The 266,898-nt window shown below is 32.1% G+C and overlaps 1 protein-coding gene across 1 annotated transcript; it reads right to left on the bottom strand.

Moving 5' to 3' along the window:
- Positions 1–25,590: 25,590 nt before the first annotated feature.
- Positions 25,591–230,587, bottom strand: LOC126885528 (uncharacterized). Its single transcript, XM_050652109.1, has 7 exons — positions 230,434–230,587; positions 189,475–189,686; positions 163,817–163,921; positions 144,326–144,505; positions 81,274–81,554; positions 38,362–38,525; positions 25,591–34,138 (listed from the first exon to the last, which is right to left on the bottom strand). Exons 1-7 carry the CDS (start codon positions 230,585–230,587, stop codon positions 33,942–33,944), a joined length of 1,293 nt encoding a protein of 430 aa, XP_050508066.1. The 3' UTR covers positions 25,591–33,941.
- Positions 230,588–266,898: the final 36,311 nt, after the last annotated feature.

Raw genomic sequence — 266,898 nt, 5'->3', positions numbered from 1 at the left:
ACCCAAAAAACCCCCACATACCAAATTTCATGTTGTTATCTCATACCTGTCCAGAAATATTCAATAATAAATAAAAAAAAAGTTTAACTTTCCCACGCTCTCTCTCGGTTATTATAAACTTTGTACTAAGGTAAGTTAGCTTAAATCGGCCTATTTTAACCTCAGGAACTTGAGGTTAAGCTATGGCCCATTCTTTACTAAACACCCTGTATTTATACTGACTATTGAAAAATTTATTTTTCCTCAATTGATTTATGAATGTTGGCAATATTAAACATTACTCAAAAATAATCTTCTTCTCTTCTTGTTATGCTTTCTTCTTTAGTGGAGGTTAGCGATTACGCTGCAAATCTGTCTCTGTCCAAAGTGACTCTAAACAAAGATGTTGAATCAAGGCCGGTCCAGTCTCTCTAAATAATAATCCATTAAAAGATATGAAAGCGCTGACATGAAACATTTATTATAAAATGTGTATATACACGAAGAACGATGGCTAGTAGACATCAAAGCAAAAATGGGGAGAAACTGGCACCAAATAGCACAAAACTGGGAAGAATGGAGAACTCATGAGAGGCCTTTGTCCAGAACTGGATGCAGACAGGTTGAAAAAGAAGAAGAAGAAAGAAGAAGATGTAAACAAAATCACCAAATTTGTCCAATGTTTATATTTTTTTTAGCGAATGGTTATTGGAAATATAATGGTAGGTGAGCAATGTATGCTAAATTTGCAGTCACTCGAGCGTCATGGGGACCTATTGGGTTGTGATTATTAGGTCCTAAAACCAAAAAAAGTTAAGTAAAACTTTCCATTTTACTAGGGACTTTCCATTTTTTAATTTAATTTTCCATTTCCAACAATGGTTTTTCCGATTATAGTGCCATCTATCCATAACTCGAAAAAATGTCTCAAATAAAAAGTGCCTATTTTTACGTAAAGAATCCAAATCTGCAATAAAAATTTCAGGGTCCTACTTAAGATTTTAAAGTAACCCCCCACCCCACCTCCGTGGGGGGTCGTGTTTAGTACCATTCGATAGATTTTTCAAAAACATTTTGAAAGTGTATTTTGCAGTTTTTCGATCTGATGTTCATTTTGCGAAATATCGCGGGGTTTGTATTTAAAATTTTAAATATACCCCCCTCTCCGTGGGGTGTCCTGTTTGGTATCATTCGATAGATTTTTGAAATATTGAAGACAAATTTTTTACTTTTTCGATCAGACTTTCATTTCGCGAAATATTTGCTTTTTTTGTGAATCTTTTTGACTCACTCATTTCCTTACGCCCAGTTCAAATCGTCAGATTTTTGAAATATACAATCTTTTGCATTTACTTAACTTATCTTATCTTAATCTGGCAATTTCGAGTATTTTTAAGGATAGATTTTTTTTCGGGCCCCCCTTAACGAACTTCCCTGTGTTAAGAGCCAATATATGGTAGAGGTACATCTGCAGGTTACCACGTTTCTCCACATATGATAATCTGACTCACTCGAGTACCTGCAAAAATCCCCGCTTGGGCTCCCCTACCATAATAAAAAATTATAATTCAGTTTACTACAGATTAAAATATATGCAGTAAATTGTTCTTTAAATTTAAATAAATGTAAATGGTTGACGAAACATAATTGTCAGTGATCTATAAATACGAAGCTGGCCTATAATTGGTGAACTATAACCAAAGATATGTCAACAATAGTTCAGGCTAGGGATATGCCACTCAGTGCATCGGGGAGTAACGCCAATATCAAGTACAGTGGTCTAGCTTTCTTTGTCGTCGTGCGAGTGTGAGCGTATCTACCAAGAGGTGGGAGTAGTGGAACGAGAGTGACACAGAGGTGGGAGCCATCATATGCTAGAGAGAGAAAGCTAAGCGCCGGTAGAGAGAGATAGATAGACCACCGTCCCGAACTGCTCCGCGTTACGCTATTTTTCGGACCTGGCCTAATCTATTGTGTTATTATATCTATGACTATAACACCATAAAAGGGAACTAAAATAAAAGCAAATAGCTCATAAAGTGTTTATTGATATCCGCACATAAACTACCAGAAAATAAAGTAAGATAGAATATATTTTACTTCCTCATCACACAAACTCTTCTAATTTATCCTAATATTTCAACAATCCAATTACCTCCAACTCTTAAATACCTTTCAGTCCTCTAAATATTTCAGTATAACCTTAAAGACCCCTTGTTTCAGCAGCATATTTTTAATCGCCTACCCTTGTCAACCCCTCATATGCAAGGGGATGATAATTTACTCTAGATCATTAATGACGTTATTATATTATGATGAAATGGGGGAAATGCGAGGACGAAGCGAGAAGTCAATCTAGTTATATTCTCAGATGATGACATCCGACTCGTATAATATGTTTGCTTTGAATATATGAATAAGAATTATCAGGGGGACAAGGAAAAGACAATATTATATCTCGTCGTTATTTTGGAATTATCGGTTAATAAATCATTATACGTGCATTCAGGTGACTTCTTTTTCCTCTTTCATCATGTTTTCTTGTTTTTTTTTCCTTAGTCCTCTTCGAATAAAATTATATACACTTGCTAAACAATTGAAGAGCCGCTTTTAGAAGGATGTGCAAGGTATTATATATGTAGGCTTACCATAATTTCAAAGAGCCAAACCAAAAGGCTCATTTTCGTTTTGCTTTTCGCTTAATTTGTATTTTTAATATTGGAAATGCAATGCAAAAAGAGATAAGGTACAATTAATATAAAAAACACTAAACATTTCTCCAGTTTTATTATTCGCTCAGGCTGGTTTCATATTTTTCACTAGTATCCACATTCTTCAGAATATTTTTGTCATGCTTTTCATAAAATTCACTGCATGACATGTTCAAGTTAAATTTGCACGTAAGCAAGGCTTTCACAACGCATTCTTCCATCCTCTCCCGATCGTCAGACCATTTATTTTTAATCAATGAAAAATTATTACGGTTAAGCCGGTCAGGGCCGTATTTACAGGGGGGCTTGAGGGGCTATAGCCCGAAGCGACAGATTTTAAAAGGCGGCAATTTTTAGCACGAACTTTTTGGCGGCGACGGCGATCTCAAAAAATTGCGAATTTTAAAGTTTTACTAACATTTATTTCCCTCCTTTAATGGGTACATCGTCTGTCCCGTCCGCGGCAAAATTCGAGTTTAAAAGATGAATCGTGAATGTCTATGCAATGCGTATCGCGTATGGGTGTTGCCACTAGCGCTTCTGTCACTGTCAGGCAAATCAAAACTAAACTGAACCTAAACCTGAACAGTCCCACTTCACACTCACAGGAGGCATTGCGTGTTTTTGTTTTTGCTGTTGTTGTATTCTGTACCAGTGCAGTGTACCCTTGTGAAAAGTAAAGGTTCAGAATATATTTTATTAGATTAGAACGTTCAAAAGTAAAAAGGTAAGTCCAAAATTTATTTACTTTTTCACTGTCTCATCTGATTTTGTTTAGGTATCTGTCTCGTATTTTGATCTGAATTAGCAAACAAAATAACTCGCTAGTATGATTATGAACTGTATGAAGTGTATAGTTTGCACACAAGTGTACAACTCACTAACCAAATATGTGTCAGGAATACGTAATGATTTTGACATATACGAAAACTCAGCTCTGGTTAATTCTGTGGTGTGTGAGTATGAAGACACCTCCAAAAGAAGGAAGAAAATGAAACTCCAAGCTGGAGAGTCCCGAGAAAATGAAGTAGTTCTCAGTGGTAGAACAAAGTTCAAAAATGACACTTATCTTATCATTCTTGACAGGCTTCTGACAGAGATGACGAAGCGAAAGGAAATATACGACGAGCTGTTTGCACGGTTTGAGCTTCTTTCTTCAGGGGTTGGCTGGGAATGTGGACAAATCACTATAAGTGCCAAAAAGCTCTGCAACGAATACACTAAAGATTTCCCAGATTTTGAAACATTTGCTAACGAATGTGTCCACTTTTTTGGTTTTGTCAAAAGTGTTGACAAAGAGCCACCAAAAACATTTGTTGAGCTTCTGCAGTTGGTCTACAACACAGGGTTACAAGAGTTGTACCCATACATGGACATCGCACTCAGGCTCTTTCTCACTACACCAGCGTCAAACTGCTCTGCAGAGAGATCGTTTTCCGTGCTGAAAAGAATTAACAATTACCTCCGATCATCACAGACACACGAACGCCTCAATGAGATGGCAGTATTGACGATCGAAAGAGAAATTACGAAGTCACTTAACTTCGACGATGTGATTGACTCGTTTGCCCAATGTAAATCACGGAGGAAGAATCTGTAATTTAATAAAACAGTTTTCAACCAAATGAATTGTTTAATTTAATTTTAAAATGTATAGGTACTTTGTTGTTTTGTAAGTAAGTAAGAACTATGCTATGAGATTCACTAAAATTATGCATCATCTGTTTCTGTTGTACATGCTCATATACCTAAAGTTGTTATTTTAATTAAATTACGAATTAGCAAAATAACGTATTTTTTATTAAGTATATCATACCGTACATTACATTATGAATCAAAATAAATAGGTAGATGCAATATTGATACTTTTAGATGTACCCCAGAATTATAAAGCTGATATTGCACTACGTATTAATGCTAGAAAATCATGAATGAGGACTTCCTGGAAGTCCAATTCATCCGGGATGGAGAGAGTATAATTTTGCATTATTTAGCGTTTTCTATGTTTACGTTAAAAAGGCGGCAAAATCAAGATAGCCCGTAGGCGGCAAAATCGTAAATCCGGCCCTGAAGCTGGTTAGAGTTAAGGAATACCGGTTAAAAGGAAACAGTAGTGATCAACAGGTAGCGAAAACGCGTTCCAAGATTGCGGCTGTAATTTTGAATATTTTTTCGAGATATTTGGCACACGTATTCGTAATATAATAAAGAATGGCGGTACAGAGCCCAATTTGAAAAATATATTAATATGTGGAAATTACTCTGTAATTAAATACAATATTAAAAAAACGAGCCTGTACCGCCATTAAGAAGAACAAAAAAATACACTTTGTTCAAATAAACTTTTTTATCCGATGCCTAGATTTTGTGTCATTTTGGAACTACTAAAATTTTTTATTTCATTAGTAGTTCCAAAATGACACAAAATCTACTCATCGGATAAAAAATTTATTTGAAGAAAGTGTATTTTTTGTTCTTCTTAATGGCGGTACAGGCTCGTTTTTTTAATATTGTATTTAATTACATAGTAATTTCCACATATTATTATTTTTTTCAAATTGGGCTCTGTACCGCCATTCTTTATTATATTACGAATACGTGTGCCAAATATCTCGAAAAAATATTCAAAATTACAGCCGCAATCTTGGAACGCGTTTTAGCTACCTGTTGATCGCTACTGTATCACCTTAAACATAGCAAACTCCACAATTTTTTTTAAGTTTGGCACCTCAATGCCTGTTGTGAAAATGGGTGAATAGTTGGACCCATTTCTTGGAGTAACTAGCTTCATTAGAATTTTAGCAGAAGCCTTTTGGTAGTAACACCTTATCAAATAACTTATCAATCATTATTTGGGTTTTCGATTGAGGTTTTTGCATTTAGTACAGCCGTATATGTGAAACAATTGTGCATTTAATGAAAGAAGTATATAATGTGGACCATATATACTGCACATATTATAAAGGTTCAAATTTAGATATGAGGCCATCTCAGATTTTGCCTTTTACAAAAATGGCGGGGATTCAAAATGGCAACTATACATTGTGACTAATAGCACGATGACTTTTGAACGAGACTTCAGATTTAAACCAAATTTGGTACATAGGTTCTCTTTTTGATGTGTAAGATCGAGGTCTTGAACCGGAAGCATCGGTTTACCAGAAGTTATGTTTTTCCTGGTTTTTAAGTAAAAATATGCTGTTCTTTTTTCAATTCTTTCACCACGTATGTATTAATTTTTCAAAAAGTTAATACCACCATTGAAAAGAGCGTAAAAATATTTTTTAGGAAATATTTTTAACTTTTTAGTTATGTTAATTACCATTTAATAAATACAAAACGTATCTTCGCATGTACCTATATGCGGCAGATTCGTGCAAATACCGGGTGTCCACTTATATTTTCCCCCATTTTAACTGCCTATAACTTCTAAACGGCTCAAGATAGAAATATGCGGTTTTCGCTGAAATGTTTTATTTTAGTAAAAGTTTGGTCTGAATGGATTGAATTTTTTATATCCCTTTAAAATACGAAAAGAAAAATGGCGGATTTTTTAAAAAAACGTTGTTGACTTTTTTTAAATGGAACACCCAGTATATTTTTTGTAAATTGAAAGAAAGGTCATTCACCTATCCAGCGATATAAAGTTTTTCAAAATCGGTTGTCAAATCACTGAGTAATTAATTTTTAAAATGAGAGGTGCAACGTGGATATCACATATCTAAATAACATAACTAAGCAAATTGATATTATGTATGTGATTTCCATATTGCATCTCTCATTTTAAAAATTAATTGCTCAGTCATTTGACAACCGATTTTAAAAATTTTTATATCGTTAGATAGGTAAATGACCGTTTTTTCAAGTTTTCGGGTAAATGACCATTTGTTATATCACTTTTAAATAAAAAATGGTGGACTTTGAATAAAAAAACGTTGACTTTTTTTATTGAAACACCCAGTATATTTTTGTAGCTTGAAAAAACGGTCATTTACCTATCCAGCGAAATAAAATTTTTAAAAATCGGTTGTCAAATGACTGAGAAAATAATTTTTAAAATGAGAGATGCAATGTGGAAATCACATATAATATCATTTTGCTTAGTTATGTTATTTAGGTATGTGATATCCACGTTGCACCGCTCATCTTAAAAATTAATTACTCAGTGATTTGCTAACCGATTTTGACAAACTTTATATCGCTAGATAGGTGAATGACCTTTCTTCCAATTTACAGAAAAATATACTGGGTGTTCCATTAAAAAAAAGTTAACAACGTTTTTTTCAAAAATCCGCCATTTTTCTTTTCGTATTTGAAAGCGATATGAAAAAATCAATCCATTCAGACAAAACTTTTACTAAAATGAAACATTTCAGCGAAAACCGCATATTTCTATCTTTAACCGTTCAGAAGTTATAGGCAGTTAAAATGGGGGAAAATATAACTGGACACCCGGTATTATAAGAATTATTGTGCATTTAATGGTAGAAGCATATAATTTGGACAACATATACTGCACATATAAAGGTTCAAATTTAGACACGAGGCCATCTTAGTTTTTGTTCCTTTTACAAAAATGGCGGGCATTCAAAATGGCGACGATACATATGTGACTAATAACACGGTAACTTTTGAACGAAACGTCACATTTCAAACAAATTTGGTATATAGGTTCTTTTTTTGATGAATAATATCGACGTCTTGAACCGAAAGAATCGGTTTACCAGAATTTGTGTTTTTACTGTTTTTTTATGTAAAAATATGTTGTTCCTTTTTCATTTCTTTCGCCCTGTATATATAAATTTTTTAAAAAGGTAATAACGCCATTGAAAAGAGTGTAAATATATTTTTTAGGAAATGTTTTAAACTTTTCAGTTGTGTTAATTACCATTTAATAAATGCATAGCGTATATTCACATGTACCTATGGGCGGCAGATTCATTTTGAATGCCCGCCATTTTTGTAAAGGACTAAATCTGAGATGACCTCATATCTAAATTTGAATCTTTGTATGTGTAGTATGTGTGGTTCAAATTATATACCTCTACCATTAAATGAACAATAATTCTTATATTATAATTTGCACGAATCTGCCGCACATAGGTACCTACATATGAAGATACATTACGCATGTATTAAATGGTAATTAATATAACCAAAGAGTTCAAAATATTTCCTAAAAAATATTTTTACGCTCTTTTCAACGCCGGTATCACCTTTTTGAAAAATTAATATAACAGGGTGAAAGAATTGAAAAAGAAACAACATATTTTTACATAAAAAAAAACAGTAAAAACACAAATTCTGGTAAACCGATTCTTCCGGTTCAAGACTTCGATATTATTTATCAAAAAAAGAACCTATATACCAAATTTGGTTGAAATCTGACATCTCGTTCAAAAGTTATCGTGCTATTAGTCACATATGTATAGTCGCCATTTTGCATGCCCGCCATTTTTGTAAAATGAACAAAAACTGAGGTGGCCTCGTATCTAAATTTAAACCTCTATATGTGTAGTATATGTGGTCCAAATTATATGATTCTACCATTAAATGCACAATAATTCTTATAATATTTGCACGAATCTGCTGCATATAGGTACATGTGAAGATACGTTTTGCACTTAATAAATGGTAATTAACATAAATAAAAAGTTAAAAATACTTCCTGAGAAATATTTTTACGCTCTTTTTAATGGCCGTATTAACTATTTGAACAATTAATACATACAGGGTGAAATAATTGAAAAAAAACAACATATTTTTACATAAAAACCAGGAAAAACACAACTTCTGGTAAACTGATTCTTCCGGTTCAAGACCTCGATCTTATACAGTAAAAAAAGAACCTATATACCAAATTTGGTTGAAATCTGAAGTCTCGTTCAAAAGTTATCGTGCTATTAGTCACATATGTATAGTCGTCATTTTGAATCCCCGCCATTTTTGTAAAAGTCAAAATCTGAGAAGGCCTTCTATCTAATTTTGAACCTTTATATATGTAGTATATGTGGTCCAAATTATATGCTTCTATCATTAAATGCACAATTCTTATAATATTTTACCAATCTGCCGCATAAATTTTATTTATATTTCCTGCTGCTTTTTCGATTTCATTCCAGTTAAGCTCATTTTTCAAGCAGATCCACTCAAAATCTTCAGCTACGTCGAAGCTCTTTTCCCATAATTTTAAATAGGAAATGCAGCGCTCATAAAAGGCGTGAACGTCACTCATGAAGTTTTCGACCTTTAAGGAATCTTCCATTTTTGTTAGGAGTTGTTCAGCTGCTTTTGGAAGAAATTTGTTTTTCATCCTGTCTTGAAGATTAGTTTATAACTTTCCGTCAACTCCGTTTACGTCGTTTCCGTTAACGTCAACTCCATACATATATCGCAATTGAGTTAATCTTCTCCATTGACTAAATGCTTTTGTTGAATACATTTTTACCTGTCCGATCACAAACAAAAAGTAAAGTGCTCCGATTTCTATTGTGAAGAACTGTCGCAATGCGAGAGGGCAGCTCACTTGATCAAGAAAATAAGATTCCAGGCCTTCATATAGCTGTAGGATCCTTTCCACAGCTAGTAATAAAGACAGAAATCTTGCATTTCCATGTTTAACTAATTTGTTGTACTCGATGTCAGCTGCCTCACAAAACTCTTTTAAGTTTTGTAACGCGTACGGTATATTTACAAAAATATTTGTATATTTTTACAACGATAGCCTCTATTTCGGCTCTAAGACCATAAATTGCATGTTGGATTGTATTGTGATCGATGTGTGCTCTGCAACTAATACCTATTATGTTAACGCCGAGACATTCCATGAACCTGGAATAAATAATGTTGTTGGTGTTTCTTCTGTTTACCTCTCCGAAATTCATATTACAGTTATCACCACAGCAAGCAGCCACCCTGTTTTATATTTCGTGATTTTTGCTAAGATTTCAGACGTTTCTCCGGCGACAGATCCAAAATCGGGTAGCTTTACAGATATACCTCCCTCAGGTGCAAAGTACCTAAAAACTATCAGTGTCAATTTAACATCATGACTGTTTGATTTATTGTTTGAAATGCTCAAAAATTTTCATTCTTTTAGATCGTTGTGTAGTTCATCTCTTGCCATCGCGCATCGGTGCGATCAGTCTAGTGATGATCGCTTCGCACTTTGTACCGCAGACTATAATTTTGGCTCAAACAGCTTCGATATTAATTTTGAGGAGCAATCAGATGTTTCAAAACCTATATCTTGCATTGCTCTATCTATGGAATGCAAAAGTAATTTCTTTAGCAGCAATGGAAAGTTAATTTACGGCTTAGGCCTTTTTGAAAAACGATGTTATGGTAGATGAGCTTGCAATGGCACTTTTGCTGGCCTCGTGTTTCTAGCACTTCAGATGATCCTTGAATACTGGGCGGGGTGTCGGTGTTGTTTAAGTTTGACCGGGACGCTAATGCAAATCGGCCGGTACGCCGAGACAGGGATCTCAAACCGGTACCGTCCCGGTCAAACCGGGACGTATGGTAAGCCTATACAGTGATGAGCGAGCTAATAACCGGCAAAATAGCACAAAAGATGGAAAACGTATTAAATTGTGAGATAAAAAGAAATAAAACCAGTAGAGTTGTTAAATTTAGCGACAGTAACATATAAATTGGCATCATATTGAGTGTTTCCCATCTTTAGACGTAACAGAGGAGTAGGTCAAACAAAAACTATCACTGTGACAGTGGCATTTCTCAAGCTCGTCCGATACGTCTAAAGGTGGGAAACAATAAATATAATGTCAATCTATAAGTAACCATCGCTAAATTTAACACCCCTAGGTTCATCTCTTTTTATCTCACAACTTAATATGTTTTCCATCTTTTGCGTTATTTTACCGGTTTAGTGCGCTCATCACTGTATATGTAACAAATACCTAAAATTGGCATTGAGGATCCTCCTACATCGTTGCTATTAGGGATGGCGGTTTTTGACAAAACGCCGGTTTTCGGTCATACCGGTTTTTTGCTTACGGTTTAACCTGGCGGTTATAACCGGCCAAAAAAACCGGTTTTTCCAAAAACAGTTTTCGGTTTTTTTAATCCAATAGGTTACAATGTTACATTTACAATGCACTTTAGTTTGCGATACTCCACTCGAGTCGATACTCGATATCAATATGATCAAAATTAGTACTATCGAAAGAACATCAATATAAATAAAACACAACTTTAATAAACCATTGTATTCTATTAATTATTATATATTTATTATTTTATTATTATTTTATATTAATTGATTATTATTAAATATAATATAGCGTAAGATTAATATATACATATTGCAATAATATACAATTTGAATTTAACCCAACCATTTCAACTTATAAATAATTTCCCAGACTCTTTCAAATGGGATTTAAAAAAAATAATATCAACATAAGTATTTTACTTAAAAATAAATTGGATAATGCAATTTATCTTTTATTTTTACTACCATCAAAAAAAAATGTATCATGTATTTCTTTTAACACGTTTGTATGTTTGTATAACAGGTAGATTTTAACTCATTTAATACTTCCTGTATGGGTGCAACGTTTTGAAAACGTAGGGAAATCCTTGGAGATTCGTATTCGTAATCGGTAATTCGATATTCATAGTCAGAACATTATTTTTGGTAATCAGAAAAAGTCATTCACCCACTTTCAATGTCAAGAGTCAAGTGTGAAAAATAGATGATGTTTGCGTCTACTTCAACCAGATCACTTCTTATGTAAATATTGTGATTACAAATACCTTTTCAACGAAATATTATAATAAAATTTAATTGTTTCTGTCTGATGTAAGTTTGCACTTTCAGTGTGCTTCTGTATTTATAAAATAAAATTTGAATTATGGTTTTGTTTGGAATAATTACTTGAGAATAATAATTATGATTGGGATTAAAAATAATACCTAACCTAATCCTAATCACCGTAAAAACCTAATAACCGGTTTTTACTTTAAAAAGAAAAAACCGGTTATAACCGGGACAAAAAAAAACAACCGGTAAAACCGGTTATTGCGAAGTAAAAAAACCGGTTTTAGGTTAAAACCGGTAGGTTTTTCCCATCCCTAGTTGCTATGTGTTCTCGGTTTTACTTTACGGTGTCGAGTCCTGGACTGTGAAAAAAATTGATCTAATTCGCCTTGGGCTATCGAAATGTGGTGCTATAGAAGAATTTTAAAAGTTTCTTGGGTGGAGAATATTCAAAACTCCTCAATATTAGAACGTCTTAGCAAGACAACTGAGATTATAAAAAGCATCAAGAAGAGAAAGCTGGAGTATTTCGGACATGTAATGAGGGGTCCCAAATATAGGTTGCTGCAAAATATTATGCAAGGAAAAATAGCAGGCAAACGCAATCAGGACGAAGAAGAACCTCATGCTTAAAGAACTTGCGAGATTGTTATGGGGTTGACACAATCATACTATTTAAGGTGGCAGTGAATAAAATTAAGATAGCTATGATGGTAAGCAGCGTTCTGAAAAAACATGGTACATCAAGAAGAAGAAACAATCGAAGTTCATAATTTTAATTTTCGTAATTTTGTCTTAAAACCTATATACAGGATGGTGCAAATGAAAAGAGTAAATTCGTTATTTCGTAAACAGGAAACTTTACGGAAAAATCCCGAAACAAATCAATTTTTATTTTTAAATTATGATATTTTGGCATATACGGCGTACTAGTGACGTCATCCATCTGAGCGTGATGATGTAATCGATGATTTTCTTAAATGGGAATAGGTCCGAAGGACCCACCTTGCCAGGATAAGGGTTAAAGCGGCCCTATCTATAAGCTGAGCCGGGCTAAGTTGGAGCTTGCTGTATCTATTCGTCCAACCAGGCATTAAAGAACTAGGAATTAACAGAAAAATTATTAGCATGATAGAACTAACACTAAGAAGAACTGAATTCCAAGTAAAAGTAAGTAACGAAATATCAGATAGTTTCCTAGTAAATGAAGGAGTAACGCAAGGTGACCCACTTTTATCTATTCTGTTTAGTCTCCTGGAAAACATGCTGTGGGAAGTCAATATAAATGGAAAAGGAATTATATATCACAAAAAATATCAATGCTTGGCGTGTTCTTCTTATAAAGCGTGTCTACTTAAGTTGGAAACATATGGGAAACTTTTTTATTATTAATTTTACGAAAAAAATTATTCTTCATAAAAAGTTCTGCATGCTCTAAAACCTAATATTTAATCATCAGATATCAAATTTTATCAATATTTTACGAGGTATGTCAAAAAATATGAATTTCGTTCAAGGGTAAAGTACCTTTATTTCTCTGAATATCGAATATTCTTATTATGAAAAGTTATTTGTAGTTAAAAAATGTTATGCAGTTACATGCTTCTAATTGAGAAAAAAATATTTTACAAATTTTTCTCACATTTATGAATACCCAACATCTCTTACATACTCTTTTATTACTCATTTTTCGAAAAAAAATTATACTTTATAAAACGCTCAGCATAGTCTAGATTCTAAAATTCAACCATGATATATCAATTTTTATTAATTTTATGCGACGTGCGTCAAAAAATATGAATTTCGCTCATGAGTATAGTACCTTTTTATTTCACAATATTTCAATTAAAAGGATGTAACTGCATATTGAAACATAGTTTTTAATTCTAAACAACATTTGTAATAACAATTTTCAATATTGTGAAAAATAAAGGTACTTTACTCCTGAGTGAAATTCATATTTTTTGACATACCTCGTATAAAATTAATAAAATGTGATATCTGATGGTTGCATTTTAGGTGTGAGGACATACAGAGCTTTTTATAAAGAATACTTTTTTTTTTCGTAAAACTAATAATAAAAGAGTTATCATATTATATGTAATAAATAAAAACGAAGTTAAGTATCCATAAATTTGAGAAAAATTTGGCAAATATTTTTTTTTCGATTAGAAGCATGCAATTGCATATTTCGCACACCTAGTTCAATAGTGCCACAAGTGCAAAACACAATATTCTCGAGAAATGAGCAAAACGTTCTGTAGTAAACGCGTTATGCCCTGTAAATAATTAATTTTGAGAGTGACTGGCTTCAAAATTACAATATAGGTAGTAAATTATACATTTATTGGCTGGATCTTATTACAATTTATTAAAAATAAAACGTTATTATTATTTTGATAGTTATGGCGATATTGCATTGTGAAGAAAGTCATTTATAAAACAATACCTAGGAGATACGGCGGCAATGTAATGAAAATATCAATTGATTTTTGCAGTTGTGGCCGTATTGAATTATATCGGTTGTATTGTGGCAGTGTATATTATCGCCACATCTCTCTTGATTTTTGCAGTTGTGGCCGTATTGAACGTATTGAATTACATCGGTTATATTGTGGCAGTGTATATTATCGCCACATTTCCCAGTTATGGCCATATTGCATTATCAAAACCTCCAAAAACCCTACAGTGAAATACCGAATAACTTACTTTATACTTATCCAAAACAATATTTTAGTTCAGGCTGTATTGCATTAGATGGGCCATTATATAGGCAATATTTTACAGCCTTAACCCAAAATTCGAATTTTTTGCAGTTGTGGCACAATTGAACTAGGTGTGCGATTTGATCTTAGTTTTTAATAACAAACAACTCTCCATAATAAGAATTTTCGATATTGAGAGAAATAAGGTATTTTACTCTTGAACGAAATTCACATTTTTGACATAGGTACCTCGTATAATATTGATAAAATTTGATATCTGATGATTGAATCATAGGTTCTAGAGTATGCAAAATTTTTTATAAAAAATAACTTTTTTTCGTAAAATTAATAATAAAAAAGTTTCCCATATGTTTCCAAATTAAGTAGACACGCTGTATAGCAATACATAGTAGCAAGAAGCAAACAGGAAGTGATACGTGTAACTAAAGAATTAGAAGAAAAAGCCATAAAAAAGGACTACATTAATGACATAAAAACGAAATACATGACTTGCATAGCCCAAGAATATGTATACATAGACCAGGGTATTTAGCACTAACAATACCGGAATAAATCGATTTTTAAATAGGTACAGCACCTAGAGACTTACAACTTTTTGCATTGTGTTCAGGATAATGTCAAGAAAAAAGTTTACTATAGAAAGATGGGTGGAAATGAATAGTTGCATTTTAAAGTGCATAAAATTCATTCAAGGGTGCATAAACATGTCAAAATAGGCATATTAAGGGTCGGCTTTTGTCACTGGGGTGGTTTTTGGGGTAGCTGAATACGACTACGCCATCAAAACCGACCCCCGGAGCACCTGGTGCCCAAGATTGGTGCTATGGACGTCATCTTCTGGAGTTTCGAAGGTTATCGGCACTTAATGCTTGCAAATAGATTACTAACCGGTTTTTGGGGTCACTAAATACGAATTCGCCATCAGAAGTTATAACCGGACCACTTGGTGCCCAAGGTCACTGCTAAGGCATGTTATCTTCTGAAATTTGAAGGTCTAACGCACTGGGGTCGGTTCTGATGCCGTATTCTTTTTCAGCAACCACAAAAACCCTTGAGTAATTTGTTTGCATCAATTTAGTGCCAAAACCCCTCGAAATTCCAGGTGACGTGCCTTAGCAGTGAACCTGAGCACCAGGTGCTCCAGTGAACCTTGGCAACATTAAAATTTTCAGTTTTTCACATATTTTTTTGAGGGTTAAAAATGGCCAATTTCGCATTTTTTTAATTTTTAATCGCTTATATGTCAAAATCTATCAACTTAAGAGAAATATCACTAAAGACCTTTTCTGTTTGGAATGATCCAAAAAACCTAAAAAACTTTGTTTCATGCAATAAAAATAATTTTAGGAAAAAACCAAAAAGAAACGTTTAAAAAATTTTTGACCCACTTTTGGTCCTGGCAACATGCAAATTTGTTAAAAGGGGTCCTTTTTGAGTAAGATTGTGCAAAAAATCCGAATCGGAATATTTTTCCTAGCGGATGCGCAGTGGCTTTCTGGACTAGTTAGAGATATCGAAAAAAGGTGTTTGAACAAGTTGTTCCAAATATTATTTTAAGCCCACGTACCAAATTTCATCACAAAATTCGCACTTTTAGTTTTTTCATTACTTGTAGTCAGGATCCTAAAATTGGAGGAAGGCAAAACAGTGTGACATGTGTAAAAAATTTATGACCTCCTCTGACCAGCCGCCACTGCTGAGTGAACTCTTACCTAGTCTAGTATTCTCTCTTCGCGTCTATTTAAAATTTAAGAGGTTTAATGATTTAATTCTCTCTAGAGATAAGAAATTTTATCTTAAATAAATTTGTATTATGTGAAATAAAATCTAAATGTTCTGCAAACGCAAAAACACAAAAGGGTATTCTCATTGCCTTACTCGTATAAACATTAATTCGAATACTGTATCACTTCCTGTTTTAACAGCAGTTTTCAATTAACTCCGATTTGAAGGTAAAAATCTAATTAAACACTCTGGAAACGTTCTTCTCGCATTCGTTTTTCTTTTTATCTTTTTTTTTTATTCAGACCGGGCGGAAAAAAGGCCACTCAACCATTATCCGTTTCTCAACAGCTTAACAAACATCAATTATTTTCCATTTCTGGCGAGTGCTTTGAGATAGACTTTTCGAATCGGAAAACTGTGTTTTCCAGCAACAAACTCAGCGAAAACAAACCTATATTTTAATACCCGGCTTTCATTTATCTCAGCAGAAACAGACAGCAACGAGTGAATGACGGATCCGGGACAAACGACACGACACTCGAGAAAAGTACAAATACAAATGAGAGACACAGAGTTGGATTCCGATTTTTTCTAAAATAATACATAAGATATAATTTAGTACAAATTACAGGGAAAGTCCCAGTGATTGGCTGTATAACATAGATAAATATCTTACATAGAAGCAAAAACTTCGGTTTGTACAATGGTACAAAAATAAAAAACCGCTAAACGCCGAAAGAATGAGTGGCGCATACAATATTTCAGCTACAAAAGGGATGATATGAATATTACGTATATTTACTAAAAATATACGTCCAAAATAAGTACGGAAGTGGATAAACTGACTATTTCTAAACAACTTCTATTCTAGGGAGGGTTTTTTTTAATAAGTCAATACTTTTTAGTTATTTGCGAGTGAATATGTTCATTTCTCAACAAAAAAAATGTTTTTAGACGGTTTTTCGAAAATAACTCAAAAAGTAAGTATTTTATTAAAAAAAAAACATTCTTAACAAAAATATTGCCTGTAAAAAAGTGAAAAAAATTGTGTACGTATGAGGTCTCTAGACCTTATAGAAGCAGAGTTATAGCTAATTAAAAAGAGGTTCATATTCGTCAAATTCCAAATAGAATATTTCAACGTGAAATAACCAAAAAATGAAGCACTTTTTAGGGTTGGGGAAAACTCATTACAAATTTTTTAAAAAGATTTATTTCTGTTTATTTTTAAGTTCCTTACATCAAATGTAAGCAAGTTACGCTCAAAATAAAGTTGGTCCTATTTGCTTTGGCAAAAAAAATCGGGAAAATCACCCCCTAATTAGCATCTTAAATGAAATTAATCGTTACCGCGTCATAAGTTGTTACTTATGATTTATATGACCTGTAAGTTTCACCGCTTCAAAAAGCCTACTTTTGAAAAAATTTGGTTATAAAGTAAAATTTTTAAAATTTTAAATTTTGAAAAGAAAAAGTATTTTTTCAAAATACCTTAAAAATTATTAGTGATACCAAATAAACTCAAATAATAATAAAAGTCGGCTTTGCTTTTCTGAATATTTTGGATTCTTTTGTTTTTCTATAAGACAAAAATTGGTTAAGATTTATTATTGTTCCTAAATTTGCATACACTCGTTCAAGCCATTTCAACTACCGCCCTTTCAAAAATAAGTACTTTGAACCGATGAAACTTGCAGATCATAAAAACAATACATACACGAGTAAAGCAACTTATGAAGTGGTAACGATTAAGTTAATTTGAGATGCTAATAAGGGGGTAATTTTCCATATTTTTTTACCAAAAAAAAAGGATCCACGTAAAGCTTTTTTAAACACTTTAAAAAAGTTGTAATGAGTTTTCTCCAAAAAGTGCTCCATTTTTTGGTTATTTCACGTTAAAATATTCGATTTGGAATTTGACGAATATGAACCTATTATTCATTAGCTATAACTCTGCTTCTACTAGGTCTAGGTCTAGAGACCTAATACATACACCATTTTTTCACTTTTTTACAGGCTATATTTTTGATAAGAATTTTTTTTTTCAATAAAATACTTACTTTTTGGAAAAACGTGGTTCTCTTGTTGAAGAATGAACATATTTACTCAAAAATAATCCGAAAAGTGTTGTCTTGGTGAAAAAACTCGATAGAACAATTAGGCATCATATTTGGTTTCTTGGTCAAGAATAGAAACTTGGTTTTATCCAAGTTTATATTTAAGCCATAATATAAGCTTGTCGTTGAATAGTCAATAATATTCAACTAAATATTATCATGACGTCATCATATCCTTGCGTATCCTACACACACTGGAGAAAGTGCAAAAATAAAACTATAAATTATCTAAATATAACGTTTATTGATTTTGATACATACATAATATGAGCCAGACATATTCAAAACTAAAAACCATATATTAGTACAATTATACATTCATATACAACTTATATTATTAATCAACTTAGCCTAAGTTAAATTTAATTAAGAAGTCATTTGGTTTAAGATGAGCACACTGCTGTTGATAGAAATAGTACAAGAATCGGCAACGTGACAGATATTTGCAAAAATGTCTCGTTAATAAGACAAATACATACTTAAATAGACTTAGTAATTTTTTTTTATTATAGTAGAGACAAATGTGTTTAAAAATTCATAATTTCTAAAAACAATTTGACATCAACGATTTTAAATAAATATTACATTTTAATAGTGACAAAATGTATATAAATTTCAGATGAAATTTATGTTGCTTTTCCATTTTTTCCCATAGACCTAATTCGATGTTTTTAACTTGATCATTAGTAAAAATAACATTTTCTGTGTCAAATAACATATAACTTACTTTGACACTTTTCTACCTTTTCCGTATTTCAGTTGCATTATTTAAGAGATGATTAGTCCGATGTGTTCAACTAATTCAAGTCCAATAATTTGAGTAACAAATTTTTGGTTATTCCTGCCTAATTTAAGCGAAACCCAGCTTAATGCTGCAGACAAAGAAACTAAGAAATTTATTAACACCTTGGCTGCATTTAGAGATACAGTCGAACCCGCTTATTGGAATAGCCTTCGTGCCAAGCAAAAATATTGTTATAACCGGGATATTCTAATATCCGATCTTTGGTGGCTAGCCGAAATAAATGTACCGAATATACGTAATGATAGTACATACTATGTTAATATGTATATGTATATGGTTTTAGGTCTTTTTATGTCAATAATGAAGTATTGTAACTATTAGGTACTTATTTATTAAAAACCAAATTGCATTATATAATGTGTATGCATACAGGAATTAGTATGAAATGTACCTATACAATATATAGATGTGTAAATATTTTCTTATTAAAATACATATAAAAGAGTTACAGTCGGAAAAATGAAAAAATACCCATGAACGAACATATAAAACACGTTGTATTTTCCTGTCACCGTGTCACAAAGAAAATTGTCCAGTGCAAGTACATGTAACAATAATTATTACATGTACTTGCGCTGGCCAATTTTTTGTGTGACACGGTGACAGGAAAATACAGCGTGTTTTATATGTTCGTTCATGGGTATTCTTTGATTTTTCCTACTGTACTTATTTTGTCTTGAAAAATAATAGGTAATTTGTACTTGTTTTTTTGTTACATAAACTACTAATCAGTTGTTGCTCTAAATTATAAAAATAAGAAAAATTTCCATTGGATTGACCCTCCAGAAAACTTCTTACCTACGAGCGGTTAGGATAGCCGATTAGCTGTTTCTAAAAATTTTTTTATAACAGGCAAATGGGTGGCAATATGTAAAGAAGTTTGCAGACAAATGAAATTATTTTATGACCTGTGTCGGAGAAAGATTGAATTCGTACCCATAACAAAGTAATAAAGTAATAAAGTTTATTACCTGACAAACCTTAAAAATATATTAAACAGCACTTATAGGCCTTCGAGGCCTTTGTTGACAATCCATAATACCAGACATAATTTAAATTTTTAGGAAATTGTGGGTAAAAATTTATTCGTTGACATGAAGAATATTCTATAAAGCGGTACGATCTTACTAAATCATATTCCAATAAACGGATAAATTTATTAAGGAGTAAATAGAAACGTTTCGCGACCTCGAATTTTTATTCCATAAACCGGGATATTCCTATAAGCGGTACTCTAATAAGCGGATTCGACTGTATTTAGAAACTTACGTCGAGTGCGTTACGAGGCATATTATGTCCCGTTTACCCTATTTGTCACCATACGATGCAGCCAACAGTTAATCTAATACGAGGTCTTTTTATCTCGTAACGCAGCCAACGTGTTAAAGAGGCTTAAGTATAGTCGGTTCGCTAAACTCAGACACAACTGGTTAGTGATTTTAGTAGGTAATTTTTTTTGTTTTTGGCAAATTTTGACAAAAACAAACAAATTACTAACTATTTAGTCATAATTATTAACTATTTAGTAATTTTCTTTTGCCAATTTTACCAAATTGGCAATATTACTTACTAAAATCACTAGCCAGTTGTGTCTGAGTTTAGCGAATCGACTATACCTAGATTAGTCTATGGATATTAAGATTTCTTAAAAGACACACTCATCTCAATAGTCACATTACAAAGACATTAATGCCTGGTTGCACCAAGAGATCTTAGCTTAATACGTGCTTTAAGCTCCGCTTACGAAAAATACGCGTTGCAACATTAAGTCCTGGACCAATTTTTAGCTTGGTACAATGGATTGCCATGTGGATTGCTTAGATAAGAATTTAAAATTATGATGAAACGTAAGTGAGACTCAAAGCGGCCTTTAATAGCTTAGCTAACCTGAAGCTTAAGAATTGTTGTGCAACCGGGCATAATTCCCTGTGGTGGAACTAATGTTTTTCAGAATATTATGTTCACACTGATCATAGTTATGAATCGTCAAATAGAACATATAGGTACCAATAAGTTATTTAAAGAAGGTTGAAACTGCATTTAAAATAAGACAAGACAGTGTAAGACCGTCTTAAAGTTTAGAAGAGATGAAGCACCAGATTTGCTTATGCAGCCAGATTCTGAAATGTGAGATTCTTTGAAGGTTATAAAACTATTTATGAGGAAAAATAATAATTGTATCACAATTTTAAGAAAAGAAATAGAAATTATTAGGTATTTGTTAATTCCATTCCTAAAAGCACTTATGTCAATGCTGCTACACTGTTAGACATACTTATTACTTCTTCATAACACATGTTAATTCTTCATGACAACGCTATACACGTTGATCTGAACGCTGAACGCTATACAGCGTTCAGCTCAGGGCATAATTGTGCTCTTAGGATGTTGCATCGTAATTCGTTCCAATGCTTCCGAACTTGTCATCACTGTATTGTCATACTTTTATCATACTTTAGCAGAAAATTATCATAGACCAATACGGTTATGGGGATTAGGTAGCTTTAAGAGAGGAAGTGAAAAAAAAAGAAGAGAGATTAAAAGCTGTTAAGCAGGCATACACTGTACGTTGGTCTTAAAAGTAATTTTGTGCAGGAAGAATTCAATATTTTGGAAAATGATTGTGTCATTATTCTGGAACTCTCTAGTTTACCTGTGTTATTATGATATTTATAATTATTTAAGATTTATTATAATCGGTAGAAGAAGTATCGGCCGACCGCGCAAAAGATGGAGTAACAACCTTCGATTGAGGTATCAATCAGCCAATGAACAACCAGAATTGCTTATAAAGAGGAAGAAGAAGGAGAAGAAGATTATGATATTACTTATGATCAAGATTGTATTTTCATTTAATATTATAGTTATACAAGCTAAAAAACAAAGTGGCAGTGGAAGTAAATGTGATAATGAACTCTGAAACAAGATTTGTCTTATTTTAATAAACTTTTGATTTCGATTTTTTATTAAAAATTAATTACAAACAAAATCATTATACTATGTAGTTACATTTGCGATTCTCATACTGTATGTACATACATACTTATGATTCCACCATAATAATCCATAATAAAATTATCAGAATGTTAATCGTTTTGATTAAATTGACATACTTGTTAGATTTTTCTCGAGTTATATACTGGAATATTGTATTAGTGGGGACCATAAGTATATTAAATTATAAATGGAAAGAGACATTTTTTTATATTTTTTTTAACTTTTTTTTTCATAGAAATATCCATTGACTTTGCACTAACGTCTAAGGTTTGTACCTATGTTATATTTACAAAAGAAACTGTCTTAAGATTGATTTTTACAAAGAACTTTTTGGTATGGACATTCACGTTTCTATATGGTTGAATTCTTTTGTGAAAATTCGAAAGATTTTTTTAATAGAGCTTAGTATAACTTATTAGTTAATTTTTGTATTATCTTCAACATACACAGGTTAAATTGGCTAAATTTATTATCAAATTCATTTATGACACACAGACAATTTTTTTAAATAGTTAAAGATTTGGCAAGCAATTTTTATACAAAAATTTCGGAGAAAAATAGTCCAGGAACCGAAGCTTTTCACCTCGCAATTCTTACAGAATGGATCGATTTGCTTGAAAATTTAAGAATAAGTAGTAGATAGTCCAAGGATCAAAATCTAAATCATGCAGAAAGGCGCTTTTACCATGGAGGTGGTTGCCACCCCATCTCGGGGGTAGAAATTTTTTATTATATTTTGACCGCAAAAGTTGATAAAAACATTCATTCTAAGCAAAAAATTTTCGATTTATTCGGTATCGAAAGTGTTAGTTTTATATCTAAAAAATCAATGTTTTTCGATGGTATACTCATTTACGGTTCACTCAATTTTTGCCGTAGAAAAATTTTTTTCAAACTAAGTTCTTGGGAATTAAATGACCTAAAATTTCATATTGAAATATTTTTTCGTAGTTCTGACGCTAATCTTACTATTTTGAAGAGAATGGTATTTTTTACCAAATTACAAAAATTCATTATTCGCTTTAAACTTCAGTTTTTTATATACTAATCATTTTAAGCTAGTCAAACTTCTAGAATATATTAATAATACACAAGTAAAGAAGAATGAATAAGGCCAATGACTAAAAACACCTCTAACTTACACTATTATGCTTCCAATTGGATTCCTCCTCTTTTTTGTTTAAATATATTTATTTTTTAGCCATAACTTTTTTATTTTTTATCTTAGAAAGTTTGTTAAAAAATAATTTTGTAGGCTTTTACAAGGTCTGTAAGACTATTGATATTAAATCCTTTTAAAACCCTCAGCCACAAAATGAGGTGACTTTGAATGGGTTGGTAAAGATGGTTTTTGCATGTTCTTACAAATTTTAATTGTCAATAGCTCACTCAATTTTTGCCGTAGAAAAAAATTTTGCAAACCAAGTTCTTGGGAATTAAATAGTCTACAATTTCACATTGAAATATTTTTTGTATCTCTGATGCTGATCTTTCTATTCTGAAGAAAGGGGCAATTTTACCAAACTACAAAAACTGGTTATTCGCTTTTAACTCCATTTTTTTAAAAACTAATCATTCTAAGCCTATCAAACTTCTAGAACCTATTAATAATACATAAATAAAGAAGACCAAATTGGGTCAATGTCTAATTTTAATTAGGGTGGTCTTTAGGGGGTTGTTTCCGATCACTTTTTGCTGAAACAAATAGGGACTGACATTCTTTTCATTATAAATCACTTAATTTTTGAGATAGAGACTTATTTTTTTTATATATATATATTAGAGTTTGAACAAGTTATCCTCGAAAAATGCATTTTTTCCCTTTTTTGACTTTGAAACTACAATATTTAGCATTTGACGAAGAAGAGCTAACATATAATAAAGTATAGCTCGATTACTATTGGTCCTAAAGAAAATTAAAAAAAAAAACGGTTTTGTTTATTTTTTCAAGTGCTACATTTTTGTTACGTAAAGTTATTTTGATAAAACGAAAACTTTTTAAGTTATTAGCAGAATACTGATTAAAAACATTGATTTTTTCAATATAAAACTAACACTTTCGATAGCGAATAAATCGAAAACTATTAATTTTATCAAAAAAATGTATATAACGTTTTTTGCTTATAATGGATGTTTTTACCAACTTTTACGGTCAAAATATAATAAAAAATTTAAAAAATCTCCACCCCGAGATGGGGTGGCAACCATCCCCATGGTAAAAGCGCCTTTTGGCATCATATAGATTTTGATCCTTGGACTATCCACTACTTATTCTCAAATTTTCAAGCAAATCGATCCATTCTGTAAAAATTGCGAGGTTTTGTCCTATTTTAAGTTTCATTACTTGGACTAAAATTATTCTCTGTATACCTACAAGAAATTAAATTCTAGAACATTTCTCTCGACAAAATAACCCCAATGGGTTAGCAGAAACTGAAAGGGAAATATAATATAAAAATAATCTAATCAATATACTATAACCCCGGTATAACTCTCTGTAGTACTTATAACACCCTAAAATAAAATAAAAATTTTAAATTTGAATTATGTCGTTTATTAAATCATTTTCTGGGTAAATTTTAAAACACGCTTAGTTTCATCACAAAAGTATTCAACCACGTTTTAAAAAACTAAGTCAAAATTACTATTTTCACTTATGTAAAAAAGCAATTTTATCTTTTATACTTGTTAAAATAATTTAGTCCAGTTAAAAAAGGACCAAAAAAAAATGTAAACTGTTTAATAAGCTTGATCGCCAGAATGTCTTAATTACTGGACTAAATTTTCGTTAGTTTTCTAGCAAAAATTATATCGAAAGGCGTTTGTAGTACTGAATGCATTAAAAACTGGTCGAAAATTTTGACCAACGGCCATGTTATGTCTAGCTAATCATAGGTTGAACAAGATCGAACAAGAGCATATTTTAAAATTATGTTTAGCATATGACAAGGTCTGGGAAATAAGGAATATTCAATTTCAAATAACATAATGCCTAAATAGTGGCCTTAAAATCAACCAGAACAAAACAAAATATATGCAGGTAAGTAAAAACACAGAAATAAGGCAGCCACAAAATATAACAATAGGAGAATACAACATTGAAGGGGTAAAAAACTTTACATACTTGGGATCCCTAGTCACATCTGATAATAACGTAGCAGAGGAAGTGAAGAGGCGAATATTTATTGCCAATAAAAGTTACCATGGCTTAATTCGGTAACTAAGATCAGACAACGTCGCAAGGAAAACAAAATGCCAAATATACAAAACCTTAATAAGACCGGTACTCACATACGGCTCAGAAACCTGGACACTCACTAAAAGAGAGGAAACATTGCTAGCCACCTTTGAAAGAAAAATCTTGCGACACATATATAAGGGCACAAAAGAAAATGGAATTTGGCGAAGAAGGTACAACTTTGAACTATACTTTGAAATATACCAGGATCCGGATATCATAACATTCATTAAAATAGGAAGGCTGCGTTGGATGGGATATTTAGAAAGAATGGAAGAAGGCGAAATACCAAACAAAATATTCAAACAGATGCCAGTAGGAAAAAGAACAAGAGGAAGACCGAAGCTGAGATACTTAGAACAAATAGAAAATGATATAAAAACCTTAAAAATAAAAAAACTGGAGAAAAAAAAAGCACGAAACAGATCAGAGTGGAGAAAAATCCTGGAACAGGCCAAGACCCAGAAAGGGCTGTCGAGCCAATGATGATGATGATGATGATAATGCCTAAACAATCTAAGAAATAAATGTTGAAATGTGCTAACCGGGAATTATATGTAAGAGACCAATGGAGAACTGCATAGAGGATCCGGGTCGACAAGAATTTCGAGAAAAGGTTTAACAGATTGCACTGGAAACCCTATTGCGAACGTATCAATTATAATTATATGCAGTAGGATAGACAACACTTTTACACAGTCTGGGGACTATAAGGAACTCAGGCCTGCGATAATCAACAATTTAGGAGATGAAATAAATTCTTCTGTATCTTTTTTTAAATCTGGCCTGCAAGAAATCCCTAAACCCCACGCAAGATAGGTAATGGATTTTATTTATTATTTTTATTTTTAGTTACAGAATACACTTTTGGTGCAGCTTAGTGTCAGCAAATATTGACGGAAAGGTCTCACGACAAGTTTTGAAGACATCATAGTATCTCTCTTGAGTTAAGAAGAGAACGGAGTTGTTGACCGCAGAAGGATCTGATTGTTGTTTACCCACATATTTAGACAGCGTTTTTTAGGAAGTAAGAATACAGCATATTTTAGGAAGTATAATACTAGAAAACATGACAACGCTTGCATTAAAACAATGCAAACGCAAAAGTTGAGGTATGGGTGTAGACCTGGGGGAGATGTGTTATACATCTTGCAGATGACCAGGATGACCCGGATTATTTAGAGAATACACTTTTGGTGCAGCTTAGTGTCAGAGCAGATATTGACAGAAAGGTCTCACGACAAGTTTTGAAGACATCATAGTGTCTCTCTTGAGTTAAGAAGAGAACGGAGTTGTTGAACGCAGAAGGATCTGATTGTTGTTTACCCATATATTTAGACAGCGTGTTTTAGGAAGTATGAATACAGCATATTTTAGGAAGTAATACTACAAAACATGACAACGCTTGCATTAAAACAATGCAAAGGCAAATGTAGATGTATGGGTGTAGACCTGGGGATGTGTTATACATCTTGCGGATGACCAGGATGACCAGGATGACCCGGATTATTTAGAGAATACACTTTTAGTGCAGCTTAGTGTCAAAGCAGATATTAACAGAAAGGTCTCACGACAAGTTTTGAAGACATCATAGTGTCTCTCTTGAGTTAAGAAGAGAACGGAGTTGTTGACCGCAGAAGCATCTGATTGTTGTTTACCCATATATTTAGACAGCGTGTTTTAGGAAGTATGAATACAGCATATTTTAGGAAGTATAATACTAGAAAACAAGACAACGCTTGCATTAAAATAATGCAAACGCAAATGTAGAGGTATGGGTGTAGACCTGGGGGAGATGTGTTATACATCTTGCGGATGACCAGGTCATCATAGCGATTAATAAAGATGATCTAGAATATATGACTAAGAAACTTCAAATCAAATATAGAAAGTGGCGGTTGGAGATAAATACCGCAAAAACTAAGTATCTGGGCCCGGATAGCTCAGGAGGTAGGATGTCTGACTTCCACGCAGGTAAGCTGGGGTTCGAATCCCAGCGCCGCCGGCGAGAACATCTAGACATTTTTAAAATGTCTATAGGCCCAAGGTCGACTCAGCCTAAATAAAAATAAGTACCTTGGGTTAAACTAGGGGTAATAATAGGCGATTAAAGCGTAGCACCGGTCCTGTTACCTTTCTTGTATACCGTAGGCCCTAGATATAGCAGACTACCCTGCTATAACCCCAAAGCCGCGTTAGCGGTATAAAACGGGAGACTATTTATTAAACTAAGTATCTACTAATATGATCCGAGACGACGAAAATTAAATCAGAAGAAAATGACACACTTATGCGCTGTGGCCAATACAGATGCCTTGGACGGGTTTCGACTCGACAAGCAAAGATGTTCAACAAATTAAATGAAGAATAATGAAACCTAGAAGACGATGGTTTGTTTGAATAGTACCTATATTCTGGAGTCAAGATATAGGGAAAAAAGGAAATATAACATATATGAAACTCTTAATAAAAATAGGCTATTATACGGAACAGAAACTTAGAGAATAACAAAAGAAAGCTGGAGATAATCGAAATGTACGTCTTTAGGACATCATTTGTTGTATTCCGCAGAGAGATAATTCGTAATGATGAGATAAAATCAGCAACTGGGATTAAAGGCTGAATAACGACAGATGTGAAAAAAAAGCAAATGATAAAATATGGTAGTGATATATCCAGAGAATCGAAACTACAAAACTACCGGGCAAAAGGAATAACTAAAACAATGAGCGCAAGAGACCTTAGAGAGGGCCAATGGAATGGCATGGAAATGAGGCATCTCGCAACATCGCAGGTATGAATAATAATTCAATAAATGAATAATTAATTAAATGTTAATAAAAAATTAATGATATATTCCAAAATAAAGAAAATAGCGGAATAGGTTTTAAAAATGGTTCAGTATGGTTATGAAAATAGCTCCCAGTAAATACATGAATAACAATAATAAATAACAATAGCTGAAAATAGCCATATGACAATATGGTCACCTACTTTCGCTAACAAAGAAAATATATGATGAAAATGTTTACAAAGGCGATCTAAACATATTGTATCGGAAAGTACTTTTAACGCCAAGAGATATATTTTGAAAAACTACAATGCATGAGAATAGAAATCAGTTTAAAAAATTACTGCTACATATATACACACACTATATCTGTATGAAATACCCTAATAAAAATTAACCTTTTTAATAAATTATCAAAGTACCTTCCAAAATGTGCGTACTCAAACGTTATTTTAATTTTTTAAGTATTAGATTTAGTACGACTTAATGAAGAGGGATTAAGTTTTAATTTTAACAATAAAATTTATCTAAAATATTTAGCATTAACCTATAATGTAAAAATGACTAAAAGTTTAGCAAATTATTTAATTAGATTTTACTCTGCTGCATGCAGAGATATTTTAGCATAATTTCAATTATTTTGTTATTGTTGTAGAGAATAAGTGACAAAGTCTGAAATACCTACCATTATTCAATATACCAATATTATTGGTATATTCAAAAAGTATGCTGTTTTAGTTTAAGTGAACGTGGTAAAGAAACAGTGTACCTACTGACATCAGCATAGCAAAGTAAATGATTTATGCCAATAATTTAAGAGACAAATACTCTTTGCATTTTTATGGCTTAAAAATTTCATTTGATTAACATGGTTCGTGCTATAATTTTTATGATATTCGACGTGAAATATTATAAAAGCAATACGTCGATCACCTTGCTTCGACTTTTCATTAAACATAAACTTGGACCACGGTTTCGCAGGCGTTCTTCATAGAATCGATATCTCAGTTTGTTCCAGAGTACACTGTCATCTAAAAGTTGGCTAAAATTCCCGAATGTGTTCGAAAATTTTGACACATTGTTGGAAATAATATTGTTCATGTAATTTATAGTGAAGTTGAAGCATTAAAGATTTTATTGACAAAAATATCTCTTTGCATTGTACTTTATCAATGGTGAAAAAACGAGACCCTTATCGAGTGATTAAAACAAGTGTTGAGAGGAAGCTAACTGCATCCTCTATCCTTTATCCATCCTAAGAATGTGGTAACGTCATGGTATTCGACGTATGGTTTCTAGCAATTCTCCTCTCCCCTGCGCGTGATGTTCTGCCTCAGAAGGAGAATAACCGGTGGTGCTCTTTATTTGGTCTAACCATCAGAGTGGCGATCTTTCTGGGGTTATTTCACCATCTACTTGCCTTCAACCACTAATTTCTCCATGCCTTTATTTCTTCTAGCTATGTGTCTAAAATATCTTAATATATTTTGGTTGATGATTCTGGTAAGCATGGTGTTGATATCGAGTATTTTTAATATCGAGATATTTGTGCGGTGTGCTGTCACCTACATTTCAAAGGCCATTATATGTCGTGAGTCGGACTTTTCATGGTCCAAGTTTCTGCAGCATACGTAGCGATACGGAAGATAAGCGCACGTAAGAGGAGCAGTTTCAGGTTCTTCTTGGCCTCCACTATTGTTTAGGATAATAGAACATGAGTAATTGAAACTGTTTGCCACTTCATACCTGCTACGTTTCGTATTTCCGGTTGGATGTTTCCAGTTCGATCGATGATCATCATCACCTTGCTCTTCTGTGAATTAATTTTAAGTCCATATTCACGTCCAACAATATCTAGTCTGTTCATAATGTATTTAAGCTCATGTGTTGATGATAGTAGGTAGGTACTATAGTGTCGTCAGAAGAACCTATAGCGGTGCGTCAAAGAAGTATAAAGGATTCAGAACCACAACGAAAAACATGAGAATTTTAAATGATATAAGCCACTATTTCTTTGCAAGATGTGACAAATAAAAAAAAATAAATTTTTTTATATATTTTATGGCCCATTACGGTGTTAAAATTACATTATCACAAATCCTTCAAATTAATATATCTGTTTTGCTATGCATATTTCTGTTGAATCCGTAGAATGTTAATCATATTCATACATTTATCACTTACTCTATACATTGAATATAAAAATGCTATCTTTTTTTTAAGTCTATATTATATGGCAGTTAAAATTAGTACATAATAATAGACATGCTTTATAAATTCTAGATATTTTTTGAAAAATATAAGATTGAATACACAGTTTAGGTCTATAAATTAAAATTTAACATTAAAATGGAAAGATCTATAACTTGCTTTACAAGATGACCTATCAAGAATTTTACGCGGAAAATATAAAAAATATTTTCGAAGATAAAAAGGAAATCACTTTTATATATATTCTTTTTAGCAAAACATGAAAAAAAAGTGTTCTCAAATTGTTATAAATTGTTAAAACATAGAGAAATGCGCTGATCCAACCAATCAGCCATCTTTCACTTGGCCAAGAAACGTAAGAGCTCCCAATACTCCATAAGAAGGGAAGGCAATAGGAAAAAAGGTTTATTTCTTCTATTATTCTTTACTCAAATTTCATCACCTTTTTCTTCGTCGAGTGTGTTTGGGGACCTCAATTTCTTAAAGTATATAAAGCAAAAAATGAAGATAATAAAAAGTGGTTTAAAATATAGCAAAACTGAATAAATGATGAAAATGTAATAGATTTAGGAATGCCTAGGGAACCTAGGAAAAATACACATTATATCTAATTCCTTGATCACAATAAGACAAAATAAATAAAATAAATAGAAGAAATTAACAAATACACGTATGTGAAAAAACGTTTATAGCTTACATACAGTGCGGTGGAATAAGTGTTGCCCCCCCTGTTACTGTTAACTTGTTTATTTCAAGAATATAAGCAAAACGCTCGGACAGGTCGATTTTTAAACTAACCATAGTATACATAGCATCAACGTTTCGAACTTTACGCTATCCCTCTTCAGGTGACAGCCATAACTTTGACTTTTTTAAATGGGAAAGTACATTATGTGACACCTCATTTAAAAGCTCTTAAAATACTGAGTTCAAAATGTATAATACTTTAATCCTGTTTCAGAGCGTAGGCGCAAAATTTCGGCCGAATTCTTTCTAAATGCAATCATTTTTTTTCGAATCCTGAAAAAACTAATAAATATTTTTGAAAAATTTAAACGCAGAATGAAATATTACAGTATTCTCGATGGTCCAAAGTCCCTGAGAACTCCTATAATGTTTATTTTAATAAGTCACAGTGGTGGAAAAAAGAGAAAATTTAGTGTGATCTTTAATTTCAAATATATCATTCAAAATAAACTTTTTGTTTATTCTAAGGGACTGTCAGCCCTTGGTAATAATCTATTCTTTCATTCTGCGTTTAAATTTTTCAAAAATACGTATTAGTTTTCTCAGAATTCGAAAAAAATAAATGCGTTTAAAAAGAGTTCGACCGAAATTTTGGGCCTGCGATCTCAAAAAGGATTAAAGTGTTATACATTTTTGAAATCAACATTTTAAAAGCTGTTAAATGAGGTGTCACATGATGTACTTTACTATTTAAAAAAATCAAAATTATGCCTGTCACCTGAAGAGGGATCGCGTAAAGTTCGAAACGTTGATGCTATGATATACTATGATTAGTTTAAAAATCGACCTATCCGAGCGTTTTGCTTATGTTTTTAAAATAAACAAGTTAACAGGGGGGGGGGGTAACACTTATTCCACCGCACTGTATAAAATGTATAAATACTCCTTTAAATTCACGCGCTTAAGAAAATATTACATTATATTAGATTTTGAGTACATTGAACAAGAGCTCAAGCATAGATTTTTAGAATATTCATAGATTTATTTAGAATTGCAGGCTGTCTGAGATTAATGGTTCTGACAATAATTACAACTGTTAAATGGTTAAATATTACATACTTAGGATCCTTAGTTCCGTCTGATAACAACATTGCAGAAGAAGTGAAGAGACGAATATTCATTGTCAATACATGTTACCATAGCTTTATTAGACAATTATTAAGATCAGACGTCGCGAGAAAAAAACAAAATGTCAAATATACAAAATCTTAATAAGACCGGTACTGGCATATAGTTCAGAAACCTGGACACTCTCTAAAAGCGAAGAAAGATTATTAGCCATTGTTGAAAGAACATTCTTGCGACACATATACAAACGCATATTAGAAAATGGAATTAAGCGAAGAAGATTAAACTTGGAACTTTAAAAAATATACGAGGTTTCGGACATTGGAACATTCATTAAAATAGAATGGCTGCATTGGAAAGAGATGTAAAAATAATGGAAGAAGGCGAAATAACAGACATAATAAGCAAACGAATGCCCGTAGGAAACTGAACAAAAGAAAGAACGAAGCTAAGATACATAGAACAAAATAGAATATGATATAACAATCTTAAAAATAATAGAATTGGAGAAAAAATAAGAAACAAATCAGAATGGAGCAGAATTCTGGAACAGTCCAAGACTCAAGAATCTTTGTCGAGCCAGTGATGACAATAATGTTTTAGGACTGTATTAAATATATAAGCTTTTTATAATTTATTAATACATATTTATAAACTGTGTGTTCAATCTTCATATTTTATAATTAATGAAAAATGATCAAAAAGTAACTTTATTCTTTTCTACATTTTTTTAGAAATTATAAATATTTAAAAAATTTACACAAAATGTCCCCTTCACCGCTTCTTTGCTGGAACATGGCGTTAAAAAGTACGTATAATTATTTTAAATTATACTAACTGAAATATTTAAATTTTATGGAAATGTAAATTACATTCTACCTGAACTAAAAGAAAGTAAAAAAAATGTTTTGACGATTTATAAGATCAAGAAAGAATCTTGGCTCATATTGGTTTAAGTAAATTCTAGTCATCCTAGCTAAAGTGTCTTTAATATTCCGCTCATCATATGCTAATTACCCCCATTGGTATATTCCTTTGTTACAATTTAATATTATTGCGAATGCCTCTGCATGTACTAAGTTGCCAATTTTTTTGACATGTTTTTGTTACAGGTGGTACAAAATTGAAGCAGAAAAAAGATTAGCATTATTGGTTAAATGCTTCGATTACCCGAACTCGATTACTTTGTTATTAGGTTTTCTGTTTTTATACATATATAAGGATTGGATTTGAGACCTAAATGATCGGCACTGTAACAGAACAGAATTATATTGTATTCTTATAGGCGAATGCTCTTTGTTTCGTGGACAGAGCCTAGAAAAATGTAAAAATTCTTATACGAATGGCAAGGAAGGGAAAACTGGGAACGAATAATAATAAATTTTATCACCTTTGTTGAATTAAAAAGACGGATGTGTGGGATTCTTCACCTGATACTCGCGGTCAATCAGTTAAAGGTAAACTTCATGGTCAAAAGATCTCTTAGATGTGGTATGGGACAAATCGCTTAGATATTGGTAGACTATTCGTCAACAGATAATTCGATCACAAACACATGGGAGATAACGTAATACGAAAAATATAATATAATAGATAATAAAAAGTTAATATATTAAGAATGAGTTAATTGTTCTTATCATAGATAAAAATTGTTAAAAATTTCTACATGTTATAGGTATGCTAAGTATAAAAAGCACAATAGGGATATTTTGTGTAAAATATTTACTGATTTTCTATCAATAAGTTTGATTTCAATACAAAAGAATTTTGTCTGGAAACTGGTAACAAAAAAGCGAATTAGATTCGTTCAGCAAACAGTCGATTGTCCTTCTTATCATTAATTATTATCTTTAAAAATACTTATAATATTGATGTGTATTCAAGATCGCATATTTCGCCGTTTACCAAAACCACCCAACTCGCGCGTCTCCAGCCGAAAGCCCAAAGCCAGAGTCTTGAAAGTCCAAAACGTGGTATCGTTGCGAAACACCAAGTGTTCATTCACAAAAAGACACATTCAACATGGCGAAAAAGATCTTAATTACCAGTTAAAGTACTGTTTGTTGCATGATCTAGCTGATCCGCACCATTTCGTCTCCACCAACGGCGGGCACAGTCTTCCTCCCCTCCTGGCGTGTTTGGTGACCTCTCGGCGACGTTGCATTTCGCCTATGCCGCAGGACTTGCTGCAGGCACTCCAAGGGGACCATTGCGATACTCGGCAGTCACGTGGTGGACCTGAAATAAAACGCAATATAATCAATCAAAGTTTTGAATAAAGAATATTAGCTGATATTTGTTTGTAATTATCAATTATTTCCCTCCTAAAGGTAATTTTTATTAACTTTTGTGTTGGTACTGCTTGAACCATTTACCACAAACATGAGGAAAAAACAAGAAGACAAATACATAATAACAAGCTTTTTGATAAGATACCTACATTCTACATTATTACAATTTCATGAAGCATTCTAGTGGTTTAAGGCTGGTAAAATATAACATCGCAGACAGCGTGAGGAGCTGACCCTCACACTGTAATAAAACACTGAAAAATGTCCACTGTTTCTCGGCGAATACATCGAGGGTTCTAGGAATACCACTCAGCTCTGCCAGCCAATCCTACTCTAGCGTTCTCGAAGAGTGTGTGGTTATGTTGCGTAATTATTGGGTGTGTGGCGTACAATGCGTGGAAAAATGCCCGAACAAAAATCATGATACAATAACACAAGATATGATATGGAGCGTTCCTAATTTCGTCCAGGTCGCGCATGACGTCACGTTGTGAGTAGATCCTTTAAATTTCGAATGCATTGCCATTATGATTTGGAGATTTTAGCTTCTAATATCAGTTGTGAAACTTTCTAGAAGCGCTGTTTTCTTTAATATGATTAAATATAATTATTGAGAACATATTTTAATAATAAAAATCAATCAGAAACATGATTTTTTTATTATTAGGCAACATACGCCTAATTATACAGTGTGAAAAGCACTTGTAGAATAAAATGATTTCTGTCCTTGTTTCGAAAAATTATAAAAAAACTCTGATACTCGTCGATTTTTAAATAAATATCTGCACTTTTTAAACACAAATTTAAATTTACAGGGTGATTCATAAAAGTCACACAGAGTCCATAAGCTTTATTTTTAATAGAACACCCTGTATATTTTTATATTTTTAAAAGCTGCTTAACAACCTGATTTCAACTAACTATATCATGTAGGGTGAATTATGAACAATACAGGATGCAATTTTGAAATTATTAACTATGGAATCCACTTATGGAATAAAATTGTTTGTGTCCTTATTTTAAAAATTATAAAAAATGCCGGAACAGGTCAACTTTTAAATTTAAATGGGCGCTTTACAAACATATATTTAAATTTACAGGGTGATTTACGCAAGTACAGCATAGTCCATGATCTTTAGTTTTAATAGATCACCCTGTATATTTTTATGTGTGTAAATGCTACTTTATAACTTCATCTCAAAAAAATGTATTATTCGGGTCCATTATGAATAATACAAGGAGAAATTTTGGAAAGGTGAAATTTTTAAATTATTCATAAATTTCGTCAAGACATTATAGATACAAAAATGTGACGGCACAGTGCTCAAACGTTTTCTTTTAGGTTCTACTATTTAAGTTATAGGGTCCCGTCGTGCCTAAAATGATTAAGAAATTTCACCTATAGCGGCTCTTAGTCTACATGCACTGACGATGAAATAAAGGTAACAATAAAATTGTAATGTGTTAAAAGATAAAAAAAGTTAAAGCTGCAATAGTCATGAAGCCCATCAGTTATATTTTTTTATTACTTAAGTTCTCTTATTCATTAATTATATTTATGATCATACCTCCTAAGGACTATTCAAATCTAACTATAAATATAATATTTTTGATAAAAGTGTAACAAAATATAAGTACAATTCACCTTAAACACAAAAATAAACAGTGTTTACTATACAACACTGAATATAATGCTGATCTACTCACAGAGTGACGTAGCTACGTTGGCCCCGCCTACCTGCTCCATGTCATATCTTCTGTTATTGTATCATGAACAAAAATTGTGGACCTTCAAGTATGAGGTTTGGATCGACATACTAATAGCAACTCGATATTCGGAAAATATGGGAATATGGATGGATTACAACGACAACGAAAATTGCAACGGAAACGTATTAGAAAGTATTAGTAATAAACAAAAGGAAGTGTTATCGGAAACTGAAAAAAAGAAGTCGAGATTTGTGTACTAACGGAAACGAACAAAAAAGGTAAAGGTAACGAAAAAGTCGGTAGCTCTACGCAAATTTACAGCGGTGAACCAAAGAGTAATAGAGCCAAACGAGGTGTAGCTGTACTCATTCACAATAATTAGTAAAATTTATGTCAAAGTGGCACGAGGGAAACAAGTCGATAATAATTTTAGAGATCGAGGGTAATTCGCTGAGATTATTTCATACATAAAACTGCCTTTTTAAATCATTTTAACTAATATTTTATTAATATCTTCAGCTGAATATTTTAGTCTTATCGTCAGTGGGGGTACAACGGCCTCCCTAATTCAGATGGAATTACTTAAGTTTTTTTTATGTATTTTGACCCGTAGAACACGAATTTTTTGGGTAACAGTTGAGAGGAGAACAAGGGAAGAATGGAAGAGGGAGACTACGAAGGAAGTGGTTTGATGCCGTCCGGACTGACCTAGAAGAAACGGGTACAAGAGACTGAAGAGGACAAGTACAGGACCGCAAAAAGTGAAAGAAATTAGTCAAGACTATCGAAACCAAGGGCTTCTAAGGCCTGTAGGGCTGTTATATATATAACAGTTGATCCGGATGTCGATAAGATTGTTATAAACCAAGAACTTGAGGAATAACATAACAGGGATTTTTCGCAAAACAAAACTTTTTTTTGTATTTTTTGGGTCATTTTAAGCAAAAAATGTGTTTACAAGTTTTTTCGTAGAATGCATAGTTTTCGACATAAACGCGGTTGAACTTTCAAAAAATCGAAAAATTGCAATTTTTGAACCCGAATAACTTTTGATTGAAAAATAAAATAGTAATTCTGCTTACCGCATTTGAAAGTTCAAGTCAAATTCTATCGGTGTTGACTACTTTCATCGCTAAAAATTAATTTTTTATTGTTAAACAAAGGTATAAACCCATAGTTATTGAATGATGTTTTCAATGCTTTTTTCATTTGAAATCGAACGATTGGCGCGCATACAGACAATTTCTACGTAGATTACGTACATTAAAACGCATGCATTGGGCACGGGGAACACTATGTGTTTATGGCTTTATTTAACAAATAAAAACTTAATTTTTAGCAATGCAAATAATCAAAAAAGATAGAATTTGACTTTAACTTTCAAATGCAATAAGCAGAATTGCTATTTTATTTTTTAATCAAAAGTGATTCGGGTTCAAAAATTGCACTTTTTCGATTTTTTTAAAGTTCAACCGCGTTTATGTCGAAAACTATGCATCCTACGAAAAAACTTGTAAAGAGCATTCTTTGCTAAAAATCACCCAAAAAATGAAAGATGACATTACTACAGAGGGCCGAAAGTCCCTCCCACCCCTGTAATAAATTACACGGTACCCCCTTTCGGAAGGTAAACTAAAAGAGACAATTTAGTGTGATTGAGAATTGCAAATATTTTCAACGTATTTCAATGTATTTAACAGAAAATTTATTCTAAGGGACTTTCAGCCCTCGGTAATAACGTAATATTTCATTCCGCGTTTAAATTTTTCAAAAATACTTATCATTTTTCTCACGATTCGAAAAAAAAATGAATACATTTAAAACACATTGAAAATTTTGACAGGCAACATTTTGCGCCTTTCCTCTTAAACAACTTTTTTTCGAATTTCTTACTAAAAACGAGTAATTGGACTTCCTCGCGCTAATGCCCCACCCTGATAACAATATGTATAAAATTAACACTGATGCAGCGAAAACTGTCCTGTTTGGGTTGTAATAGGGCTGCGAAATTATGTATAGTAGGTACAGTAAGTAATTTGTCTTCCCTTTGCCTTTATAATAATTTGTCTTAATCTACTCTTCTTATAAAGCAGTTCTTATAATATTGCTACTAAGAATTTATCATCTGTTCATAGTCACTGTCTCAAGTTGTCTGAGTTTTTAAAGATAATCATTTATTCCTGTCTTTTGGTATCAAAGAAAGTTGCGATTATAATATTTGTTGGGAAGAAGTCAAATTCATGTATAATTAAAATATTCCCGAAGCTTTAAACAAAAAACATTGCACATTTTCCTTCCCGGACCAAAGCGCCTCCTTCCATGTTCATTATTGTCATTCGCGAAACAAGAAAATCCCGCTCACAGCCATCTGACATAACATCCTTTGTTATCTCGACGGAAAACAACAAAATGAAACTCATTTACCGCAATTGTAGATAAATAAAAGGTTGCGAAACTTACGGAATTTCTTCGGGTAACTTTTCTTAACTTTGTGGTATTTCTTGTGCTTCTTATCCTTATGTGCCAGATACGAGTCCGCTATGCTATTCATGATGGCGTTTTTGTTTCCTCGAGGTACGACGGCCGGAATCGCCGCCGATGTTACTGTATCGTCTCGTTGGCTTCTGAAACAAATACAAAAATTAACTAATTAAAACGAATTAAAAAAAAAATAATAAACGAATAAAACAGAAAATACACGATGAAAAGTATGTTGTTATGACAAGCTTTTTTTGCTAATCTTTTATTTATTCATTCACTCTTTTTACTCTCTACCCCAAATATAAACTGATGGCTTTAAAAATGATGGCTGATGTTTAAAATTGTATAATGGGATCAGTTATCATTTATATCACTTTAGAGGGCACTATGAGAAGAATATTCTTGTAATCAACTATATTAAATGGGAAATAAGCTACAATTTAACGAAAAAAAAAAATGATTTTATTAACGTTTCGACGTCCAAATCGGATTTCGTTTTCAAAATACAAAATATTAATAAATTAAACAAAAATGTTGTTGCTTAGTAAAAAATTCTTCTAATAATTTATTTAATCTGATTCATTTATATCGGCAATTCAGACATATATACATTCATTTATAGTACAATCCTGAGCCTTCGATAGTAAAACTTAAACACAAACCTGAACCACGTTAACCATCCTGAACCTGTATATTGGTTCAGGATTGTTTTCCTTTTATAACTGACATATATTTTTAAACTTACAATATAAATAATTTTTTTAAACTAGTGGTGTCATCAGCGGACAAAACTGATTAACTTTCAATTCAATATGCCATTTGGAATCCGAGAGAAACCTGTTTGTAGTATGGTTCAGCATTGTATCTTTTAGTTCAGACATTTGCCACTTTGGCGCTGGAAACAATTTCTCGAATATACATGATCTTTATGTATATATCACAATTAATACCATCCTGATCCATACCATGTGGCAACATTGCTTTGTCGTTATTTTGTGTAAAGATTCGGCGAATTCTATTTTTAGCCTGACAGATTTGTTAATAGGTATATATTATATTCTTTAGTTTTGTAACTTTGCAACAGTCGTTTGTTTTGGTTCAGGAACGTCGCTGTGTGCGCTCGATTTAAAAGTGAATATGAATAATAAAGGACGTTGTAAATTGATGGTTGATATGTGTTTATAAGTTAGGTAAAGTTAAGTTATACAGAAGGGATTAAAATAAATTCTCACTTTGAGAAAAAGGGTTTAAGGATTAAATGTATATTAAATTTCTAGAGAAAACATAACAGAAAATTTAAATCTTATTTAACAAAACAAAAACAACTTTGACATTTATTAATGTCAAAGGAACAAAATTGGGAACAAAAAAAATTGAAGAAAATTGCTCCATGGGAAGCCGAGAAAATGCATTTTTGTTTAACGTATACCGATTTTGAACATTGACATTCCATTTTCTCCAACCTGATGTTTTATTGAAATTTTGGTATTTTTGGTATTTTTCACTCGTAATACCGATAGTTTTTATTATTATAATATATGTTATGAGTCTTTTGACGATATGAAAATTTGTGCGGAGAAAGAGAACCGAAATAGAAAGGTGATGATTCGAAAATTTACCATCCTATTATGTATATCTTCGCCGTACATGCCGGTCAACTACATACCGGTTGTATCTCAGGAACCACTCATTGCAATTAAACAGTTTTTCTTTTAAAAGAAGCGTCCTGCCGCTTTCTTTCCAAGACCGTTTTCATAATTTAATTTAATTTAATATTTTCCGAGATATTATATTTGTTTATAAGGCAAAAAATTGTTTATAATTTTAAAATATTCCTAAGGCCGCTCAAATAGTCCAATTTCAATTCTGTAAAGTACATTAGATAGGTATAGTGCCATTTTATACAAGAATCATAGTTATTCTTATGCATCATAATTATTGTGGTTATTATGGCGACCCTAAATATTTAATTAACAATTTAATTGTTGCTAAACTGTTTATTAAATTTCCATCGGCTTCTGGAAATAAAATCGATACCAAAAGAGCTTTTATATCACTAAGTTGTTTAATTATTCATAAATAATTACTAACCTAAAATTTTAGTTGAAAATTAAAAATTTTGTTGAAAAAAACCCGCATTTTCCGAAAAAAAATTTTGTCGAAGTAAATCGAGAAAAATCTGTCTCTATGCAGAATTTCATTAGGGTGAATTTTTATTTGGGTGTTTTTGGTGTAAAGTTAAAATCTTTGGAGTTGTAGTGCAAAGATTGAAAATACACGATTTTCGGGCGCCATTTTGTTTATAGAAAAGTAGCACACTATCTGTGGACTTTGCGTACCTATATTATTAATATATAGGATCATAAGATTCGATTCCAGCAATAAAATTGCTGGTAAATAACTTTTCCCAAAAATTGCTTATTCTCCGATAATCTGCCCAGACTATTCTTGCAGTTCTCAAATTTAAGTATTCTACTAAGAAAGAGCCATCCACAAATATGTGAAGAATTGGTTGACAGCAAGCAGCGTGAGAACGATTCGTTAATACTTGAAGAAGTGGTTGATAGAGCGGATCACGCGAATAACGTTTCTTCAATATCATTTAAAAAAACCGGTTGAAAGAGAGAAGCGCGAGAAGGACGAATCCCTAATAATACAGAAACTCTTAAATTTTGATAGTAAACATCAAGTGGAGAAGGAAAGTGAAAAGGGGCAACAGACAAGCAGCAGTTCTGTAGCTAAAAGGATATCATCTCTTGCTCTAGAAGAGAAGGTAATAACTCAATTAAATTACGATCATGATCATCATTCAACCCGGATCTATCCACTGTTGGATATAGGTCTCCCTCAGTATTTTCCATGCATTTCTGTTTTGTGCTGTTTGCATCCAATTTTTGTCGATCCGTTTTATTTCTTCAGACCATCTGGTTGGCGGACGACCTCTACTTCGATATGCTTCTTGTCTTGGTCTCCAGTGTATTATTTGCTGTGTCCATCTGTTATCCGACATTCTAGTTATGTGTCCAGCCCAGTTCCACTTTAGTATGGTATCCGTCACTCCTCTTCTCCGTCTTATCTCCCTGTTCGTAATTCGATTCCTACGAGAAATGCCTAACATTGAGGCTCCATTCCATGGCTTTAAATTACGATATAAGCAGTATAATATGGCATACAAAACAATTTGGTACTTTACGCTTTCCTAAACTCCAATAATTATCAAACTAACAATCTGTGAGAAAGCCTATAACGTAAGGAAAGAAGCAGAATTGATTTTAATCCATTAGACATGACATACCCTGGTAAGTTTGTTTTGTCGTTTACGGCTCGTAAGACGGTTTTTTGTGTCCAACAAAACAAACCAAACTCAGCTACATGTATAAAAAGCCTATCTGACAAGTCGTAAATGACGAAATAACTTGGACACAAGATTTTGTGTCTAATAAGTTAAAATCAACTATGATTATTTTTTTAATGTTACTTTACTTAAATCTTTCCTATTTCTTTTAATGTGTTTGATTCATTGTACATTTTTTTAGCCATTTGTTGAAAAAACGTTGAGGAAAAATTACAAAGATCCAAGGGATTTTTGCTTCTATTGCGAAAAAGATGTACAATCTCATTTTGCTAGACATATTTCTTAATGGCACTCAAAAGAAATTGAGGTAGTTAAATATTATGCCATAAAGTTAATTTGAAAGAGAGACGATTGGCTTTGTCAAACTTAAGAAGGTAAATTTTATCGGAAATCGGGCAGACGCCGCATTAAGACCTGTTAAAGGACAAACCTTACTGATAAGTCGTCAAGTGCAGATAAATATCTACCGTGCAAGTATTGTTTGGGATACTATAAGAAAAAATGTTTACTTAGGCATACCAAAATTTGTCCGTCTAATAATTATGATAAGGATAATAATAGAAGACGAACGACCCAAAGCGACGGACAAACTACTTTGTTTCTACACCATTTTCTTAAACATGACGATTTATTAAAATCAAAAAAATTTTTCAGGATGCACGCAGATGACATAAATATTATTGCCAAAAAAGATCCCTTAATTTGTCAGTATACATATTCGTACATAAAAGGCCGTCAAAGTAAAGGCAATATGGATTTGGTAAGAAAGAATATGCGAAGACTTGCAAAACTCTTACACTTTGCAAGACTACAAAATCCAGAGATTAAGAAACTTATAGGTATTCTTCGCCTAAAGCATTTTCAACTAATAATTTCTGGAGTTAATAAACTGTCAAAATATAATCCAGAAACAGAAAATTATGAGTCACCAACGTTGGCCATAAATTTTGGGACATTTATAAAAAAATCCACTAGGAAGAATTTCCTGTAGCTGGCTGTATACCATTGAGTATATACCATTGAGTTGCCTGTCAGCTCTTGTAACACAATGACCTAATTTGTTACCTTTGACCCACTTACAACCTGTGGGAGTCATATGTTTGGGCCATATATATGGAGGGCCATATCCTTAGGGATTATATCCATCCTTTGGAATTTGCTATGTTAGCATTTTGATGTGACTTTTAGTCCATTTTTGAAAGGCTTTGACCTTCGTATTTTTTGGTTGGCTCACCATGTTCTTGCAACACTGATGATGCTCTTTTTAGAGCGAAAACGTTCTGTTCGATGTTTGTAGCCCTATAGGGCTTTTTAAAATAATATACCTTTTACCAAGACCAAAGTTTTTTATTAAATTTTATTTATAAAGAAAATCTTGCGACTTAGCAGATATTAATCTTGTTCAGATTGAGGACACACGCGATGAGAGAAAAGACCTTAAAATATTGAAAAATCTTATAGAATCCCAATGGTGCAATTAAGTGTCTGCACAAGCATGTACCAATTTCAATCAGAATAAATGGAACAAGGAAGAACTTTTGCCGCTTACTAACGACCTCAAGAAACTTAACTTTTTTTTGCAAACAACTGCAGAAGAATTATTTGACAAATTAAAATCAGATGAGTATGATTTTAAGACCTATAATTCATTAAAAGACACACTGTATGCGCAAGTCATTCTTCTTAACAGACGAAGACCAGCAGAGGTGGCTCAGCTAAAGATCAAAACGTTTAAATGGATTAATTTAGGGGGTGAAAATGATACCGAATTCGAAAAATGTTTAACTCAAGCTGAAAAATGTTTATTAAAAACTTACAGTCGTTTTGTTATAAGAGGTAAGCGTGGAAGAGGAGTACCCATGTTGTTATCACTATCAATGAAAATTCATTTCGATTATATTTTACACTGTAGAAATAACTTTGTAATTGAAAGTGACTTTGTATTTCACACCACTGGAAGAGGATTTGTTGATGGAACTAAAATTATTCATAAATATGCCAAGAAATGCCAGTTGGAGAGACCTGCGAGTATAACAGCAACAAAACTTCGAAAGCATTTGGCCACCATTACTCAACTTCTCCAATTTTACAATAATGATATGGAGCAATTAAGCAAATTCATGGGACACACATTACAAACGCATTGCAATTATTATCCTTTGTCTGAAAAAGTATAACAAACTGCTAAAATTTCTAAACTTTTACTTTTAATGATGGAAGGAGCTGAAAAATACAAAGGTAAAACTTTAGACGAAATTGACATTAACTTACCTCCTCTCTCTGACGCGCAAGGTGAAGAAATGGAAAATATATATTGGATGATAATCTAAACGCCGATTACCAGATTCCATCTACTTCAGCTAACTTAGATAATAATAAAGAACCACCAAAAAAAGGGCCATTTAAAAAAGAAAATCTTTATTGATAGGAGACAACCATGGACAAAGCAACAAAAAAGCATTATCGCAGAATATTTTTCCGACCATATTAAAAACAGAAAGCCTCCCGTTAAGGTAGAAGTGCATCAACTTATATGAGTCTCGAGGTATTTATAGAAATAAAATGCACAAGTATCAAAGCTGTCGTTTATAATATATGTATAAAGGAAAACTTAAATATTAAACACTATTTTTCAAATATTTTTTAGTTGATGTTTAATTTTTTTTCACTATTTTGAAAGACATTATTTTTTTTATTTTTGATCTGTATCACATTATTTTTACGCTTGCAGGCAATTGAAATTGCCATTACTTAAGCTATAATAAATAATAAAATCAAGTAATGTACAAATGTACCTACCTACTTTTGATAATAAATTATTGTACCGAATACTTTCCTGATTTATTCCTTTTTTGTTAATTTGCATAAATTGCTGTCAACATAGGTACGTCATATTTTTGACATTCATTATAAGAACTGGAACCTGGAACGTATAGTTTATAGTAATATGATGCCATCGCTGTTAATTCGGTGGGACATAATATCGTTTTGCAATATTATGATGGGTTCGCCTTCTTTATGATATTCATTATGTGGGACCGATCTTTTGCAGTAATGTGATACCTTCGCCGACAAGTTTGTTACTGTTTAAAACCCTTTTTTAATTAATGAGTTTTATATTAGGTATTATTTTTAAATACTATGTAACGTTACTGTGCAATCCACTATGTATTTCATTTTTGCATTTTTAAACATTTGTTGTTGTTGAGATACAATCAAAACTTACGCCAACGAGTTTATCATTGTGTTTGATAAAAGAGGTTGCTTTAATTTCTTATATATAATATTTTAGTACAATCAGTTTAATAGTTTGTTTTTGAGATATTTATAATTTGTAATTTTTTAAAGCCTGGATGTTTATTATTTTGAAAAATAAACTAACTAACTAAATAACTGCTGTCATTACTCCACAGGCGAGTGTTCTTGTAATCTGAGATCCCAATCCCAGGGACCACCATTATAAGAGACTAACATTATAAGAGTTATATTCAATTTATTCTTCTCCGGAAAATAAATAAACAGAAGGGTTTGTCTATTTGTTCACTTAATGAACAATACAAATAATTTACTAGATAAATTGTAACTCTCCAAAAAGGTGTAAACTTATGCATATGTAAAAGATAATTCTTGCTTTTCTTTTGTTAATTTTTATTTTGACTACTTACTGAAGCCATACGAAAATTTCCTTAAGAATCCCATTTCACTTAAAACTGGCAACATCTATTAGGCTCAGGTTTGTATATATACACATATGTTTGGGTTCAGAATTGACTGAAATAACAAGGGGATCAGGATTATGTCAATATTATGTAAAATCCCTATTTATATATCTTTAAAAATATTAAAAATTTCTTTTGTATATATACATTTTTGAAATCCCCGCTAGAATTAATGAATATAAGCGTGCCGTGGGCAACTCTAAATACTCTAGATATAGGAGGTTCAGGATTGTACGGTTTTCCAGATGGTTCAGGTATGATATAAAGATGTATATATATATATATATATATATATATATATATATATATATATATATATATTTATATATATATATATATATATATATATATATATATATATATATATATATATATATATATATATATATATATATATATATATATATATATATATATTATGCAATTTAAAGTAGAAGAGTTTAAAATGATATTGTCAATATTTATGAGTTGCGTTTTTGGGACGACTCTACTGAAAGATAGTTCATTCGACTACATGAAATCAACCCCAACTCAAGAATATTCGCCACAAAAAATCTTAACATATGATCTGTCTTCAAAAAGACAACCACATGCAACGGTGACAGTAAAATTCTCGCGTTAGAGATTCCATAGTCAATCACGAGCGAAAACCAGGAAAAAACCTCGTGATACTATCCCGACATCTTTAGTATTTTATGACATATTTTAGTATTATTTATATTACTATACAGTGCGTCCATAAAGTAACGCATAAATTCATTATTTCGTAAACCGGAGACTTTCAGCAAAAATCCCGAAACAGATCGATTTTTAATTTTAAATTACGATTTTTTGGCATACATATCATACCAGTGACGTCATCCATCTGGGCGTGATGACGTAATCGATGATTTTTTTAAATAAGAATAGGGGTCATGTAATAGCTCATTTGAAAGGGTATGTAATTGTCTATTCAATAATATAAACATTAATATAATTATTTATACAGGGTGTCCAAAAAATGTTTTTTTAAATTAAATTAATTGGTGCAAAAAGATGAATGTATGTAATTTGTTTAATTCTAAATATATTTTATTGGTGCCAGAAAACATTAAAATGTTTTATTTAAACAATAAACATTGATTTTCGCTTAAGCGTAATGTTAAACTTCCAAGAGGCAGGTGGGTGGCAGCTCTAACATTGAATTTAAGCGAAAAGCAATATTTATTATTTGTCAAATAAACATGTATTCCTGTTATCTGACAAAAGTAAAACGAATTTTGAATTAAATAAGTTACATACATTCTTCTTTTTGTCTCAATTAATTTAATTAAAAAAATCTTTTCGGACACTCTGTATAAATAATTATGTTACTGTTTGTATAACTAAATATAGAATTAAATACCCTTTCAAATGAGCTATCACATGACCTCTATTCTCATTTAAAAAAATCATCGATTACGTTATCAAGCCCAGATGGATGACGTCACTAGTATGATATATATGCCAAAAAATTGTAATTTAAAAATAAAAATCGACCTGTTTCGGAATTTTTCCTTAAAGTCGCCGGTTTACGAGATAATGAATTTATGCGTTACTTTATGGACGTACTGTATATTAAAGTCAGAATTTGGTATTAGCTTTGAGAGTAAACTAAATGTAAGACCAAATACTTACGATGTCGGGATAGTATCAGGAGGGTTTTTCCTGGTTTTCCCTCCTGATTTATTATGGAATCTCTAACGCGAGAATTTTACTGTCACCGTTGCATGTGGTTGTCTTTTTAAAGACAAATCATACGCTAAGATTTTTTTGGTGACGGATATTCTTGAGTTGGGGTTCATTTCATGTAGTCGAATGAACTATCTTTTAGTAAAGTCGTTCCAAAAACGCAACTCATAAATATTGGCAATATCATTTAAAGTCTTCTACTTTAAAATGTATAATATATGTCTGAATTGCCTATATAAATGAGTCAGAATAAATACAATATAAGAAGAATTTTTAACTAAGCAACAACATTTCTGTTTAATTTATTAATATTTTTTATTTTGACAACGACATACGATTTGGACGCCTAAACGTTAATAAAATCATTTTTTTTTTTGTTTAAATTGTGGCTTGTTTCAAATTTAGAATAGTTGAAACGTAATAGGTTTTTTCTACGACCGTTTAATAATATGCTCATTATTCGCTATTTTTTCATAGATAATAGCACTCATTACTGTACCCGTGAGTAATAGTTCATTACTCACGGGCTGAAGTTACTCACGGGTCATTACTCACGGGCTGAAGTTAGATTCAAGTGGCGCATGCCACTTTTAATATTAATCGTATACAGTTGAACCCGCTTATTGGAATAGCCTTTGTGCCAATCAAAACTATTCCAATAACCGGGATATTCTAATAACCGGTCATTGGTAGCTAGTAGAAACGTTTCGGGACCTTAAGTTTTTATTCCTTAAACCGGGATATTCCTTTAAGAGGTATTCTAATAAGCGGGTTTGACTGTATAAACTGCAAATAAAATTACTTAAAACTTGTTTATTTAATACAACAATTATTGTAATTTATATAAATAATTAACTTCTAAATATTTTTAAATGAATTTTAACTGTAACAATGTCAGTATATTTTTTACGTTTATAGATTGTTTACTAAAAATTTTGACGTTTATCATTTATTTTAGTGACAGTGACATTGGCGCATTTTGTTTGTGTTAACTGGAATTTATAACTAATATTGTGTTTACTTTTCAAGTTATATTGTGTTAAATATGTTATAACATAATATTATATATAGTTATATTATTATATTAAATATAGTTAAATGTAAATACACATAACTATATGAAATATGTCCACCGACAATAGCAATTTATTAGATTCGCTGACAGTAGGTACAAATTTACGCTTATAATTTTTCAGAAACGAATAAAACTTGGATTGACTATTTCTTGTTGTATTTTTACAATAAATAAGAATTTGGTAATAGTAGGCAACCAATTATTCAGCCTAGGGGTACGCAGCATTTAGATATTTTTCTAAATTATTATAATTTAAATCTCGCATAGTTGATAATTATATTTTTTACTAATTAAAATAAAAAAAGGTCGTAGAAAAAGTATAGTATTCTACTTGCATGTAATGGCTATTACTCACTCTGATGAATTACGACACTCGCCTACGGCTCGTGTCACAAACTTCATCATCGTGAGTAATAGCCATCATTACATGCTCGTTGAATAATATACTATTTTACTCTTTTATCAGGAGCTTTCCAAAGTTTTCCAAAGTTAAATGTATGAACTTGAATGTAATGTTTCTCGATTACACGTTAAGCGTTATAAGCCACCAAAACATTATCGTCGAAATAGTCTAGTGGTTACGACGCTAAATTTGTGATCGGGCAATCCGAGTACAAATCCCAACCGCCCCAATATTATTTTTAAATAAAATAGTCGAGGAAATGAAGCCTTTTGGCTCGCAATTTTTTCGTCTAGCATGGATTTACTTGAAATTTTCACAGAAGGTAGGGAATAGCCCAAGAATCATTTTCTATATCATGCGGTTGTACGCTAAAACCTTGGGGGGTGGTTGCCACCCCATCTCGGGGGTGGGAATTTTTTATTACACTTTAACCATGTAAATCGATGTAAAAACTAATTATAAGAAAAAATGTTTGTTACATTTTCTTCGTAAAACTAATATTTTTCGAGTTATTCGCGCTTGAAAGTAACAGTTTTTCGTCAAAAAAACCGACTGCTTTACAGAGTTTTTTGAGAATACTCCGAAAAATATGCATTTAATCAAAAAAACTGCAGATATCAAAATTGTACCTTTTAGTAACACAAACTAAATTCTTTTTCCAATACCAAATCAGATTTTCCAAATCTTTAAGACCAATACAAACCGAGATACGGTGTGTTAAAGTTAGCTTTTTTCGTTAAATGCATAATTTGAAATATTCAAAGCCAAATAACGGGAAGAATTTGCATTTTTCGAAGAAAACTTAAATTATCTTTTTTCAAGTATACAACTAAATCTTTCAAAGGATAATAATAAAAAATTTCTAACATGAAAATAGAGCGACTTATGATCAAAAAAATGTCGGTACCTGCTTTTCTCTACGAAAAATTCGGTGAAAATAACCCCCTAACTACCCTCCTAATTAAAAACTGCTCTTCACCTTTCTGTAATTCCTTGTATATTTGTATTGTCAATATACTCAAGAAGTTTGACCCATTTAAAAGGCCTAATTTTAGAAAAATTGGAGTTTAAAAAAAATGATTTTTTTGCAATTTCGTATTTTTCACCTTTTAATTCAAAATATCTCCGAAAATGCTGGAGATACGAAAAAAATTATAGATTACTAAATTAAAGAGTTTTTAATAACTAAAATTATATTGTGCATATATTTTCATTACAGGTAATAGTAAGCGAGATATAGCTATTTAAATCCTCTTTTTACGAGCAAACACCGCCTTATTCGAACCCTTTAAACCCGCCCCAATTAAAAAGTAAGGGATCTAATGGAATTTAATTTACACATTCTTAGAGTTATTTAAAAATCCTACAAAATTGTTTTCGAAAAACCTTTTATCGCCAAAAATGAAGGAGCTTTGTTTATAAAACAAATTTTTTTTTTCGAAATATTCGAATAGTCCGATTATGGAACATTTTCAAGGCATGTACCGGGTGTCCACTTATATTTTCCCCCATTTTAACTGCCTATAACTTCTAAACGGCTCAAGACAGAAATATGCGGTTTTCGCTGAAATGTTTTATTTTAGTAAAAGTTTTGTCTGAATTGACTGAATTTTTTATATCGCTTTCAAATACGAAAAGAAAAATGGCGGATTTTTGAAAAAAGCGTTATTGACTTTTTTTTAATGGAACACCCAGTATATTTTTTTAAATAGAGGTCATTCACCTATCCAGCGATATAAAGTTTTTTTTTAAATCGGTTGTCAAATCACTGAGTAATTAATTTTTAAAATGACAGGTGCAACGTGGATATCACATACCTAAATAACATAACTAAGCAAATTGATATTATGTTATGTGATTTCCACATTGCATCTCCCATTTTAAAAATTAATTGCTCAGTCATTTAACCACCGATTTTTAAAAAATCTATATCGTTGGATAGGGAAATGACCGTTTTTTCAAGTTTTTAGGTAAATGAGCATTTTTTATGTCGCTTTTAAATAAAAAATGGCGGATTTTGAAAAAAAAACTTTGTTGACTTTTTTTATTGAAACACTCAGTATAATTTTTTGTAGCTTGAATAAACGGTCATTTACCTAGCTAGCGATATTAAATTTTTTAAAATCGGTTATCAAATGACTGAGCAAATAATTTTTAAAATGAAAGATGCAATGTGGAAATCGCATAACATAATTAAATATCATTTTGCTTAGTTATGTTATTTAGGTATGTGATATCCACGTTACACCGCTCATTTTAAAAATTAATTACTCAGTGATTTGACAACGGATTTTGAAAAACTTTATAGCGCTGGATAGGTGAATGACCTTTCTTTCAATTTACAAAAGAATATACTGGGTGTTCCATTAAAAAAAAGTCAACAACGTTTTTTTCAAAAATCCGCCATTTTTCTTTTCGTATTTGAAAGCGATATAAAAAATTCAATCCATTCAGACAAAACTTTTACTAAAATAAAACATTTCATCGAAAACCGCATATTTCTATCTTAAGCCGTTTAGAAGTTATAGGCAGTTAAAATGGGGGAAAATATAAGTGGACACCCGGTATAATACCACAGATCTGGTTCGTATACTGAAAGACGACTTAAAAACTATCTGTATTTGTACTTCTACATATTTGTAAATTCGTATTTTTGTGCAAATAAATGTTTTTGTAATTCATTAATTCTACTATTTTTCTGTATAGATCTATTAAATTATCTACTTATAAAAATTGTAATGTTCTTAACAGTGGTTTTTAAGGGTTGAAATATTATGATATTATATCCTAAAGCATAAAACAATCATTATTTTTGCCAATCAAAACCAAATTTTACCCATATTAAAGTTTACAACGTTTTTATATAATTTTTGACAATAAGGGTAGTTTACACCCCTAAAAATAATCGACGCCCTTGAGCATATTATAAAATATAAAGTACAGGGTGAGATGATCCTAATCCCAAATTTTTATGTAAATCGACGCAAGCCGAAATTATTCTTTTAGGATAAGTGATTTTTTATATATAGCTCCAAGAAGGGTGGTTAAGGGTTGAAATATTATGATAGTATATCTTAAAGCATAAAACACTTATTATGTAACTAATTAGAAACAAATGTTGACAATATTAAAGTTTAAAATGTTATTTTATAATTTTTTACAATTAGGGGTAGTTTTCACCCTTAAAAAACCAAAAGCGTACAACGGCTCAATATAGAAAATTAACTAGAGGGTGAAATGAGCCTAATCCTAAATTTTTGTACAAATCGATGCTGGACGAAAAAATTGCGAGGTTTTGCCATTTTTTCAGCTTCATTTCCTCGACTAAAATTGTTTTTGTGTCCCTTGGATGTACAGTGTACAGGGTCATTAACTATATTTTGACCCCACTGTAAACTGCTTTATTTACAGAATTAGAAAAAAATGTAAAATACAAAAGTTATTCGATTTTTAAAATACGATTTTTTGGCATATATAACATACTAGTGACGTCATCCATCTGGGCGTGATGACGTAATCGGCTATTTTTTAAATGAGAATAGGGGTCTTGTGCTAGCTCATTTGAAAGGTTATTTCACTCTCTATTCAGTAATATAAACAATAAGATAATTATTTATACAGGGTGTCCAAAAAAATTTTGAATTAAATTAATTGACACAAAAAGAAGAATGTATGTAATTTATTTAATTTAAAATACATTTTACTGCTGTAAGAAAACAGAAATAAAAGTTTATAGCACAAATAAACATTGATTTTTGCTTAAATTCAATGTTAAAACTGCCAAGAGGCAGATGGGTGGCAGCTTGAACATTGAATTTAACTGAAAAGTAATGTTTATTTGTTCAATAATCATTTATTTCTGTTTTCTGACAGCAGTAGAATGTATTTTGTATTAACCTTTAACTACCCGCGCATCAAGTTATGACATAACTACACGCGTGGCATACTTTATACGCCACAAGAAAATACACAATAACAGCGGATTTGTTTATTTTTTTTTTTGAAAAAATAAACTTAGTTGTTTGTTATAAACCTTATTTGGCATCAGTGAATACTTGGAGTTCCTTCTCAGTAAGCCAATTGGGATTTATAACTGGAATTATGGAATAACTGGATTCCATGATAAATAAAATTGCTAATTAAAAATTTTTTTAAATGTGATTTTTTACGGGAGAAAAAGTATTGTTTATAAAGAAAAATATAGTTTGTGCTATAATGACTAAAAAACAATTGAAATATGTACTTATATTACTACTTATATTAATATAATCGTGGGGCATATTGTGCACCACCGGAAACAACAACTAATAAACTGTAAATTACGATCTTCCCAGAACGCCGATTATAACGAAACTAAAACCAAATTGTAAAGCACATTATAGTGATAGGTTAGAGACATAAACAAGGTCAAAAATTAAATTTTTAAATATATTTGCAGTAGAATTCTTATATCTGGCGTACAAAGTACGCCAGCGCGTGTAGTTAAAAGTTAAATAAATTACATAGGTACATTCTTCTTTTTGTGTCAATTAATTTAATTAAAAAAATATTTCTGGACACCCTGTATAATTAATGATGTTAATGTTTATATTACTGAATAGGGAATTGAATAACCTTTCAAATGAGCTAGCACTCGATCCCTATTCCCATTTAAAAAAATAGTCGATTACGTCATCACGCCCAAATGGATGACGTCACTAGTACAGTTATATTAAAAAAAAGGGTACAAGTATTAGAAAGAGAAGTTAACGTCATCCTATTTGTGTAAAACCGGCTGGGATTTTTGGAGGTTATCAAATGTCACAGGTTATTAAAAATATAAATCATTGGCGTTGAGCATTAATTAGGCGGAACCATTTATTCAACAATTATATAAAGAACAATTTTAATGACTGTTACAAATAGAATTTAGTATTTGGTGATAGAACCGTCTGCTTCTATAACTTTATTTAGTCTATTTAGCATACTTTGAATTATATTAGATATCATATTTGGATCAAGATCTTCCCAGCACTCTAAGATTGTATCCCACAATTGATCTGAATTTTGTGGCATAAAATTTCTTTTATATATTTTTTTAACAATTATGCCCCAAATGTTTTCAATTGGATTTATATCTGGACTGTGCGCAGGCCATGGCAATACTTCCAGGTTTTGCGTTTGAAACCAATTCCTTACGGCATGGGCAGTGTGGACTGAACAATTATCTTGTTGATATATAAAAGTATTATTAGGATACAATTGCTCAATAGAAGGGAGCATTACGTGTTCCAAAACGTTAATGTAATTGTCGGCAGTAAATCTTCCCTCTAATCGCCAACAAACACCAGGTCCATGTATACTAATCCAACCCCATACATTTACAGAAAAACGTCCAGATTTATTATGAGAGTGAATATATCGTTCTTCAAACCTAGTATTGGCTGGACGATAAACACGGATTTGACCGTTATAGGTCGACTGAAAAGTCTTTTCATCAGTAAAAATGACGTTGTTCCAAAATTGTGGGTTGCGGTAAATATAGTTTAGTGCAAATATTACTCTTGCTTGCCGATGTTCAACAGTTACTAATGGTTTTTTAGCAGCTGATCGGTTTTTTAATTCAGATTCATTGATCCTTCTGCTTACAGTAGGTTGGGCACCAGGAAATCCCGTATGAATCCTTGAATCCTTCGACGTCGCAAATGGATTATCTCTTAAGAATTGAACTAAAACAGCATCTTATTGAGGAGTGGATACTTTGGAACGCCCTGAACCAACTTTTCTTTTTAATGATTGTTGTTGGACCCATCGTTGCTTAATTCTAAAGATTGTTTTCAAATTTCTATTATAGAAATTTGCTAGCGCACGAATTGACCATCCTTCTTCCATTTTCGTAATTATTTGAGCCTTTTCAATCTCACTTAAATGACGAGGCATATTAATTTTTTATTGTACGTAACGTTAAACCTTCTATCAAATTAAACCACGTCTATGAGTTGCATTTTTGATCACTTATGACATTTGATAACCTCCAAAAATCCCAGCCGGTTGTACACAAATAGGATGACGTTAACTTCCCTTTCTAATACTTGTACCCTTTTTTTTTGAATATAACTGTACGATATACAGGGTGTCCCGAAAAGATTGGTCATAAATTATACCACACATTCTGGGGCCAAAAATAGTTCGATTGAACCTAACTTACCTTAGTACAAATGTGCTCATAAAAAAAGTTACAGCCCTTTGAAGTTACAAAATGAAAATCGATTTTTTTCAATATATCGAAAACTATTAGAGATTTTTTATTGAAAATGGACGTGTATCATTCTTATGACAGGAACATCTTAAAAGAAAATTATAGTGAAATTTGTCCACCCCATAAAAATTTTATGGGGGTTTTGTTCCCTTTAACCCCCCCAAACTTTTGTGTACGTTTCAAATAATTCATTATTGTGGTACCATTAGTTAAACACATTTTTAAAACTTTTTTGCCTCTTGTTATTTTTTCGATAAGAGAGTTTTTATCGGGATGCGGCTTCTTTTATAATATGTTTACATAAAAAATTTATGGGGGTTTTGTTCCTTTAAACCCCCCAAATGTTTGTGCACGTTACAATTAAGCTATTATTATGGTACCATTCGTTAAACACAGTGTTTTTAAAACTTTTTTGCCTTTTAGTCTTTTTTTGATATGTCACCTTTTATCGAGATGTGGCTTCTTTTTCAAAATATACCTAAAAATGTAAATTATAAATAAATTTTCAGATTATTAACAGGACTGTATAATCGTACTTAACCATATACAAATACGTGGTGGATTCGACAAATATTCAAAATATCTCAATAAACACTGGCTTATCGAAAAATGACTAAGAGGAAAAAAGTTTCAAAAACATTGTGTTTAACTAATGATGCCACAATAATAATTTAATTGGAACGTACACAAAAGTTTGGGGGGGGTTTAAGGGAACAAAACCCCCATAAAATTTTAATGGGGGGCACAAATTTCATTTTAATTTTTTTTTTAAGATGATGCTGCCATAATAATACCACATGTTCATTTCCAATAAAAAATGTCTAATAGTTTTCGATATATGAAAAAAAATCGATTTTAATTTTGTAAATTCAAAGGGCTGTAACTTTTTTTGTGTGGACTATTGTATATAGGTAAGTGAGGTTAAATCAACCTATTTTTGACCCTAGAATCTGTGGTATAATTTATGACCAATCTTTTCGGGACACCCTATATATTATATCAAAAAATTATAATTTAAAAATGGAATAACTTTTGTATTTTACGTTTTTTTTCTAATTCTGTAAATAAAGCAGCTTACAGGGGGGTCAAAATATAATTAATAACCCTGTACACTAGATTTTTTTTTCTGTTAGGAATATATTGAAAAAAAATATTGGATGGCTAGCAAAAGAACTCGGATTGCCCTAACACAAGTTTAGCGTCATAACCACTAGACCATTACGGCCATAATGGTTCAGTGGATTATAAATTATATAGATTATCTAAATCTAGAATTTTATAGATATAATATTATCTAAACTCTCTCTCCTATGGCGCTACAGCCCAAATCGGGCCCTTGCCTCCCTCAGCATGCGCCTCCAACTATTTCTGTCTCTGGTTGCTCTCCTCCAGTTGTTCACCCTCAATATATATTGTACCTTAGTTTTGATAAAGAAGATTTATTTAATGCCTTGGATAAAATTATTTCTGATCTTGAAATAATAAAAGAACTCTCTGACGAACACAACTTAAAACTTAATTCCACCAAATCAAAACTATTATGTATCGCAAATGAAGTTCAACGTCAACTTGTAAAAAACAATTCAAATATAAAAAATCGATGATGTTAGTTTACTATTCACAGCCTCAGCTAGAAAATTTGACGATATTTGACGAAAATCTAAGATTTCAGGAACATGTCAAAAACATTAACAAAAAAGCTTTTTAATCATTGAAACTCATTTTTATGAATCGTCACATTTTAAGTAAGGACTTAAAAAAGCTTCTTTGTGAGAGCCTTGTCCTGTCTCATTACTCTTATGGTGATTTTATTTTATACCATGCTAATTGGAGGCGGAGAAGAATAGGATACAGAAAAAGCAAAACTCCTGTTGTATATTGATTTACGGGATTAGAAAATATGACCACATTTCACATAAAATAAAAGAATGCGGTTGGCTTAATATGAAAAATAGAAGCACACCATATCATCTAGGTAACTTTATTCACAAGTTACTTCTGATGCCAAACACCTCCACTATCCTTAAACAAAAGCTCGTCCGAAGAAAGGAAATTCATATGCGAGTCGTGAGATTGAAAGACATTTTCACAATGCCACAACATAGATCGGCTTGGTTCCAAAGGAGTTTTACCCACAACGCAGTAAAGCTGTATAATTCAATTCCTCATAATATTAAAATATATTCAAGTACCCGATTCAAGCATAAATTTTGTTTATATCTTTTTGATAAGCAATAATATTGCTTAAAAATTACGTTGAGCATTAAGCTGCATGGACATTCTATCATAGCATATGTCACTGCTTCACTCCCTGCTCGCCAGATGTGACCTAACCGTCTAACTCTATACTGCTTTATTTTGGTCACGATATCTTCTTTCAGTACTTTCCTAATCTCTGCATTTGTTCGGCTTCTATAATGATTTTGCTCGATGTGACCTAACCGTCTAACTCTATACTGCTTTATTTTGGTCACGATATCTTCTTTCAGTACTTTCCTAATCTCTGCATTTGTTCGGCTTCTATAATGATTTTGCTCTGTTCTGATTGGTCCCAGTATGGTTCTCATGATCTTTCTCTCCACTAGTCTTAAGCTATCTTCATCTTTTTTAGTCATCACCATTATTTCTGCCGCGTAGAATAATATTGGTCTAATTATTGTGTTATATATTCTCATCTTGGTCTTCATAATCAGTATTTTACTTTTTTTTTTTTTTAACATCCTATTTATTTACAATCTGTAATAATGATTACAATAAGTAAATTGTTTAACAATTAAAAGAGACTTGCAGGAGACTGTCCAGTGACAATAACCTATAAAATCATAATTTTAGTACTTAACAAAATTATTTGTGACTAATAAATAAAACCCTATAAATAAAACTCTATAATAAATAAAATATTTTTGAAAATTTAAAATTTAAAATTTAAAATCTTGTAGTAGATCGCTTGGAGTGTGGCGCTTTAACCTTCTGTTTGCCTGGAGTCTCATTAGGTTCTTCGCTAGCCTGTTGGGGTGGTTTTGTAGTCGGATGTCGTATTTTTGGGCGTAACTGGCAATTTCTTCTTTGACAGTCTTCATTTGGAGATCACGATTGATGTGTTCATTGGGCATGTACCACGGTGCATTTGTGATAATGCGCAAGGTTTTCGATTGGAATCTCTCCAGGATGTCGATATTGGATCTCGACGCAGATCCCCACAGTTGGATACCATAGCTCCATATTGGCTTAATAACTGCCTTGTATACTAAAATTTTATTGTACAAACTCAGTTGTGACCTTTTTCCTATCAGCCAGTACATTTTATTGAGTTTCAGACCCAACTGTTTTCTTTTCGTGAATATGTGTTTCTTCCACGTTAATCTGCGGTCCAAGTGCATACCTAGGTATTTTACGTCATCCTTTTGTTGTAGTACTTGATTATTTATTGAGACGGTTGGGCACGTATCTTTTCGATTAGTGAACGTTATATGTACTGACTTGCTTTCGTTTACTTTAATTCGCCATGTTTGTAACCACATATTTATACTGTCGAGATTTGTCTGGAGCAGTTGCGAGGCGATGTACGGGTTTGAGTGAGCTGCAATGATTGCTGTGTCATCTGCATATGTGGCTGTGATGATGTTTTGGCTTGTAGGAAGATCTGCTGTGTAGAGTAGGTAGAGAACTGGTCCAAGGACACTACCCTGAGGTACTCCAGCGTTGATCGGATATAAGTTAGTGCACTGATCTTTAACTTTTACGAGGAAATGGCGGTCGGAGAGATAGGACTTGAGGATTAGAAAGTAGTTGAGAGGAAGGACTTTTCTTATTTTGTATAGCAAGCCAGTGTGCCAGACTTTATCAAAAGCCTGCGAGACATCCAAAAAGGCTGCAGAGCAGTATTGCTTCTCTTCTAAGGCTTTGTTTATGGAATTGCAGACTCGATGAATTTGCTCGGTGGTAGCATGTTGTTGTCTAAATCCAAACTGGTGGTTGGGTATTAGCTGCTTTTCCACGAGGATTGGCTGTAATCTGTCTAGTAAGAGTTTTTCAAAAACCTTTGACATCACTGAAAGTAGACTGATAGGTCTATAGGACTTAACTTCTTCTACAGGCTTGCCTGGTTTGGGTATTAAGATGATTTGTGCCACTTTCCACAAAAGGGGATAGTAACCAGTTCTTAAGATTGCGTTAAAAATCTGTGTCAAATATTGCACGCCTTTCTTGGGAAGTTCTTTTAAAATTCTTGCAGTGATTAAGTCGAACCCTGGGGACTTTTTCGGATTCATATCTGTTTGGATTTTGTTGAAAACTTGTTTGGCTGTGAATTTCTCCAACGGTGCTTCTAGTTGGTATGGATATTCTAAATACAATTGAATATTATCTTCTGCATCAGAGTTGTTGTTTTGGACTTCTAAGTAATATTTTATTTGCAAAATAAGCTTTATTGGCTGCCAATATTTTTTCTTTTATTTCTGGCATTTTCATTTATTTATTTACCGGTTTTGCTTACTGTCACTCTCAGGTATTTGAAATGTCGACATCTTCAAACTATGAATTCCCTATTTTGGGTTTTCCCTTTATTTGTGTTTTCCCTAGTCTTAATATTTTTGTTATTTCTTGATTTACTCTGAGTACCATTCTTTCCCCTTTGTCTTTTATTTCTTCTAACATTTCTTTTATTATGTTTCTATTCTTTGCAATAATAACAATATCGTCTGAGTAGGCGATTATTTTTCCACCCCTTGTTCTTAGGTTCTTTTAATTTTTCCAGGGCTATCATTAATTCTTGTCTCTTAATCGAATCAAATACCTGTTTGAAGTCGAGAAACAGTAGGGGAGACCGGGGTTGGTTGTCATAGATTCGCCTATTACATTTTTTTTTTTGAGATTAGTATTACTTGTTTTGAAAGGTGCGCATTACCGTAAGATAAAGTGAACATTACTTCAATATTAACTTTTTTTCTAGATCTCTAGATGTATTCCAACATACTCAAATAAAATAATAAGAGTAGCTCTACAACCTATGTTAATTTACCCCGTGACTGGGGCAAATTGTCATAGCCCTTGGGGTAGGTTGGTATATAAGTATAAAACATAACTACACTTGAAAAAGATGCAAAGGAACAGTAATCAGTAATAAGAAGGTATATAAAATAATACAAGCCGAAAAAGTATAGGTAAATGTATTTAATAAGAAGGTTTAAATTCAAACAACTTTAATTTTTTCAATTAATAAAATAATTAGAAATCTGTATTTAGAAATACTGTTAGTATTTATCACAATCGCAGTTTTGACATCTATATGGTAGAATATTGCCATCAGTGTATTTGAAGTGTGGTGAAAAGTTGCATTCGATGCATTCAATCCATTGTTCTCCAGGGCGACTATTGCAAAGTGGCTCAATGCAAACTAGATAGAAAACATTATCCTGGTCTGAGTCTTCATCTGAAGGTACTGTTAATGGACGCTTCTTCTTTATTTTTCTCTTGAATAAATCTTTTTTGGCATTATCAACCGTCGTTTTAGAAGAAGTGTAAGCAGAGTTTCTTGCGATTCTTTTCTCTTTTCTAGCAGTAACTGCTGCCTTCTTCTCCTGTGCTACCTTTTTCCTCTTCTAAAGCTTTTTTGATTGTTGTGTCTGTGAGAATTGCAGTAGAACGTCTTTTTCTTTCTCCTTCGGTATTTGTTTTTCTGTCGCCAGCTTTAAGAAATTAAGTTTTAAGTTTATTAGTAAATTGTTGCTGGAAATATGAGCACGTACAGCTCTTTTCATAACGTCAGCAGGTGTTTTTCCTCGCTCTGTTTTTCTTTTATAGGTTCGCATGGTTACATCTGCAAATAATTAAATAACATAATTAGATAATACTTTTCTTAAAATCAATCGATTTCCTAGTGATATACGGGACAAGTTGGCACAACGTGACAATCTGCCCCATTCATAAAATGCCAACCAACCCCGATGACGGTTTTTCAACTAAAATGGCTAACACGTGTTTACGAATTCATAAACTATAGATTTGTTTACGTCAGATTAAAGAGCTATCAATATACTTTCACACCATCATCATAGAAATTAACTTAAATGTTTCTACTAGATTGTATTAAAAAAAGTGTACGACAACAAAAAATTACTCACCAAATGTAAAATCACAAATCAGCACTATATTCACAGGATAACGTTACAAATTTGACTGAAAGTATGGTAACATAAGCGCAAACGGTTTGTGCATCCACAGGCCGACGCAGTATGTTTTACTGTGAACGGCGCGTAATTTAAATGCACAATGTCAACGTACCCCATATGACAACCAACCCCGGTCTCCTTTTTAATTATAGTTTGTATTCATTTATTTTTCCGTTATTTGTTGAAGTTATACTTCTTTACCGGCGATAGAGGGTGATTTTTTTTATGTTAAAACCTATCAGCCCGGCGCATGCGCATTATAACTTTGTTCTGATTGAATGTTCAAATGACATGTCAAAAATTATCCGATATGGCAGCTGTGGTTTAGAGGTAAAGGTAAAGGTAAACAAATGTATAATATATTAGTTTTATTGTTGTGAGGACAGAAACAAAAAAGTTTATAATATTGTAGTGACTTTTAAATAGTTTTTAAAAGCAACAGGTACGTAATAATTGTTAATGTATCATGGGTATAAACCTACCTATTTGATCTGCCAAAATACATAGTATGTAAAACTTTTATTTATATAATTTGATTACCATCAAAATTTCTATCGATATTCACCTAATATATTGTTTTTTTACTCTATGTTTTGTTGTATTTTTTCAATTCTAAATCATTTCAATTCAAAATTAAAATAATTTGATCAATTTTCAAAATATCAAAATATCGCAAGTTTAATCCGTTTAGTTAGTCGATCTTCGTAAATAATGACACATAGTGTCAGTGGCTAAGTGGAGAAGGCGAATGAATTCCAATACCAACCGCTCTTATCAGCGCTGGTTCGAGTCCCAATAGAAACTTTCTTTTTTGTTTTTTTTAATACATTTTATGATTGTAAGTATATTTATTATATACTTGTATTTTCAGAAAATACGTATTTAGTTAAAAAAATTTTCGACAATTAATGTTCAGACATCATTTGTGGCTTGTTTAATGTGTTTGTGTGTGTTTTATTCTTTTATTATTTTAATTTTTGGCACTGTTCTAATAAAAATGTTTGAGAAGTAGTAAGTATAATTTAGTTTAATATTTAAACAAAATATAAATAAAAAGTATATTAATTTCGTTTAAATCATATAATAGAAGTATAACTTCTTACGTGCGTACAAAGTACACACACATTCTTTTTTTATTGTGTGTTTAGCATCTATTCTTGATCTACCTTCTGTGAATCCACATTGGTATTGTCTCCAATATTGTCTCCAATAGAGTGAGACAATATTTTTATTATTGAAGTCAATATTTACCTAATGTGTTGTGCTTACTAATGTTATTCCTCTATAATTTTCACAAATTTATTGGTCTCCCTTTTTATGTATTGTTATTACCTCTTATATTTCCACTGGCATCTCCTCTTCTTTGCATATATTTTTCCATAGTGATAGTATTTTTCCCTCAGCTGCCTTTCTGCATATTTTATAATTTCAATGTTAATTTCGTCTTTACCTGGAGCTTTTTCATTTTTGCTCCTCTGTATTACTTCCTCGAGTTCATCTATTGCTGGCTCTTTTGAGATTTTTGTGTGTATTCCGTCTACTCAGTCCACCATTTCCTCTTCCACATGCATTTCTTTCCCACTGTATTCCTCGGTCAAGGGTTCTCTGTAGTGACCTGCCGATACCTATTTATATTCATTGTACTCTACTATGACCATTCAATCTTTATTTCTTATTCCGTTTGGTTTACCTTTGTATTTCTTGGTTTGTAAGATCCGTATTAGAATCAAGATTATATTAATATATAGTATGTTTGTTGAGGTCAGTTTTCTGGATTGGGGCTTAATTAATTTAAAAAAATGTAAAATAGTTATGTAGGTAATCCAAATCCCTTTCAAATTATCGTTCATCTAAACCCACGACACTTTTAAAAACCTGTAAAAGGTTGCAATACCCAGCAAAAGGTTGAAGTGTTTTTCCATAAAAAAGCATACAAATTTCTTTGCAAAAAAATACAAAGCTATTAGCACTGCGTCGTTATTAAAGAGGATATATATTTTCTCGTTCAGTGCTCTTCTTCTTAATTGCTTTGGTATCTATTTGTTGCAATTAATATCACTCTCTTGAAGAATGGATGATGCAATGCGATATGTTGTATTAGTATTGGATTTATTTTATATAACATTCAGCAAAGAAACATCTGTATTACATTTTTTTCCTATTTCATTATATTTCCTTATACCATCTGGGTCACATATCCTTCCCCTTTTTTATCCAAATAATAATATAGAAAAAAATGAATGGGAAAATTCTTGTTAAACGAAGAGATATCTCGTCTTCGTGCAAGTGGCGCATTTTTTCGTAATAAAGGCTGGCATCATAAAATGGTTTCCAGAACCGTCGGAAGAGATAGGGTGGAAAAGTTGAGATAATAAAAATAATTCACTTAATATCGTGATAAAATCTTTATGGGGAAATTATGCATAACAATAAAATTCATCACGGCTTTCATTCTTTAGGAAAATTTATGAAAGCCCATTCTGGGTGTTGTCGTGTCATCATGAAAATATAATGAAGAGGATACTGTAAGATTTAAGCAAATTTTATGTGATAAAAACATGATTTTTCATAAATGAACAAACTCTTACGTCGTTGCATAGAGACCATACAGTTCGCATCCAAGGTCTCCATACCCCTTCTATTTTAGCAATATAACTTCCTATATATATATATATATATATATATATATATATATATATATATATATATATATATATATATATATATATATATATATATATATAGACAAGGCGAAAACGGCGGGTTCGAAGGGAAAAATATTCCCATGAGATTTTTTTGCATTATCACATTCGTGAGACATCCCAGAATAAGGTTCAAGAAGTCGCCCACGTGAAAAGTGGGCCAATTTTTTTTTAACAATTTTTTTTTAATCAAATTGCAAGAATCAATATTTTTGGCCCGAACAATTTTTTCTTTAATTTTTTGGACCATTCTGAACAAAAAAGATCTCTTATAATTTTTCTCTAAAGTTGATCGTTTTCGACTTATAAGCAATTTAAAATTGAAAAAAACGAAAAATGACGATTTTCAAGGCTTAATAACTCGGTTAAAAGTTATTATTATGAAAGTCAATATATGACTAAATCAAAGTTTAAAGCCCCCCCTACAAGATCCTGAACAAATTTTTGTCATTATTTTATTACTAAGCTGTTATTTTTAAATAAAAATAATAAGCGCCATGCATGTGTGCGGCCACTGTAAATGCTGAGTGCGAGAGAGAAGCCATTCCAGCAGTCCAATTGTGCATCTTGCTCGCACTCACATTTACAACCGCGTCAATACGATCTAACCGCTCATTGTTTTTAATTAAAAATAACAGCTTAGTAGTAAATTAATGACACAGATTTCTTCAGGATCATGTAGCGGAGACTTTAAACTTTGATTTAGTCGCTTTCTGACTTTCATAATAATAATTTTTAACTGAGTTATTAAGTCTTAAAAATGGCCATTTTCGCGTTTTTCAAATTTTAAATTGCTTATAACTCGAAAAAGATCAACTTTAGAGAAAAATTATAAGAGACCTTCTTTGTCCAGAATGGCCCAAAAAACCTAAAAAAAAAATAGTGCGGGCCAAAAATATCGATTTTTGCAATTTGATTAAAAAAAATTGTTAAAAAAAAATTGGCCCACTTTTCACGTGGGCGACTTCTTGAACCTTATTCTGGGACGTCTCACGAATGTGATTATGCAAAAATATCTCATGGGAATATTTTTCCCAACGAACCCGCCGTTTCCGCCTTGTCTAATAACTAATTAACAATTTTCTGAATAAATAATACGGATATAATATATTATTATTTTTATCACATTTCATTTAGTACATTCTTTCACGGTTTTTACAGAACCTCTTGGATTGACATGAAATTTGGCATACGCATAGTTAATATGTCAAAGAAAAAAGTGATATGTGCCGATGTGTGCTTTTACCCTGAGGGTGATTTTCACCCTCTCTTGGGGGTGAAAAAATATGTGTCCAAAATAAGACCGGAAATGGATAAACTGGCTAATTTTAAGTAACTTTTGTTCTATAGAGCTTTTTCAACAAAATAACCACGTTTTTAGACGGTTTTTGCGCAAATAACTCAAAAAGTAAGTATTATGTGAAAAAAAATATTCTTAGCAAAAATACAGCCTGTAAAAAGTAAAAAAAAAATGAGGTCTCTGGACCTGCGTAACCAGAGTTATAGCCAATGAAAAATAGGTTCATATTCGCCAAATTTCAAATTGAATATTTCAATGTGAAATATCCAAAAAATGAAGCACTTTTTGGGGAAAACCCATTATAACTTTTTTAAAGTGTTTAAAGTAGGCTTTATTTCTGTTTTTATAACAAGTTTCTAGCAACAAATGTTAGCAAGTTACGCTCAAAATAAAGATGGTTCCTTTTGATTTGACAAAAAAAAATCGGGAAGGTCATCCCCTAATTAGCAACTTAAATGGAATTAATCGTTACCGCTTCACAAATTATTTTACTTATGTTGTGTTTATATGATCTGTAAGTTTCATCGGTAAAATTTTTAATTTTGAAAAAAAAAAGTTTTTTTCAAAATAACTTAAAAATTGTCAGAGATACCAAAAATCTCAAAAAATAAGCATTGCTTTTCTGAATATCTTTAATTTCTTGGTTTTTATGTAAGACAAAAATTGATTAAGATTTAGTGTTTCTAAATTTGCATACACTCTTGATCAGTGACTCGTTCAAGCCCTTTTAACTACAGCCCTTTCAAAAATAAGGACTTGGAACCGATGAAACTTACAGATCATATAAACAATACATACACGTGTAAGAAACTTGTGAAGTGGTAACGATTAAGTTAATTTGAGATACTAATTAGGAGGTGATTCCTGATTTTTGTACCTAAAAAAAGGGATTAACTTTATTTTGAGCATAACTTGTTTACTTTTGATGTTAGAATTTTTTTTATAAAACAAAAATGAAGCTTTTTTAAACAGTTTAAATAAGTTACTCTTTATGAAAAAACTCTATAGAACAAAAGTTACTTAAAATTAGTCAATTTATCCATTTCCGGAATTACTTTGTACGTATATTTTTTCAACCCGAGAAGGGGTGAAACTCACCCCCAGGGCAAAAGCACACCTCGGCACAATATATTTTTTCTTTGGCTTGTTAGCTATGTGTATGCCAAATTTTATGTCAATCTAAGCGGTTCTTTAAAATGTAGAGGTTTTGCAATATTTTACCGTTAAAGAACGTATTAATTGGCGTAAATTAAAAATGACGAACGGGTGTTTTTCTTCTCTGGCATAAGCCATAACACCTTTGTACCATACCCAAAAAAAAACTAGTATATTATTGCTTTGTACATAGTTACTTATTACTTTTTGTTGGATTTTCTCTGTTTTTCACTTTCCCTTTTTTGTGGTTCATTTTAGTTGCGGTGTTCTTCTATTATAATTTTCCTCAAATATTTGAAATATATTGGGTTATTTTAGTTTTAGGGTTTCTAAGTCCTTACGACTTATACCCTATTCCTATATCCCCAACTCATTATTTGTGAAACAGTGAACATTTCTCAGTGTTAGTGGACCTAATAGACTGGGAGGTAGTGTCAAGTCTGACCGGAGCATTTTAGCATGGCTGTTTTTTATTTAGTTAGGTGTTCCAAAGCTTATTAACAAATGATGTGTCAGCTGGCCCAAAACCAAGGCTTTTAGGCGAGAATAGATAAAATATGAAAGTTGATGGAGAAACCCTGCAACTTATATGTCAAATATTTATCTCCGTGTCTTACATCCATAATGGCCTAGTGGTTAGAATACCTGGCTTTTAACCAGACGAGTCAGGTTTGATTTAGGGTGTCGGAAATCCTTCGCGTTTTTAAAATTGACATTTTGATTTGAAAAATAATACCAATACGTTTTTCAATTTAAAAATCTTTTAGTAATATTTTTAATATTTTCAATATTATTAATGTTGCTATTAGGATTGAAAAACTTCATCTTTCAACTGCCAGATTACGCTAGTCACCTACTCTATTTGTTTCAATTGCAATGTGTGGGAAAATCTCTCGGTGCTGGTCAGTTAGGATATGGAGAACTAGCCTGCGCTCTCTCCGATGAGATTCCAATAAGAATCGAAAATCGCGATTCAGAGAGCTGGATTGCACTCGGTATTCTAACTGAAAAGTAAGATTGTTTTGCCTTCGCATTGCAACTGAATAAAAATGGTATATATTTTTATTGAAAAAAATTGTTTTTATAATACTTTTACTATATTATTGTGTCGTATAAATAATAAAAGCGTGGTGTTATAAAAACAATTAGGTATCTTTGAAATCGAAATGTCAATTTTAAAAACAAAAATGATTTCCGACGCCGGCAATCGAACCTGACTCGACTGGGTGAAAACCAAGTATTTTAACCACCAGCCATTATGGATGTAAGGCACGGATATAAATATTTAACATATATAAGTTGTAGGGTTTTTCCACCTACTTTCATATTTTATCTTCTCTTGCGTAAAAGCCACGAAGTCGCGCCAGCTGACAGACATTTTGTTATCAAATAAGTACTACCTACCAAAATAAATTCAGAGAATCCGTGCTAAATTCACCGTAAAAATTTGACACTACCTCCCAGACTATAACGTAAATGTGCATTACTTAGTAAATAATAGTTATTTTCCTAACTAGTGCGGAAAGTGATACTTTCCCGTACGAGACTGCCGTTGACCCGAACGACGCGATAGCGGAGTTCGGGCAAGCAGTCGAGTGCGGGGAAGACACTTTCCGCATGAGTTAGGAACAATATTTTTTCTAGGGCCGTACGTTTCGAAAAAAGCCACAAAAAATAGAGTCATATCAATTTTTATTTAGAAGTGAAAATACATAAATTAATTCTTTGACAAGGTTGTCAAAACCAAAACTTTCAAAATAATGGGTTACGACGACGACGATGTTGGTTTTCATGACGACGATTCAAAACCATTGTAATTGTCTACTGATTTGACTTTTAAATATTATGTCAAAATCATTTTTTTTTCATCGATTTATTGCGTTAATTTCATTAAAACATGAACACAATAAAATAAATTTGAAATAAATTAGTAAATAATATCTAAATATTAGTTTATTGCATGTATTATAGTATATTATAAGGCCATATTAGAAGGTATTCTACTTTCCCGCACGGCGTGCGGGAAAGTGCAACTTTCGGAAAAGAAATGCGTGAGGGAAAGTGGCTGTTTTAGCAGGGCCGTAGAAAAAATTTATCTACTCTGTCATATTATGTATAAATTTTAGTTTGTGAAAACTGTCATTATAGATAGCGTGAAGGGTTTAAAGTGTGCGTGAAGTAATAATGTATTTTAAATGGGACTTTTTCGCACTGTTTTTGACACACTTTCATATTATCAAATATCCTTAACGTTCGCGTTGTCATGGTGATGACATAATGAGCAATAAATTACAACAAAATTTTTGACAGTTTTGTGGTTTTAAAGAAGTTAGAATTTTTAAATGTCAAAGTTCTAAAAATTGTAGAATAGAAATGAATTCCAATGACGAAGTGTTACAGTTTTTTTATTTGTTTATCGTAGATAAAATATTGTATGAAACTGTGCGTGAAGTACTTGTATCTACTCTATGTCATATTATTATGTATAAGTTTTTAGTTTGTAAAAACTGTCATTATAGATAGTAGTGCGTGAAGGTTTTAAAGTGTGCGTGAAGTAACAATTTATTTTAAATGGGATTTACTTTTTCGCACACTTTCAATGGGTTTTTTGGCACACTTTCATATAATCAAATATCCTTATTGATGACAATATGATCAATGACTTACAACAACATTTTTGACAGTTTTGTTGTTTGAAAGTAGTTAGGATTTTTAAATGTCAAAGTTCTAAAAATTGTAGAATAGAAATGAATTCCAGTGACGAAGAGTTACAGTTTTTTTTATCGTTTTTTTTTTGTTTATCGTAGATAAAATATTGTATGAAACTGTGCGTGAAGTACTTTTTGCGAACTTACGCGATGTATAGCACTCGCTCCGTTGTCGCTCGTGCTCTAAAAATCGCGTGCGTTCTCAAAAAGCATACTTCACGAACTGTTTCATAAATATCTATTTGCGAACTTACGCGATGTATAGTACTCGCTCCGTTGTCGCTCGTGCTCTAAAAATCGCGTGCGTTCGCAAAAAGCATACTTCACGAACTGTTTCATAAATAACTATTTTAAAGTTGTTTCTCTTAGTTTCCAATATTGTGTAATAAATTCCCTTTCTCCCCATCTCCTTCTTTATGTTTTAGTTGAGATCGAAATCTATGTATACCAACAGGACTTTCATAATAGACTTTTTTCTATTCTCATACTATAATAAATATATCAATTATGATGTCACTACCTGTATCATAATGAACTTCATTATGATACAGATTTTCATTAAGATACAGATTTTTAACCAATAGAATCGCGATCTGGCATTCGCGATAAAGGTGGTATGGTTTGTTCAACAGTAAATGGTTTGAGTTCAATTAGTGCGGTCGTAAATATTATTAAATTTATCTGACCTGGCCCATTGTTAAGACCCACCCGGAGCGATAAGCCACCGAGGTAGACAGAGTTGGTCTTTTGCAATTAACACTGACTAGACGGTACTCCCATAATAAAGCCTAAAATAAATTTTACCTGAAACCGGGCCTTTTATACTATTATCGGTTAATCCGGCCTGTTTATAGTGGTAACTAGTTGAATTTAACCATTTACTGTTTAACATACCATACACGCGCAGTGACCAATGGCGAGTCAAATACATACGCTTTGACAGTTCTCAATATGTAAACAAACCGTCAAACTGACAAACTACTGAATTTTTTTGTGTTACAAAATTAATAAATTTGAATATATTTTTTTGTTGTAAATGATCATAGAAAAAATTGTGTATACAACTTGCATTTAATTATCATTATGAAGCTCGTACTCTATACGAAATTCGCCGCATGCGGCTCATTTGGTAACCCTCATACTCGCTTCATAATAACTATCATTAAATGTTAGCATTTTGATGTGACTTTTAGTCCATTTTTGAAAGGCTTGGACCTTCGTATTTTTTGGTTGGCTCACCATGTTCTTGCAACACTGATGATGCTCTTTTTAGAGCGAAAACGTTTTGTTCGATGTTTGTAGCCCTATAGGGCTTTTTAAAATAATATACCTTTTACCAAGACCAAACTTTTTTATTAAATTTTACTTATCATTAAATGCTCGTTGCATAATATACTATTAAGGCTAAGAAGTCATCCAATTGGTGTGCAATGTTTCGAGAACTTATGCTAGGATCTTCAATTGCTGTTAATTAATTAATTTTATTTTTATGTTCAAAATGTATTGGGGTGTTTTACAATGATAAATCAAGGTCTCAGTATTTTCATACATTCTTAACATTCGCTGAATTTTGTATCACTCAGAATCAGCCGATTACGAAATCTTACGTTGACTAACACACTGACCGTGTGCTAAATTTTTACTCTTAAAGAACTTTTACAGGAATATAATTAGATTTGATTCGCCATATTAAAGACTCTTTATTGTTAATCATCAACTAATATTCTTTATTCAGTATTCAATGAACCGTGTTCTAAAGACTCTGCCTTCTAGAGCTTCAAACTCTGAACGAAGATCTTTAAGTGCAGAAATCGTAATATTTTGTTCAGATACAAGAAGACTTATATTGACTCGTTACTGTTACATGATTGATTAGTGGGGTAAAGCTCCGTAGGTCCCTTGTAATAACAGATAGCAATAAAAGGTAATAACAAAAATTGTAGCCAACTTTGAGATTCATATTACAAAATTAGTTAGAATGTTACAGGGTGTTCGATAACATAGTGGCATACCAAACTTATGTTTTTTTTTAATGGAACACCCTCTATTTTATTTTATATTCGAGATTCTGTTAACTTCTTCATCACAAAAATATAAAGGTTTGGTATGTTATACAGGGTATTTACAAAGTTATAAACAATTTAATGCGAAAATCGTAACAAGTTCAACTCCCTCTATAAATAAAAATAAGCACTAAGCACAACGGCAATGGTTTAATAATAGATATTTTATTATTAATGTCAAAATTTTTAAAAATGGTTGATATTGGTAATTTTCTTTATATCTAATACAGGGTAAGTTAGAACGCAAGTACATTATTTTCTCATTAATTTTAAATGGAACACCCTGTATTTTATATCACTATTGAAAAGTACCATTACCATAATTTAATTTGTATACAACATATCTTATGTCTAAATTTATTAGTTTTCGAGACATTTTTATTTTCAACGGACCAGTATCGTGGCCACCCAGATTACCAGAATTTAATAAACTGGATTTCTTTTTTTGGGGTTACTTTAAGAATGAAGGTTATAAAATACCTCCAACAACAAGACATGAGATGAAAAATAGAATACAAAGTGTATTTTGAAGTGTTAATTTACAAATGCTTCGTAGTGTAAGTTACTCATTCAATGACCGTTTTTAAGCATGCATAAATGTCATAGGAGGTCATTTTGAACAACTTATGTAATTAAATATTTAAAATATTTTATTAAAAGTAGCTTTTAATTTTTTCAAAAATGTTGTATTTTGTGTTTATGTTTTTTTGGAAAATTTTTTACTGATAAAATATTTTTCGTTCTTTATTTGTTACATTGTTAAATTTACATACAAAAGCAGTTTTTAATTTTTTTCACAAAATGTTGTATTTTTTGTTTGTGTGTTTTTTTCTGTAAAGAGTAGAACTAATAAATTATTTTTCTTTCGTTATTTGTTACACTTACATACAAAAGTAGTTTTTAATTGTTTCAAAAATGTTGTGGTTGTGTGTTTTTTTGGAAAATTTATTACCTATAATAAATTACTTTTCTCTCTTTCTTTGCTACATTGTCATATTTATTATATCAGATTGATAATCAGTAATCGGAAATTGTCAGTTTTAGACAATTAAGTCACGGCTTACTAAAAATTTGGAACGATTTAGACCAGTAATTAATCATTTGCCATGAAAAATGAAAATATCTCAAACACTAATTTATAATTTAGACATAGGGAATGTTATATAAATATTAAAGTACGGTAATGGTACTTTTCGACTGTGATATAAAATACAGGATGTGCCATTTAAAATTACATACTGAGAAAATAATGTACCTGCGTTTTGACTCACCATGTATTCAATATAAAGAAAATTAGCAATATAAATCATTTATGAAAATTTTTTCAATAAATAAAAAATATTGCATCAATAATTCATTGCTTCTGTGCTTATTTTTATTTATACTGAGTTGAACTTGTTACGATTTTCATATAAAATTGGTTATAACTTTGTAAATATCATGCACAACATAACAAACTTTTATATTGAAGAATCTCAGATGCAGAATCCACCAATTTAATAAGAATTAAAAATGGTAGATAGTATTTTAAAACTGAGATTTTTCATGTCGGAAAGTTCTTACTGGTACATCCTTAATCTGCGACTTTTTCAATTAATAAGACAGCAGACGACGAATATAGAAAACGAAAGGGAAACGATCACATTTCGCTTTCATTCGTCTAGGAAAAACGGACAGCAGAGGAACTTTCACTACTCAAATCCGAGTAAAGGAAATAAAAATAAATGATGGTTTTGCTTGTTTTCGATTCAGAGGGTTGCACACCAGCTAGACAGGCTGTTTATACCATTTCAGGCGTCCTCAGTAGCTTTCGGTAGTGTGCCTTCCTCTGGACCGAAAAACAGCTCCACCATCATTTTAAAGGGAATCTGAAAAATAATTCAAATTTCCCATCAGACGCAATACAGCGACATCTACTAAAAAATTGAAGAACCTCAGATGCAGAATCCACCAATTTAATAAGAATTAAAAATGGTAGATAGTATTTTAAAACTGAGATTTTTCATGTTGAAAGTTCTTGCTGGTACATCCTTAATCTGCGACTTTTTCAATTAATAAGACAGCAGACGACGAATATAGAAAACGAAAGGGAAACGATCACATTTCGCTTTCATTCGTCTAGGAAAAACGGACAGCAGAGGAACTTTCAGTACTCAAATCCGAGTGAAGGAAATAAAAATAAATGATGGTTTGGCTTGTTTTCGATTCAGAGGGTTTCACACCAGCTAGACAGGCTGTTTCTACCATTTCAGGCGTCCTCAGTAGCTTTCGGTAGTGTGCCTTCCTCTGGACCGAAAAACAGCTCCACCATCATTTTAAAGGGAATCTGAAAAATAATTCAAATTTCCCATCAGACGCAATACAGCGACATCTACTAACAAATTGAAGAATCTCAGATGCAGAATCCACCAATTTAATAAGAATTAAAAATGGTAGATAGTATTTTAAAACTGAGATTTTTCATGTTGAAAGTTCTTACTGGTACATCCTTAATCTGCGACTTTTTCAATTAATAAGACAGCAGACGACGAATATAGAAAACGAAAGGGAAACGATCACATTTCGCTTTCATTCGTCTAGGAAAAACGGACAGCAGAGGAACTTTCAGTACTCAAATCCGAGTAAAGGAAATAAAAATAAATGATGGTTTTGCTTGTTTTCGATTCAGAGGGTTTCACACCAGCTAGACAGGCTGTTTCTACCATTTCAGGCGTCCTCAGTAGCTTTCGGTAGTGTGCCTTCCTCTGGACCGAAAAACAGCTCCACCATCATTTTAAAGGGAATCTGAAAAATAATTCAAATTTCCCATCAGACGCAATACAGCGACATCTACTAACAAATTGAAGAATCTCAGATGCAGAATCCACCAATTTAATAAGAATTAAAAATGGTAGATTTTTAAACTTTTATGGTAAACTTTTATATTTTTGTAATGGAGAAGTTAAGAAGATTTCGAATGTTAATAAAATATAAGGTGTTCCATTTAAAAAAACAAAAGGTTGGTCTGTCACTATGTTATCAAACACCCTGTAACATTCTAATTAATTTTGAAATGAGAAGCTTAAAGTTGGTTACAATTTTTGTTATTAACTTTTATTGCTATCTATTACTATAACGGATCTACGGAGCTTTACGCCAATAATCAATCACCCTGTATATTTATTTTAATCAAATCTATGGTGAACTTGTACGGAAACATACCACAATGACAACGTAAAACTCCTAATTTTGAATGGTACACTTATATTTATTCATATAAGTCGGAAAAGCAACCTCTTAGAACGGATATGCTGGATCTACTTAAAGAATTAATTTCTGAGCACTCAAAACATCGCCATTTTAAGTCTTGATTTTAAAAGAAGGGCAAAATATCAAATAAATTATTTTAAAAAGGTCCTCAAACTGTTTTCTTGTGACATGTTTAATTTAAATATTTTATTTATATGGGACACGAGATTTTGATTTATTTATAATATTTTTTGAAAACAATTTTCACATTGGAAACCGAAACCTCGCATATTTGTTAAATATTTTACATTTCATAAACTTCTGATACTTTAATTGTGTTTTAGTGATTATTTTTTAGTATAATAATTAAGTAAATAAATTTTTATAATTAAGTTTTTTTATAATTTAGTTTAATAATTAAATAATTTGGTGACTTAAAAGCCTTCATGGTTTAGATTATAGTTTCAGAAGCTGGTGAAAATTGAACTAATATTTTAGCAACAATTCAATTGTTAATTGATAAATTACGGTCGCAATAATATCCAAAATAATAATGATACACTGATGAAACTTTGAAATCTTATAGAGATGAGATGCCTATTTAATTTTTTGTCGACAAAATATAAATTTTTTATTTTTTCGCATAATCTTTAAATGTTTAAAAAATAGTTATAAACAAATTAACGTTTCTCAGAAAGTTTTTATTATATTCTAATTTTAAAAAATAGTTGAAATGCGTATTTCAAATATCTTGAAAATGAATGCTTTAAAACTTTTTTGCAACCTTTTGCAAAAAAGTTATGAAAGAGCAAAGTAAATATACGATTACAACGTTGTTTATAATTTTTTTTAATTCTTTCAAAGCGTAAAAGTGAGTTTAAAGTACAAGATAATTATTCACAAAAACTATCGATTATTAGTTTAATGGTTATATTTTAATTAAAGATTATAAATATATTTTTTTGTAATTTACACGCACGAAAGTAGACTAATACAGTATTGTAGCTAAAATTTTCACTCGAAACGACGACCGCCGCGCGACGTACACTTAATAAATAAAATTATAGTATTATGTATGCTGCGTGTCAGTCGCTTCGAGTGAACATTTTATCTCCGGCTCTGTATCCAGCCTACTTTCGCGCTAAAAATTACAAAAAAAGTATTTTTAATCTTTGATTAAAATATAACCATTGAACTAATATTTGATATTTTTTGTGAGTAATTAGATTGTACCACAGACTCACTTTTAAGCATTGAAACAATTAAAACAAATTATAAACAACGGATCAATCGTATATTTAATTTGCTGTTTCATAACTTTTTTGCAAATGGTTGGAAACAATTCCTAAAGCATTCATTTTCAAGACCTTTGAGATACGCATTTTAAGTATTTTTTAAAATTAGAATATAATAAACAATTTCTGAAAAATGTTAATTTGTTTATAACAATATTTTTTAAGCATTTAAAGATTATGCAAAAAAATGAAAAATTTATATTCTGTCGACAAAATATTAAATAGGCATAACATCTTTATAATCTTTCTAAGTTTGATCAATGTCTCATGATTATTTTGGTTGTTATTGCGACTGTAAATTGTTAATTAACAATTGAATTGTTGCTAAAATATTCGTTTAATTTTCACCAGCTTCTGCAGTTATAATCTATACCAAGAAAGCTTTTATTTCACCAAGTTATTTAATTATTGATAAATAATTACTTGCCCAAAAAATTTATTTGAAAATTCGAGATTTTGTTGGGAAAACCCACATTTTCCGAGGAAAATTTTCGTCGGAGCAAATCGGGAAAAACATGCCTCTATGTAGAATTAAATTGGGGTGAATTCTTATTTAAGTGTTTTTGGTGTAAACTTAAAATCTTCGAAGTTATAGACCAATAATTGAAAAAAACACGATTTGGGGGCGCCATTCTGTTAATAAAAAAAGTAGCACACTATTTGCGGACTTTACATACCTATTGTTGTTCTGAAGCTATTTTCTTGTGGCATTTTTACAATTTTAACTATTTAGAATGGGAAATAAGCCACAATATTATTAAAAAATGATTTTTATTAACGTTTCGACGCCCAAATCGGGTGCCGTTGTCAAAATACATAGTATTTTGTATTTTGACAACGGCACCCGATTTGGGCGTCGAAACGTTAATAAAAATCATTTTTTAATAATATTGTGGCTTATTTCCCATTCTAAATAGTTAAAATTACATACCTATATTATTAATATTATATAGGATCATAATATTCGATTCCAGCAATAACATTGCTGATAAATAACCTTTATTTGTACTTTACTAATTAGACCAGCGTATTATAACTATTTTTTTTTCAAAATTTAAATATTATGCAAAAAACGAAAAATTTATATTTTGTCGATAAAATATTAAATTAGCATCTCATCTTTATAATCTTTATAAGTTTGATCAATGTATCATGATTATTTTGGTTATTATGGCGATCGTAAATTGTTAATTAACAATTGAATTGTTGCTAAAATATTCGTTTAATTTTTACCGGCTTCTGGAATTACAATCTATACCAAGAAAGCTTTGATGTCACTAAGTTATTTAATTATTGATTAATAATTACTTACCTAAAACTTTATTTAAAAATTAGAGTTTTTGTTGGGAAGTCCCGCATTTTCCGAGGAAAATTTTCGTCGAAGCAAATCGGGAAAAACATATCTCTATGCAGAATTTAATTGCGGTGAATTTTTATTTGAGTGTTTTTGTTGTAAAGTTAAAATCTTCGGAGTTATAGAGCAATAATTGAAAAAAATACGATTTGTCAGCACCATTTTGTTTATAAAAAAAGTAGCACACTCTCTGCGGACTTTGCATACTTATATTAATAATACATAGGATCTTATAATCCGATTTCAGCAATAAAATTGCTGGTAAATAACTTTTCCATGAATTTTGCTAATTAGCCCACAGTAATAGTTTGAAATTCAAACTTTGTTATGTAAGATCGTCATCATCAAGGAGGTCAAAGTATCGGTTTATTTGTATGTACCACAATTAACGCGTATGAATAGAAATGCTCATTATAATTTGTGTACTTTCAGATTATTAGCTTAGTTATAGAAATTATAATGACTATTCATATAATGATTCGTCGGCTTCGTCATTAATTACACCCAGTGAATCGGGAAAACATTGAGGATGCTAGGAAAATCATATTTTCCACTGATTTATAGAGAATTGATTAAAAATTTTACTGCCACACTAAAATTTTTTGACACGTCTTATAGATCAAAGAGTTGCCAATAAAGTTACTCTTGCATATGTTGGTATTTCAAGTTTAGATCCAGTAACAAACAGATCGCAGAACACTAATTTCGTTTGTCAATGCGGGGATGCCACCACCTCCTGAGCGCGTCAAATAGAAGATGGCAATTTCGATTTACCCTGATTACAATGTGAGTTACAGAATGCCAATCCAAACACGAAAATGACGCGATAGATATCAAACATTCCGATTTCGGGTAATTACGATTCGACTTGGTCATTTCTATTCGATTTGTTAAAAGTTACAGAATAGAAATAAAGGATAGAAATAGAAAAATCCAAAAAACCTCAAATTTTGACCTTTGACCTCGAATAACTTTTGTAGCATACATGCGATCGATGGGGATTTTTAAAACTTTATTTGTCATGGTAAACTCCTGCTCTTTGCCAATATTTGGCTTTCCTGAAATTTTTGTTATTTTAAATGTCTATATTGGCCGGAGTAATACTAGAAACCAATAAATAATTGATGGATTCGACCGTTACTTGATGGAAGTTCATTTTATCTCACAATAAAACACTGAAAAACGTTTGTTTTTCTATACTTCCACAAAATTTATTACAACTATGTTATTACTACAGCTGTTTCGGCAAAGTGCCTTTCTCAAGTGATATATTTAACAATGTCTTTGCCTTTTTAAGTCTTTAACTGAAGAGGTTGAGGAGTGGGGAGCTGTTTGTCTCGAGTTGGTCATTCAGAATTATATCTGTATTTTTCAATTTATTAATTTCCATTGATTCTAAAAGTGATAGCTTAAGGCCTTTATTTTGAATATGTAGAATTTGAAACTCTTCATTGAAAGAATGATTATGATCTAGAAGGTGAAGTGCGTATGTAGAAGTGTCTGTTTTTCTATTGTTGAAAGCCCTTTTGTGTTCTGCTATCCGTTTGTCAAAAGTTCTGCCAGTTTGACCGATGTAAGTTTTCGGACAGTCACCACAAGTTAGTTTGTACACACCACTCTGTAGTTGCTTTCTCTTTCGGCTTTTATTGTTTTTAATATGTTTGCTTAAGTTGTTGTTAGTTCTGAAAGCTGGTGTTATTCCTTTCTTTTTTATGTATCTGGCTATTTTTGTTGTTATTTTGCCAGTATATGTGAGAGAGCAGAAGGTACTGGGTTCTTTCTGTGGTGGTGGATACACTAATTTCAAGGCTTTCTTATGGAGTTTTTGGTTTAAAATGTTGTTAACTGTTTGTTCGTTATAGCCATTGTTTACTGCTATTTGTCTAATGATATTTAGTTCTGTCTCGAAGTTATTTTTTGTCATAGGAATTTCTGTCAGTCTATGTATCATGCTATGGTAGGCTGCTAATTTGTGTTGTGTAGGATGGGATGATGAATTGTGTATAGTTGTGTCAGTATGGGTAGGTTTATGATATACGGAGAACTCATGTTTGTTGTGTAGTCTGGTAATCGTTACATCTAGAAAGTTTATGGAATTATTCTGTTCTGTTTTTATTGTGAACTCAATATTACTATGAAGTGAATTAATGTATGATAGAAATTGGTCCAGTTGTCTGTTAGTTCCTGCAAAGCAGACTAGTATGTCATCCACGTATCTCCACCAATATAAGAACTGTTTAAATAAGGGGTGTTTAGAAATTGTTGTTTCAAGTTGGTTCATAAATATATCTGATAGTAATGGGCTTAGAGGATTACCCATAATAAGTCCTGCACTGTTGTTTGTGTAAATTTGATTATTGAATTCAAAATAGTCTTGATTTATGCAAATTTCAAGAAGGTGTAAAATTTCAGATGCAATGATCGGATTTGTACTATTATGTTCTAAAAGGTTTTTAACTAAAACAAAAGTTTCTGTAGGAGGAACACTAGGAAAAAGATTTTTTACGTCAAATGAAATTAGTCTGGAGTTGTTGGGCAATTGAAAATGTTGTATTTTATTAACTAGTTCTAGTGTATTTTTTACGGTGAATTTAGGTGAAAATTTAGTGTATTCTGTAATAATATCTGACAGTTTTTTTGAAAGTTTATATGACGGAGCTGTATAAAAAGAAACTACAGGTCTTATTGGGTGGTCAGGTTTGTGTAGTTTAATAAAAGAGTATAATTTAGGGGGTTGTAAAATTCAAAATCAATACTAAATCCAACAGAACAGAAATACCTTAATATTATACTCTTTATACAACCCCCTAAATTATACTCTTTTATTAAACTACACAAACCTGACCACCCAATAAGACCTGTAGATTCTTTTTATACAGCTCCGTCATATAAACTTTCAAAAAAACTGTCAGATATTATTACAGAATACACTAAATTTTCACCTAAATTCACCGTAAAAAATACACTAGAACTAGTTAAAAAAATACAACATTTTCAATTGCCTAACAACTCCAGACTAATTTCATTTGACGTAAAAAATCTTTTTCCTAGTGTTCCTCCTACAGAAACTTTTGTTTTAGTTAAAAACCTTTTAGAACATAATAGTACAAATCCGATCATTGCATCTGAAATTTTACACCTTCTTGAAATTTGCATAAATCAAGACTATTTTGAATTCAATAATCAAATTTACACAAACAACAGTGCAGGACTTATTATGGGTAATCCTCTAAGCCCATTACTATCAGATATATTTATGAACCAACTTGAAACAACAATTTCTAAACACCCCTTATTTAAACAGTTCTTATATTTTTGGAGATACGTGGATGACATACTAGTCTGCTTTACAGGAACTAACAGACAACTTGACCAATTTTTATCATACATTAATTCACTTCCTAGTAATATTGAGTCCACAATAGAAACAGAACAGAATAATTCCATAAACTTTCTAGATGTAACGATTACCAGACTACACAACAAACATGAGTTCTCCGTATATCATAAACCTACCCATACTGACACAACTATACACAATTCATCATCCCATCCTACACAACACAAATTAGCAGCCTACCATAGCATGATACATAGACTGACAGAAATTCCTATGACAAAAAATAACTTCGAGACAGAACTAAATATCATTAGACAAATAGCAGTAAACAATGGCTATAACGAACAAACAGTTAACAACATTTTAAACCAAAAACTCCATAAGAAAGCCATGAAATTAGTGTATCCACCACCACAGAAAGAACCCAGTACCTTCTTCTCTCTCACATATACTGGCAAAATAACAACAAAAATAGCCAGATACATAAAAAGAAAGGAATAACACCAGCTTTCAGAACTAACAACAACTTAAGCAAACATATTAAAAACAATAAAAGCCGAAAGAGAAAGCAACTACAGAGTGGTGTGTACAAACTAACTTGTGGTGACTGTCCGAAAACTTACATCGGTCAAACTGGCAGAACTTTTGACAAACGGATAGCAGAACACAAAAGGGCTTTCAACAATAGAAAAACAGACACTTCTACATACGCACTTCACCTTCTAGATCATAATCATTCTTTCAATGAAGAGTTTCAAATTCTACATATTCAAAATAAAGGCCTTAAGCTATCACTTTTAGAATCAATGGAAATTAATAAATTGAAAAATACAGATATAATTCTGAATGACCAACTCGAGACAAACAGCTCCCCACTCCTCAACCTCTTCAGTTAAAGACTTAAAAAGGCAAACACATTGTAAAATATATCACTTGAGAAAGGCACTTTGCCGAAACAGCTGTAATAATAACATAGTTGTAATAAATTTTGTGGAAGTATAGAAAAACAAACGTTTTTCAGTGTTTTATTGTGAGAAACCAATAACTTAAAAGTAAAAAAATACATAAAATCTTACATCGTGTTTGACATCCTGTCATCCACCGTATAATAATTATTTCTCATTGGCGTCGTGGAATAGGGCGTTGAAAGTGCAAACTGTTTCAGAGGTCTAGGTCTTGGTTTTTGTCTCGGATGTGGCTCTTGTTCTTCTCGTTCTTCTTCGATAGCTGTTTGAATATCGTTGTTGCCATTGAAGATACTGATAGAGTTGTGTGGCAAATGTTCCATTTTCAAAACTTCGTATTGGTGTTCGTCTTCTTCGTGATGGAATACTTCACTTAATTCGTATTCTTTTATCTGAAACAAAGATTGAGATATTTAGACTTTATGAAATGGTTTTTTTACAAAAGATGTCTGCTAGGGACGTACATATATAGGTAAAAATAAATATTTAGTGCCGAGAACTTATTTCTTTTAAGATTGACAGTCTTTGGTATGTCTTTATAGCAATTTACGAATGTATTTTCTGGTATTAAATCAAGGAAATATTAAAATGTGTCTTTATCTTATGAATGCACTATCTTCAGGAACATAACTTTCTTAACGCATATTGTCGTATTATTTCCTTCTGTAAACCTAACGAACACCGTTGTTATTATTATCGACTACCCTTAGTATGTTTTTTTTATTGTTACAAACGCCATCTGTTTATTTCAAACTATAAACACTAAGCATTTTTGTTGAACAGAATTTGAAACATTAAGAGTGATCGCCCAGTGGCTATAACTCTATTGGTTGAATGTTTCTGGATATACATTGGTATGACTTATATCTACATATTTACTTCACTACTTAATCTAAGCTTATTCTAAACTTTTACTTGTTGTCTATTGTCTATAGGGTAAATCCAGTGGACTACGAATATTTAGTCTGTTGTTTTGTACACTGTTGTCAAGGAGACCGATTACAAGATTGTTGGAGTGCACTTCAAGACGCTTTAGGTATTTATCACTACACTGCGCGTTCACTTGTTTCACTGTAGGAATTTTTAGATCACTGTAGATGACCTGGTTTGAGATAAACCAAGGGGCAGTCGCTATAGTTCTTAATGTCTTTGACTGGAATCGTTCTAGGATCGCAATGTTGCTGTCAGATGATGTACCCCAGAGTTGTACGCCGTATGTCCAAATAGGCTTTATGATGGAACTGTAGATCAGGAGTTTATTTTTTAATGGTAGAGGTGAGTTACTTCCAAGTAGCCAGTAGTGTTTTTTAAGTACAATTCCTAGTTGTTTACGTTTATTCCAGATATGTGTTTTCCAAGTTAGCCTTGTATCTAGATGTAATCCCAAGTACTTGGCACTATCTTTTTTAGTTAGTCTATCTTTTTTAGTTAATTAGGTGGTTGTTGTAATATATTGATGGTGTGTCACCGTGGCATTTTGTAAAAGTTACATTGGTTGATTTTTCGTCGTTTATTTTTATTCTCCATCTACAAGCCCACTTATATGTTTTGTATAATCTTGCTTGTAATGTGCGAGTCGCAATTTCGGGATTTTTGTCTTTCACCATAATTGCAGTGTTATCTGCAAATGTAGCTGTTAGGTGATGGTCATCTGTTGAAAAGCCAGCTGTAAACAAAGTGTAAAGTATGGGACCAAGTATACTTCCTTGGGGCACACCAGCTTTTATAGGATGAATATCTGTTATAAAGTCATCATATCTTATTTGGAAGTGCCTTTCTTCAAGATAAGATTTGAGCAAGATATAGAGTGGATGAGATAGGTTTTTCTTTAGTTTATAAAGCAATCCGGGGTGTCAAACCTTGTCGAAAGCTTGACTTATGTCCAGGAATACAGCATTGCAGTAGCTCTTTTCCTGAAATGTAGTTTGTATCATATCAACGAGGGGGGTAGAGGGGGCTCCTTAGCTGTGGTGAAAGCAACCTCTCTAAGAGAAGGAACTCGGAAATCAAACCCTGGTCCTCCAAGGGGGGGTTAAGGCATCGGGCTAACTCCTCGGTACTTGTAAAAAAATGACTGAAGTGGGGTAGAGAGGACTCCTTAGCTGTAGAGAAAGCAACCTCTCTAAGAGAAGGAACTCTGAAATCAAACCCTGGTCCTCCAAGTTGGGGGTTAAGGCATCGGGCTAACTCCTCGATACTTGTAAAAACAAGCAAATGTTAAACGACCCAATAATCACACTCGGATGAATGGACGGATCACTCGGCAACGAAAAAAGCGACGAAAAAGGACTATGAATTTTGGAACGTGGAACGTTCAAAGCCTCTCAAATAAAATGGATGAGGGAAATCAGAGAAAGAGGCTTGAACGAAGACATGTGCTACGATCGAGAGCAATGGCGATTGGGAATCGGAAGACGTCGTAGAACGTTATGAACCGATTATATATATATATATATATATATATATATATATATATATATATATATATATATATATATATATATATCATATCAACGACTCTGTGCACTTATTCAATGGTCGTCGAGTGTTTAAGGCGAAATCCAAATTGATGCGATGGGACTAGTTTGTGTTCATCTATTTCTATTAATAATCGTTCTTTTATAATTTTCTCTGCAATTTTAGACATAACAGGTAACAAGCTTATTGGTCTGTATGATTTTATCTCTTTAGCAGGTTTTCCTGGTTTTTGTATTAGTATAATGTCTGCTAACTTCCATTGTGCTGGAAAATATCCTAGCTTTATAGTCGCATTTATTAGTTGTGTTATCATTGTAATCCCTTTTTTTGGTAGTTGTTTGATTATCTCGCCAGTAAGGAGATCATGTCCAGGTGCTTTTTTGGTACGAATTTCGTATTTAATAATTTCTGCTACTTCTTTGGGTGTTGTTAGTTTGGGAGGTGGAGACATTTGATATATACTACCTAAAAATTCATGTATTCTTTCATCGATATTATTCGCATCTGCAGGTAAAGGCTGAAATACTTCTTCGAAATAGTTTGCAAATGCTTTTGCCTTATCCTGGTTTGTTCGTAACCATTTGTTATCATGCCTGATAGGCGGGATTTGTTATTTTGGATTTTTCAGATTTTTTGTGGCCTTCCTTAAAGAATAGTCGGAATCCGCAGTTGGTGTTAAATTTTGCATATAACTTTGAAAATATTTATTTTTAAGATTTTGTATTAATTCTTTTAGTTGTCGACATTTTCGATTGTAGTTGGTTTTGTCATCTGGGTGTCTCGTTATTTGCCACCTTTTTCTAAGCCTCCGCTTTTCTAGTATTTCATTTCTAATGATTTGTGGGCATTGTCTTCGGTGCCTTTTGTTTTTAGTCTCATGGGGCGTAGCTTCCCATGCTGCTTGTTGAACCAACTTAGTAAAATATTCAACTGCTAATTCAATATGATTTGGTATTTTCAGTGGTATTTGTAGATTTATATTTTGATCTAGTATTGATTTAAAATATTCCCAGTCAGTTTTTTTGGAGATCAGATGCGGTGTCGCCTCCTTTTCTTGAGGTAAACCTTAGTATGTAGCATTTAATTTTTTTTTGTAAAATATTGGCTTCTTGAATCAACCAATACATTCGAAATATCGATTTAAAATTTACATTTTAGTCCATGTGGTGAAACCGCTGCCGTCTGAAAAAATTTCTGATTCGGTTTCTTTGTGGATTCCTATTCAAAAATGTCTCGTTTAAACAAATCTGAAGGGTGCCGGGCGAAATTTTTGGGCAGAAATTGTTTAAACAATTTTTGAAGTTATTCTTCTTTAGGCGCGATGCGATTGAGAGTAAAATTTCATAAATCTGCGCGCATGCGCACACAGACAGTAATAGTTCGTTGCTAATCTTTCAAGATAGTTATGTATGTATCTGTATCAGCGCAAATAAGTCATTAATAGAATATATTAATGTTTTTAGTAAATGTACTATTTATTATAATTTTTGGATTTGTCTTTCTCTGTAGTAAGATAATAAAATATTATGTAGGTATAACATTTTTATATGTCTATTTGTCACCGTGTTGTGTAATTATATCCGAAACTTACGTGTCATTTAAAGAAGCTCGGTGGCGTAGTTGGTAGAGCGTTGGGTCAGTGATTGGAAGGTCGCACCGGTCTCGGGTTCCAATCCTGGATGATTTATATATATTTTTTTAATTTTTGGTTGTTTTAATAAATATTTTTTGAAAGTGGTAGATAAGAAAGTTAGTTTAATATTTAAATAAAATACAAATAACCTGTTAAGTATATTTACTTCGTTGAAATTATATAATAGAAGAATAACTTACGTGCGTACAAAGTACACACACATTTTTTTTTAAACAAATACAAAAGATCACCTTTTTGCCCTGGAATATATTTTTTAGGTTTTTTGGGTTATTTTTAATCAGAAAGGTGTCTCGTGATTTTTCTCAAAACTGCGTAGTTTTCGAGTTATGGGCGATTTAAAATCTAAAAAATCCGAAAATACGCATTTTTGAGGCTTAAAAACTTACATATATTTAGAATTAGTCCAGGGCGCATCTGTTTTGAGATGGACGTTGAGAGGTCACTCAAATTTTTTTGCAGAAATTGCTTGAAAATAAATCAACTAATAGTATTTGAGTTATCCTCCCTCTCAAAAAGGTCCGGAACATTGTTTAAATACTGAAAATGTCAAAAAATGAAGGAAAAATTTGATTTCTTTCTTCGTTTTTTGATTATAACTTTAAAAGTATTCATTTTCGAGAAAAGTTGTACTGACATAAAAGTTGCGTAATTAAATTTTCTACAATATAGAATTGGTTAAAAATTTAAAAAATAGTCACCCTAGTTGCAAAATAGCAATAATTGCGAAAAAACCATACAAAAACAAGTATTCGCATTTTACGTTTTTCAACCATTTATGCTACACTTAGGACCTTCATATTTCACCCAGAAAAACTTTACGATATAGTAAAATAATACTGTGTAAATTTCATTAAGATCGGTTCAATACATTTTGCAAAATAAATTTTGCAATCCAGCTTTCGCAAAAAAAATTCATTTTTCAAAATGTTACAGGACTGAAAATAAAGCAGATAGCAAGTTGAAAATTTTTGGCGCATAGAAGTGTACTGTAACTTTCATTTGCAATTTGCAAAATTAAAATCGATTAATTACCACGGCGTCAGGAAATTTTTTAAATAAACATTAATTTTTGGTGCTACGCGCAGGACAGCGGTGTTCGATTCACACAAATTGATTTCCACCAAAATGTCTTCCAAACTTTATCTAATATGTATATTATTTTCTTACTCTATATTTTGTTGTATTTTAATACTTTAGTTCCGCAAAAATCAAACTAATTTTATTATTTTTTGTGAAATATTTTTTAAACAATTGCATATGTTTAAAAATAATAAACTTTTATTCTCATAGTTAAAATATATGAACAAAGAAAGTTTTTGCTAATAAAAGTGTTATTTCAAAGGATAGAGTATGTGTTTTTATTTTGCAATAAACAAATTTATTTATTTATATCGAAATGTAATAAAAATTAAAATGTATCAATCATTATCAAAGGTCATTGGAATGCCCAATCAGAGCAAACTATCCGCTGTCCTGCGCGTAGCACCAATAATTAACGTTTATTTAAAAAAAATCCTGACGCCGTCGTGTTAATCGATTTTAATTTTGCAAAATTGCATATAAAAGGTACAGTACACTTCTATACGCAAAAAAAAATTCAACTTGCTATCTGCTTTATTTTCAGTCCTGTAACATTTTGAAAAAATGAATTTTTTTTGCGAAAGCTGGATTGCAAAATTTATTTTGCAAAATCTATTAAACCGATCTTAATGAACTTTACAGTATTGTTTTACTGTATCATAAAGTTTTTCTGGGTGAAATATGAAGGTCCTAAGTGTAGCATAAATGGTTGAAAAACATAAAATGCGAATACTTGTTTTTGTATGGCTTTTTCGCAATTATTGCTATTTTGCAACAAGAGTGACTATTTTTTAAATTTTTAACCAATTCTATATTGTTGTAAATTTAATTATGCAACTTTTATGTTTGGAAATAAATACTTTTAAAGTTATAATCAAACAACGAAGAAAAAAATCGAATTTTTCCTTAATTTTTTGACATTTTGATTATTTAAACAATGTTCCGGACCTTTTTGAGAGGGAGGATAACTTAAATATTATTATTTGATTAATTTTCAAGCAATTTCTGCAAAAAAATTTGAGTCACCTCCCAACGTCCAAATGTACTAATATTTTTACAGATGCGCCCTGGTCTAAATAGTATTTTTGAGGTTGCCAAGTACTTAAATTATTGTCATTTAACCATTCATTTTCAAGATTCTGAAGAGTGATCGGGTCTAACTTCAATTTGCACCGTTGTTATTTAATTGTTAAATATGCGTGTCCATCCGATTTTTTTGCCGGTGTGGCGCGCTCTATTTCAACAATCTCCTATTTTCCTCCGAAAAATATTTTTTTTAGGGGAGTGCAATTAGAACGAAAAGATACAATGTTTCGGAAAAAATCAAACAAGGTTATATTTTTCTAAAACTTTTTTTGTTAGTTTATAAATATGTTAAAGTAAAAAGTTCTACTCACAAATTTCGCCGCTAATTGTTTATTAATTGTTTAAACAATAACAATGTTTTGTGTAAATAGTGTTAAGAATATGGGTGAATTCAACATTTTATTTTGATAAAAAGTGTTTTTATTTTAGTTTTGATTATACTGAACCCGAATCTGACATTACAATTTGCAAATTCAAAATGGCGGATTCAAAATGGCGGATTTTTTCGTAAAAATTCTTAAAAAGCAGTAGTAAAATCCGAATTTTTTTCATAAAACGTGTTTGTTTACATATATGTGGATATTTTTGAGAGGTTGCTGAACCTGAATCAAATTTTGATAATTTAAATTATAAAATGGCAGATCCAAAATGGCGGATAACTTAAAATAGTTCTAAAATCATAATCTCTTTACAAAATGTATTTATTTCTACATATATTTATTTTTGAGAGCTTTGATAAACCTAGCTTAAATGTTAACATTATAAACTATAAAATGGCGGATCCAAAATGCGGATTTTCTAAAAAGAACATAAAAAAGTCCATTTTTCTAAAACATTTATCGTCTTTATTTTTAACATGTTGTTGAATCTGAATTAAAGATTAAAAATTTAAATTTCAAAATGGCGGATCCAAAATGGGGATATTTAAATGAAGAACAAGTAGAATCCAATTAAACAAATATGGAATTTCATTCTTAAAAAAAAGATAAACAAATAATTTTCACAATAATATTAAAAATTAAAATGGATTAGAAAGAAAGAACAAATTACTCAAAATCTATCTCTTGAATATCACCTCCATCTACGCTGACATCTTCGCTTTCTTCAATTTCTTGTTCATTTAAAACGGGACAATTCAAACAGTCTTGTCCGAAACAATGAGAATAATATTGATAAAATATAATATTTTATATTTGCATATTATGTGTTAGACCATGCACAGCTATTTTTGACGAATAACTTTCTTCATAAAATTAATAATACAACAGTTATCATAAATAATAAGTGAAAATTTAATGATGTGTTTAATTAATTTGAAACAATATTAAAAAAAAAACAAATTTTCGACTAGAAGGATATTATTACATATTGGAACATAGTTTTTAATTCCAAACAACTTCTCTTTATAAAATTTTTCGATATTGTGAAATATAAAGGTACTTTACTCTTGAGTGAAATTCATATTTTTTGACATACCTCGTACAAAATTAACAAAATTTGATATTTGATGGTTGCATCTTATGTCATATTCGATGCAGAATATTTTATAAAGAATAACTTTTTTTCGTAAAACTGATATTAAAAAAGTTATCAATAGGTTCCAAGTTACGCAGACATACTGTATAAGAGCTAAAAATTTTTTTTTGTTGAACATTTATTATTGTTGAAGCTTATTATTAAATGTATTTTAGGTAAGTTTTGCAGAAAAAAGTTTTGATCACTCTGTATATACATTTTTTCAGCTGGTAATTTTCGGTTGTTGTATTACATTTTTGTTATCTTTCTTAATTTTCTCAAAAAGAAATTGTTTATTTCATTTTTAAACTAAAATAGTTCAGTGTTTTTTAAAGATTACATCCTAAGCTTTTAAAAAATATCAAAAAAATTGTATTAGATTAATTCAAACTTGAGTAATACCGTCTTAAATTGGTGGGAATTCTGTAAAACTACGAATTTTTCAAAAATTACATTTTTTGAGACATCATATTATTTGAATTAAATTTTTGAGATTTTTTTTTATAAAACATCGTTTAGTCAGATGATTGAGAGGTAAGTTGTGCAAATTTGAGAGTTATATAAGTAAAATTGTATTAGTTACACATTTTTAAATCATTTATAAACAAAATCCATGTAAGGCTCACTTTCCGCCCACACCGTACTTATGTCCATATATTTTGTTTCTTTTTGTTACAACCATAAGATAGCTTATTTCATCTTCTTTCATGTCCAATTTGTAAAATTTCTTTTGATCCATTAGTTAAAGAATTACATTAAAAAAACTCAACGGTGCACTTCTTCTAACGCTAGTTTACAGTGCGCCAATGTGTGTGAAAAGGGTGACTTTAGCGTTATAAATAAAAAATTACAGAAGCTAGAGATTTAATTTTAGAAAAATCTTTATATAAGGTTTCTTTTGTAAAATTTTCTGAATTTCTCAATGGTCAAGTCACTTTTTTTCTAAAAATTATATTTTCGGAGTTATTTAAAAAAACATCTAACTTCGCTGTTCATTTGTTTAATAAAAAATGAAGCACCCACTTTTTGAGTAGAACTTTTTGATATGTTGTTTATAAACATTTCTTAATCAAATTACAAAAAGTTTTATCTTGTTTGATTTTTTCCGAAGTGAAAATCTAAATGCACTCCCCTATTTAGATTCCTTGGGACATTCTAACTAAAATAAGTTTCTTGTCATTTTTCTCAAAAATTAATAGTTTTAAAGTTATCAGCGATTCAAAATCCGAAAATGTGTGTTTTCGCTTTTTTCGGATTTTACATCGCTTATAACTTTAAAACTATAAACTTTTGAGAGAAATGACAAGAAACCTATTTTATTTAGAATGTCCCTAATAATCTAAAAAAATATTTCTCAAAGAAAAATAGGAGATTATTGAAATAGAGCTCGCCGCACCGTAAAAAAATCGGATGGAGACTCATATTTAACAATTAAATAACAACAGTGTAAATTGAAGTTACACCCGATCACTCTTCAGGATCTTGAAAATGAATGTTGAAACTATAATAGAAGTACTTGGCAACTCCAAAAAAACCGATGAACGCGGTAAAATGAACAATATTTCAACTACAAAAGAGCTGATACGAATATTACGTGGAGCAAAATTATATATTTTTGTGGAAGATTTGTCCATGGTATTTGTTAAATTTTAAGTAAAACGCGCCACAAAAGAGTACCTTTGATAAAGTTTACAGTTTGAGGCTCTTTTGTGGCGCGTTTTACTTCAAATTTAGAATATACCATGGGAAAATCTATTAAAAAATCGATAATTTTATTTTCCATCAAAATGAAATAGTTATTTTCCTAACAATTGCAGAAAGTCATTCTTTTCCGCACGCGACTGCAGTTTGCCGAACGACGCGAAGCGGGAGTTCGGCAAGCAGTCGAGTGCGGAAAAGAGACTTTCTGCAAGAGTTAAGAACAATATTTTTTCTAAGAGTCTTTAAAAATTACCAAATCTTAATCAATTAATTTAATTAATATGAAAATACATACACAAATTAATTCTTTGACAAGGTTGTCAAAACCAAACTTTCAATATAATTAGTTAGCATGACGACGATCTTGGTTTCCATGACGATGATTCAAAACGACTGTTATTGTCTACCGATTTGACTTTCGAATATTATGTCAAAATGATTTTCTTTCGTCGAATTGTCGCGTTAATTTCATTAAAACAGAAACACATAAGATATATTTGAAATAAATTAGTAAATAATATTTAAATATTAGTTTATTGCATGTATTTTAATTACTTTAAGGCCATATTAACATATCTAAATTAACATGCGTGCGGAAAAGTAAAAACCGCGTGCGGAAAAGTAACACGCGTGCGGAAAAGTGAAACTTTCTAAACTAAAATGCGTGCGCGAAAGTAGACATTTTTGCATGCTCGTAGAAAAATATATCTTTGCACCACGTATTATTCATATTAGCTCTTTTGTAGCTGGAATATTATATGCGCCACTCATTTTTACCTTGTTTAGCGTTCTTGTTGTTATACAGGGTGTATACTTTTGAAGCTATGTTTGCACAAATTAAGCAACAAATTAACAAAAATAACTTTTTCTACGAGCGTGCAAAAATGTCTACTTTCGCGCACGCATTTTAGTTCAGAAAGTCTCACTTTTCCGCACGCGTGTTACTTTTCCGCACGCGGTTTTTACTTTTCCGCATGCGTGTTAATTTAGATATGTTAATATGGCCTTAAAGTGATTATAATACATGCAATAAACTAATATTTAGATATTATTTACTAATTTATTTCAAATATATCTTATTGTGTTCCTGTTTTAATGAAATTAACGCGATAATTCGATGAAATAAAATTATTTTGACATAATATTCGAAAGTCAAATCGGTACAAAAAAACAGTCGTTTTGAATCATCGTCATGGAAACCAAGATCGTCGTCATGCTAACTAATTATATTGAAAGTTTGGTTTTGACAACCTTGTCAAAGAATTAATTTGTGTATGTATTTTCATATTAATTAAATTAATTGATTAAGATTTGGTAATTTTTTTAAAGACTATTAGAAAAGATATTGTTCCTAACTCTTGGATAAAGTCATTCTTTTCCGCACTCGACTGCTTGCCGAACTCCCGCTTCGCGTCGTTCGGCAAACTGCAGTCGCGTGCGGAAAAGAATGACTTTCTGCACTTGTTACGAAATAGTATATTGTGCAACAAGTGCAGAAAGGTACTAATTTCTCACGAGTTTGAAAAGTTGCGGTACGAGCGCAAGCCAGTGCCGCAATTCAAACGAGTGAGAAATTACCTTTCTGCACGTGTTTCACACTATACTTTTTCTACAAGCACAGTTTTTCCTAAAAATAAAAATCACAATTTCCAAACGACGATTAATTATAATAGTACCTATGTGATAAATTTTAAACTGTATTTAATTAATACCTACTAATCAATTTAAATTCCTTATACCTAAATAAATTGCACAGAAATCAGTTAAAAAATTAATGCACTGCCTTAATTTGTTTAAATTTAAACAATTATTACACATTATTGACATCATATTTATGCAGTCACGGATATACACAAAACCTACTTCATTCGACGTCTCTTGCACAGGTTGCTAAATCCTTATTGGTTATTTGATAATTATAAAATGTTTAATAAGAATAAAATTGTAAAATAAAACAGTTGTAACATCCATAATTTAGTTTCTATGCTATAGTTAAATATAATAATTGTCTTATAGGTTATATATTTGTCTAAAGTTTAACCACGGATGTAAACAGAATATAACGTTACTCAGAATGCGGTAGTCCACGGATGTAAACAGAATATAACGTTACTCAGAATGAGGTAGTCAACTGTGCAGAAAAGAACTTTGCGGCACAGAAACGTCACTTTGCGGCACAGAAACGTCACTTTTCTGCACACTAATGTCAAATATCTTATACTGTGAGAAAATATCAAGTTTGCTAACATAAAACCGTGCAGAAAAGTGCACTTTGAGTAGTGGTTGTAGAAAAATAACTATACAGGCACTCTATGCTTTTCCATTAATATTGTGTAACTTTTCCATATAATTTAAAGGTCTTCACCTTTATTATTGAAAATCAAATAGCGAACGTACATTGTTTATACAGGGTGTCCAGAAACTCTACCGATAAACGAAGACAGGAGATTGTTCAGATAATTTTAAGACAATTTACCTCAATTCACCTAGTCCGAAAATGCTCTTCGTAAGGGAGCTAGAGCTCTTTGAAAATGGCGTATTGTAATTAGTTTTTCTAAAATACCTCCAGAACGCTTCAATTTAGTCGGTGTAGTAATTTTTTTAGTCGGTTTAGTAATCAAGTCGGTGCGTATATTTATCTGCCAGAGATAACTCGATTCCATTCATTGAGAATTTCTAGAACCGATCACAGGCGTCCATTTTGGGTAGGGCAACGGTTATTTTATCACATCTTTTTGTCTTTAACTTTTAAGCAATGCTGTCACTGGATTATTAAATTGTGAGGTATTATAGTACTAAAAGGTACTCTTGCTTTAAGTCAGTAGGACACACGGTTTTCTAGAAAAATGGATTTAAAAATTTTTCGTTTTTTGAATTTGAAAAAAAAATTGTAAAAACTTAAAAAAACGGTGTACTTTACCAACTTAAGGCAAGAGTAACTTTTAGTAGTAGAGTACCTCATAACTTAATATTCTAAAGTCAAAAATGCTTAAAAATTAAAGACAAAAATTTTATGCGACAAAATAACCGTTGACCTACGCCCAAAACGGACGCCTATGACCGGTACTAGAAATTCGCAACGCATGGAATCGATTTAATTCTGGAAGATAAATATGTGTACCAATAGCCGTTTTTCTCAATAGAAGCGTTGTGGAGTTATTTAAGAAAAACTAAATACAAGACGCCATCTTCAAGGAGCACTAGCTTCCTTAGGAAGCATTTTCGGACTAGGTGAGTTGGTTTAAAATACCTTAAAATTATCTGAGGAATCTCCTGTCTTTGTTTGTCGGTAGAGTTTCTGGACACCCTGTATACGACGATCAGCTTCTAAGATAGCTTTGTACGTGTACGTGCTGTGTACTTATGTTTTACATTTTGTTATTTTAAAAAAATCGAGAATTTCTGTTTTAATTTTGTTCAGAAGTGTACTTTTGTACCATTTTTATATTTCAATTTTTTAACTAACCGCTAATATCCATTATATACGTTGATTACAATCGGCTGATGTTTTGATGAACGAATACAAAACACCACAGATGCATTAATCAATGCATTATCCGAAAATAAATTTAGCAATATCGAGTTCATTGAGTGCCAAATACCTCATAAATCCAACCAGATTTTAACCATACCGAATAGATTTTAACAAAATTATACACAATAATATTTAAATGGTTTCATTTTATATTCGTTTTTTAATTAAAATAATTCTTCTGTTTAGTGTATACGCCCTATAATAGACAACATTTACGGATATATTAGCGAGCTAAATAAATATCCTATTCCATAAATATGTTATTCTGCAAGAAGAATATGTCACTGTATATGTAGTTATGATAAGATCGCTATATACAATAGTATTTCCTTGACAGCCAAGTTGTACAGTTAGTTGTCAAATTTGTGTATATTTCTTGAATATTTTGCAATAATATTAGTCTAGGCACCATAATATCAATAATATATTTGCAATAATATTAGCTGGATGGATGAAGTGGAAAGAAGCGAGTGGTGTGTTGTGTGACAGAAAAATTCCAATGAAGCTGAAGGGAAAATTCTATAAAACAGCCATAAGACCAGCTATGATGTACGGAACTGAATGTTGGGCAGTGAAAAAGAAAGAGGAACAGCGAATGCATGTGGCGGAAATGAGAATGCTTAGATGGATGAGTGGAGTGACAAAGAAGGATAAAATTAGAAATGAGTATATTAGGGGAAGTCTAGGTGTGGCACCAATTGATGCCAAAATGAGAGAGCATAGGTTAAGATGGTTTGGTCATGTTCAACGTCGAGACGTTAACCACCCAATACGAAGAATAGCTGAAGTGCAGATTCCTGGAAGGAGTAGGAGAGGAAGACCAAAGAAGAGCTGGGGGGAGACGATAAGGCAGGACATGTTGGTAAAGGGGATTAACATTGATATGGCCCAAGATAGAATTGTGTGGAGAAATGCAATTAGGGAAGCCGACCCCGCATAGGGATAAGGCAAAGAGAATGATGATGATGATGATTAGTCTAGGCACCAAATAGAGGTCACCGTGTCCTTTTCAATTCTGATGGACATATACTCAACGGTTTCTTATGGATTTTTGGCTGCTGATTACGAATTTCGAGGGTGGATTTCGATCAAAGTGGTCAAAAAATTGTTATAAACAATTTAATTGTTTATAAATTGTTTATAAGGATCTGGCTCATAAACTAAAAGAGATAAAAAAATGTTTCAAATAAAAGTTGTTTCTTAATAAAAAACGAAGAAAAAAACGTTTACTAAACTTAAATCCAACAGTTAGAACTCAAGATATTGTAAAATTAGTGCACAATGCAAATTGAAAATTGCAAAATAAGTATTTTTCGAAGCTTTATTGATCGTAACTTGACTTTTACGCACGCAAATGAGCCTTAGAAGGTCTCATTTTAAAGGTCTATTAATTGGCTTCCAAAAAAAGTTTACTAAATTACCTTATATTTATTGGTTTTAAAGTAATACCCGTTTAAAGTTTTAATTTTCTTAAAAAAATTGTACATTAATTTGTTTATAAGGGTTTCAAGCAAATTTGAGCTATAAAAATTTATACTTTAATTAACAATAATGATAGAAAACTCAAAGGAAACATTTTGAGCTTACGAAAATGTTTGTAACTTTATTTTTGGCCAAGATATCGATACTTTAATAGCGCAAGCTCTGAGGCACAAGATCGACTCACAGCGTAAAGTTGTTCTAAAGCTATTTAGTTTCGGCATTAATTATTGTAAATGGAAAATAAGCCACAATTTAACTGAACAATTATTTTATTAACGTTTTGACGTCCAAATCGGACGTCGTTGTCAAAATAAAAAATATTAATAAATTAAACAAAAATGTTGATGCTTATTAAAAAATTCTTCTAATAATTTAATTTAATCTGACTGAATTCAGACATATACATTTTAAAGTAGTTTAAAATGATATTGCCAACATTTATAAGTGGCGTTCCTGGGACGACATTACTGAAAGATAGTTCATTCGATTACATGAAACCAACCCTAACTCAAATTTTTCATTAAAGATTTAATGAACTATCTTTTAGTAAAGTCGTCCCATGAACGCAACTCATAAATATTGGCAATATTATTTTAAAGTCTTTTGAGTCAGATTAAATTAAATTATTAGCAATAATTTGCTAATATTAGCAAATAATGTTTTTCTAAGCAACAACATTTTTGTTTAGTGTATTTTGTATAATATCTTTTATTTTGACAACGACGTCTGATTTGGACGTGGAAACGTTAATAAAATCATTTTTTAGTTAAATTGTGGCTTATTTCCCATTTAGAATAATTAATGCCACAAGGAAATAGCTTCAGAACAAGTTTACGCTGTGAGCCGATCTTGCGCCTCAGAGCTTGCGCTATTAAAATATCGATATCTTGGCCAAAAATAAAGTGAAGAACATTTTCGTAAGCTCAAAATGTTCCTTTTGATTTCTTCTATCATTATGGTTAATTAAAGTATAAATGTTTATAGCTCAAATTTGCTTGAAAACCTTATAAACAAATTAATGTACAATTTTTTTTAAGAAAATTATACCTTCAAATGGGTATAACTTTAAAACAAATGAAGATAAAGTAATTTAACAAACTTTGTTTGGAAGCCTATTAATTAAACTTTAAAATGAAACCTTCTAAGGCCCATTTTTGTGCGTAGAATCCGAGTTACGATTGATAGAGCTTCGAAAATACTTATTTTGCAATTTTCAATTTGCATTGTGCACTAATTTTACAATATCTTGAGTTATAATTGTTGAATTTAAGATTAATAATCGTTTTTTTCTTCGTTTTTTAGTAAGGAACAAATTTTATTTGAAACATTTTTTTGTCTCTTTTAGTTTATGAGCCAGAGCCTTATAAACAATTTATAAACAATTAAATTATTTATAACAATTTTTAAGGCCCCTCTGGCGCCTAGACTATATGCATACATTTGACATTTGGCTGACGACCAAATAGTGATCGCATAAGACGAAGATGACCTCATCTTTATGATGAGAAAACTGAAACAGTAATATACAAAGAATGGAGAGGCAATAAACGTAAAGAAAACTGAATACCTAACAACGGAGAATATAGAAATAAAACAGCTGGAAATAGACGAAGGTAAACAAATCAAAGGGACATCAGATAAGTACCAGTATTTAGGTTAACTCCGCCTGCATAACGGCTGGGCGAATTGAGTAGTTTAGCTGTTATGTTGCCGGTCCCAAGCCCAGATAAAGGAGGAAGGGGGAGGAGTAACAACCTCGTAAAAAAACCAGGGTTCATCTGGCTCGGACGATAGCACCCTGTAGGGGCCCCTGCCTAGGGTACAGGCGAATCTGCTGCCTTGTAGTTAGATGCTGAACCATCAAAAGCTAGAGGAAGAAAACCTTGACAACAAATCCTCCAGGTTGGGGGTTGAGGCATTGGGCTAACTCCTCAATACTCAGGAAAATGTAGAAATGTTAAAAAGCCAAATCTACAGCCTCGGAACGGATGGAATAAAACACGACGACTTAAGCTACGAAAATGGATCAAGAATATAGGAACATGGAACGTACAGAGTCTCTCTACAAAAATCAATGAAGTAATGCATGAAACAAAGAAGCTCAATATGGACATGTGGTGTTAACAGAAACCAAGAAAAAAGGTACAGGGTCAGAAAACTTAGGACATTACGACCATTTCTATAGCGGCATATCAAAAGAAAAAAGAGCACAACCAGGAGTCTCAATAATTATTCGTAAAAGCTTAAGAAGATATATCACCACTTGGGAAGCAATAGATGAAAGACTAATTAAAATAAACCTGAATATACATGGTCATAAACTAACAATAATAGGTGTATATGCAGTTAACGATGATGCACTGGTTAACAAGAAAGAGGAATTCTACGAGAAACTAAACCGAGAAATAACATCGATAGGATATACGAGGGAATTAATCTTGCTTGGAGATTTTAATGGCAGGGTCGGAAACAAACAAAACTGTAAAATAGTTGGTCCTTACGGAGAAAACATAACAAATGACAAGGTGACCAGACTCATCACAATATGCGAACAGAACCAGCTCCGTATTACAAATGGATTCTATCAACATCGAGAAGTACATAAATACACCTAGGGATAGAGACCAAGGAATCTAAAATCTATAATAGATTACTTGATTGTACGCCAAAGATCAAATCTTAAAATCTACGACGTAAGAGCTTATAGAGGTGCAGTTTGTGGAAGCGATCACCATTTCTTAAAAGCAAAAATAATGTTTTTAAGAAGATGCCAGAAGGAACAACCAGTAGTTCGCTCAGAGATGGCAGAAGATGGAAGAAGATAGTGTAAAAATATTGTATCAAAACAGACTGAACGAGAAGCTTGAAAACATAAATTTCAATAACATCGAAGACCACTACAATTACATTAAAGAAAGTATTCACTCTGCAGCAAAAGAAGCCCTTGGATATTACGAAAAGAAAAACAAAAATAATCCATACTGGGGGGATGAAGAAATAGACACAGCGATAAAACAAAAGGAACAAAAGTATGAACACTATTTAAGTGCAAAAACAGATACCAATTGGTCTAATTACAAAAACCATCAAGCAAAGGTAAGACAAATGATAAGACAGAAAAAAAATGAATCCTGGGATCAAAACTGTCAAAAAATAAATACGTATATAGGAGGAACCAGAAGTACAGAAAGCTGGAAACTTATTAAATCTCTTAGGACCAACGACAAGAAAAAAGATTTAATCTCACCAATTTCGTTAGAAACATGGGACATGTACTTCAGTAAACTGTTACAAGAAGATCGAAGGGAATTTAAAATAAAAGAAAATAACCAAAACATACGCGTCGAAGCATCTCCTATAAGAATCACGAAAAAGGAAGCAAAGGATATCTGTACTTCACTCAAAAACAAAAAAGCACCCGGACCTGGCAATATACCCTCAGAACTAATAAAATATGGAACTGAAAAATTATATGAACACCTGACAATACTCTTTCAAAACTGCATAAACAAAGTAGAGGTTCCAGCTGAATTTAAAACCTCTACCATTTCAACTTTACATAAAAAAGGAAACAAACAAAACTGCGACAATTACCGTGGAATAGCAGTTACTAGTACCATTAGTAAAATATATGGGAAAATGATCAAAAATAGAATAGAAAGAGAATACACTGATATGGAGGCAGAAGAACAGGCGGGTTTTAGAGCTGGTAGATCGACCATAGACCACCTTTTTTGTATCACTCAACTTATAGAAAAAAAAGGTTGCTGTAGATCAAGAAGTCCACTTTTTGTTTGTTGATCTAAAAAAGGCCTACGATAGCATCCCCCAAAACAAGTTATGGAACACTCTAAGACAAACGAACATCAACTCAAATCTCATAAAAGCAGTTGAAAAACTATATGATAACGCCAACGCCAAAGTTAAAATAGGAACGAATGTTTCCAAAGATTTTGTAGTAGACAAAGGACTGAAGCAGGGATGCTGCCTATCGCCGACACTTTTCAAAATATATCTGGAACAAGCATTAAAACTTTGGAAGCGGAAGTGCAGCGGCATGGGTATACAATTAAATAATAACAACCTGTACACTCTATGTTTTGCTGATGATCAAATTGTGATTGCCAACGAATATGACGATCTGGAATACATGACTCGGAAGTTAATCGAAGAGTACAAAAAATGGGGATTAGAAGTTAACATAGAGAAAACAATGTACATGAACATCGGTGGCAACGAACAGAATCTAGTTTTAAACGACGGACAGCACATTAAGTACAACAATAAATATTCTTATTTAGGAGTAGAAATCACGGACGACGGCAAATCAGATCAGGCTATAAAAAAACGAAACACTCAAGGTAGAAGGGCCATATCTCAACTAAATAGTATTATTTGGGATCAACATATATCAAAAAAAAAATAAACATCGAATATACAACACTATTATAAAGAGCATAGTAATGTATGGGAGTGACGTGTGGCAGTTAAAGACAACTACTGAAAGAACACTACAAGCCACGGAGATGGACTACTGGAGACGTGCCGCAGAAAAATCAAAACTCGAAAGAATTAATAACGAGCGTATACGAGAGATTATGGGAGTCACACATACGATTGTCGAAGATATAAGATTACAACAACTAAAGTGGTATGGACATGTGCAGAGAATGCCAGAACACCGTCTGCCAAAACAGATTCTAGATTGGTCACCACATGGAAAGAGAAAAAGAGACCGGCCCAGAAAGAGCTGGAGAGAAAGAATAGACAGAGAGATCCGAGAGAGAGGTTTAGACGAAGACCTTTGGGAAGATAGAGATGCATGGAGATTGGGCATCGGAAGACGTCGGAGGACGTTTTAAACCGATTATATATATATTTAGGTTTCATAATATCAATCATCTTGGTTTTGGGTTTTGGAGATTTTTCTCAAAAACCCAGATGAGAATAACCACTTGGAACATAAGATCGCTCAACACTAGAGATCAAGAAATAACCCAAGAGCTAAAAGAGAAAAAATAGATATATGCGCTCTACAGGAGACCAAAAAGAAAGGAAAAGGCCAGTCAAAATTAGGCGAATATATACTAATCTACATCGGAGTAGCAAAAGAAAACAGGGCCAAAGAGGGTGTAGCCTTACTAATACACCAAAGATACCAAAATAACATCAACGAGTGTCAATATGTATCAGAAAGGATTGTCACAGCAAAAATTAGAATGGAGAAAGAAGACCTGAACATCATCGGAGTATACGGCCCAGAAAATAGTAAGCCCCAAACAACAAGGGAAATATTCTATGATCAATTGCAACAAGTAGTAGATCAAGTTAGAGGAAAGTTGATAATACTGGGGGATTTTAACGCTCGAATAGGCAACCAAGTAATACCTGGAATTAAACAAAAACATAATGAGAATGTCAAAAACCAAAATGGAGAACTGATGATAAACTTCTGCACGAATAACGAACTTCGAATAAACAACACCTTTTTTGACCACAAAGACCAACACAAATATACATTCAATAATAATACCCGTGGACAAAGATCTATAATAGATTATGTTGTAACTAACAGAGATATACATCCATCAAAAATAATTGACGTAAGATGCCTCAACCCAGCAGATGTAGGTAGTGACCACAGCCTAGTATTATGTAAAATAAGAATCACCATGAAATGCTTCACACCTAAGAGAGTGGCACCAACACAAACAACAATCAAAGTCGAAGGACTAAGTACGGAATTCCAAAGCAGGGAAAAACTTAAAAGTAACATAATTAATGCAGCAACAGAATCACTTGGAGAGAGGAAAGTAACGAATACCAATATATCAAAAAATAAAACCCCATGGTTTCGAAAGGAAGTGAAGATAAAATGTGAAGAAAACAAGAAATCCTTTTTACGATACAGAACACAACAGGCATACAACCACTATAAAAGAATTAGAAACGAAACACACTTTAGTCAGACAAATAAAAAGAGGACACTGGGAGAGTTTTTCAGAACAGATGAAACACGACTTCTACGGAACACAAAAGGAAATATGGAGAATGATCAGAGGACAAAGAAAAGAGATGAACGAACTAATAAAAACGAAACACATTTGGAAGGAAACTTGGGCAGACTATTTTCGATCTCTGTTTGCTAAAGATAAAGATAACGAACCCACCAACACCTGAAGTGACAACAAACGAAGAAATAACTATTGAAGAAGCAGAGGTAACGGAAGCATTAAGGAAATTAAAAAATGGAAAATCACCAGGAGAGGACAGAATATCGAATGAACTCCTAAAATATGGAGGACAAGACCTGACCAAACAATTATTAAAACTAATCTAAAAAATAATAAAACAAAACAGAATACCACAAGAATGGAGATCAAGCATCCTATTACCTCTCTTCAAAAAGGGAGAAAAATCGGACCCGGAGAATTACAGAGGAATTAATTTATTAAACACAACACTAAAATGAACGACCAAAGTGATATCAAACAAACTGAATAAAATTATAACATAAGCAGAAGAACAACAAGGATTTAGGTCGGGAAGATCATGCACCGACGCTATATTTATAATGAGGCAGATTAAAAAAAATCGTTAGAATACAACAAACTGACATACGTATGTTTCGTGGACCTTAAGAAGGCATTTGACAGGGTCAAATTAAAGGACGTTATCCATTTATTGTACGCAAGAGAGGTACCTCTAGGAATAATTAAAACGATCGAAAATATCTACCAGAACAACACAATAATAGTAAAAGTAGATGAAAAACAAACTGACCCAATTGAAGCTGGCAATGGGATAAGACAAGGAGATTCCCTGAGTCCTCTGTTGTTCAACCTGATCATGGACGAAATAATAAAAATTGTAAGAACAAAAAAAGGATACCAAATGGGAGAAAAACAACTTAATATAATCTGACTATATAATCAAAAAGACTAAATGCATGGTTATAACAGCAGATCTAATAAGGTGTAAATTAGAGCTGGAGGGTCAAATAGTAGAACAAGTCATGGAGTTGAAATATCTAGGCATCACACTATGTAGCTACGGAAAGCTCGAAACAGAAGTGGAAGATCAGGTGAATAAAGCAAACAGAGCCGCAGGTTGCCTGAATGAAACAATATGGAGAAATAAAAACATCGGAAAAGAAGGGAAAGGCAGAATTTACAAAACAGTCATCAGACCAATAATGACATACGCGGCAGAAACACGACCTGATAAAGAAAGGACAAAAATAATGCTAGAAACAGCAGAGATGAAAACATTGCGAAAAATCGATAATAAGACGCTGTGGGATAGAGCTAGAAGTGCAGATATACGAAGGAGATGCAAGGTGGACAACATTAATAACTGGGTGAAAAGCAGAAGAGTAGAATGGAACGACCACATAAGCCGAATGACAACAAATAGAGTAGTAAGGACGGCGAGAAACGGTTCCCCAATAGGAAGACGATAAGTGGAAAGACCACAAAAAAATGGAATGACAACTTACTGGAGGCACATTGAAAAACAGACAGAGTAATGTCTATATAAAAAGAAGAAGAAGGAGATAATATCAATGAAAGGAACAACTGTAGATGGTATAAAAAATAGACATAGACTAGGACAAACAAGAGATTGCATACGAAAATTGAACCCGGTACTGTAGGATAAGAGCATCAGTGTAAAAACAACAAGAATTATATATAACACCATGACAAGATGAATCATGACTTACGGGTATGAAAATTAGATAACAAATAAGAAATACAAAATCAAAATAAGAGCAACAGAGATGGAATTTCTAAGGCAAAGCTACAGAGTAACAAGAAGAGATATAATAAAATAACATAGAGATTAACCTTTAACTACACGCGCTGGCGTATTTTGTACGCCAAATTTAATAATTCTATAGCAAATATATTTAAAAATCTAATTTTTGACTTTGTTTATCTACCTAACCTATCACTGGAATGTGCTTTACAATTGGTTTTAGCTTCGTTAGAATCAGCGCTCTGAGAAGGTCGTAATTACCAGTTCATTACTTGTTGTTTCCGGTGGTGTACAAAATACGCCAAGATTGTAGTAATGTAAGTACATCTTTCAATGGTTTTTGAGTCATTATGGCACAAAATATATTTTTATTTATAAACAATAATTTTTATCATGTAGATAAAAATTATTTTATTAGTGATTTTATTTTTCAAGGAATCAGATTCCAGTTAGAAACCCCAATCGACTTAGTAAGCCGGAATTTCGGTGATGCCGAATAAGGTTTATAACAGACAACTAAGTGTATTTTCCAAAAAAAAATAATAATAAACAAAACCGCTGTTTTTAAATTGTACTCTCTTATGGTAATATAAAGTACGCCACGCGTATACTTATGTTATAACTTGATGCCCAGGTAGTTAAAGGTTAAGAAAATAATCCTTTTGCTAAGTCCTCCACAAGTCCATTTTAGTAACTAATAGTTAATCGTAGAAGGAAGAAGGAGGGGGCAGAAGTATGGAAATTATCCAAAGAATATAACGATTAACTATTGTGTGTGTGTGTGTGTGTGTGTGTGTGTGTGTGTGTGTGTGTGTGTGTGTGTGTGTGTGTGTGTGTGTGTGTGTGTGTGTGTGTGTGTGTGTGTGTGTGTGTGTGTGTGTGTGTGTGTGTGTGTGTGTGTGTGTGTGTGTGTGTGTGTGTGTGTGTGTGTGTGTGTGTGTGTGTGTGTGTGTGTGTGTGTGTGTGTGTGTGTGTGTGTGTGTGTGTGTGTGTGTGTGTGTGTGTGTGTGTGTGTGTGTGTGTGTGTGTGTGTGTGTGTGTGTGTGTGTGTGTGTGTGTGTGTGTGTGTGTGTGTGTGTGTGTGTGTGTGTGTGTGTGTGTGTGTGTGTGTGTGTGTGTGTGTGTGTGTGTGTGTGTGTGTGTGTGTGTGTGTGTGTGTGTGTGTGTGTGTGTGTGTGTGTGTGTGTGTGTGTGTGTGTGTGTGTGTGTGTGTGTGTGTGTGTGTGTGTGTGTGTGTGTGTGTGTGTGTGTGTGTGTGTGTGTGTGTGTGTGTGTGTGTGTGTGTGTGTGTGTGTGTGTGTGTGTGTGTGTGTGTGTGTGTGTGTGTGTGTGTGTGTGTGTGTGTGTGTGTGTGTGTGTGTGTGTGTGTGTGTGTGTGTGTGTGTGTGTGTGTGTGTGTGTGTGTGTGTGTGTGTGTGTGTGTGTGTGTGTGTGTGTGTGTGTGTGTGTGTGTGTGTGTGTGTGTGTGTGTGTGTGTGTGTGTGTGTGTGTGTGTGTGTGTGTGTGTGTGTGTGTGTGTGTGTGTGTGTGTGTGTGTGTGTGTGTGTGTGTGTGTGTGTGTGTGTGTGTGTGTGTGTGTGTGTGTGTGTGTGTGTGTGTGTGTGTGTGTGTGTGTGTGTGTGTGTGTGTGTGTGTGTGTGTGTGTGTGTGTGTGTGTGTGTGTGTGTGTGTGTGTGTGTGTGTGTGTGTGTGTGTGTGTGTGTGTGTGTGTGTGTGTGTGTGTGTGTGTGTGTGTGTGTGTGTGTGTGTGTGTGTGTGTGTGTGTGTGTGTGTGTGTGTGTGTGTGTGTGTGTGTGTGTGTGTGTGTGTGTGTGTGTGTGTGTGTGTGTGTGTGTGTGTGTGTGTGTGTGTGTGTGTGTGTGTGTGTGTGTGTGTGTGTGTGTGTGTGTGTGTGTGTGTGTGTGTGTGTGTGTGTGTGTGTGTGTGTGTGTGTGTGTGTGTGTGTGTGTGTGTGTGTGTGTGTGTGTGTGTGTGTGTGTGTGTGTGTGTGTGTGTGTGTGTGTGTGTTGTTGTGTGTGTGTGTGTGTGTGTGTGTTGTTGTGTGTGTGTGTGTGTGTGTGTGTGTGAAAAAATGGCTTGGATGCTGGTCCGTTAGCCACAGATTTTTATTTTATTTTTACCTCAATTTATTAGAATATAACAAAACTAATAAATTGAGGTAAAAATAAAATAAAAATCTGTGGCTAACGGACCAGCATCCAAGTCATTTTTTCACACACACACACACACACACACACACACACACACACACACACACACACACACACACACACACACACACACACACACACACACACAATAGTTAATCGTTATATTCTTTGGATAATTTCCATACTTCTGCCCCCTCTCTTAACTGGTTTTAATTTTGTATTGACGACTCATCTCCTTTTATCTTCGCTTATATTTTTTGCCATTATACTGAAATTAGTGTCCCTATAATTTTTCTTTCTATTATTCGATCTTTTATGTTCGATTTTTTACTTGTCCTGAATCAGTTAACTTAACCACTCAATATAAGGTGTTACTTGAAACTTTCCATTTTTTCCTGGTCCAGGTCCAGCTTTTTCATAGCTCCTTTCCTCTCTACTCACAAATACTGCGTTTTTTTCATGTTGAACTCCACTTCCCCCTTCTATATTCTTCTACAAGTGTCCTTGACATGCATGATACATCGTCCTTGTCCTGTGGAATAACAATTTAATCATCTGCGTAATGTATTGTGTAGAGTATTGTATTATTAGTATGATGAAATTGATTCAAATAATGACATAACCCAGAAATCCAAAGTAAAAGTTTTCCTCCAACACCAAATTGTTTTATATGGTCCACATATTGTTCAGTAAAAAGTTACATCATTTTGAGCGTCCGGTTTGGGGGGGGGGAGATGGGAGAGAAATCGGTAAATTAGTAGTTTTTTTACGTTTTTCAATAGTTCTAAAACTGTGCTTTAGCGTAAACAATGTTCTATACAAAAATATTCTACATATAATTTAAAACAAAAGATGTTCTATACATAATTGTTATAAAATCAACGGTTCCAGAGATACGGAGGGTGAAAAGTGGAGGTTTTCGATACTTTTTATATTGTTTGGAAAATTGATGATGATTTTGGGTGGTGAGGTTGACGTTTTTTCAAAGGCTTATCACTAACATACCATCGGCCACTGAAATAGCAAATTTTATTTACTGGAACCGTTGACTTTATAACAATTATGTATTGGACCTTTTTTGTTTTAAATTTTATGTAGAAAATTTAAGTATAGAACATAATTTACGCTAAAGCACAGTTTTAGAAATATTGTCGAAAAACGGATTTACTGACTTCTCCCCCATCTCCCCCCCCCAAACCGGACGCTCAAATTGGTGTAACTTTTTACTGAAAAATATGCGGACCATATAGAACCATGTTGTGTTGGAGGAAAACTTTTACTTTGGTTGTCTGGGTTAGGCCTTTTTTTTTGACCAATTATAATATACTATCTCCGTAACTTTGGAACCGTTCATTTTAGAAGGATTATGCATAGGACCTTTTTTATTTCAAATTTAATGTAGAATATTTTTGTATATAAGGTTGTTCATGCTAAACTGCATGGTTTTAGAAATATTGACGAAAAACGTAAAAAACTACGAATTTACCGATTTCTCTCCCCTCTCCCCCCAAACTCGACGCTCAAAATGATGTGACTTTTTTCTGAACATTATGTGGACCATATAGAACAATTTGGTGTTGGAGGATAACTTGCACTTTGGATGTCTGGGTTTGGGTCTAGGTATACCATACTATATAGCCTATCGGCAGCAGTGTGTCAGGACTTCATCATTGAATGTATTGAATAATACTGGAAATATGCAGCACTCCTGTCTGAGTCCTTTAGTCGTCAGGAAGCTTTCCAATATTTTATTTCCCAATTCAATTTTAGAAGTAGAGTTTCTATACAGTTCTTTCAGAGCATCAATGAGTAATATTTATTTTTATTTTTCTAGGACTTTCCATAGCTAATTAATGGAAACTGTGTCATATGTTTCGTTAAACTCAACATTAGCAAATGTAAATCCTGTACTCCTGAAATCATTTTCTCCATTATCTTGGAGCTGTGGATTGGTCTGAATCTGTAGGTATTGAAATTTTCGGTGCATTTGGTGATAAGGTTTTTATTTCATAGCTCTCAGATCAACATTCCATTTAAATTCACACTCTATTTTTTAGAACTCAACATGATGAGTTCAGTTACTTGCATTTCGATTTTCTCTCTGAAAATCCATAGAAAGTAATATGCTGTTTAACCACAATATCGAACAATAACACAAATCAAAAATTAAGAGCAAGAGTAATATTTTTTACTCTATGTTAAAAAAGTAACGGCAAAATATACAGTGTAGAATCGACCAAATATCCAAAATAATCCGTTGATCACTTCAGACATTTGCCGCATCTTCTGTAGTAGTTGTTTAATGTACATTAGAACAACAAAATAAAGTTTAAAAATGTTAATTTGACTGAATACAGGATAAACTGTTGCCTTGGTCACTGCGACAGATTACATAGCTATTTAGTCTGGGCTGATTATCGGAGAATAGGCCATTTTTGGGAAAAGTTATTTACCAGGAATTTTGTTGCTGGAACCGAATTATAAGATCCTATATATTAATAATATAGGTTTGCAAAGTCCTCAGATAGTGTGCTACTTTTTTTATAAACAAAATGGCGCCCGAAAATCGTGTTTTTTCAATTATTGCTCTATAACTCCGAAGATTTTAACCCTACAACAAAAATACCCAAATAAAAATTCACCGTGATTAAATTATGCATAGAGACGTGTTTTTTCGATCTGCTACGACGAAAATTTTACTCGGAAAATGCGGGTTTTCCCAACAAAATCTTTAATTTTCAAAGAAAGTTTTAGATAAGTAATTATCTACCAATAATTTGGTGACTTAAAAGTCTTCTTGGTTTAGATTATAGTTCCAGAAGCTGGTGAAAATTAAAATAATATCTTAGCAACAATTCAATTGTTAATTAATAATTTACGGACGCAATAATAACCAAAATAATTATGATACTCTCATCAAACTTTGAAATCTTATAAAGATGAGATGCCTATTTAACATTTTGTCGACAAAATATAATTTTTTTATTTTTTTGCAAAATCTTTAAATGTTTAAAAAAATAGTTATAAACAAACTAACGTTTCTCAGATAGTTTTTATAATATTATAATTTTAAAAAATAGCTAAAATGCGTTATTCAAATATCTTGAAAATGAATGCTTTAAAACTTTTTTGCAGCCATTTGCAAGAAAGTTATGAAACAGCAAATTAAACATACGATTACTACGGTGTTTATAATTTTTTTTAATTCTTTCAAAGCGTAGAAGTGAGTTTAAAGTACAAGCTATTTATTTACAAAAAAATATCGATTATCAGTTTAATGGTTATATTTTAATTAAATATTATATATATATTTTTTTTGTAATTTATACGCGTGTAAGTAGACTAATACAGTACTGTAGCTAAAATTTTCACTTGGAGCGACGACCGGTCGCGCAACGTACACTTTTAATAAATAATGTATGCTGCGTGTCAGTCGCTTCGAGTGAACATTTTAGCTCCGAATGTATCAGGCCTACTTTTGCGCTAAAAATTACAAAAAAAAGTATTTTTAATCTTTGATTAAAATATAACCATTGCACTAATTTTTGACATTCTTTTGTGAGTAATTAGTTTGTACCATAGACTCACATTTAAGCTTTGAAACAATTAAAACAAATTATAAACAACGGAGAAATCGTATATTTATTTTGCTGTTTCATAACTTTTTTGCAAATGGTTGTAAAATTTTTTTAAAGCATTCATTTTCAAGACCTATGAAATACGCATTTTAGGTATTTTTTAAAATTAGAATATAATAAACAATTTCTGAGAAATGTTAACTTGTTTATAACAATTTTTTTTTAAACATTTAAAGATTATGCAAAAAAATAAAAAAATTTATATCTTGTCGACCAAATATTAAATAGGCATCACACCTTTATAATCTTTCTAAGTTTAATCAATGTCTCATGATTATTTTGGTTGTTATTGCGACTGTAAATTGTTAATTAACAATTGAATTGTTGCTAAAATATTCGTTTCATTTTCAACGGCTTCTGAATTTATAATCTATACCAAGAAAGCTTTTATTTCACCTGCTATATAATTATTGATAAATAATTACTGACCCAAAAAATTTATTTGAAAATTCGAGATTTTGTTGGGAAAACCCACATTTTCCGGGGAAAATTTTCGTCGGAGCAAATCGGGAAAAACTTGCCACTATGTAGAATTAAATTGGGGTGGATTTTTATCTGAGTGTTTTTGGTGTAAAGCTAAAATCTTCGTAGCTATAGAGCAATAATTGAAAAAAATACGATATGTCGGCGCCATTTTGTTTATAAAAAAGTAGCACACTATCTGCGTACTCTGCATACCTATATTAATAATATATAAATATAGGATCTTATAATTTGATTCCAGTAATAAAATTGCTGGTAAATAATCTTTCTTTGTACTTTACTAATTAGACCAGCGTATTATAACCATTTTTTTTTTCAAAATTTAAAGATTATGCAAAAAAAAAGAAAAAATTTATATTTTGTCGATAAAATATTAAATAAGCATCTCATCTTTATAATCTTTATAAGTTTCATCAATGTATCATTATTATTTTGGTTATTATTGCGATCGTAAATTGGTAATTAACAATTGAATTGTTTCTAACATATTCGTTTAATTTTCACCGGCTTCTGGAATTACAATCTATACAAGAAAGCTTTGATGTGACTAAGTTATTTAATTATTGATTAATAATTACTTACCTAAAACTTTATTTGAAAATTAGAGTTTTTGTTAGGAAAACCCGCATTTTCCGAGGAAAATTTTCGTCGGAGCAAATCGTGAAAAACAGATCTCTATGCAAAATTTAATTGCGGTGAATTTTTATTTGGGCGTTTTTGTTGTATAGTTAAAATCTTCGGAGTTATAGAGCAATAAGAAAAAAATACGATTTGTCGGCGCCATTTTGTTTATAAAAAAGTAGCACACTATCTGCGGACTTTGCATACCTATATTATTAATATATAGGATCTTATAATTCGATTCCAGCAATAAAATTGCTGGTAAATAACTTTTCCATGAATTTTGCTAATTAGCCCAGAGTAATTTCAGAACAAATCGTCACACAAAACAATCACAAAACCTTATTTGAGAAAACATCGATTCTTAGTAAAATTTTTCATCACTTTACACGGATTTTCAAAAATTTTGTATATCTAAAAACCCCATATAGTTGTTCCATTTTATCTTTGCCCATGCGTCACGATTCATTTTCAAAAAAATTAAATTAAAACAAAGTGAAACGTACGCCGATGTGTATAGTATATAATATACAGTATACAAAATGTATATACACATCGACGTTCGTTTCACTTTATGTTTTGACTTAAATTGCTTGAAAATGGATCGTGACGCATGGAAAAAGTTAGAATGGAAGAACTATATCAACTTTGTTGGAAGGGAAGAGGGTTTACAAACAAGATGTAAATTTCAGAACTGTGAAAACGAAAATTTCTTCCTTTATGCACTGAAACATTTCAATTCCGATTTGAACCAACCGACAAAATCTAAGGCTATAAAGAACGCAGACGTCTCAGTGAGATCATCTCTGAGCGATATGATAGACGGTTACCATCGCTATTCTACCGCAGCTACAAACCAAAGTTCAGGAAGTACAAGCTGTACATAATAAGTTCTATAAACCGTCACGTTCTGAGACTTTACGGAGAAAGCTCCATAGTGAATAACACTCCGTGCGGGACCTAGAGCATGGGGTTCTCATCCCCGATGCAATGCATTCCATACTTAATAGAGAGCATCCTGTCGATAAATAGGACAACAGAAAAGCCTGCGAATAAAAAACAATCAAAAAAAGATCCGCGGATCAACTCACTTAGGGCAGCTATGTCAGTTACTACAGATTTGTTGATGAAATATGGATGGAACATATACCTACACACACAAAAACAAACAAAAAATATACAATCAGAATAATCACACATGCACACTGCACACCCATATCCTGTTCAATTCGCAAATTACCAGAAAACTGGCGTATCAACTGTAAGATTTGTGTGACCACTAATTCGTTCCTCAATACCAAGGTGTAACACCATCATGCCCATGGGATGTATGTCAGAAGGCGAAAACCGGGTTAAGAAATGGCCCGGAGAGCCGGCGACCTTTAGGAAAATATAGCCCTGGCGCGGCAAGAAAAAACTGCTGTGCCCTGCATATTTTCCTGTTAACTTGGGGGAAAAATAGACGTGGTAACAAAAATTGATCACCCAGAAGAGAACTCAAAAATGAGTATTCCTCGAGTCTACCAACAAAATGTGGAGCTACTTAATGACCCTTATTCAGAGCACCACACGCAAACACTTTTTGTACAGCAAGACAGATTCGGTAGAACTTACTGTTGCTCTGACGAAGTTTGATTTAACCTCTATACAAGAGCATTGGGTATACCAGGTCCAACTAAAAGATTTATAGGACTTTGCCGTAGAGCTCATTATATTATACAGCATATCTTTCGAAGTCCCGAGAACTTATTTCTTCTTCTTTACGTGGCATATCTGCGACGAAGGTTGTCAATCATCATTGCGATTCTCACTTTTGACACTATAGCCCGAAAGAGTTCAGTTGAGCTGCATCCAAACCATTCTCTCAGATTTCTCAGCCAGGACATTTTTCTCCTACCTATGCTGCGCCTTCCTCGAATCTTTCCCTGCATAATTAATTTTAGGAGTTCATATCTGTCACCACGTGTTATATGACCCAAGTATTGAAGTTTTCTTATTTTGATGGAATCCAGTACCTCCCTGCTGTTCTGTATTCTCCCCTTAGTACTTCCTCATTGGTTATTCCGTCTGTCCAGGAGATTCCCAGCATTCTTCGATACGTCCACATCTCAAATGCTTCCAATCTATTGAGGCATTGTTTATTAAGAGTCCATGTCTCCACACAATACAAAAGAACAGAAAATACATAACATTTTAGTACTCGCTTTCTAAGATTTAGGGTGAGGTCTCTACTACATAATATTTGTTTCATATTAGTGAATGCACTTCTAGCCTTTTCTATTTTAATTCGTATTTCTTTAGTATAATCGTCTGTTTCACTAATGTTTGTCCCTAAATAATTATAATTCTGAACTCGTTTTATCGTATTATTATATACGTGTAGATATTGATGTTTCTAATATTTTTCTTTGATATAATCATGCATTTGGTTTTCTTTATGTTTAGTGACAGACCAAATTCTTCACTCGTTGCAACAACCTTATCTAAAATTCTTTGTAGATCTATAATAGTTTCTGCTATTAGTATTGTGTCATCCGCGTATCTAATGTCACATATGGGTAGGCTATTTATTTTTATGCCTGCTACTTCATCTTCTAATGCTTTTTTGCATTAAACAGTGATGGCGACAAAACACAGCCCTGTCTAACGCCTCTTTTGATTTTTATTTTATTGGTGTTTAAATTATTTATTCTTATGACAGCTTCTTGTTCATAATACAGATTATTTATTATTCTTATATCCCGTGTGTCGATGTTCTTTGTTCTCAATAGTTTTATTAACGGATTATGTTTCAACGTATCGAATGCCTTGTTATAATCTAGGAAGCAGACATAGATGTCCTGGTTTACACCTAAACATCTCTAATATTTACTACAAATAATACTTCTCTGGTTCCTTGAGCAATTCTAAATCCGAACTGAGTTTGTTCAATGTCATGTTCTAACTTTTTGTATACTCTACGATGAATAATCTTTAGAAATACTTTGAGTATGTGGCACATTAGACTGATGGTACGGTGTTCGCAACATTGTCTCTCTTATCTCTTTTTCGGTATAGTCACGAATGTTGATAGAAGCCATTCTTTAGATAATATACCTGTTCTGTATATGATATTAAATAATTCGACAATTACATGTATATTGCAGTCGGCTATAAGTTGCAATATTTCTGTCGGTATTTCGCCCGGTCCTACAGTTTTCCCAGTTCTCATTTGTTTAATGGTGTGTTTTACTTCACTTTCTGTTATTCTGGTCCAGTCTCTTCAACGAGATATTCGTTATCAATTGTGTCTCGGTTGTCGTTAAACAGCTGTTCTATATAGTTTGTCCATACCATCAATTTGTTTTCTTTATCCATTACTATGTCTCCCTAGAACTTATTTAATAGTTACTAAAAATGCACAGTAAGCCAATTGGCTGTAGTATGACTGGAGTAGAACAGACGGCGAAAAAAGAAAAAAAATGTATATGAACCCCAAAACAATGTTAGAATACAAACTTTAAGATACCCATTACAACGACATCTTCTTCCTGATGTGCCTATCCGTGACGAATATTGGTTATCATCATGGCAATCTTTATCTTATCAACAGCAGCGTGAGAAGCTGCTCAGAGGTTGTGTTGAACCATGTTCTCAGGTTCTTAACCAGTATGTTCTTCTTTTTCCTAGACCTCGCTTTCCAAATATTTTCCCCTGAAGGATGGCTTGTAGGAGGGAATATCTGGATTAATTTCGCATAATGTGCCCAAAGTATTCTAATTTTCGAGATCTGATGGTGTTCAGTACCTCTCGGTTCTTCTTTACTCTTCTTGGGACACCCTCATTTGTGACCCGTTCAGTTTACGGGATTTTAACGACAAAGGCAAGGCAAATACTGAGAAATTATTTCGTATAAGGAGAAGAAAACGAAGCTGGAATAAAAAAGTAATTTTTAAAAGAGATAAAAGTAGAACAGAAAGAAAAACGCGAAAATTTAAACAATGCAATGAAGCGCAAATCGAAAGCAACAATTATAACGAAAATATTATTCAAAATATGAGAAGTTTAAATTCATTAAATTCATTAAAAGCTTTTGTTGAAAGGTGATATTTTATGTGTGTTTGTTGCTACAATGAGCAAATTTCCAATAATCAGTTAATTAGAGAGAAGGCAATTTAGCAATTTCTGGTTTCATCGACTACAAAATTCATAATAAATTCGAATTAATTTTATAAGCCACCGAAAATGCTATTAACAAAATCATCGTCCACCGCATTTCATTATATTTAGTATTAATTATTAATTTCGAATTAGTAGTTTTGTTATTTAAACCAACAATACTACTGGTCCATATATTTTGCATATTTTGAAATACAAATTTTAAAACGAAAAATATTATGCGTATGCTGCAATATGCAAAAGAGACTGTTACAAAAAAAAAAAACATCAAATAAATACAACAGGTACGTAAAAAAACAGATCATCAAGGATCAACTCTGCAGTTATGTTTATGTATTTTTCAATCTCTTGTTTTAATTCGACAGCAATAAATAACACTCGCCCTAAAATATCAAGCGGCTGTGTTTCTGTTGTTCCATTTTTTATGATTTTTTTTTAGAGTTGGAGTCTACACTTTAGAATTATTTTAGTCCATCTTTTATGATTAACTATTTAGATGGGAAATAAGCCACAATTAAATTGAAAAAATAATTTTATTAACGTTTCGACGCCCAAATCGTGTATCGTTGTCAAAATACAAAATACTACTAAATTAAACAAAATGTTGTTGCTAAGTAAAAAAATTCTTCTAATAATTTATTTAATCTGACTCATTTAATTGGCAATTCAGACGTATATTATACATTTTAAAGTAGAATACTTTAAAATGATATCTCCAATATTTATGAATTGCGTTCCTGGGACGACTTTACTAAAAGATAGTTCATTCGATTACATGAAATCAATCCCAACTCAAGAATATCCGTCACAAAAAAATCATAGAATGTGATCTGTCTTTAAAAAGACAACCAAATGCAACGATGACAGTAAAATTCTCGCGTTAGAGATTCCATGGTAAAGCACGAGGGAAAACCAGGAAAAAACCTCGTGAAACTATCCCGACATCGTAAGTATTTGGTCTTACATTTAATTTACTTTCAAAAACTAATACCAAATTCTGACTTTAATATGTTTAAATTATAAATAATGTTAATAATACATAGATATACAATAAGTAATACTAAAATATACAATATGTACTAACTCGATATGTTATTGACTTACTAATCGTGGTATTTTCTTTCTATTAACTTCCTCTTTTAGTATGAGTAACCACATCCTACTGCATTCAACCAAGGAATTTAGCATAATTAGAGCCGCTTCCTTGATTTTTCTCTTTTTACTATCTGATTCTTTTAGGACTATACTTGAATCTCTCCACTAAACTCTATTTTTATTATCCCATGCGTGTTGATATATTTGAGATCTACTAAATTCTATATTTTTAATATAAGAATTGATGTTCACTTATTCTAACGTTTAATGGTCTTGATGTTTCACCTAAATAAAATTGTTCGCATTCACAAGGTATTTTATAAATGCAATTCTTTGTTCTTTTTTGTTCATTGTTAGGTTTAGTTTTAGATAGGATAAATCTCATAATAGAATAAAAGGACTATCCGAGAAACTTAAAACAATAGGAAATAAATTCGACATTTCAACAACATTCAAAACAACAAACACATTGAGATCTATTCGAACATAGAGTTCAGTGGAGAGATTCAAGTATAGTCCTGAAAGAATCAGATAGTAAAAAGAGAAAAATCAAAGAAGCGGCTCTAATTATGCTAAATGAAACCAATTGTGTCGCAAATTCCTCGGTAGAACGCAGTAGGATGTGGTTACCCATAATGAAAGAGGAAGTCAATAGAAAGAAAATACCACGATTAGTAAGTAAATAACATATCGAGCTAGTACGTATTTTACATTTTAGTATTACTTATTGTATATCTATATATTATTAATACATTGATGTTTTTAATACTGTTTTTGAAAGTAAATTAAATTTAAGACCAAATACTTACGATGTCGGGATAGTATCACGAGGTTTTTTTCCTGGTTTTCCCTCGTGATTTACTATGGAATCTCTAACGCGAGAATTTTACTGTCATCGTTGCATTTAATTGTCTTTTTAAAGACAGATCACATGCTATGATTTTTTTGTGACGAATATTCTTGAGTTGGGATTGATTTCATGTAATCGAATGAACTATCTTTTAGTAAAGTCGTCCCAGGAACGCAACTCATAAATATTGGCGATATCATTTTAAAGTCTTCTGCTTTAAAATGCATAATATACGTCTTAATTGCCAATATAAATGAGTCAGATTAAATAAATTTTTAGAAGAATGTTTTTACTTAGCAACAACATTTTTGTTTAATTTAGTAGTATTTTGTATTTTGACAACGATACCCGATTTGGGCGTCGAAACGTTAATAAAATTATTTTTTCAACTTAATTGTGGCTTATTTTCCATCTAAATAGTTAATCATAAAACTGCCACAAGGAAATAGCTTCAGAACAACACCCATCCTTAATCTTGTATTTTTGCTATAGGCGTTGATCAGTTGGTAAGTGGTAGGTACTCCTCCATAATCCCAGTGGAGGACAGACCTACTTCAGGTAAGCGACCCTTCCATACTTCTTCTTCTTCTCGCAGTACTACAACCCGGTGTGGGTCTTGGCTGACTGCACAACTCGCTTCCTAGTGAGGCGGATTCGTGCAAATATTATAAGAATTGTAAATATAATGATAGAAGCATATAATTTGGACCACATATAGTACACATATAAAGGTTTAAATTTAGATAGGAGGTCATCTCAGATTTTGCCTAAAATGGCGGGGATTCAAAATGGCGACTATACATATGTGACTAATAGCACGATAACTTTTGAACGAGACTTCAGATTTCAACCAAATTTGGTATATAGGTTCCTTTTTTGATGTAAGATTGAGGTCTTGAACCGGAAGAATCGGTTTACCAGAAGTTGTGTTTTTCCTGGTTTTTATGTAAAAATATGTTGTTGTTTTTTCAATTATTTCACCCTGTATGTATTAATTTTTCAAATAGTTAATACGGCCATTAAAGAGAGCGTAAAAATATTTTTTAGGAAATATTTTTAACATTTTAGTTATGTTAATTTTACCATTTATTAAGTGCAAAACGTATCTTCACATGTACCTATATGCGGCAGATTCGTGCAAATATTATAAGATTTATTGTGTATTTAATGGTAGAAGCATATAATTTGGACCACATATACTACACATATAAAGGTTCAAATTTACATACGAGGCCATCTCAGTTTTTGTTCCTTTTACAAAAATGGCGGGCATTCAAAATGGCGACTATAAATATGTGACTAATAGCACGATAAATTTTGAACGAGATGGCAGATTTCAACCAAATTTGGTATATAGGTTCTTTTTTGATGAATAATATCGAGGTCTTGAACCGGAAAAATCGGTTTACCAGAATTTGTGTTTTTACTGTATTTTAATGTAAAAATATGTTGTTTCTTTTTCAATTCTTTCACCTTTATATATCAATTTTTCAAAAAGGTCATACCGGCGTTGAAAAGAGCGTAAAAATATTTTTTAGGGAATATTTTGAACTCTTTAGCTATATTAAGTACCATTTAATACATGCACAACGTATTTTCACATGTAACCTATGTGCGGCAGATTCGTGCAAATAATAATATAAGAATTATTGCGCATTTAATGGTAGAAGCATATAATTTGGACCACACATACTACACATACAAAGATTCAAATCTAGATATGAGGCCATCTCAGATTTAGTCTTTTACAAAAATGGCGTACATTCAAAATGAATCTGCCGCCCATAGGTACATGTGAATATACGTTATGCATTTATTAAATGGTAATTAACAACTGAAAAGTTCAAAATATGTCCTAAAAAATATATTTACACTCTTTTCAATGGCGTTATTATCTTTTTAAACAATTTATATATACAGGGTGAAAAAATTGAAATAGAAACAACATATTATTACATAAAAAAAAACAGTAAAAACATAAATTCTAGTAAACCGATTCTTCCGGTTCAAGACCTTGATATTATTCATTAAAGAAAGAACGTATATACCAAATTTGGTTGAAATCTGACGTTTGGTTCAAAAGTTATCGTGCTATTAGTCACATATGTATAGCCGCCATTTTGAATGCCCGCCATTTTGGTAAAAGGAACAAAAACTGAGATGACCTCGTATCTAAATTTGAACCTATATATGTGTAGTATATGTTGCCTAAATTATATGCTCCTACCATTAAATACAAAAATTCTTATATTTGCACGAATCTGCCGCATATAGGTACATGTGAAGATACGTTTTGCATTTATTAAATGGTAATTAACATAACTAAAAAGTTAAAAATATTTCCTAAAAAATATTTTTACGCTCTTTTCAATGGTGGTATTAACTTTTTGAAAAATTAATACACACAGGCTGAAAGAATTGAAAAAACACAGCATATTTTTACATAAAAACCAGGAAAAACACAACTTCTGGTAAACCGATTCTTTCGGTTCAAGACCTCGATCTTATACATCAAAAAAATAACCGATATACCAAATTTGGTGAAAATCTGAAGTCTCGTTCAAAAGTTATCATGCTATTAGTCACAATGTATAGTCGCCATTTTGAATTCCCGACATTTTTGTGAAAGGCAAAATCTGAGATGGCCTCATATCTAAATTTGAACCTTTATATGTGCAGTATATGTGGTCCAAATTATATACTTCTATCATTCAATGCACAATTGTTTCACATATCGGCTGCACTATCCATCTCGAACGGTCGTACATGACAGTTGGATCAGTGTGTATCCCATTGTTCTTAAATCTGACCATACGTTATCTTTCCATCGCATTCGTGGATATCCTAAGGGCATTCTCCCTGTTATGGCTTTTTCTCAGATTAGCTTCGCAAGGTGGTTATTATGAAGTCTATGGATATGACCTGTCCATCTTAGACGTTGGGATTTGATCTCTTGGACTTCGTCGCCAGCCCTATACATTCGTTTGACCTCGGAAATGTGTTCCCATTCGGTATTGGTTAGTATTCGTGTCGTGTCAAGGTCCAAAGATTGTTCTGAGGATTTTTCTCTCAAAACACCAGAGTTTTCTTTCCATTAACTTTGTCAGCGTCCCCGCCTCACACCCATACGTGTCAGGCTTTTAGGTTTAATAGTGTTGTGGAGGCTACACACACATCTAACACGGTGATTGTCGCTTCGAGATATTCAAAATTTCTACTAGGTACTCTTTCTAAGTTATATGGGTCTATTTTAATATTTTGCAATATATTAATATTGCAACTGCACATACGCATGCACGCATTCACGTGTTAATGCACATACGATGCACAGACAATGTCTACAGCCTTTGAAAAAAGCAGTTTTGGGAAAAAATCGTCCAAAGGATTGTAAACGTTTATTTTCAATTTCTTTTTCGGCTGTTAAATCGTAAAATGGTGCACACCGGAATATCTTTTTGAATTGCCGAGTAATTTACAAATGGATTTGAGAACAACTGTTAACCGTTGTTCATTCCTTTGAAGCGTGCTGACGCGAACCTGCTGCAAAACGAGTCGAAAGTAGGGATATTCAACACTATCTCCCTTCCTTCGACTCGCTTTGCAGCATCTTCGCGCAAGCGCGCTTGAGCGTAGTGAGAAACAGTCAACAGGTGTTCTCATTTTCTTTTGTAAATTACCCCGCGATTCAAAAACATATTCCGGTGTGCGAAAAAACACTTTACGATTTGATAGACAAAAAAAAATTGGAAATAGAATAGAATAGAAGAGAAATATGCTTTATTGTCACTGAAAATTTTTACAATTTTATGGACAAAGCTTACAAAAGTCAAAAGAAAATTAATATCAACAACAAATAACAATTACAATTTGCTAGAATTAGATAAATCGTCAATTAGTCCTGTCGCCAGGGGGGGTACAACGGCCTCGTTAATTCAGATGGACTTACTCAAGTTTTTTTTATGTATTTTGACCCGTAGAACACGAATTTTTTGGGTAACAGTTGATCCGGATGTCGATAAGATTGTTATAGACCAAGAACTTGAGGAATCAAATAACAGCGATTTTTGGCAAAACAAAACAATATTTTGTATTTTTTGGGCCATTTTAAGTAAAAAATATTTCTACAAGTTTTTTCGTAGGATGCACAGTTTTCGAGATAAACGCGGTTGAACTTTAAAAAAATCGAAAAATTGCAATTTTTGAACCCGAATAACTTTTGATTAAAAAATAAAATAGCAAGTCTGCTTACCGCATTTGAAAGTTTAAGTCAAATTATATCGGTTTTGATTATTTGCATTGGTAAAAATTTATTTTTTTATTGTTTAACAAAGCTATAAACACGTAGGGTTTCCCGTGCTTTTACATGCGTTTTAACGCATGTAACGTAGAAATAGTCTTGATTGCACTAGTACCTATTCTACCTACTCGTTCGATTTTAAATGAGAAATCATAGAAACATCACTCACGCACTAGTTGTTTGTAGCTTTGTTTAGCAATAACACAATAAATTTTTAGCAATGCAAATAATCAAAACCGACATAATTTGACTTGAACTTTCAAAGGCGCTAAGCAGAATTGCTATTTTATTTTTTAATCAAAAGTTATTCGGGTTTAAAAATTGCAGTTTTTCGATTTTTTGAAAGTTCAACCGCGTTTATCTCGAAAACTGTGCATCCTACTAAAAAACTTGTAGAAATATTTTTTGCTTAAAATGACCCAAAAAATACAAAATATTGTTTTGTTTTGCCAAAAATCGCTGTTATTTGATTCCTCAAGTTCTTGGTCTATAACAATCTTATCGACATCCGGATCAACTGTTACCCAAAAAATTCGTGTTCTACGGGTCAAAATACATAAAAAAAATTTGGGTAAGTCCATCTGAATTAACGAGGCCGTTGTACCCCCCCTGGCGACAGGACTAAATATACAGTAAATATGATATAAAACCAAAGACAAAAACAAAAAATTTATATAATTTGCAAATTGAACATACTTACAACAAATAAAATACAACATTAGGAATTGACAGTTTAAGCTACTGCGTATGAAACCCAATTTTCTTAGTTATTCATAAAGAAATTCTTCTATTGAATAATATGGTCTTTTAGATAGATAGGCTTTTGTCATTTTACGGAACTTTGGGAAAGATGTTGCAGATTTAAGTTGTACAGGAAGATGGTTTTAAAGTTTTTTTTGCGGAATATAATATAGAGTTCTTTACTATCTCAGTGGATGGGATCGGTAAATAAATATCAAAGATTGAATTTCTGGTGGAGTAAATATGATTGGGCCTTGCTGGAAAGACATGAAGGTGTTTACGAAAAACAAACCGTTTCTAGAATATATAAAGATGGAAGTGTTAAAATTCCGTGATTTCTGAAGTAACTTCTGCAATGTGTAGTACTTCTGAGGCCAAACAGATATCTTATTGCTCTTTTTTGCAATTTAAAAATAACATTAAATTGAGCTGTACTAGAACCCCAAAAAGGAAGACCATATCGAGGGATGAGACTCGAACAACGAAAAATATGTTCAGATTTTTGTTTATATTCGGTTCAGATTTGGACCACCATCTCCATATAGCCATTTCAGCATCCTCATGCCTCATCAGTGAAGCTATGCAGTCACAAATGCTGAAATTGCTATATGGAGATGGTGGTCCAAATCTGAACCGAATATAAACACAAATCTGCATTTATCTTTTTCATTTTTACTCAGTTCTGAGTATTTAGAAACTGTCTTTCGGTCCTTTTCCTAGACGAAGAGAAGGTAAATGCGTGGCCTAAGTGTCCTTTTTTGCTTTCTCCTATTTTCGTCGTCTCTGTGATTATATATTGTAAAATCCGGAGATACGGGATGCAGCCAGAAAGCAGTTTATTAACGAAAAGTCTTGGATTTAAACTATTGTTCACTGTAATTTATTTCAATTATTCTAATTGTTTAAAAGGTAGTAAACTTTGTATCTAGGGCTTTTCGTTTTCCTCTTAATATAAAAAATATGTTATTTTAGAAGATGCTAAATTGAGTTCCCTTGAGACATATCTTATTGCATAGCAAGCTGAGGCGAGTTTCTTACTTAACGAATCGATATGAAGGGACCATTTGAGGTTGCTGTCAAAAAAAAATACCAAGAAATTTTACAGAATCAACGGTACAGATCTGGCTGTTATTAAGAGGCAAAGGTTGAAGAGCTCCATTATAGGATAATGCTACTGTTTTATCTATATTACAAGGGAGTAAATTAGAGTCAGACCAGGTTTTTATCGTCGGTAGATCCGAAGTTATAGTTTCATGAAGAGATGCAATAGTTGAGTTGCTCCAAGTGATACTGGTGTCATCAGCAAAAAGAAAAATTTTCCCATCGATTTTTAGATTACTGATGTTATTTATAAAGATAAGGAACAGAAGAGGACCCAATACTGAACCTTGCGGTACTCCACATACAGTGTTTTTGAGACTAGAGTCAGTATCATTTGCTCTAACTAGTTGTTTCCTATTATTCAAGTAGGATTAAAACCAATTCAAAAAAATACCTCTAATTCCATAGAAATTTAGTTTTTTAATCATGATGTCGTGATTTACACAATCAAAAGCTTTGGCATAGTCACAGAAAACAGTGGCAGTATAAAAATTTTTGTTTAGTGCTTGATAAACCTCATGTAGTACAGAAAACATGGCATCAGTGGTACATTTATTAGTTAAAAATCCGAACTGATTTTGAGATAAAATGTTGTTATCAACGATAAAGGACATAAGTCGAGTTTTAATGAGTCTCTCAATAATTTTGGAGAGTACCGGTAGTAAGGTAATAGGTCTATAGTTGCAGGCATTAGATTTTTCACCACCCTTATGAAGAGGAATAAAAATGGCTGTCTTTAGGCACTCTGGAAATTTACCTTTTCGGAGGAATCATTAATTAGTGAGACGAGGATTTCCAACACATTTTCTGTGAGATTAGAGAAAATTTTTATAGATAGTCCATCAGTACTACAGGATGATTTGCTTTTGAGACTATTGATTGTTTGGGTCAGTTCAGAGTTATCGACTAGTTTTAAAAAGAATGAATTCGAGACTTTTCTTGAATTAGGGAGATAGTAAATAGGATCTTGTTGCGGTAAAATAGTTGATGTTATATTTTTACTCACATTAACGAGGTAATCGTTTAGACTTTCAGGATTTGGAAGGGAAAATGATTGAGCTGTGCGAGTTTTATTTCGAAGATTGTTTATTATAGACCTGTTTTTTTTTGCAACACTTTTAGAGCTTCCCAAACGATTTTGATAAGAGGCTTTTTTAGCTGATTTGACAAGTTTTAGATATGTTGTCCTGTAATAAAAGTTGACAATACTTTAAAAGCGTTTTTCTCAAAACTGCTTTTTTCAAAGCCTGTAGACATTTTTCACTCAAAAACTACTTGACCAACTCACCTGGAATTTTGTACATTTTTTATTTAGACATTCCTTGAGGTAACATTTTTGAGATATTTTGTATTTATATGTATTTTGTTTACGAATAATAAATATGTTGATTTTCACCCTTTTTTCTATAAAAAATTTCGTTGTTTTGACTTCTAAGTGGTACAAAAAATCCAAGGATCATTAAAACTAAAAGAAACTTGATAAAGTTACCTCGGAAAACTCATAAGCTAATAAAATCATTTTGACTTTTTTTTTCTACCATGATCCAATGACAAATTCTGAAATCCACCGCAAAACTCATTGTTTTTTTTTGAGGTGTCTTTAAAAATTTGCCACCGTTGGCTAATTTTTCAATATTTTTTCTTGATTTTTTTTTAATATTCTTTGAATTATGCTTAATATGAAATGAATATACTCTCTGATACTTTCAAAAAAAAAAAAAATTCACAAAATGTGCTTAAAATGTTGATTTCAATCCCTACGGCTCCCCCTTAAGGATAGCTATGGCACGATTTTGATAGGCAACCCATGCTAGAAATATTTATCTATGTATGAAATTTAATAAAAACAATGTTTCATCCGGCAAGCAGATGAGTGCATTTCGACCTCCTATTCGCATTCCGTAGTACTAACAACAATAAGTACAGAGTTTTGAAACTACCCAGACATTATCTATTAATCTCGCTAATAGTACGTACTCGTCTCCTTCCGAAGGTCCTCCTAGAGAACATCAAACAGTCAGTCAACATAACATGTAAAATAAATGGCATAGGGCTTTCAGATGACTAAGAACATTTTTGGGAGATACCCCGCCATAATAAATTAACCAGAGGTCGATAATACGAAAAGGGTCATCTCAGAAATTATTTTTTGGGTATTGTAGGCATTTGGGACGAGTGAACTTTTCATTTGGAGGAAGCGACAGCCGTATTGATTAAGTCTGGATAACGTAAAAGTTTATTGAGCTATAAAAATAAAATTGGTTAAAATATATAAGGTATATACCTTAAAGAATAATTCAGCAATATCTCTCTATACAGGGTGAGTCACCACTAACGCGACGGAAGATTACAGCGAAATGGTAAAAGATCTGAAAAAAATTTTTAATTAGTGGTTTGTAATAAAATCTACATTTTACAATTATTTTGAAATATACAGGGTGTCCCAATAAATGTCGGCGTATCAAAGTTATATATTTTTTTATGGAACACCCTGTATTTTATTGCATTTTAATTGTCCGCAAAAATAAGGTATAGTTTCAAAAGGCTTCCCTATACCTATGTACAGAGTGTTCTGAGTTATGTTGCCTTTTCTTAAAATGTAAAGTTTTAAAAGAAGGCTTATTCTCAAATTATTTAAGAAATTATAAACAAAACTTTTACATCTAAATAGTTGGATTTTGGTTGAATGTATTCCATAATTGATTATTACACATTTATTTACAGGGTGTTCAACATTTACAGTTTCATTATTGGATTATTCAATGTGTCATATGATGCTTATTTTAAATGGAACACCATCTATATTAATTATTAATTATATTAAACGAAGTCACCTCTTTCGAATGGTATATGGATGTCCTATACCTAGGTCTAATAATTTTTGCGTAATTTACAATTATTTAAATCCTTAATCTGTAAATCGATTTTAAAACAAAAGATGTATCTAATTGTATGACATCGTCATTTTATGACAGTACGGTCTGCTAATTATCAAAAATATAAATATCTATGTTTGATATTCAAATTTAATTATTCCTAAAAATGAATAACCACGTTATCTACGAAAGAGGAGACATGGTACGTTGCATTGGGGAGTGTTTGCAAAATTGTATCTTACTTTCTAACGTTTACGCTCAAAAGTAGGTACCCTGATAGAATACACCCAAAAAAGGACGTTTTTGAGAAATTTCGGAAATTCAAATAAAAATAAACCAGTTATTTGTGATCACGTCAAGGAACTTGATGTCCTGCTTTCTGTTACGGAAAACCCAAATCCTAGTAAAGAAAAAATTTCGGGTAAATCAGTCAAACGACTGTTAGAATACTTAAGAGAAACCACTATTATCCGTATAAAACTCAACTACACCAATATTAGACCGAACAGGATTATGATAAAAATATTTAACTTATCGTTTATGGATCTTAGACTTTGGAGCAGATCCTGATTTTTTTAAAATATATTGTATACAGACAGACCAATCTACCTACTTTTCTAATAAATAGACATAATTTTCATTTCATTATGATATAGTAAACAAACATTTATGTCATACAGTTAAAAAATCAAGAGTGCATAAATATTATTTTAAAAATCAATTAACCGTTTAAGAAAATTGTAAATTACGCAAAAACTATGACTTCTAGTTATGGAACATCCCTATACCATTCGAAAGAGGAACCTGTGTTTAGTATAACAATTTATTAACATACATGGTGTTTTACTCAAAATAAGCATCATATGACACATTAAATCATCCAATAATGAAACTGTAAATTTTGAGCACCCTGTAAATAAATGTGTAATAATCAATCATGGAATACATTAATTATAAAATAATTACCAGACCGTACTGTCATAAAATGACAATGTCATACAATGCCATTAATTAACTACATCTTTTACTTATTTACAATTACGTAACTTACAATTTTAATAATTGTAAATTACGCAAAAACTATGACAACAAGGTATAGGACATCCATATACCATTAGAAGGAGGTAGATTTGTTTAGTATAATTATTTATTAATATACATGGTGTTCCATTTAAATAAGAATCATATGACACATTGAATAATCCAATAATAAAACTGTAAATTTTGAACACCCTGTAAATAAATGTGTAACAATTAGTCATGAAATACATTCAACCAATATCCAAATATTTAGATGTAGAAGTATTTTTTTTCTAATTTCTTAAATAACTTGAGAATAAGCCTACTTTTAAATTAAATTATTTTTTGCGGACAATTAAAAAATGCAATAAAATATAGGGTGTTCCATAAGAAAAAATATAACTTTGATACGCCGCCATTTATTGGGACACCCTGTATATTTCAAAATAATTTTAAAATGTAGATTTTATCAACTTACAGACCACTAATTAAATTTTTTTTTCAAATCTCTTACCATTTCGCTGTAATCTTCCGTCGCGTTAATGGTGACTCACCCTGTATAAGTAGCAAGCGTCTGGTGCTTTATATGCTAAATATTGATTTTTCGTGTGAAATATTTGCGAAACCCCCAACTATTGTGTGTAAAACTTCTGAACTCTTTATAAGCCAACAAACGTGTGCCTTATCTCTAATATTTGTCACTGACGTGATACCAACATCTGGAGCTTGTCCCCCGGAAAAACAAACAGCACCCTGTAACCGATTTATCACGGCTTTTATGATCTAACCTGAAAGGAGCAAACTGAGGGAGAGGGCTTGTTTATCTTTCCTTAACAGACTTATTACTTGCGTCGGGGTCTCGAATAAAGCCGTTTTCCGCTTTTCCGAAAGGAAAACCGAAAGCACAAGAAAATCCAATATGCGTTATTTTGTTCGATGTTAGCTACTCACCTTAATGAAGTAAATCGTGGTAATAAAGAAGGCAGATGGCGTGGTATGGCGGAGGGGGGAGACCGGTAACGTGAGCGTGGTGTATGTTTACTTTTTGTGCAATATCGGATATCCTATTATGCTCTCTTGTAGTACTTTAACGATGTACTTATTTTAATTAAGGAAAGATGATGGTGATAAAATTTATGTAAACAGGCGGATGGGATAATATTGTTTCAAAGGATTTAGGAATCAACAGCTCGTATATAGATTGTTTACGCATGGAAACTCTTTTAAAATAATTATGAGAGAAGCAAAGTTACATATGCCATACTTATTTCTAGCATTTGACAATATTTGTAACAATATTCTGTTTGATAATTCAGTCGAATCCGCTTATTAGAATAGCCTTCGTGCCAAGCAAAAATATTATTATAAGCGGCATATTCTAATAACCGATCATTGGTGGCAAGCTGAAATAAGTGTACCGAATATACGTTATAATAGTATATACTATGTCAACATGTATAAATGTATATGCATATGGTTTTAGGTCTTTTTATGTCAATAAAAATTTATAATCTATTTACAAAAATAATTACGAAACGATTAGACAATAAATTGGAATTAGGTTTTAGAAAAGACTTCTGAACAAACGATCAACTATTGGTAATAAAATAATCTTATATAAAAAGTGTGTGGCAATGTACCTATAGACATTTGTAGACAAATGAAATTATTGTATGACTTTGTCGTCATACGATTCAATTTTCTGTGGGAAAGGAGCGTTTACTTTAAAACACAGTAATAAGGTGTTTATTAGGGACCTGACAAACCGTAATAATATACAAAACAGCAGGCTTTCGAAGCTCTTACTGACAAACCATTATATCAGGCAAATTTAAAATTTTTAGGAAATTGTACTTAAAAATTTATTTGCTGACCTGAAAAAATTATTCTAAAAAGCGGTATTAGGTTACTAAACCATATTCCAATAAACGGATAAATTTATGCATAAAACTAAGGGTAAATGGAAACGTTTCGGGACCTCGAATTTATATTCCATAAACTGGGATATTCCTATAACCATTCCTTAACTCTGTTAAGCGGGTTCGACTGTATTTTCTTTGACAATATTTTGTTTGACAATATTTTGTTTGACAATATTTCTGTGTGAAAGACGATGATAGTGCACCGGTTAGGGCAAAGACTTTTTCTCATTCATTTGTCGTAGTTGAAAAATTTGGTTAGTCTGTAAAAAGATCGATAATTTGTAGTGGGGTGTTTTTGTAGAATTTTATTTAGATTGCTCCTTTTTGCGTATCAAGTTAAATAGTGTTTTTAGATTTTTTAGTCAAATACAAGATTTTTATGATTAGATTAAACACTTGTATTGTGTGTCTTTGTTCCTTTATGCAGTATCATTTATATATGCAATAACTTTTTCCACCTACCTCTACCGAAAGTATACTTTTCCGGACCTGATTGTAGGAAGCAAAGTTGTACTTTTCCTCTCTAGGGAGGAAAATATTTTTCCTCTCTAGGGAGGAAAAGTAAAAGTGACGTCATGGTATTTTATTCATGAAATATAACTTATTGACGCCCTGTACAATATCTGTTTTCTATTACGTAAGTATCTATACATTTTAACGTTTATTTATAAAACACCCTGTATTTTGCAGAATGGTAAAAAACAGTAAATTGTTATTTTGATTTAACAATGTTTACATTAATAATTTGACTTATATTTGACAGTTGACAGTTATATTATATTATACCTGCTTGTTAGTTCTAGTTCTAATAAATTTTGTTGGTTAGTTACATAAATAAATTAAGTAAAAATGAAAAAATGATTTCTTATTTAAGGAAGGTGGAAAAACCATATGTATAACATGGGAGTAAAGTGCCTTTGATGGCTGAAGAACCTCAGAGAATGGTTTGGATGAAGCTCAAAACAACTATTTAGAGCTACTGGCTCAAAAATTAAAATAGCTATGATGATTGCCAACCTCCGTAGCGGAGATGGCACCTGAAGAGGAAGAAGAAAGTGCCTTTTCCTCCCTTGAATAATTACTGCCATCCGCTACGCGTCGGGCAGTAAACTTCATTCTCGGGAGGAAAAGTAGCACTTTCCTCCCTTGTTTTACAAATAGCTATTTCTTCACCTTCATTGTTTGAATTATTCGAACATGTAAAATAGTTTAAAATATTTTTAATTCTTGAGTCCATCTTTGAAATGCATTCGTGAAGTGATGTTGAAAAACTAACTATTCGTTACAAAGTACTCGTTACTTACGAATACCGAAAGTAACGATTACTATACATACTTTGATTACTCCGATTACTTCGTTTCTTCGTACCAATCGCATCAGAGCTACTCTGATTACTTCGTTAGTTCATACCAATCGTATTAGAGCGAGTAGATTACCGGTACTCAAATACAAAAGTAACAAGAGTAATAATAGTAATCAAAGTAAGGAATACTGTAAATGATTCCTCTTCTTCTTCTTCTTCTTCTTCTTCTTCTTCTTCTTAAGATGTCTATCCGTTCCGGATGTTTGCGATCAGCATGGCTATCCTAACTTTGCTTGCTGCTATTCTGAATAGTCCGGTTGTCGATGTATTAAACCACTTTCTCAGGTTTTGAAGCCAAGATATCTTCTCCCAGGTCCACTCTTTCCAAATACCTTCCCTTGAAGAATGAGTTACAACAAGCCATATCTCTGTTCATTCCTCATAACATGGCCAAGATATTCTAGTTTGCGCTTTTTGATTGTGTTAATAATCTCGCATTCCTTGCGTCTTCTACGTAGAACCTCAACATTAGTCACACGATCCACCCACGAAATTCTCAAAATGCTCCTGTAACACCACATCTCGAATGCCTCGAGTTTTCTCAAAGAAGCCTCGGAAAGTATCCAGGTCTCTACTCCGTATAATAACGTAGAAAATACATAGCATCTGATGATAGAGGTTTTGGTAGCAAGAGGTAAATCGTGGCTTCTGAAAAGAGTCTTCATCATTATAAACGCTGATCTCGCTTTTCTTATGCGTTGTTTTATTTCACTTGAGTGGTCCCACTGGCTGTTTATGTTGGTACCAAGGTATGTGTAGCTGTCGACCCTGTCAATTAGTTGTTGGTGAACCAAAAGCTGTGTATTTTATATTTCGCGCTTACTGACCACCATGTACTTTGTTTTTTTCGTATTGAGATCAAGTCCTTATTCTCTACTTATATCTGATATGCGCGACATTATTCTTTGCAAACCATCTAGACTGTCTGCAAAAATTATTTACTAGTAAATATGTGCAAAGACAAATGTTTACTTTTAATGTGATGTGCCTAAAAGACACGTGTTTTTTTCTGAAATGGCTTTCTATCAAGGAATTTTACGCCACTCAAAAGTGTAAGATAAGGACGGTGAACCTCCGTGTTGCGTCTCCGCTGTTTGCCGGCCTCACCTCTAAAAGGTTAAGAAATAGAAGACTCAACCATTCCATGGTGCTTCAATAAAGTCCAGAAGAGCAATCAATCACAACTGGTACAACCCTTGTATATATTTGTAAAACCCCACCATTGCCACATCCCCTCCACAGCTGGGATCGTGGTGTGAATTTAGGACAGACAATACAGGGTGAGGCAGATAACTGGCCTATTAGAAATATCTCGAGAACTAAAGGCAACATAATCATGAAAATTGGAATACAGGGGGTTTTGAAGGATGATCTATTAAATGAAAATATTTTCATCTCTTTGCAACTTCCGGTTATACCGGAAGTTGCTTATAACTTCGTTTTTTTAAATGGGACACCCTGTATATTTTTAAATTTTTGGATTCTCTTCGATGTCTTCTTTCTTAAAATATAAGGATTTGTAATGTTATACAGGGTATTTTAAAAGATAATTACGTTTTTTTATTAATTTCGTAGCAATATTCACACCCTGTAGAATTGTAGTAGTTTGACAACTAAAACTCTACTTACGTTTAAATGATTTTTAATATAGTCTACTATTGTTAAGAATCATTAGTATAGCTAAATTTTTAATTTTAGTATACAGGGTTGATCGAAACTCGGAATGGGTATTTTCTGAGTTTTCTTAAATAGAACACCATGTATTTTAGTATTGTAATGAAACGATATTTTATGGTACTTTTTTATTTCTTAAGCATTCCCTATACCTAACTGCTTTAATTTGTGCTTAATTGTTAGTCGCACCAACAATCTTAACTACGTAGGTATTTTGATAGCTAAACCATTATTGGTAATTTTAAGGATCAGTCTGGATTAATATGTATTTATTTCTGAAAAATTATTTGTGATTGAATATTTTCACTGCCAACCTAATAAAATTTTACATATTTTTTGTTGCAATTAATGTTTAGCTTGAATCACCAATAACTCACAAATTAAAGCAGTTAGGTATAGGGAATATTTATAAAATAAAAAAGTACTATGAAATATCATTTCATTACAATACTTAAATACAGGGTGTTCTATTTAAGAAAACTCAGAAAATATTCATTCCGAGTTTCGACCAACCCTGTATACTAAAATTTCAAAATTAGCTATACTAATGATTCTTAACAATAATAGACTATATTAAAAATCACTTGAATGTAAACAGAGTTTTTAATGTCAAACTATTACAATTCTACAGGGTGTGAATGTTGCTACGAAATTAATAAAAAAAACGTAAATATCTTTTAAAATACCCTGTATAATACTACAAAAACTCATATTTTAAGAAAGAAGATATTGAGGAGAATCCAAAAATGTAAAAATATACAGGGTGTCCCATTTAAAATAACCAAGTTATAAGCAACTTCCGGTATAACCGGAAGTTGCAAAGAGATAAAAATATTTTTATTTAATAGATCATCCCTCAAAACCCCTTTATTCCAATTTTCATGATTCTGTTCCTTTAGTTCTCGAGATATTTCTAATAGGCCAGTTATCTGCCTCACCCTATATAGTGCACATACACAGACATCGCGAAGGACTCATGTTTGTAAGTACTTTATTATAATAGTTTTGTTTCTCTTGATAAACACTAGTGTTGCATCTACTCATTTTGTTTATGTATGTTTTGTTCTCTACCTCCTAGGTTTGTTTGTGCTCTGTTTGTACGTATCTTTATTTAATAAATTGTTTTAGTGTCCTTTGTTAAAGCTCCTTTAAATCGTAGCGTTTAAACCTCTTCCACTTTTATTACAGGTAAATAGCCTCAGATTTTGTCTACACCCAGCATCCTATAGCAATAGATACAGTCTTTCTCTTTTCTAGGACGTTCTTTCCAGATAAAGAGATAAAATGTAGAATCGAGATAGCCCGCACGACATTTTTAAAAATAAGGTCATTCTTCTGTAATGATACCTTGCAACTTTAACTTCGAAATCGCATGATTAAATGCTACATTTGGTCAGTCCTCTTGTATGGTGTCGAAGCATGGATATTAAAAGTATCCACCATTAACCGTTTGGAGGCCTTTGAAATGTGGCTGCACAGACGTATTCTGAAAATACCATGGACGGCTATCCTGACAAATGTGGCAGTCCTTAAGAGAGCAAATGCTACCCGCGAGCTGCTTGATAACATCAAATATAGAAAGATGGCCTATTTTGGACACGTAGTAAGGGGAGACCGGTATAATATTCTTCAACTTATTATGATGGGTAAAATCGAAGGACGCAGAGGAATTGGTAGAAAGCAGGCCTCTTGGTTGAAGAATATCCGGGAGTGGGCAGGAATAAAGAAAGCAGAACACCTATTTAGAATAGCTCGAGACAGAGACAGTTTCGCCATGTTAATCGCCAACGTCAAGGGGACTTGATAGGGCACGTTAAGAAGAAGAAGGACGTTCTTTATGAACGTCCTGTTGTCATCATATAATAGTATTATTATATCAACATTCCTGTTCTTGAATAATACGGCTCCAATACCATGCTGATTTGCGTCACAATTCAACAGAAATTTGCCTTCTTCTCGTGGATAGGCTAGGATAGGTGCTGCTGTAAGTCTTTTTTTTACATCTACGAAGGCACTTTGACAATCTGATGTCCAGTCAAATTCAATGTCGTTTTCAGTTAATTGATAAAGGTGCTTAGCGATGCATTCAAAAATCCTTAATACATTTTGGATAATAATATGAACAGAGTACAAGAAAACTTCTAATTGTCTTGTTTAGGCCAATCTATAATACATGAAATCTTCTCTGATTTAGTTATATTTTTTTCTGCTGAAACGATATGTCTAAGATAGTACACCTCTCCTTGAAATAGTGAACATTTCTTATAATTTAGCTTTAAATTGGCATTTATCAATCTGTCAAATTCCTCATTTAAAATGTTTAAAATGCTTATGGTTTTAGACGTAATCATTATAAATCATCAATATATATTAGACATGTTTTCTAGTTAATTCCTCTTAAAACCATCTCCATGAGACGTTCAAACTCAGTCGGAGTATGTACTATAAAGACCAAATGGTAGAACCTGAAACCTGTAGAGAGCACGGCCTGTTGTACTAAAGAAGGCAGATGGCGTGGTATTGGTGGTATGGTGGAGGAGGGAGACGTGAGCATTAGGGTGGCCCTTAACATATGTGAGAAAATTTAAATTTTGAAATTTCACCCTCTCACCCCCCAAAAGTGTTCCATTATACATCAAACTTAAACGTGCGAAATTTCATGAAAATCGGTGAATATTTAGAGGTGGCCCCGGGTCTGGAAGTTTCGTATATTCGTTATTCATGTTAGTATATTGCCATTATAAAATAATGGTATATATAAAATAATTTTAATAATTTATTAATAAAAATAAATAATTTCTATGATCTTTAGCACCTATAAGAAAGATTCACTACAGTTTTTACTTCTTATGTTGTTTTGTTTTCAAGATTTCGCTTTTTATAGAGCCCTGAAATATTTTTCGATGCTCCGCGACTACTTGCAAGAGATATTGTAACTGTTCTCCCTCATTAGTGAGTTTTTGTTAAGGTCTTCAATTAGTGCAACTCCTCTTTATGTCTTATCATTTGTCGTCACTAAATTCTTCACCATCTTTTAAGCTGCCTTGAAACTTTCATCATCTTTCCATTGAACCGGATCTCTTTTTAAAAAGTCATCAGGAAGTCCAAGCATGTTGAAGAATTGTTTAGAGTTTACAGTAAAAACTTCTCCAGACCTTTTCTCTCCAAAAATGCACAAGATTTCATATCAGTAGGACGTTTTAGAGGGTGTTCAGCAGCTTGATTCTCCAGAGCTGCAACCATTAATCTTTGGATTCTGGAAGTATCCTGGAATCAAAAAGACTCATCGGAAAGAGTTGTTCAGATAGATATTATAAGTGTTTTTGAAGTTTTTGGCTCGTTACGATCGCACTTCTTTCGTTAAGGAGCTGTTTCCTAAGTCGAAATCATTGAATGGCGCTTAAATAGCTAATGGTGCTTGTATCTAGTCCCTCAAGTATACGCTGACTGCGAAGAGCGCTGATTTACAATTCCTTTCGGCTCGGAAGCTGTGATTAATTGGCTGTGAAGCAACCACATCTTTATAGCATAGAAAACTTTAGACCTCCATCTCGCCTCTGCATGGCTCCACGATAATAGAAACGAACCAGTTGGAAGCCAGTTCAAAAGTACTTTTGTCTATAATTGAACAGCTGTTTTGAATCTTTCGAAAATACTTATTTGGAGGCTAGATGATTTACTACTCATTACCTTATCAAACACAGATCCAACTATAAGTTCCGAAATGTGGTGGCGGCAGGCTAAAAAGAGTAAGTCCTTTCTGGAGTTATGCTGAAGAATGGTACATGTTCCAGACTTCGGCCCCGAGTCTTATGCAGTAGTATCGAAACACAGAGCTGCGACTTCATGAACAAAACATTCCAAAATGGCATTTGCCTGGGCAATTCCCGTTCCATTGTGTAATTTTGGAACAGCCAGTAGCTGTTCATATCCACGATTGACATTTGACACAACAACAGAAAGGCGATCCACACGTTTCTTGGAAGTTAAGTCCTCCATTAGCTTACCGTCCAAATGAAAAATAACAGGTCCAGAAATTAAAAAGTCTTTTTTTTAATTTTGTTGCAATCTTGAGCTCAAACGAGCTTACATCATGACCAAGACTGGATACTACATCAATAATAATAAATGTGGCTGTCTTGTACAATACCTAGGTTCTATCGAGGGAAGATGAAAGTTCAGAAGTCATGATTTTGATTCGTGCTCTTTTAAGTAAGGTTTCACCTTCAGAAGTCGCAGCCGCACCAACGTTAGCATCATCATTGTTGTCCAAGTCCATTTAACCTTCACCAATTTTAATATTATTTATTCCTGTGCTTAATTGTAACTGATAGGCGATTAATTATTAATATCTTTTACATTATTGTCAGAAATTCGTAGTACATGACTAATTTCAATTGCATGGGGTCTCAGGGGACCGGGGCCACCTTTAAATATTTTCAGATTTCAATAAAAATTTATATTTTTAAGTTTCTCTATAATTGGAACAATTTTAGGGGGTGAGAGGTAACAATCGTTAAATTTCATTTTTAAGGGCCACCCTAGTGAGCATGGTGTATGTTTACTTTTTGTGTAATATCGGATATCCTATTATGCTCTCTTGCAGGCCCAGCCCCAGGGGTGGACAAACTGGACGGCCACCCAGGGGGCCAATTCAGGGGCGGCAAATTTTAGAGGACAGCCAATTTTTGAAATTGATGAAATAATAACTTATGTTTTTAATATTATAAAAAATCAATATTATGAACAAAAGCGGCAAAAATGCAACTGTAAAAATGAAAATAAAGTAAATGAAACAATAACAATTGCAAGGTTCATTCGACGGGAAATCGACAACACCGCCTTCTTCTTCATCGCAAAAGAATAGTAGGATTAGAACTAAACTAAATTCACTGAAATTCACTTAAAATTAACTTTACTGAAAATGGATATAATAATTAGAAACATATGGCTGAAGCTTTATCCAGCCACGCTAAGTCTCCAGCTTATCTACAGTCATAGCGACAGTGGGTAGAACTAGCAATTAGACTAGAATCGGGCAAAATCACAGATGAAGAAACACAAAAAGTTCTAAATTCAGAAACTGGTCATTGGAAAAATGCAATACAACGACTTATATAATACAGTTCTTAGCACAACAGTGTCTTTCATTAAGGGGCGATTCTGATATACATTTTCATCAAAACAATGGTAATTTTTTTAAGCTTTTTGAGCTCTTTAAAAATTTTGATTTTGTTTTACAAGAGCACATTAGGAGAATAACTAATGGGAGTAACAAGCAGCATCACTACTTGGGAAAACGTATTCAACACGAAATTATTCAGCTCCTCCATGACCAAATCAAAAATAAAATTTTAAACTTTTTGAAATCAGCAAAGTATTATAGCATAATTTTAAATTGTATATCTGATATTGCTGGGGTGGAACAGATGACTATTGTGTACATTTTGTCGATTTAGGTTCTTGATCACATAGTGTTAAAATTGAAGAACATTTTCTTGGATTTGTGCCTGTAGTGGAAACCACTGGCTTGGGAGTTATAGAGTGCCAGAATGAACTGGGAATACCTTTGGAAGATACGAGAGGACACGGGTATGATAATGGGGCAAACATGGAAGAGAAGAACTTGGGCGTTTAAAACATAATTTTGAAAATGAATCCTAGAGCATTTTTTGTCCCATGTTCTAGCCATTCACTTAACTTAGTCGTGAACGATGCTGCTAAAGCCTCACATTTTGCAGTTTCTTTCTTTTCCTTAGTGGCCAAAATTTACTTTTTCTCAGCATCTATTCATCGTTGGACTATGCTAAAAAATCAAATCCGTGACTTTACTCTGTGGTAATATGGCATAACATTTTACTTCACATCAACGTAGTCGTGTATGCAGAGTATTGATATGGGAGCGTATCAAGCTATCAGTTTATTAGAAAAATCGGAAATCCATTTTAAGTCTCTCAGAAGTGATTTAAAATTCCAGGGCTATTTGACAGACGCAAAAGTGCTCATCAAAAATAGAAATTGAGAACCCCAAAAGGAGGCACAGTAATAGCCAGAAAGAGGAAAGTGAAAAGACAATTTGGCCATGAGGCTGAAGATGACAGTATGGACCTAAATCCAGAGACACGATAAAAAGTTGACTTCTATTAAAAAATTATAGACACAACCGTTTATGCATTAAGTGATAGATTTCAGCAAATTAAGAGCCATTTTGAGCTTTTGGGTATACCAACGGTCGCCGATCTTGCCCAGGGTGGCAAAATCCCTACGGCCGGACCTGCTCTCTTGTAGTACTTTCTTTAACGATGCATTTATTTTAATTAGGGGAAGATGGTGATACAATATATGTAAACAGGAGGATGGGATATATTATAATGTTTCAAACGACTTAAGAATCAACAGTTCGCGTATATGTTTAAGCGTGGAGAAAGGTTTTAAAATAAATATACGAGAGAAGATGTGTTTCAAACGATTTAGGAATCAACAGTTTGTATATAATGTATGTTTAAGAGTGAAGGCAGATTTTAAAAGAAATATGAGCGAAGATGTGTTTCAAAAGATTTCGGGACCAACAAACAATTCGCATATAAAATGTTTATCCATGGAAACAAGTTTTAAAATAAATATGGGAGAGGCAGCATTACATGGTGTACCTAATAATTATCTCTAATATTTGACAATATTTGTGACCTTCCATGTCAAAGATGATGATGATGTATCGATTAGAGCAAAGAATTTTTTTATTTGTTTGTGTTTTGAGTTAAGTAGATTGATCCGCGACAGAGTCAATAAATTTGTAATATCTTTTTAGATTCCTCCTCTTTGCGTATTAAGTTAAACTAAATGAAATTAATCGTTACGCTTCACAAGTTGCTTTCTTGTATTGTTTATACGATCTGTAATTTTTATGTAATACGATTTCATCGGTTCAAAGTGCTTATTTTGGTTAATTGGTTACCGAGATAACACACGGATACACATGATAATGGCCCGGTAATTTCATATATCGAGGGTTGAGAACAATAGGGCTCCCAGCAACATTTTGTACAAAATCGGTTTTTTTAAAGAATTCTATTTAATAAAGAATTCTCGAATTCTGCATCGAATGATAGTTGAAAAACGTTGAAGGGTTTCTAGATGGCGGTGTAATCAATGATGAAATAAGGTTTCAAGTACGTGAAATACTTTCAGGTTCGGGCAATAAGGTTCCAAGCGACAAGTACCTTACAAAAATTAAGAGTGTGTGTACTTGATACCCACGTAAGAAGTTATACTTCTATTATATGATTTCAGCGAAACAAATATACTATCACTGGCGTACCCAGGGGGTTGGTCCCCCCTCAGCGCCTATAAAAAATAATTAAAGAGTAGTAGGAAAATGTAACTTGTCTTTCACAAACAATACAAAAAAAATTCGACGCCCAAGCCAACCTACCCCCCAAAGGAAAATTCTACTAGGTGCGCCACTGTAACAGCTTATTTGTATTTTATTTAAATATCAAACTAATTTTAATACTTATTACTTTCTAAAAAATTTTATTAAAACAAAAAATGTGGCATTAATTTCTGAATAAAAAAAAAGATAAATATAATTAGGTTTTTTCCACCTACCTCTACTGAAAGTATATTTTTCCGGACCTGATTGTAGGGAGCAAAGTTGTACTTTTCCTCCCTAGGGAGGAAAATATTTTTCCTTCCTAGGGAGGAAAAGTAAAAGTGAAGTCATGGTATTTCATTCATGAAATATAACTTATTTGCGCCCTGTACAATATCTATTTTCTATTACGTAAGTATCTATACATTTTAACGTTTATTTAAAAACACTCTGTATTTTGCAGAATGGTAAAAAAGAGTAAATTGTTATTCTGATTTAACAATGTTTACATTAATAATTTGACTTATATTTGACAGTTGACAGTTATATTGTACCTACTTTTTAGTTTTAGTTCTAATAAATTTTGTTGGTTAGTTACATAAATAAATTAAGTAAAAATGAAAAAAGGACTTGCTATTTGAGGAAGGTGGAAAAACCATATGTATGACATGGGACCTTTTCCTCCCTTGAATGATTACTGCCCTCCGCTACGCGTCGGGCAGTAAACTTCATTCTCGGGAGGAAAAGTAGCACTTTCCTCCCTTGTTATACAAATAGCTATTCCATAATGGTAGGCGAGCCCAAGCGGGGATTTTGGCAGTTTTCGAACGCGTCAGATTATTACATGGGGAGAAGCCTTGTACCCTGAAAATGTACCTCTACCATATATTGGCTCTTATTGCAGGGGAGTTCGTAAAGGGGAGGCACGAAAAAAAATATATCCTTAGAAAAACTCGAAATTGTCAGATAAGGTAAGCTAAGTACATGCAGAACAGTGTATATTTCAAAAATCTGACTTTTTGAGCGGGGTGTAAGGAAATGGGTGAGTCTCAAAATTCCACAAGAAAAAAGCGAATATTTCGCGAAATGAATGACAGATCGAAAAACTAAAAAATAAGTCCTCAATATTTTTTCAAAAATCTATCGAATGATACCAAACAAGACTTCCCACGGAGAGGGATGGGGGGTAAATTTAATATTTTAAATACGAATCCCGCGATATTTTGCGAAATGAACATCAAATCTAAAAACTGAAAAATACACTTATTCAATATTTTTGAAAAATTTATCGAATGGCCCCAAAGACGACCCCCCACGGAGGTGGGGTGGGGGGTTACTTTAAAATCTTAAATAGGAACCCCCATTTTTTATTGCAGATTTGGATTTCTTACGTAAAAATAAGTAACTTTTATTCGAGACATTTTTTCGAATTATGGATAGATGGCGCTATAATCTAAAAAAACGGTTGTTGGAAATGGAAAATTAAATTAAAAATGGAAAGTCACCACTAAAATGAAAAACTTTACTTAACTTTTTTTGGTTTTAGGACCTACTATTCACAACCCAATATGTCCCCAAAGCGGTCGAGTGACTGCACATTTAGCATACTTCGCTCCCCTACCATAATGTGTAAGTGTTTTTTTATTTACATTTTTAAGATCTGCTGTTTAAGCTAAATTTAGGAACCATATGTTTTGTGCTATGAGTTTCTATTTAAAAATAAATAATAGTTTTATTTTGAAATTTATACCTTAATTTCACCAATTGCGCTAACAATTTTTTGAAAATTTAAAAAATTTTGCGAAATGTTTAGCTTATAATTTCATAAGGTTTTAAGTACCTACAAGGCTTATAATGCAATAAGGTTCAAAGTACACTGCAGACGTCAGTAAATATGTTACAAAATTGCAGATTAGAATCTTACTTATGACATTATCTAACGTGAGGCGTTATCACAATTTACCACACTCTAGTAAAAAATAATTTTAAGATTTACAGTCCTTCAAATAACGAAGGTATGATAGTCTAATATTAGAAATTTGTCTCCTGAAAAATTTATGAAATGGCGCATGGAACCTTATTGTTCTCAGCCCTCGATATGTCATATAACACCGTTTTATAGCGCCTTCCGCTTCCTATTTTCAGGCCGTCGGCGTCGGCCTGTCTAATCTCCTGGTCGTAGATCTCTATCAGACATTGATGTTTGGAATCCACTTATCCAGGTAGTTTTCGATCTACCCCTTTCTTTCTTTCCGGGGGTTACCATTCCATTATCAGGTTTGGGAGTCGATGTTCCTCCATTATTTGTACATGGCCATACCAACAAAGTTGTTTTTCTTGGATTTCTTCTATTATGTCTGTTCTTCTTTTCACAATATCTCGTACTCGTTCAAGCAACAGTGCAAGCAACTTCTGTTCTCTTCGCTTATTCAGTTGCCAGGTTTCACATCCATACAGTAACACGCTTTTAAAGGTGCTATTATATAGCTCTGATTTATTTTCTTTTGATACGGTTTTGGACCATCAACAGTGTTGAGTCGTCGTTTAGCTGTACCCCCATGCCAGAATATGATTTCCGCCATTTATTCAAGACCTCATTTATATAGATTTTAAACAGTGTTGGTGATAAGCTGCATCCATGTCGTAGTCCCTTATTCACCATAAAGCTATCGAATAATATCTGTTGTTGATTTTTAGGTTTGATTGAGCGTTGTTATAGAATTTTTGCACTGCTTTTAATAAAGTTATATTAATAAAGAAATTTTCCAAGACTTGCCGTCATTTACTTGGTAAATTCTGGAAAAACTTTTAAAGTTGTCTATATACCAAGGGAAAATTAGTGAAATTGAAAAACAGTTCCGAGAGCTTAGACATGTAATATAATGCTAGAGTTTGAGGAAAATTTTGCATGAATTAAGAGAATTAATCGCTTTCGTTCATGGCGAACAAATTAGATGGCACTTCTGTACGGTAACCACTGGTATCATATATCGCACCATCAGTAATATAGAGGCACAATTCAAAAAAGTAGATTTTTGGGAAATCGCGTTTAAAGATTCTGGTTTCCAACATTACAGCTATTTTTTCAAATAACATGCTTATTATTTAAGTTATAAATGTGAAATTTGTCACATTTGTTACTTGATAATTGCACTATAAATAGCAATGGGAAAAATATTAATATAAATAAATTCCATTAATTACATGTAATTTAAAAAAATACTTTCAAGTTAGTCCCATATAGTACAAAAAAAAACAACAGAAATAAGGAACTGTTTAAATTTGATCCCTTGTATTATTAATGCCGTGTCATTGTTTAAGCAAAGTAGCGATCTATTATGAATTAGACCCAATTTATTTATTATATTTTGCATAATATAACGGCTCAACTAAAAACTGTTCTATATAATACAAAATGTTAAAACACAAACTCACCAGGATTTTCGTCATAGAAAGACATGTTATTGATTGCTCCCTTGTCGCAGTAAAAACCAGAGGTGACCGGGGAGAGTAAGAGAGAGGCACAAATATATTTACCGAACCATTCATATTCTTTTTCTCTTTCTGTCAACGCTAACCGGTAGAGAATTTCATTTTGTGCCCATATCATTTAAAATCACAATTAACACAAATTTTGAGTTGAGACCTTATATTACTGAGGGTGCGATATTTTAATATATTAATAGTCCAAGTAATGAAGCTTAAAATAGGAAAAAACCTCGCAATTTTTACAGAATGGATCGATTTGCTTGAAAATTTGAGAATAAGTAGTGAATAGTCCAAGGATCAAAATCTATATCATGCCAAAAGGCGCTTTTACCATGGGGGTGGTTGTCACCCCATCTGGGAGGTTCAAATTTTTTCGTATATTTTCTAAGGTTCATTCTAAGCAAAAAACGTTCCATACATTTTTTTGATAAAATTGATAGTTTTCGATTTATTCGCTATCGAAAGTATTAGTTTTATATCGAAAAGATCAATGTTTTTAATAAGTTTTCTGCTAATAACTCCAAAAGTTTTCGTTTTATCAAAACAACTTTACTTAACAAAAATGTACCTTTTGAAAAAATAAACAAAACCGTTTTTTTTAATTTTCTTTAGGACCAATAGTAATCGAGCTATACTGTATTATATGTTGGCTTTTCTTAGTCAAATGCTAAATATTGTAGTTTCACAGTCAAAAGACGGGAAAACCATGCATTTTTCGAGGACAACTTGTTCAAACTAATTTAAAATACTTAAAAATATCTATCTCCAGAAATAAAAAAAGTCTCTACCTCAAAAATTAAGTGACATAATGAAAAGAATGTCAGTCCCTATTTTTTTCAGCGAAAAAGTGATCGCAAGCAACCCCCTAATCACCACCCTAATTAAAATTAGTCATTGACCTTATTTGATCTTTTTTATTTACGTATTATTAAGAGGTTCTAGAAGTTCGACCGGCTTAGAATGATTAGTTTAAAAAAAATGGAGTTAAAATGAATAACTAATTTTTGTAGTTTGGAAAAAAATGGCCTTTTCTTCAGAATAGCAAGATGAGCATCAGAGATACGAAAAAATATTTAAATATGAAATTTTAGCTTATTTAATTCCCAAGAAGCTAGTTTGCAAAAATTTTTACTACGTCAAAAATTGAGTGAGCTATTGACAATTAAAACTTGTAATAATATGCAAAAACCACCTTTACCAACCCTTTCAAAGTCACCTCTTTTTGCGAATGAGGATATTAAAAAGATTTAATACTAACAGTCTTATAGATCTTGTAAAAACCTACAAAATTGTTATTTAATAAACTTTCTAAGATAAAAAATAAAAAAGTTACGGTAAAAAAATCAATATATTTTTTTGAAAAAAAAGGAGACATCCAATTGGAAGCATAATAATGTAAGTAAGCCGTGTTTTAAGTCATTGGCCTTATTCATTCTTATTTATTTATGTATTATTAATAGATTCTAGAAGCTTGGCTGGTTTAGAATGGTTAGTTTTAAAAAAACTGAAGTTAATCCGAAGCGAATAACCAATTTTTGTAGTTTGGTAAAAAAGGCAATTTTCTTCAGAATAGAAAGATTAGCATCAGAGATACGAAAAAATGTTTAAATATAAAATTGTAGGTTATTTAATTCCCAAGAACTTGGTTTGAAAAAATTTTTTCTACGGCAAAAATTTAGTGAATCGCAAATGAGTAAGTATATCGAAAAACATTGATTTTTTCTATACAAAACTAACACTTTCGATAGCGAATAAATCGAAAACTGTTAATTTTATCAAAAAAATGTATGGGACATTTTTTGCTTAGAATGAATGTTTTTATCAACTTTTGCGGTCAAAATATATTAAAAAATTTCCACCCCCAAGATGGAGTGGCAACAACCCCCATGGTAAAAGCGGCTTTCGGTATCATATAGATTTTGATTCTTGGACTATCCACTACTTATTCTCAAATTTTCAAGCAAATCAATCCATTCTGTAAAAATTGCGAGGTGAAAAGCTTCGGTTCTTGGCCTATAACTTACTTTTATAAATTGGAACGTTCCTATGGGAGGCAATCTCTTTACGTAGGGATAAAAGAACGATCCTGCTGGGTGGGCTGGATAGTGAGCGGTAATTCGATAAATCTCTCCTTGAGGGTCGGTGGGCCAGTTCGGCGCTGTAAAGGTAAATCCGTTGTCAGTACCGGCATCTATGGGGTCAACCTGAAATCAAATGAAATGGTAAATAGTTATACTTTGATTAAACAACGCAGTGTGTACTAGTGGAAAATGGATTTATGTAAGTGTAAGGGGATTATTAGTTTAAATTACAGATACGATTGGATAGGTGTTGCAATGGTTTAATGTAGTAATTGCATTACAGCGTGTAAAATAATAATTATATTTACGGCGTAGTTGCAAAAGGAATATACAGTGGACCCCAAACCCTTTTTTTCAGTGCGTCATTAATTTTGACGTCATATAGGATTTTAAGAATGACGTAAATCGTTGCATGACAGTTTAGTTAAATCTGACAGTTGTCAGAATATTTGTATTTATATTTATATTTAGATATATTTATATAAACATCAATATTTATATAAATATTTGCCAGAATATTATCATTTTAAATATTTTAATCTAAAAATAAATAAATATAAAATTAGACTACATTTTCACTCTAATGGCATATAAAACAACATAATGTTACTCTACATCCCACCAGACTGAAAACAATGGGAACCTTCTCTGGTTACACCTCCGAGGCTTCTGCAATTTGCAAGCCACGCGGGTGCTGAGACTAAGGAAGATGAGGGAATTTTACAATTTATAATTCACGTAACATCTGCTCAGCGCGGTAAAGTTCCAACGAGAATGGTTCCCTTCGTAATCCAATTAGAGTAAACATGTAAATCAAAAATGAATAACCATTTTCAATTTCGTTGCAAAATGAACCATACCAGGAACCATGTACAGCCGCACCATATTTTAGTCCAATCAGAGAGTGCAGCAAGCACCTCTACCGGTATCGAAACTTATTAGTCTCTCATCAGGAGGCACATATGCTGCTCTCTCTGATCCAACCAAAACAAACCCCGGCGTGCAGTCCCGGATTGCAACGAACGAATGCCCTAGCGGCAACTGCTAGCAAAAGACTAGACTTTTTAATCAGTTTTCTGCTCATAACTCAAAAAGTTTTCGTTTTATCAAAAAAATTTTGGTTAACAAAAATGTACCTTTTAAAAAAATAAACAAAACCGTTTTTTTTAACAATAGTAATCGAGCTATACTTTATTATATGTTAGCTCTTCTTCATCAAATGCTAAATATTGTAGTTTCAAAGTCAAAAGACGGGAAAACTATGAATTTTTCGAGGATAACTTGTTGAAACTAATTTAAATTAGTTAAAAATATCTATCTCCTGAAATAAAAAAGTAGTCTCTAGCTCAAAAATTAAGTGACTTATAATAAAAAGAATGTCAGTCCCTATTTTTTTCAGCGAAAAAGTAATCGGAAACTTGCCCCTACTCACCACCCAAATTAAAATTATTCATTGACCTTATTTGGTCTTTTTTATTTATGTATCAATAATAGGTTTTAGGGGCTTGACCGGCTTATAATGATTTGTTTTAAAAAAAAATGGAGTTAAAAGCGAATAACAAATTTTTGAAGTTTGGTAAAAAATGCCTTTTTCTTCATAATAGAAAGATTAGCATCAGAGATACGAAAAAATATTTGAATATAAAATTGTAGGTTATTTAATTCTGAAGAACTTGGTTTGAAAAAAAAATTTACGGCAAAAACAGAGTGAGCTATTGACAATTAAAACTTGTAATAACATGCAAAAACCACCTTTACTAACCCTTTCAAAGTCACCTCTTTTTTGGCGACTGACGATTTTAAAAGGATTTTTTATTAATATCCTTATAGATCTTGTAAAAACCTATAAAATTCTTTTTTAGCCAACTTTCTAGGATAAAAAATAAAAAAGTTACGATTAAAAAATCAATATATTTTCTTAAAAAAAAGGAGAAATCCAATTGGAAGCATAATAATGTAAGTTAGCGGTGTTTTTACTCATTGGCCTTATTTATTCTTCTTTATTTATGCATTATTAATAGATTCCAGTAGTTTGACTGGATTAGACTGAGTAGTTTTAAAAAATGGAGTTAAAAGCGAATAACGAATTTTTGTAGTTTGGTAAAAAATATTCTATCGTCCTTCTCCCAAACAAAGTCAAAATTCTTGCAAAATTTTCTGAAAATTGTCGATTCTTCTGTTTTGCAAAGATTGGTCAGTGTTTATATGTACCACTTAGTTTATAGATTTGTAAACCCCATTACTTATATTCTTCTACGAATTTTTATGCCACACTCTGTCTGCAGTCTTACCTTATTTTATCTCATCTCTTGTAAACACTGGGCAAATACGGGTTAATACCTACAACAACTACACATATCATCTACTGGGCTATGCGGAAGATTAGTCCTTACAATTTATAATGCAGGGGACTTGGAACGTTGTAACAGAAAGTCCAAAATAATGAAATTTACCAGGACGACTTTAGGGAGATTAGATCATAGCCTGAATGGTTCAAATCTAAATCTGGTTACTGAAGTAAAGCAAAGTACCTTGGGGTAATGTTAGATTCGAGGCATACTTCTTGTACTCAGCAGATAGAACAAATAACTAAGAAAGATGTGACTACTTTAATTATCTATTGCCACAAGAAATCATGGAAAAATGCGAGGAAAAAAGTCTAGTTCTTCATATTTTATTTCCAAGAGCACCCCAGAAGATAAAATATTATAAACCATATGTCACCAAAAACAGACGACATTATGTTGTTCTGAAGCTATTTTCTTGTGGCATTTTTATAATCAATTACTTTTACAATTTTAACTATTTAGAATGGGAAATAAGCCACAATATTATTAAAAAATGATTTTTATTAACGTTTCGACGCCCAAATCGGGTGCCGTTGTCAAAATACAAAATACTATTAACATAAACAAAAATGTTGCTTAGTAAAAAAATTCTTCTAAAAATTTATTTGATTTGACTCATTTATATCGGCAATTCAGATACATATGATACATTTTAAAGTAGAACACTTTAAAATGATATGGCCAATATTTATGAGTTGCGTTCCTGGGACGACTTTACTGAAAGATAGTTCATTCGATTACATGAAATCAACCCCAACTCAAGAATATCCGTCACAAAAAAAAATCATAGCATGTGATCTGTCTTTAAAAAGACAACCACATGCAACGGTGACATTAAAATTCTCGCGTTGGAGATCTCATAGTAAATCACGAGGGAAAACCAGGAAAAACCTCGTGATACTATCCCGACATCGAAAGTATTTGGTCTTACATTTAATTTACTCTCAAAATTAATACCAATTTCTGACTTTACTATAATTTTGTTTATATTATAAATAATATCAATAATACATGGATATATAAGTAATACTAAAATATAAAATATGTACTAACTCGACTATGGACTTACTAATTGTGGTATTTTCTTTCTATTGACTTCCTCTTTCAGTATGGGTATCCACATCCTACTGCATTCCACCGAGGAATTTGCGACACAATTGGTTTCGTTTAGCATAATTAGAGCCGCTTCTTTGATTTTTCTCTTTTTACTATCTGTTTCTTTCGGGATATATATATGTCGGGATAGTATCACGAGGTTTTTCCTGGTTTTCCCTCGTGATTTACTATGAGATCTCCAACGCGAGAATTTTAATGTCACCGTTGCATGTGGTTGTCTTTTTAAAGACAGATCACATGCTATGATTTTTTTTGTGACGGATATTCTTGAGTTGGGGTTGATTTCATGTAATCGAATGAACTATCTTTCAGTAAAGTCGTCCCAGGAACGCAACTCATAAATATTGGCAATATCATTTTAAAGTCTTCTACTTTAAAATGTATCATATGTATCTGAATTGCCGATATAAATGAGTCAAATCAAATAAATTATTAGAAGAATTTTTTTACTAAGCAACAACATTTTTGTTTATGTAAATAGTATTTTGTATTTTGACAACGGCACCCGATTTGGGCGTCGAAACGTTAATAAAAATCATTTTTTAATAATATTGTGGCTTATTTCCCATTCTAAATAGTTAAAATTGTAAAAATGCCACAAGAAAATAGCTTCAGAACAACATCAATTACTTTTAATGGGAAATAAGCCAAAATTTTACCAAAAAAATGATTTTATTAGGTTTCGAAGCCCAAATCGGGTTTCGTTGTCAAAATACAAAATAGTAGTAAAATAAACAAAAATGTTGTTGCTAAGTAAAAAAATTCTTCTAATAATTTATTTAATCTGACTCATCTATATTGGCAATTCAGACGTATATTATACATTTTAAAGTAGAAGACTTTAAAATGATATCGCCAATATTTTTAAGTTGCGTTCCTGGGACGACTTTACTAAAAGATAGTTCATTCGATTACATGAAATCAATCCCAACTCAAGAATATTCGTCACAAAAAAATCATAGCATGTGATCTGTCTTTAAAAAGACAACCAAATGCATAGTAAAAAGAGAAAAATCAAAGAAGCGGCTCTAATTATGCTAAATGAAACCAATTGTGTCGCAAATTCCTCGGTAGAATGCAGTAATATGTGGTTACCCATACTGAAAGAGGAAGTCAATAGAAAGAAAATACCACGATTAGTAAGTCAATAACATATCGAGTTAATACAAATTTTATATTTTAGTATTACTCATTGTATATATATGTATTATTAATATTATTTATAATTTATACATATTAAAGTCAGAATTTGGTATTCGTTTTTTGAAAGTAAATTAAATGTAAGACCAAATACTTACGATGTCGGGATAGTATCACGAGGTTTTTTTTTCCTGGTTTTCCCTCATGATTTACTATGGAATCTCTAACGCGAGAATTTTACTGTCATCGTTGCATTTGGTTGTCTTTCTAAAGACAGATCACATGCTATGATTTTCTTGTGACGGATGTTCTTGAGTTGGGATTGATTTCATTTAATCGAATGAACTATCTTTTAGTAAAGTCGTCCGAGGAACGCAACTCATAAATATTGGCGATATCATTTTAAAGTCTTCTACTTTAAAATGTATAATATACGTCTGAATTGCCAATATAAATGAGTCAGATTAAATAAATTATTAGAAGAATTTTTTTACTTAGCAACCACATTTTTGTTTACTTTAGTAGTTTTTTGTATTTTGACAACGAAACCCGATTTGGGCTTCGAAACGTTAATAAAATCATTTTTTTGGTAAAATTGTGGCTTATTTCCCATTAAAAGTAATAGACGACATTATAAGCTATTGGGGTGAATTGGGTAAATATGGGGGAGCAGTAGCTCTCAGGATTTGTACTGGTAACACACTTATTTTTTTATAATTTTCTCACGAGCGTAATTGGGTATCAATTTTTTTTTCAATTGACAATTCCAATATCATTATTGGATACCATATTGGATACTTTTGACAGGTATCTTTTACATGTAGTCGCACAACAGGGACAAAATGACGGGCATAATTAAATATTAAGAGGCTACAGTGGCGATCAACAGGTAGCAATAAACGCGATCCAAAATTGCGGCTGTAATTTTGAATATTTTGTCGAGATATTTGGCACACATATTCGCAATATAATAAAGAATGGCGGTACAGAGCCCAATTTGAGAAATATATTAGTATGTGGAAATTACTCTGTAATTGAATACAATATTAAAAAAACGAGCCTGTAGCGCCAGTAAGATGAACAAAAAAATGGACTTTCTTCAAATAAACTTTTTACCCCATGCCTAAATTTTGTTTCATAGGAAAGTAGTATTTATTTATAGTTAATTTATTGTATTTTTGTGTAATAGAACTAAGTTGTGGGCCTATTTGAAAAAATAGATTATTGTTAATTGCGAGTTTTAATTATGTATATGTAGGTAGGTAAGTATATTTTACGTAAAAATATTTCGAATTCTAATGCGAGTATATAAAGTAAGAGTGCCTTTGGCGCTCTATGAACTAAATAAAATAAGACGGCTCTTGTTTCGTTTCACAATGAAATGATTATTTATTATTATTATTTCGTGCAAATACCTAGGTTATCATAAAATTTTCACCCATTTTGGTTTATTTTTATAAATATTTATTTACTAATAACAAAATTGTTTTCCATTACTTCCATTTAGCGCGCCTATGAGTATAATTGTCAAAATATTGATCTTAGATAATGTCAAAGATTACCACTGTTGCCAAAGTTTCGCAAACCTTACGAAAAAGTTATGATAATAATAAATATTGATAACTGTCAAGGTTATTGTAGCTTATTGAAACCAGCCGATAAACTCCAATTATTTACTATTAACAAATCGGCTTATCTAAACTACATCCATTATTTTACTCCGGAAGATACATAATACTCCATTTAACAAAAAGGTCTTTAATATTTAATCCACAGCTACAATAACACAGCTTAGAAGGCGGGCCTAATTGAAATTTTCCTTAATCCCGGCCTTCGCCCATTAGCAATCAGACTGAAAATCGATAGCCGCCGTCTAACTGCTTGGAGACGGGTCCTGGTCGGTTGGACCGACCCGTGTAATCCGCCACTAATCCCCGGTTAACTCTTCGAGCAGGTGGACCCGATCGCCGCCCGAAGCGATAAATGAATCTATATTGCTAGGTCACAACATTTATCTACAGTGTTTCTCTTTAATACTAAGACTTCCTTAAAGTGAACTAATATTATCAGTAGAAATTAGAATAGTAATAGTCTAAGAGCTAGCACGGGCGCCCATATAAAAATTTTTAGGGGGAGGGCAGACGTGAAGATGTTGCATTACCTTATGTATACTTTGGATCAGGCCCGGCCCTAGGGATTTTGCCGCCCTGGGCAAGGTAGGCTTGGTAGACCCAAAAACTAAAAAATTTCACCATGGCTCTTAATTTGCTGAAACCTATCACTTAGTTCATTAACGGTTGTGTCTATAATTTTTAAATAGAAGTCAACTTTATATCGTGTCTCTGGATCTAGGTCCATACCTCATAGCCAAACTGTCTTTTTACTTTTCTCTTTCTTGCTATTACTGTGCCTCCGATTTTCGGGTGCTCAATTTCTAACTTTGATGCTAGCTTTTTGCGTCTGTCAAACAGCCTTGGAATTTTAAATCACTTCCGAGAGACTTAATACTGACACCTCGATACACTCCCATATCAATACTCTGCAGTGATTTGCTGACTACGTTGATGTGAAGTAAAATGTCATGTCATATTACCACAGAGCAAAGAAAAGTAAAATCACGGATTTGATTTGCCTAACAACTTGCCTCATAAGCAACCATTTTATCGTTGTTTTTATTGACAGTGATTTCTACAAGAGCATCGTAGATTTCTTCAATTTGGTATCTGATGTAATTTCATCAATTCTACTTTCCCATCTAGTTTCGGACAAAGATTTCAATGTTAGGCTAGAAATACGATTTTTAAGTATAGCGCAACGATGAATAGATGCTGAGAAAAAGTTGTAAATTTTTGTCACTTAGGAAAAGAAAGAAACTGCAAATTGTGAGGCTTAATAAGCAGCATCGTTCACGACTAAGTTGAGTGAATGGCTAGAACAAGGGACAAAAAATGCTCTAGGATTCATTTTCAAAATTCTGTTTTGAACTCCCAAGTTCTTTCCTTTCATGTTTGCCCCATTTATCATACCATTGTCCACTCATATCTTCCAAAGGTTTTCCCAGTTTATTCAGTTTTTGCAAAATAACTTCTATAAGTTTTAAACCAGTGCAGTGAACCTAAATCGACAAAACGTGCATTAATAGTCATCTGTTCCACCCCAGAAATATCAGGTGTATAATCTAAAATTATGCTATAAAACTTTGTTGATTTCAAAAAGTTCAATTTTTTTTATTTGATCGTGGCGGAGGTGAATAATTTCGTTTTGAATACGTTTTCCCAAGTAGTGATGCTACTTGTTACTACCATTCGTTGTTCTCCTAATGTGCTCTTGTAAAACAAAATAAACTTTTCCAAAGAGCTCAACAAGTTTTAAAATATTACCATTGTTGTGATCAAAAATTTTATCAGAATCGCCCCTCACTATTCTGATCCCACTATTCTTATGCGATGAAGAAGAAGACGGCGTTGTCGATTTCCCATCGATTGGGTCTTGCAATTGTTATTGTTTCACTTATTTAATTCTCGTTTTTACAGTTGCATTTTTGCCGCTCTTGTTCATAATATTACAAACGAATTTATTATTTCTTCAATTTCAAAAATTGGCTGTTCTCTAAAATTTGCCGCCCTTAAATTTTGCCGCCCTGGGAAGCCGCCCAGTTCGCCCACCCCTGGGGCCGGGCCTGCTTGGATAACCATATTATATAGTTTAAAGCACCCGAAAAGTCAGGGGGGCACTTCTCCCCTTGCCCATGGGTATGGGCACCCATGAGAGCTAGTAAACCCTCCGAGTAACGGTCTTCCTGTAAGGCTAGAAATTTGTATTCGCAAAATTAAATTCCGACAGAGGGCGCTCAAAATTTCAAAGATGGACGATAACTCCAGGAAAACAATTCATTTTGTCATTTGACCCCACAGTTCTAAAACGTAAAATTAAAATCATTTACACGAGTGTTTTGCCAAAGTAACCACTAAGTTTTGCTACTAAGACATCTTATAGGTTAAAGTCGACTCAAAATTATGTTTCGTGTGTATGCATTCATTAAAATTTGATGCTAACTACTGATTTGTTTTTACCTATTTTTAATAAAAAAATCTGTCCCCCGATAATCACACACCGTTTTAAAAATTATTAATTTATTTTAAAATTTCTAATTTTGTTTTAATTTAGTCAATAGGTACAGTAAAATTTATTTTAAACTAACAGATGACAATTTTTAATTATATAAAAACTGCAAACTGAGTGGGTGAATTTATTTATAATAATTGTGTTTTGGAAATTATGAAGTGGTCGGAATATTTTGCATAAGAATGTACATTCTATGTACAGAATATATTTATACTACATTTTATTTATTTATTCGATTTTGCTGTCGCTTAAACATTTAAAAATACTACGTTTAATACAAACGTTAAATTAACAAAATGTGTGATTTGGCATTGGTTAGTTTAGTTCATTACGTAGAGTATAATAGGAATGAATACTGACGAACACTGCAATAGTTTTGTTAAGTCGAAATCATTGTTAATTACAACATTAACTGACCGCAAATATGTACACAAATTAATGACAAAGTCAATGTTTTCCTAGAGTTGATGCATTTCAAATTCGCCACCAGACGTCGCCACTTTGCGGTTCCTCGCCAATAGTGATAATTCATAGCACACCAAGGCTTAAAAGCATGACCTGGCAGGCATCAGCCCTGCACGCGTATCTACCAGGTGAATCGAAAAGTGCATAGTTTAGGGGTAAAATAAACTTTCTCCTGTAAAGTTTAAATTTAAGTATGTGTTTGAGTAAGTCATTTAGAAGAAATGTGTACAATGACAGGCGATTCTAAACAGCATAAGACCTTGCCAGGCGAGGGGAAAGATTAGTGGTTTTTAATAAAATAATTTTTTTTTGCATCGGACATAGTTTTTTTAGATTTTTTAAATCATTCCAAACAGAAAAGGTCTTTAGTGACTAAAACAAAACGGGAACTGGTGCAGTCACGACGCCTGACTTTTTCTAAAGTGTTACCAAAACCAGATGCAAAAAATCTTATTTTAAAAAAATGAAGATATGGCTAAATCTGTAGGTTGATGTTTCTAGATGTTGGCAAAATTTTTAATCTTTTTTGTAAATTAATGTTAACAATTCCCTGTAATTGCCTAGAATGCAGGGCCGCGCCGTCCACGTGTGCGATGTGTGCGGCGCACACAGGAGCCAGCAATTAAGGCGCGCCACTAGAGTTTTCACAACATTAGGCGGGTCAAAATAACACTTACTCATTTTTTTTCACCTTCTACCAAACGTTGGAGTATCATAAAACAACACTTTGCAAGTCTGGCTTTAAAGCATTTATCATTTATCTAATACACGCTGGTCCAGCAGAATTGATGCTTTAAGCCATTATACCAAATTTTGTCAGAAAGTTATTATGCTTTATGTGATATAACACATTCGAATAAAGATCGTGATTCAAAATATTAATCTATCTAAATGTTTAGCAGATAAAATATTAACATTTACATTCATATGCTCAGTTGGTCAGTCACATACCAATGGTATAAAGTTCTGAAGAAAGTTAACTTCGTTAGCAAAAGTTTTCTATCAAAAACAATGAATATGCAGCTGGCCTTAAATGCTTTACAAGAGATAAAACAATTGTTGCTTGCGTTTCGGACAGTGATAGCGAATTTAATGATGTTATTACTACTACAGCAAATGAAACTGCAGAGAAACTGGATGTGGAGCCCAGTTATCAACCAGCCACACAGTTACGGCCTCGGAAAAAAAGCTGACAGTTCGATTACCATAAAGACGAACCGATTTTGGATCCTAAAATGTCATACAAAGTTAATTTATTTTATTGTGTTCTCGAGCAAGCATTAATGTCAGTAAATAAAGATTTTCATAATGGAAAATCATGTCAATTCTTTAAAAATTTTACATAGTTTGAATAACATTACAGAAAATTCATAATAAAACTTTTGTGTAGAAATTTGAAAAAGAACTGAGATTTAATGATCATCTAGATATAGAGGGAGAAGATTTGTTTAAAGAAATATATGAATTATACAGCTTCAGCCTTTGTTAAAAGGATTATATATCGATGACACGCACGGTTTTCACGTATTTGGTGTGTTCACCTTCAACTCTGAGGTTTGCAGTCTGACTCCAGTAAATGTTTCAAATTATTTTCAGATCTTGGTTCTTAATTCCTGCTTCTTTTAGTACCACCTATTTACATTATTTTGGCGTGCTCTACCCGATGAAACGCTATCTCGTAATTAACCGACATGCGTATATGTCGCAATTGACATCTATGCATCTCAGGAATGATACTTGTATTGAGAACTGGAATAATACTTAAATTAACTTAAGTTTATATATTCACATTCACCATGTTATAAAAAGATTTTCCGAACTGAAGGCGCTAAACGGTGATAAACGGTAAACGGTGATTTTTTCTGAAATAGATATTTTTGCACGATTGATCATTTTTGACTGTTTACCGTGACAAATTTTACGTCAGTAGGTGACATTTACTAGCAACTCGACGGTAAGTAATCCAACTCGACGGTAAGTAATCCAACTCGACGGTAAGTAATTCACTTACCGTCGAGTTAAAAAATCTCTTAATTTTAATTTATTTTTTGAAAGAATAAAGAAAACTAACGAATTATTTATTAATATTGAAACTTATGGTACAATTTGTTAAATTATTTAATGAAATCCCACAACTAAATAAAAACTCAATTCTCCATTGTTGTTATGCACCCTAGTTACTACCTAACAACCAAAGTATCTATCTTGATAAAATGAATGAAACTAGTCAATATGACGAAAATGTTTAATTTTATAATTTATAATGGTATCAATCGTGCAAAAAACTTTATAAGCATGTCGAACGTTAAGAGTAACCGATCTCAGACAATAATTGGAGTCGTCGCTCCGCTCCTCCTCCAAACAATTGTTTTCTATCGGTATAAAACCCTTACTGTTCTCCATACTTAATATACTACTATTTTCATGTTTACCTGTATCTTTAGTTTTTATATTGATACGTCAAAGATTTATTTTTACTTAATTATTTTAACGATTTTTGGGCGCCATTGTTTTGCACACAGGCGCTAACACGTGCTGGCGCGGCACTGCTCGAATGTCAGAGCCGTCGCCCTCAAAATGACCACGAAACGCTAATTCCTGTTTGGCCAAAAAACATACGGTATCTATTATAAGTGAGCTAAGGATATACCTATCTATTTTTTTAGCAAACTCATTATGTTTAGCAATATTGGCTTTAAAAGGTTGGTTAAGAGAACATTCGATTCCTGTTTTGCGAAACTGAATCAAATTGGGTATACATCTTACATGTAGGTAACGGAAAAATTTCATGTCTCTTTTTTAAAACTCTAAAACTATTTAAATCGTGAACCTGATCCACCCATTTTTCTGTAGAAACCAGAAGACATGGCCAACAATACAGTCTATTTTTCTTGCAACCATATAACCAAGGATTTTCACTGTACCAACTAAATTTAAAATATCGTTTGATTCCTTTTTTTAAATTGTTTAAAATAGGTCTTTCATTTTCAATAATCTCATTTTTTTTCTTCAATCAGAAATACTTTTCAAGTAGTTGATCGATTATGCGGCGACACTCATCCATGGTGAACTGAACGCCTACTTTTTCTAGGTACTGTAACCAAATTTAAATCTGGTAACAGCCCTACTGATATACACAGCGCGCTTACGCCCGTCGCTCCTACAAAATTTTTAGACAGTAGCCGGTCACGAGCCGCCCGAGCGAAAGCGAGATAACCATTCATTGTAAGCACAAATGAGACTGGTAACAGAATATAATAAAGTGCAACTGAGTCACATAAAATCGCCAATATTTTCGTGTGTCTACGAGTAGTTTGCTATTTACTGAATTAGGTACTATTAACACATAATATAATAATACATTTCTATTGGTAAAAATATAGATAAATGGAATTATTCATCGTCATAAAATATTTATTTGCAAGATTTTTACCTGTTACCAATGGTAACAGTGGTTACATGGACGCTTCGCCAGTGAACTGGTGTATGTTTTCAAAGACTGATAGTATGTAAATAAATTTATTAAAATCAGCTAAGTACTTTCAGCATTTTTAATGCCATCATCAGAGCTATCGTCTGATAATTGTAACTACCTCAAATGAAGAGAAAACTTTTAACAAACACATTCTCATATTAAAAATTAACCCAAGGATCCAACCACTGGTCAGGGTAAAAACCCTTATATATATTTTAATTTTTTTTTAAATATATTAAATGTGTTACATTACATACATACATTATTTTAAATTTTTTTTAAATACATTAAATGTGAATATTTTATACATTTAAGGGTTTGTACCCTGACCAGTGGTTGGATCCCTGGGTTAATATTTAATATGAGAATGTGTTTGTTCAAAGTTTTCTCTTCATTTGAGGTAGTTACAATTATAAGACGATAGCTCTGATGATGGCATTAAAAATGCTGAAAGTACTTAGCTGATTTTAATAAATTTATTTACACACTATCAGTCTTTGAAAACATACCCCAGTTCCCGTTTTGATTTATATAGAAGTGTGTACAAGTCAAACAGTCTGTTTTTATTTCTATTTAGTGACTTTTCTCTTAGGTTAATGGTTTTTGACATATAAGAGATTAAAAATTTAATAATTGCGAAATCGGCAATTTTTAACCCTGAATCGGACATTTAACTGATAATTTCAATGTTGCCAAGGTAGGTAGATATTCTATAAACATCGATTGATGAAATCCCGAAGAGTTTTTTGCAATACAATAACGAAAACCCCTTTGCGTTTTAATAATTGATAATCAAGCGAGCGCGACACTGTAGTATAAGTGAGGACGTTTGAGTTTGCATAAATTCATTATCTCGAGAATGGGCAAATTTCAAGAGAAATCCTCAGATAGCTCGATTATTATTTTTACATTAGGACTTTTTTGGCATATATATAGTACTAGTGACGTCATCCATCTGGGCGTGATGACGTAATCAATGATTCTTTTAAATGAGAGTTGGGGTTATGTGACAGCTCGTTTAAAAGGTTATTTAATTCTCTATTCGGTAATATAAACATTAACATACTTATTTATACAGGGTGTACAAAAAAAATTTTTATTAAATTTATTTAAGTACACAAAAAGAAGAATAATTTTTTGCACACCCTGTATAAATAATTATAGTAATGTTTATATTAGTGAATAGAGAATTAAATAACATTTCAAATAAGCTATCACACGACCCTTACTCCCATTCAAAAAAATCATCGATTACGTCATCACTTAAACAGTAAACTAAACCACTGTAATAATATACAGGTAATAAACTAAAGAAGAAAAATCAGAATGATTAAAGACTGATTAAAAGTGTACTTTGCGTCAGAACTGTGAAGAACACATTTATATTAATTAGCTTGATGATCCATGTACTTAAAGTAGTCCTTACTATCATTTACTCGCGCATATACACCAAATTAGACAAACATCTATAACCCGGTCTATATAGACATTTCAAATAACAAAAATTACCGGAGAGCCAAATTTTGGTGGAGAGCTCGGGTATACCATAACAAATAAAGTTTAAAAAGTCCCCATCGATCCCATGTGTGCGTCAAAAGTTATTCGGGGTCAAAGGTCAAAATATGAGATTTTTTGGATTTTTTTCGAAAACGGTAAGTTTTATCAAAAAAAAAACCTTAAACCAAAGTCGTAGATCTTAAAACTCTCTACAAAAATAGTCCTTACTATTTTTTTCCGAAGAGTTGCCATTCCTGAGATATCGCGATTCAAAGAGTCACATTATACATGATATGCACACGTTTCCACACCACCTGTGAGGTAGTTAAGTGTACTCGGCGCGTTTTTTTACCGTGGTTTCCCCTGTCGGCCTACTCCACTAACCGTTTTGACAATTTTAGGATAATTTAAGGAAACAATACAGGTCAAGTTCTAGATATTACCTTATTATTGATATTGCTATTGATTATTAGGTTAACTATTGTTTTGATTTCTTTAGATATTTTAATCAGATTCATATTCTTGAAAGTCTACTTCAACAGTCAAGTCTTCTTTGATTTCATCTTCTTCCTCTTCCTCTTGCTGGATGTTCAAAAATTGTTCAAATGTGACTGAGTCATTGGTCTCTTCATTAAAATCACAGGAGTCTTCCTCTGTTGTACTAAACTGGACATTTGAGCAAGACTGACCTTGGCAGTTGGTACACACTAGAGAACACAGCAACCCGACTTTTTTACATCCACATGTGGCACAACAACCTTTTTTGCAATTGAAAAAAATAGTGTTAAGGAGTTTTTCTGGAGCAGGTGGGAGTAAGGTTTTAATCGGTTCCAGAGTATTATCTATTAATTTCCAACCCCAGTCTTCTGGATTCAGTTCATGGCCTAGCCATGTTTGAACTTGATAATATACTCGATACAAATGTTGAAAAGTAGATACTGATGTTGGAGGAAGACATGATAGTTGTACTTGTTTCTCGTTTCGCGTATTTTTTACAAAAGTTAAGTATCGGTATTTATCAAGACAAATAATTTTTTTTGGAGCTCCATAAACCGCAAGAAGAAAGCGAATTCCTTCCGTAATTATTATTTGCGGTGTAGAATCAAGTTATGTAAAAACTTTACAGCAGTCAGTCAAATCTTTTTTTCGAATAATTTAAGTACTGACGTTTTGCCCCTTCTGCACATTGCGGACGTAGTGTCGCAGCCGGTTATCGCATGTAAAAATAAAATGTACTTTTGGCATTTGGGATAAGCCGATAAACTATTCGAAGAATATATCTTTGTTCGCTGTTGAGCCCTTCCAGGTTTCAGAAAATAAATAACTTTATCTACTGGAGTCCTTTCAGTAATCAGTACCAACAAATCAACATCTTCACCAACTACAATTGTTGTGTTTGTTGCCTTAAATTTTTCAATTGCTGTCTCAATTATAGGGACATCTGCGTCATTTTTAGCTTGTTTCACTTCAATATTCGCAGCTGTTAATTTGTCAGTTAACATGGAAATGAAACGAGATTTATTATTAATGTTGGCGAAAAATTGTTGTTGATTCGCTGGAACTGTTATATTTTCATCAAAGATAATCTCGGAACCCGATTATGTTTTTGTAGTTCGACGACGTTGTTCTGCAGCTTTAATATTCTTTGTCGAGTCATTGTAGCCGTCAAATACCACTGTCACAGTAAGCCTGTAATGTCTGCGTAGATACTGAACATATTTATCAAAAATAACGCTAAAGGTTTCTTCTCGATCCCACACAACGTGATGTTGTAGTAGGTACCCTCCATCAATAATGTAAGTAGCGTTTCTACGATCAACCTCAGTATTGGCTGATTCAAAGCAATCATAAATTGCTGACTTTGTTGTTTTACGCATTACAGCTGCATCGAAAAGTGATAAGGGGTAAGGACCTAATTCATACTCAATAGTCATTGCCTACAATAGACAATCTGTTCTTTTTTAAACAATGGTATAGCCAAATGTTTTTTTAGGTATAGCCACAATGGTATAGCCACGTGGATAGAGGAAATTCAGTTTGGGACTGATGACCTTTTGAAGAAATATTTTCAGAATAGTATAATATACGATATAAAAGAGACACAAATAGGCATTTATACTTGTCTTAAGGGCCACATATGTATATACGTGGCTTATATGTGCATATAATGTATAAAGTAACTTAAATCGCGATATCTCAGGAATGGTAACTCTTAGGAAAAAAATTGTAAGGACAATTTTTGTAGAGAATGTTAAGATCTACAACTTTGGTTTGAGGTTTTTTTTTTGATAAAACTTATCGTTCTCGAAAAAAATCCAAAAAATCTCAAATTTTGACCTTTGACCCCGAATAACTTTTGACGCACACATGGGATCGATGGGGACTTTTTAAACTTTTTGTTATGGTATACCCTAGCTCTCCACCAAAATTTGGCTCTCCGGCAATTTTTGTTATTTGCCAAGCATTTTGATGTCTAAGTTGACCGGATTACTAAGTGACATTCAATTTGGATTCAGAGCAAGACATTCAGAACGAGGGAAGCACTTTTCAGTTTGCAAGTTCGAACAGAGAGAGCCAGGGATGTCAACTACTATATGTATGCATGTTTCATTGATTACATATTGACAAACCAGAGATACACTGGTAGAGTTTGTGCAAAATCTCATGAACCTTAACCCTAGAAGGACCAAGGAGGGTTAAAAGTATCCACAACATTGCAATACATCCGATTTTCTAAATACCTTTGTTCCTAAAAATCTCAAATAATTGTAGTTGTCGGAGTACTAGTGCCCTATTAGATGACATAATTAGCATTTCTATAATTTAATTTATTTCCTCATACTTTTATAAAAACTTGACAGTGGACTATAAATAATCCCATTGAATACCTTCAACACCATCCCAAAATGGAAAGGAACGATATCATTCGGGTGTCAAATTAGCAAAATATAAAAGAAGAAAGGCCAATAAGTGGGCAAAAACAACCATAGTTTGTTCAAAATGCAAGTGTGTATGCGGTAAGCACAGCGGTATGTATGCGGTAAGAAGTCAAAAATGTTTCTGTATCCTACGATGATGCCAATTCCACTGAAGCCGAAGACTCCGGGTAAATTATAAATTCGTATCTTTTAACTGTTCCATTAACGTCTAGGAATAATGTTAAAGTGATATTTTTAAATTAGTTTAAATAAAGAAGAACATTTTTGATTAATTTATGTGTGGACATTTATTGACCCTCCTTGGTCCTCGATGTTTCCACTAAAAGGTTGGTCCTGCGAGGGTTAAAATCCTCAAAACATTCGACTATTTTAATTTCATACTGTATTCCGCGACAGGGTCCGATCTGCACCTTGAGTCATGTTCATGAGATTTTGCAAGTAGTCCAACAGATGTATTGGTATTCAATAGACTCAGTCTGGGAAATGGCCACAGATTAATACGAGCAAAAATATTTAATCAATATAGAATTACAAACCAATTAATTTTGCGCAAAAGCACCCTATCTACTTAGAACTTACGCAAAACAGAACCAGTTACGAGCAACATCTTGAACCTAATCTAAAACTAATAGATAAATAAAAAAGATATAAATGATTTGGAAGAAACGATAAGAAGAAGACAGGATAAATAATAATCATTCTATATACCTCCTACATTTTTACTCCATTGTCAAACTGCACCATTTCTACAAATTTTTATATGTTTTTTTAAAAATTATTAATAACTTTAAAACATGTTATGTTATAAATTAATATTACCACTTATAATACAGAGTGAGTCTGTAATTTGGAATAAATTCAATATCTCATATACTAATTGATTTTTTAGAAAATTGCTCAGACCTGTTGATTCGTATTTCAAATTGTCCTTTTTAACATACAATAATCAAGTATACAGGGTATCCCAATTTAGAGGTATGACGCCATCGTTGATTTTGTTAAATGGCAACACTATTATTTTGATAGATATTTTGATAGGATGTGTAAAGTTATACATATCTGCAAAATTTTAAATTTTTATTCCCTACCATTTACAAGATAATAAAAAATAACCAAGTTATGAAAAACAAGTAATCAAATTAATAATAATTGAATTTAATTATTTTAATTAAGCAAATGCTCATACTGCTGCCCTCAATTATTGTCAAATAGTCAATGGGCAACATTATGAGCATTTGCTTATTTGAAATAACTAAATTCAATTATATTACTTTGATTACTTGTTTTTCATAACTTTGTTATTTTTTATTATCTTGTAAATGGTAGGGAATAAAAATTTGAAATTTGCAGTTATGTAGGTATAAATTTACACACCCTATAAAAAAAATAGCTATCAAAATGACAGCGTTGCCATTTAAGAAAATTAACGATGACATATCTCCTGGTAGGAGTAGGAGAGGAAGACCAAAGAAGACGTGGGGGGGGGACGATTAGGCAGGACATGTTGGTAAAGGGGATTAATATTGATATGACCCAGGATAGAATTGTGTGGAGAAATGCAATTAGGGAAGCCGACCCCGCATAGGGATAAGGCAAAGAGAATGATGATGATATCTCTAAATTGGGACACCCTGTATACATTATTATTATATGCCAAAAAGGACAATTTGAAATACTAATCGACGGGTCTGAGCATTTTTCAAAAAAAAACGATTAGTATTTGAGGTACTGAATATATTCCAAATAACAATAATTGTATTAATTATTTATTGTCATGGTACAGAGTTACGATATATTGCTATTCGATAAAGACTTTGTTTTTAACTTTATGTTCAGTAAGGTTCCTAAATATTTATTTAAAAATTTGATTTTTTTTAACGAGTAGTGAAATTGAGTTAGTTTCTAAATTGTTTAAGCCCTCCTTTTGTTCTCTAAGGACAACATTTCAGTGTGCTTTGGTATGAAAACATTTTTTAACAGAGATAAATTCAGATGTACATATCATTTTTAAAAACATAAAAACTTAGGTAATTATTTTATTATCAGTTAAATCACATTTAATTTTTTATAAAAAAATAAATTTCAGTAAAACTAGTTCTAAGCTAATCATAAAATTCGTTATGGTTTTGTACCTGTACTCCAAGAACTTCCAAACCTATCCTCGCAAATCTAACAGTGTACTCCCTTAACTAACTAAGTTTGTCTGGAAGTCTACACACTTGGAGTATTTCAAGTAGGGCTTGATAGAAAGTGGGTCAGAGTCAGAAGTCAACGAGCACGCCATGATGGGCTGAATTCATGACAGATCTTAATAATAGTCACTACTCACCTCGATAGTGATGCTGTCCAGCCAATTCCCGTTGACGCAAAGGTCGAAGCCATCAATGCCGATGAACCAGTCCGGTGAGGGCACTATTCGGGACATCAGTGACACCTGAAAATTGCAATTTATTATACAGGGTGGCAAAGACTTATTTAATAAAATTATTTCTATTATCCTTGTTAAAAAAAACGATAAAAAACGCTAAGACCCGTCGATTTTATATAAATATGCGCTTTCTAAACATAAATGTAAATGTACAGGACGATTTGGGAAAAACCTAATATATAGAATTTGGGATATAAGTAATTTTATTTCTCAGCCTAGGATCCCAGGAGTAAGAGGGTATCTGGTAGAAGGTCTCGATACCACAGCAGCCATCTCCAAAGCCTCTTACCTTCCAAATCTCATACTACTTCACCTTCCATCTCTTAATTCCCCACCCCTCGAAACTGAAAATGACAAAAAATCCATGAGCTCAATTTCCTCCCACGTTTACGTGACGAGAGTTGAACATGACCTAGAAACCCCACAGAATGTCTACGAGTATATAGTGTTCAACATAAACACCTAATAAATTCAAACCAATACCAAGATCACGTATTACAGTCAACAATATGGACTCAATATAAACGTAAAAAAGACAAATTTTATGAACATTAGCAAGAAAAAGATAACAGAATGTCAACTCTGGATTAACGAAACCTCTGTAGAAAGAGTAATGCACTACAACTAGATCGGCAAGATAACAAATGAAGAATGGATCGACAACCAAGAGAAAACAGGGCGCATCGAAAAAGCTAGATCCTTCTTCTTCTTCTTAACGTGCCCTATCAAGTCCCCTTGACGTTGGCGATTAACATGGCGAAACTGTCTCTGTCTCGAGCTACTCTAAATAGTTGTTCTGCTTTCTTTATTCCTGTCCACTCTCGGATATTTTTCAACCAAGAGGCCTGCTTTCTACCAATTCCTCTGCGTCCTTCGATTTTACCCATCATATTAAGTTGAAGAATATTATACCGGTCTCCCCTTACTACGTGTCCAAAATAGGCCATCTTTCTATATTTGATGTTATCAATCAGCTCGCGGGCAGCATTTGCTCACTTTGCTCTAGATCCTCTAGATCCACCTTCAACTAATTGTATGGGTACTTTTTCAAGAGCCACAACCTTTCTCTTGGTATAAAAGTAAGGATTGTAATAAAAAAATTGGACGGATTGGTATAAAATTGTAAGCATTTGAGATGTGGCTATCGAAGAATTCTTAAAATCCCGTGGACTGACCGGATCACAAATGTGGAGGTCCTCATAAGGATAAATAAGAACTGAGAGGTACTAACCCACATCAAGACTCGAAAGTTAGAATACTTTGAACATTATGTGAAATGAATCCCGATATGCCCTCCTGCAAGCCATCTTGCAAGGAAATTTTTTTGGAAAGCTAGGTCCGGGAAAAGGAAAAACATCCTGGTTAACGAACTTCATAACCTGGTTCAACACAAAATCTGTGCAGCTTCTCCGCGTTGCTGCAGATAAAGTACAGATTGCCATGATGATCGTCAACATTCGTCAGAGATAGGCACATCAAGAAGAAGAATAGCAAAGTCAAACCAATGCCGAAATGACCAAATCTTTTACCCTCTTCCTGATTTTTCTAGTACCTCTGATGAATAAAATCCCCCATATTTCAAAAGTCTTTACGAACTATGAAACGAAGTTGAAAGTAAAATAATTACATATACAAAACTAAGCTGGAAGCCGCCTAGTATCAAATTATGAGAAACTGCATCAAGGTCTAGTATCAACATACTCAAACAGATTGGTCCTAAGGTCCCCAGGATAATAGCGTGAACTCCAGCTCTCTCTTCAATCTTGGCCCCCCGGAGGGAGTGTAGTGGTCAACGTGATGTCGTGTATTGTCTGTCTCCAAAGGTCTCTGGTCATTTCTTTTAACTCGTGCATAGGTTTTGCATATTTCTGTAATTTCATCAATACATCTCGTTGGGGATCTTCCTCGTGATCTTCGGCCTTCCACCTTTCCTTGTATAATGAGTCTTTCCATGTTTTCTGTGTATTCTTTCATAACATGTTCAAAGTATTTTAATTGTTGAAGATTGATTTTACCGAAGAGTCGGTGGATAACTTTTAGCTCTCTTAAAATTGAATTATTTGTCCTATGGTCGGTCCAAGGAATGCGTAGCATTCTTCTCCAACAAAACATTTCAGTGGCGTCTATCTTGCTTCTTTCCGATTGTCTCAGGGTCCAATATTCACATCCGAAGATTAACATTGAGAATATTAGACAGTTGATCAACCTCATCTTTAACGCTCTTGAAATTTGACAGTCCTTCCATATTGTGGTCATTTTTGTTGTGGCAACTTTTGCTAGATCACATCTACGATTTATTTCTTTTTGTGATGACCCTGTGTTTGTGATCAATGACCCCGATATAAGTATGAGTTCACAACCTCAAACCGGTCAATTGTAGTTATGTGTGGATGATTGTTATGTAGTCTATCCACTATCATGATCTTTGTCTTTGATATGTTTATTTATTGCAGACTAAATATTTGACTTTTGTTTTCGACCCGTCGTATAAAATCAAGCAAGTCTTTTTCAATGTCAATCAAGTCAATGTCTTTTTCCTATCATTCAAGTGCTCTGCTCATAATATAGTTCCCCATATATATTGAATAATTGTGGAAATAGTATACATTCCTGTCTGACACCTCGTTCTGGATGAAATTCGTTTGAAAGTGTGTCAAGCACTTTAACTGATCTAGTAGGGTGTTCGTATAGTTCAGTTATAAGCGAAATAAGGTGTTGTGGTACGCCTACTTCTTTTATTATTCAACGTAAGTGTCTCCACTTGACCATGTCGAACACTTTACGATAATCAATAAAGCAGTTTACAGTGGAGTAATGAATTCCCTAGATTTTTCGATTATCGCTCTTATATTCAACATGTGTTCCCGAGTATCTCTTCCTTTGGTAAATCCAGTTTCCTTTTGTGAAATTTCTCTTTTAAGGAATGTTTTTACTCTCTCATTGATTACATAATAGTTATATAAGATATCTTGCTTGCATGTGATATAAGAGAAATAGTTCTATAATTGTCGCATTTATGGAAGCTGCCTTTTTAGCTACATATTGTTTATTTTATTTTTTAATTTTATTGCAATTAGCTTAATTCGCATACTTTATTCTTCTTTCTTTGTCTACTGTGGGTTTTGTAAAAGCTCTACTGTCGACGTAATTTTTCTTATAACCTCAATAATTTAATATAAGAACTGTGTTTTTTAAAACTTTACATATTTTTGTTTAACCTGTTAATACTAATGGTGTAGGTGTATCAATTAAAATATACAATTTATAATTACTGTGTGTGAAAGGAATAGTTATTTCCCATACAGTGGATATTATTTTATCATACAGCAAATTCAGTGGAAATCTAAATTTCCCTTTTGATTAAATCAATAATACAATTTTGCATTGTAATTCTGTCCGATTTATGCGATTAAAGGATTTTAACAACGTGGGATTGGGATTTAAACTTTTTCATGGGGACTTTGTTCTGGTGTCATTTATATTAACATAACGACAAAGAAATAACCAAAGAGAAATATCCAATTAATGTTGTTACAATCTGTTTGGTTTTTATATAATATAGTATATTCAGCTTTGCTTTACATGGTAATAGGTAATAGACACATAGTTACAGGTTTTAACAACAATTTTGAAATTAATAAATGGTTTAACACTCTAATTTTTGTGTGTACAAACTAAAAAAGTAGACACCAATAGGATGTTTGGAAACATTTTGTTCTTTAAGTGACAGCACTCAATGGGGCTGCAATCTACACCAATGAAAAAAGGTGTCTCGTAAATAATTCCATTGCATTCAATCTTGATCATCCTGAATTTCCAGTTCCTATGCCGAACTGCGCTTTTGCCCTGGCGGTGAAAACAACCCCATCTAGGGAATGAAATTTTTTTAACAAAATAACTATGGTATTCGATTGAGTCACCAATTCTAAGTAAATTTTATTCTATTAAATTTTTTTGCAAAATTGACACTTTCCAAGTTATTTGCGATTGAAACTATGCAGTTTTCATTGAAAACACTCACGTTTTATAACCGTGTTAATTAATAAAAACAAATTTTATTTTATAGCAAAAATCATTACAAAATCAGTACAAAATTTTGGTTAATAGAAAAACAAAGAGATTCGCGTTGGAAAGACCTAGGTAAACCCAACAACGACTGACTTATTGCTCTTTAAAGAATGGTTATTTTCGAAGAACCTCGAAATCGAGAATCTTCAATCTGGTGCAATTTTTTGGAAACCTTAACAGACATCTTTTAAAGTTAATTAAAAATCTTTCAAATAAGCTTTGACAAAAGTTTTTTGCATAAGAAATCACTGACTTATGATGAAAATAAAGTCACACTCCGTTTTTTTTGAAATGTAAAAATTAAACTCCCGTCGTTACAATACTAATCGAAATGAATATCTTATCACTTGAAATTAACTTTATTTAAGTATACTTCATACGATCCATGTAATTCGACCGGTTTGAAATGCTTAGTTTAGAAAAAATAGTTGATTAAATCGAAAATGACATTATTATAATTAAAAAAAAAGAGAGAATTTTTCTTAAATAAACCTAAAAGTATTCATGATACAAACACAAAAAATATCAAAATTTTCAGTAAAAGAAATTCTACAATTAATATTTGAAACATTTTTTTTATATTATGAATACGTTTAGATTTATTTAAGAATAATGCACTTTCTTTTAATTTTAAAAATATCATTTTTAAGTTAATCAATTATTTTTTAGACTGAAAAACTAACGTCAGAATGTGTATGTATCGATCTGTAAATTGGTGCCGAAATTTGTAATTATTACTGTAAATACTAGTTATCAAAATAAGTTTTCGCTAAAATAGTGACTAATAACAATTGTGTTAGTGTTAATCATCAAGAACAAGCTGTAACTTCGGTCAGTAAGAGATGTTTTACTTAATAATCTTCCAACTTAAACACATTCAGTGTCAAACTGTCAATAGATTTTCACTGTTGCTATCCCGTCCCAACGGACGCCAACGGTTAGGCAACCAGTATTGCAGTGATGTATCCAAGGTTATCACTTATTTCCAGACATCCAAAGCGTTAATATAAACAAATTCGAGTTACTTTTGACTACATAAGTAACAATTTAAATCAATGTTCCCCCACTGTTAGCAACACCATGTCTGGATCCAATTCTTCCAGTAATCTTACTAGTTCATATGCAACTGCTACTATGACTAAACAACGTCCGAAGTATCCCAAGAAGACCGAAGCAATTTTATAATTAGTTGTACTCTCTATAGTATCCAATGATTTTATATCCAATTTTTTTTCTTCAAAATTTTTACCTATTGTTATTTAAGATTTAGAAATTAACTGTTATAATATTTAGTTTTAAGTCCTTATTGTAATTAATTATTGTATAACCAATATTGTTTGTGTCAATGGCCATTGCTGCCGAGACACATAAATTTAAATAAAAAAAATTATTTTTTAAAACTGACCATTCCAAACCAGTCAAATAACATGGATCATATCAATTACATCTAAATAAAGTTAATTTCAGGTGGGAAGCTATTCATTCTAATTAGGATTGTAACTACGAGGGTTTAGTTTTTATATTTCAAAAAGAAAAAAGCAGAGAGCGACTTTATTTTCGTCATAAGTCAGTCAGTTCGTTTGCAAAAAACTTTTATCAGAGCTTATTTGAAAGGTTTTTTAAAGAACTTAAAAGATTTTTCAAAAGTTTTCCCAAAAATTGCACCACATTCGAGTTATTTGAGATTAAAAGTTCTTCATTTCGATGTTCTTCGAAAATAACCATCCTTTAAAGAGCAATAACTCAGTCGTTATTGGGTTTACATAGGTCTTTCTATATAATTAATTTCCATCATTTCCATCAAATCATTTTTTCTATACAGGGTGAGGCAAATAAAGGGCCTATTGGAAATATCTCGAGAACTAAAGGCAACAGAATAATGAAAATTTGAATTAAGGGGTTTTGAAGAGTCATCTATTTAATGAAAATATTTTCATCTATTTGCTACTTCCGGTTATACCGGAAGTTGCTTATAACTTAGTTTTTTTAAATGGGACACCCTGTATATTTTTAGATTTTTGGATTCTCCCGATGTCTTCTTTCTTAAAATATGAGGTTTTGTAATGTTATACAGGGTATCTTAAAAGAAAATTACGTTTTTTTATTAATTTCATAGCAATATTCACACCCTGTAGAATTGTAGTAGTTTGACATCTAAAACTCTACTTACGTTCAAATGTTACGTTCTGATGCCTGCAACTATAGACCTATTGCCTTACTACCGGTACTCTCCAAAATTATTGAGAGACTCATTAAAACTCAACTTATGTCCTTTATCGTTGATAACAACATTTTATCACAAAATCAGTTCGGCTTTTTAACAAATAAATGTACCACTGATGCCATGTTTTCTGTACTACATGAGGTTTACCAAGCACTAAACAATAATCTTTATACTGCCACTGTTTTCGGCGACTATGCCAAAGCTTTTGATTGTGTAAATCACGACATCTTGATTACAAAACTAAATTTCTATGGAATTCGAGGTATTTCTTTGAATTGGTTCCAATCCTACTTGAATAATCGGAAACAACTAGTTAGAGCAAATTATACTGACTCTAGTCTCAAAAACATCGTATGTGGAGTACCACAATGTTCAGTATTGGGTCCTATACTGTTCCTTATCTTTATAAATGACATCACTAATTTAAAAATCAATGGGAAAATTTTTCTTTTTGCTGATGATACCAGTATTACTTGGAGCAACTCAACTATTGCATCTCTTCATGAAACTATAACTTCGGATCTACTGACGATAAAGACCTGGTCTGACTCTAATTTACTCTCTTTTAACGTAAATAAAACAGTAGCATTATCCTATAAAGGAGCTCTTCAACCTTTGCCACTTCATAACAGCCAGATCAGTACCGTTGATTCTGTAAAATTTCTTGGTATTTTTTTAGACAGCAACCTCAAATGGTCCCTTCATATCGATTCGTTAAGTAAGAAACTCGCCTCAGCTTGCTATGCAATACGATCTGTCTCAAGGGAACTCAATTTAGCATCTTCTAAAATAACATATTTTTCGTTGTTCGAGTCTCATCTTCGATATGGTTCCTCCTTTTTGGGGTTCTAGTACAGCTGCTCAATTTGATGTCATTTTTAGATTGCAAAAAAGAGCAATAAGATATTTGTTTGGCCTCAGAAGATCTACACATTGCAGAAGTTACTTCAGAGATCACGAAATTTTAACACTTCCATCTTTATATATTCTAGAAACGGTTTGTTTAATTCGTAAACACCTTCATGTCTTTCCATATAGGCCCAATCATCTTTACTCCACCAGAAATTCAATCTTTGATATTTATTTACCGATTCCATCCACTGAGTTAGTAAAGAAATCTATATTATATTCCGCAATGAAACTGTACAATCATCTTCCGTTACAACTTAAATCTGCAACATCTTTCCCTAAGTTCCGTAAAATGACAAAAGCCTATCTATCCAAAAGACCATATTATTCAATAGAAGAATTTCTTAATGAATAACTAAGAAAATTGGGTTCCATGCGCAGTAGCATAAACTTGTCAGTTCCTTATGTTGTACCTATTTTATTTTATTTGTTGTATCAGTTGTAATTGTTTTTGTCTTGGCTGTTATATCTTATACTGTACATTATTGACGATTTATCTAATTTTAGTAAATTGTAGTTGTTATTTGTTATTTATATTATGTTTTTCTTTTGACTGTATGTAAGCTTTGTCCATAAAATTGTAAAAATTTTCAGTGACAATAAAGCATATTTCTATTCTATTCTATTCTAAATGATTTTTAATATAGTCTACTATTGTTAAGAATCATTAGTATAGCTAAATTTTTAATTTCAGTATACAGGGTTGGGCGAAACTCGGAATGAGTATTTTCTGAGTTTTCTTAAATGGAACACCCTGTATTTTAGTATTGTAATGAAATGATATTTTATGGTACTTTTTTATTTCTTAAGCATTCCCTATACCTAACTGCTTTAATTTGTGCTTAATTGTTAATCGCACCAACAATTTTAACTACATAGGTATTTTGATTGCTAAACCGTTATTGGTAATTTTAAGGATCAGTCTGGATTAATATGTATTTATTTCTGAAAAATTATTTGTGACTGAATTTTTCACGGCCAACTGAATAAAATTTTACGTATTTTTTATTGCAATTAATGTTTAGCTTGAATCACCAATAACTCACAAATTAAAGCAATGAGGTATAGGGAATACTTATAAAATAAAAAAGTACCATAAAATATCATTTCATTACAATACTAAAATACAGGGTGTTCCACTTAACCTTTAACTACCCGCGCATCAAGTTATATCATAACTACACGCGTGGCGTACTTTGTACGCCACAAGAAAATACACTTAAAAACAGTGGATTTGTTTAATTTTTTTTGAAAAAATACACTTAGTTGTTTGTTATAAACCTTATTCGGCATCAGTGAATACTTGGAGTTCCTTTTCAGTAAGCCAATTGGGATTTATAACTGGAATCATGGAATAACTGGATTCCATGATAAATAAAATTACTAATAAAAAATTTTTTAAATGTGATTTTTACAGGAGAAAAAGTATTGTTTACAAAGAAATTTGTAACCTCGAACGAAACCTCGTAATATCCGTGTTCGTTATAGAGAGTCCAGTCCACTGTATATTGTTTTCAATCGTCTTATTTTAATATAGGTAATTCCAAAGTTTGAATATCATAATTACACAACGTGTTTATTGTCAATTTTAATTGAGAGCCTACCGCCTACCGCATTTTATTTTGACTAATTTGGACATGCCTTATCTAAATCTGTATATTGCTATTCTGCAAATTAGTTATAGTTCATAAGAAGTAGGCATTTTTACTCAATGAATAATTTACTTAAATTTACAGTAGGTAAACGAAAAATGTCCTTTGAGTCATTTCCCGTATCAAGTTATTTTTAATGGGATTGATTGTATTTTTATTTTAATTTCGTTTAGGTTTTTTAATATCATAGTGAAGTGTATTCACATTTTTATCTCGAAAAAAAATATAACTATCACTAACAGCTATAATAGGGAATATAACAGCTATAATATAGAAATTAGTTTTACTAGTTTTAAGTAAAGAATTAGTTTTAAGTAGTTTTGGAATTAACTTTTGTTATTTTTGTAGACTGACATTGTAATATTTTTTTTGATAAGATAAGACTTTTTTGTAATAATTTTACTCAAAATCTACATTAATTAGTCACAAAAACATTGATTAAAATGTTTGTTTTTTTGGTATGTGTCCGTTTATTTCCAATTCCTATCATGACATAAGAAATATTTTTTATACAAAAGGGCCATATCTGCTAATATCTCTTTCAGGAAAACTTACGCTGTATCTAAATACAATATCAAATATAGTTTAAATTTACCTTTCTAATAATATATTACTTGCATATAAATGATAAAAAATAAAAGAAAAATGAACCAAAAATAAATGTCAAAACTTTGAATAGCTCCTCTGTAAAAACTGTGATTTTGATTTGTGGCCCTTTTGTATTGAAGTAGCTATATGTTTTCTATTGGCTCCGTGCGTCTCCCCTCTACTTACAGTCACGTGACACACTGTCAGATTTTTTCGGGACGTTTTAACATTGAGTCTTATGGGATTATTTTGTTAAACTTGAATATTTTATTTTGTAGTGATAATAACCGAATACAATTGTTAGAATTCATTAGTTATTAATTTATACTGTAATTTATAGTGCAACAAAAATATTTCCTTTTTCGTTAATAAAGATTTATTGACATGAACTGCGATAGTGATGTTATGTATACCAAATCAAACTGATAATCAATATTGGAAATAGAAGAATTTATATCAGATTAAGTGCGTTTTTATTTTCTGTTTATATTAATACATAATATCACTAGCGGGACACGGCATTTTTTTTAAATGTCTCATTTAAACATACACAAAGCGTCCTGATAAAATTTCAAAAAACCGCCACCATGAGCAGGTCGGTCGATTTTGCTTTGACACTTTGTTAACGCTCAGAGCGAATAATATTGGTATATCTATGATCAATTCGATACTTTTCCAATGCCTTTATAAGTGCAGGTAGTTCGATATTATCAAACGCTTTATGGAACACTATAAACGTTAAAACTAGATGTCTATTGTACTCAATTGATTTTTCAATCAATACTTTTATGCATTGTAGGTAGGTGGTCATATTATGTACCCTAGTTGGGGCTAAATCCAACCTGTTCTCTTGGCTGATACAGCTCAAATTTTGCTTTGTGATCTATACTCTTTGAATTTTGACTTTAGTCTCAACTGCCTCTAAATTAGTAATGAAAACACGTATCAAACGTATTTATAGAAACTTTTAAACATAAACATTGAACGACAAATACCATATAATTAATATTTCAGATTACTTTGGAAACACTCTGTTAATTTTTCCACAGTATATTCTATAACAATTGTTGTAAAATTAAGAAAAAATACAAAATTTTTACTCGTAGGAGATAATACCTACATCAGGATTGTTTTAAATATTCCCATTTAATTTCTTTTTATTTTATCTGAACCAACATCTTGTAGTTTGCATAGTACGGTACATTACTTCAAGTCACCTCAAGGAAACATTCTTTAGTAATGGTACCAGAATCTCGTTACTGTCCATCTGCAAACTTGACACGTGTCGTTAATGGATCTTTATCCTCTTTCACAAGTTTTACGACTATTGGAAGTACCGGTAAAGGTTACATTAGCGAATAAATTGTTGGGTTAATGAGAATTTAGACTTGTTTTTTATTGTGTTATCTGTACATGTATTCTCAAACGGTAGCTATGTTGTTACGTGTACAGAAATAGAGAGGGCTGTATCGTCGTCCCCGTTAGCGTTAGCGAAATTATTCCGATTCGATTAGCGAAATCCACAGGGTGCCAGGCGGTGCCGTGGTCGAAAAATTGTTTAAACAATTTTTTTAAACAAATTCACAAAAACGTTTTTATTTCGAACAATTTTATTAGATAAATTGGGTCATTCTGAACAAAAAAGGTCATTTTTCTCTGAAATTGATTGTTGTCGAGTTATACGCGATTTAAAATTTGAAATATGCGAAAATGGCCATTTTCAAGGCTTAATATCTCAATTAAAAATTATTAGCGAAATTATTTCGATTAGATTTTTTTGCTCAAACTTACTCAAAAAGAGGTCCTTATAACAAATGTTCAGGGTGCCAGGCGGTGCCGTAGTCAAAAATTTGTTTAAACAATTTTTTTTAAACAAATTCACAAAAAAAAAATTTTCCCTTCGAGCAAAAAGGTTTCTTGTGATTTTTCTCTAAAATTGATTGTTGTTGAGTTATACGCGATAGGCTTATTTATTAAGCCTTAAAAATGGCTATTTTCAAATGTTTCAAATTTTAAATCGCGTATAACTCGACAACAATCAATTGAAAAGAAAAATCACAAGAAACGTTTTTTGCTCAGAAAGATACAATTTATCTAAAAAAATTGTTCGAAAGGAAAAAATAATTTTTGTGAATTTGTTTAAAAAAAAAATAGTTTAAACAAATTTTAGACCACGGCACCGCCTGGCACCATGTGGATTTGTTATTAGTACCTCTTTTTCGTTTGGTCGAGAATAAACACCGCGACAAAGATGAAATTATAATATGTATTAAAGAAAAATTGAAAAAAAACTCTCGACGATTAAAACTAAAATGTAGGAGAAAGCTCTAAAATAAAATATGTGACAGTAGAATAGAATATTTTGTAATTTTAAGATGATTTCATTCTAGAATTATTTAGTTTACAGTGCATGTTTTGGAATTTTAAATTTTAATTTCAGGTAATCAATCCATAAACTTGTAACAGCTAAATAAATAACTACTCTGGGGCAAATAGTATAACATAAAGTAGTAATTTAATTTGTAGCAATGCCACATGTGATCTGGACTAGAAATGTTTTACGGTGTTCCCGTGTGTTTTATTATTATGGATAATTATTTTGAACAGCAAAATGCTTTTTTAAATGGGATTATTCCATTCATGTGGTTTTCAATTTATATTATCATTAAAATTCACTGATCCGCCTTTTTAATGTTATCCCAAATATTATACAGTATGGTGCAAATGAAAGGAATAAATTCGTTATTTGGTAAACCGGCGACTTTGAAAAATCCCGAACAGGTTTCTTCGGACTTCGGAGTGCATGACTTTTGGTTTGTTTAAATTCATTTTCAGTCCCATTTTAGAAGATTCGGTATGTAGTTCTAAAAGCATGGTTTTCAGTTCTTGTAGGTCAGTAGCTATCAGGATTATGTCATCCACAAATCGTAGATTACTGAGGTAGCGGCCATTGATATTTATTCCCTTATATTTCCAAATTAGGTTTTTAAAAACGTCCTCCAAAACTAAGGTGAACAGTTTGGGTAATAGAGTGTCCCCTGTTTGACTCTCCTGTTTAATGGTACAGGGTTCGTACCTGCAGCTACAGCTACATACTACCTAAATTTTCATTTAGATAGTATGTAGCTGTAGCTTGTTCATAGTTTCCAGTTTTCAGTTGTTCAGTGTTTCAAGTTAATATATCTGCTGTATATTCTACAATTTTAAATTACGTATATTACGGCCATGTGTTCTAGGGTATCGAAAGCTTTTTCGTAGTCTAAAAATGCTATGAAAACTGGAAACTATTATTCGTAACAGATGATCGGAAGTTGAATAGCCTTTTCTAAAATCTGCCTGTTCATATGGTAGGTATTCATCTAATTTCCTTGTTAGTCGGGTAGTTATAACTTTGGTGAGTATTTTAAACAGGTGTGACAGTAGACTGATGGGCCTGTAGTTTTCCAACTTTCGATTATCACCTTTCTTGTGTAATAAGATTACTTTAGAGTTGTTCCAACTCTCAGGGACTTTGCCGTGGTGTAAACAACTGTCTATAAGCTTAGTTACAATTGCAATTAGTTCCTTACCTCCTTCTAATACCATATCTGTGGTAATCCTATCGTCCCCTGCAGCTTTATTTCTCTTCATGTTTTCCAATGCTGTCGTTACTTAAGGTCATAATAGACTATGTCAAAAAAGCTAGGCTGAATGGACAACCTAGGGATGAGCCACAATAGACCTCTTAGGTCGAGTGGATACGAGGTTAAGTGACTATTCATATTGAATCTAACTTTACTTGAATCAGTGAAAAGTTAAAAAAACAAAAGAAAAAAACAAGTAAAAATGAATAACCGTTTCCATCTTATTGCAATACGAAGCCAAAGCCGTCTTATATTTAGTTCGTTTAGAGAATGCAACAAGCACACTTACCGGTTTAACCCTTAACGGTTTCAAACCTCGTTAGGTTTTCCTCAGAGAATGCATATGTTGCTATCTCTAAACCAAACTGAAATAATCAGATGACTAGCCTCGTATTGCCACTAACTAAATGGTCTAGGTGTCATAGCGACATCCAAATGTAATCCAATCGGATGCTGGAGCTAGGAAACGCTGATTAGAGATATCAACAGTATGCATTTTCTGAGGAAAACCTAACGAGGTTTGAAACCGTTCGGTAAGGGTGCCTGTTGCACTCTCTAAACGAACTAAATATAAGACGGCATTAGATTCCCTCATCTTCCTAACTCCAGCATCCGATAGGCTTGCACTTTTAGAAGCCATGGATGTGCAACCAGAAAATGGTCCCAATAAAGTTGTTAATCTAATTTAATTTAATTTTTTATTTTATTGAGTTGAAAACTCTACCTTCGAAAAAAACAAGATTTTCCTTTCTATAATTATCTTGATTCAGATTCGGTGTAGGCTGGGTAGCTTATGAGAATCGCCAATTCTTCGGATAAAATAAACGCTGGATATACTCAGTTTGACATGATTTCTTTTCGGTTAATTTAAAAAATTTTATGAAACAGTTCGTGAAGTATGCTTTTCGCGAACGCGCGCGATGTTTAGAGTACGAGTGACAGAGGAGCGAGTGCTATACATCGCGTAAGTCTACCATAAACAAATAAAAAAAACTGTAACTCTTCTTCACTGGAATTCATTTCTATTCTTCAATTTTCAGAACTTTGACATTTAACAATTCTAACTTCTTTAAAACCACAAAACTGTCAAAACTGTTGTTGTAATTTATTGCTCACATGCCGTCACATGATATTTGGTTATAAGAAAGTGTGCCAAAAAAACAGTGCGAAAAAGTAAATCCCATTTAAAACGCATTGTTACTTCACGCACACTTTAAATCCTTTACGCATTGCTATCTATAAAGACAGTTTTCACAAACTAAAACTTATACATAAGATGAGATAGAGTAGATAAATAACTTTTACAAACCACAAACTACAAACTTATACATAATATGAGATAAAGTAGATAAATAACTTTTATCTACTCTATCTCAATTTTTAGTTTGTGAAAACTGTCATTATAGATAGCAGAACGTGAAAGATTAAGAGTGTCCGTGAAATAACAATGTATTTTAAATGGGATTCACTATTTCGCACTGTTTTTTGGCACACTTTCATATAATCAAATATCTTAATTTTTGCGTTGTCATGGTGATGACATGTGAGCAATAAATGACAACAAAAGTTTTGACAGTTTTGAGGTTTGAAAGAAGTTAAAATTTTTAAATGTCAAAGTTCTAAAAATTGTATAATAGAAATGAATTCCAGTGATGAAGAGTTACAGTTTTTTATTTGTTTATCTTATAGACCAATCAAGTTGGTAAAAAATAAGCCGTTTTTCGACATAATTGAAAAGACGAGGTTTGATAGTTGAAATGTGTAGTATGAGATATTATAAAAGGGCTACCATCTTGGGATTCATCAATTTTTTAGTGGAACAATTTTTAAATAAACAATCAAAACGTCAATCTTAGTTTTGTGCTCATAACTTAAAAACTTGTTTATTGAGAGATTTGACGTTCACAGGTAACTTTTTTAGAATAAAAAGATACATCGAATGAGATACGCTAAATGAAAATCGGTTAATAAACAAAAAAGTTATTGCAAAACAGACGACAAAATCATTGTTTTTTAATATTGTTAATAACAATTTTATTGTTTATTAGAATATGTTTAAATTTACCTAAACGTGAGGGCATTATGGTGTTTGAATGGTGTGCAAAAAATGGTCCCGATCTGTTTAATAGTTTTCGCAAAATTGAATTTGTTTATAAATTTTTTTGAAAAACGAGCTAATTTCTGAGGCTGGTCCAGTTAATATAGCTGAATGTATCTCAATAATCCGGAGCTCATTTCCTTCGTTAAGATGTATACTAACAGCCTATGAAAAAAAAAGTAAAAAAAAATTGCACATAAGTACACAAAATTATTTGTTAATAAATAGCAGTTTTTAAGCTTATAAACAATTACAATAATTTCGTAGAAATTAGATCAAATTAAATGGCAGTAAAAAATACGGAAAGTTGGTTAAAATACACAACTTCTAAAAAAAATTTTAGGTCGTACGACCCTTGGGGTCTGAGATAGCCCCTTTTTTTGAAAAAATCACTGTTACGTTAATTAACAACACTAAGATCTGAAATTGACCAATATTTTATAAGAAAAGTCAAAGTTTTTAACAAAGTTTTTAGCAAGAAAAAATGTTAAAAATTGTTTAAACAGTAGTGTTATAAACAAAAAGTATTTTGCGTTCAGACAAAAGTAAAAAATAGCGGGCGTAGTCGACTGACTGAATAGTGGGCGCGGTGGCGACCGGCAGCAAATCCTAAAATTACGTCATACCGACCACAAAAATCAACTTTAAAGTGAATAACAAATTTTCGTCATTCCTTATGTTTTCGAGGTCTCCGAATCCGAATATGGAGTTTATTTTTTTCTAGAATTAGTGGAACATGTTCAAAAATCAAACTTTATGCCAAAATGCGATAAATCAATTTTGATTATTTTTCAAAGTTAACTCACTGTATTTTTGGTCGCTGTATATATTTCCTTTTGAAAATTTTACTGTGCTATCTTTGAAGCATTTAGGTAACAATGAGATTTGTCCAAAATGGTTAGACACATTAAAAGAGAAGTTGTTAATTTTTAAACATGTTGTCGTCATATTTCGTTAGTTTCATGCTTACTTAATAAAGTTGAGTGACAAACTTTTAAGTTTATAATTTTAAGTAACACAGAAATAAAATATAATTCATGAAGAAATATAATTCATATAATTCCAAAAAAATTTAATTTAAAATATGCAATAGGAAAAATGTTATGTGACTTTATAGACGAGCGGCACACTAGCACACCCCAAAAAAAGCTTGTAATACTTTATATTTTTGATGGTGCTGAAAACGAAAATTAGGGTTGTTTTGAAAAATGCCCCTTTTTTGAAAAAGTCACTGTTACGTTAATTAACAACACTAAGATCTGAAATTAACCAATATTTTATAAGAAAAGTCAAAGTTTTTAACGAAGTTTTTAGCAAGAAAAAATGTTAAAAATTGTTAAAACGGTAGTGTTATAAACAAAAAGTATTTTGCGTTGCGACTAAAGTAAAAAAAAAATAATGGGCGTAGCCGAATGAGAATAAATTCGCGGACTACCATTCGCTAACGCTAGACCGTTGCAGCCCATTTTTAACATTGACAGTATACCGGATTTGAAGCTTAATATTATATTTATATATTTTGGTAGAAACTTGCATTTTATGAATATTATTATCTTGCACATTTATTTAGTAAAATTATATTTTAAATAAATAAATTTAAAAAATGACAATAAAAAGGCCACTTAAAAAAGGTTTATACATCCAATTAGCTGCTTTGTTTTGGATAATTTTGCAATGAAAATAAGATAAACATGATTATTTTAATGTGGTACCATAGATAAAAAAATAGTAAACTTGGTACAATAGAACCCGATTGGTAGGTATAGGCCATTTTTTATTCTCTATTTTGAATCCGTGTGTAGTCCAGGCTGTATCGTCGACCCCGTTAGGTAAATTATTCCGATTCTTATTTTTTGCACAAACTTACTCAAAAAAAAAGTTCCGTATAACAAATCCAAAAGGTACCAAGAGCTACCGCGGCCGGAAAATTGTTTAAACAATTTTTTCATTAGTTTTCTGTTAACTTGTAAAAGTTGGGTGACAAACTGTTTAGTTTATAATTTTAATCAACGCAGCATTAAAACATAGGTCCTGAAGAAGTTTTCTGGAAAATTTCAAGTCAAAATATGCAACAGAAAAAAAGTTACGCGACCTTATAGACGAGTGGTACTGCCCAAAAAAACGCTCATTTCTCGAGATATCAACCACACTGTGGTGAATGGCTAATTTTGGTCTTACTTTATGTTTTTGATGGTGCTGAAAACGAAAATGAGTTTTATTTTGAATTTTAGATGGGGAAACATTGTCAAAATCGAAATTTTACCCTAAAAATAAAAAAAAATGGAATCACGTTTTTCTTAAAATTAAAAGTTACACCACCTTTTTTCTACAAAACATTTTGTTCTCTGTACTCTAGATTTTAACATAAAATTAATTGAACAGCTAAATTTCAAATTTTGTCACTCAACTTTTGCGATTAAACTTTGCAATTCAAGAATCTACACCTTTTATTTCAAACAATTTATAACTTTCTTTATAGCAAGACAGAAATATTGAAGCAGGTCCCATTGTCTTCAGAATGGTGAGAAATATATACTATAAAAATTTCAGAAAAAAATATTACAATGGAACTGCGTTGTAGCAAGTTAAACGCAAAAAACGTGATTTTTATTTTTAGGGTAAAGTTGCGATTTTGATAATGTTCCCCCACGTAAAATTCAAAACAACCCTAATTTTCGTTTTCAGCACCATCAAAAATATAAAGTACCTATTACCAAAATTAGTATCAGTATCTCGAGAAATAAGCTTTTTTGGGGTGTGCCAGTGTGCCGCTCGTCTATAAAGTCACATAACATTTTTCCTATTGCATATTTTAAATTAAATTTTTTTGGAAAACTTCTTCATGAACTATATTTTATTTCTGTGTTAGTTAAAATTATAAACTAAAAAGTTTGTCACTCAACTTTTTTTGTAAGCATGAAACTAACGAAATCTGACGACAAAATGTTTAAAAATTAACAACTTCTCTTTTAATGCGTTTAAGCATTTTGGACAAATCTCATTATTATCTAAATGCTTCAAAAATAACACAGTAAAATTTTTAAAAGGAAATATTTACAGCGACCAAAAATACAGTGAGTTAAAATTGAAAAATCATCAAAATTGATTTATCGCATTTTGGCATAAAATTTGATTTTTGAACATGTTCCACTAATTCTAGAAAAAAATAAACTCCATATTTGGATTAGGAGACCTCGAAAACATAAGGAATGACGAAAATTTGTTATTCACTTTAAAGTTGATTTTTGTGGTCGGTATAACGTAATTTTAGGAGTTGCTGCCGGTCGCCAAGCGCGCCCACTATTCAGTCAGTCGACTACGCCCGATATTTTTTACTTTAGTCGGAACGCAAAATACTTTTTGTTTATAACACTACTGTTTAAACAATTTTTAACATTTTTTCTTGCTAAAAACTTTGTTAAAAACTTTGACTTTTCTTATAAAATATTGGTTAATTTCAGATCTTAGTGTTGTTAATTAACGTAACAGTGATTTTTTCAAAAAAAAGGGGCTATCTCAGACCCCAAGGGTCGTACGACCTAAATTTTTTTTTTACAAGTTGTGTATTTTAACCAGCTTTCCGTATTTTTTATTGCCATTTAATTTGATCTAATTTCTACGAAATTATTGTAATTGTTTATAAGCTTAAAAACTGCTATTTATTAACAAATAATTTTGTGTACGTATATGTAGTTTTTTTTACTTTTTTTTTTTCATACCCTGTTAGTATACATCTTAACGAAGGAAATGAGCCCCGGATTATTGAGATACATTCAGCCATATTAACTGGACCAGCCTCAGAAATTAGCTCGTTTTTCAAAAAATTTTATAAACAAATTCAATTTTGCGAAAACTATTTAACAGATCTAGACCATTTTTTGCACACCATTCAAACACCATAATGCCCTCAATTTTAGTTATATTAAAACATATTCTAATAAACAATAAAATTGTTATTAACAATATTCAAAAACAGTGATTTTGTCTTCCGTTTTACAATAACTTTTTTGTTTATTAACCGATTTTCATTTAGCATATCTCATTCGATGTATCTTTTTTTTCTGAAAAAGTTATCTGTGGACGTCAAATTTCTAAATAAACAAGTTTTTAAGTTATGAGCAAAAAACTAAGTTTGACGTTTTGATTGTTTATTTAAAAAATGTTCCACTAAAAAATTGATGAATCCCAAGATGGTAGTCTTTTTGTAATATCTCATACTACACATTTCAACTATCAAACCTCGTCTTTTCCGTTATGTCTAGAAAAAACCTAACTTGATTGGCCTATTAGTAAAATATTGTTTTAAACTGTGCGTGAAGTACTTTTTGCGAACTTACGCGATGTATAGCACTCGCTCCGCTGTCGCTCGTTCTCTAAACATCGCGTGCGTTCGCAAAAAGCATACTTCACGAACTGTTTCATTAATAACTATTTCGGTTAGTTAAAGAAAAAAACGTTTTTTTATTTTACATTGCAGGACCTTAATCTTCGATGTTTATTTATCTAATGTGGCGTCGAAATCTACCCACTGGCAGATCTACCCACTGGAAATTTTAAGAAGATATCAAAACAACATAAAACTTTAATTTGTTTATACCTGTTTTAGCTCTCTGGGGATTATTTGTGGGTATTTTGAGTGGGAACTACTCTTTGATTAATTACTTGCTATGTTTCTAATTCCATTTTAATTGGATTAAAGAATTTTAATATAATTCCATCTAATAATCGGATTTGCGTAAGAGTATCAGTATCAGCTTAACTTTTGAAAACGTATTCAGGGTATTAGTAAGAAAGTCAGTTCTCCAGTTAATAGGAGAATACAAGATAACTATTCATTTATAAAATAGGGCCTAATAGTCCAGAAAACCACTGCGCATCCGCTAGGAAAAATATTCCGATTCGAATTTTTTACAGTCTTACTCAAAAAGGACCCCTTTTAACAAATTTGCATGTTACCAGGACCAAAAGTGGGTCAAAAATTTTTTAAACGTTTTTTTTTTTGTTTTTCTCCTAAGATTATTTTTTTTGCATGGAACAATTTTTAGGTTTTTTGGATCATTCCAAACAGAAAAGGTCTTTAGTGACATTTCTCTAAAGTTGATAGTTTTTGACATATAAGCGATTAAAAATTGAAAAATTTCGAAATCGGCCATTTTTAACCCTCAAAAACTATGTAAAAAACTAAAAATTTAAATGTTGCCAAGGTAGCTGGATATTCTTTAAACATCGATTGATGAAATCCCGAAGAGTTTTTTGCAATACAATATTCAAAACTGCTTTGTTTTTTAATTGCCAATCAAGCGTGCGCGACAATATTTTCCACCGACATGCGACAGTATGGTGCAAATGAAAGGAATAAATTCGTTATTTCGTAAACCGGCGACTTTAAGGAAAAATCCCGAAATAGGTCGATTTTTATTTTTAAGTTGTGATGTTGTGGCATATATGGTATACTAGTGACGACATCCATCTGGGTGTGATGACATAATCTATGATTTTTTTAAAGGAGAATAGGGGTGGTGCGCTTGCTCATTTGAAAAGTTCTTCAATTCTCTATTCAGTAATATAAACATTTATATAATTGTTTATACAGGGTGTCCTACTTCTTTTTATTGTCATTTTAATTGTTATTTTTATTTGTTTTTCGAATTATCCGAATATCTCTTTTCTTGTAAGAGCTGCACCATGTTTTGGAAATAAAAACACTGATGAACTCAGTTGGATTGATAAGATTAGCATGCAACCCAGATCTCAATCGTATTGAGCATTTATGGGAGGAATTAAAAAGAAACTATTCGCCGTAAAATAAATGGTACAGTTATGGCCCTGGTAGAGGAATATCGGGCTATTCCCCAGGCAAGGATAACACATCTTTATTCAATGACAAACAGATTGCGAGCAGTCGTTGCTGCAACAGGTGGACATACCAGATATTGAATTGTTATGTCTTGTTGTTAATTTTGTTTTGTTTTGTTAATTTTAGTGCGTTTGATATTTTCAATTAAAAAATCCTTCAAAGCAGTGTTTTTATTTACAGCTCTTACAAGAAAAGAGATATTCGGATAATTCAAAAAACAAAACCTTAGTGATACCTCCAGGATCATACAAAAGGAGTATGAACAAAATCAGCACTCCAATTTTTCCACAGAATTTTTTAATTTTAGGAGAAAATACAACGCTTCCATTCACCCTTATATAATGCCATCTAATCAAAACATTTTTGTTACTGGAATAATAATAAATGACATCAATACATGTACCTACAAACTGGTGCAAGAATCCTGAAAATCGCAGTACAAATAAGAAAGTTACAGATTGTCAAACTTAATCGAACATTTTGGGTGGCGGAATTTTGTGTCGGTGAGTGTATATAATATAAAAAATTATTTACTTTTTCTTAAGATGCTTCGAGACAATATAAAATACCGTTAAGGAACAATTCTCTCCCTCTCTGTCGCTCTCTATATCCCTCTCTATCTCTCTCCTATGGTGCTACAGCCCAAGTTGGGTACTGTCCTCCCCCTCGCGTCACCTAGTATTTCTCTCCCTGGCTGCTTTGCTCCTGTAATCCACCCTCAATATCTCTTGAGTGTCGGTTCCCACTTCGTCTATCTACCTCTTTCTTAAGCAGGCCGCGCACTGAATCGGCATAGAGCAATCGGCAGATTTTGCTATACATGCAAATAATTAGCCGAGCCGATCGCTCTATGCCGATTCAGTGCGCGGCCTGCTTTAGTCTTTCTACTGAGACACGTCCCACCATAGTTCCCTAAGCGGTGTACTAGGTATTCTATCATTATCCATTCTTATAAGGTGTATTCTACAATTACTTATGATACAATCTACGTAAACACCTTATTACTTACACGAAGTAACGATATGCCGTTATAGTTTTTATGCCTGAGTTTGTCTCCTCTCTTGTGTATTAGAGAAATAATTGCTTTATTCCAGTCTTTTGGAACTTTTTCTGTATTCCATACGTCTGGTATTAGTTTATAAAATCTATCTATTAGTGTGTGTCCTCTGATTTTGAGAATTTCAGCCGGTATGTGGTCAATACCTGGGGCAATATTATTATTTATACGCCAGGGAAATAAGGCAAAAATATACAATGTTCGGGACACTTGAGCAGCCAGGTTGCAAATGGGTTTTTTGGGTACTCTATACTTAATAACTAATACATTATAAATACAAAAATGCCCGTCACAGCTCGGACGAGAATTTTAGTTATTAACAAATAAGGATCAAAAATGGCAGTTTTTTCGTTTAAATCGTTACAGGTAAAAATAGGGTAATTAGGGCAGTTTTTGAATTTTGGTCCGATCATCTGTTGCTTCGGAAATTGAGAAAAACTAAAATTTCGAAAATAAAAAGTTGCTATAACTTTTTCGAAAATGACCTTTAAGGCTTTCATATTGCACGAAAAGTTGAGTTAAACAGTCCACATAATGCACAAAAAATTTTAAGACGACTCGTCAATTAGTTTAAATTTTATTCAATTTGTTTTTCCCAAAGAGGTTTCGAAATGTTATTGTTCAAAAAATATTAATAATATAGCAATTCTGTGAAAACCACATCAAAGAAGAATAGTTATATTTAGAAATTGTTGAAAAAAATCATTAATAAGTCATTTTCATCACTCCAAAGGCATTTTATTAAACTAGAGTCATTTTTGGCTTATAAACAATTTGAATAGCTTTGTTAATATTGAATGTAGAGTAAATCTACTTTGGGATTTCAAAATATGGTATTTTACACGAATTTTCAAAAAAAATCTTTTCGCCTACGTTAATCAAGGGCAAAGTTGACCACTTGTTTTATTTAATTGACGGCTACTTTGTTTATAACAAATAAGCAACCTAACTAGCGCCATTTTGATGTTGAAGGTATACAGTTTATTTGCAAAAGTTTAAGTTAACTTTGAACTTCAACAGAGTGGTTAATAAAGCTTTAAAAATGACGTCCTAACGAAATCAATTAGTAGTCGGTGGAGGGGAATTAATAAAATCCGTACACTTAAAGAATGACACTGATTCTTCAAACATATGCTGCGATTAATATCTCCGGAGCTTGTTGATGGATTTTAATTAAATTTTTTTAATTTGTATGTACTTGTAGTCTTATAGAGTTATGTACACATATCCATACCTAATATTACAAAATGTTAGGAGGAACCACCCTTATCACCCAAGAATATGAAAAATAGATTACGACCGAGTCTAAGACCTACAATTTTTAGAACTTTGACATTTAAAAATTCTAACTACTTTCAAACCACAAAACTGTTAAAACTTTTTTTGTCATTCATTGCTCATATTGACATCACCATGACAACGCAAAAGTAAGGATTGTCACCATGACAACGCGAAAGTTAAAAACAGTGCGAAAAAGTAAGTTCCATTTAAAATACATTGTTACTTCACGCACACTTTAAATCCTTCACGCACTGCTATCTATAATGACAGTTTTCACAAACTAAAAACTTATACATAATATGACATAGAGTAGATAAAATAACATTGGAAAACTCTTTGAGAAAAACAAATTGAATAAATTGAAACTAATTGACGAATCGTCCTAAAATTTTGTGTGATATGAATTATATGGACTGTTGGCCTCAACTTTTCATGTAATATGGCATAGACAAGACGAAAACGGCGGGTTCGTTGGGAAAAATATTCCCATGAGATTTGTTTGCATAATTACATTCGTGAGACATCCAAGAATAAATAATGTTAAAGAAATCAAACACGTGAAAAATGGGCCAAATTTTTTTTAACAATTTTTTTAATCAAATTGCAAAAATCAATATTTTTGGTCGGGACAATTAAAAATAACAGCTTAGTAATAAAATAATGACAAAAATTTCTTCGGGACCTTGTAGGGGGCATTAAACTTTGATTTAGTCACTTTCTGACTTTCATAATAATACCTTTTAACCGAGTTATTAAGCCTTGAAAATCGCCATTTTTCGTTTTTTTCAATTTTAAATTGCTTATAACTCGAAAACGATCAACTGTAGAGAAAAACTATAAGAGACCTTTTTTATCCAGAATGGTCCAAAAAACTTAAAAAAAATGTCCGGGCCAAAATATTGATTTTTGCAATTTGATTAAAAAAATTATTAAAAAAATTGGGCCCACTTTTCACGTGGGCGACTTCTTGAACCTTATTCTGGGATGTTTTACGAATGTAATTATGTAAAAAAATCTCATGGGAATATTTTCCCCAAAGAATCCGCCGTTTTCGCCTTGTCTAATAGCAATTTTTTTATTTTCAAAATTTTAGTTTTATTTTGCAATTTTCTAAGGAACAAATGATCGGACCAAAATTAAAAAACTGCCATTTTAAACCTTTGCTCATCTACTAAAAGAAGGTTAGTATAAATAAGATATGTAATTGCCCTATTTTTGCTTGTAGCGATTTAAACGAAAAAAAATGCCATTTTTGACCCTCTTTTGGTAATATCTAAAATTCTCGTCCGAACTGTGACGGGCATTTTTGTATTTATAATGTATTAGGTATATAGTACCCTAAAAACCAATTTGCATCCTGGCTGCTCAAGTGTCCCGACAAAAACCTTATTTCTCTGGACTATTAGTGTTTTAAAGTTATCCATTATTTCCTGTCTGGTGGGTGGGTATCTTAATTCATTACTCTGGTTCTAATCTTCTGTTCTCGCGAAATCCGCTACTGCATGGGCTGTATTTGTTTGGACTTGCTGTCTTAGCAGACACTCGAAATAGTTTTTCCATCCTGTTTTTATTGCTGCATCGTCACTAATACTTTGTCTTTTTCTATTTCTAAAAAGATTTTAGGAATGTGTATGCACCTCTAGTGTCACATTGATTGAAATCTTTCTCCATTCTTATTACTTGGTCGTTTTCATATCTACTCTTCTTCCTTTTGCATATTTTGCCTCCATTCTCAAGTTATTCTTCATCCTCGAGTTCTTGTTTGAGTATATTGCAATAAAAATATTTATTTATTCATTTATGTGGCGCTTTAAAACAGTGGATAAGAAACTGCAGCCATGTTTTTCCTACAGTTGTTCTCGTGGGAATTTCAATTATCTTTAACATTTACAAAAATCTTTGCTATTATTTCTCATGCTTTCTCATGTTTTATTTTGATCAACATATCGTCCCTATTTAATTGTTAAACATTTAAACATTGGAACAATGTTTGTAAAATTTTCATGAAATTTATAGGATTCTACAGCTAATAATTTTGTTCTAACAAAAAATTTATAACATCTTAGCAATTTTATAGTTTTATCGTAGTTGTTATGTTAAAGCTTTATATTTCATGACCAATCCTTTCAAAAACGAAAAGGTACCTAACTAAACTTTAAAAGGCCTAATATAAGGAAATCTATAAAGAATAATTCATTTTACCTTTGAGTGATTTCCATCAACAAAGAACTCGGTCTCGGTCCTCCCCACACCGGAAGTGATCGGTGGCGCGTTGAATTCATCGTACACTCCTCCTTCTCCTTGACTTTGTTCCTCCAGTATATCTGATCGACCTGTTTCGGCAAACTCCTTCACTCCTGCAGAAGATTTCTGTCCTAATCGGAAAAGAGTGAATGACTTGTCGTGACTGCGACCTGCAACATAAACGGTCGAAATTAGTTTCTCGTCAAAAAAATTATACACATATACAGTTGAATCCCCGAGTCTTTACCGGTGCGTCATCATTTAAAGCATACGAAATAAGTCGGAAATTTACTAAACGCAACAGTAAGTGACAGAAAGTGGGTCTTATTCCGATCACGGGTTATAGTATAAAATTTGACGTTATCAAATAAATAGAATGTCAAATTTAAGTTTTGCTTTAAAATTTTGGTGCATAATTGCAGCTACATTTGAAGTAGCTTAATAAATTCTTTTATTATCAAAAAATAATAATAATAAATGACGGTTTTGCTTGTTTTCGATTCAGAGGGTTGCACACCCGCTGGACAGGCTGTTTCTACCATTTCAGGCGTCCTCAGCAGCGTTCGTTAGCGTGCACTCCTCTGAATCGAAAAACAGCTGGACCATCATTTTAAAGGTAATCTGGAAGATAATTCAAATTCCCCATTAGGACGCGATACAGCGACATCTCCTAACAAATTGAAGAGTCTCAGATGCAGAATCCACTAATTTAATAAAAATTAAAATGGTAAATAGTGATTTAAATCTGAGACTTTTGAAAGTTCTTTCTGGTACATCCTTAATCTGCGACTTTTTCAATTAATAAGACCGCAGAACACGAATATAGAAAAAGAAAAGGAAACGATCACATTCCGTTTTCAGTCGTCTAGGAAAAACGGACAGAAGAGGAACTTTCAGTACTCAAATCCGAGTAAAGATAGAAAAATAAAAATAATAAATGATGGTTTTGCTTGTTTTCGATTCAGATGGTTGCACACCCGCTGGACAGGCTGTTTCTACCATTTCAGGCGTCCTCAGCAGCGTTCGTTAGCGTGCACTCCTCTGACTCGAAAAACAGCTGGACCATAATTTTAAAGGGAATCTGAAAGATAATTCAAATTCCCCATTAGGACGCGATACAGCGACATCTCCTAACAAATTGAAGAGTCTCAGATGCAGAATCCACTAATTTAATAAAAATTAAAATGGTAAATAGTGATTTAAATCTGAGACTTTTGAAAGTTCTTTCTGGTACATCCTTAATCTGCGACTTTTTCAATTAATAAGACCGCAGACGACGAATATAGAAAACGAAAAGGAAACGATCACATTCCGTTTTCATTCGTCTAGGAAAAAAGGACAGAAGAGGAACTTTCAGTACTCAAATCCGAGTAAAGATAGAAAAATAAAAATAATAAATGATGGTTTTGCTTGTTTTCGATTCAGAGGGTTGCACACCCGCTGGACAGGCTGTTTCTACCATTTCAGGCGTCCTCAGCAGCGTTCGTTAGCGTGCACTCCTCTGAATCGAAAAACAGCTGGACCATAATTTTAAAGGGAATCTGAAAGATAATTCAAATTCCCCATTAGGACGCGATACAGCGACATCTCCTAACAAATTGAAGAGTCTCAGATGCAGAATCCACCAACTTAATAAAAATTAAAATGGTAAATAGTGATTTAAATCTGAGACTTTTGAAAGTTCTTTCTAAGTCGCAGATTAAGGATGTACCATAATACATATTATATATATCTAAGTCGCAGATTAAGGATGTACCAGAAAGAACTTTCAAAAGTCTCAGATTTAAATCACTATTTACCATTTTAATTTTTATTAAATTAGTGGATTCTGCATCTGAGACTCTTCAATTTGTTAGGAGATGTCCCTGTATCGCGTCCTAATGGAGAATTTGAATTATCTTTCAGATTCCCTTTAAAATGATGGTCCAGCTGTTTTTCGATTCAGAGGAGTGCACGCTAACGAACGCTGCTGAGGACGCCTGAAATGGTAGAAACAGCCTGTCCAGCGGGTGTGCAACCCTCTGAATCGAAAACAAGCAAAACCATCATTTATTATTTTTATTTTTCTATCTTTACTCCGATTTGAGTAGTGAAAGTTCCTCTTCTGTCCTTTTTCCTAGACGAATAAAAAGGGAATCTGATCGTTTCCTTTTCGTTTGTGTGTGTGTGTGTGTGTGTGTGTGTGTGTGTGTGTGTGTGTGTGTGTGTGTGTGTGTGTGTGTGTGTGTGTGTGTGTGTGTGTGTGTGTGTGTGTGTGTGTGTGTGTGTGTGTGTGTGTGTGTGTGTGTGTGTGTGTGTGTGTGTGTGTGTGTGTGTGTGTGTGTGTGTGTGTGTGTGTGTGTGTGTGTGTGTGTGTGTGTGTGTGTGTGTGTTTTCGTCTGCGGTCTTATTAATTGAAAAAGTCGCAGATTAAGGATGTACCAGAAAGAACTTTCAAAAGTCTCAGATTTAAATCACTATTTACCATTTTAATTTTTATTAAATTGGTGGATTCTGCATCTGAGACTCTTCTTTTATTATCATTGATAAGTTAATAAATAAATAAACAATTTATAAAAATATTCGGTAACATATTTTCTTTTTGTTATTTTATTCACTTTAGCGGAACATTAAAAACAAGCATTCATTAAATGTGTCAACAATGAAGTTATTTGTACGTTGTCAAAATTTATCGTAAAATAACATAAACTTATCATAAAATTTCTAACTCCAATATAAAATTAGTTGTACACAACAATTGTTTGTATACTATTATTACAATTTTAAAATGCAAAAATTTGACAAAATAACAGCAAAAAATTCAACAAACTGACAGCAACAAAAGTAAACAAACCAGTCAGAAATTGTACTTAAAATATGTGAAGACATCCCCAATCGTCTTTCTTTGTACTTATCTCTTTTCAATGAACTGAGTCTAGATAGTTCATAAAAATAACATGTGTTTTTACTTAATAACAGGCGGCAGCTGCTTTGTCATTAGTTTCATGCGTGGAAAAGAATGATGCTAGATTAAAAATATGTGTTTTATCTCGCCAGGTATTAATGACGCACGGGTAAAGACTCACGTACTCAACTGTACCTAATAACTTGTTTTGGAAAAATTGGTCACGTTTTTCATTGGATTATTAAAAGAAAGGCATTTATGTGCAACAAAACATAATATTATGTATGGTGGGATAAACATTTTGATGAATTTGTATACAGAATTCCATCTACCAAATTGAAATCTACCAAATCAATTGTCTACATACAGCTAGCACATGTACTCCATTACAAGTTTACTGCCAGGTGTCAAATTTCAGTTTTTCATAAAGCAGCAATCATAATGCTTTTGAAGACCATCCATGGGATAATTTTAATTACGTAGTGGGGGAATTTTTTTTTTCTGTGGAAGCATATATTCTACATTGATCATAATTGAACAAATCTTTTCTTCTTCATCTTCTTCGTCTTTTTGTCTAGACATGAATTTGTCTTTTTTTTTTTCAATGTGCCTCCAGTAAGTCGTTATTCTATCGTTTTCGTGGTCTTCCCACTGGTCGTCTTCCTATTGGAGGACTGTCTCACGCCGTTCTTACTATTTCTGTTAAGTGGTCCCATTGGCCATTTAAATTGGTGCCCAGATATGCTAGGTCTGGATCCCGCGTATGAAAAAAAAGTTGATTAATAGGAAGCTGAAAATTTGTTAATAGCTTAAGGGTGTCTACTCGGATAAACTTTGATATATGGGAACACTGGAACAGGGGCAGTTTTAATTGTGGAACAGGTTAAAAATTTGGAACGGTCAGACCACGAAAACGGCACATTTATTTTGTCCGACAGAACAGACTTAAACTCTCCGAACAGAGATTAAACTCTAATGCAAAAATCAGACTGCTATTTATCACCTGTCATAATTCCTGTCATTTCACATATTCTACATGTTCCACTCATTAAAACGCCCATTTGGTGATAAATAGCAGTCTGATTTTTTGCATGAGAGTTTAATCTCTGTTCGGAGAGTTTAAGTCTGTTATGTCGGACAAAATACATGTGCCGTTTTCGTGGTATGACCGTTCCAAATTTTTAACCTGTTCCACAATTAAAACTTCCCCCGTTCCAGTGTTTCCATATATCAAAGTTTGTCCGACTAGACACCCTTATGCTATTAACAAATTCTCAGCTTACTATTAATCAACTTTTTTTCATACGCGGGATCCAGACCGATGTGTATTTATCGACTCTTTCGATATTCTGTTGGTTGATTGTAAGTTGAGCGTTTACTATTGTTTTTTTACTAATTGTCATAAGTTTGGTCTTCTTTATGTTAAGAGCTAGTCCATATCTGTTGCTGACTTCTGTTAGGCGATTTGTTAATATCTGTAAATCACTCGGGTTATCGGCAAAAACTATGGTGTCATCTGTCATCAAAAGGATTTACTGTAAATAAATTATTACTAATACTGTAAAAATTTTTATAATAGTTATTTATGATATTAGTGTTAAAAGTACAATTTTAAGGCACGCATGTGAAAGTTTGCAGAATGAGCGACGCCAATTCTTCAATTCACATGAGTGCCTTAAAAATGTACTTTTTAACACGTATATCATACAATATTTTTTCTACAAACGTTATAAATTTATAAAATACAATATTTTTGTTAATTTCTGAAACCATGAAACCTATGACCCGTAAAAGGTAGAACTGGTTTTCTACACTCAAGGGGAATGTCTAAAAATTCTTAGCGAAAATATTATACCGTTACATAAATTTGTTTTTTCTACAAACGTGTTAAAAATGCAATAATACAGTTTAAACTAAATTTAAAAAAAAACCTTTTAAACCACCGTTTTCAAATTGCGCAAGTTGTACTATTAATATTAATGTTGATAAATGAAATATAAATATTTTAACGTTTCACAATTTGACAATTCACTTTTAACTGCAGTGCCTTAAAATTTCTTTGCACGATTGATAATTTTTGACTGTTTACCGTGACAGATTTTACGTCAGTAGGTGACATTTACTAGCAACTCGACGGTAAGTAATCCAACTCGACGGTAAGTACTCCAACTCGACGGTAATTCACCTACCGTCGAGTTAAAAAATCTCTTAAGTTTAATTTATTTTTTGAAAGAATAAAGAAAACTAACGAATTATTTATTAATATTGAAACTTATGGTCCAATTTGTTAAATTATTTAATGAAATACCACTTGTTTGGGCTGTGGTTTCACTTCTGCAGAATCGCATCCATTAGTAGTATTACTAGTATTGCACAATATTTTTTCGGCAAAATCTATTTTATTTTGAAGAGAATCTTCTACATAGCTTTCTGCCACTGTCGATGAACGCCAACCTCCATGACGCTTTAATCCGAGGACATCAACACCTTTATTAGCCAAAAGCGTTGCTGATGTCCTCCTGAACGAATGGCTAGTATAGTTCTCAGGATTAGGCAAATTTAAGAATTTGGCAATTTGAGAGGGCCAGCCCCCGATTGTCCCTTTCCCTATTACTTGAGCACAACATTTTCCTTTGGCGTATCTTAAGAACAAATGATTTGATTTTACTTGTAATGGACGAAGTTTTATATACTTTTGCAGAATTTCTAAATATGGAATTTTATCGTCTGGTTTATTAACGACTGAAAAAGTACGCTGGATGTTCGTTTTTGTATTGGGTACTTTTACAATCATTAAACCATCGGTTTGTTGGATGTCATTCATAGTAATATTATATAATTCTTCTCTTCTACAGGCACCAGATATTCCCAATATTATTTCGACTTACAAGTTATGAAAAAATCTTCATTAGAGTATTTCTTTTACCTAAACTAGCTTATATTACCTTGTGATCTAGAAATTCTTCATCCGGTGCTTCCATCAGAAATTTTTCAAATTGCTCCCGTGTAAAAAAGCTCGCTTTCTTAGGCCTATAGCCAACATACTTTTCTCTTCAAATACGCGATCAAAGTTGAAAACTTGGAAATATCAATGCCAGCATAAAGAAAAACGGTGGATTTAATCATTGAATATTCTGCCCAGAGGCTTCCAGGAGCTTTCAACTGCATATGTCTTTGAACGAAATATGCCGATAGAGTCTTTTCTTCGATTCTTAAATTCTTGCCTTCGCACCATTTTTTAAAACTTTGGTAGGTATTTTGATAACGGATTTTGGATTTTTCGGGAATAATTGCGGAACACCCTTCTTCCCAAGCCCGTTCAATTTCTTCAAATTCACTTTCGCTCATATTTTAATTTATAATAATCAAAATTGTACTTAAAATTATTGACAACTAAATAAAAACTCAATTCTCCATTGTTGTTACAACCAAAGTATCTATCTTGATAAAATGAATGAAACTAGTCAATATGACGAAAATGTTTAATTTTATAATTTATAATGGTATCAATCGTGCAAAAAACGTTATAAGCATGTCGAACGTTAAGAGTAACCGATCTCAGACAATATCAAACAATTGTCTTCGATCGGTATAAAACCCTTACCGTTCTCCATACTTAATATACTATAAAGCACTAGTAAGTGCTTTAAAGTAGCATTCTTAACGCTCCTACGGAGTGCTAAAAATTGCATTTTTGACACAGTTGTAGAAAAAATGATTTTTTTAGTTCAAATTAGAAGTTACCTATTTAATAATTACAAGAGTAATTTGCTTTCATACTTCTTATGCTGTACAGTAGAAAAAACTATTGGTCTTGTTTCTAGAGATAATCCAAAACAGTCGCATAGCATAAAATTAATGTCTTTCTGTTTCATTTATCAAAATTAAGTGCGGAATCACCATTTGTAAATGCATAATCTAGAATTCCATACGTTCAAAACGAATTTTTCGAGATAATTTGTTTAGAGAGTCGGAGCTATAGATAGAAAATTAAACAAGAATGCACCATGTACTCCGCTCAATTTCTACTGGCACAAAACTGCTCTTTCTCACAGTCCATCATAATTCTGAACTCGGCAGCAGCGAGGCAAAATCGTTTAAAAGATAAACGCAAGAAAAAAAAAACGAAAAGGTCCGTCATTAAATCTCGAATGCAATTAAAAACATTTAACATTTTTAAAAGTTTTAATTACAACAAATTCTAAAGTCAGCGCAAAGTTTTTCTCTCTTCTCATCATGTCGTCGCGATGAAAAAAGCATTTGTTAGAATTTTCAGTGGAATCACTTTCAACACTTTAATTAACTTGAATATAAATCCGAGTATAATTAATTAAATCACAAAGGGTTGTTTTCACTCGATATTAACTAATAATTGAAGCGCAAAATTTATTTTATTCGTTTTTATTTGATTGGAATACAAAGTGTATTTGACGTCTCTAATACTACATAATATATTTTCAACATTAATATCACGAGAGAGTGAGAATAAATAATTGAAATCAACTATTTTTAATGGGAAATAAGCCACAATTTTACCAAAAAATGATTTTATTAACGTTTCGAAGCCCAAATCGGGTTTCGTTTTCAAAATACAAAATACTACTAAAATAAACAAAAATGTTGTTGCTAAGTAAAAAAAATTCTTCTAATAATTTATTTAATCTGACTCATTTATATTGGCAATTCAGACGTATATTGTACATTTTAAAGTAGAAGACTTTAAAATGATATCGCCAATATTTATGAGTTGCGTTCCTGGGACGACTTTACTAAAAGGATTACATGAAATCAATCCCAACCCAAGAATATTCGTCACAAAATATCATAGCATGTGATCTGTCTTGAAAAAGACAAGCAAATGCAACGATGACAGTAAAATTCTCGCGTTAGAGATTCTATCAATCTTCAACCGTATGGGGGCGTTTTTCAAGAGCCACAACCTTTCTCTTGGTATAAAAGTAAGAATGCTGAGATATTACGTCTTCTCTGTCCTTTTTTATGGTGTTGAATCATAAACCTTGAACGAGGATATGTGCCGAAAATTGGAAGCATTTGAGATGTGGCGATATCGGAGAATTCTTAAAATCCTATGGACTGATCGAGTCACAAATGAGGAGGTTATTAGAAGAATGGGGAAGAACCGAGAAGTACTAACCACCATCAAATCTCGAATACTTGGAATACTTTGGACACATTATGCGAAATGAATCTAGATATGCCCTCCTACAAGCCATCCTGCAAGGAAAAATATTTGGAAAGCGAAGTCCAGGAAAAAGAAGAACATCCTGGTTGAAGAACCTCAGAACCTGGTTCAACACAACATCTGAGCAGCTTTTCCGCGTTGCTGCAGATAAAGTGAAGATTGCCATGATGATCGCCAACATTCGTCACGGATAGGCACATCAAGAAGAAGAGATTCCATAGCAAATCACGAGGGAAAACCAGGAAGAAACCTCGTGATACTATCCCGACATCGTAAGTATTTGGTCTTACATTTAATTTACTTTCAAAAAACTAATACCAAATTCTGACTTTAATATGTTTAAATTATAAGTAATATTAAAAATACATAGATATACAATAAGTAATAATAAAATATAAAATTTGTACTAACTCAATATTGAACAGAACATCAGCAAAGAGGAAATGAAAGCTTAAAAAACTTTAAAAATGATGACTGAAGCAGATAAAGGAAACCCTACCAGCAGATAAAGGAAATGCAACTGTAATAATGGATAAAATACAATATGAGGACAAAATTACAGATCTAATTACAAATGGACCTTTTACCAAATTAACGAAGGATCCAACGAAGACGCTGGAAAACAAAATCTATAGAACTTTATTCAAATTTAAAAATGATCTAACGTACTATCAAAGAAAATTAATGACACCTCATTACAGTAAGACACCACATTTTTATGGAGTACCGAAAATTCATAAAGCGAATATTCCACTTAGACCCATTTGTAGTACCATCAATTCTCCTTGTAGTGAACTATCAAAATTTTTATTAAATATTATAAAACCATTTGTAAATAATAATGACACATTTATAAAAAATCCACAACATTTTTTAAACAAATTATCAAATATTGAATTTAATCCAAATAATATTTTAGTAAGTTTTGACATAAACAGTTTATTTACAAATGTGCCATTAGATAAAACTTTAAACATAATTAAAACGAAATTAGAAGCTGATAATACATTGACAACTATTAATCCGCTATTTTTGGTATATTTTTGTTGTAGACTTCTTCTTTTAGTATTGGCAACCAAAGCCACTACATTCTGCTGATGGGTTTGAATTTTTCTTCGTTGAGTAGGAGACCTACTTCTTTGACTTTTCCTCTTTTTCCTCTCTGTTTCTGTCATGATTATTGATGCATCTTTCCATTGTGCACTATGTAAACAGTTCAGTTAGTTTGTTACTATTCAAACACTCAGTATATTGCTAAGACCTTAAAATATTTTAAACATTTTATTTACATTCCTATCTTGCTTGTCAAGTTAAAAATGTAAAAATATTTACACAAAAGCTTTGGCCAGCATCAGAATGTTTAAACATGAACGAAATTTGAAAACTCAATATTTGTATGACAAAAGATTTTCGAATATACGAAGGTATAAGATTTTATCTCTGTGATATAACTAAAATGCATTTCCATGTAACGAGAATAAATCTGATCAAACATCGAATGCAACTGGGAACCATTTTACCTTGAAATTGTCCTCCAGAAGCAAATTGAAAAGAGTAGGAAATTGTAAGAAACGTTTATGACGTTTGTAGAAAGAAAAATATTTTAAAATATCATTACTTTATTAACTCTAGAATACGATAGTGGTTTTTTACCTACGTCACATCACACCGTCGTAGATTTTACGATTTTATTATATTGTCCTGCTAAATAAAAACGTCCTATCAGGCAATATTACACTGAAAAAAATCAATATTTGTAGTTAATACTTTAATGAGTTTTTTCGATTCCAAACAAAACCAGTGTTTATGGAACCAATGATTAGCGTTCGAACAGCCGGCCCTCATTCTAGATACATTAATCAAAAACTTAGATAGATGAATATTGTGTAAACAATTTCTGCCCAAAAATTTCGCCCGGCACCCTTATAATTTGTTTAAAGGGGACATTTTTGAAAAAGAATCGGCAAAGAAACTGAATCAGAATCCTTTTCATACGGAAGAGCCCTCACAATATAGATTACAGTAATTATTATTTTTATAGTTCGAATGTTTAATCTTAAAATTAGATTAGGTTAAAAATACAAATTATTCAGTGTTAACCTAATAAATACTTCTCTTTGCAATAACACGTTCCTGCATTGTTGTTAAATCGTTTAACAATAACTGTCCATTCTCTGCTTTATTTTTTGTGAATCTTTTGTGAATCTAAAAAGAATGAGCAAGAAATTGTTTTAAACACTTAAAAAAATATCAAAAGATCACCTTTTTTTTTCTCCGGAAAAAAATGGATCTCCCTATTTTTCTTAGGTTTTTAAGTCATTTTAACAAAAAAGGTCTTTCGTCATTTTTCCCAAAAGTTGACAGTTTTCGGGAATTAAAATCTGAAAAATGCAAAAATACGCATTTTCGAGGCTTGAAAACTCATATTTATGTAGATTATTATTTTTAAGGCTGCCGAGTGGCACCCAGTTGAACAAAACCTCTCCCAATTTTGGATAATGTGATTTCGAGTAAAATGCGTTTAATAGTTATTTATGATATAAGTGTTAAAAGTACACGTTTAAGGCACGCATGTGAAAGTTTGCAGAATGAGCGATATCGAGTTCTGCAATTCACATGAGTGCCTTAAAAATATACTTTTAACACGCATATCATACAATATTTTTTCTACAAATCAAATTACAGGTCAATATCTACAAAAACTTTTACTTGAACTTGACTGACATTCCATTTTTATATTTTTTTGACATCACATCAAAATTGCCTATACGGTCAATACGAACTGCAGTGCGTTAAAAATATTTTAAAGCACTAGTGCCTTAAAGTAGCATTTTTAACGCTCGTATGGATTGCTAAAAATTTCATTTTTAACACGGTTGTAGAAAAAGTATTTTTACTGTAATTTTTTCTGATAAAGTGGTCATATTTATTTATTACCTCGAATCAGAGATTTCTGGTGCATATTGGGTGCCCTTGTTGTGCAGTAAAAGCTGTGAATGATCCGTTACAGGTTTTCTTCTCATAATTCTGCCATGTCTTGCTGTTCCTTCTATTAGCTTGAGCAATTCGACTTTCTTCGATATTTTTCGACCAGCTCGTTACTATTGCTCCAATTTTTATTCCGAGAACGACCAGTGTTAAAAGGTTAATTTTAGCTCCTTCATTACTCACAAATTTAATTTTTTGGAGCAATTTCCAAATTATATATTTCGACTGCCTTTCAAGCGACCTACAGATCCAGGAAATCTTTGCGATTTTCAAAACATTTTTTAACAAAATTTCAATAATACAATACACGTGCCCTTTATAAGTTTTAGAAGGCAATTGTTAAGTTGCACGTGCACAGAAGAGGCGTCGGGCGCCGTGTTGTACACAAGCAAGTGTTAGCTCGGATAGGCACCGTTATAAATACAACACTATTATTCGTTTCTATTTTTAATTCTTCAATAAAATGTTAGGACAGTATTTTTATGATACTAAGGAACGTTTTACGTAAAAAATCAATTATTTGAAAATATAGAAAGTAAAAATCTGAGTTGTATTTTATCTACTTAATTTTAGACGAGTTAGTCAAAAATTATACGAAATAAAGCCGTAAATCGTTTATAGTCCATTAAAATGTTACATTTTTAGGCCGTACCTTTCATTTCTTAGAGGAGTCAATTTTATTCCTTTAATGTGTAGGGGGGACCAGTAGAAGCTTAAGTTCAAGATTTGGGGTCGCCATCCTTGTCCCCCGGTCGCCATCTTGGAAATGGGGTGCAAAGGGGTTTCGCGCTATATCTCGTAAACTACCAACCCTACGGAAAATCTAATTAAACATAAAATGTAGAAAATTAAATTTTCCACAATTTTGTTTCTATTACTTTTTATCGTCAAGTGACCAACAAAAAAGATATAAACAAAAATATGTAAAAAATTTTTAACAAGATTCATTTTGGAGGTTATAACTTTTTTTTAAGTTCATTTTAAAATAAAATAACATTATAGCAATTTTGTAGAGGGTTTTTCAGCGAACAATTTCCACTATAAAGTTGTTTAATTATATTTATTTATATAGGTTTTACAGCGCTCCAAACTTGACCAGATTCTCGACTGCTCATAGGGATACAATAAAAACAAAAGTTAGGCTTACTTTTCTATCTATATATATATATATTTTTTATTCATACAATTTATTATGATTTTAACATTCCTATGCTATTATTAATCTGTTTTTGACCTTTCTTCCCACTATAAGACTTATAACTCTAAGCATATATAGAAAAGACCCAAGAAGTTGTTTGAGGACAAATTCGCCGCTTCAGAAGAAGAATGACGCAATCGCAAAATGCAAAATTCTTAAGCAGAGCAAAAAAACGATTTTTGATATCAAAATCATAAAGTATGATCAAAATTAGCCATTCACCACACCGTGGTAAGGATCTCGAAATATAAGCGTTTTTTGGGGTGTGCCGCTTGTATATGAAGTAACATAACTTTTTTCCTATTACATATTTTGACTTAAAATTTTCCAAAAAACTTCTTCATGAACTATATTTTATTGTTGTGTTGGTTAAAATTATAAACTAAAAAGTTTGTCACTCAACTTTTTTAAGTAAACATGAAACTAACGAAATATGATGACAAAATGTTAATAAATTAACAACTCCTTTTTTAATCTTTTTAAACATTTCGGACAAATTTCATTGTTATCTACGTACTTCAAAGATGACACAGTAAAATTTTTAAAAGGAAATATTTACAGCGACCAAAGATACAGCGAGGTAAATTTGAAAAATCATCAAAATTGATTTTTGGTATTTTTGTATAAACTTTATTTTTTTAAACATGTTCCACCAACTCTAGATAAAAATAAACTTCATATTCGGATTCAGCGACCTCTGAAACATAAAAATAGATCAAAATTTATCATTCACCTTAAATTTCATTTTCGTGGCTGGCATAACGGAATGCCGCTCGTAGATAGAAAAGCATTATTTTTCTACGAGAATTCGAGAATCTGGTCAAGTTTGGAGCGCTGTAAAACCTAGATAATAAATAAAATTAAAAAACTTTATAGTGAAAATTGTTTATTGAAAAATCCTTTACAATATCGCTATGATGTTATTTTATTGTGAAATGAACGTAAAAAAAGTTATAACTTCCAAAAGGAAATTTCTTATTTTTTCTTAAATTTTCTCTTATTTTTGTTTATAACTTTTTTGTTGGTCACCTTACGATAAAAAGTAATAGATATAAAATTGTAGAAAATTTAATTTGCTTCATTTTATGTTAAATTAAATTTTCTGTAGGGTAGCTAGTTTACGAGATACAGCGCGAAAGCCCTTTGCACCTCTTTTTCCAAGATGGCGGCCGGGGGACAAGGGCCTCAACCCCAAAAACTTGAACTTAAGCTTCTACTGAACCCCCCTACACATTAAAAAAAATAAAATTGACTCCTCTAAGAAATGCACACTAAATGTAACATTTTAATGGACTATTAGTAAAATCCCTAAAGCACTTCTTTCTTGTATTTGTTTAGATTAAACAATTAAGCATTATTTTCGGTATTAAGGCCTATTCTTTTCTGTTAGTAAGCGGGTCATTTTATTCAGCACTTTGGAAAACATGCAGAAAAGCCCTAAAGAAAATATGGGCTATACATTCAAATTATATAACTGGCCCTTCAGGCGTCCGCGTAATACTTTATGATCCGATGAAAGCTCGAAATCTCGATGAATGTGCACGAAGCTCAACCCTCTGCCTTCGTTCGGCCCTTTTATGTTATCGTAATGGATTACATTCCGGCTTGGTTATTATTTGGTTTGTGTATGTACCACTCGCTTTGAATGTTAAACAATTTTTGTGAAAATATTATTACTTTACTGAATCTTATCTGAGTTACGCCGCATTTAGGGGCTTTGTACATTTTCATCGTGTTTTGTTTGATATTTTAAAGATAAGCCTCAGAGAAAAAATATCTGTGAGATATTTTTCCTTAAATGAACAAGAGCTTGTATAAAGCGTAAACCAGCGTTTCTCAATGTTTTACCATTTGCGCCCCAATTTTCCATAATTATTTTCACCGCCGCCCCCCCTCGTTCAATAACAATATATCTATGCAATAATAATATACCTTGAGCAGCATGAAACCTAATAAACTAAAAAGACATTGGGAAACGCTTCATGATTCATAGTGAATACATTAACAAACCCCGAGAATTCTTCGAGTTAAAATTAAAATGGCGTGAAAAGCAAAAATTAGTTTTAATAAAAACTTTGACTGTGAATGAAATAGTTTTACTTGCCTCTTATAAAGTCTGATATTAAATAGCCAGATGTAAAAAGCCTAACACTATTGGTGAATATCTTATATTACCAACTGCAATCAGAATTGTAGAAATTGAGTTTGGATCCACTGTTGCTAAGAAATTGGAGTTTATACCTCTATCAAATGATACTGTTGCCCTTCGAATTGGTGATAGTTATAGCTGAAGATGTACAGGATCAGCTAATAAGGAAGTTGCGTGAAAAGCTGTTTTCGATTCAGCTTGATGAGGTAACGGTAGCAATAAATATGCTCATTTTATTGCCTACGTTCGATTTTGTGATGGCAGAACAGTAACAGAACTACTTTTCCGCAAACCAATAGAATTGGTAGCAAAGTCGCTTGCATTATTTGCTATGTTAAATGATTATATATGATTATGATTAATGATTATATAAATGAAGCAAAAATATAGACACTGTATGATCAACAGAGAAGCTCTGGCTTGAATATTGTGCTAACTACGGTTGTAACAATAGTTAATTATCTACATAAAAATGAGACCTTTGAAAACTAGAATGTATTCTGTACTTTGCAAAGACATGGATGCGGTACATTCAGCATTATTATTTTATTGTGAGGCAAGATGGTTATTACGTGGGAAATTTTTACAACGTGTTTTGAAATGTGACATGAAATCGCCATTTTTCTAGAAGCAGAAAAGAGGCCGCAAGCCAAGATGTTTCACGATGGTTTATTTTTGATGAAATTGAGTTACTTGGTTGATATATTCGAGAAACTAAATATTTTGAACTTACAACTTCAAGGGGCCAATACACATATAGGTATTTGATACGAATGATAAAGTTAACGCTTTCTGTAGAAAATTGAAATTGTGGAGCAGAAATTTAAAGCAAAAAACCTAGAAATATTTGAAAATGTGGATGAATGTTTTAAAACTTACCAGGTTGAAGAACAACACGTGAAAGTTGTTTTTGTAACCATTGAAAATCATTTAGCAATGCTGACAAAAATTTTTAAAAGATACTTTTTTGTCGACGACCAATTAATATGTACGTAATAGTTATGAGTGGGTCGGGAATCCGTTTCAAATTACACCCGAAGAGCTCTCTACTGCAGAAGAAGAAACCTTTATAGACTTCACAGAAAATGCCGAAATCAAGAAACAGTTTAATATTATATCCCTCTTTGAATTTTGGGCAGGGGTAAATGATGAGTTTTCTACACTGAAAACCAGAGCGTTCCGTATACTCTTAAGGTTTTCACCATCCTACCTATGCGAAACAGGATTTTCCGCGATGGCTGCTTTAAAGACCAAATATAGATCGCAGTTAAATATAGAGAAAGAATTGAGAGCGTCTATTTCTAATATTACACCATGTTTCGATAAGCTTTGCTCTGCAAAACAGGCCCAAGGAAGTTACTAATTTACATTAAACTTGTTGATTTAGTATTCAGTGCTCATAACTATGTATAGCTCCTTGTTCATGGGTATTTTATTTTTTTGTTTGTCAGAATTTTGTTTTGCTTTGATTTTAGTAAATTAGTCAATGTTTTAGGTGTTTTTTTATATTTCCACGCCCCCCCCATTGCTAAAAGCGCGCCCCCCTAGGGGGGGCGCGCCCCACAGGTTGAGAATCACTGGCGTAAACAAATTTCATAAAGGAGAAAAGAACATAATTAAAAAATTAAAAACGTCGTAAGAAAATAACTACTGGTTTGTTCATTTTATAAAAAATATTTTTATGAAGAGTTGCTTTATCGAAGCAAAAACGTGATTTGGACACAACATTAGGGTTTAGGAATAGACAGTCAACAATCCACCAGGTGCACAGAATCATAAATACGTATTATCAAAAGATCACTAAAAAAAAAGAAAGTATGTTCAACTGTCTTCTTTGATGCTGGCCTTCATAACAGGCTTTCGAAAAAGTCTGGCATGAAGGTTTAATACATAAATTTCAAAGATTTTTGTCGAAAGGGTACTTAAAAGGGAAACTTTTACAGTTGTACATTAAACAGGAATACTTTTTCACACGTAAATTAAATTAGCGTAGGTGTTCCATAAGGCAGTGTGTTGGATCCAGTCCTATAGCTGTACTAGAAGACAACACAGTTGCTACCTTTGCTGATGATACGGCTATCCAAGCAGTGGGGATGACTAGTGAAGAAATGACGAACAAGGTCCAAATATCTGTTAACCAAATCCCTAAATGGACAGAAAAGTACAATAAGTACCAGTTATGACCAACAATAACCAAGTATGTACTATATGGAGATACTGCTAAGTATTTAGGTATAACGTTAGATATCATATACTATGCTGGACGGCTTACATCAAGAAAAAAGGGAAGATATCTACCTATAAGATATAAAAAATTAGACGTTTATATTTATATTTTGTTTCAACATAATTTTGATAATTTAAAGTTAAACTGGCGAATTAACTTTCTTATAAATATATACAGCGAGAATAACTTGCCAATTTATTCGAAGAGTAAGTATGTTATTATTTGATAAATAAATAAAATAAGTCTTATTTGATGTTAGTAAAATAAAGAAATGTCAGTTTATTGGTCGAATAACTTTATTCATAGAATAAACTACTATTTGTCGTTGGTGAAATCGGCCATAAGCAATATAAAAATAATACAAAGATTTAGGAAAAAAATACTGAGAAACATTGTAGGTGCTCATTGCTACGTGACAAACGTTGATCTCCATACGGACTTAGAAATGAAAACTAATAATTATTTAGTCTTGATAATCATCAAGAAGATAGCAGCAAGTCACAAGAAATGACTTTATATGTATGAGGATATTAAGAGGCAACATCAGCGCGCGGAAAACGCGTTCCAAGATTGCAGTTTTAATTTTGAATATTTTATCGAGGTATTTGGCACACATATTCGTAATATAGTAATAATTGCGGTACAGAATCCAATTTGAGAAATATGTTAGTATGTGGAAATTACTCTATAATTAAATAAAATGTTATAAAAACGACTCCGTATGGCCATTAAGAAGAACAATAAAAATATATTTTCTTCAAATAAACTTTTTTATCCCATGGCTAGATGTTGTGTCACATTGGAATTACCAAAAATCGATTATTATCTATAACAAGAAATCGAACTTGACTGACTTGGCAAGCGTGCCTATAAGTATAATAATTATTGTTATCACAGTTGTTGATAGTGTAGTGTTACTGTCACTGTCGTATTGCCGATGCAGTGTTGCCCAACTGTTGAAAGTTCGCAGATCTTTAAAAAAATATATTGATAAATAAATAAATAAATAAATAAATAAATACTTTATTTTCTTTTAGACAGACAGAGTCTGTATAGCATTTGTCAAAAGTAATACATTAAGTAAATATAACAAACAAATAAACAATTTCACTACACAAACTAACAATGAAAATACATTTAAAATTGAAGAAATTCTTCAACCGAATAAAAAATGTGTGTCATCAGAAATTCCTTTAAATTTAGTTTAAAGCTTGTCAGGCTCTTACACAATTTTATATGGGTTGGTAAACTATTATAGAGTCTTTGTCCCATTATACTCGGGGACCTGCAATATATATTTCCCCTACACATTGGGGCACGCAAGGTATCTTTATATCTAGTGTTCATGTTATGTATTTGCCCATTGGTTTTAAAATTTTCGAGGTTATTAAATATATAAACAAGTCTCCAGAATATAAATACAGGCCAATGGCAATATTTTGAAATTTTGAAAAGTATTGCCTACAACTTGCTTTATGAGGGATACCAGCAATAGTCCGTATTATTCTTTTTTGTGCAAAAAAGACTTCATTGATATGGAAACTTGATCCCCAAAAACAAATCCCGTATCTCAAACGAGATTTGGCTTGGGCACAATAAAGCATTATTAATTGTTTCTCCGTTAATACTTGTTTTAAATTTCGAAACAAAAACGTTACTGAGTTTAACTTTGCGGCCAGTGTATCACAATGTTTTCTCCAATTAAGACATTCATCTAAATGAAGTCCTAAGAACTTTAATGATGAAACAAGTTCAATATCATTATTATTTATATTTAAGTTAATTGGGTTAATACATCGTTGCCTATTATGGAACTGCATGAAAAGAGTTTTTTGGGAGTTCAACAATAAATAGTTCTTACAGAACCAGTTGTAAAGATCTGACAGTAAGCTGTTACATTTGGACTTCAAAGAAGTATCAGGTCCATTGACTATTACATTTATGTCGTCTGCAAATATCGTGAAATGTCCATCCGAGTTAACCGAGACAACATCGTTTACATAAATAAGAAAGAGAACAGGTCCTAAAATTGAGCCTTGCGGTACACCTATGTCAATATCGAGATAGTTGGATTTATCCGTCGCATTTGATAATTTTCCTTTTTCTGTTAAGCTGACGTATTGACGACGTGCAGTTAAGTATGACGTTAACCAATTTAATGCACGTCCTTGAATGCCGATATTTTTTAATTTATAAAATAAAATTTCGTAGATTTTTTGGACTGGAAACCATGTTGGTTACTAACAATCACTTTATTCGTCTGTAAAAATGAGTTAAGTCTTTGTAAATAACTGTATTCAAAAATTTTTGAAAATACCGAAGAAATTGTTATTGGACGGTAATTATTTACTAGTTTTGGGTCACCTTTTTTATGAATTGGTAACACCTTTCCCGTTTTTATACAATCTGGAAAATTGCCATTTGAAAATGATAAATTAACTAAATATGTTAATGGCGATATTATAAAAGAAACAACCTTTTTTATTAAAAACTCAGGGATTTCATCAAAGCCATGAGATTTTTTGTTTTTTAGTTTTTGGTTTAATAATTTGTTTAATTCAATTGTAGTGTACGGATGTAGAAGAAAGTGGTCATCCAAAACAGTGTTGTTACAAATATATGTACTATCAGGTTTGTTTGGAATGGTCGCAATTGCATCCAATGGAGCATTTGTTAAAAATAGGTTAAATTTATTGGCTATTTCTAATGAATATGTAATTAAGTTATCCCCGTTTGAAAGTGTTATGTTACTCTCATTTTTTTACTTTTTGAAAAATCAGATATAATTTTCCAAGCACTTTTAGAAGGATTATCTGAGGTGTTTATTATATCTTGGTAATGGCATTTTTTGGTTAAACTTAGAAGCTTTTGATGCTCTCTTTTTTTATGTCTATAATAATCACACAACTCTGGAAATGCCCTAGATAATGCATGCAAATTTTTCAATTGATAACTTGATTGTCTCACCTCATTATTAACCCATTTATTACTATTTAATTTGGACTTTTTATTTATAATAGGAAAATTTATGTTAAAATGATACATAAAAATATTAAAAAAGGTATTAAAAGCAATATTTGTATCTAGGATACCATATATTTGATTCCAGTCCTCACTTGAGATGTCATTTATAAATTTATTTATAGTAATGTCATTAAAATTTCTTTTTTGATAGAAAACACTCGACTCACCCGCCGCAAAATCAAACTTAATCAGTACAGTTCGATGGTCGATGGTCCCCGCTGATGTAGCCTCTTAAGGCAATTCAGCTCCTCGATACTACTGGACAACCTAGAAGATCGAAGAGGACAAAGCCTTTTGAGCTAGTTTTAGTGATAGTGAAAATCAGAGCATAGTACTTATACGCATGTGCATGATAGAATAGTGCATTACCTTGTTAGCTTAAATAAGAGATGATAAAGCTCTTAATTTTAGGGAACAGTAGTAATTTAGGTTAAATTGAAATTGCTCATTGGTCAATTATGACTCATTTATGACCTATTGTAATTATAATAGTCATCATCGATGTTTATGGAAAAAATGTATAGTTTCTCGAAGAAAAAAGCGGAAAACTATAGTCCATATCCTTCGAAGAACAAGAGATAAGGAATTTTATATATTACAAGGGCAGATATAATACATGCACCAGTATTTTTATCAAAAAATCCTGCAAAAAGATCGATATTTTTTACGGAATAATAACCTCTGCTAGTATTTATTTATATTATATTGTATATTTCTACAATACAAATTTAGGCTGTGTTCTCCAATAGACGCTGTAGGCTGCGTACAGCGTAACGCCGCAGAAAAATTGTTAATTTTCGTTACTTTTAATATACTTTGAGGGACAAAAACTATCTTACAACCGAAAATACTTAAAAAAAAGGTAAGTATTATTCTAAAACAAATTCAAATTACGGTGAGCATTGAAATGACCACCGCCTTAGTCGGTTGTCCCCAATAGACATCTGCAATGATACTGCGTACATCGTGTATTGGAGACCAAAAATGCCAAGAAAAATTTATCCTGGGAACAGTATATGATTGATTTAGCTCATAACTTTGTAACCTCTTGGATGAAACACAGAATATCTATTCCAAGTATGCGCCGAGATCTTCGGCAAAGCATCTGCAAAATACTCATGGTAGATACAGTAGATGAAGGTATGGTTCTTGACGAGAAAAAACGTACAGTTTGTTTTTACTGCTCATGTAAACTAAGTCGTATGGCCTCAACATATTGCGTGAAGTTTCGTAAAGCAACATGTGTAAGCATAGTGGGGATTATTGTAGTGAACGTGCCTCGCAATAATGAACTTTTGTATGATTTTCTATTTTGACAGTCATCCAACATGTAATTAAAGTATCATTGGTTTTATAATAAAAATAACCGTTTTAATAATGATTTTTATACTGATCGGCTTAGTAAAAACGCCCGATCTACAATTTTCGTATTTTCTTGATAAAGTTATATTCCACTACTATTAGACATTTATCATCTTCTTACTTAGTCAGAAAGTCCTTTCTGCCACCTCAAATCGTAAAAAATCATACAGTTTGTCCTTTCTGCAACTAACAGCTATTGTGCTTAGAATAAATATCCTATATGCTAACTACTTAGTTAAGTTGCCCTATCTGCATCAAATTGTGAAGACAGGACTTTTTGGCTAAGTAAGTGTATTGAAATCATTCAACTGGTGAAATTAATGTTGACCTAGCGCTTATACGAAAGATAATGGTTAGGGAAATTACTGTAAGTCGTGTGAATAGCCGATCGCTTCTCATAGAGATATGTGAAAAATAATTGAATATGATAGTTTCTATTGATTTACAAAAGGTGATCATACCTCGGGCAGACATGTTCAAAGAGTAATAATATTTGTTTATGTTTTTTTTTATTAAATCAAAATCTAACATCAGTTATTTGGCATGAGGGTATATCAGGCAAAAATAATGAAGACATCATTTCGACCTTTTACAGATTTATTTTACACCACAGAGATGAACAAAATATAACATTCTGGTTAGATAACTGTGCCTCCCAAAACAAAAACTACTGGGCAATTCTTTACTTTAATGTTTATCGTAAATAGTTCAATTACAAATTTTGACTCTAAAATTTTTTGAACCTGGACAAACTTTTATGGAAGATAATAGTTTTTATCATCCTGTAGAAAAGTCACTAACAAAAATGGGTAAAGTATTAGCCTTTGATGACTTTATGTCTTGTGTCCAGAATTCAAATTCTAAGAAAATGTAGATATTGCCTACGTAAACAGAAAATTTTTATGCGTGGAAAGATTATAGCTCACAGCATAAAATTAAATACTTGCCACCAAGGTCATATTTACAAGGAGGGCCATATTTTCTTATTTCTTGTGCAATGGGAAGTAAAAACCTTAAATACAAAGTTTTTATAAGTCCCGATTTTCTAATGGCAAAATCTTTCAAAGCAGGCATACCCAAACCCAATGTGCCAAATAAGGCTCGAGGGATTGACATAAAGAGGAAACAAACTTTGCTAAATAAGCTCCGCTCCATATTACTTAAGATAGGATTATGTTTTGGGAAAGTATGCCAGTGTCAGAATCCGTCGTTGAGGATAAATTGTAATTTAATTTAATTTTTTTCAAGATTATTTTTTTAATGCAATTACTTTTAGTCTAGGCGCCAAATAGAGGTCACCGTGTCCTTTTCAATTCTGATGGACAAACTCAACGGTTTATTATGGATTTTTGGCTGCTGATTACGAATTTCGAGTGTGGATTTCGCTCCGAGTAGTCAAAAAATTGATATAAACAATTTAATTGTTTATAAATTGTTTATAAGGCACTGGCTCATAAACTAAAAGAGATAAAAAAGAATGTGTGTGTACTTTGTACGCACGTAAGAAGTTATACTTATATTATTATGATTTCAGCGAAATTAATATACTTAACAGGTTATTTGTATTTTATTTAAATATTAAACTAACTTTCTTTATCTACCACTTTTAAAAATTTTTTATTAAAACGATAACAAAAATATGAAAAAAAATATGAATCGTCCGGGATTTGAACCCGGGACCTCTTGATCTCCGGTCACACGCTCTACCACTGCGCTATCTCCCTTTTGCTTTGACAGGTTACAAGATTTCTCATAGATATTGACAAATTTAATACAAAAATACTTTAAATAATATACTTACTATTATTATAAAATATCTTATTCCCGAGGAAGACAAATCCAAAGACACAAAAATTATAATAAATAATAAATTTACTAAAAACACTAATATACTCTTTTCACACCTTTTCTTGAACTGATATATTTATACATAACTTGAAAGATTCAGCAACTAAACGCAATAATGTCTGTGTGCGCATGCGCGCAGAATTAGGAAATTTTACTCTCAATCGCGCCTAAAGAAGTATAACTTCAAAAAGAATGTTTCAAATAAAATTTGTTCGTTAGAAAAAAACGAAGAAAAAAACGTTTACACGTTTACTAAACTTAAATCCAACAAATAGAACTCAAGATATTGTAAAATTAGGGCACAATGCAAATTGCAAATTGCAAAATAATTATTTTTCCACCTACCTCTACCGAAAGTATACTTTTCCGGACCTGATTGTAGGGAGCAAAGTTGTACTTTTCCTCCCTAGGGAGGAAAATATTTTTCCTCCCTAGGGAGGAAAAGTAAAAGTGACGTCATGGTATTTCATTCATGAAATGTAACTTATTGACGCCCTGTACAATATCTATTTTCTATTACATAAGTTTCTATACATTTTAACGTTTATTTATAAAACACTCTGTATTTTGCAGAATGGTAAAAAACAGTAAATTGTTATTTTCATTTAACAATGTTTACATTATTAATTTGACTTATATTTGACAGTTGACAGTTATATTGTACATACTTGTTAGTTTTAGTTCTAATAAATTTTGTTGGTTAGTTACATAAATAAATTAAGTAAAAATGAAAACATGACTTGTTATTTGAGGAAGGTGGAAAAACCATATGTATAACATGGGAGTAAAGTGCCTTTTCCTCCCTTGAATGATTACTGCCCTCCGCTACGCGTCGGGCAGTAAACTTCATTCTCGGGAGGAAAAGAAGCACTTTCCTCCCTTGTTATACAAATAGCTATTTCGAAGCTTTATCGACCGTAACTCGGCTTCGACGCATGCAAATGAGCCTTTGAAGATCTCATTTTAAAACTTAATGGATATGCTTCCACACAAAGTTAGTTTACATTACTTTGTCTTCATTTGGTTTAAAATTATATCCGTTTGAAGTTAAAATTTTCTTAAAAAATTGTACATTAATTTGTTTATAAGAGTTTCAAGCAAATTTGAGCTACCTATAAACATTTATACTTTAATAATTAACAGTAATGATAGAATAACTCAAAAGGAACATTTTGAGCTTAAGAAAATGTTCGTATGTCTACTTCTGGCCATGATATCGATATTTTAATAGCGCGCTCTGAGGCGCGAGATTGGCTCACCGCGTAAAGGTTCACGTGCTAACTTCTCGATGCAAATTATAATTTCTATGTGTATATACGTTATTTTCATTTTTCATTTTTGAAGATCCTAATAATATTTTATCATATAATTCTTATAATTAAATCATCATATTTTACCTCGTATCACCTTTCATTCTACATATTTACATACTTTGTCTTTTATTTTTTGTACTAAATGAGAAAAAGAAAACATTAAAAACTAATATTTCAGAAATATAACTAAAAAGTAAGTTGATATTTCCTTTATAAAAGGTATATTTGTTAAAATCCCTATACAGGGTTACATCAAAGACAGAACTAGTTTTGGATCGGTTGACCGATCATCATCAGTGCAATCTTAGAATCTACATGCTAACCACCAAAGTAAAAATATATGGGTAAAAACCCTTTACAATTGATCCATCATCGGAACATATGACAAAGATGTGAATTATATCATGGATGAATAAAATATCCAATGTTTTTCGCCCGAGGTACCAATGAGCTCTATCTGACAAGTTCACATCATGGCTGTACGGAAGCAAGTTTTACGGAAGCACTTGCTTCCGTACAGCCATGATGTGAACTTCTCAGATAGAGCTCATTGGTACCTCGGGCGAAAAACATTGGATATTTTATTCATCCATGTTATAATTCACATCTTTGTCATATGTTCCGATGACGGATCAATTGTAAAGGGTTTTTACCCATATATTTTTACTTTGGTGGTTAGCATGTAGATTCTAAGATTGTTCTGTCTTTGATGTAGCCCTGTATGGGGATTTTAACAAATATAACTTTTATAAAGGATTTTATGTTTTTGTAATGGTATACAGCCAACTACAGGAAATTTTTCCTGGTGGATAAGTTGATATTATTTATCAATACTATTTTTACGAACATTACCTTTCATGCATCTGCATCGAGATATACAGAGAATCTCAGCTTTTTTACATCTGCATAAGTTCTTAGAGCAAATTTTACAAACTTCTTAGAGCAAACTTTGTTTGGAGGCCTATTAATGAAGATTTAAAATGAGACCTTCTAGGGCTCATTTGCATGCGCAGAAGCTGCGTTACAATCGATAAAGCTCCGAAAAATACTTATTTTGCAATTTGCAATTTGCATTGTGCACTAATTTTACAATATCTTGAGTTCTAACTGTTGGATTTAGGTTTAGTAAACGTTTTTTTCTTCGTTTTTTATTAGCGAACAAATTTTATTTGAAACATTCTTTTTTATCTCTTTTAGTTTATGAACCAGAGCCTTATAAACAATTTATAAACAATTAAATTGTTTATAACAATTTTTTGACCACTCAGATTGAATTCTACCCTCGAAATTTTTAATCAGCAGCCAAAAATTCATAAGAAACCGTTGAGTTTGTCCATCAGAATTGAAAAGGACACGGTGACCCCTCTGGCGCCTAGATTGTTTTGTGGAAATACAATTTTGCCTTTTTCTAATTGCCTTATTTAATACGAAATGCAGTTGCTAAAATTTTAATTGTCGTTCATATTTAAAATAAAAAAGTCCTATCTGAAAAATTAACAATTCTAAAGCACCTCTAGATTATTAATGCTTAGTTAAAAGATCTATCAAATGTCAAACTTGGGGTAGTTTTAGTAATTGTTTTAAAATGAAAAAAAATTAATCTCAATTAACTACTTATGAGCAAAAAGCAACAGCCTGCTTTTTAAAATGAAGATGGCAGTGGTATTAGTAACAAACCAAAGATTTGACAGTACTATCAATACAAAATTGATCCAGATACAGGTATGGATATAATATACTGACCAAGAAAACACCTTTATTACAAGAATTTAAAACTAATAAGTTTCAAGAGGAAGGTATATTTACAAATTGTGCATTATTTAAAAGAATACATTTACGTTTACTTATTCAAAACTATATTTCATGACTCTATTCTCTTTAAAAATGATGCATGATTTAACAGAAATACAATGATAACGGTAATAAAACCGAAAAAATCGCCAACTGTATATTAAAGTTATTATTCAAAACACAAAAATACTAGTTCGTCTCCATAAAATGCTCAAAATATCTGTCAGTGAATGTATATCATGTGTCTATGTTGTTTTGGTCCACAAAGCCTGTGATATTTTCAATAAATCCAGTAGCTTCACAAATGTGACCTGTTTTCGACAAAAAGTGAATGCATGTCCATAAATCCGTTTGTGTTTTAAATATTGGATTGTTTGATGTCGATTTTCAGAGTTTTTATGCAATTTATAAAGAGTGCCTCGTCTGTTATCAGTTGTGTATATTGAACAATATTAAAAAAGATTGCGCAAAAATTTGTAACTAAAGGCAGATATATACATAACATAAAATAAATTGATAGAACAATTACAATGATATTGAGTCTATTGGAAAGTTGGGAGAGGAAGTTATTCAAATTATCACTAGTCCATTGAAATGTTCCATACAAATTTGTTTTAGCTTATGAACAACATAAATTTGTTTAATAACGGTTTTACAACGCTCCAACGTACTATTGAATATAATAATACGATAAAAACGAACCACTCGCCATATCATCATTATCCGACCATGGTAATCAGCATTGATAAGGCTTCTCGATCTTCTGCAATACGGAAAAATTGTGCTGCATTTGATATAGTCCTGTCGCCAGGGGGGGTACAACGGCCTCCTGTATTCAGGTGGACTTACCCAAGTTTTTTTTATGTATTTTGACCCGTAGAATACGAATTTTTTTGGTAACAGTTGATCCGGATGTCGATAAGATTGTTATAAACCAAGAAGTTGAGGAATCACATAACAGCGATTTCTCGCAAAACAAAACATTTTTTTGTATATTTTGGGCCATTCTAACCAAAAAATGTTTCTACAAATTTTTTCGTAGGATGCATAGTTTTCGAGAAAAACGCGGTTGAACTTTCAAAAAATCGAAAAATTGCAATTTTTGAACCCGAATAACTTTTGATTAAAAAATAAAATAGCAATTCTGCTTACCGCATTTGAAAATTCAAGTCAAATTATATCGGATTTAATTATTTGTATTGCTAAAAATTTATTATTTTATTGTTAAAAAGAGCTATAAACACCTAGTGCTTGAGTGATGTTTTCAATGATTTTTCATTTAAAATCGAACGAGTAGGTAGAAGAGGTAAAAGTGCAAGCGGGGCTATTTCTACGTAGCATGCCTTAAAACGCATGTATTAGGCACGGGAAACACTATGTGTTTATAGCTTTTTTTAACAATCAAAAAATAAATTTTTAGCAATGCAAATATTCAAAACAAATATAATTTGTCTCAAACTTTTTTGAAGGCGGTAAGCAGAATTGCTATTTTATTTTTTATTCAAAGGTTATTCGGGTTCAAAAATTGCAATTTTTTGATTTTTTGAAAGTTCAACCGCGTCTATCTCGAAAACTATGCATCCTACGAAAAAACTTTTAGGAACATTTTTTGATTAGAGTGACCCAAAAAAATACAAAAAAAATGTTTTGTTTTGCGAGAAATCGCTGTTATGTAATTCCTCAACTTCTTTGTTTATAACAATCTTATCGACATCCGGATCAACTGTTACCCAAAAAATTCGTGTTCTACGGGCCAAAATACATAAAAAAACTTGGGTAAATCCATCTGAATTAAGAAGGCCGTTGTACCCCCTCCCCTGGCGACAGGACTAATATCTGAGTTCATTCTCGAATATTTTTTAATCAAGAAACTTGTTTTCTTCCTACAATACTATTGCCCTCTATTTATTCGGCGATTTTATCCTCACTATATGAAAAAGATACGACTTTTTCAGTATTTAATGGTTATTAACAGTTCTCCAAATTTGCATTCAAAGAGGTGTCAGACAAGGTTGTGTGTTATCCACCGTTTACTCAGAAATAATATTTAAAGAAACCTTAGAGGGGCAATGTGGAGTTCGAATCGAAGGAGAAACTATTAACAGCATCAGATACGCAGATAACGCCGCAATCATGGCTGAAGGAATCGAATATCTTCAAATCCTTATAGATCGAGTCACTAGAGAATGCTCTAATAACGAACTTCGCATAAATACAACAAAGACTAAGTTACTTGTTGTTAGTAAAAAAGACGGCCTATGAGACTAATTGTCAGTAATGAACCGATAACAAAAGTTAACCATTTTAAATACCTAGGATGTTGGATAAATGAGACACTAAAGCCGGATGGAAGAAATTAAAACTCGTATAGAAATTGTAAGAGGGGCATTACAAAACTTACATCTATTCTGAGTAATTCTCAGCTGAATTTATATCTAAGTTACTAAAATGTTATGTTTATCATGTATTATATAAATGTGAAACCTGGATCATCAAGGTTAACATGATGAACAAATAAGAAGCCTTCAAGATGTAGTCATATCGTAGAATGCTCAGAATATCTTGGGTTCAACGCATTTCAAACAGAGAAGTCTTAAACAGAGCAGGTTAGGGCGAAGGTGACTTAATGGAGATGATATACAAGAAAATACTTGAATATTTGAGGCATATAATGAGAGATAGCAGACACAGGATACTTCAGCTAGTACTCAACGGAAAGATCGACGGAAAAAGAGGAATTGGTAGGAAGAAATATTCATGGCTCCGAAACCTTCGTCAATGGACTGGTTTATCAGCAGATCAACTATTACATGCCGCGAAATATCGAGAACGATATCGGCAAATGGTCATGGAAGCTGACCACGCCTAAAGTTTGGGCACGGTCGTTAAAGAAGAAGCAGTTCTCTATCTTTGTTGACCCTCTTCAATACTGCGTCATTAGTTTTTCTTGCTGTCCAAGATATATTCCACATTTGTCTTTGAGTCCACATTTCCAATGTTCCAATTATGTTCTACTTCGATACTTTTATTGTATACACTTCTGCACCATATAAAATACAGACCAATCATAACACTTAACTATTATTTGCCTTAGTTCTAAACTGAGATGATTAGTGCAAAGAAATGTCTTAATTTTCTTTTACATTGCTATTCTGCGTTTTGTTTTCATGTTTGGATCCAGTTGGTCCGTGATGACAACTTTGATTCCATTTAATTAAAGCTCTGCATCTAGATGTGGGTTACGACTAAAGACAAAAAATTTGGTTTTGTTTGAATTTATTTTAATGCCCATTTCCTCTCCTTCTTTGGAGATACGGTCAAGCAGAATTTGGAGATAGTCAATATTTTCTGACAGAATTATTACATTATTATTCACGTATCTAATTACAATAAATAGTTCTCCGTTAATATTTTTATTCCATATGATTGGCTCTCAAGTACCTCTTTTAATTACGGGTACGAGTAAAAATTGAACAATATTGGGACCAAAATGCAACCTTATCTGACTCTTCGTTATATAGAGATTTCGTTGATGTAGTTATCTCCAATTTTTACAATAACAATTTGATTCCAGTATAAATTTGCCATGGCACGAAGACTTTTGTCATCTGTTCTTATCTTTTTTAGCGTCACCAATAATTTTACATGCTGTACGTTATCAAATGCCTTATTGAATTCCACAAAGCATGCCGAGACATCTTTTCTTTAATCACCGCACTTTTTTAGTAGGCTATTTAGCGCAAAAAGTGCCTCCCTGATCCCCATAGTATTTCTAAAACCAAATTGGGTATCATGGAGATCTTCTTCGTATTTGCGTCTAATTTTTTGTGAAGTATTCTTAGGAAAATTGTAGCTCATTCGGCTAATTAATCAATACTCTGATCATTTTCTAGCATTGCGTTTTTGAGATATTACGACAACGAAGGACTTGTACCAGTGTGTGGGAATGAATCCAATGTTATATATTTCATTAAAAAGTTTTACTGCTGCTTTTATGATGTCTTCATCTACGAGCTTCAGCAACTTAGTAGTAACTTTTATTGGCACCGTCTGGACCATAAGCTTTCCTGATTTTAGTATTTTTTTTATAGCGTGTCCTACCCCTGATTTCATAATTTCTGGACCGTTAGTACAATTTTGATGGAATTCGGTAATATTATTCTCATTTACAATAATTTTGTTGATATTGTCAACTAGTACAGAGTTACTATTGTCAACTAGTTACTTTTTGTGCACATGAAATAAGTCGTGTCTAGATATTATCATATCCTCCATGTCGTCGCGTCTTTTTCTCATCTATTTTTTTCTGATTAATCTGATGTCCCTCTTAATTCCTTTCTGTAGATGTCTATATTTAATTCTGATAAGAAACAATTGGGCTAAGTTTTATAGTATTAGTGCAGTTACTGAAGGTTCTCGCCTCCGATTTCGTTGAACCTCCATCGATTTTCATTAAAATGGGTGAGCAGTTAGAGGGTACCTCAAGGAATAAACGTGACATGATGATAACTTGCGCTTTTACCCTGGGGATGGATGCCACCCCTTTTCGGGGGTGAAAATTATTTTATTAGAAATAATACCACAAACCGATAGAGGAACAAATTATAAGCAAAATTTGTTAGGTACCTATATACAGTTATTAACATTAATCAATACTTTTTGAGTTATTAAAGATCAAATATTTTATTTTTTCGTAAAAAAATGCATGTTTTAAAGCTGTTTTTCACGTATAACTCACAAACTATGAGCTTATACAAAAAATTTATTATTACCAAAATTGAAGATAATAAAAAATTGAATACACTCTTCACTTAAAGAACTAAACTTATGTTAATTCAAAGCGAGTTATGGGTAACTGAATGAATATTTTTTTCGACGAGTACTCAAATCTAAGTATTCAAGCTTAAATAACGGGAAAACGATGCATTTTATAAAATATACCTGTTAAATACTTGTCAAAGTACTTCGGAATAACTATTAAATGAGCTTCAGAAGAAGTTAATACCATTAAAATTAGGCAAATTATGATGAAAATAAGAGAACCCTTTCGAATGTTTTAGGAAAAGTGAAAAATTAAACATACGCCATTTCCACAAAAATTAAAATTTATAGTAATCCTTACAAGAATTTCTTTGTATTAGCATATGTAATTATTTTAACAATTTTGGCCGCTCTAGGATGCATCTTTTTGAAAAAAAGATATAATTTAAAAAATCAGAATTTTTAAAATTATCCTCATTTTAATTTTCTTTCGACAATAACTCCAAAAATACTCAATATACGTAAAAAATTGTATTAAACCGAATTTTAGTTTTTTCTATATGAAATATTTTAACTCTTTTACTATTTCTGTACGGTGAAAAATAACCGAGATAGAAACGTTTAAATCTTAAATTTTGCTGCAAGATTAATGCAACCGTGGTCATTAAACCTTTGATTTTTAAAAAAGTGATGGGACTAAAAGATTAAATTTAACGTGTTTTAATAGCCCTTGGAATTATCTTTCGAATAGTTTTCAGGCAAACCTGTTATCGCGAAAATTCACGGAGTTATTTAAAAAAAATGAAACCTTTTTTTTTTATTTTTAAAAGATAAAGTTTGAAAAAATTTTGGAGCACAAATTTTAATGCTATCAACTTGCTCGGGATCTCATTTGATAGATATTTCTAAGTACTTTCACAAATGTTTAATAAGTTTATGTTATAAAATGCATTATTTTCCCGTAATTTATGCTTGAATACCTAGATTTGGGTACTCTCCGAAAAAAATATACATTCAGTTACCTATAACTCACTTTTTGTTAAGGTTGTTTTATTAAGGAGTTTATTTAGTTTTTTATTAGCTTCAATTTCGGTAATAATAACTTTTTTCTAAAAACTTACAGGTTTTGAAGCATGCATTTTTCTCACGAAAAATTAAAATTTTTGATCTTTAATAACTCAAAAAGTTTTGATTTATTTTAAAAACCTTATACAACAAATTTTGCTTATAATTTGTCCGCTATCTAACTATGGGGTTATTTTTAATAAAATAATTTTCATCCCCGAAAAGGGGTGGCATTCACCCCCAGGGTAAAAGCGCAAGTTGGCACCATGTCACCTTTGTTTCTTGAGATATCCTCTAACCAATCACCAATTTCCATGCAAATCGATAAAGGTTGAACGAAATCAGAGGTAATAGCTCATATCCACCTTCAGTGACTGCACTATAATTCTTATAATTTATTATTTTTTCAACATTCTTATGTTATCCTTAATTTATTATCGACCCTTTTCCCCACCACCTCTGTGGTATGGTCTGGAGGCGCGTTTTTTTAACGCGGTATCCTCAGAAGGCTTAACTACGGACAATTTCCAGGCGAGATAATATTGAGCGTAATTTTATATTTAAAAAGTTGTTTTCCAGCTATTGTTTTTTCATTTTCTTTGATGGTCCAGGCTTCGGTTCAGGATCTAATTAAGGATCGGAGGTGAAATTTTGCGTGATCGGAGGTGAGTTAAATTGGCATCATTGTGGGTTATTCATTTTCGAATTAATTTTTTTCGATTAATTCTAATTTTTTATTATTTAATTTAGTATTTTTGTTGAGAATAAAACCACAATTTTACTTTAAAATTAAGCTTATTTAAGGATTTAATAATTCCCTTTTTAACATTGATATTGTGATCAGAGTTTTAATTTAGGTATTTGTAGGTGTGTGTTGGTTTTCTATACCCTGAGTCTCATATTTGGTAATATTTTTTGAGATTAATACATCGAGAAAAGACAGTGTGTTAATATATTTATTTTCCATGGTAAATATGTATATTCTTTATCTTTATATTATTTAGGAATATGTCCAACCTGACCCATGAGGCCATATTAAAAACACATCATCCATATCTCCGCCATACTTTAGGTTTTAACACTAGAAGCACCAGAGCGGTCATTTTGACTGCTTTCTATTTTTGACCCTCTGTATTACTACTTATTCATAGTTATTCTAGAAACTTGAAAATTTAGGACTTTGCTACATCTATTTAAGGATTACAAGTTCTCTTTTGCAGGTAGGTACTTAGTGTAATTACTTGTTGAATATGTTGATGTCTACCTAGAAAAAATGCTGTCCTTATTACGGAGAAGTACCAGATCTGAGCGATGACCAACAGATAAATTTGCACTTGCGTTGGCAATATGGAACTTATTTATAGATAATTGTATATTTTGCTACACCTACAACTAACTAAAATATATTTATCGACGAACAGCTTTTTTCCACAAAGGCAAGATGTCACTTCACCCAGTACATGGCGTATAATCCCGATAAGTTTGGAATCAAATTCTGGCTTACAGCTAATGTCCAGTCCAAATATTTATCGCACGGATTTCCTTACCTACGGAAAGATGAGCAACGACCAGATAATCAACTTCTAGGGGAACATGTAATTAGCCGTCTAATGGGCCCATTTATGAATATGGGAAGAAATGTCACGATACAAAAAAAGTATTACGAAAGAAGGCTACCAGCAGTACTGGAACAATAAACCGAGAGAAATGATATTCCTCCGTCAATAAAAAACGAAAGATGGAATTATACAAATCAAAAATTTTCATATACGAAGACTTGAGCTAACTAGGGAAACCAGGTGTACCAGAGAAAAATGATCAAAAATTTTCTAGCGCTGAATTCTCTATACTCAAACAATATTGAAATAGGCATAGACAAAAAGTAGTAACCTTAAAACATTACTTACTACAACCATACAAAATACGGAGTAGACGTTGTAGATCAGATGGCCATATAGTGCTCAACCAAATCAGCTTCAAGAAGATGGCCGTTGCAGGCTTTTTTTAATATCTTAGATATGGCAGGAATAAATGCTTGGATTCTGTATAAGGAAGTTACTGGTTATCAAATATCTGGGCAAACTTTCCTACTTCAGTTAGCAGAAGTATTGCGACAAGATCATCTGACTAAGGGCAGGACAATATCAACGGAAACAAATCAGAGATACAACACCTCAATCAGTAGGCAGTGACAAAAGCTACAATATCTCGGACATGTGATTCAGAGCGAGAATCATGGCATCCTATGACTCATAATGCAAGGAGGGGTAGATAACAGAAGAAGCATCGAAAAAAGACGAATTTCATGGCTGAGGTTTGGATGCAGCTCAAAACAACTATTCAGAGCTACTGACTCAAAAATTAAAATAGCTATGATGATTACCAACCTCCGTAGCAGAGATACGGATACACCTAAAGAAGAAGTGAAAAACTGGGAAGTTATACTAAAATAAAACGTGAAAGTCATATACCTATGTAAAAAATTTTTGTGTAGGTCTTGTACAAGCAAAATTAAAAAATTTATTTTGTTACTACATAAATTGTGCTTAAATAATTAAATAATTTATTTAAATTAACTAAATGTCTTTTGTTAGTAGGTATTAATTCAATATAGGTTTTTTTTCAATTAAAAAATGATACGAAAACGGTGCTTCTAGGTATGCAAAAATGTTGGTGCTTCTAGTGTTAAATTTCGTTTAGAAATAATATTTATTTCAAAATCTTCTATAAAAAATATATTCGCTAATAATGAAGATTAATCTATTGCTAGACCAAAAATATTGTTGAGGCCCAAAATATTTTTTTTTTTAAATTGTGATTTAATTTGCTACTTATAATAAGATTCTAGATGATTTAATTTGCTACAAATAAAGACTACAAAATTTTCTGACAAAAAAATATTAGAAAAAAACTAGGATCTCCCAGATATACACCAAGTTTTCGTATTTTCAGCAAGCATATGATTCGATAAAAACAAGCAGGCTATTGCTAGCAATTTTGTATAATATCAGCATTTCGACAAGGAGAACCCTTACCACCGCGCACCGTTGCGATTCAATTTGGTCTTGGAATATGCGATAAGTAAAATATCTTCTGAGCTGACAGGGGTATTTGCCAATCTAGGATAGGATAGGAAACTATTGTTGGCCTTTGCTGATGATCTAGATATAGTTGCTCATTCTACAAGATACGTAAGAGAGGTGATTTCGGAACTCGGGGAACGAGCAAGTAGTCTGGGCCTTCGAATAAATGAAGGGAAGACGAAATACACACTAACAATCCAAAACCAAGAGTTAGGCAGAACATAAATAATAACGGCCACAACTTCGAAGTGGTAAAAGAGTTTAAATATCTGGAGGCGGTAATCGCGCAGATGACAACCAAATAGAAAAAGAGGTCTCAGCAAGGATAGCTGCGGGAAATAGAGTATTCTACTCCCTATCATCATTATTAAGATCTAAGTTGATAAAAAGAAAATCTAAATTAAGACTCGACATGTCAATTATTTGCCCATTTCTTACATATTGAAGCGAACCATGGATTTTACATCAGCGGAAAATAAATAAGCTCCTGGTATTTAAAAGAGATTAAGTGACAGAAGAGTGGAGGAAGCGCCTTAATGCTGAATTAGTGACTCTGTATGTTACTGAAAACATCGTCATATATAAAATAAAAGCTAAACGGACAAAATGGGTTGGTCATGTGGTAAGGTCGTAGGAAGACAGGAGTGTTAAAGACAGTATTTTTTGAGAAACCAGAAGGTAGAAGATTAGTAGGTCTTCCCAGAAAAAGATGTAAGGATGATGTTGAAGCAGATTTATCTAGGATTGGGGTACAATAATAAGAAATGAAAGCACAAGGTCGTAGAAGATAAAGGGTTATAGTGGATGCGGCAAAGACTCATCCCAAACTAAAAAGCCAGCCAAGAAGAAAAAGAAGAAAATTTTCAGTAGTGTTGCTAGTTTAACAGACAGCACGAAAATTATCTGCATATCTTTTTCCAATATGACGACCCGGAGCCAATGGCGACGAACCTATAAACTCTTATTTATGCTTACATTTGCCCCCACTACACAAAATATATAATATATTACGGCCTCTTCAAAGTGCAACCCTAAATATACCTTTTCACTGATGTCTTTTGCTTTTTCCTTCTAAATTTATTAAAAAACAAAGAAAATGCTAAAATAGAATATGGTAGCCTTTATACATTTAAAAACAATGTAAATTTCTCACGTTAAATTCCTGCAGGTTTTGCATAAGCAAGAAAAATTTTCCATTAACTTGGGAACAAGTTTTTCCTAATGCAACTTTTTTCGTGGAAAAGAGAATTTTGCTATTGTACTTAAGTTGACAGAGGAGATAATAGAATTTGTTGTTACGAACAATGGAAACTTGTAGGAAACGATAAAAACAGCGCAAACAGGCAGAAACGAAACTCACATCGGATTATATTTAAAATAATATTTTGTGAAGACATAAGGCGGATAAAAATATCTACTATAGAAAAGTTGGCCGTGAAAATCTTTACTTTTAAAAGCGAATATATTATATTGTTTTACACCCATAGGCAGGATTTGCTTTTTTATAATGAGGTGAATACTTCTTTTCGCTGGGTATGGAATTTTGAAGGTACTAAAATCGTATTTGGCGTCATTCAAAAATCGAGACGCGAGTGGTAACCTTACGGTCTACCATAATATACAAATTATTATCTACACACATATTTTAACTTTCTTAGAAAACTAATTGACCATCCTCATTTACCACACGTCTAAGAGTATTGAAGTGTTACGTCTGGTCCGTTTTTTTCTATGGATGTGAAACTTGGAGAAAAAAAAATGAAGAGTCTTAGCAAATTTAAGTTGCGGTGTTACCGTCGCAAGCTTAGAATCATGTGGACAGTACACATGTCATATCCAACGAACGTGTGCTGGAGACCATGCCAAAAGGAGAGAATTGATCAACGTCATAAAAATGAGAAAGGTTCATTACTTCGGTCACATAATGAGAGGACCCTCATAAATATCGCTTACTCCGGTTGATCATTCAGGGCAAAATCGAAGAAAAACGCTGGGTTGAAAGAAAACAACTGTTCTGGCTGCGTAACACTACACAATGGGCATGTCAAACGGTCGAGGAATTGTTTCATATATGTAGCTGCCGACCGAGAAACATTTCATCAGATTGTTAATACGACGATATTCAACGCTTGAAAACAAGCACGGCACAAACAAGAAGAAGAAGAAAACTAAGTACAGATGCCGAATTATCTACTGTTTGACTGGTTTCAGAGTGATTTCGAGTATAAATCCTTGATTTTATATGTTGAATGGCTTCGGGGTGGTTTCGACCCTACAGGGGTTGATTTGTCCAGTTTTTTGAAAAGAAAAATAGAGTGTTATAGAAAATTTATAGTTGTATAAAATAATTAAACTTCAATAAAATTAGATAAATTATATATAAAATAAATGTATAAAACAATAAAATTCAATGAAATTGAATATAATTCAATAAAATTACATAAAGTTACACAAAATGAAATATACGTAATATATAAAATTAAATGAAATTAAGTAAAGTTAAATAAAATTAATTAAACTAAATAAAATTAGATAAAATTAAAGAAAATGATGTAAAATAAAATACAATAAAACTGAGTAGATAAAATAAAATTGAACAAAATTAATTAAATTAAATTATATTAAAGAAACGTAAATAAAATTAGATGGAATTAAATAAAATTAAATAAATTTAATAAAATAAAACAAATCGAATCGGATAAAATACAACAGACTGGAATAAAAACGAATTGAATCGAACCGAATATAATCGAATCTGTAAGAAGTATACACCTCGCTTTTGAATTTTTTAATTTTTTATGTATAATATCGCCATTAGGGATTGCAATCCAGCAGCATTTTCAATCCAGCTGGATTTTTGCAAGATTGGCCTGAATCCAGCTGGGTCCAGCGCGTATCCAGCAAAATGTGGAATCAAAATAAAAACACGATTTCAATGTTTTTTTGTCTGTATTCTTAGTGTAGGAAACAGAGGTTGAACCTTGCAAAATGGACACAAGTCCGGTTTTATTTTTTTTCTGGCATATCAAGGGGTGCTTATTATAAGACTAACTTTTTCTGAAAAAATTTCGCCCCGGAACCCCCTTTTTCACCCCTTTAAAGGGGGTAATTTATGGTTTTTTCAGAACGTAGCCCTTCCTGTACCTTTTACAAAAAATTTCTTTTATAGAAATATGAAGAGGACTATATTTTCTGCGATTTATTTCCAACAGCATCTCTCTATCATCCACCGTTTAGCAAGGGTGGCGCCCCAAAGTTGACAAGTTTTTAAAAAAGATGTTTTTAGAAAAAATATATTTTTCGCTAACTGTGACGGAAATTAAAAATAAATGCTACGGAGATTATTCACAAATATATGATTGATTTTTTCGTATAGGTTTCACTTAAGGGTAATTGCCCTTTTTTTAATTACAGGGTGTTACATTTTAAAAAACCCTTTTTTATACCATCTGAACCGTTTATGATAGAGTAAAAAGACTTTCAGCGATTACCCATGTACTGGTGTTATTTACAAATTTGTATAATGCACCCCCATTTTTTCCCCGGAACCACCCAAAAAAGAAGAAGAATTAATAAATAAAGTGATTTTCTTGGAATCCTTCACACACAATGCCCTTCATTAATATGCTTCATATATCATTTTGTGCAAGTTATTATTACCCATGCATGGACACTAAACGCGATTTCCTAGTGCAACCCTTGTAGCCAAAAACAATAAATAAAATGGGGATTTAAAATTTTTTTTTGTTTTTTGCTTTTTGATCCATATGGGCATATGCTTCATCAATAGTGCTTTTCAAAAATATATATGGTTATTGCAACATCCCTGCGCAAACCACCCCTATCCTTGAAAATATACTGCAGAAACTACCCCTATACCTTATCCAGCATGTTTTTACGATTTTCTCATTACCTATTCATTTTTTTTAAACAAAACTTATACAAGGTTAAAGACCACTATTTACTCTAAAAATTAGTTCCTATTCATTTTTTTCGTTTAAGCAACCGTTACGGCACAGTGGCGCCGTAAACCTCATATATGCTTTGACGGGCTCCAGTTTTTGTTTATTTTTTCGTCATCTGTTTGTTTTATTGATAAAGTACTTATGCAAAATAAAACAACTCAGTGTAACCTACAAATAATGACCTATGCACATTTTACATTCTTTGCTCCCCAAAGCTACAGTGGTGGCCCAAAATAAATTTTTTCATATTTTCGCCACCTACATGCATTTTATTGCGTAAATGCTACCTTAATAGCACAATATTCACCCCTAAGTGGTCGCTAAGCAGTGGCGGATCCAGGGAGGGGTGATGGGGGCGATCACCCCCACCCCTCTCAAACCAAGTGATATTATATTTGAAGATTATAAAAATATTCATTTATTTTTATAGAAATACTTATATAATATTAATATTATTTTTATAAGAATGACTTTTTATGCTTTAGCGACAGTGGCGGATCCAGCATCGTTAAGAGGGGGGTGCCAATTGGTTAAATTTCTATAAAAATAAATGAATATTTTTATAATCTTTGAATATAATATGACTTGGTTTGAGAGGGGGGGAGGTGTTCACCCCATCACCCCTCCCTGGATCCGCCACTGCGTAGCGACCACCTAAGGGTAAATATTGTGTTGTTAAGGTAGCATTAATGCAATAAAATGCATGTAGGTGGCGAAAATATGCAAAAATTTATTTTGGGCCACCACTGTGGCTTTGGGGAGCAAAGAATGAAAATGTGCATAAGTCATAATTTGTAGGTTACACTGAGTTGTTTTATTTTGCATAAGTACTTTATCAATAAAACGAACAGATGACGAAAAAAAAAAAACAAAAACTGGAGCCCGCCAAAGCATATATGAGGTTTACGGCGCCACTGTGCCGTAACCGTTGCTTATACGAAAAAATGAATACGACATAATTTTTAGAGTAAATAGTGGTCTTTAACCTTGTATAAGTTTTGTTTAAAAATAATACATAGGTAATGAGAAAATCGTAAAAACATGCTCGCCAAGGGATAGGGGTAGTTTCTGCAGTACATGTTCAAGGATAGGGGTGGTTTTCGCAGAGATGTTGCAATAACCATATATATTTTTGAAAAGCACTATTGATGAAGCATATGCCCATATGGATCAAAAAGCAAAAAACAAAAAAAAATTTTCAACCCCCCATTTTATTTATTTTTTTTTTGCTTAAGGGGTTGCACTAGGAAATTGCTTTTGGTGTCCATGCATGGGTAATAATAACGTCCACAAAATGATGTATGAAGCATATTAATAAAGGGCATTGTGTGTGAAGGATTCCAAGAAAATCAATTTATTTATTAATTCTTCTTTTTTTTGGGGTGGTTCCGGGGAAAAAATGGGGGTGCATTATACAAATTTGTAAATAGCACCAGTACATGGGTAATCGCTGAAAGTCTTTTTACTCTAGCATAAACGGTTGAGATGGTATAAAAAGAGGTTTTTTAAAATGTAACACCCTGTAATTAAAAAAAGGGCAATTATCTTTAAGTAAAACCTATACCAAAAATCAGTCAATTATTTGTGAATAATTGCCGCAGGATTTCTTCTTAATTTCCGTTACAGTTAGGGAAAAATATATATTTTTTAAAAACATCTTTTTTAAAAACTTGTCAACTTTAGGGCGCCACCCCCGCTAAACGGTGGATGATAGAGAGATGGTGTTGGAAATAAATCGTAGAAAATATAGTCCTCTTCATATTTCTATAAAAGAAATTTTTTGTAAAAGTTACAGGAAGGGCTACGTTCCGCAAAAACCACAAATTACCCCCTTTAAAGGGGTGAAAAGGGAGGTTCCGGGGCGAAATTTTTTCAGAAAAAGTTAGTCTTATAATAAGCACCCCTTGATATATCAGAAAAAAAATAAAACCGGACTTGTGTCCATTTTGCAAGGTTCAACCTTTGTTTCCTACACTATCTAAATTTCTAAACAACAGAAACATTAATTATTTAGTTTTTTTAGAAGTGAGACCTTAAAAACATAGGCCTAACCTACTGCGCACAGAACTGCACATATAGCTGGTTGCGGAGAAAGCCCTTTCGGCCTCTATACTGGTCGGTTTTAAGATTATTAAATAGTCATAGACCATGGACAAATGATCGCCTTTCACTCCTTCGGTCTCATAAATGGACATTTTCTTTTCCAACATCTTTTCGTAATCTTTTTGAGAATCCGTTTTTTTTTTGGTTATAAAAGTTTTCTCTTTCTCGTTACAATCCAATGTTAAATTCCTGTTCCAGTAAAATTCACGGGCTCCAGATTAGTTGGCCCATCTTCTTCCATTATGTCCTCTTGCATTGGTTCCACAATCACTTGTTTATTTATACGACTCAACAAATTTTTCGTCTCTTGTCGCATTGCATTCTTTTCCGGCATGAGAAAATAACCAGGATTGTTTAGTCCTTCGCCATACTATTTTGGATTTTGTAAGTCCACTAATGTACCTGTAATTTCAGAGAGGCACCGTTCAGCTATTCTGTATCGGAACTAAGGCTAGAGTCCTGGCTAGTTAGTTTGTCTAAGGTCCGGCTAAGGTAAAATTTATTAGACCTTTAAATTTACAGTTTGTTTCAATATAATTTATAATTTAAAGGTAAACTAGCAAATTTACTTTCTTCTAAATATTTACAGCCAGATTAACTTACCAATTTACTCGAAGAGTAAGTATTTTTTTGATAAATAAATAAAATAAGTCTTATTTGACGTTAGTAAAATGGAGAAATGTCAGTTTAATGGTCGAATAACTTTAATCATAGAATAAACTACTATTAGGCTATTGATTATGTACTATAGAAAGGAACTACAACGTTAACGGGGTTTTATTATTTCATATGATCAATGAATCTCTATATATGAAAAAACCGCGGAGTGCTACCATTTAAAGGGGTGCGTTTTTGAGAAATGGGTGAATTAGTCCCTGGGCACAGGTTACATTAGGGTGAGTTCTATGCACTTTTGGTACAAACACGTCTACATAAAAATTGTTCCTGGTTAAATTTACTATCTAAATATATCTTTTTAAAGTCAAAGTTACTTTTTTTTACAAAAATATATTCAAAAGAAAAAGCACAAAGAAACCCAAAAGAAAGAAATTTTGTTTTTTGTCCCATAACTTTTGTCCAGTGGGATATAGGTATAGACATTGCTTCACGGAAAAAAAACTTACATATTTTTTCTTTAAAATGATGTTTGGCAGAGGTCAGTTGGATTTACAGTTTTCGAAATATGATTTTTCAAAGTTCGCCACTCACAGCAATTTTGGGCAATGTTCCTTGTTATTTCGCAAATATTGTTCTGTAACTTTTTCCTACGTAACTCTAGGCATATGCAATGGTACATGTAAGAGGAATAGAAATTAATTACCTTTAAAATGTGCTACTGTATAATGTTGTACGACTTCTTTTAAAGAGGTTATCTTTTTCAAGGCTTTATACTTTTAACGAGTTTTTATATTTTTTACGATTATTTTTTAAATTTCCCATTATAACTTTTTTTTCTACATTTAGGTATAATATATTATATAATAAAAAAGAAAGCTTATTCCGTTTACTTTAAAATGGTGTATTATAAAAAATTCTAGGATTATTTTTGAATAAGATATGCTTTTTCAAAATGTAATAAGTACTTGCAATGATTTTGATTTTAGGATTATTTTTTAAATTCCTTATTATAACTTTTTTATGTGATTGTGTGTTATGATTGAATCTTATTTTTTATAGGTAATACTTTGGATCCTCTTGACCCGGCCGGGCAAACTTCAAAATATGGATTAATTCCACTATTGACTGTCAAAGCCCCTGCACCACAAGCTTTGCTTGAAAAAATAGCATGTAAATGTACCAAAGGATGTACAAAAAACTGCGGTTGTAGGAAGATAGGAATTAGTTGTTCAATATTCTGCAAAGGGTGCATGTGCATGGGTACTAATTGTGGGAACTCTAAGATAACTGAGGTGTCAGAGGAAGGTATTGAAGCTAATGATAACGAAGAGATGGACTTTGATTTTGAAAATTTTTTAAATGTCAACGTTTAAATAATTTTAACTAAAGTGATATTTTCTAAGACTAATGTTTATGTAATTTTTGTAAAAGAAATAATTTTAAATAATAGAGGTAAAAACATATCAAAGAACCACTCGGTTTCCATTACATATTTAAATATAGATGATACACCATTTTAAAGAACAGAAAGTAAGCCCTCTTTATTGAGCAATATATGTATATTTATGTACAAGAAATAAAAAGTTATAATGAAAAATTTCAAAAATAATCGTAAAAAATGTAAAAAATAATATTTTTTTTTATTAGGTATTATATAATATATAATATATAATATAATATTATATTAGATATACTATACATAATATAATATTATATAATATATAATATATTATATATTAATATTATTTTATTTTTATATTATATTTTAAAAAATCGTTAAAAGTATAAAACCTTGACAAACCATAATCTCTTTAAAAAAAGTCTTACAACGTTATACCTTAGACCATTTTAAAGGTAATTGATTTCTATTCCTATTACGTGTACCATTGCGTATACCTAAAGTTACGTAGAAAAAAGTTACAGAACAATATTTGCGAAATAACAAGGAAAATTGCCCAAAGTTGCTGTGAGTGGCGAACTTTGAAATATCATATTTCGAAAACTATAAATCCCAATGACCTTTATTAAACAACATTTTAAAGAAGAAATATGTAGTTTTTTTTCTGTAAAGCAATGTCTATACCTATATCCTCGTGGACAAAAGTTATGGGACAAAAAACAAAATTTATTTCTTTTGGGTTTCTTTGTGCTTTTTCAGTTGAATATATTTTTGTAAAAAAAGGTATAATTGACTTTAAAAAGTGATATTTAGATGGAAAATTTAACCAGGAACAATTTTTATGTAGATATGTTTGTACCAAAAGTGCATTGAACTTACCCTAATGTAACCTGTGCCCAGGGACTAATTCTCCCATTTCTCAAAAACGCACCCCTTTAAATGGTAGCACTCCGCGGTTCTTTCATATATAGATATTCATTGACCATATGAAATAATAAAAGCCCTTTAACGTTGTAGTTCCTTTTAGCTATCTTATTTTGAATATAATCAATAGCCTATATTTGTCGTTGGTGAAACCGGCCCTAGGGCAAATTTCATGGTCGTGTCGGCCGTTATCAAAGTCAACTCTCATCTGCAAATAGCTTTTATAGCCAGTTTCACCGGTTAAAAAGTGGCGATTAACTCATTGATTATTGACCATTCGCCAGCAGAGAATTTATCTCAGAATCAATGTCTATCAACGCTTTATCGATGCAAACTTTTAGGCTGTAGAAGCTTTTCAGCATACTGAGCTTCTGCTAGCGTCATAAAATGGCAAGTTGCCGACTCACGGCTTTGAATAAAGAGGCTTATGAAGACATTAAATAACTTATTTCGAATTTGACATGTTTGCGGATCCGCGCTGCTGGATCCAGGTGCTGGATCCAGCATGTAAAAAAAAGCGCTGGATCCAGCTGGATGCTGGATCCAGCAATTGCAATCTCTAATCGCCATTTTTAATGTATTATAAATATGACTAGCTATATCATGTTTTATTCGTCTCATCCAAATTAATTTTTAGTTTGCAATTAAGATAAGGCGTACTTATTCTTGGGAAGGCTATAGCTAGCCGAAGCTAAAATAATTGGCTCACAACGTTAGTTGGTATTTTTAAAAAGGAGTTCATATTTGAGGTAGCACTTTGTATGATATGTACCGTATGTTTCGCTACGTCGAACATTACTCACAAAACGTTTCTTAATACTCTAATCCTCTTACCAACATGAGATATTATTTAAGGGCTTTGTATTTCCCATATACATAAGCTCATCATCAAAATATAGCAACCGGCGACGGCTCAAAAACCCAACTTTCTACGATTCCATTAAAGGATTCCGTTTTGCGGAATTCCTTTTAACATAGTTTTGGATCCCTGACAAGATAATGCCTTTAATTAACGAAGATGTAACGATTACAAAATTTATACCGTCTTAATTAGAGCAGAGTGGTAATTATAGGAACGCCAAAAGATCGACTGGCGTTTAGTTAATGTGACACCAAACGTTTTGTATCTCGATCTTCAGGGAAATTTATAATTTTTTTAGAAATAAAAATACAAAACTTTTTTATTATAAACTATTTATAGAAGCTGCTTTTACTTGTTGGATATTCATAAATGAATGTTTTTACTCTGTGACACATAAAATTCTGATTATTTTGTGTATTTGTGCAATAATTATATGTGTTTTAGTGACTGTGTTTGTAAGTGTAATGATGAAGTTTTGGGGTATATTAATTTTATGTATTGTGTGTTGCGTATGTGTATGGTATGGTGGTGGTATGTGCTTCACATTTCCCTGTGCTATGTTTTTGTTGTTTACTTCTTCTTTTAGTATTGGCAACCAAAGTCTGCTGCATTCTGCTGATAGATTCGCTACACATTTTTCTTCATTGAGTAGAATGAGGACTTCTTCTTTGATTTTTCTCCTTTTCTATGTATAGACTTTGTTGTTGTCTATGTATAGACTTTGATATTTCTTATATCCATCTCCTACATGACTATTGGTGCATCTTTTCACTGTAGTCTGTGTTCATTCCAAATCCAGGAAAGGAAGAAAGCACTTCCTTTCCTAAATGTGCTGATCGCCAAAGAAGTTACTGGATATGCAACCAAAGTGTAAAGAAAGCCAATCCACGCCTTTAGGTATTTAATTTACACTCAAACCACAATATAAACATCAAAAAGGGAAACACCAAATCATTATACGACAAAGCTCAAAATACCTGTTCCAACCAAAAGATAGTTTATGAGAAAAAGAGCCGACTACCTAAGATGTTAACAAAAAATTACTATTCAGTCTCATTTATAAATAACGAATTATACAAGCTAGAACACAGGAAACGACAAAACAACACAAAAAATTTAGCTACAATCAAAAAAGGGACTCACAGTTGACAACAAGTTAACAACAATAGCATATGCAAAACGGCTTATCAGATCAGAAAAAAAGGATTTCGACAAATCACAGACATGCAAACATGCCTGGGATACAGAATACTCTACTACATTGTAAATCATAATTTGAGAGAGCTCCTTGTAACATTCGATGTGTATTGTCTGTATGTTTGTTTATTTCTAGTGCACCTTTATTGTGATTTTAGGATAGAAACAGACAAACCAAGCCACGTTGAATGTTACGAGGAGCATTCCCGAAACATGATTTACAATGTCTAAAACTTTGTAAATCATGATTTGGTATTTTCAATGTATATATGTTACGGGCAATAACGTATAGACAAGGCGAAAACAGCGGGTTCGTTGGAAAAAATATTCCCATTAGATTTTTTTTGTATTATCACATTCGTGAGCCACCCTAGAATAAGGTTCAAGAAGTTTCCCACGCGAAAAGTAGTCCAAATTTTTTTTAACAATTTTTTTAATCAAATTGCAAAAATCAATATTTTCGGTCCGAATAATTTTTTTTTAGATTTTTCGGACCATTCCGGACAGAAAAGACCTCTTGTAATTTTTCTCTAAAAATGATCGTATTCAAGTTATAAGCAATTTAAAATTTGAAAAAGGCGAAAATGGTCATTTTTAATAACTCGGTTAAAAATTATTATTATGAAAGTCATAAAGTGACTAAATCAAATTTAAAGCCACCCTACATGATCCTGAAGAAACTTGTGTCAATAATTTATTACTAAGCTGTTATTTTTAATTGTTAATAATGAGCGGTAAGATCGTATTGACGCGGCTGTAAATGTGAGTGCGAGTGAGATGCGCCATTGGACTACCTGAATGGCATCTCTTTCGCACTCATCATGGACGGCCGCCTAATACGTGCATGACGTTCATTATTTTTACTTAAAAATAACAGCTTAGTAATCAAATAATAACAATCAGGATCTTATAGGGGGGTTTTAAACTTTGATTTGGTAACTTTCTGACTTTCATAGTAATAACTTTTAACAGAGTTATTAAGCCTTGAAAATCGTCATTTTTCGTTTTTTTCAATTTTAAAATGCTTTTACCTTGAAAACGATCAACTTTAGAGAAAAATTTTAAGAGACCTTTTTTATTCAGAATGGTCCAGAAAAACCTAAAAAAAATTGTTCGGGCAGAAAATATTGTATTTTGCAATTTGATTTAAAAAAGTTGTTAAAAAAAATTTGGACCACTTTTCGCGTGGGCGACTTCTTGAATATTATTCTGGAATGACTTATTCTGAGTGATTATGCAAAAAAATCTCATGGGAATATTTTCTCCAAAGAACCCGATGTTTTCGCCTTGTCTAGTAAATCCGGCCAATAATGTTAATAACCGGCCAATATCGACAATGGTCTGTTGAATTAGTCATTGTTGACAATGGCCGGATATTAAGGTTATGGTCCATAGAAACTGGACATTGATGATAATTTTAAATTCTTGATAACATTTCCATCATTGCCCGGTCAATGTCAACAATGCACGTTGTTAATCGATCGATGTTGAAATTTAGACTAAAAGATATGTTATGTTTATTATTTGCTTCATTTCTGTGCTCGTGCTGAAATTACTCGTAGTAAATTTATGTAAAAAGTGTTACAAAATGTCATGGTTCACTACTTTGTCAAAATAAAAATGATTAGCCTTCAAACGCTATCTTAAAAAAAAAAAATAATAGGACATCATACCTAATTTTATTTATTTATCAACATTGACCATTTGCTTTTGGCCACTGTGGTTATTGACCGGTTATTGATGAAAACTCTAATTTTAGGTTATTTTTTTTACAACATTGTCCAATAGCTGATGTTATTGTCGTTAATGGCCGGCATTAACTATCGCTAATAACCAGGGGAAATGGACATTCACGACAATGCCCGGTCTTTAAGTCAATGGCAAATATACAGGGTGTTTCATTAATAATTGTCCATATAGTAACTGGAGAAACCTTAGCACCAAATACGAAGATTTAACCTAAAACACTTAAATAAAATGTGGTTCCTTACCGAGTTACAGGGTGTTTTATCTAAAAATTTAAAAACTATTTTTGCTCAGCATTTTAAAACTATTCGCTGTATCCTTTTCATACTTGGCAGAAAGTGCGACTACTAGACATCCTACTAAATAATGATAAACAAACGTTTTTAGCTACTACCAGAGGCGTACAACAGGGGATGATGAATGGTTGACCCTTGTCAAATTATACGCCACTGGAGGAATAACTATTTTAGTGTCATTTTTATATTCTCCAATACTTTCCACGTAAATAATATAGGTACTCTTCATTGGTAGCGATAAAGTCATTAGTTTTCGAGATATTTGAAGTTAAATATGAAACGGCACAGTTATTTTGATTAATTTATGATATGATTCATATGATTAAAATTTAAAAATTATTTGTACCCAGTACTTTAAAACTATTTGGCGTATCCTTATCATACTTGGCAGAAAGTGTAGGCACTGTACACTCTACTAAATTAAGATAAATAAACGTTTCTAGCTACTACCCGAGGCGTACGACAGGGGATAGTGGCTGGTTGAACCTTCCCAAATTCTACGCCACTGAAGAAATTGCTATTTTAGAGTAATTTTTTGATTTTGCAATACTTTTTATGTAAATAATATACTCTTCATTCGTAACGATAAAATGATTAGTTTTCGAGATATTTGAAATTAAAAATGAAGCGACACAATACATTAATCAAAATAACCGTGTCGTTTCATTTTTAACTTCAAAGATCTAGAAAAATAATGACTTTATCGTTACGAATGAAGAGTATATCATTTTCATAGAAAGTATTGGAGAATCCAAAAATTGAACTAAAGTAACAATTTCGCCAGTGGCGTAGAATTTGGAAAGTGCCAACCATTCACTTTCCCCCGTCGTACGCCCCTGGTAATAACCAGAAACGTTTGTTTAACATAATTTAGTAGTTTGTACAGTACCTATACTTCCTGTCAAGTATGAAAAGGATACGTCGAATAGTTTTAAAATGCTGAGCAAAAATAGTTTTTAAATTTTTAGATAAAACACCCTGTAACTCAGTAAGGAACCACATTTTATTTAAGTGTTTTAGGTTAAATCTTCGTATTTTGTGCTAAGGTTTCTCCAGTTACTATATGGACAATTATTAATGAAACACCCTGTACATCATTGTCCGCAACATATACATTGTAAATCATAATTTGGGAGTTGTGATTTTAGTATAGGTCTACCATATCTGCTAAAAAAGATACAGACCATCATTAGCCTCCCAAATAAAATTAATCGTTATCGTTTCACAAGTTACTATGTTTATGTATTTTTTATATTTTATGATTAGGGGAGTGCATATAGATTTTCACTTCGGAAAAAATCAAACAAGATAGAACTTTTTGCAATATCATTAAGAAATGTTTAATAAACCACATATCAAAAAGTTCTACTCGAGAAGTGGGTGTTTCATTTTTTATTAAACAAATGAACTACGAAGTTTGATGTTTTTTTTTAAATAACTCCGAAAATATAAATTTATAAAGAATTATATAATATAAAGAATATTCTAAAATTAAATCTGTATCTTCTATAATTTTTTATTTATAACGCTAAAGTCACCCTTCTCACAAACATTGGCGCACTGTAAACTAGCGTACGGCGAAGTGCACGGTTGAGTTATTTTAATGTAATTCTTTAACTAAGGGATCAAATGAAATTTTACAAATTGAACCTAAAAGAAGAATAATTAAGCTATCTTACGGTTATAACAGAAAAAAATAAAATGTATGAGCATAAGTACGGTGGGGGCGGAAACTGAGCCTTACATGAATTTTATTTAAAAATGATTTAAAAATGTGTAACTAATACAATTTTTCTTATAAAACCCTCAATTGTGCACAACTTACCTTTCAAGCATCGTACTAAATGATGTTTTATTAAAAAAAAAATCTCAAAGTTTAATTCAAATGATATGACGTCTTAAAAAATGTAATTTCTGAAATCTTCGTAGTTTTGTAGAATTACCACCACTTTAAGACGGTATTACTCAAGTTTGAACAGATCTATTACAATTTTATAAGTGCTTTTTTAAAGCTTAGGATGTAATTTTTAAAATGCATTAAATTATTTTACTTTAGAAATGAAATAGACTATTTCTTTTTGAGAAAATTAAGAAAGATAACAAAAATGTAATACAAAAACCGAAAATTACCAGCTTAAAAAATGTTTATATAAAGTGATCAAAACTTTTTTCTGGAAAACTTACCTAAAATACATTTAATAATAAACTTCAACAATAATAAATGTTCAGCAAAAAAATTTTTTTTAGCTGTTATACAGTATGTCTGCGTGACTTGGAACCTATTGATAACTTTTTTATTATCAGTTTTACGAAAAAAAGTTATTCTTTATAAAATACTCTGCATCGTATATGATCTAAGATACAATCATCCAATATCACATTTAATTAATTTTATACGAGGTATGTCAAAAAATATGAATTTCATTCATGAGTAAAGTATCGTTAAATTTCACAATATCGAAAATTGTTATTAAGAAAAGTTGTTTGGAATTAAAAAATTTGTTTTAGTGTTCAAGTATATTATTGTGAATAATAAAAGCACTTAACTCTTAAGAAAAATTCATATTTTTTACATACCTCGTATAAAATTAAAAAAGTTTAATATCTGATGGTGGTATCTTAGATTTTAGCCCAGGGAGAGTATTTTATGAAGAGTAACTTTTTTTTTGTGAAAGTGATAATAAAATAGTTAACATAATTTTAATAAAATGATGAGTATCCGTAATTTGAGAAAAAATTAAAAAACAATTTCAAACAACTTTTCATAATAGCATTTTTTGATATTCTGAAACATAAAGGTACTTTAGTCTTTAACGAAATTCATATTTTTGTCATAACTCGTATAAAATTGATACAATTTGATATCTGATGGTTAAATTTTAGATTTTTGACTATCCAGAGCATTTTATGAAGAATAACTTTTTTTTCGTAAAATTGATAATAAAAAAGTTTTCCATGTGGTTCCTAGCTACGCAGACATACTGTATAAGAGGTTCTGTAAAAGAATTTTCAAATTGCAATGCCATATTCGGATTCAGTATAATCAAAAACAAAATAGAAACATATTTGATCAAAGTAAAATGATGAATTTAACGATATTTTCCAAATTATTAATACAAAACAATTGTTATTGTTTAAACAATTAATAAACAAGACTAAGTTTTCACTCTAATGGCATATAAAACAACATAATGCTATTCTACACCCCACCAGAATGAAAACAATGGGGACGTTCTCTGGTTACACCTCCGAGGCTTCTACAATATGCAAGCCATACGGAAAATGGTTATTCATTTTTAATTAATAAACAATTAGCGGCCAAATCCGCGAGTAGAACTTTTTATTTTAACATGTATATAAACTAACAAAAAAAGTTTTAGAAAAATATAAGCTTGTTTGAATTTTTCCGAAACAATGCATGTTTTCGTTCTAATTGCACTCCCCTAGATCTATAAGTTTCGTTGTTTCAAAGTGCTTGTTTTTGAAAAGGTTGTAATTAAAATGTCTTAAACGAATCACTAATCACGATTTTATTCAAATTTTGAACAGCCATAGCATAACCAATTTTGGTCTACCAGGAAAACAAGAAATCCAAAATATTCAGAAAAGCAAAACGTACTAGTTCTTAGGCCCCCATATAAAATTATTATTTATGACCACACCGTTGAAACTTTTTGTACTTGTTATTTGGGTGGAGTCGGACAAATTTCGAGCTTAGCGCATCATGGCAGTGGGGCGTTTGTCTGTCAAGCGGTCACGAAGTTGTCAATTTTATGCAAGAAAAAAATTTATAACCACATTGGTCATTTTATTTTAATCAATGGTTTTTATCGTATAAACAGCGAAAATAATTTTGTCGGACAAAAATATTGGGGCATACGACGCGTCGGACACGCTAAATATGTCAAATTTATGAAAATAAAAAATTTATTACCACATTGCTAATTTTATCAGAATATACCATAAAACATTTTTACAATAATGTGGTAACCTTGTCGGACAATTTTCACGGGGCATATGCACAGTCGGACGCGCCGAAGATGTCAATTTCCTGAAAATTTTTTATTTATTACCACAGATGTCATTTTTATTTTGTGCTGTTCTTTTACATGTGTAATGCATATTGGATCACTTGTCGGACAAAAATAATGGGGCGTTTTGGAGATACAGGGTGTCAAAGTTAAACTTTTTTTTTATTTATTATCGAATATTTCCTGACAGGTATGAGATAACAACATGAAATTTGGTATGTGGGGGTTTCTTGGGTCGAGGAAACTAAATTCCCTACCAAAAATTATGCATTGCCCAGAGGGCGCCACATACGCCTTTCAGCACTCATTTATTACGTTCAATTTTTTTATCCCTCACTCTGTATAATTTTGACATTAAAATTTTTATTGTCCTATTAGTTTTAATTAAAAAAGGTATACTTCTTTCATCTCCCTAAACTCAACCGTTTTCGAGATAAACGCATTTTAAATCTGCGATACACCATCATTTTTAGCATAATATCATTGTAGTTACACCCGAAAAATAACTTAAAACCATAAAATTATCCAAAAATGTATCGCAAATTTCTTCAAATGGAATTTGCGATGCAATGACATAAATTTGAGAACTGCTATATATTATGCTAATATTATGCTAAAAATGATGGTGTATCGCAGATTTAAAATGCGTTTATCTCGAAAACGGTTGAGTTTAGGGAGATCAAAGAAGTATACCTTTTTTAAGTAAAAATAATAGGAAAATAAAAATTTTAATGTCAAAATTATACAGAGTGAGGTATAAAAAAAATTGAACGTAATAAATGAGTGCTGAAAGGCGAATGTGGCGCCCTCTGGGCAATACATAATTTTTGGTAGGGAATTCAGTTTTCTCGATCCAAAAACCCCCACATACCAAATTTCACGTTGTTATCTCATACCTGTCAGGAAATATTCAATAATATATAAAAAAAATTTTAACTTTGATATCCTATATCTCGGTTATTATAAAATTTGTACTAAGATAAGTTTAAATCTAAGCTAACTAACTAAGCTTAAATCGGTCTATTTTTACCTCAGGAACCTGACGTTAAGCTATGGCCCATTATTTACGAAATTTTACCTGTATATAAATTAAATGAAATTGAATGTATTGTTTCTCGATTCCACGTTAAGATATATATGGTCGCCTTCTATGATTATCTCTCAAATGATCTAGTGTCCATCGAATGTACACTAGAGTTTTTTTTTCTATTCGAAATAGAATAAAAAATTATTTTAATGGCCGGTAAATGAACTCGTATTGCTCTATTTTTATATAAATCTATCTAAATTTAGCGTCGCAACCACTACAACTACATAAACCATTTCGGCGATAATGATCAAATGGATTATACTTTTGGAACTAGATACCTTCTAATCGGTATTACCGAATTTGATCACTAAATATGAGTTTCAAACGTATTGAGAAGTAGTGTCTGATGCATCCAAGGTCAAGTAGGATAACCGAAGGTATTATAGGACTATTGAGCTTGAAAAACCGGTTTTCCTATAGGAAATAGATTTGATCACACTTATGAAGGCTATAACTTAAAAATTCGAATTTTTCCAGATAGAGGTATACACCGATAGACGCATCTGGAGTCCTCCTTATTTGTTGGCGCAATTTGTAGGTTGAAATTTTGAGTAATTGTCTAAAAACCAAAATTTTCAAAGTTTAGTTTTTCGGTTTTTCAGCTGTACTGAGCCGTGTGTATCTCTGATCTTAACCACTTAAGCACTATTTGAAAGCTTAACTCAACGCTATTAATTTGGTGCACTTTTGGTTTTCCTGTCTCTTCTTGAACCTAAGATTTATACCCCCAAAAAATATGCCGTTTTGTACCTACCAAGTCCTATAGCTGGCTTATGGGTGGTCAAAAGTCACAAGCTATACCGGTTCTGAATCGGCCCTGACCCCCTCTTAAAACATAGAAAAGAAATTCAGATCGGTATAACTTTTCCACAAACATACACACAAGCATATTGAAATTGAGTAAAATTTCTGAGATCGGTAACTTTTGAATGATATATACAATTTTCAAAATGGCAATGGGATAAGACAGAGAGATTCCCTGAGTCCTCTGTTGTTCAACCTGATCATGGACGAAATAATAAAAAAAGTATTAAAAAAGTATATTATTAAAAGTATTATAAAATAACAAAAAAATGATACCAAATGGGAGAAAAACCACTTAAAATAATCTGCTATGCAGACGACGCAATACTAATCTCTCAAAGTGAAGATGATTTACAACGTATGCTGCACGAATTTAATATAACCGCTAGAAAATTTAACATTTTAATTTCCCCAAAAAAGACTAAATGCATGGTTACAACAGTAGATCTAATAAGGTGTAAATTAGAGCTGGAGGGTCAAATAATAGAACAAGTCATGGAGTTTAAATATCTAGGCATCAAACTATGCAACTACGGAAAGCTCAAAACAAAAGTGGAAGATCAGATGAATAAAGCAAACAGAGCCGCAGGTTGCCTGAATGAAACAATATGGAGAAATAAAAACATCAGAAAAGAAGTGAAAGGCAGAATTTACAAAAGAGTCATCAAACCAATAATGACATACGCGGCAGAAACACAACCTGATACAGAAAGGACAAAAAAAGCTATAGAAACAGCAGAGATGAAAACATTGCGAAAAATCAATGGTACGACGCTGTGGGATATAGCTAGAAGTGTAGATATATGAAGGGGATGCAAGGTGGACAACATTAATAACTGGATGAAAAGCAGAAGGGTAGAATGGAACGACCACATAAGCCGAATGACAACAAATAGAGTAGTAAGAACGGACAGAGACGGTTCCCCAATAGGAAGACGATCAGGGGGAAGACCACGAAAAAGATGGAATGACAACTTACTGGAGGCACATTGAAAAACAGACAGAGTAATGTCTATATAAAAAGAAGAAGAAGAAGAGAAGAATTCTCAAAATTAAACATGCGTTGAAAATCGGACTTAAATTTTCGAAATTTTTGGGAGATTTGGGGACGAGAACGAAAAACAGACCCTAAATGGGAATGGCCGTAACATCCACACCCTTGTACCAAAATGGATGGTTGACATATTTCTCTCTTCCTATATTTTAAGATTGGATTTGGCCCAATTTTTTCAATTCAGTCACATTTAGAAAATCGAAAATTTCTTGTATAATATAGTGTCGCATGTACGGGAACAGCCGTTCTCTGGGATATAAAAAAATAATAAGCATCAAGGAGACCAAAGCGAACTATAAACTATTTTTCTCGGTTAGATCTACATAGATCAAACTGAAAATTTGTAGAAATACTCCTTAAAATGTTTATAAGGACGTAACGTAGAGAACATTCCAAAATTTTAGAAAAATTTTCCGAAATTTTCCCTCTTGTCGGAAAATCTTTTTGGAAAATTTTGGGTAAAACTCACCGTCATGCCCTTTTAAGTGTTGTACATAGCGTATGTACCAATTTATAGCTAAATCGATTCAAATGAAACCGAGAAACACTGTTTTAAATTTTTTTTTGATAATACCTCCTCCTCGATAGCCTAAAAGACTTAAGCTTTCTGTTCGTTTGCCCCAACATTTTTGTCAGACAATTAGATTTTTTGTTCAAGAATATAATTACTTGTAACCTACTGCCTTTGTCGGAAAATTTGTTTTAAAGATAAGGGATGCACGAACCCAGCAGAGTTTAAAAGTATAATTTATTAATAAAAATTAAATTTTTTGTCCGACTTTGGATTTGACCCAATATTTTTGTCGGACACTTAGATTTTTTTATTTAGAATATGTGGGTACAGCTCTACGTCATACCCTTTTAAATGTTATACTTAGTGTATGTACCAATTTTCAGCTATATCGATTTAAAAATAACCGAGAAAAACTGTTTTAATTTTTTTTTTGATAATACCTCCTCGTCGATAGCATAAAAGAATTCAGTTTTCTGTTCGTTTGCCCCAACATTTTTGTCAGACAATTACATTTTTTGTTTAAGAATATAATTAATTGTAACTTACTACCTTTGTCGGAAATATGGTTGTAAAGATAAGGGATACACGAACCCAGCATAGTTTAAAAGTATAGTTTACCAATAAAAATTAAATTTTTTGTCCGACTTTGGATTTGCCCCAATATTTTTGTCGGGCACTTAGATTTTTTGATTTGGAATATAACTACTTATAACCTGATACATGAGTCGGAAATTTTTTTTTAATTCGAGAAAAAAAACTACAGAACGATGTTTGTCGTTGTTCAAGGAGTATGTAAGCAAATATCAGATCACAATTTTTCTAAAATTTTCCCTCTTGTTGGAAAATTTTTTAAGAAAATTTTGGGTACTGCTCTACGTCATACCCTTTTAAATATTTTACTTAGTGTGTGTACCAATTTTGAGCTAAATCGATTCAAAAATAACCGAGAAAACTCTTTTAAAATTTTTTGATATTACTTTCTCGTCGATAGCCTAAAACAATTAAGTTTTCTGTTCGTTTGCCCCAAGATTTTTATCAAACAATTACATTTTTTGTTTAAGAATATAATTACTTGTAACTTACTACCTTTGTCGGAAAAATGGTTGTAAAGATAAGGGATACACGAACCCAGCATAATTTAAAAGTATAGTTTATCAATAAAAATTAAATTTTTTGTCTGACTTTGGATTTGCCCCAATATTTTTGTCGGACACTTAGATTTTTTGATTTGGAATATAACTACTTATAACCTGATACATGTGCTGAAATTTTTTTTTAATTCGAGAAAAAAATACAGAACGATGTTTGTCGTTGTTCAAGGAGTATGTACACAAATTATCAGATCACAATTTTTCTAAAATTTTCCCTCTTGTCGGAAAATTTTTTAAGAAAATTTTGGGTTCCGATCTACGTCATACCCCTTTAAATGCTTTACTTAGCGTGTGTACCAATTTTCAGCTAAATCGATTCAAAAGTAACCGAGAAACACTGTTTTAAATTTTTTTTTTGATAATACCTCCTCGTCGATAGCCTAAAAGAATTAAATTTTCTGTTCGTTTTCCCCAACATTTTTGTCAGACAATCACATTTTTTGTTTAAGAATATAATTACTTGTAACCTACTACTTTTGTCGGAAAAATTGTTGTAAAGATAAGAGATGCACGAACCCAGCATAATTTGAAAGTATACTTTACTAATAAAAATTAAATTTTTTGTCCGACTGTCGAGTTGCCCCAATATTTTTGTCCGACACTTTGATTTTTTGATTAAGAATATAATTACTTATAACCTACTAATGTTGTCGGAAAAATGGTTTTAAAGGTAAGGGTTGCACGAACCCAGTATTGTTTAAAAGACAGAGTATTAATAAAAATTAAATTTTTCGTCCGACTTTAGATTTGACCCAATATTTTTGTCGGACACTTAGATTTTTTGATTTAGAATATAACTACTTATAACCTGATACTTGTGTCGGAAATTTTTTTAATTGGAAAAAAAAACTACAGAACGATGTTTTTCGTTGTTCAAGGAGTATGTACGCAAATATCAGATCACAATTTTTCTAAAATTTTCCCTCTGGTCGGAAAATTTTTTGGGACAATTTTGGGTACAGCTCTACATCATACCCTTTTAAATGTTTTACTTAGTGTGTGTACCCATTTTCAGCTATATCGATTTAAAAATAACCGAGAAAAACTGTTTTAAAAATTTTTTTTTTGGTAATACCTCCTCGTCGATAGCCTAAAAGAGTTAAGATTTCTGTTCGTTTGCCCCAACATTTTTGTCAGACAATTAGATTTTTTGTTAAAGAATATAATTACTTGTAACTCACTACCTTTGTCGGAAAAATGGTTGTAAAAATAAGGGCTGCACGAACCCAGCATAGTTTAAAAGTATAGTTTATCAATAAAAATTAAATTTTTTGTCCGACTTTGGATTTGCCCCAATATTTTTGTCGGACACTTAGATTTTTTGATTTGGAATATAACTAGATACTTATAACCTGATACATGTGCTGGAAATTTTTTTTTAATTCGAGAAAAAAACTACAGAACGATGTTTGTCGTTGTTCAAGGAGTATGTACACAAATTATCAGATCACAATTTTTCTAAAATTTTCCCTCTTGTCGGAAAATTTTTTAAGAAAATTTTGGGTACAACTCTAAGTCATACCCTTTTAAATTTTTTACTTAAGGTGTGTAACAATTTTCAGCTAAATCGATTTAAAAATAACCGAGAAAAACTGTTTTAAAATTTTTTTTGATAATACCTCCTCGTCGATAGCCTAAAATAATGAAGTTATCTGTTCGTTTGCCCCAACATTTTTGTCAGACAACTACATGTTTTGTTTAAGAATATAATTAGTTGTAACTTACTACTTTGTCGGAAAAATGGTTGTAAATATAAGGGATGCATGAACCCAGCATGATTTAAAAGTATAGTTTATTAATAAACATTAAATTTTTTATTCGAGTTTGGATTTGCCCCAATATTTTTGTCGGACACTTAGATTTTTTGATTTGGAATATAACTACTTATAACCTGATATATGTGTCGGAAATTTTTTTTTCAAGAAAAAAAACTACAGAACGATGTTTGTCGTTGTTCAAGGAGTATGTAAGCAAATATCAGATCACAATTTTTCTAAAATTTTCCCTCTTGTCGTAAAATTTTTTAAGAAAATTTTGGGTACAGCTCTACGTCATACCCTTTTAAATGTTTTACTTAATGTGTGTACCAATTTTGAGCTAAATCGGTTCAAAAATAACCGAGAAAACTCTTTTAAAATTTTTTGATATTACTTTCTCGTCGATAGCCTAAAATAATTAAGTTTTCTGTTCGTTTGCCCCAAGATTTTTGTCAAACAATTACATTTTTTGTTTAAGAATATAATTACTTGTAACTTACTACCTTTGTCGGAAAAATGGTTGTAAAGATAAGAGATACACGAATCCAGCATAATTTAAAAGAATAGTTTAAGTATCAATAAAAATTAAATTTTTTGTCCAACTTTGGATTTGCCCCAATATTTTTGTCGGACACTTAGATTTTTTGATTTGGAACATTACTACTTATAACCTGATACTTGTGTCGGAATTTTTTTTTTATTTCGAGAAAAAAAACTACAGAACGATATTTGTCGTTGTTCAAGGAGTATGTACGCAAATGTCAGATCACAATTTTTCTAAAATTTTCCCTCTTGTCCGAAATTTTTTTGGGAAAATTTTGGGTACAGCTCTACGTCATACCCTTTTAAATGTTTTACTTAGGGTGTGTACCAATTTTCAGCTAAATCGATTCAAAAATAACCGAGAAAAACTGTTTTAAAATATTTTTGGATAATACCTCCTCGTCCATAGCCTAAAATAATTAAGTTTCCTGTTCGTTTGCCCCAACATTTTTGTCAGACAATTAAATTTTTTGTTTAAGAGTATAATTACTTGTATCCTACTACTTTTCTCGGAAAAATGGTTGTAAAGATAAGGGATGCACGAACCCAGAATAGTTTAAAAGTATAGTTTATTAATAAAAATTAAATTTTTTGTCCGACTTTGGATGTGCCCCACTATTTATGTTGGGCACTTAGATTTTTTGATTTGGAATATTACTACTTATAACCTGATACATGTGCTGAAATTTTTTTTTAATTCGAGAAAAAAATACAGAACGATGTTTGTCGTTGTTCAAGGAGTATGTACACAAATTATCAGATCAAAATTTTTCTAAAATTTTCCCTCTTGTCGGAAAATTTTTTAAGAAAATTTTGGGTTCCGATCTACGTCATACCCTTTTAAATGCTTTACTTAGCGTGTGTACTAATTTTCAGCTAAATCGATTCAAAAGTAACCGAGAAACACTGTTATAAATTTTTTTTTGATAATACCTCCTCGTCGATAGCCTAAAAGAATTAAGTTTTCTGTTCGTTTGCCCCAACATTTTTGTCAGACAATTACATTTTTTGTTTAAGAATATAATGACTTGTAACCTACTACTTTTGTCGGAAAAATGGTTGTAAAGATAAGGGATGCACGAACCCAGCATAATTTGAAAGTATACTTTACTAATAAAAATTAAATTTTTTGTCCGACTGTCGAGTTGCCCCAATATTTTTGTCCGACACTTTGATTTTTTGATTAAAAATATAATTACTTATAACCTACTAATGTTGTCGGAAAAATGGTTTTAAAGGTAAGGGTTGCACGAACCCAGTATTGTTTAAAAGACAGTTTATTAATAAAAATTAAATTTTTTGTCCGACTTTGGATTTGACCCAATATTTTTGTCGGACACTTAGATTTTTTGATTTAGAATATAACTACTTATAACCTGATACTTGTGTCGGAAATTTTTTTTAATTGGAAAAAAAACTACAGAACGATGTTTGTCGTTGTTCAAGGAGTATGTAAGCAAATATCAGATCACAATTTTTCTAAAATTTTCCCTCTTGTCGGAAAATTTTTTTAAAAAATTTTAGGTACAGCTTTACGTCATACCCTTTTAAATATTTTACTTAGTGTGTGTACCAATTTTGAGCTAAATCGATTCAAAAATAACCGAGAAAACTCTTTTAAAATTTTTTGATATTACTTTCTCGTCGATAGCCTAAACAATTAAGTTTTCTGTTCGTTTGCCCCAAGATTTTTGTTAAACAATTACATTTTTTGTTTAAGAATATAATTACTTGTAACTTACTACCTTTGTTGGAAAAATGGTTGTAAAGATAAGGGATACACGAACCCAGCATACTTTAAAAGTATAGTTTATCAATAAAAATTAAATTTTTTGTCTGACTTTGGATTTGCCCCAATATTTTTGTCGGACACTTAGATTTTTTGATTTGGAATATAACTATTTATAATCTGATACATGTGCTGAAAATTTTTTTATTTCGAGAAAAAAATACAGAACGATGTTTGTCGTTGTTCAAGGAGTATGTACACAAATTATCAGATCACAATTTTTCTAAAATTTTCTCTCTTGTCGGAAAATTTTTTAAGAAAATTTTGGGTTCCGATCTACGTCATATCCTTTTAAATGCTTTACTTAGCGTGTGTACCAATTTTCAGCTAAATCGATTCAAAAGTAACCGAGAAACACTGTTTTAAATTTTTTTTTGATAATACCTCCTCGTCGATAGCCTAAAAGAATTAAGTTTTCTGTTCGTTTGCCCCAACATTTTTGTCAGACAATTACATTTTTTGTTTAAGAATATCATTACTTGTAACCTACTACTTTTGTCGGAAAAATGGTTGTAAAGATAAGGGATGCACGAACCCAGCATAATTTGAAAGTATACTTTACTAATAAAAATTAAATTTTTTGTCCGACTGTCGAGTTGCCCCAATATTTTTGTCCGACACTTTGATTTTTTGATTAAGAATATAATTACTTATAACCTACTAATGTTGTCGGAAAAATGGTTTTAAAGGTAAGGGTTGCACGAACCCCGTATTATTTAAAAGACAGTTTATTAATAAAAATTAAATTTTTTGTCCGACTTTGGATTTGACCCAATATTTTTGTCGGACACTTAGATTTTTTGATTTAGAATATAACTACTTATAACCTGATACTTTTGTCGGAAATTTTTTTTAATTGGAAAAAAAAAAACTACAGAACGATATTTGTCGTTGTTCAAGGAGTATGTACGCAAATATCAGATCACAATTTTTCTAAAATTTTCCCTTTTGTCCGAAATTTTTTTGGGAAAATTTTGGGTACAGCTCTACGTCATAGCCTTTTAAATGTTTTACTTAGTGTGTGTACCAATATTCAGCTAAATCGATTCAAAAATAACCGAGAAAATCTGTTTTAAAATATTTTTGGATAGTACCTCCTCGTCCATAGCCTAAAAGAATTAAGTTTCCTGTTCGTTTGCCCCAACATTTTTGTCAGACAATTACATTTTTTGTTTAAGAGTATAATTACTTGTATCCTACTACTTTTGTCGGAAAAATGGTGGTAAAGATAAGGGATGCACGAACCCAGAATTGTTTAAAAGTATAGTTAATTAATAAAAATTAAATTTTTTGTCCGACTTTGGATGTGCCCCACTATTTATGTCGGGCACTTAGATTTTTTGATTTGGAATATAACTACTTATAACCTGATACATGTGCTGAAAAATTTCTTTTTAATTCAAGAAAAAATACAGAACGACGTTTGTCGTTGTTCAAGAAGTATGTACACAAATTATCAGATCACAATTTTTCTAAAATTTTCCCTCTTGTCGGAAAATTTTTTAAGAAAATTTTGGGTTCCGATCTACGTCATACCCTTTTAAATGCTTTACTTAGTGTGTGTACCAATTTTCAGCTAAATCGATTCAAAAGTAACCGAGAAACACTGTTTTAAAATTTTTTTTTGATAATACCTCCTCGTCGATAGCCTAAAAGAATTAAGTTTTCTGTTCGTTTGCCCCAACATTTTTGTCAGACAATTACATTTTTTGTTTAAGAATATAATTACTTGTAACCTACTACTCTTGTCGGAAAAATGGTTGTAAAGATAAGGGATGCACGAACCCAGCATAATTTGAAAGTATACTTTACTAATAAAAATTAAATTTTTTGTCCGACTGTCGAGTTGCCCCAATATTTTTGTCCGACACTTCGATTTTTTGATTAAGAATATAATTACTTATAACCTACTAATGTTGTCGGAAAAATGGTTGTAAATAAAAAAATTTCAAGAAATTGACATCGGCGCGTCCGACTGCGCATATGCCCCGTGAAAATTGTCCGACAAGGTTACCACATTATTGTAAAAATGTTTTATGGTAGATACCGTTAAAATTATCCATGTGGTAATAAATTTATTATTTTCATAAATTTGACATATTTAGCGTGTCCGACGCGTCATATGCCCCAATATTTTTGTCCGACAAAATTGTTTTCGTTGTTTATATGATAAAATCCATTGATTAAAATAGAATGACCAATGTGGTAATAAATTTTTTTCTTGCATAAAATTGACAACTTCGTCACCGCTTGACAGACAAACGCCCCACTACCATAATGCGCCAAGCTCAAAATTTGTCCGACTCCACAAAAATAACAAGTACAAAAAGTTTCAACGGTGTGGTCATAAATAATAATTGTATATGCGGGCCCAAGGCCTATACATTTTTTACTGTTTGAGATTTTTGGTAGTACTAGTAATTTTTAAGTTATTTTGAAAGAAAAGTGGAAATGTTTCAAAATAAAAAAAATATTTTACAACCAACTTTTTTCAAAAAGGGGCACCAATGAAATTTATAGATCATATAAATAATACAAAAGCAAATTAATTTGTGAAGGGATTTTTTTACTAAAATATAAAGGGGACCAACAATATTTTGAGCGTAGCTCACTTACTTTTAATGTTAGAAGTTTTTTTTAAACAAAAATAAACCTTTTTTAAACACTTTTGAAAAGTTGTAATGAGTTTTCCCCGAAAAGTGCTCTGTTTTTTGGTTATTTTACGTTGAAATATTCGATTTGTAATTTGCCGAATAAGAACCTACATTTCATTAGTTACAACTCCGCTTCTACTGCGTATGCAGACTTCATGCATACACCATTTTCTTCAATTTTTTATAAGCTATATTTTTGCTAGGAATATTTTTTTCGATAAAATACTTACATTTTGAGTTATTTGCGAAAAACCGTCCTAAAACATGTATTTTTTCTTAAAAATGAAAATATTCACTCGCAAATAACTCGAAAAGTATTGACTTAGTGAAAAACCTCTATAGAACAAAAGTTGCTTACAATTAAGCATTTTATCCAATTCCGGACTTATTTTGAATGTATATTTTTTGAAAAATGGAGGGGATGTAGAATTGTTAACTTTTTCTTATATAAGAATAGACAATTTCAACTACCTATTCCAAAATTTTCATCCTTCCTTTATATTTTTGGGGGTCAGGTTCTTTAATCGGGCTATAAGTAGTGAGAGAAATTGCACATTGTATAGCATCCATAGAAATAGTTATTTATGTACCAAGTCAGTAAAGTGACTCTTTATCGAACGAGTTTAATATTACGAGCAGAGGGAGCGATGCGAGCGAGGCGAGTAACAGACGAGTTCAATAAAGAGTCTTAACTGACGTGGCGCATACAAAATTATATCGCCAATCATAACAAGTATTGACATATAACACTTACTTAATTACATCCTTCTAAAGAAAATAAAAGTGTGTGTACTTTGTACGCACGTAAGAAGTTATACTTCTGTTATTATGATTTCAACGAAATAAATATATTTTAAACAGTTTGATTGTATTTTAGTTAAATATTAAACCAATTTTATTACTTAAAATAATACCAAAAATTTCAAAAAATAATATCCTTTCGCAGTTGCTTTTCCCTTGATGAATCGTAGAAAATCTAAATATTTGAATATATTTACTAACAAATTGTCAGTAAATATCTATCACCGTCCTCTATTTAATCTAATTAACAAAAACACCATTTCAAATTTTATTTGCATTAATAGCTAACTTAAAAGATAAAAATAGAAAGGAATAAAAATTTCGTATGACAGTAATGAGAGAATGCTTGTGTTACTTTACTTCCGTAAATGAGGGCAAATGAGTACAATAATGAATGACTTTAATGACGGTTGGCGATAAAAGATGTTTATTGATATAAGATTGGATTTTTTTTCTAAAGCATAACACAATATGATTCTCGTCTAAAACAAAGTTTATTTAATTTTTACATAACTAATATTAACTAATGAAATACTAACCTAAAACAAAGAATCGACAATTAAATGTTCATGCTTTACATTTCTTATTATAAGAACTTGAATTGTCTTTTAAACTTTTAAATCTTAAATTATATTAAAGCAAATTCATTTATGATTGTAATGACAACTTGCCAAAGTCAGTGTCACCACAAAGCTTACATCACCCCCCTTCGAAATGCAAATTTTCTTCGTAAAATTTAGCCGCTAAAATTAAAAGTCAGTGAGCATAGGAATGAGCTTTGTGACATGATACAATCCAATTGATCTTGTTCCACGACCGGTATTTATTTTAAAAACTGAATCCGATATTTTTTCTTCTATTTCAAAGGGACCAATTCTAATGTCATCCATTTTCTTTTTATTTAATTTGTTTCCATAGTCAACAAATACCTTATCTCCTTTTTTAAAATCATACTGTAACCTGTTCTTATTTAATAAAGATTTATTATATTCATGCGATTTTATTGACCTTTGGAGTGCTATTTTTCTGTCTTCTTCCAAATTGTTGGTTAATACATGTTTTTCTTTTAGTTCATGGGGTAACAAGTCTGTAGACTCACCAGATAGCAAATATTTAGGAGAAAATCCTGTTACAGAATGGTTTGTTTCATTATATCTATTTCTACACTCTTCTGCTACTTTTGACCAATTTGTTTTTCCTTTTGACTCATTGATTTTGCATCTTATTTTGTTGACAATTGTCTGATTTAGCCTTTCATTTAAACCGTTTGAAAACGGTGCGTCTACCGCTGTAAGTATTAATTGAATATTTCTGTTATTGAGGTACTTTTTGAATTCAATTGAATTAAATGGTGGATATTGATCTGTAAGCAAGATGTCTATTGTTTCTTCTTTAGGAATTTTTTCTAAAAGTTTAATGAAGTCTCGAGCATATTGATTCTTGGAACATAGGATATATGTATATCTAGTAAAGTGGTCAACTAATAGATGTAAATATCGTTTTGTTGATCTTTGTCCTCCAAATCCTCCTATTGTGTCCAGTGACATTATTTGAAAGGGTTTAGTAGCTGGGCCTAATTGCGACATAAAGCCATATTTTCTATTTAATCTTGTTTTGTTTTTTATACATATCTCGTAGTTTTTGCATATATTTTTAATATTTTCTGATAGATTTGGTGCAGTATAAAAGGGTTTTATTTTAGATTCTGTTTGATTTATTCCAGTATGACAATATTTTTCATGTATCTTTTTGATTATCGTTTTACTGTAATCTTCAGTTAGGACTATTTTTTTCATATTTTTCCCACTTTTTTTTTATAATAAATTCCATCTTCTAAAACCATGTTCTTTTCTAATTTTTTTATTTGCAAATTTTGTGCTTGGTCATGTTTTATGTCATGAATATCAATAATATTTACTGTTCTTAAGTTGTCTTCATAATTTTCATCAACTTCCAACACCGGATTTCTGCTGAGACAATCCGCTTCTGTATTATTTTTTCCTGGAAAATATTTTATTTCACAATTATATTGTGACAGATAATGTGACATATCGCCTAATTTATCGTCAGGTCTGTTTCTTATATTTAACTTCTCTAAAGGTTTGTGATCTGTATAAACGGTAAAATAGTTTCCAATCAACCAATGTTGCCAAAACTTTATGCTCTCTTTTATGGCTAAACATTCTAAAAATATCGCTTTTTTCTTTTTTTGAGATTCATTTATTTTTTTAGAAAAATACGCAACTGGTTTTTCTTCACCATTGTGTTGAATTTGTTTCAAAACTGCTCCTATTCCTATGGCACTGGCATCAGTATAAATAAATATTGGTGCTTGTGGATCATAAATGGCTAGTATGGGTTTGGAACATAGATAATCTTTAATTCTCCGGAATGCATGCTCACTCTGTTCTGTCCAATTGAATGTCTTTTTATTTTGTCAAATATTTCATGCTTTAATATTTCCTTGTGTAAATTAACTGGTTGATACTCTATAGGCACAATAAAAGTTTGATTTTGTGTATCCGTAATGGAAGTTATGGCATAAATATTTGTCTTGTTATCATCTGGTTTAGCTTTTACAATAAATTCAAATCGTAATTTCTCCATTATGTAGGTATCCAATTTAAATTTTTCCACATGTATACGAATTGTCGATTTATAAGATTGGATTTTTTTCTAAAGCATAACACAATATGATTCTCGTCTAAAACAAAGTTTATTTAATTTTTACATAACCAATATTAACTAATGAAATACTAACCTAAAACAAAGAAGCGACAATTAAATGTTCATGCTTTACATTTCTTATTATAAGAACTTGAATTGTCTTTTAAACTTTTAAATATTAAATTATATTAAAGCAAATTCATTTATGATTGTAATGACAACTTGCCAAAGTCAGTGTCACCACAAAGCTTACATTTATATTTTCTATTTATTCTTATATGCACTTATCCATTTACAACCATTTAGCCATTGTATAATACCACGTTTGACTCAAAGTTCCAAAAACACATTAAACACAACTTTGTAGAAAAGCAATCAACTAAAAGTTTGATAAAGGAAACAAACTAAAATTTAAGGTACTCCTCGGAAACACTCGGGCCGAGTTATAGTTTCACGATGACGATAACTTCGTTGTTTGGAATTAAACATTATGAGCCAGTTTAATATTGCAGCGGCCGCGTTGGAAAGCTTTAGGATGAAATTTCCCGACAGTGGGGTTATATTTTTTGATTATATTGTATTAGTCTAAGAGCTAGTGAACCCTCCGACTAACGGTCGTCCTGTAAGGCTAGAAATTTTTCTAGTGATAATTCATAGCACACCAAGGCTAAAAACCATGACCTGGCAGGCCTCAGCGGTGCACGTGTATCTACCAGGTGAATCGAAAAGTGCAAATTTAGGGGGTAAAATAAACTTTCTCCTGTAAGGTTTAAATTTAAGTATGTGTTTGAGTAATTCATTTAGAAGAAATGTGTAAAATGACAGACGATTCTGAGGAGCATAAGACTTTGCCAGGCGAGGGGAAAGATTAGGGGTTTTTCCTAAAATTATTTTTTTTTGCATCAAACAAATTTTTTTTCAGTTTTTTGAATCATTCTAAACAGAAAAGGTCTTCAGTGATTTTTCTCTTAAGTTAATAGTTTTTGTTATATAAGCGATTGAAAATTTTGAAAATTGCGAAATAGACAATTTTTAACCCTAAATCGGACATTTATCTAAAAATTTCAGAGTTGCCAAGGTAGGTAGATATTCTTTAGACATTGATCGATGAAATCCCAAAGAGTTTTTTGCAATACAATATCGGAAACCCCTTTGTTTTTCAATTGCAAATCAAGCGGGCGCGACACTGTAGTATAAGTGAGGACGTTTGAGTTAGCATAAATTCATTTTTAACTATTTAGAATGGGAAATAAGCCACAATTACAAAGTTAAAATTGTAAAAATGCCACAAGAAAATAGCTTCAGAACAACATAAATTCATTATCTCGAGAATGGGCAAATTTCAAGAGCAATCCTCACACAGATCGATTTTTATTTTTAAATTAGGACTTTTTGGCATATATATATATATATATATATATAATACTAGTGACGTCATCCATCTGAGCGTGATGACGTAATCAATGATTTTTTTAAATGAGAGTAGGGGTTGTGTGATAGCTCATTTGAAAGGTTATTTAAGTCTCTATTCAATAATATAAACATTACCATAATTATTTATACAGGGTGTACAAAAAATTTTTTTTTATTAAATTAACTTTGATTAAATTTGACAAACAGAAAAAAAAAATTTTTGTACACCCTGTATAAATAATTATGTTAATGTTTACATTAGTGAATAGGGAATTAAATAACCTTTCAAATGAGCTATCACACAACCCCTACTCTCATTTAAAAAATCATTGATTACGTCATCACGCTCAGATGGATGACGTCACTAGTATTATATATATGCCAAAAAGTCCTAATTTAAAAATAAAAATCGACCTGTCTGAGGATTGCTCTTGAAATTTGCCCATTCTCGAGATAATGAATTTATGCTAACTCAAACGTCCTCACTTATACTACAGTGTCGCGCCCGCTTGATTTGCAATTAAAAATCAAAGGGGTTTCTGACATTGCATTGCAAAAAACTCTTTGGGATTTCATCGATCAATGTTTAAAGAATATCTACCTACCTTGGCAACTTTGAAAATTTTAGATAAATGTCCGATTTAGGGTTAAAAATTGTCGATTTCGCAATTTTCAAAATTTTCAATCGCTTATATAACAAAAACTATTAACTTAAGAGAAAAATCACTAAAGACCTTTTCTGTTTGGAATGATTCAAAAAACTGAAAAAAAAATTGTTCGATGCAAAAAAAATAATTTTAGGAAAACCCCTAATCTTTCCCCTCGCCTGGCAAGGTCTTATGCTCTTTAGAATCGTGTGTCATTGTACACATTTCTTCTAAATGACTTACTCAAACACATACTTAAATTTAAACCTTACAGGAGAAAGTTTATTTTACCCCCTAAATTTGCACTTTTCGATTCACCTGGTAGATACACGTGCACCGCTGAGGCCTGCCAGGTCATGGTTTTTAGCCTTGGTGTGCTATGAATTATCACTAGAAAAATTTCTAGCCTTACAGGACGACCGTTAGTCGGAGGGTTCACTAGCTCTTAGACTATATGTAAAGAGCAATTTTTTGAAAAATATATCCATCTTGCATTTTTAAAAAAAGACTATAATAATTTTACAAGTCAGCGGATAAAGTATTAATTTTTTGTCAAAATATTTATTCCAGGAAAATAAGGTTTTGTCGGGACACTCACTCAGCCAGGTTGCAAAATGTTTTTTTGGATACTATATGCGACATACTATATACTTGATACATTATAAATACAAAAATGCCCGTCACAGTTCGCAGGCATGTCTTCAATAAATGTCCTTAATGTATACGGACGACATAGTATTAATAACACTTTCAGAGATAAAATGCAGAAGCTAATGGATATACGGATAGAACAAATATACACGAAATAATAATGTAAAAAAACGAGGAAATGAGTGAGATAACGATAACCAGTGGCAAAGAAGATAAGAAAAATAATGAAATAAAGATAAAATGTAAAAACTCAGAATTGGTAATATTTAAAACTTACCAATACCTGGTAATCATAATTTCTAGCGACGGAAAAATAGGTTTGGAAATAACAAGTAGAGCAAATAGAACTTAAACTATGGGTTAGCCCTAATACTGGGAAAATATATCTTACAGGAGAGACAGAGATAAAATATACACAATAGTAATATCCACTGTGCTCTATGCAAGTGAAAACTGGACAATTCTGGAAAAACATCAGAGCAGAATAAATGCAATGGAGATAAGACATTTAAGAAGGATAGTTGGAAAGACAAAATGGGATAGATTACGCAACGAGACTATTAGGAGAATGCGCAGTTAAGAATCAATAATAAGTAAAATAGCAGACAACTGAACTATTATGTGCATCTGATGAGGATGCAACCCAACAGAATTCCAAAAAAATCCACGAAGCAAAGAACATCGTAATAGAAGAAAGAGGTAGATCAAGAATGAACTAGATACAGCAAGTAGTAGAGGCGAGAAAACTTAAACAAAAATCACTCGGGGAATTGACAATAATGGCAGGACATAGAAATGAATGGAAGAGGTGAATGGAAATTAAAATAGTTAGTCCAAATCCGACACCCGGATAGGGTAAAAGGAAGAGAAGAAAGAAAGACTGTTTGAAGCAGAAGCTTCTTTAACATAAGAAATATAAATTGTTATATATATGTTTGAGTACTTTTATTTTACTATTAATAAAATTCGCATGATGTTTTAATGACAGATTTGACCTTTTAGCCTTATAGTTACTTCTAGTAGTTTGTAAAGCCAGTTAACTTAATCTCTAAATTTGTATTTCCAACACATCAGCTTTACAACACAGCATTCTCATCCTCAGTAGTGTTAACACTTTTTAGAATGATTAAGTGGCAACTTTACAACTTCCCGAAGGACATGAACGAGGTTACTCCAATAGTCCGTACAATGTGCAACTTTACTACTACACCATACTCCATTATTTTCACTGGGAACTTGTTTGCAGTTGTTTTACTGTGACACAGATTGCAAATAGTTTAACAAGAAAGTGTACTCTAGTTTATAATTTGCCGTACAGCCACAATATTTATGCTTCATGAGCATAAGTCCGGAGAAAACTATATAATGTGATTTATTTCAACAAAAACAAAAGGAGGAAGCAGACGAATTTATGGTGGGTTACAAGCTTTTAGAGGAAATAACACAACAATGCACCAAAAATATATTTGGTTTTCCGTAAGTTCAGTTTAAATAGTGAAATTATGGCAATTTTTTAGGTCCAAGCGGTAAAAAACAGGCTTTAGGAGTTCTGATGTGGCCAGTTACTCTACAGATATTAAAAAACCTGGAGAACATATAAAACTTTAATAAAGTTAACATTTAAACTGTAGGATACAATTAAAAACCTAATTGGTTTATTAATTTGTATGTTATTTCAGTATGATAGGGGTATTTATCTATATTCAAGCAGCTTTTTGATTAAAATTGAGGATTTAGTCCGGGCATCGAAGTCAAAAATTCTTTAATTGTGAAGAATGGTTAAAAGATCAATGATTATAAATAAAAAAATACCAGAAAAGACATGTGGCAGTTTTAACACACATAAAAAAGGAATCAATAAATAACGCACAACAATAAAAAAAAGAAAACCGGAATTCTGAAAGAAAGAGACAAGTGGAAAACTAGTGTTGAATACTAGAAGTTAAAAAGATAAACAAAGTACATCAATAGGTTGTTCCAAGAGAATAGAACAGAATAGATACAAGTAGAAGTAGAAGATGGTGTAGCTTACAGGCATTAAACGAGGAAATTATAATCGCATTGACAAAAATTAAAAATGGCAAAGAAATAGGTCAAGACCATATCCCGGTAGAAAGATTAAAATACCTAAATGATGTAACCTTAGACATTATAACAATAGGAACGGTCACCCTTCACCTTTTCGCTCTGACTAAAAAATAAAAATGCTAAAGACTGCAGTAAATACAGGACAACATCAGTAATAAGACATGTTCTCAAATTATTATTGAAAATAATTCATCGTCATGTAAATAAAATCAGGGACGCTTTGTTCTCAATGCTAAGGGTAAGAACAGAACAAGTGGGTCGCTGTGGAGGTGGAGGTCGCGGTAGATGTCGATATCCATGTAAAACAAACACATTGTAGTGAATGGAAGAGAACAGAGCAGGTAAATCGCGGTGGAGGTTTAGCGCGATGCCATCCAGGAGGTTTACATCGATGCTTTTGAAAATAAAATGAATTTAGTCTGGGCTGATTATCGGAGAATAGGCCATTTTTGGGAAAAGTTATTTACCAGCAATTTTACTGCTGGAATCGAATTATAAGATTCTATATATTAATAATATAGGTATGCAAAGTCCTCAGATAGTGTGCTACTTTTTTTATAAACAAAATGGCGCCCGAAAATCGTGTTTTTTTCAATTATTGCTCTAGAACTCCGAAGATTTTAACTTTACAACAAAAACACTCAAATAAAAATTCACCGTGATTAAATTCTGCATAGAGACGTGTTTTTTCCGATCTGCTCCGACGAAAATTGTCCTCGGAAAATGCGGGTTTTCCCAACAAAATCTTTAATTTTCAAATAAAGTTTTAGATAAGTAATTATTTACCAATAATTCAATAATTTATTGACTTAAAAGCCTTCTTGGTTTAGATTATAGTTCCAGAAGCTGGTGAAAATTAAACGAATATTTTAGCAACAATTCAATTGTTAATTAATAATTTATGGTCGCAATAATAACCAAAATAATTATGATGCACTGATCAAACTTTGAAATCTTATAAAGATGAGATGCCTATTTAACATTTTGTCGACAAAATATAAATTTTTTATTTTTTTGCATAATCTTTAAATGTTTAAAAAAAATAGTTATAAACAAATTAACGTTTCTCAGAAAGTTTTTATTATATTATAATTTTAAAAAATAGCTAAAATGCGCATTTCAAATATCTTGAAAATGAAAGCTTTAAAACATTTTTGCAGCTATTTGCAAAAAAGTTATGAAACAGCAAAGTAAACATACTATTACTACGGTGTTAATAATTTTTTTTTATTCTTTCAAAGCGTAAAAGTGAGTTTAAAGTACAAGCTAATTATTTATAAAACAATGTCGATTATCAGCTTATCGGTTATATTTTAAATAAAGATTAAATAATATATTTTTTTGTAATTTACACGCGCAAAAGTAGAATAATACAGTACCGAAGCTACCCGCCCACATACACAACTCGCGCGAGTTTAAGCGTGTCAGTCGCTTCGAGTGAACATTTTATCTCCGGCTCTGTATCAAGCCTACTTTCGCGCTAAAAATTACAAAAAAAAGTATTTTTAATCTTTGATTAAAATATAACCATTGCACTAATTTTTGACATTCTTTGTGAGTAATTAGATTGTACCATAGACTCACTTTTAAGCTTTGAAACAATTAAAACAAATTATAAACAATGGAGATATCGTATATTTATTTTGCTGTTTCCTAACTTTTTTGCAAATGGTTGGAAAATTTTTTAGAGCATTAATTTTCAAGACCTATGAAATACGCATTCTAAGTATTTTTTAAAATTAGAATATAATAAACAATTTCTAAGAAATGTTAATTTGTTTATAACAATTTTTTTAAACATTTAAAGATTATGCAAAAAAATGAAAAATTTATATTTTGTCGACAAAATATTAAATAGGCATTACACCTTTATAATCTTTCTAAGTTTGATCAATGTCTCATGATTATTTTGGTTGTTATTGCGACTGTAAATTGTTAATTAACAATTGAATTGTTGCTAAAATATTCGTTTCATTTTAACCGGCTTCTGAATTTATAATCTATACCAAGAAATCTTTTATTTCACCAAGCTATATAATTATTGATAAATAATTACTGGCCCAAAAAATTTATTTGAAAATTCGAGATTTTGTTGGGAAAACCCACATTTTCCGAGGAAAATTTTCGTCGGAGCAAATCGGGAAAACATGCCTCTATGTAGAATTAAATTGGGGTGAATTTTTATTTGAGTATTTTTGGTGTAAAGTTAAAATCTTCGGAGTTATAGAGCAATAATTGAAAAAAATACGATTTGTCAGCGCCATTTTGTTTATAAAAAAAGTAGCAGACTATCTGTGGACTTTGCATACCTATATTAATAATATATAAGATCTTATAATTCGATTAAAGCAATAAAATTGCTGGTAAATAACCTTTCTTTGTACTTTACTAATTAGACCAACGTATTATAACTATTTTTTTCAAAATTTAAAGATTATGCAAAAAAAAAAGAAAAATTTATATTTTGTCGATAAAATATTAAACAAGCATCTCATCTTTATAATCTTTATAAGTTTTATCAATGTATCATGATTATTTTGGTTATTATTGCGATCGTAAATTGTTAATTAACAATTGAATTGTTGCTAAAATATTCGTTTAATTTTCACCGGCTTCTGGAATTACAATCTATACCAAGAAATCTTTGATGTCACTAAGTTATTTAATTATTGATTAATAATTACTTACCTAAAACTTTATTTGAAAATTATAGTTTTTGTTAGGAATACCCGCATTTTCCGAGGAAAATTTTCGTCGGAGCAAATCGTGAAAAACATATCTCTATGCAGAATTTAATTGCGGTGAATTTTTATTTGGGTGTTTTTGTTGTAAAGTTAAAATCTTCGGAGTTATAGAGCAATAATTGAAAAAAATACGATTTGTCGGCGCCATTTTGTTTATAAAAAAAGTAGCACACTATCTGCGGACTTTGCATACCTATATTATTAATATATAGGATCTTATAATTCGATTCCAGCAATAAAATTGCTGGTAAATAACTTTTCCATGAATTTTGCTAATTAGCCCAGAGTAGTTTGTTTTACATGGATGTCTACTGCGCGGCCTACAAGGATGCTTCCCTGTGATTGGTCCATTCGAAGCCAAGTTGTCATTACCTGCGCTATCTGAATTGATACTTTTTATACGATCCCTTTTTTGTAGTCAGTTTATTTTTGAATTTCTAAAGTTAATAAATTCACTAAACTTTTGAAATATGAAGGAGGATCTGATTATTTACGGCTGATTATTACAGACATTTCATCACTATCTTCACTTGACTGACACAGCATCGCAAAAGCACAGTCTTTTTGTCATTCAAGTTTCATTAAACTACTTCACTTGACAGTGGTTCGTGCTCGACTGACAGCGCAGGTGCCCTCCTTGCTGTGTGCTGTCGACATCGACCGCGACTTAACTAGTGGCATCCACCGCGACCTACACCTCCACCTCGACCCACCTGTTCTGTTCTTACCCTTAGATTAGTTCAACGATCTTGGGAAGTACAAAAACCAATTTACGTATGCGCTATAGATTTTGAAAGGCGTTTGGTAGGGTTCGAGACTTTTATAACATCTATATTGGAATCAAAAGCTTATATTCTGGTAGATGGCAAAGAAACAGACAAAATTTGCATTCAAAGAGGTGTCAGACACGGTTGTGTGTTTTCCTCAACTTTGTTTAAAGTTCACTCTTCTTCTTCTTCTTATGCAATCCACTAATGGATGTTCGCGATCACGTTTGACCATTTCTCTCTATCCCTTGCAGTATGTATTAGGTCTCCTATGTTTTTTAGTCCTGTCCATTGTTTGACATTACGGAGCCATGACATTTTTTTCCTGCCCACTCCCCTTCTTCCTCCGATCTTTCCTTCAATTAAGGTTTGCAGAAACTGATATCTTTCATTTCTAATTATGTGTCCCAGGTATGCCGTTTTTCTCTGTTTAATTGTGCACATTAGTTGTCGTTCTGTACCAATTCTTCTCAGGATTTCTTCATTTGTTATTCTTGCGTTCAGGCCTTTTCGAAATCCAAATTGTGAGCAACCAATAACCTTATCGCATTTTGTGGAGATTCTGTAGTGAAGAACTTTGAGGAATATTTTTAAAGAATGGCTCATCAGACTTATCGGTCGGTGCTCTTGACACTTTGTTGCGTTGTTCTTTTTTGGCAAAGGGATAAAGGTAGATACAAGCCATTGGACAGGGAATTTTCCTTTTTTATAGATTTGGTTGAAAAATCTTTGGAGTATCGTAATTCCCTCTTCATCTAACAATCTGAGTAACTCAACAGGAATTTTATCAGGTCCAACTGCTTTCCCGTCTTTCGAGGTATTTATTGCTCTAGTAATTTCTTCAATTGTGATCTCGGGACCAGATAGGTTGTTAATATCTATCACTTGTTCCTGAACGACTTCTATCTCAGGCCTCTCGTCTACAAAGAGATTTTTGATGTATTTTTCCCATATGAGTTTCCTCTCTATATCATCTTGTGCCATTTTTCCTTGTTCATTTTCTAAGTTAGAAAATTTCTTTTTTCTGTATATTCCAGCTACCTCCTTTAGTTTCTTATATAGGTTGTGGTCATCATGTAGTTTTTGTAACTGTTCCATTTCCTCACACTGTTTCCTTAGCCACTTATTTTTTGGCGTTCTTATCTCTCTTCTTATGCGTTGTTGTTGTTCTCGATATTTGTCTCGGTTCCCTTGGTTTTTATGTTTTCTTCTTTCTTCGAACATTGCCAGGATTTCGGCAGTCATCCAACTTTTCTTTTGTAGTTTTTGTTTATAACCTAATTCTTTTTTAACTGTATCCGTCATTGTTTCCTCTATGGCTCTCCATGTGTTATCCAAATTAACTTCTCTTTCTAGTTCTACTTTTGTATTCTTTGTTAGTTCTTTGTTTAATTTCATACTTAATTCTCTTCTGGTATCCTCATCTTTAAGTTTAGCATAGTCTATTGTTGGTTCTGGTTTAGGTCTCCTCATATTAGTGATTTTTATTTTTATTTCTGCTAAGAGAAGGACATGGTCTGATGGAACATCGGCGCCAGGGTATGTACAAGTTCTAGTTATTGATGATCCAAATCTTTTGTTAACCATTATGTAATCGATCTGGTTTCGAACTATACTCTCGGGGCGGTCCGCTGGGGCTTTCCATGTATATAATCGTCTAGGTGGTAGCTTGAACCAGGTATTAGATATTTTCATATCTTCCTCTTGGCAAAATTGATATAGTCGTTCGCCTCGGTCATTTCTCTCTCCCAGGCCGTACGGGCCTATTAAATCGTCGTCTCTGCCTCTCCCTATCTTGGCATTAAAGTCGCCCATTATGAGGTTTACTTCATGTCTCTTCACGTTACTAAATAGTTGTTTAAGTTCTGCGTAGAACATTTCTATATCTTCTTCTGTTGAGTCCCATGTTGGGGCATAAACCTGAATTATGTTGATATTGACTAGACTGGCTTTCAGTTTGAGTAAGGCCATACAGTCTGAGAGTGGGAAGAACTGTATTACCGATGCAGATAATTTGCTCGTGATTATTATACCTACTCCCTTTCTGTGGTTTGTATCCTGGTTTCCAGAATAGTACATAACTGCGCCTTCGACAGCACACCTTCCTACATCTGGCCACCATGTTTCTGCTATCCCCAAGACATCTATCTTCAATCTCTTTACTTCTTGGATTACGTTAGTCAGCTTCCCAGCTTCATACAAACTTTGCAC

Source organism: Diabrotica virgifera, chromosome 5, assembly GCF_917563875.1.
Source record: "Diabrotica virgifera virgifera chromosome 5, PGI_DIABVI_V3a".
NCBI lineage: Eukaryota > Metazoa > Arthropoda > Insecta > Coleoptera > Chrysomelidae > Diabrotica > Diabrotica virgifera.
The sequence above is the reverse complement of the archived record's forward strand: the minus strand, read 5'-3'. Positions and strand labels throughout refer to the sequence as shown.

Excerpts from the sequence above, each read along its gene's own strand:
- LOC126885528 (XM_050652109.1), bottom strand. The coding sequence starts at position 230,587 with ATGTTGGAAAAGAAAATGTCCATTTATGAGACCGAAGGAGTGAAAGGC. Across the intron at positions 189,687-230,433 it reads TATGTGCAGTTCTGTGCGCA|GTCGCAGTCACGACAAGTCA; the intron begins GTAGGTTAGGCC and ends TTTATGTTGCAG. Across the intron at positions 81,555-144,325 it reads GAACGTTCCAATTTATAAAA|ATAAAAGAATACGAATTAAG; the intron begins GTAAGTTATAGG and ends TCTTTGTTTCAG.